The sequence below is a fragment of the Monodelphis domestica genome, chromosome 2 (genome assembly GCF_027887165.1).
Source record: "Monodelphis domestica isolate mMonDom1 chromosome 2, mMonDom1.pri, whole genome shotgun sequence".
NCBI classification, from domain to species: domain Eukaryota; kingdom Metazoa; phylum Chordata; class Mammalia; order Didelphimorphia; family Didelphidae; genus Monodelphis; species Monodelphis domestica.
In genome coordinates this window covers 60,995,721-61,255,365 of record NC_077228.1, presented here as the reverse complement: position 1 = coordinate 61,255,365, position 259,645 = coordinate 60,995,721, and the positions used below count along the sequence as shown (strand labels likewise).

General features: G+C 40.3%; 5 protein-coding genes across 20 annotated transcripts; 2 read left to right on the top strand and 3 right to left on the bottom strand.

Moving 5' to 3' along the window:
- Positions 1-22,183: 22,183 nt before the first annotated feature.
- MAEL (maelstrom spermatogenic transposon silencer) lies at positions 22,184-105,036 on the bottom strand. Of its 7 annotated transcripts, none has more exons than XM_007480694.3 (13): positions 104,901-105,036; positions 95,295-95,394; positions 49,026-49,118; positions 48,130-48,238; positions 46,475-46,630; positions 44,575-44,616; positions 39,482-39,606; positions 38,808-38,862; positions 38,562-38,703; positions 30,399-30,461; positions 24,929-25,061; positions 24,214-24,283; positions 22,184-22,776 (listed from the first exon to the last, which is right to left on the bottom strand). In XM_007480694.3, exons 1-13 carry the CDS (start codon positions 105,029-105,031, stop codon positions 22,589-22,591), a joined length of 1,407 nt encoding a protein of 468 aa, XP_007480756.2. In that variant the 5' UTR covers positions 105,032-105,036; the 3' UTR covers positions 22,184-22,588. The 7 variants fall into 7 exon arrangements, with proteins under 7 accessions (XP_007480756.2, XP_007480760.1, XP_007480759.2 ...); XM_007480698.2 differs by having other exon boundaries at positions 104,897-105,013; XM_007480697.3 differs by lacking the exon at positions 104,901-105,036 and adding an exon at positions 97,498-97,553.
- ILDR2 (immunoglobulin like domain containing receptor 2) lies at positions 49,888-150,732 on the top strand. 4 transcript variants are annotated; one of them, XM_007480699.3, is made up of 11 exons: positions 49,888-50,034; positions 52,657-52,730; positions 81,809-82,141; positions 83,947-84,066; positions 108,779-108,835; positions 113,465-113,611; positions 114,559-114,735; positions 132,371-132,484; positions 135,904-136,120; positions 137,539-138,226; positions 140,833-150,732. In XM_007480699.3, exons 3-11 carry the CDS (start codon positions 81,859-81,861, stop codon positions 140,866-140,868), a joined length of 1,839 nt encoding a protein of 612 aa, XP_007480761.2. In that variant the 5' UTR covers positions 49,888-50,034; positions 52,657-52,730; positions 81,809-81,858; the 3' UTR covers positions 140,869-150,732. The 4 variants fall into 4 exon arrangements, with proteins under 4 accessions (XP_007480761.2, XP_056671462.1, XP_056671464.1 ...); XM_056815484.1 differs by lacking the exons at positions 49,888-50,034; positions 52,657-52,730 and adding an exon at positions 57,699-58,295; XM_056815485.1 differs by lacking the exons at positions 49,888-50,034; positions 52,657-52,730; positions 108,779-108,835 and adding an exon at positions 57,745-58,295.
- Positions 150,733-166,180: 15,448 nt separating this feature from the next.
- On the bottom strand, positions 166,181-199,028 carry LOC103105950 (dentin sialophosphoprotein-like). Of its 6 annotated transcripts, none has more exons than XM_056815477.1 (16): positions 198,725-199,028; positions 174,076-174,168; positions 173,815-173,916; positions 173,458-173,550; positions 173,101-173,193; positions 172,739-172,831; positions 172,382-172,474; positions 172,026-172,118; positions 171,669-171,761; positions 171,312-171,404; positions 170,955-171,047; positions 170,599-170,691; positions 170,230-170,334; positions 169,887-169,982; positions 168,653-168,793; positions 166,181-167,581 (listed from the first exon to the last, which is right to left on the bottom strand). In XM_056815477.1, the coding sequence occupies exons 1-16, from the start codon at positions 199,011-199,013 to the stop codon at positions 166,761-166,763; spliced, it is 2,484 nt and encodes an 827-aa protein (XP_056671455.1). In that variant the 5' UTR covers positions 199,014-199,028; the 3' UTR covers positions 166,181-166,760. The 6 variants fall into 6 exon arrangements, with proteins under 6 accessions (XP_056671455.1, XP_056671456.1, XP_056671460.1 ...); XM_056815478.1 differs by lacking the exon at positions 198,725-199,028 and adding an exon at positions 198,251-198,644; XM_056815482.1 differs by lacking the exon at positions 198,725-199,028 and adding an exon at positions 197,051-197,734.
- A 192-nt stretch (positions 199,029-199,220) lies between these two features.
- TADA1 (transcriptional adaptor 1) lies at positions 199,221-219,618 on the top strand. The gene is made up of 8 exons (XM_001363905.5): positions 199,221-199,530; positions 207,240-207,331; positions 208,636-208,701; positions 210,422-210,519; positions 212,641-212,850; positions 214,362-214,513; positions 217,097-217,259; positions 217,586-219,618. Exons 1-8 carry the CDS (start codon positions 199,457-199,459, stop codon positions 217,736-217,738), a joined length of 1,008 nt encoding a protein of 335 aa, XP_001363942.1. The 5' UTR covers positions 199,221-199,456; the 3' UTR covers positions 217,739-219,618.
- Positions 219,601-246,473, bottom strand: POGK (pogo transposable element derived with KRAB domain). Of its 2 annotated transcripts, none has more exons than XM_007480693.3 (6): positions 246,172-246,473; positions 244,281-244,414; positions 229,364-229,490; positions 227,829-227,942; positions 223,787-225,268; positions 219,601-221,728 (listed from the first exon to the last, which is right to left on the bottom strand). In XM_007480693.3, the coding sequence occupies exons 2-5, from the start codon at positions 244,410-244,412 to the stop codon at positions 223,800-223,802; spliced, it is 1,842 nt and encodes a 613-aa protein (XP_007480755.1). In that variant the 5' UTR covers positions 244,413-244,414; positions 246,172-246,473; the 3' UTR covers positions 219,601-221,728; positions 223,787-223,799. The 2 variants fall into 2 exon arrangements, with proteins under 2 accessions (XP_007480755.1, XP_007480754.1); XM_007480692.3 differs by lacking the exon at positions 246,172-246,473 and adding an exon at positions 245,679-246,121.
- Positions 246,474-259,645: the final 13,172 nt, after the last annotated feature.

Below are 259,645 nucleotides of genomic sequence, written 5' to 3'. Positions count from 1 at the left end.
GTGGAGTTTTCTTGGCAGAGATATTTCCAGAGAGCCATTTCCTTCTCCAGTGGATTAAGGAAAACAGAAGTTTAAGTGTCTTGACCAGGATCATGCAGCTAGTAGGCGTATGAGACTAGATTTGAACTCAGATATTCCTGACTCCCAGCCCAGTGCTCTATCCCCAGGACCACTTAGCTGCCTCCTAAAACAGAGATAATTTAATTCTCTGAGTTTATGGGGCAGTTTTTATTGTTTTGTTGTTCAGTAACATCCAGCTCTTTTTTGGACCCGTTAGGGATTTTCTTGGAAATGATAATTGGAGTTGGGTTTATTTTTTTAATAGTTAAGGAAACTGAGGCAAATAGGGTTAAGTGACTTGCCCAGTGTCACCCAGCTCCTAAGTGTCTCAGGGAGGAACTGAATTCAGGTGATCCTGACTGAACCCTGCATTTCATCTACTCCAGCTGCCCTAAAGAAAGTGAGATCAGATCAGAGGTATTTGAACCTTTAACTATTCATCTCTCCATGACAGTTTTCAGTGAGGAGCAGAAAGCACCATGTTGCCAGAAAAAGGGGAAGAGGGGAAGGGAAGGAGCATTGATTAAGCACCTACTACATGCCAGTCAGTGTGCTAAAGGTTTGCAGATATCTCATTCACTCCTTCAACAATAGATATTTTACAAGGGTAGTTTTCCTGCCCCCTCTTCTACAGACTTAACCATTAGCCTTTCCAGCTCTAGATTTTATTTCAGAGGGAGATTCTCAGCCTGTGATGATCATATATCCCAAACCCTATGGACAGGGGACTCAGCTAAGCTCACCCCACTCTCCATGGGCAGAAAGGACCCAGACTCACAGAACTGGTACCAAACATGCCCCTCTGCTTCCGACTCAGGTCCCTTGCAGGTCAAGTATAAGGCCACAGGGGGAAAATCTTGAGTCTGGCATGTTCCTGCCCCCTGGATAGTGGTGGCTGTCACAATGTAAGGCTTTAAAGAAAAACCTTGAACAGTCTGGAATTTGAAGCCAGCTCAAGACCAGCTTGGGATGGAGGGATGCAAACATCTCCCTGCTTGCTTCCAGTGGCTTGGGGCTGGGCAGAAAGCATCTCCTTGCACAGGGAGACACCTGGACCACATTATTTAGGCTACTTTCACTTCCTCCCTCCCTTGGCAATCAAGACCGGAGATGCTTTTTAGATTTCTTTTGTGTTCCCCAAAGATGAGATAGGCACGCACTGCGCCAACGGGTAGTTATTTCATATTGCTTTAGAAATCATAACGGCTGCAGCTGTTTGGGAGAGGGAGCTCGGCGAGGTAGATTCAGTTTGTCTCATCTTCCCCTGGCTTCAGGAAGTTTTAGCCCACAGCTGCTGCTAAAATGCTTCTCGAGTTACTGTCTTCTCAAAAAAAAAATATTAATAAAAGCTTTTGTGAGTGCCAGCTAAGCCCTTTGGGCAGGTGTCTACATCACATACCCCTGGGTCCGTATCTCTCAAATACCTGGTGTTCACAGGACAGAATAATTTCCCTTTTTAATATAGATTTTACCACCTTTTCTCTAGAACATCATTCTAAAGGCGTCTCTATCTCTTCTCCCAATTCCTCACGCCCTCTGATGTAGACTATTTACAGACAATCAATCCATCCAGTTTATCATTTTAGCACAGGCTTTCCTTCTCCTTGGGCATGTGGCTTCTTTTTTTCCCAGCCCCATTTTTCTCTCGACTGGCCTTCATTGTGTCCAGGGCAAAAATTAAAAATACCGCTCGATTCTTAGCCAAACATCCTGCAAGGCTTTTGAACTCTTTCCACAGCCCAGCAGGGCTCTGCTGCTCAAGCACATCGGCATTCAGCCAGGCACCAGTCACATCAGAAAGCACAAAACTGTGCCACCACCCATTTCCTCCAGCGGCACTCCCAGGTCAAGTGCTCTGGCCCAAGCTCTGTTCTTCCCAGGAATGTGTGTGTGTATAGAGAGGGGGAAGGAAGAGGGTGACTATCTGCCTTAATGTTGACCCTTTGGGAAGTACATCCTTTAGAAACTGAGTCATTCCTCATTGTGAGTCTGATTCAAGTCTAGTGTCTAGCCAAGGTCATTACCAAAAAAAAAAAATCATATGTTTCTATCATACTGCAAAATCTGTAAAACTCTACAAATGTCATTTGATCTTAGCAACCCAGAGTTCTTAAGTTTCCATGTTTGTCAATTCTGAAATTCTTTTATCTAATCCCAATCTCGTCATCCCACCTTTCCCTCTGTTTATTACCCCGAACCCTATTTTTTGTCTTCGCCGGGACCTCCCATCCTTTGACCCCTCAGTTCTTTCCCAGGACATTATCCCTACCCTGACAACATTCTCTTTCCTTCTCTGCCTTGATCCTGTAGTGAACCAGTTTTAACTATATACCATATCTTAGCCTTTTGAATCTTTTGTTCCTTTATTGTACTTCCATCTTACACTGCCAAGCCTCAGTCCTGATTATTCCCACCATTGGCTCCCTTTCTTCCTATCTCATATGCTGCCAAATACAAGAGAAAAACCACAAAACTGTGCTGGCTGGATCCACTAGACCCTCAAAGCAGCAATTAATTCAGTAAACCACTCGCCACTGAGGTTTTCCTAAAAATGTCTGCCCTCAGTCCTCCAATGGATTCCTTTCTTCTCGGTTGGAACCTTCCTTCATATTTCACTGAAAAAACTGAGGTTGCTTCCAGAGATCTCTCTTCTACCCTCCTCATCTCATGTCTCCTGGATACCTTCTGCTGCTACCTACACCTTGACTCCTGCCTCATACACTAAGCTGGTCTTTCCTCTTGCCAAGGCTGGCCCTCCATCATCCCTATCCTTTCAATCTTCTTCCTCTTCTTCTCTACCAGCTGCTTCTCTCCTGTCTACAAACATGCCAATGTCTCCCTTTTCTTCAAAAAATCCATCCATCTCTAACAGCCACTGTCCCATATCTTTCCTCTCTTTTGTGGTTAAATTTCTTGAGAAGACCACCAACTATGGATGCCTCTACCTTCTTTCACTCTCTTCCTAATTCTAGAGTCTGGCTTCTGACCTCATCTTTTAACTACAATTCCTCTTCCTAAAGTTACTAATGGCCTCTTAATTGCCAAATTTAATAGTCTCATTTCAATCCTCATTCTTCTTGATCTTTCTGCAGCCTCCGAGCTTGCTGAGCATACTCTTCTTTCTAGGTTTTCATGGCACTGCTCTCTCCAGGTTCTCTTATTTATCTGACCACTCCTCAGTCTTCCATTTGCTACAAGTCCATGCAGATCATGCCAGTTAATCATGGATTAAGGGCACTCTCTCCTGGGTCCTCTTCTCTTCCCCCTTTATACTATTTCACTTGGCGATCCCATCTCCTCTCATGGATTTCATTACCATGTCTATGCTGACGATTCTCAATTTACTTATACAACCCTCACCAAGCTTCTGTCTACCTCTACTCTTTAATGTCCAACTGCCTATAGACATCCTAAGCCAGATATCCCATAGCTATCTTAAATTTAGCTTGTCCAAAATTGGACTCATTATTTTCCCCAAACCCTCTTTTTTTCCTCATATTTCTATTATTGTCGATGGCACAACTATTTTCTCAGTCCCCCATACTTGCAACCCAGCCAACTTGCTTGGCTCCTCACTCTCACCCTTCCCTAATTCCAATTTGATGCCAAAGTCTGTTGATTTCATCTTGGCAATACTTTTGACATATACCTTACTCCTCTCCTGTGATCTAGACCCTCATTAATTCATTTCTGGACTACTGCAATGGCCTTCCAGATAGTTTCCCAGCCTCAGATCTCTCCTCACTCCAAAGTCCATCTTCCACTTCTAAAGAACAATTCTGATCATATCACTTCTTCCTCAATAAACTCCCGTGGTTCCTTATCACCAGCAAGTTTGAATATAAATCTCTGGCTTTCCAAGCCTGCTACAACCGACTCCCACATACATTTCCATATTTCTCCCATATGTATCCTGCAATTCAGTACCATTGGCCTCCTCCTTGTTCCTCAAACATTGCCCAATTTCCTGGCATTTTCACTGGCTGTCACTCATGCCTGGAATTTGCTTCCTCCTCATCTCTACTGTGGAAATTCCCTGCTTTCTTTCAAGTGCCAACCAAACTCTTACCTTCTGTAGGAAGTCTTTCCAAATTCCCCTTAACTCTAGTCCCCTCTCTGTTATTTCCAACTTATCCTATGTACATCTTGTTTGTACATAATGTTTGCATGGTGCCTCCCCATTAGACTATGAGCTCCTTGAGAGCAAGGGCTCCCCTCCCCATTAGACTATGAGCTCCTTGAGAGCAAGGGCTCCCTTTTGCCTTTGTTTCTCTAGTACTGAGCAAGTATCCAGCTCATAGAAGGCACTTAATCAGTGTGTATTGACTGGCAATAAGGCAAGTGATATATATATATATATATATATATATATATATATATATATATATATATATATATATATACTAATTTTACTAATGAGGAACTCAAGGTGCAAGGAAACTAAGTGACTTATCCATGGCCACATAGCCAGTGACAGACACCAGATTCAAACCCAGACCTTCATGTCTCCAAGACTAGCATTCTATCCCTCAACCAACAAAATTAATTTGATAGATGTCATCGCAAAACGCTAAAATGTTCTTCCATCTCTTATCTAGGGAAGAAGCATGCTCAAAGTTCTAAACAATTTGAGAGTTTACACAGTGCCCTCTTCCAGTCCTGGGAAAGTTTGTTGTTTCTATGGATTTGAGAATGCAACTTTCCAGGAAGATGGTTTTATATTGGCCTGCCTGCTCTACTCATGCATTCTATGGCTAAGTGAGCAGAAATCAGCCCAAGGTTCCCTTCAACGTTCCCTCTTTTCACAGCAAACCATCCCCTTGGCCTGGGAGAAAGGTCCCTTGGTACATGTAATCTGGCATTCCAGTTCTGGATCCTGTATCTTCTTCCCAAGCCTATCCTCAGTTTATCCTGCACACCTATACTGTGTTGTACACAGTTGTGTTTGCATGTTCTCTCCCCTATGAGCCCGAGTGCCCTGTCAGAACAGGGACTGTCTTTTGCCCTTCTTACATTCAAATATACATATTGACTATGATTTTATATACACACAATGTATTGTAGATTTAGAGCTTTTAGGAAACTTAGAATCCAGAACCACCTCATACATAAAGTAAATGAAAGATAACCTTAGAAGGGAAGGCTCTAGTAGCTAGGACAGGTGTTCTTAACCTTTTTTTTTTCTTATTGCTCATGGACACTTGTTCAGAATATTTTAAATGCATCAAATACAAAGAACACTAATTATACGAAAATTATATTTTAAAAGTAGTTTGTATAACCTACATTAAAAAACCTCAGAGCTAAAGTGAATAGTTAAGAAAGGCCTCTGACAAAAGATAGTGATTAGGCTGAATTTTGAAGCCAGAGAATCCCAAAAGAGAATTCCAGGCATGGAGGATTCTAGGCTGGTACAAAGGCACACGGATATGATATAGAGTATTGTGGCTGGACCTTATAGTGTATGGAAGGGAGTAAAGTGTAAGAAGAATGGAAAAGATATTAATTGTTCATGGTTGGGCCAAGCCAATAGCCGGAATAATAAAAATGATAATATTTCCTAAATTAATTTGTGTTTTCAGTGCCATGCCAAACTACAAAACTACTACTTTCAAGAACTAGAAAAAAAAAAGAATAACAAATCCAGAGAAAGAACTGTGGAAGTAGAAACACAGAAGAAAAACAACTGCTTGATCACATGATTCAACAGGGATATGATAGGGGATGTAGACTCTAAATGATCACCCTAGTGCAAATATCAATAATATGGAAATAAGTCTTGATCAATGACACATGTAAAACCCAGTGGAGTTGCTCGTTTGCTACAGGAGTGGGGTGGAAAGAAGGGACGTAAAGAACATGAATCATGTAACCATGGAAAAAATATTCTAAATTAATTAATTAAAAAATAAATGTTCATTGAAAAGAAATGGGGGAAAAAAGAACAACGAAATTCATCTGGAAAGAAAAATAGACAAGATTTTCAAAAGAAATACTGGGGAGAAAAGTAAAAAAAAAAGTAGTATTACTAGATTTCAAACTATACTACAAAGCAATAATCCTCAAAAACCATTTGGTTCTAGGGGCAGGTAGGTAACTTATTGGAGAGTGCCAGACCTGGAGATGGGAGGTCCTGGGTTCATATACAACCTCAGACATTTCCTACTTGTGTGACCCTGGGCAAGTCAGTTAAACCCCACTGCCTAGCCCTTACCACTTTTCTGCTTTGGAACTGATACTTAGTATACCTAAGAAGATATGGATATAAAAATACTTTTTAGTATCATCAGCTAGGGGAAAAAAACCTGAAAAAGTTAGTAGAACAAATTAGATACACAATATAGAGAAGCAAACAAACATAGTGGCAGTATTAAATAAACCCAAAGATTCCAAGTGTAAGGCATCATTTGTTGACAAAAAAGCAGCTAGGAAACCTGGAGAGCAATCTGGAAGTCATTAGACCAAAGTCTCACACTACATACACCACAATAATCTTTAAGATTTGAGATCTATGTATAAAATGTCACATTATAAACAAACTAGAGGAACAAAGGAGAAAATACTTTTTACAACTATAAGTAGGGGAAAGAGTTCATGATCAGAAGAGGGATCAAAGGCGTCCCAGAAGATAAAGAGAGCAATTTTGATTACATTGTAATTTTAAAGTTCTGTGCAATAATAATAATAGCTAGAATTTATACAGTACTTTAAGGTTTGAAAATACTTTCTTTACATACTATCTCACCAAATCAGTGTTAGTTATAATTAGAAGGAAAATAGTTAACTGGGGGGAAAAGCTTTCTAGAAAAAAAGACTGAAATCGAAGATACCAAGGAAGTTATCCAAATAGATGAGAATGACAGCCATTTCTTAATAGATAATTGTCAAAGAATATGAACAAGCATTTTTCGATGGAAGAAATCCAAACTACCGACAACCAAATGAGAAAAGCTCCAAATCACTAATAACTATAGAAATGAAAATTAAGCACTTCTGAGGTTTCACCTTATACCTATCAGAGGGGCAAGAATGACCCAAAAATGAGATAGACGATTGTGGGAGCTGTTGGAAAGACAGGAAGACGGGTGAATTATGAATTGGTCCTAGAAAACAATTCAGAATTATGCCCCTGAAGCTTGCTATATTGTGTATATCCTTTGATCTAGTATTGTAACTACTAGAAAATAAAATTCATAAAGATAGATAAAAAACCAAAGGTAGAAGGAAAAGTACCCAATATAAATAAAAATATTCATAGCAAATTTTTTTGTAGTAAAGAATGGGAAAGAGCACAGATGCCTATTGGGGATGGCTAAACCAATTGTGGCACATGAATATAATGGAATATTACTGTGCTATAAGAAATGACAGGTATGATGAATAAAGAAAAACATGGAAAGACTTAGATGAACCAAGACAAAGTGCAGTTAGCAGAGTTAGGAAAACAACATCCCCAATGATAACAATATAAATGGAAAGAGCAAACACTGCAAAGCAAAAGAAACTTAATGCTACAGAATTATATAAGGAACAAGGTTGGCCCCCAAAAAGGTATTTGAGAAGATAGTTTTTTTCTCCCCTCCCCATTTTTTGCAGAGGTCAGGGTACATGGGTCTGAAATATTGGATGTAATTTCAATTTTTCAATGTATTAACTGGTTTTTACTCATTTTTATTTTTTTCTTTTAAAAATTATTATAAGGGGTAGATCTGGGGAAAGGACATGGGAAAATCCAGACAATGTAAGAACCAATAATATCAATAAAATTCATTTTAAAAAATTGTTCTACAGGTTAGATGAAGATGGATTGGAATGGAGAGAGAAGACAGTAAGATCAATCAGGAAATTTCACAATGGTTCAATGTAAGAGGTGATGAGGACCTGAACAAGAGTGATGGTTGTGAGAGGAAAGAGAATGATATAGAACAGATGGGTTTCCTGGCCCTTTTTGCCATTCTTTACACAAAACACCCCAAATCTTGACACTCCAGGCATTTTCACTGGTTGTCCCCCATGTCTGGAATTCTGGTCCTCCTAAGGATGATCTCCTGGCCTCTCTGGCTTCCTACCTTCTATAAGAAGCCTTTTCTGATACCCTTTAATACTTATTGATTTGTTGATCCTCTACAGTTCATCCTTTATGGCTTGTTTGTAGGTTGTGTTCAACAGACTGTGAAACCTTGGAGGGTCAGAATTGTGCATGTTTCTTTTTCTTTTTTGGCCTTTGTCTTCCAAGTTCTTAGTAATGTGCCTGGCACATAGCAGACACTAAATAAATATTTAATTGACTTTTGAGTAGAGGATGAAAACAGGATTGTGAATCTGGATGACTGAGAGACTAAAAGATGACAGCTGGTGGGGATGATAGGCTTTCTGAGAGTAGGGACTCCTGAGGATAGCTTAGGTGGCCTGGAGTCAGGGAGATCCGAGTTCAAATCCAGTCCCAAGAGCTTGGCATTGTTCCTGGCACATAACAGGACCTTAATAAATGCTTGGGGACTTGATATTCTTTTTAAGCAATGGGGAAGATGTGGTCATATTTGTAGGTAGATTAAGCACCCCTCACTTCTTCATCAGATCCTCCTATAATGGGCCTTTTTTTGCCATCTTGGTTATGCTTTTCTGGATGTGCTCCAGTTTGTGGCCTCAAGAACTGCATTCACTCTAAGATGCAAATCCCACCACTATTTTGACTTGGGAGGCAGGCAGTATTGCCTAATTAAATGATCTGGGCACATTTACATTAATGGGTGCATTAAGAACACTTAATAGGTCCAGGAAACTTGGCAATAAAATTGGCAATTCTAAAGCCTTCTACAAAGCACTAGTATATTCTGATAAAAAAAAAATCACACCAAGGTAACAATTCTAAATAATGGTTATAAGGCATTTAAGACTTTCATCTTTCTTATTTATATTACGTTCTAATGGCAAGGCAGCTATACTTCGCACTATTCGGCATCAGTGGGGAACAAGAATTTGGGAGGTATTTTTAGGGTGCCTCGGTGTGATTGGCAAATGCTCTCTGTGTTGGCAAGTTCTCACTGCCCCCTGGGAAGTCAAAAGCTATTCAGATTCCCTCGTCATCAAGAAATGGGACACAGGAATTTTTAGAACTCTTTAGTGATGAAGATTTGGCAAGTGAATAAATTCTCAAAGTGTTCTTCCACTGGAGCTACATTATGGACCTTTACCAAGTGGGGGACCCAGCTTTCATCTCAGCAGATCATTCAGAGCTTCATCTGGAAGAGAGAATTATTTTACCTACTCAGTCAACAGAGGAATGTTTCCACCCTGAAACAGGGAGGATTATCTAGGTTTTTGCCTCAAAAGATCACAAATTAAAAGTACCTTCCAAAAAACAGGAGGAGGCAGGGAGATGGGTTCTTTTACAAGAGCTAGTCCAGTTGAGAGTCTGGGAAACACAAAATACAGTTTTGATGAAAAGATGAAAGAAATGATGTGTTTTAATGCACCACTTTTTGGGCTGAGTGTATCTTTGTCGCTTGATTTCAGACCCTGTTCTCAGGAGGTCTGACCCACAGGGTCCAGAAAATAGACCAGCTACTCTTACTCAGCTCCCCTTCTCCTAATCCTTTTGCTATATATGTGGACATCCAGCCATCTCTGCCAATCAAGAACCAAACACTGAATATATAATATGCTTATCTCTGGTAAATCAACTAAAAATACTACTGTTAAAACTTCTATGCAAATACATTTGCTGATAGAAAAAAACAAACAAACTCAAGTAGTGTCCCATTACCACAGACTTTACAAGGGATGATGGCTTAAGAAGGATGGGGGGTTCAAACTAAGGGAACAAAGAAGAGGGAGTGTAAGGATTTGTGTTTCTGCAAAGGCGCCTCTTCGACAAGTTTTGATTATTTTTTTTAAAGTTTGATGTATAAAATATAAAGGCAAAAATAAGTAAGAGAGAGATGAGAATGAATTAAAGCTGTAAGAAGAGTCAGGAAAGCTAAAAAGTTCATAATGGTTTGTGAATAAAAAGCTTTGGGTGGCAAAAAGGCATTTAAAGTTCTCTTTGGGAGGAAGGAAAGGAACAAGGAACAAAGGAAAAGGCCACACTGTCCATGGAGGGCTGGAGGACTGCTGATCTAGATGGAGAAAAATGAAAATACTCATCTTTGCTTCTGTTTTCTCTGTTGAGGAATTGGCTTTTAACTGGAAAGCAAAAACATGGTTAATTGACAATTAGACCTAGCAAATTATCTGTCAAGACTCCGAGCTCCAGAGTGCCGTAGTTGGGTACGTGCACAGGATCAGAATTTGTTTCACCAGTGGAAATTAAATGAGTGTCTGCCCAAAAGTTCTTACCATTAAAAACATGGCATCTAAATTCTTCCCTTCATCTATCTGCCCCAAGTTTAGGTCAAACAGAACCATCTCTTCTCCTCTGAACATGCCTTTGACCCTAGAACCTACCACCCATCTCCACTTCCATGACTGCCTCTTGAAATTACACCTATCCTTCTTCAAGGCTCAGTTCAAATCTCCTCTTTCGTCCATAGACCCAACTAGAAATGACTTTTCCAAAATGCGATCTTGTAGTATTTTGTGCCTCTCATACTTTAAAAAAATTAACTTATTTTTTTCAGTTACATGTAGAAATAACTTTTCATAATTGTTTTCTGACATTAGGATTCAGGTTTTCTCCCTCCCTCCCTCCCCTGCGTTCCTGAAGCTGTCAATAGTCTGATATAGACTATACCAGTGCTTTTGTGCAATACATATGTCCATATTGCTCATCCCATGACAGAAGACATTCATCAGACATACAATAAAAAAACATGAAGAAATAGTGAAAGATGGCATGCTTTGATCTGCAACCAGACTCCAACAGTTCCTTCTTTGGCTGTGGATAGCATTTTTCATCATGGGTCCCTTGTGGATATCTTCTCTCCTGTATTGATATTCTACCTCATGTTCTAGTTATTCACGTCTGTCTTATCTCTTCTACTAGACTGTAAATTCCTTGAAGGTAGAGAATTCCTTATTTATTCCCTTTTAGCATCTAACACAATGCCTTGAATAGTCTTACCTGTTAAATGTTGAAAGAATAAATTACAAAATAATTTCAAATAATTTCAATCTTTCTTTTTAAAGCTTGAATTCACTGTTCAAAAATATTATATTGAGAGATATTTTATGTAACAGATATGTGGTGCATGGTGGGAGAAGGTGGGAAGGATGCATCTGTTTCCTAAGGGAAATGCTCAGAAAGAGGGGTCTTTAGAAGTGTGGCACCCTGAAGTTAGAGCAGCTGGAACGGCAACCCAAAATAGCCGGGTATTGGCTGGGTGACCCCAATCAAGTCACTGAAACTTCTTTTTTTTAAAAAAACCCTTACCTTTCATCTTAAAATTCATACTGTGTATTGGTCCCAAGGCAGAAGAGTGGTAAGGGCTAGGCAATGGGGGTCAAGTGACTTGCCCAGGGTCACACAGCTGGGGAGCATTATGAACTCAAGATATCCCATCTCTAAGTCTAGCTTTTAATCCATTGAGCCACCCAGCTGCCCCCTATAGTCACTGAAACATTCTGCATCTTTGTTTTCTCGTTAATAATATAGAACTAATAATAATGGGTGATTCCAAAAGAACTAACTATATTCTATCATTTGCTATTCAGTATCTCAATTACATGTGATCATGCTATAGAGTAGCCTTTACATTTCTCAATTTTCTTCTGGCTAAGATCCTTTACAAATGGGCTGGCAGGATCATACATAACCTAGTTATTGAGTAATGGCTTTAGTTGAGTCCTCAGTTGTTCTGGAATCACCTTGTCCTTGACGTCTTCCAGGCTTGCAAGTGAAGAAAATTCTGCTTACTCCTTTTCCCTGACCTGCCCTGGGGGTCAACTATTACGAAGATTTGAGCATCTACTGTTGTGGGTCAGCCCCAAACTGATTCGGCTCAGTTCTTGCCGTCCCAAAGATGATCCCCCTGGGGGCCCAGAGCCATGGATAGCAATAATCTAGGCTCTAACACGACTAAATAAAACTGTTACAGAAAGAAGATCAGGGGAGGAAAAAAGGCCATTGTGTAAAGCCCGCTCCTTCCCTTGAGATCCGATTTAGAAAGAGAGAGAGGAGGACTCCTGAGCTCCCCTTTTACACCACTTCATCTTATATACGTGGAAACTGAAGGCCAACAAGGCAGACGACCTACTCAAAATCACACAGGCATTTGGGGCAGAGCCCAGGAGCAGACTTTCCAATGGACCGCGATGCCTTCTGCCTGGATCTCCGTTTATTTGTCTCTAAATGAAGGGGACACTCTTTCAGCTCTCATTGTTATCAATTGATACCACTTAGTGGCTCAATTAGGAAATGTGGCTTATACAAATGAATTCAGAGGAAGAGGAGAAGCCCATTGCTCTGGCTTCGTAGCTGGCACCCAGAAGATAAGCAAAGCTCCTCAAGGTCCTAGCCCAAGTCTCTCAAGGGATTTAAGGGAATTTGGGAATCTCTGAAAGAGCAGCTAATTTTAGACTCTCAGAACGGCTGCATCTTGTGCCAGTGGGCTTGGCAGGGATTACAATGACAGACACATAGCATGTCCCCGAGATGAAGAAAAACAACCAATTTGATTATCCTGACACTGAATTCTGATGAGATAGTTCACCGATCAGAGAAATATCAAGCCTAACCCCCCCCCCCAGCTTCAGTGACCAAAAAGCGGTTCTCTTCCAGCTCCCAAAGGAGACCCAGTGCCCCGGAGGAGGAGGAGGATTCTGACAGAGCTCTTCAAGGCCCTTCTGGTAGAAAACACCAAACAGAAGGAGCAACGTACAAAACTGGCCTGGTTCAAGGGTTGAAGCAGAGAGACAAGCGCTTGGCTATTAAAGCATTAAGCAAGTTCCTGGGGAGCTTGGCCCATTCTAAGTCCCTCAGGCTGCTTTTCTCTGAGTGTGCCATGCGTCCGTCCGTTGGCTACACTTTGGGGAAGGGGCTACGATGAGCTTTCAAATACAGCGAGCCTTTAAGGAAGGGGCTTGAAAGAAGCCAGAAGGTAGAGATGAGGGGGAGAGAGGTCCAGATTCAAGGGATCATGGCGGGAAAGCAGAGTCTGGAGATGGTGTCTTATAAGAGGAACAGCCAGGAGGCCAGTGTGTGGTCCCTGGATTATTGTGTACGTGAGAAGAGCGACGTGGAAGAAGACTGGAAAGGAAGGGGGTGGCTGGTTATAGAGGGCTGTAAATGTCCAAACACAAATGCACAAGTATTTGTCTCCACGTAAGATATAAGCATATTCTTAGTATTCAGCAGTTTGTCAATCAATCAATCAATGAAACATTTACTGAGCACCTACTCTGTGCCAGGCCATGGGGCTAAGTGCTGGAGCCACAAAATGAGGCCAGAGACTATCCCTTCCCTCAAGGAACTTACAATCTAATGAGGGAAGACCACGAGCAAACAAATATAGACAAAGCAAGTTATAGACTGGATAAACAGGATTTAACAGAGGGGTTGGAGAAGACTTCAAAATCCAGGACACTTAGATGGGCTTAATATGAATTCCATCAAATATTCAAAGAACACTTCATTGAAGTATTATTATATAAGTGGTTTGAAAATATAGGAAAATAAGTCATAAATATGATCTTGATGCTTAAACCTGTGAGAGTAAAACCAGAGAAAGAAAACTATAAATCAATTATCTTCATGCGTTGTTGGAGCCCCAAATCACTGCTATCTGGTGGCAAGAATTTTTTCTGCTGAGCCTATCATTGAAATCTTTCCCTCTTGTAAGAATCTGCCAGAAGAGCTTGTGCTACTTTTTCATAAGCCTTGAGAAAGCAACTCCCATCCATGGCCTGAGAACAGAACAGAGTACGGCTTTTATCCATCAACAAGTACAAGTGCCCATTAGGTAGGTGCTGGATGCAATGCAGGGAGCTGGGGAAACGATCCCAACTCCAAATGTACATACATTCTAAATGTGCAGATGAGTACAAATATGAAAATCCATACTAAGTATCAAGTGAATAAATACAAACATAGAAAAAGTAATAAAACACAAGGTAGTAGTTTGGGAGGCAAAGTACTAACTTGCAGTCTGGGCCATTGAGAAAGGTTTCGTACCAAATATGGGGCTTGAACTGTACCCCAAACAAAGGAAGGAAGGAAGGAAGGAAGGAAGGAAGGAAGGAAGGAAGGAAGGAAGGAAGGAAGGAAGGAAGGAAGGAAGGAAGGGAGGGAGGGAGGGAGAGAGGGAGGGAGGGAGGGTGGGAAGGAAGAATAGGAAGGAAGGAAGAACAGGAAGGAAGGAAGGGTGGGAGGGAGGGTGGGAAGGAAGAATAGGAAGGAAGGAAGAACAGGAAGGAAGGGAGGAAGGAAGAACAGGAAGGAAGGGAGGAAGGAAGAACAGGAAGGAAGGAAGGAAGGAAGGAAGGAAGGAAGGAAGGAAGGAAGGAAGGAAGGAAGGAAGGAAGGAAGGAAGGAAGGAAGGAAGGAAGGAAGGAAGGAAGGAAGGAAGGAAGGGAGGGAGGGAGGGAGGGAGGGAGGGAGGGTGGGAAGGAAGAATAGGAAGGAAGGAAGGGAGGGAGGGAGGGTGGGAAGGAAGAATAGGAAGGAAGGAAGAACAGGAAGGAAGGGAGGAAGGAAGGACAGGAAGGAAGGGAGGAAGGAAGAACAGGAAGGACGGAAGGAAGGAAGGACGGAAGGAAGGAAGGAAGGAAGGAAGGAAGGAAGGAAGGAAGGAAGGAAGGAAGGAAGGAAGGAAGGAAGGAAGGAAGGAAGGAAGGAAGGAAAGCATTTCAAACATGGTGGACGAGCCCAGAGGCAGGCAATGGGGTCCTGGGAATGGTAAACTGAGAGTGACCAGTTTGGAAAGATTAGAACAAAAGGGAACAGTGCAAAGTCCTATGTTGGTGATGGGGCAGAAAGAAGTCACTGGAATGTGAGGAGAATTCACAGCCAGAACTACACTTGGGGAAATTACTGTGACAGCAGAGTGCAGGACAGACTGGAGGGAGGCAAGATGAGGCTGGGATATCAGTTGGGAAGGCAAGGGGAAAGGAGCAAGCATTTACACAGCCCCTCCTCTGTGGCAGCCCGGTACTAAGTGCTTTATTATATGATGTAAGTCCTGTGAGGTAGGCATTGCTATTCCCACTTTACAGTTTGAGGTAACTGTGACACAAGAGATTCTGTAACTTGCCTAAAGTCACACACCTAATAAGTATCTGAGACTACATTTGAACCCTGGCTCCCAGCCCAGATGCCTAGCCACTTCAACAGTCAGCTGTCTTGTCAAACAGGCTATTGCAACCCTCTTAAGAAGAGGTGATGAGAGCCTGAATTTTGGTGGTTACCTTTGTGTGTGGCGAGAAGGGATCAGATGCAAGAGATGGCAGAAATGGCAAGATCTGAAAATGGACTGAGTATGTAGGGTGAAGGAGAGTAAAAAGTAATTTTTAAGCTCCTAAAAACCAGTTTTAATAATTATGAATCTCTTGGGGAAAAAGAAAGTAAAAGACATGGAAATTTTAAAATGTATTACTGCCAAAGCCCATTCTTGCTGTTTGCAGGTTCCCATCAACACTACTCTGGTTCTATAGGATTCCAAAAGCTCTTGTTTATTAGAACTCCTATAGGGCCTTCTGAAGTTTGACAAGGTAACCTATGAACGGCTTCATCCACCTTTGAACTATAATCATTCCTGAATTTACTTTACTTTGAAGAGCTGGAACATTAAATCTTTTCTCCATAGGAAGTCTGCTTAATATGACTTTCATGCTGGAAGGAATCTAGTTGTTCCTTGGGGTTAAAAGCCAACTTGTCATGGAGAAGTCTACAGAGATCATTTGGCATGCATCTTTCTCTCTCTTTTTTTCCCCAACGGAATTTGCAGCTTTCTGCTGGGGTTTTTCAGCATTGATTTTCCAATTGGGATTATGTCCTCCTCAAAGCTTATATAATAAGTTCCATGCAGATTCTCTGCATCCCTGAAAGTAATTCTCTCCATCGTGGCCCAGAAAATTATCCCAAGGGCAAAGATATCTGCTTTAACTGTGTAGCTGCCTTCCCACATACTGGGAGTCATATAGAATAATACCAAGGTCATCACTTGGGAGACTAGGGAAATGGTGGTTACTGACAGAAATAGAGAAATTTGGAAGAGGGAGTATTAGGAGAAAACATGAGTAATAAACCATTACCAAATTACCAGATTTTTTTTTAAAAAAAGTGAATTTATAACAGTTGAAGAATAAAGGAAATGATTAGAAAATACTTGCCCAATTAAATACCAATAAAACTGACAACCTAAATTAAATGGATGACTATTTACAAAAATATAGGACGCCCAGATGAACAAAACAAGAAATAGAGGATTTAATCCAATCTCATGAAAAGAAACTGGAAAGCTATAATTGAGCTCCCAAAGGAAAAAAAAAAAACCCATGAGTCTAGATTGGCTTAGAAATTAATTCAATCAAATATTCAAAGAACCCTTCATCGAAGATTTGAAAAAAAAGAAGGAAAATAAAGGATCCTACCAAATTACTTCTATGACATAAATATGATCTTGATTCTGAAACCAGGAAGAATAAAAACAGAGAAAAGAAACTATAAGCGAGTATCTGTAACAATGTAAACATTTAAAATAAAATACTATCAGGGAGACAAAAAAATAACACAAAGATTATATACTATGGACCAGGCTGGGTTTATAATCAGGAACTTCTTTAGAAGTTGATTCAACATTAGGAGATTGACATAACTACTATACTAATAACAATAAAAATCATATGCTTTTTACCAAGAGATGCAGAAAAACTTACATACAACATCCATTTTTACTTTGAAAACACTAAAAAATAAAGGAATAACCAGTTATTTCCTTAACACAATAAATAGTCTCTATTTAAAACTAAGGTCCAAATTACATGTGATATAGGCTTGTTCAAAAAGTTCAGGGATAAGGCAAAGATGTCCATTATCAACATAGATATTTGATAGAATACTCAAAATGTTAGCTATAGGAATAGAACAAAAAAGATAGAAATTGACGGAGTAAACACAGGAAAAGAAAAAACAAAATAATCATCTTTTTGCAGGATGATTTACCTAGAGAATTCCCAAGATTCAACTAAAAATTAATCACAAGAATCACATTATTTAGATTGCAGAACATAAAATGAGTCCATATAAATTCTTTGGATTACTACATATTACCAACAAAACCTAGAAAAAAATAGAAAAAAAATTCACCAAAAATAACATCAAAATGTATTAATTATTCACAAGTGAATACAAAATGCTCTTTACAGGAATACAAATCTAAGTGAATGGAAAAAATATTAATTGCTCACATGTAGGCACAAGCCAATAAAATAAAATCAATGATATTAAGTTTACTTATTCAGTGTCATACCAAGTAAACTACCAAAGAATTTCTTTATCATGTGAGAAAAAATAATAAACAAAATTCATCAGTGACAAAAGGTCAAGAATTTCAAGGGAAATCCTTTTAAAAAGGTGGGAAGAAACTGGACCTAGCAGTAGCAGACCTCACATCTCTACAACAAAGAAATAAATGTCAAAATGACTTGGGGCTGCTTAAGAAACAGAATCATTAAGTGCCACAGATTAGGTATCAAATATATACTTAGATACAGAAGCACAGTAGTAGTCTTAATGCTTGATAAACATAACACCCCAGGGTATCAGGATAAGAACTTGCTGTTTGACCAAAAAAATGCTGGAAAAACTGGAAAGCAGTCTGGCAGAATATACGTATAGATCAATATCTCACACCACCTACCAAGTTCCAAATGTCTCTCCAAATGTCCACATTTTAGACACAAACTGTGATTTTATAAGCAAATAGAAAAACAAGGGGAAAACTTAACCTTTCAGATTTGATGGGGAAGAGTTCATGAAAAAACAAGGGATGGAGGGTTGCAAAAGATAAAATGGATTTTATTAAATAACTTTTCCTTTCAAAAAAGTGGATAAACAAAATCATTGCAGCTGAATTTAGAAGAGATGGTGGTAACTGAAATATCTTTGTAGCAAATTTCTCTCATAAAGGTCTCACTTCCAGAAACTGATTCAAATGTTCATGTGAGAATAAAAACTAAGAATATGAATAAGCAGTTTTAAAGGATGAAATTCAATGCCAATAGTCCTATTTAAAATGCTCCAAACCATTAATATTGAGAGAAATGCAAATTAAAGGAATTCTGATGTTTTCACCAGCTGGTTGTCAAAAGTGACAAAAAAGTAGAATGATTATTGTTAGAGGAGCTGTGGGAAAGACGTAAATTAATACACTGCTGGGGACCTATGAATCAATCTAGTCATTCTGAAAAGCAATTAAGTACTATAACCCCAAAGCCTTCTCTTTGATAACACTATGAGGCCCATATGCTAAAAAGATCAAAGAAAGAGTCCATATATACAAAAAATACTTATAGCAGTTCCTTTTTGTGGAAAAGAATGAGATCTTAAAGGGGATGCCCTTCCAATGTTAAGCGAGAATTTAATGCTTGTTGATGTAATGTAAATGTAATGCAATATTGTGCTATAAGACAAGATAAAGGTGAGTTTTGAGAAACCTGGGAAGATTTGTAGGAACTGCCAGAATAAACTGAATAGAACCAGGACAATTGATATAGTTACAATATTTTTTTTAATCTTGAAAGATTTAAGAACTCTGATCGGTGTAATAACCAACTGACTCCAGAGTACTCATGGTACCCAAACATCCTCAAAGAGATGGACTCAAGAGTGGAGATTCAAACATTTTTTAGACATTGCCAATGCACAAGTTAGCTTTACTTTATGCATATTTGTTATAAGGATTTTATTTTTATTTTCTGCCAATAGAGGGTGGAAGATGGGAGAGAAAATGGTTTTTTTGAGGACTGAAAATAAAACATTAAAGAAGTTGTCTTGGGTATTTTGAGACATTGAAGTAGGACATGTGATGCCAGAGGGGACTGAAGAGATGTGGCAGGCACCACTGAATAATGGGCCAGTAAGGGAGATGGAGGAAGGCTGGCCACATCATATGTAGAGAAGAGAAACGCTCCTGGGTTTGAGAGCCAAGAACCGGTTGTGGTTATCAAATCCAAACCCCTCTTCTGACAGATGATGAAACAGGCTCCGAGAGGGGATGTCATCTGTTCCTAATCACAACTTGTTCTCAAGAAAACCCAGTCTTTGAAACCAGGTCTTCTGCTTAGACACCGAGGGCTCTTTCCATGAGGACACGCTGTCTCGAGATAAGACTCGCCCCGTATAAATGCTAGCGGTGGTCTGGCAGAAAAAGTCCTGGATGGGAAGCCGGACGGTGACCCGATTATGTGCTTTAGACTCACCGCTTATAAGAGGTGACCTCCCCAAGCAGCAGGTGCCTCATCTGTAAAAGGGGAACAATCATCCTGCTATCGCGTACCTCACCAAGGTCAAGTGAGCAGGTCTCTACTTTCTTTTATGAAATGCTTGTCAGTTTTCTACTGTCAGACAGGGATAAGGTGGAACATGGATGACAGAAAGCTGAATTTGGAATCAGGAGGTCCCGTGTTTGAATCCAGTGATTAGAAATCCCTAACTTTGACTGCCACAAGTCACGTCACCCATTATCCTCAGCTCCCTCACCTGTAAAATGGGGGTAGTAACAGCACCCACCTCATAGGGTTGAGAGGCTTGAGTGATAGAACATGTTAAGCCTTAAAACTCAATAGAAATACAAGCTGTTAGTATGGTACACAGGCTATGCTGACGCGCAACAGACTCGTCATTTCGTTGAAAGAACTTTCTTCCCCAATGCCGTAGATGAGTGCCATATTAAGCGTCAATTACCGCAATCACCCCCACTGACCAGGGAGGCAGGGATAAATCCTGAGGTATCCAAATGGGAAGTGACTCACTTGGGATCAAACCGATACCAAGCATCAAGTCAGGTTAGAACACAGACGTTCTTGGGTTCAAACCCAGCACTGTATCCACGACACAACCGTATTGCATCTACGTATCATAGAATCGTGGGCAAACAAGAAATGTGTGTGTATGACACAGAGTATCCACTAAGATTTTATGTGTGTTCTACTAAATGGTCCAGTTTAATAGAAATTCCTAAAAAATAAGCCAGACACCACAATGTAATTCCAACCTTAATCACAGGAAGTTGGTTTAAAAAAAAAAAGACTACAAGACTCACTTTCATTTTAGCATAAGGTCTTTCATATTTTACTTAAACAATGAACTTGTTTATTCAGAACCATCAAGGAAATAAGGAGCTACACATAAAATAAGCACCAAAATGAGTTTTATTTTGATGGAAATTACATACTGCCCTACCCATTTTGAGCAGAGTAAAACAACATAATTTGACCTATTTGGATGCATCTGGCTTACTGTAACCATCATCAATTATTGTATTTGTGCAGCATGTACTATAATAATTCCCTCAGAGGCTATGGAGAAGGGGGACAATCCCCAGGGTCAGGACAGGGGCTGTCCCCCCTTGATGGTGTCAGTGTACCTACCACTAAGAAAGAGGTTGGAGAGGTGTAAAAAAGGTCAAGGTGAGACTCTATTATTTGCTTATTGGTAAAGAAATTGAAGGCAAGTTGTTTTGAATTAATTATATATAAAAAATATACAGCTCTGAGATATCACTCACGAAGTAAAGAACATTAAGTTTTGGCACAGAACCTTTCCCATGTTTAATTACCTGGAGACTTTTGCTCCTTAACAATAACTTTTAGTACTATAGAGAAGTGCTGGTGATTTTTGAGGCTCTTGTATCTTACTTTATAGATGATATTGTTAATTCTTTGCTGATTCTGAGGTTTCTCATGGTAAACCACCATGTCACCTGCAAATATGGACAATTTTGTCTACTCTTTACTAATATCTATATTTTTTATTTTGCTCTAGTCATTTCTAAAGATATGTCAAATAAGAGTAAGGTGTGTTTTATACTCCTGTTTGTACTAGGAATTCCATTTCAAATCATGCAGCTAACATTAACTTTTAGATAAAACTGATTAGAATATTTTAACCTACAATTTAACTTTAACCTACATTTTAAAAGATGCATTTTCCTGATACTTTAAGAATAGTGTCTTCCCACAGGAACTCTATATTTCACTAAATGGAAATATTAGGAGTGTGTTGAAAGATGCTTTCCCTGGACTTCACACATTAAATGGCTTACATGGTTATACATCAGAAATAGATAGGGTTTTGACAATGGAAATAACACCAAAGATGTATGACCATCCTCTCTGCCGCTGCACCCCAAGGACCACTGGGCCTTTGCAGCTGAAGCTTCCTCTGTGTGTTGCCTCCCTCTCTTGGTAGAGGCCTGTTTTTCTATTAGTATCCCCATCAATGCCCTTAGCTCAGCACTCGCATCCAATCAGAGTTTACTGAATGTTTTTCCGTCATTCGTCCATCATCCTTTGGAGCAGTGAGCAGTAAGGGGATGCTCGGAACAACTGAACATCCAGCACACCTAACTTCTAGCCTCCTGAAGGTCTAACCACTAGGAAATGGCTGCAAGCAGCACTGTCCATAGGCCTTTCCATAAGGCACTGACTACAGACAGGAGGAAGACAATTTCCTCCGTTTTCATGACATTTTGATCCTCAGGAGTGAATTCATGTTACAGGGTCTTTCGGAATTTGGTCTTGAGTATTCCTTTCTGATCAATCCATGTTCCACACCATATAGCAAAGCGTAACTGGAGTTAACACTGTGCAGCCTTGGTTCTCGTCTGAACTAACCGTGCTTCTTACCAGCCCCTTGAGCTGAGGCAGAAACCCCCCAACTGCTGGGCCATGGGCTCAGGAAAAATAAGGTGGGAATATGTGCAGAAAGGATGCTATTTTCAGAAGACAACTTCAAAAGGCATAAAAATCTTAGTTTCTCTATGAACAAAATGTTCCATTCTAATAATAAACCCTTCCTGCAATGCCAAAGTTGCATCTGAAAGCTCTGAATGCTGTGTATTCAGAGCACCAGCATTTCCTCTGCTTCGGACCTTCTATGGATCAGGGCAAAGAGAAGTGGATGCCCAAGAATTTGAGTGATAAGGCTTCGCACATCATAAAGGGCAAAAGGAGAACATGAACACTGTTTTCCCGTCCAGGAGAAGAGATAGGCATCTATTTATTCTAGCAGTACAGGCAAAAGCATGCTTATAAAGTTGCCCCCAAGTCTACCTCCTTTCTTCTTAAACCATTGGGCCTGGCTTGTGTGGGCATTTGTTTTTATAGGCCACTTCAAACTTTAATACTATTCACACTATACATTCAGAAAAACAAAATGCTCTAGTAATAATAATAATAAAACAAACAAAGCTGCCAATTCCTTCCCAAACTACAAACAAGCTTTAATTTATGAACAGGATTTCTTTCCAAATTAAAGTTTCTCCAGTGGGAGGAAAAATCAATGGGAAGATTTGTTTGCTCAAGAGTACTGATTATGGAAGGGGCTTAGGGCCTGCTGCTTCTTGCAGAAACTGAAAAAAAGGTCCCATTTTTAGGATAAGGAGGAGAAAGATTTGCACTCATCCTTTTGGGGCACATAAGGAGAGAGTGGAGTCTCACAATTTGGGAGTTTCTGGAAGTTGCTGGAGGAATTGGATATGCTCTCCAGCAGACGGGTGATGCCTCTTCCCCGAACATTGCTTGTTTTGCCAGTTGTTTTCACCCCAGATGGATAGTCACCTGGGGGATGAAAACATAAAGAAAAGAAATTAAACAGCTCTATTCTCAAACTAGAAAAGGATTTCTCAACTGATTAACTGCCTTTTACCCCCCCCTGTAGCAACTGAAAATGGTGAAGGTGAACTGAGTAGCCTCTGGAGCTGGCCACAAAATGAAAGTGGTCAAAGGAGAAGATTCCCATGTCTCATGGTCTTCTTGAGTTAAATAGCAACTCTAATCTTGGGACATAAAGGTGGTCAAAAACTTTAATTTGCCAGGAACTATTATTTCATGATCAGATTCTGACTGAGGTTTTTTAGTGCTACCTGAAATTCAATGGTTAGGTGATGTGTTGATATTTCTAAGTTCTGGTGAGAAAAAGGTTAAGTTGGTCTCTGAAATAGAAGGTTATCATTATTACATCACAATTGTGGCTGTCAAAGGAAATCAAGGCTCTCAGTGAACTTCCTGTCCAGGTCCTTGTAAAGGTCTTGCCAGCAATCCAACAAATATCTACTAATCCTAGGAATAAAAATGGCTTAAGAAAAGGTTTCAAGGAGGTAGTGGCTGAGCTGAGTTCTGAAGAAAGCTAAAAATTCTAAGAGTCAGGAGAGGAGAATTAATTCCATGAATGGGAGATGGAACAAAGGAATTGAAGGACAGGAGATGGGTGCAGTTTGGCTGAATCGCAGAGTTCATAAAGGGAGAAAAGGGTTATAATTTTAGAAAAGTAGAATAGAGCCCAACCGCGAAGAGCTTTAAATGTCTAACAGTTTATGTTCCTATGCTAGATATAATGACATGGTTAGCCCTGTGTTTTAATAATATTGCGTTGACAGCTGTAGGGAGAATGGCTTCTCAAGAGGAGAGACCAAATGAGAGGCCATATAAGTGGAGAGAAGGGGACAGATGAGAGATGTTGCCAAAAATACTTGTTTATTAACTGTACTTTGTAGGGAGAGGGAGAGTGAAAAGTTGAGGATAATTTATGTTGCAAACCTGTATGAGCCAGGAATGATGGTGATATCCTCAGTAGAAATAGGGAAGTTAGGATCAAGGATGGAGTTTTATGGGGAAGGGAAAGAATAAGATTAGTTCTGTTTGAGACATGTTGCATTTGAGAGGGCTAAGGGACATGTAGCTGGAAATGTCCAACAGGAAACTGGTGTAGTAGGACTGAAGCTCAGGAGAGAGTAGGTCTGGGGGTTCTATATCCAAACTGCCTAGTGTTCTAGAGAAACACAAATTAGACATTTGGGAAAGTGAAAAAAAATTAATATGAATAGACAGTCTCTAATTTACTAAAAAAAAAAAACAACCTTTCCATACTAAGGACATACTGTAGATTCTGAGATAGTCCAATTTATTCAGACTTCTCACAACTTAAGATTTAGCCAACCAGAGGCATACATATAACCTCATCACCAACATTTCCCCTACAAAATGGAGAATACTTACAAGTAGATGTATTGGATCTTTGTTCCTGAAGGGAAGAGTTTGAAAAAGGAGGACTATCAACTCTTAGTTTCTGTAAGACAGAAGAACAAGATCATTGCTTTGTTTTTGGTGAGGGGTGGAAGTAGCTTGAAAATTCTTTTATTAATTACTCAATGACATTCTGTCTATTCATGATAGTACCAGGGTACTGGGCAAAAATCTCTGAAATTCTTCAACATCCTAGATCTTTTTTTTACAGTATCCAACTTTTACCTATAAGCAGCTCATTAGCAAATCTAGCTTGTGTAAATGCTAAAACATTTCAGGTTTCAAACTACTTTCATTTATTGACTTTAAATTCAGTTCACCCTGTATCCCAGCAGGACCCCTCTGCTTAGGCTAGAACTTTGCAATAGTCTCAAGTTCCTCTTCATAGAATGACATGGGCCCTAGATCCTTTCTGAAAAAAGGAAAATTTAACTGGAAGTATGTTTTTATTTCAAAAACTAGATTAAAAGAAGGAGTGAGTGTTGGAAAAGTCTACAAAAAAGATCTATAGACTCTAAAAGGTAAAGTTCTATGACACTGTGAATAAAAATATTTGAGAAGGGAGAGAGTTAGTCAAATTGAATTGGCAGATTCTATCTAGCTAGTACCTTGGAGCAGTCAGCTCTGGAAAGTTAACTGTTTTTCAGACTATTTTGATTCTTCTCTATTAACTCAATAACACATTTACCTGGAAACGCCCTGCATCTAGCACCACCATTTTGGGATTTACACTGTTACTGGCTTCATAATCTTGGAGTGGTACATGAGCTTCTGTGAGTGGAATTCCAAAAAGAGTACCTAAAGAATTACTGATGCAATATCTTTAAGAGAAAAAAATCAGAAATTAGAAAGTCACCATTTATAACATTCTCTAACAAATTTAATTCTCTTTGAAAATATCTGAGATAAAAATAGAAGAAACCTGGGTACAAACACTCTATACTTACAGGAGAAAAGACTTTAAGGAATCCAGAAAAAGGAGACATGTATCCTATGGACTAAAATTACAAGAGGAAAATTGGCCCAAGATGGGGGAAATACAAAAGCACCAAGTTGTGACAACAAAAAATACAAAGGATTCTGATGATGAAGAGAAAGAAACCACCTAGAGGCAATGGGAACTCTCTGACTTAGTCTTTTAAAAGACACCATAAATATAGGAAGAGAAGTAACAGGTTAAATACAAAAAAAAAAAAAAAGAATGGAATGGTCCTGTTAAGAACACTAAAGTCAGAACTAGCTGAGGATTTGCAAATGTAGAGCTCAGGAAGGAACAGGATCACTACCAGGGTGGAGAGGAAAATGAATAAAAACAAGACAGTAAGGCAGAATTTTCTTTTTTTTTTAATAAGGAAAATCTTCAAACTGGAAAGGTTAGTTCAAAAATAATCAGCAGGGAATTGAAACCCAATAAAAGATGAGCTTAGAGAGCCACTTAGCTGCCATCAATGAGTCCAGGTCACTAAACCTACATAAATCACACCAAGATGCCAGGAAAAAAAATACAAAAACAAAATTGATAGATATATTTGATAAGCGATAAGCTACAATCTACCAACCTTTGGAAATGTAAGTCAAACAGAAGAATTGTTATAGAATGACCCTTATTTTGGGGTCATTCCATAACAATTTTTGAAAAACTTTTGATTTGACCCTGATTTTTGAAAAATGAATGGATTCTCCAAAAATATAAACTAATGAAATTAACTTTGATTCCTGAAAATCCTAGGATGTTCGAAAGAGCATGGACTTTGGAGTCCAAATCTTGCCATTTGATGAATTACCTGTGACCTTGGTCAAACCTTTTAATCTCCATGGACCTTAGTTTCTTCATCTTTAGAAAAAACAAAATCCACTATTTGACAAAAACTGCTGGGAAAATTGGAAGACAGTATGGAAGAGATTGGGCTTGGATCAACATCACACACTCAACACCAAGATAAACTCAGAATGGGTGAATGACTTGAATATAAAGAAGGAAACTATAAATCAATTAGGTGAACACAGAACAGTATACTTGTCAGATCTTTGGGAAAGGAAAGATTTTACGACCAAGAAAGAATTAGAAAAAATTACAAAATGTAAAATAAATAATTTTGATTACATTAAATTAAAAAGGTTTTGTACACACAAAACCAATGCAACCAAAATTAGAAAGAAAGCAACAACTGGGAAAAAACTTCATAACAAAAACCTTTGACAAAGGTCTAATTACTCAAATTTACAAAGAGCTAAATCAATTGGACAAAAATATCAAGCCATTCCCCAATTGATAAATGGGCAAGGGACATGAATAAGCAATTTTCAGATAAAGAAATCAAATCTATTAATAAGCACATGGAAAAGTGTTCTAAATCTCTTATAATCAGAGAAATGCAAATCAAAACAACTCTGAGGTACCACTTCACACCTAGTAGATTGGCTAACATGACAGCAAAGGAAAGTAATTAATATTGGATGAGATGTGGCAAAGTTGGAACATTAATGTATTGCTGGTGGAGTTGTGAATTTATTCAACCATTCTGGAGGGCAATTTGAAACTATGCCCAAAGGGTGCTAAAAGACTGTCTGTCCTTTGATCCAGCCATAGCCCTGCTGGGTTTGTACCCCAAAGAGATAATAAGGAAAAAGACTTGTATGAGACTATTCATAGCTGCGCTCTTTGTGGTGGCAAAAAAATTGAAAAATGAGGGGATGCCCATCAATTGGGGAATGGCTGAACAAACTGTGGTATATGTTGGTGATGGAATACTATTGTGCTCAAAGGAATAATAAAGTGGAGGAATTCCATGGAGACTGGAACAACCTCCAGGAAGTGATGCAGAGCGAGAGGAGCAGAACCAGAAGATCATTGTACACAGAGACTGATACACTGTGGTACAATCGAAGGTGATGGACTTCTCCATTAGTGGCAATGCAGTGATCCTGAACAACTTGGAGGAATCTATGAGAAAAACCACTGTCCACATCCAGAGGAAACACTGTGGGAGTAGAAACACCGAAGAAAAACAACTGCCTGATCACATGGTTCAATGGGGATATGATTGAAGATATAGACTCTAAATGATCACCCTAATGCAAACATCAATAATATGGAAATATGGGGGGCAGCTGGGTGGCTCAGTGGATTGAGAGCCAGGCCTAGAGACTGGGTTCAAATCTGGCCTCAGACACTTCCCAGCTGTGTGACCCTGGGCAAGTCACTTGTCCCCCACTGCCTAGCCCTTACCACTCTTCTGCCTTGGAGCCAATATACAATACTGACTCCAAGACAGAAGGTGAGGGTTTTAAAAAAATAATAATATGGAAATATATTTTGAGCAAGGACACATGTAAAACCCAGTGGAATTGAGCGTTGGCTACAAGAGGGGGTGGGGACAGGGGAGGGAAAGAATATGATTCTTGTAACCAAGGAAAAATGTTCTAAATTGACATTAAATAAAATTTTCAAAAAAAAAAAAAGAGGTTGGACTAGCTAGCCTTGAATTCTAAAGTCTTTTCTAACCTCTCCAGAGGTTCTTTCTAACTCTAAATCCATGACACTTGTGACCTTTTTCATAGCCTCCACTTTCCTAAGACAGAAAAGAGTTTCTTCAAGAACTAGTCATGTCAGACCAATCCGATTTCATTTTTTGAGGTTATCAGACTGATACACCAGAGGAATACAATAAACATAGTGGCACAATCTCTTACAAAATATTCATTAGGAAAGAATGACAAGTTAGAATATGTCTCAAGAAGATTAATGACATGACTAAGGACTATAGAAAAAAGGCTCAGGAGAGAGAAGGCAAACAATCAGCCTCTGTTAAGAGCTTATAACGTCCTTGATTTTAGGGAGCTCCCATTCTAACGGTAAGCCAATGTGCATATAACTATGAACACATAAGAGATACAGAGAGCTAAGGGGATGTAATTTCAGAAGATTCCAGGTTAAGGGTTAAACAGTGTCATGGGTAAAAAGCTCAGTAAGCAAGTCAGTATGGCTTGACTGAAGTATGAGAAAATTGGAGAGGTAAAGAAGGCAGATAGTGAAAGGCCTTAAACGTCAAAGAAAATATTTCCCATTTTATCTTAGAGGTAACAAGAAGTCAAAGGAGTTAATTGAGAAGGAACGTGACATGCTCAGACCTGGATAGATTGGGATGGGGAGAGATTTGAGACCGGAACTCCCCAGAAAGCTACTACCACAGTCTAGGTGATGGGGATCCACACCATGGTAGAAGACAAGAATAGATGTGACTAAGGGTTTGTAGGGAGGTTTGCCTGGCAAGAAAAAGAGCTACTTCTCATTTAGAGGCTGGGGTGAAAGAAGGAAAGCTGTCTGAATAATGTGAGCTGAGAAAGGGAGAAGAGGCTCAATTGTTTTAGTGAAATATGACTAGAGATCTTCAGCAGAGAATGAGGCAATGGAACAGTGAGAAGTGTTATGCAGCCTTCAAATATCATTATGTTAAATAGGAATTAGGCTAATTTTTGTTAATCCCATAGAACATAAAGCATGTACAGTGTTAAAATCAGAAAGATTTTAGCTCAATATATAGATAATATACAATAAATTCCTAATAAATTAAGGCTGCCTTTCAGAAACCCATCACTGAGATCGTCCACAAAAAAAAAAGAAAGAAAAAAGAAAAAAGAAAAAAGTTGGACAAACACCTGTTGGGATGAAACAGAGAAGATTCCTCTAGGGTAGGACTTTGGTAACTATGAAGTGATTTCCAACTTATGTTATAATTATTCTCTTCATCATAAAGAAGTGTCTGTTTTATGCTGGACTCTATTAAAAGAGAAGAATTTGACAGGCTGCCTGTTTTAGACCAGGTTTCTCTGTCTCAATTAGGCTAGATGCACAGAGGCCATTCAGGGGCCCAATCTACCACTGACCCAAAAGCTTTGACTTGCTTCCTCTTCACCTGAGGCTGTCTTGATCCTCTTTAGTTAGCCTGTTGGCCCCAGTGTCCAGGGGTTCATTACTTAAGTGTGGACACCAAATGCCTCCATCACTGAAGCCCAGAACTCAAGAGATCTACCAGCCTCAACCTTCCTGGCAGCAGGGATTGCAGGCATGTACCTTCATGCCTGGCTGAATATTCCTACTAAAGGTAAATGTTTAGTAATTTCTAGTAGAGAATAGTATCAAAAAGCAGTATCAGAGGGCAGGGATCTTATTAAGAAATCTGAATGTTTATCTATCAACATTTTACACATGTTGGACTGTTAGAATAAACTCCAAGGTGATGTCTAAATTCTTCTGTAATGCTGGTCTTTTATTGCCTGTAGCAATGTGAAGACAGCCACCTGGGGCTTAGACACCACTGTGTTACATACACAAAGATCTGCAACAGTGGGGGTGGGTTAGCCTTTACAATGAAAAGCTGATTCAGGTGTAACATGTAAGGACGGTTTAAAATGATTGTCAGGTAACTTAAATTTTTAAAAAATTTTCCAGGAATAAAATATTTAATAAGTTGATAAAACAGCATAACATGTAAAGACCTACCCTGGGATTTGAAGCAAAATTTATGGAGACTTCTTGGGTCAACAGCTCAGTAAGCAGACAAGTAGGGCAAGGCAAAGAAGGTGGATGCTGCTCACAGGCAGGAGCATCATCAAAACTACCCAACAAGGAGGAGGACAAGCTCATGAGGTTCAACACACCCTGGTGATCCCAATAAACTGCTGACAGAAGGTCTCAAAGTTCCCTCAAAAAGCTACAAGAAAATGCTTTCCATCCTTCAAGATGACACAAGGCACCACATGACCTCTATCTGCAAAGGAACCTGTTCACATCAAATTACCTAGAAATTTGAGGACAGATTTGTAAAATAACTTAAAAATTCCCCAAATAGCCTTTTCAAACAAGATCTTGACTCTCTTAGTCCTCCCACACCAAACAAGCTGTAGTAAACTGCAGGCTTTCCAGCACATTTGGCAGGGAGGCCAGGGCCTGGGGAAGGCAAGGGAAAGGTCTGAAGAAAAGGGAATGAAAGTAGCCAATGAGCAGCTGAAGCAAAATGCAGCCCTCGGGGCTGGTGAAGGGCCAGGGGAAGGCTGAATAACTCACCTAGAACACTAGTAAGAGGCAGCCCAAGAAATGACCTAAAACTCAGTATACAAGCTCTCCCAGAACAACCCCTCCCCAACCCTGTACTTACGCAATCTTCTTGCAGACGGCCAATGCACAAAACAGAATATCGTTTTTTTCATGCCACTTGCACCTGTATGAGAAAAGGAAGTTTTAAGTCCACTTGTCCAACAGCAGTATTTCTCTTATACAGTCTATTTACAATGCTTCTTATTGGTGTCTAACTGAAAAAGAAATGCTTTTGCTACCTATATAAAATCATGGAGGTCTTTCCATTTTTAACAAAATACAGAATTTCTTAAATCAAACCATCTTCCTTCTCTGCCTATGTGCAAGTCTATGTTGCTATGAGAACACTATAATGAGTTCAGTTTAGAACAGCTGAGTTTAAGCTGTCCTCAGAATATCCAGTTGGAGATGTCTACAGGCAGCAGGAAATTCAAGTCTGGAGGTCAGCAGACGTTTAGTTAGGGCTGGTTAAGTAGATTTGGAAATCATCAGCATAGGGGCAAATTAAATCCCTGGGTGCTGATGGGACCACCATGTGAATTAGTATACAAGGAAGTGAAGAGGGCCCAAACAGCCCTGCTTATGGTTAGCAGGTGTGACTGGGAAGATCCCAGAAGATTGGTCACACAGGAAAGAGCAGGATTTCAGTGGGAAGGTGGAGGGTGATCTACGCTACAAAAGACCTGACAGTCATTACTAACTGTAAGGATTATTGACTAGGTGTAAAGCTCTCAGTCTAACTCCCCTGTCATTCCTGATAGATAATACTGCTTCTTCAATATAATTTTATACAAAGATCTATATCATTGACCACACATAAAGCCTGGTAAAAAGCAGAGTCCTGATGTGTAATCCTTTCCATAGATGTGGAGCCGATATGGCACAGGACCCACCTCTTCTGTGTAGACTCAGACATCTCAAAGGAGATTAGTAAGTTAAAAAATGAACCCTTCTGGAGTGAGAGATATTGAGTCCCAAGACTGGCAGGAATCTCCTTATCAGCCTGATTTCATATAACCTTTCCCTCTCTAGACAAACAGGATTCCATACTTTTCCTGGTCTCTAACCTCCCCCCAGGAGGGCTGCCCCTGCCCAACAATTCTTCCTAAACATCCTCCTTGTCATCCCTCCAAGGAATTCTCCCATGGCCTCTCCACTCTCCCCTGAGACTGTTTAACTTCTTATGAACTTGGCATCTTCTAACTTGTGTCTGTTATTTACATACAGGCCATATTGCCACTATTAAACTACCAACTCTCTGACACTTGTACACACAGTAACCATTGACATGTTTGTTGTACTGAATCCTAGGCAAATGTAGACTTTATGAAAACAAGCGTATCCCAAAGAAATTTCACTTCCTACCTTTTTATCCTGAAATGAATCCTTATGCTAAAAGCAAATCTTGCTTTCAATAACTTCCCATAAAGCTGCACATTCTTTTAAGACTTGGGAGGAGGAACTCACTGCTATCTGTGTCTCTATTAACTAGTTCTCATTTTTTACTTGAAACATGAAATTCCACAATATAGGGTAATTAAAAACACTTTTAGAAAACAGACTTGTAATGAAAATCAGTTTATAACATCAAGTTCCAAATTTAAAATTAATTCCAAAATTAAAACTGGCTTGAGTTAAACCAAATGACTATTAATTGCCACTGTGTGCAGGGTACTGTTAGGAGAATGCACAGATGAAGAAGACTCCTTACACCTGGGCCTTTCCCTAGAGAAGCCTCTGTTTCAAGGGGAAGGCCATGTATTTCCTGGGAGCTTGCATCAATGGATCTATGTTCTCACCGATGTGGTTTCAGGTCACATCATGGGCCTTTTTATCCTATGTGTTGTCAATGTCCCACTCTCAGGGGGGTCCACCTGTGTTGGGGGGCCTTCAAGACAGAATACCAACAGTCATTCAGTGTTCTCCCTAAGTGACTGGATAACTTTTTCTAAACACCGCTCTAGCTGTCAATGTCTTTTAGGCCAGTTCTCCTGTGCAATTCCTTACTGTTGGCATGCTGTGACCTGTTCACACATACCATGCATATGGTACTATTGCATTTTGTGCAATCTGACACTCTTGCTTCTTGGCAGATGTCAGGGACCTGAAATTTGCAGCTGTACAGTCTCACGAGAACACTTCTATATGGGCCAGTCTTAAGGAGAATCTCAGGCTCATTAAAAGCACAATGCAATTTTCCAAATGCAAACTAGTCTTGTTTAATCTTGGGCCCAGATCATTGTTCAGTAGCAGTGTCTATCTAGGGCCTAGATTCTGGGCTATATATCCTAATGGACACTCTGGGTTGACCACCCAACTAAATATCACTGTTTGGGATTTTTTATCTACTGAAATTTTTCCCAGGTGGAAAAGTTGAACTCTTTTCTCTTCAGTAATTCTGTTTTATTTCATTCTCTCTGAGAAGGCAAGAATTAAAATACATATATAGTCATGGAAAACAAATTCCTGCATTAACCAAGGCCCAAAATAGAAAATCATGTTTTCCAACATGTTTTTGCTATGCTCCCATGTTCTTACTTTGCATTGAAATCATGCAGGATAAAGTACATCATCATTTAAATTGGAATCCGTAATTGAATTCCTTGTGAATTTTTTTTTACCTCATCATCTGTAATTGTCAAAGGTAAATAAGCTAGAATTATCCTCATGGTGAATTTTCAGCAAATACTTAACATGAATACTACAACATAAGATGACCCAGCACCCCTAAAAACATTGTTTCTTGTTGTATATCTGACAGTGATAAAACCAGCTCCATGAAGTCCTTTGTCTTTCCAGAGAGCCTGTGAACCATCCTTCACATTCAGTTTGTCTTCCAGTTTATAGCAAAAACGCCAAGTTGATAAGATTTGGTTCCTCCGAAGTATCCCTAACCACTAACAATGGCAAGGCTCTCACACTGTAGCATCCCAAGCATATTCACATCTATGAATCATAAATGACTGTATGGCTACTGTACCTCCAAGCACAAGGTTTTACCAATGAGGCTTGTGAATGTAACCTTGAAATGGCCATGCGGCTCTTGCCTAGGGCAAGCTCATTAACAAGATCGGAGCCTCCTTTGCCAGGAAACTGAGAAAGCCGGGTTTGTAATCTACACGCCCAAAACCCCACCATCCAATCCTTATTGTCCATGCTTTGTAAGTGGTTACTAGGTGTTTGAGAATACTTCCCTAATCAGAGGAAGGCAATAAATACAGAGGCGTCGACCATGAATATCTCTCTTGGATCTTCAATCTTCTCTAGCAATGACTCTGTCTCTCTTCCTCTCTAGACCTTCTCCTTCCCCGAGGCTGTAACCATCTCGGCCTGCATTCCTTGTCTTAATCTCCTCATCCACCTCCTGTTCCTTTCTACTCATACTTTCCTATCAAAGGGAGTATCATAGGGATTGCCTGCCCTATCCAACCACTGACTTGTCCCTGTCTTTCATTCTCCACCCTGGTTCTCGGTTCCTACCTCTCCTCGGGTCCCATCACAAAGGTGAGCCCCTTCCCTTGTGGGACCCTGCTGGTCAGGGATATCCTTAGGGACACCCCCACACGCACTCAAGTGTCCACAGTTAATGTTTGAAATCTGTAAAATTGTCCACACTCTTTGCACCCCACTTCTTGTTCTGACATGACTCCCAAAGAAGAGAGAGGGGCCCGGCCAAGGATTATGTTTCATTTTTCTTTGTTGTGCAAACTCCTCTATTTCGTATCCTCTGCTGTATTATCATGGCTTGGAGGCAATCTTGGGTTTCTAGAGCCCAATGTTGAATGCTAACTGATCTGTGCCAAGTCCAACTGTAAGGAAAGGTGTGTAGACACTGGCATGTCTCATTCTGCTTTTGAGGGAAAGTCCAAGTTTGGAGACTCATGTCTACCTGGGGATGAATTCTTTGGTCACAGAAACCAATGACACACATATGGAAATCAGCACAATTTGCAGCCTATTATGTTACGATGCATAGGAGCTAAGATCTGATGAGGAACAGTTTACTTCTGGCAGGAATGATCAGGGGAAACTCCAAGGGGAGGCACTTGAAGCTGGACCTTAGAGGACCGAGATGATTTTGGCAGGCAGAAGGAGAGACTAAGGTATTGCAAATGGAGTACATGTTCAGATACTGATGAGTGAGTGGCCCAGTCTGGTTTATGGGAGTGAGAAAGCTGGAGAAGCCTAATGTGAGAGGTGCTCAATGTGAGGCCAGGTGGCACTTCCTAAATGGACAATGGGGAGTCATCACTGAAGTTTAAGCAGGAAAGTAACATCATCAGAAACATACTGAGGAAGAACATCCTGGCAGCTGTGAATGAGACAGATTAGGGAATCAAGACCAGACTTGGGGAGATGCTCAGAGGCTGGCAGCACTGGATGACAGCTGGAAGAGGTAGAACTCAGAAGGTACCTGATTGGTCTTGGGGAAGGAGAGTTAAAGATGAAGACTGATCACCATCATTCCCAAAAATAAAGACTTGGGGATGAAGTAAAATTTAAGACTTATAAATTCAAATTCTGTGATGTCAAAAACCAGTGCAGGAGGGTGATCAGATATCTAGTCAAACCTCCAACCAATGGAGACCTACCTACCCCCCCCCCAAAAAAAACCAACTAGTGTACCAAACTAAGAATGAAAGATCTTCTCAAAGGAAAAATCTATCAGATTTGTAATGCTTCCAAAGAATCCTTACCCCTCTTAGCATTTCATTTGCAACCTACAAATCTAAAGGAATTATAATGGATCGCAGTTCAGAATGTAGAACTCCTAACTCCACAGTCATTAAATATCCAGGTCACAATTGCATTTCTGGGGGTAAATTACAACTAATCCTATCACCTTAGAAATCTTTCAATGTTTAATCCTTTGAGTCTTAACTGTCATACCATCTTTTTAAAGTATTTTTTAACTTTGTGGAAAAGTTGTATATGCTCCACTGCTTCCACTTCCTTACTCTCTCAACTCCTTGCCATCATGCTTTCACCACACCATCTTGGGTTGCCAAAATGGCCTCTAACTTGGCAAATCCAAAAAGCCCTATCTCAAAGTTCATCTGTTTAACTTCTCCACATGTCAACATCATTTCCAACCATTTTCTAACTCGGCTTTTGAAAACCAAATCTCCTGGTATTCTAACTCCTCTTCTTGTTTTGGCCTTTATAAGTGAGAGTGTTCAATCTCACTTGGCCCAAGAGCTCCATCACTTCTGTGCAGCTGACTCCTTATCTCTAGTGCTCACTTCTGAGTTCTAGACTTTTGTGCCCAATTGCATAATCCCTCACTTGTTTCCCCTTAATCTACTCTTCTAATTTAATGATTTTTCCCTTATCTAGGCTCACATATTCATAATCTTGGGTCATTTTTGCTTCTCTTACTTCTTATCCACCTTAAATGCAACCTAGAAATTGTATCCCTGCAATGTCTCTTGTATTCACCCCTAACTCAGTAGTCCCTCTCCCAAAGCCTGCTAGATTATTTAAAATACCCTAAGAAATTTCCTGCCTAATCACTTCCCCTTCCAATACTTTCTTCATTCTACTGCCAAAAAAGTTTCTTCTGCTTCTAGTCACAGCACTACTTCAAGGTCTTTCAAGTGGCCTTCTGCTGCTTCCCACTTTGTAGAGTTTGAATCCCTTTGCTTGGAACTCAGGGCTCTCTACAACTCAGAACCATCTTTCTGGTCTTATCTCACTTTATTGTTCTTTATTGTCCAGGCAAACTGGACAACACTGACCCCACCAATCCATAACCCTCCTCTCTCTAAACCTTCACTCACAAGCTGTACACTAATACACATTCCCTCTCTACCTAATGTAGATGCCTACCGAACCGATTCCTTACAGTTCAATTCAAATGCTTCCAGGAAGCCTCCTCTGAACTCTCTCAGGGAATGACCTTTTCCCTCAAATCTCATATTAACACTGGTTTAAGGGGGGAAAAAATACAACTCTCTAATCCTAATCCCTTGATAACAAATTCTTTAAAATCTGGGACTGCATCTTGTCCAAAATCAGTATCTTCCCCAGAGCACACTGTTCGGTATACAACTAGCACTTAAGAAATGTAACTTTAAAATGAAAATCTACACCTAAAAATGACATTCTAGTGCAACTTTTGTATATAAGATTCCAACTTCACAATTAATACTAGAACTTGAATGTATTAGTATTTGCTAATTCCCTCTCTAGCATGATTTTGCAGGAGCCATCCCAGGTTCCCATAGCACCCTAAGGTAACATACTAGGGAAAAGAGCATTTTATCTTTTCTTGTAAAGAAACCATAAAGTTCAACTATTTCCTATCTTCTATCTGAAGTCATTGTCAAGTCAAATATCAGAAAGAGAGTCATTTGGGAAGGAAGGAAACAGGAAGTTTAAAATCTGGGATCAGATTTGCATATCAGGGTATAAAGCTTTGCTCCATACCTGAGAAAGATTAGAACACTCAGATGATAAAACAGGCTCTATCAAGTATCTAAAATACAATCAAATAGTAGAGATCAACCTTTTTCTGCTTGTTAGAACAGAAGTTCCTCGAAAATAAGGATTTTCACACATTCTTTGTCTGAATCCCCATCATCTAGCAGTGACAGGGCATGCAGAAAGTGCTCAATAAATATTCATTTATATATTGAGTCTAAAAAAGCAGAACTAGAAGTAAAAATTGAAAAAAGATCAATTCATATTAAATGTAAAGAAATCCTAACGATTATAGCTATTCCCAAGGTAGAATGAGCCGTCGCCCCAGGATATAATGAGTTCTTCCCTTTTACAGAAGGGTCTCAAGCAAAGGCCAGATTAGGCCACTTGGCAGGTATGGGACAGAAAGAATCCTTATTCAGGTATGGATTGTATTCTGAGATCCCATCTAATTCAAATTCTATGATTATAAGGAAATTGAGAAGATAAACTCTGTGCCTTGCTACCCTACCCGACATTCCTACTTTTTTCTCTCACACCATTGCTAGCTACTCTGATGGACAAACTTGGGGAACCTCTACTGAGAAATGTACTAAAGTTTGAGCTCATTCTAGAGACTCCAGGATCACAATGAAAAGTTTAATTGTTAATAAAGTGACCTAGTTCCAGGGCAACCATGGCAAGAAGCAATGAGAAGAGAGACAGATTGGTAAAAAAAAAATTAATATTTTGTTTTAAAAATACCTCAATTGCTATTTTCTGCAAGGTAACTTAAATAGGTAATAAAATGTTCTCTGGTCTCATCTGACAACTTTTTTTTAACCCTCACCTTCTATCTTAGAATCAATACTTTGTATTGGTTCCAAGGAAGAAGAGAGGTTAAGAGCTAGGCAATGGGGGTGAAGTGACTTACCCAGGGTCACATAGCTAGAAGTGTCTGAGGCCACATTTGAACCCAGGATATCCCATCCCTAGGACTGGTTCTTAATCCACTGAGCCACCTAGTTGCCCCTATAACTCAACTTCAATAAACAAACTCTACCTACTTTTTCTGAAGACAGTTAAGTATTGAAAATTTTGGTAAATGTAGCTAATGCTAGTATATCTGCTCAGAACATATCAAGTTTAAGAGCACAGTCTTCTTATTTAGTTGTACTTCCATAACAAACTACTAAACTGAGAGAAGCCAAAATAATTTTCCTAACATCATAAAATAGTCAGAAGACTTGGTTCTAAAATATGAGTCTACTTACATTCCACACTGAAGTCTCTGTCATGTTGGTAAATGTGTAATACCAGGCTCCCATGTCTAAGCTCATGACAAGAGTGTCTTGACTCCAGTTTCCCCAGAAATCTTTAGCACAAAGGCAACTCCATACTTCCATTAAAAGCCAGGAACAGGCAAAGGCCAGGGAAATGACTATCCAAAATTCAACATTTAAAAATATTTAATGAAGGTATATCTTTACTGAGAAGTTTTGCTCTCCATGGCACATAGCTATGATAGGTCAAATAGCATGTTTACAACAGACTCAAAACCTCTGGTAGACAGTAAGCCTTGAGATGGAAGGAGAAGCTGGGGCCATTTTTAAATGCAAGTAGTTTGCTTTTCAGATCTCTCTAAGGATATACATATCATAAATGGCTTCTTTGTCCTGCCTCTACTCATTTCTGCTATAGCTAGGAACGAACCCAATAAGGTGTTATCACTTCCTTCTAAAATAACACATAAGCTACATATGCATATCTATATCCAACTGTTTCAAATGGGTCAAGCAGCAGAAGACTCTACTGGCAATACCTTGTGTTGCTAGAGTAATCCCACATGGACACATCCAGTAGGCTCCGTACCCAGGTTTTAGACGGCTCCTTATGAAGCTTTTGTTGGTAGATTCCCACCACAAGGTCCTCTACAGTGAGGAGTTCTAGCTCTTGTCTGGTTTCTTTCATTAGGAAAAGCAAGAAAAGAATTATTTTTAGATCTTTAAAAAATATAGACCAGAGAAGAAACATAAAAATGTGCTGATAAGAATTTACTTTTCCTCACCCAATTTCTTTGCCATGTGCTTGAGGCACCAGTTAACTCTGTACCTATCATCAGACTGAAGAAAAAAAAATTATTTTCTATCCCACTGTCTTTATCCCCCAATTATGGTTTTTAAATACTTTCCCCTTAATTGCAAAACAATTTTGAAAGTTCTTTCCAACCCAAATAGCAATATGGACAGAGAAACAGTTTATATTACAACATTAGAGATGAAGATTAGACAAAAAAAACAATAAAAAACTTGAGTAAAACAAGGTATAAATATGAGAGAATGGCTATAATGGCAATGGTAAACCATCCTTTCATTCAGAGATTTGTGCAGTGGAAATATAGTCTTACTTAGAGGCTGGGACCTAGACCATAAATTCCTTCTCAGTTATGTTTTGAAGTATGACAATATACGTAAGGCCTCTAAAAGGTACCTAATCAATTATATTACAAAGATCAGTAAGAATGGAGTGATGACCTGGAAATCATGGAAGCAAGAACTCTAAGAAGGTACAGTAAAGAAAACAGCTCTAAGACTTTTCCCAAAGATTACAGACTTTTCCAAGAAAAGGCATTTATGTCTAGCTCTATCGAAAATAATTTGGAATGAATACAATTGAATAAACACCAATAGTACACAGTCAAATTGTCTTAGAGGTGCTAGGAGACTTGCTCCTATCACTTACCTTGCAGTACACAGGTGGCCAGCTGCTTTGGTTTGGAGAAATAAATCGATAAAGGTTTTGTAACACAACTGCATAGTCATCTCCTGAGTGAAAGTTTGAAATGGGAATCTTGTGACTGGCATCACCTGGTAGAAAAAGAGAGAAGAGGAAAAATATGTTAGAATTAAATGATAATAGTTATACAAAAGTACTAAGAATGTCAAGAGTGAGGTTAGAGATAATCATCATCATCACTTCTGTGGACAAAGAGGTTAATAAAAAGCTACTCTAGGATCCAGAGTGACAATTTATATTTACCCCATCCCAAACCCATGATATCCATTTTGCCAATGTTATAAAAACAAAAACTGCTAAAGTGGAATACCTACCCACTTTCAATCTTAGAACAATTATGGCAGCCACCCCCATATGCGCTAAATAAAGTTGGATTAATGACTTAGGCCCTCTGAGAAATCCTCATGTTCACTGAGACAATATGTAGACTTTTCCAGCCCACATGGAGCTTTCTTTTCTCTAAACTATTGAATATAATTCTATTACAGATCAAAACTCAGCATTTAATTTTTCTTTGTTTAATGTTATTCCAGGATTCTTTTCTAGTTAGAGTATACTATCATTGGTTGTGGAAGCCATACTGTACTTCTTTTGCCTTTGCCAAAAAATCTACAAAAGGCTGGGTAAATACAAAATCTGATTTACAGATGAAGGATAGTACTAAAGGTAGCAGGCTATAACAACCAAATGCACAGACAAGAAACAAAATGCTTCTAAATGAAAATCCTCACCCTTGGTTAAGATCTAATCCATTGAACCTACTATTTTCTCTCCAACAGTGGTACCAAGACTCATCATGGGAACAACTTGTTATTTTATCCTTATCTACAACCCTAAAAGGCTTGTATGTCCCTGTTTTTCCTTATTAGGGATCAGCCAATCAGTCACAAATTTAAATACTCCTTTAACCTATAGAATCTCCTAGAGGAAACAAGTGAATGTACTATCAGTTTTGCCAATTGGTTCTCACTTGGATTTGTTTCAAGCTTCATACACCCCCTGGGGTAGTCTACTGCTATAGGAGCCTTTAAGGCTTGTATGATACCATAGACAGATACCATACCTCTTCTCACAGAGTCTTCTATATTCTTGATTATTTTACCTACATTATTATGAGAATGAGAAAAAACTGAGTGATCAGAACCAGATCAGTTCATGGTCTGGCTCTTCCCCCTTTAGAGAGAGGAAATCAATGTAAACCAGTGAAGTATTAGTGCTTCATTTTTCTGGCACAGGGAAAACACTCCACTAGCTTTCTGGGTAACTGAAGCCCTCTATTCCTGTTAGGCAGACAAGCTCATCAAGTTTACTCAATGCCTTCCCAGTTTCCTCTTTCTCTCCAGGGGATTTCTCTTCACTCTAATGATAATATTGCTTCCATCTCTATTAATCCTCACCAAATGTCCCCAGACTCTCATTTCTGGATTTTCTCAAATGAGTGTGACATCTAATTAGCCCTCCTTGAATTTCTCTCATTTTTTCTAAATTTAGTGCCCTTTCTTCCCTGAGTCATATGCCAGTCATGACTTTTCCCCAACACATTATCCCAGCATAGGATAAATCTGCCACCTTGCACAAGGATATGTCATTCATCTTGCTTGTCGCACACACACAAATAGATCAAGTTAGGCCCATGGATTTTATCACTTTTATCCTTTCTTGGATTTTGTCTCCCATCTCTGGTCATTTTTACAGTCACTTCTTCCTAATTTACAGCTCTTGTCTATGTTTCTTGCTTTGTATATACCTACATAAAAACAATTTTCCCTTCCCTTTGCCTGTCAAGTCAGATCACCATTCCTTGGAGGATAAGCAACTATTTCTGTTTCATAAGCTCCAATTCCATCTTTGGCAAGAACCTCATTTTCCAATTACACTGACAATAGAAATTCACGCAAAAATAAGGGAGGTAATAAGTTATTTGACCAAAGCAACAGAAAACAAAAATAAAATCTATATTAGGAAAAAAAATTAAAGGGAGACTAATTTACAATTCTTAAACTTATTAAGAAATGTAAAACAAGCTCAGTGACTGTGACAAATAGTAAGAAGGAACTAACAGTCAAATATCCCTTAAACAAGGTACAGGTGAAAAATAAAAAAAATATAACAACTATTCAAATTTATTTATAGATTTCATACAGGGTCAAAATGAAGGGCTACTTCATATTATCAGATGAAGCTATATTAACATTCAAAAGGGAGGGAAACGAGAAAAGAATACTGAGAGGAATTATAACAAGAACTGATGGAGATATTTTTCCTATCAGATTTCAGTGTATCATTAATTGGCATTTAAGATTTCTTAGCAGATAAAATATGAACAGAATGAAAAGAAAACCTTGAAGTAGGACAATATATTCCATTAGTCCCTTGTTTAATGAGAAACAGAAGCCATGTCATGAGTTTTTTGTTGTTTTTTTTTTTGGTAAACCATATTCTATGCCTCATCATCCCTCTCTACTCAATTCTCCTTACTCTATGAAGAATAAGGTAGAAACCTGCAGCTATATTCCCTCCCTAAAATTTGGAATGCTAACAGTCAAAGCCCTTTTCCTCTGAATCTTGGCAGAAAAGGACAATTTGGGGCTGAGGGGTGGAACCCTTAATTGATCATATGAGAACTACTGTTGACCTCAAGTCCAATAGATCAAATGCTCTCTAGCAAGTATATCATGTAACATGTGATTGAAATAAATGTGTATCTTATTAAAAAAGTAATATTATGGTGGGGAAAAGATAGTTGAATTTTGTGTTTGAAAGGTTGCCCTGAGACAGGGTCTTACAGGAGAAGGCACTCAAATATTTATTAAGTTGTACTGAGTTGTACAAGACCACAGATTTAAGATCAGAAGGGCCTCTGAGGGTCACAAGGCCTTTCATTTTACAGATGAGAAAATTGAAGCAAAGAGAAGCAGTTTGCTGTAGGTCCAACAGCTAAGCAGAAAAGATGTGGTCTGACTCCAAAGTCTTGACTGTCCTGTACTTGCTTGTTAGATTGGAACTGAGTTGACACACAATCCTAGAGAATCTGGTGTATGAAGGAGCTTTATGACAACTATTTTGCCAATTTACAAGTAGAACTCATGTTTCAGATGAATGAGAATGCTGGAGGACATTATTATATGAGTCAGTCAATTTAAAAGTACAGCAATGGAAAATCTATTTGTACATTGGGCTACTTAAATTAACCAGTATCTGGATGTAATTGACGTGAAACAAGACCTTTGATTAGTTCCATAAGCTATCCAGATTTCATAAGATTATTTTATTTTTAAAAAGTGATTAAATTTAATATTTTACTATTCAAGAATATATTTCACAGTATTCATTACCCAATTAACAATGTAAAATTCATGAGAATTCAATTAAAAAACTTTCTATTTAGTAGAACTCCAGACACATTTATATTTTTAAAATTACAAAGTTAAGCTGGTGTATTTCAAATATATTAGATTCACTCTCTTTATTCCCACCTTCTATTTGCTCAGCAAAATTCCTTGCTTAATTCAGAGACAAGTAAAATGACAAGTTCAAACTATGTTAAATGCTACTGTTTAGAACTAGCACTTTGGAGTTGGCTCTTAAACACAGAAAATGTTTATACCCACCCACTACTACATACAGTCTACAGATACTATGTTATGAGATATGTGATTATCTGTTTAATATATAGTTATTACTTTTTTAGGTTGGAAACTAAATTGAAGGCTTTCATAAAAGTAAATAAAATCAATTTAGGACAGGCTAGGATGTCATCCCAATACACAACTTTACAGACATTGTTTGCATTATTACATAGGGATTTCCATAAAAGCATTCAGATATCACAAAGCTAACTCATGAGAATTCCAAGTTTGTAGGGAGACCAGATGCACCTGGCAGGACTCCATACAAGTTATTGACATAGAATAGTATAGTCACAGGAGTCAATGAAACAAATTTTATTTTTGTAACTTATCAACATGGTAAGTTTCCCCAAGTACATTTGTAATAACCACTGAAATTGAAATTGTTTTCAGAGGTGAACCAGATACTAAATTAACAAAGCTATTCATCCAATATAGTCTAAACTAGTTGACAATTTAACAGCATCTCCTCTAAATGCCAAATACTGTCTCCATAATATTAAAAATTGCTCCTCCTGAAAATAATATTTAACGATAAGGTAGTTGCTTTTCAAAACCGGAATTTTTAAGTTTCTTTTCTTTCAAGTTTTCTTTCAAGACAATTTTAAATTCAGAACATAAGGCCTAGGTAATATGAAAGTAAGATTACAAAATAAAGTTCAGTGTTACTGATTTTTTAAAAAACCTAACAGTAGGATAAGAAAGTATCCTAATTACAATGGCATTCTTTTTCTCAAACAAAAAAGAAACTCATTCAAGTCTCATAAACCATTTAATTACTTATGTTTCCAGGCACTATTTCAGTCATTCATTTTACTCTTTCTTAAAAAAAAAATTCCTTTATTATACATAATTGTTATGTATAATAATAAAAATAAAATAAATACAAAGATTATTATTTATTATTTTCATTTCTAACAACTTTCCAGTTCCTGGAAAAGATTCTAAAAGACTATTTGCTTTTTGAAACGTGGATTTAAAAAAACACTAGCACCCTCCTTAACTTAAGCAACAATCTTGTTTTTTCCCTTACTTTCCATGGAAATCCCTGTTCCCTGCCACTCTGGGTTTGAAAGCTTAAGACTAACTGCTTAGCCACACCAAGGTAAGAGCTGATCTTATCAGAATTAAACAATGGATGCAGAGATCCTGCAGCTTTCCAACATCAAACAGCATATTTGACTTCAACATTTCCCCTGAAGCAGATGAAGCACATCAATGGTCTATCCTATCTATAAATTAAAACCCTACAATAAGTCCTAATTCTCTTTTAACTTGTAATCTCAGTATAGTTCCCAATGATTCAATATCAGATTCATTCAAGCTCAAGTCTTCCAGAGCCAAAATACCCTTCACCAGAAGAATTCCCAACAGCCAGCCACCACATTCCACCCCAGCCCTTATACTCACTTGCAGCCTGACAATGAAATCGGAAGCCTCGAGGTACTTCGCCTGCAATAAGCCAGAGGAACAGAGAACTCTATTAACAGAAGACAGCAGCTTGAAATTGAAATGGACACACTGTGGGGCAGCTGTAAGTAACTAAATTATAGCCATGGCTATAAAATCCTCTACTCTCATGGAGTCTAACAAGATATGGTTACATGGGGGTGTATCTTACATAGGTTATACAGGATACTTTTACTTCAGCATGTGGTCTAGTGGTTTGTTTTTAAGAAACCACCACCAGGTAAACCTGTTGAGCAGGGAAAGAGGAGAATCCATCAAGGAACAGTTTCCTACTCTGGCCTAAGCAACAGCCCCAGTAAAGCCAGAGGACACTCCATTCCTCCCTGTTCTAAGCCAAAGCTGCCACCCAACCATTTCCCCTCCCTTGGCCTCTAACTTCTCTTCCTATTCACCTCACCACTTCTGAGTTCTTTGCTGAAGCATCATCATCATTACTATTCCCCCACCCACTAAATATGGCTTTTCTCTAAGGCTCTGCCCCAGGTCCTCTGTTCTCTCCATGACTTCTCTCCGGGATCTAAGCAGATTCCAGGGATTAATTAGATTTCCTTGCAATTAAATCCTAACTCTCTCTATCCCTCCCAATTGTTCCTAGTCCTATATCACGACTGCTAAATTTCCCCACCTGAGTGTCCCGTAGAGAAGTTAAAAAATCCTTTCTCCTTGAGCCTGCTCTAACCTCCCCACTTCTATTCAGGCTGTCGTCATCTTTGCAGGCACCCAATTCTTAATGTTCCATCCATCCTGACTCACTCTGTCAGACATCCCACAGTCAGCTCTGGGGGATGACAACCTTTCCATCCACAGGCCCTTCTCCAAGAGCCTCCTGCTCTCCCTCACCTCTTCCTTCGCCAATCTAGCCTCCCCAGAGCTATTAACACTCCTCTAGCCCAGCCCTGGCCACATTACTCATGATGTGGCTCCTGTGGCTTCTTATTGCCTCTAGGTAAAGACAAACACCAATTAAAGACTTTCATCTGGTTCCAACTTAGAACATCATGTTAGTTTCTCCTATATCCTCTGCTCCAACAAAACCAGGCCACTTGCTGTTCTTGCCTGTAATGATGATCAATTTCCCAACCTCATTCCTTTACTGCTTTTCCCTCTGCTTGTATTATTCACCTTCTGACCCTGTCTTTCAAAATCTCCATGTTCCTTCAAGAACTGCTCCAGAACTTCCCATTTCTTATTGCTTTTTTTTTTTTTACCAGCACCCCCATATTACATATTTGCTGCTGCTTCTCCATGCCATATAGTGGAGCTTCCTGAGAGCAGGGCCTCTACAGTACATGACTCAGGACTTACACAGGAGAGCCTGCTTTGTGGCTCTCTATGCAAGAGGATCACATGGAATTTAAGAGCAGAAGGCACCACAGAAGTCACATACCTAAACCCCAAATCCGGCTAGGATCTCCCAACAAGTGTCTGTCCACCCTCTGCTTCAGAACTCTAGGGAATAAGGGACTCCATTCCCAAGATGGCTCCTGGGGCTAGGCCCTAAGGGTGAGGACTCTCCTTTCTCACATGGAGCTTTAAACTAAAACCAGTGCCACTTCCACCTTCTGCTCTTTGGGGCTAAGAAGGACTAGTCATCTCTCTTTTATATGTTGGCCCTTCAAAGACTTGAAAAGGGCCATCATCATGACTCAAGGGGAAAACTGGTATCTTCAGTATATGGCCACATGACCCTCTACTCCATATTTCATAACTATCACCAATAGGCAAAGCCACACACATATCCATCTGGTTGTGCTACATTTCAGAGAACTGTCATCTGAACCTCAACAAATACATTTAAGATGGCTTTCCTCCACCTCCTCCCCACTCCATAGTTACTCACCAGGGTCTATAAATCGGTGGAATTCAGCCACAATTCCTTCTTGAAGTGAATATTTGATACAGCCAATTTCACAAGGGAGGAAGCGCTGTTCACAGTGAGGAGGTAGCTCTCCATGGCTAAAAATGTTCAAAAAGTAAAAAAAACTTCCAAGCACAGCTGAAAGAATAATAGAGGAATCAAAAGGTTCAAATTAGCAGTTAAGTCCCTCAAACAGGCCCTTTCTGAAAAGCTACCACTTTAAGTCCTGATTCAAGGGGTGACTACCTCACTTGTATATTACCTTTACTTCTAAAACCTAAACGGAACCCCAATTCTCTGGATCCCATCTTAGCACCCAATTTAATGCAGTTAAATATTTGATTGTTTCAAAGATTCCCAAGGAATAGCTGATTCCCAAGATGATTAGCCTTGCTGCTAGAGATAACAGTAACTCAACAACCAGAGAACCATTTAAACATGGAACAGGAATCCAAATTTACACAAGTTGAGCTCACAAAATGCCTGAATCTTGCTACCGAGAGATGTACTGTTCAGCAAGCTAAAACTTGTGCCACGTTCAATGAATGAGAAGAAATTAGTTATGGGAACACAGCCTAATCAGGCTAGAAGTATTGTATAACTAGCCAAGAGTAACTACATGTAAAAGCTCTTTAAGACAACTAACATTTTACAAAGCGCTTCCAGGTTTATAAAGTACTCTATATTCTCACTTGAGCCTACAATCATTATTCCCATTTTACAAATGATGAAGCCAAAGTTAAAATTGTCTAGATTCACACAAGTGGTAAGTGTTGGAAGATTCTGAATCCAGGTCTCACCCATTGTTTTGGGTGTTTTGCCCTCTCCCCCCATTTATCCACAAATCTGGAGGTGGCAAAGGGTGGAGAATGTACCCGCTTTTCCCTTATTTGGACAGTAGCCACCCCTCTGTTCAAGTACAACAATTCTTTCAAGCCAAAGCTAGGACCCTGACTGTGTTCTGGATGGAGCTGAGCAGTGACAAAGGTGAAGCACTTGGGTGTTGCTTCAGACCACAGGACAAGTCCTGGCTCTGCTACTTTAATACTTGTGTAGCTTCCAACAAGGCATATAATCAATCACTCTGGGACTCAGTGTGGTCTTCTGTAAAATGAGGGGGTTGAACTATCTAATCTCTAAGCTCTCTCCCAGCTCTATGATCCTATGAAAGAAAATGTAGCTATAGCACTTTCTATGCTAGTTCAAGAACCCATCTCAACCTTTACAGTTTGTACCTATGTATTTAAGGTACAAAGACAAAGTTGGGAAGACCTGAGTTCAAATTTAGCCTCAGACATTAGCTGTGTGGTTCTGTGTGCCTTCATCCACTGGAGAAGGAAATGAAAAACCACTCTAGGATCTCTGCCTAGAAAGCCACATGCAGAGTACTGGTCTGCTGGGGTTTCCAAGAACTGGAAATGACCAAACAACATAAACGGTTTATGTCACCTTCCGCAAGTCCTACAAGTCTTGTTCATCATCCCTTTTAGATAGAAAGGATTATGGAGTTCAGCCAATGCATACCCACGTCTGTATTTACTCAACATTCTTATTCTTTTAGAATATTATTACTAATTGATCCACTGGTTTAAATTATCTTCTCTGAAAGTACCCAAAGTATATTAGCATGATCATACCCTGATCACTCTTCAAAGACAGACTTGATACATCTGGAAGTGAAACATTCTGAGTCTGTACAGGGGGAGGCTGGTTCACTGATGCAAAGAGTGTTGTGGGAACAGGTGTCTAGGTAAGAAGAGACAATCAAATTAAAATATATTTCTATAAATCCACTATGCAACAAGCCCAGTGCCAGGTGCAGTAATATCAAAGGCCTGGTCAAAGAGGACTAAAATCTGCTCTATCTTCTTTAAATCTACAGCTATGAAACAACATGGGAGGGCGTTAATGGAGAATTTGAGGAGTTACCAGATGATAGCAAAACCTAAAAACTACGTTTTTAACAGATCTAGGAAGAAAAAACATTGTTAAGGATGGAAACAGAAAATGGAAAGAGAAAACCAAATCAACTGCACATTCCTTGACATAAATCAGAAGCACAATCTTTACTGAAGTATCACAAATGCCTCAAATTCCAGGCTTATTCACTTACAAACCATCCATTAACGTCTCCCAGACTTCTTACTTAACTTATCATCACACCTGCAACCCATTCTACTTGCATAATTTTTTTAAAAAAATTAAAAAACCCTCGTTCCCGGTTTTAAGAAATAAAAGGCCCATGCCTTGGAGTCCAGTTTGCCTTTAAAGACCTAGCAGACCACCCTCGGCCTGGCCAAGTCCTTTCCTTTACTGTCCTGGTTAACTTCAGATTCAGCCTAACAATAACTTCAGGCCACCGACCATTACAAGACAAACACGGGCAACGGGGACGGACTTGTTGATTTTTAAAACGAGAAATCTGGAGACCGCCCATGAAACGGCCGTGCTTTCCTCGAGGCAAAGCCCCCTGCCTGGCGCCCCCTGCCACCCTCCGCCCTCACTGGGGTTGCTTCTTTACCCCCAGTTTTACCTGCTTCCCAGGTGGCGAAGGGGCCTTCCCCTGAGTTGCTTTCCACTCCCGAGCCATTTCTGCATATTTCTCTTTCTCCTCTTCCCGCAGGAGCTTGGGGGGGCCGCCGGGAGAGGGCGGAGAGGGGGCGGGAGGGGAGAAGGCAATAAAACGGACAATTACCCCCAACCAGCAAGCACGCACGGCGGCCCCCCCTCCCCAGGCCCCGGCCGGCTCGGGGGGGCGCGGCAGGCCGGCTCCTGCGCGCCCCGCCGGGGCTCGGGGACCCCCAACTCCCCCTCCCGGGCCGCGGACCGACCCCCGCCCCCTGGCCGGCCCCTCACCCCCCAGTCGGCGGAGCAGAAAGGGATGGCTTCCGCCACGCGGGTGACGGGCAGGCCCCTGCGCCGCAGCTCCGGCATCTTCTCCAGCACGAAGAAGTAATAGGCGTTCCGGCTGGCCCTGCGGTTCGGCATGGCAGGAGGGCGGGCGGTGAGGCGGGCGGCCAAGCAGGGCAGGAAGGCGGCGGACCAGCGCAGCCTCGAGCCAGCGACACCACGGGCCGCCAGGCGCCACTCCCGGGCTCCCGCCCTTAGTAACAGCAGAACGCCGGGCCGGGCCGCCCCTCTCGGCCAATAGGAAGGCAGCGGCGCGCAGCCTACCTAGAAGGGCACCGCGTGCATCGCGGAAGCCGTGCGCACGGGTGCCCGCGGCCCGAGGGCAGCGTTCCAATTGGCTGCAAGGGAGGCGGGGGGCGGAGCCTGAGGGACAAAAAAAGACCAGCGGGGGGCCAGATGGCACGTGGGTGGGCGTGCCCATTTCAGGGCGCGTTGCCCGTGGGCGGGGAGGAGACTATCTGGGACCTTCACAGTAAAGTTCCCCGCTGGGTCCCATGGACTGGTAAGCGTGGGGCAGGCTGTTCTAGAGACTAGGGCCCGAGGTTTTGCTCTATGGAACCCTGGGGCGACTGTCCTGTCCATCCTGGAACAAAATCCTTCGCTTAATTAATTGACCACTCAGACCCCAGCTGGTAAGTGCAGGTGGCCCTGAGTGCTCCCGCTGAGCTGGTGGGGCGGAGCATCGGACCTGGGAAGCCTGACTCTGGAGGCAAGGCTTGGGCAGGATTCCCCTCCGGAGGGCTTTTGGTCCAAGTAATCAGCTTGCACTAGGGGAATCTTTACTCTAGGACCCCAGCCTCCAGGAAGGCTACTGGTGAAGGTTTAATAACGGGCTCTCCAAGGGATGATTGAAAAGTAACCCATATTATTAAGAATGTATCCATCATTTTGTCTAGGCAATCAAGACCAAACAAGTGGTTTGCCAGTTTCCAGGTGTAAATGCTCACTTTAACAATATAACTGACTGTAGGATCCCACAAGCCTTTAATCCAGATAACAAGTTACTGTGGCCAAAGCAATTAATGAAATTCATTAACTGGTCTGAGTAGGTAGGATCTGCATCAGAGAAAGGATACCCTACCATCAAAGTTCTTTTGAAGTAAAGGCGTTGGGTGGGCCCCTATTGCAAATAGCCAGGAGCTCATAATTCCAAAGGTCTTTCAGATGTGAACTCTTTGTCTTGTTGGTATCACAAACTCAACATGTTAGTAGGAATAAGTTAATTATCATTAGATGTTTAACTTCTTAAGGACAAGAGCTATCTTTTTCTTTTTTTTTTTTTTGAACCTCAGTAAATCTTTATTGACTGATTTTTACAAAACTTACCCAAACCAAATTTATCAATTTCCTTCCCAGTCAATTTGTCCTATTTTTTCCACAGCTTCCTCTGTAGCTCAGGCTCCATACCTCATTATCTGTGACTCCTACACCCTACATCCAGCCTTTCCATTGGTCCAGTTAAGGTTCTGTGCAATGTCTTATCAATACTAATACAGGATTTAGAGCAGGAAAGTTAACAGAGAGACTTTCAATTTTATGGATGAACAAACTGAGACAAATGGTTGCTGGGTGGAGAATCACAGGTTTTAAGCAGCAAAGCAAAGATTTTAACCCTTTTTATTTCTTTCTATTATGGCATCTACCATAGTCTATGGTGTGTTGACTTTTAGGTTAAGAATAGGCAATTGAGCTGTTTTTACTGAATGCTGCCCAAGTGCCCTTTCAGAAGGTCTGTGTTTCTTTTATTTGAGACCTTGGGATAGTTGGATTTATTCTCTGCTCCAAGAGCTCCTTGGACTCCCCTCACTCCAGATATCATGAACCTACAAATGGCATATCTTCCAATTAGCTACTTTCTTCCATGCCACTCACTTCCCTCAGCTTTTCATTTTCTGGGGATGAGGTCACAGAATTAGCAACATTTTGTTTTTTGGCTGATTCCTTTACTTCGGCCTTTAGTTCTGATCTGTGCTTGCTAAGGGCTCTGTCAAGCAAACTTGCAGTAGGCTCCCCAAAGGCCAGATGTCCAAGGCCTGGGGTAGATATAATCAGCCAGTGGCCCTTTTCTGTTTCACTGGATGGGAGGATGTGATTTGATCACTGGATACAGGATGTACTATCAATACTAGTGTTCAGAAAATGCTAAAACTCAGAAATACAACAGAACCCACCTTTCTTTGCAATGCTGGGTCCAGATTAGACCCTAAGAAGACTGACATTACAAGAAGGGCTACTAACCTGTCTACACAGACAGAATGAGAACAGGTGTGGAACTAGGTCTGGTTAAAGAAACAGGCATGAAAAGACACCTGTTCCAGTTTTCTCTTCTTCTTTGTCAAAATCCTGGGAATCATTGAGTGAATTATTGTTTGGGTGGATCTTTGTGGGTTAAAGCTACTGCTAGAGTGCCTAATTTAGATAACCAGAGTAGCTTGCTCACAAGTCAGATCTGGCGTGGCAAGTGATAAAGCAGAAGGCAATATCCAATTCAGTACATAAAAAATCAGTTTGTATTAAAACTCCGAGACAGCAGGCTCTAGGGTTAAATCAGCTCCTTGCAATTTTCAGCACGTGGAATTAATCTTTTTCCTTATATATCAACCATTGTTCTCTACAGCTAGGATTTTCTTTTTGTTGGGGGTGGGGGATGAGAGAGATTACCTCACATTTGCATTTTTCTTTTTAAACCCTTTCTTAATTAAGCAATTTACTGCCCAAAAGGAAATGGAATTCAGGCTATGAACATGCTCCAGTTTCTAGGCTCAAGCTTCTGAAAGCACCTTTTTCTGTTTACTCCCTAGTATAATTGGAATTAATTTATTTTTTTTTAACTAACATTTTGATGCAAAGGATATGGAAGATAACATGCCTAAATTAAGTACAAGGGAAAGAGAGTGAAGAAAACATACTGGTAAATCCCTTCTCCTCGTTGTGACTCAAGGTATATATTCTTTCTAGAATATAATGTTGAAGAACAGGCTAGACTAATGATAAAGTTATCTTTTTTCCCTTAAAAAAGAAAAAGGAAAAAAAGACTGAGTGTTACTGTATTCATGTAGATGCATGTCTGTGTGCATGTAATGAAAGCATGAATTTAAGAGGGCTCAGCTATATTATTTTTGTAACAATGTTGTTGCTAACAGCTACCAGCAAATCTGCACAGTTGTGCACCCTTCTCCATCTGTGTGTCCTAATTTTCTCTTAATGTTCACCTTTAACTTGGCAGTCTTGTTAACTCATCTTTTATTCCCTAGCCCTTCACCTGCTCAACTCCTCCAACACTACCACCTCCAACCACGGGACCTTCTGGGAATCTTGCTGGAACAAGGTTAGATGCCATTCTGCCATGCTTACACATTCTTCTCTGGGCTCAGCTTTAAGATGATGATGTTCTGTATAGATCCAAGAGTCCTTCTGTCTTAAATCAACTCTCAATTTAAGGTCTTTCTCAGCATAATGGGCAATGGCCAAAGAGGTAGAGGAAGAAGCTGCTTCTTATTAACTGAAATTATAAATAAACAGTCTTGAAGCTTCTATACAGAGAATAGTCACAATCTGCACCCTATTACCAAGACAGAGGGGTTTGAATGCCCCTACCTCCTACTTTTTCTCCTTTGAGACCTGTTTTCCCCTTTTAGGGCCCTTCCTATTTACTCAATATGACATGTAGTGAACTTTGTAATATTTTAAACCAAACTATTTGGGCAGGGTGGAATAGGAAGAATTGAGGTGCAGATAAGACTCTATTTAGACTTAGCATCCTCCTAATTGAGGCAACCAAACTCATAGGACAAATAAAAGCCATTTCTGATTCTGGATGAACATATAGTCTCTCTTCCATTTTCATGTTTTGACTTCCAATTCTAAAGTCAACCAAATACAGATACATTTGTATTCACATTTGAAGTCTAGCTCTCCTAAACCTATATATGGCTTCTGTTTTTCACTCATATGCCTTCTCAGACAGAGTGCCTCATTCCTACAAGTTGTACAGGCTTAGGAGTATCTAGATACAATTTACTAGGTTCAAGGTAGTCATTCACAATCCCATTTTCCCACTCAATTTCACCCCATCACTTATCTCCATTATTTGTCTCTCTCTATTCTTTTTGTTCTCCTGGCCATGTCTATATCTGCCCTCTCTCTGTTCCTCCCTGGCTTTGCAAAAGGTCTGTATCTCCATCACTCCCAAAGCCCTTTGGAATTGTCTTAAGCTCTTTTGTTATACTGAACCACTGCTGATATTGTTCAAATGATTGTGTAGAACAGGATAGGTGGTGAGTTTTCCTGAACATCTAGAAAAGCAGGCAGTGATTACAAACAACCATGACTTCATTAAACAGCTCATACCAAAATAACATTTTTGACAGGGTCAATGGACTGTTGAATATGGAACTTATTGAGCCACACCTAAAGAGTTAGTGATTTATGTCTACTTATAAGGCAGTTTCTAGTGGAGCACCCCAATACAATTGGCCAAATGCCATTTAACATTTTCAACAATGATTTGGATAGTCACGGATGACAACCATATCATATTTTCAGATGACATAAAACTAGAGAGTGACACAAAGCTACAAGGGAGAGTTAACAAAAAAAGATCTCAATATACTATTACATTGGACCAAAAGTTAATGAAGTTAGACTATTTGGCTTCTAAAGTTTCTTCTAGCTCTAAAGCTATGATCCTACAATGAAATTTAATAGGAATCAATGTAAAGTCTTAAGAGTTGGGTTCAAAAAAGCAGTATTATAAAACAGGGAAAGTGTGGCTTGATAGTTTGAAAATGATCTGGATTGGGGCAGGTGGCTCAATGGATTGAGAATCAGGCCCAGAGATGGGAGGTCTTGGATTCAAGTCTGGCCTTGATCTTCCCTGGGCAAATCACTTAACCCCAATTGCCTAGCCCTTACTGCTCTTCTGCCTTGGAACCAATACTCAGTATTTATTCCAAGGTGGAAAGTAAGGGTTTCTATTTTTAAATGAAAAAAATTTTTAATGATCTGGGTTATATTGTCTATTTTGTAGAATGAAAATCCAAGATGAGTCCACAGAGTATAATAGAAACCAAAAAAGTTTGTGCAAACTTGTGCTACAATTAGAAAGGACAATGTCCAGGCCTAGGAAGAGGATCTTCCCACTGTATTTTGAATTGGCACAACAACATCTGGAGTATTATGTCAATGCTGGTTGCCATTTATAGGAAGGGCATTGATAAGCCAAAGAATGTTTGAGGGAAGATAGCCATGAGGGTAAAGATCAAGTCACATGAGAATTGTTGGAAAGAAGTGAGGCTATTTAGCATGGAAAAGAGAAAACCTGGAATGGTCAGGGATATGAGAGTTTCTTCAAAATTTTTTAAGAATTCTCATGAGGAGAAGACACTATATATGTTCTACTTTTCCACAGAGGGTAGAGCTAAGGAATATGTGGGACTATCACATAGAGAGCAGTGAGCAAGTTGAATATGATGGGATGATATAAAAAAGGGGGCAAAACAAATCAATGGATAAGAAAGGAATACAATGGGAAAAGAGAATGGGAGAGAAAACTGGGTAAATTACCTCACATGAGGAGGCACATAAGAATCATTCCAGGAGAGGGAAAGATAGGAGGAGGAGTGGTTCATATTCAAACCTTATGCTCATCAGAACTGGCATAAAAAAGTAATAGCATCCAAAAGCAGTTAGCTATCCAAACCCTACAGAGAAGTAAGAAGGACAAGAGGAATAAGAAAAGGAGGGGGATGGACAAAATGGAAGGTGAACTCAGGTTAGCAGTGGTCAGAAACAAAACATCTGTGAATGGAAAGGTTGAAAAGAGAGGAAGAGAAGGATAAACAAGAAAAATAAAACAAAGGGAAACACAGTAACCATAACTGTGAATGTAAACTGGATGAACTCACCCACAAAACAGAAGAGGATAGCAAAATGGATTAAAAGGCAGAACCCCACAATATGCTGTCTATAAGAAACACATTTAAAGCAGGCAGATACACGTGGAATAAATTTAGGGCTGTCACAGAATTTACTATGCTTTGGCCAAATTAAAAAAAGCAGTAGTATCAATTATGATCTTAGACTGATTGTAATGGAATACTATTGCACTTAAAAAATGACAAACAAGATATCATAACCAGGAGAACATCATACTCAGTAACAGCAATAAAATATGATCATCAACTGGGAATGACTATTATCAGCAATGCAACGATCCAGGACAAATCCAAGGGAATCATAAGGAAAAAGACTGTCCCTTCCACAGAAGGAACCAAGAAGTCTTGAATGTAGGTCGCAAATAGAAGCCCACCATGCTTCACTTTATTTCCCTTATGGATTTTTCTCTCGTGTAAGCAATGTTTCTTCTTTTACAATAGGATGAAAATGGAAATATGTATTATATATAATTATACATGTACAACCTATGTCATTTTATGTTCTGTCTTGGGGAAAAGGGAAAGAAAGAACATGGATCAGAAAATGTCAGAAAACAATTACTGAAAATTGTACTAACATATAATCTGGAAAAATATTTTTTAACTTAAAAAAAGTAGTATCAGAGAGCAGCTATAGACAGCCCATAAGAAAAAACCTGCCCAATAGAGAGGTTCAGAAGTGCAGCAAGCTGCCTTTTCCCTAGATGTCTCAAAGTAAAATTTACCATTCCCACTGTGTGATCTGGTGATTCTCACGCACACTTAGGGTGTTTTTTAAATCTTACCTTCTGGGTCAGAATCAATAGGTTTTAAGGCACAAGAGCAATAAGGGCTAGGCAATGGGGGGGGGGGGTGAGGTGGCTTGCTCAGAGTCACACAATCAGGAAGTGTTGGGGGCCATATCTAAACACAGGACCTCATCTGGGCCTGGCTCTCAATCCCCTGAGCCCCCTAACTACTTCCAACACATAGAGCTCCAACCCCATATTCTTTCCCTTTCATACAGTTACACATGCACTTACACATGCACAGCTTCCCAAGCTGACACATTTATAGCATCTTCTGGGGGGAGAGGCCAACAGTTTGTGGAGTCTAGATGTAAGACATCATTGTTAGAGAAGGCTCCCAGTGAAGAAATCCACTCCACCATTGTAGATTAGCAACTGTTCTGCAAATTGGAGTCTTAAAGGCAGTTCCATTGCATGGGGGATAGAATGTGGGACTTGAGATCAGAAAGATATTTTGGTCAGTTGTTTTCAGTCATGTCTGCCTCTTCATGATCCCACTTGGGGTTTTCTTGGCAGAGATACTAGAATGGTTGGCCATTTCCTTTTCTAGCTCATTTTTACAGATGAAAAAACTGAGGCAAGTCAGTTTAAGTAGCTTGCTCAGGGTCACCCAACTAGTTAGTACCGCTTGGACCTGGAAATCTCTCTTTCTGACTCCAGGCCCAGTGCTCTATCTACTATGCCACCTAACTGAGCCTGGGTTCAGAAAGACCTGTTCAAATGCTGCCCCAGACACATATTTGTTGTGTGATCCTGAATAAGTCACTTAACCTCAGTTTCCTCATCTGTAAAATGGAGATAATAGCACCTACCTCCTACAGTTGTTGTGAGGACCAACAGATATTTGTAAATGACTTTGCTAACAAATTCTTATTATAATTAAATTGCTTGGGGCACCCACCAGAGGATTTAAGCAACTTACCAAGAGCCACAAGGCAAAGTACATTTCAAAGTACCTCAGCAGCCAAGTCTTTCCAGCTGAGGCTGGCTATTGATCTATCCTGTCCTAAGATTTCTCTGTGTATTTCCACAGAAATGCTGTATACACTGTCAGTTTCCACAGTCTCAATCACCAAAGCCCAGGCCCTCTCAGAAAGTTTTAGAGCTGGAAGGGAATTCAAGGTCATCTTGTCCAACTTTCTAACAGATAGAAAAAGTGCATCTTCTCCATTCTCCCTGACAAGTGGTCATCCAGATTCCACTTAAGAATCTCTAGCAAAAAAAAGCTCTCCCACTCTTGAGACTGAAATTTTGATTCCTCACACTCGACATTAAATAAGTCCTTTCACAAAATCCCAGCAAACAAGTTTTAGGCACAAATGCTCCCTTGAAAAGGCTCTAAGATTTAAACGTTTCTAACACAGGAGCTTTCTGCCACCCTTGAGTGGAAGCACGAGGAGGACCTGACTCGATTTAGGCCAAGCCCTAGTGGCAAAGTCCAGCAGGACCACCTTGGCCCCCCCCCCCCCCTCCTCTCTCTCTCCTCATCCATCCCTCTCTGTGGGAGCTCTACAAGTGCTTGGGCTTCCAGCTTTCTGATTTGCTGCCTGCCTACCGCCCCGCTCCTGTCACTCAGTGTCCTCACTGCCCCTCAGCCCCGGCTCCTCTCACGCACTTGGTTACTTAAGGATGAACTCTCGGCGGTGGCTCATGGGCAGCTTCAATGGACAGACATGTGATTTAGAAACTTCGGTTAGCACAGGAGGCTGGGAGAGGGGGAGGAAGGGGAGGAGTGGAGCCAGCTAGACGAAATCCTGGGCTTCACTTTCCCTGGCTGCGCTGCTGCTGCTGCCACCGAGATGGAGCTCCCCCAGCAGATGTAGGCAATGTGAGTTGAGGTTCATGTGGAGGCTGTGAAGGGGCTGACATTGGGGGAAGGCAGAAGGCAGAGAAAGTACTGTTCCTTTCCCAGGGAGCACAGTGGTAGCTTCCATTCAGAAGTCTGGCTGATTCATACACTGGGTGACTACTGAGCCAAGCCGAGAGCAGGGAAGGGGCAGCTCCCTCGGTGCCAGGTGCCTGAGACGATCGGCTCTGATTTCCCTGGCCCTGATCTGCTGAATCTTCCCACCCACCCCATTCTCCACTCATCTCTCCTTCACCTGGATGGGAAGTCAGGCAGAATGGACAGGATGTCGCTGGGGTGGATAGTTCTCTTCTGGGTAACAGGTAAGAAATGGATTCCACAATGATGTTTAACTTTTAAAGCCGAATTCCACTAGTGGTGTCTTGTGTAAGCAAACCCCCACCCCCACCCCGCCTCAATCTTCTCTTCTAATTGCCTGCGTTTGAATCTATTGGACACTCGGTTAGGAAATGGAGGAGGAGAAGAAGGGGGGAGGTAAGAAGCTGTATTAGGAGTGAGACAGAGGGAGATGCCGAATGAAATAGGAAGGTGTTTGACTCATGGATGATGCAGTTTTCTTTCGAATGTACATTCCCTCGTTTTTCTCCTTCCTCCCCATAGCAGCTCTGTCTTAATGTGAGTTTGGAATGCAATGAGTCCTGGCATGAACTCGACTGGGAAAGGAGGGCTCAGAAAAGACAGAAATTAGGGGACCCGAATTCCAGGAGCAAAAGCAATCCTTCATTCTTTCCTTAAGGAAATACTGAGACTCCGGCTATTTTCCCTATTATTCCTGACAGGGGAGCTGGAGGGAGAGTAAGCAGCAGAGAGGGGCAAGGGGAATGGAGTTCAGCACTGGTTTTCTCAGTCTTGGTGCAAGTTAGTGGGTCACAGTATTACAGAAGAAGGGGTCTCAGGTTCTGTACATCACCCTTCATGTTCAAATCCCCCACTTTTATTCTTCTGCCTTTTCCCAACTCAAAGATTGTACCAAGGGATTCAGAACAAAATCCATAATTACATATGGAAAAGCATTAGGCTAGGAAATTCAACAGCCTGTGCCCAAGTTCCTTATCCATAAAACCGAAGGAAGTTGAAGGAGCTGCTCTCTAGAAGGACCCTTTACCAGCTCTAATTGTGGGGTGGTAATGATGATGATGATGATGATGATGAAGTTGGTGGGCAAAGATTAGCTCCTTCTTGCTCACTGGGGCATCATGTTAAGATAAATTCTCTCTGTTTAAGCTCCTTGGGCCAGTGGGTTGCCCCCAAACTTTCTACTCGGGTTAGGAAGGAATCTTTTCCTAATTTGCTATGATTAATACATTTCCCTCTTCTCCTGACATGCCAGCAAAAGGGGGTGGGAGAAGTTCATCCAAAAGAAAAAATGTCCCAAGTTTGGCACTTCTTGGTGAGATGAAATCCAATCATATACCATAATGGCTGTCTGCGTAGGTCAGGGGCACCTGTCAGATAAGGACGGTGAGGAAGTCAAACTTGGAAAGATGACAAGAAGAGGTAGGCTGAGGCACCAGTTAAGTGAGGAAGTCATTAGAAGCAAGATAGAGAAAGCTGATATAGAGAGGAAGCCAAAAGGGGCACAAGAAAGTCAGGACAAGAAAGAAAGCTAGGAAATAGCCAGAGTAACTCAACAGTCAAGTAGATTCTATCTTGTTTGTGGAACAGAGGTCTTCTAGTCATATACAGGAATTGCTGTCTCCAGAGACCTTGAGAGTACTCCAGGGATTAGGAGAGAAAAGTCTAGGAAAAATACAAATAAATTTAAAGTACAAGTTAAAAACAAAGGCAAGCGAAAAAAGAGGGAAATAGCAGAAGAAAGAAAACATACTCTTTCAACTTCAGATAACTCTCTCAAACTTTTTCCAATTAAGTGGGTCCCTCCACTTGTTCCTTTGGCTGCCCTTGGGTACGGTAGCCAGCCTCATTAGCAGAGTTTGCCTCTTATTTTGGCTTTTCCTCTTTCCCCACTTCCCATGACATTTAAAAATGAATCATCTACTTTTCTAAGGGTTGCCTATACCCTGTCTCTAATCAGGGTCTTCCTGATTTAGAGCACTCTCTCCACCTTCAGTCCCCACCACCTACACCTTCACCTTCTCTGATCCACCTCTATTCCTTCCTTTGGCTATTCATAACATTTCAGAGGCTGAATCTATAATTTTTCCTCTTTAAATTCTCATTGCAGGAATCACACATTGGCTATAGGAGGAGGGGAGGAGGGAAGAAGAAGAACATGAATCATGTAACCATGGGAAAATGTTCTAAATTAATTAATTAAATAAAACTTTTTAAAGACAAAAAAAATGTTTTTAATTCTCACTGCAGTTAGCAACGGTATTGCTTAAAACCTCTAGAAGGAGGCTCTGAGGAAAGCTCTCCTCAGCCGGGTGGCACCAGGGATCTATGGGTCTTTTGAGGGAAATAGCCTATAAAATGGAATAATCCTATTTGTGAGTAGAGGAAGAATGACAACAATAGGTCAGAAGTAGGAGTACTTGTAGAGCTTGTGAGTGTGGAGTAAAGTTTAGAGAGAACAGAAATTCACCAAATACAACTATGATATTGGAAAGGGATTTAAAGGCCATCAATGAAACTAAGTGGCTCATATAAGGTTTTGTGGATGCTAATGAATAGTAGAAATAGGACTATAATCCAGGACTTCATCCTACTACCTCTGAATGTATAGGGTATCACACTTGTGTGTGTTGCGGGGGGGGGGGGAGCAGTGATGGGATGTTACTGGTTCAGAAGTTAGAAAATAGATAATTTTGGCATGAAGCTAGCAACAGGTTAGAAGGCCTATCTTGGGTGACAGATGTGTCTGGGGGGGGTATCTGGTTACTAATCATAAGAAAATCTATCATCTACCTTCATTCTTTCCATTCCACTGCATCACTTCATCCTATTACTCCACTGTCACTGGGTGTCTGTGCATGAAGTCCATGAGCTATCTCATCAGCCTAAGGAAAGTAGAGATGACTAGAATAGCATCTGGGGGGAGGAGAGGAGTAGGTAGAGTATGACATTGATTCAGACTCTAATTCTTCTCATTTAGAAACCAAGAGAGGAAAGGTAACGAATTTTAGTCCAGTCAAATCAATGCATCCTTTTTTTGAGGGGGTGTTAGAATGGGAAGCAAAGAGGAAAGGATAGATTTTTAAAATGAGGCAGTGCCAGAAATAAACACTCCCTCCTCTCTCTCTCCTTCTCCTTCTCCCTCCTGCCTCTCCTTCTCTTCTACCCCCTCTCTCTCCTCACCTCCCTCTTTGAGGTGAGCTGAGAAATTTCAAATCAGTACTCTAGTTTTTTACTTGGGTTTCAGCAACTAATTCTTTCTTCCATTGTGAAAAATCAGTGTTTCTGATATGTGTTTAGTCCCATGATTTACCATTGTAATTGTGATGCTTCCTGTGTTACAGCTATTATTTTTAAACAAAACAAAACAAAATGATCACCAGCTGCTATTATAGCAACAGGTGTTAATTGGGCAAGAAGAGAAGGGAGGTTTCATTGTCTTTGTTCCCCAATGTGGTGGCATTTCATGAAGGTAGAAGATGCTAGAAATCCTAGAGTAGTGCTGACACACTGGGAGCAGGCAGATGTTTTGTGCTTGTTGTATGTCCCTTTACATTCTCTTGGGTATCTGCTTGATTACAGTGTTAGCATTTCTTGTAGATTCACTCTGGATTAAGTGAGGAATAACATAGTTCCCTGGCATTTTGCTGCTAATCTCAATTTTCATTTGCCCTGTACCTTGTCTCTTCCCTCTTCTACTCCTTGCAATTTCTCTCTCTCCTAATCTTTCCCCCAAAGGGCCAACTTTCAAGATGCTCAGAGCAGCCTTCCTTCTTCTCATCCTTGCCTCCAATGTGAAACTCTTACAGTGGAGCCAAGAAGTATGGGCTACTTGTAGTGTTCCCATTACTCTTGACCAAGATACCTCTACTGGATGATTAGTTAATGTTAACTAATGGTTGGTTATTATGAGTAATGGCAAGGCTGGTAATTAATTGTGATGATCAGTGACCTAGAAATTGGAGCCTGAAAACAGCTGCCCTATGTTTCTTTGTGGACAAAAAGTCCACAGTGGATAGCCATCAAGTAGCACCAATTCTTCCCACCTCTTCCAGTTCAGTCAATGTGAAAACAAAATCACAAGCAGGGAAATGAGCTTTCTTGTTAAAGCAGACTCCCTAGTGTGACAAATGGAGTAACAGTCTGATGATTTGGTACAGAAGGTGGTATCAGTTCTTAAGGATTAAATTGGGTGCTATCAGGGAGTATCGAAGTGTGACAAGGACACCAGGAAAGAAAGCTTATGTCCTGAGGGAAGAAAAAATAACAAATATCTTGTATGACCAAATAATCATCTGGGACTCTTGCCAATCCTAACTTCCTTTCCCCTGCTCCAAGGCCTCACCCTTCTGGTCTTTTATTCCTTTCGTTATCTCCCTTCTAGTTCCTCTCACTCCCTAACAAGGACTATGAAGAAACCACATTTTAACAAAGAGCTATAAAGTTTGTAGCTTTTGTCAAAGTTTTGTCATGTGAATTATTGGCTTATCCTCACAAGAACCCTTATGAGTTAGGCAGGTAAGGCATCATGAGCTCCAATTTAGGGGAGGACGGGGCGTGTTGGAGGGTGCAGTGTTCTAGGCCTGGGATTTAGTTGATATAGAGAATTCCAGATATGGAAACTCCCTTCTTCTATGCAACTTGGAAACTAATTTTGTCAATTAAAGAAGAGGTTAAGGTAACTTGCCCAGAGTTACAGTATTCATCAGTTTGCCTTTCATTCTTATTTTACAGATGAGGAAAATGAAACTCATTGGTTAAGTGACATGTAGATGGTCAATCAACATTCATTTATTAAGTGCCTGATATGTACCAGGTACTAGCCAATGAAATTTTATTAAATGGAAATGGCAGCTGATAGGACTAAGATACTTTGTAAGTATCTGGCTCTAAAGATAAGGTAACATGTTCTCTAGCAAGGCTAGATAACACAAGAACTCCTTATTTTAAATTTATATTCATGGCATTGTTTCAAAGGCCTGAGGTGTCCTAGTTGGGGTAATGAGGCAAACTGCATAAAGTTCAGGAATTGGAAACCACTGAACTACTCAATCAAACTTCTTGTATTATTGATGTGGATTTTCCCTCCCGTGATAACAGATACCAATCTAACTATGTCTGCCAGCTGTATAGGACATCCTCTCATAAATTCACTATAGGATATCTACCCAATGTGCTGAGGATCTGCTTCATTTTCCCTTAAAGTTATCATACAAGGGGAAAGCCAGGTGGCTTTTTTGTCTGTCAGTTATTGCCACATGGCCAGTCCAATTTCTTTATTTATACAATTATTTGATGAACTTTTGGGTTTGTCTTTGAGGTTCCTTCTGTTCTGTTTTTTAGCCCACTCACTCACCTTACACCAGGAAAATGAAGTCTTGAGATGTGTGGAAACATATGAGTGATGCAAAGGCAAAACAGTAAGAGAAGAGAATGATTTGGGGGAGAAAGGAAGTGAGGTGACCCTAGGGCCAATTTCTAGAGGAGATGGGACTCTGAGCCCCAGGAATTGTGCTGGGGTATAGCATGGCTATAACAAGTGCATATTCTCTTGGATTGTATTCTCTTGTCTCCTTGGAAGAGAAAAACAAGACTCTTTGGGTGGCTCTGTGGGCCAAAGAACAATGATCAAAACGTTCTGCATCCTTTCCTTATCCTTTATGTTCTGATGGCCTTCTCAGAGGCATTGTGCTTTGATGTAGAAGGAACTGGGCTTCCCCAGTTAACTAACATCCTTCTTGGTCACTTCCTTCATGTCTTCAGTTGCCTAGGAAGCACAGGCAGGTGTTTTGCTGTACTGATAAAAAGCTATTGCTTGCAGATATTTTTCCTGGATGGATCATTGCACCAACCCTCACATCTCCCTAGCAGAAAGAAGTCTGACAACCTGTATTGGGATTTCTTCCAAATCAGTCCCTTGATTGTAGGCTAGACTCTGCTAGCACCATGTTGTTTGTACTAGAACTGGGACTGAGTCAGTTAGACTTCAGACTGAGCTCATAGTTATGAAGTAGGACAGGTGTATCAGCCAAAAAAGGAAATGTGTATCTGACTCTCCTCTGGGCACTAGTGGTATAGGGCAGTGATTGCAAACCTTTTAGAGATTGAGTGCCCAAACTGCAAGCCTTATACTACATGTGAGCCCCCCTTCTGTCACCCCCCACCTAACCCCAGACGGGAGGGAGGAAGCACTTCCATTGGGCTGCTGGGCAGAGGGGCAGGTGATGGTAGAAATGTTCTCAGGCATGCATGAAGAGGGGGAAGGAAGCAGCCCCCTCCAGTACGCATTCCATAGGCTCACCAATATAGGTATAGGATTAGGATGGTATTATACATGGAATAGTGGGGAGTTATAATACGTATATTTAAGAAATAAATAAGTTATAATATATACTCATTGTCAAAAATGGAGACCAGAATTATATTTTTAACAAAAATAGTAGATAAACTGACCAAGAAGGAGCACATTGTAGTTCAGGGGCAACAAACTCAAACAGAAACAGGGGCCACTAATACATAATGATCCCTAAATAAAACGTTATTTACACTTTGTTATATTTTTATGTATTTAGTCAAATATTTTCCAATTATATTTTAATCTAGTTTAGGCCCAGGCCCACCTAGGAGTGTGGCTATGTGTTTGACCATATATGGAAAGTTAACCTCATAAATAGTGAGACTTACATATTGGTTGTAGTCCTGCGAGTTCACGCCTCAGGGCTCTAGGCAAATTCTCTAAGACTTTTAAGTTGTAGGTAAGATTCTGACCTGTTTTGGTAGACGTGGTTATCTATCCTAATGAAATCACATGTTCAGTACTTATTCCCTTCACTTTCCCTCTCCAGACAGTGAACAACATGATTTGGGTCAATGAAGTATGGGTGCAATGACTAGATTTACAACTAGACATATTGCTACCTGTGTCTGAACTCTTTCAGACAACAACCAATTGTTCTACAAAACAGAACATGCCCTTAAAATGGGACTACTGGTTATCCTAACTCTGAAGAGGCTCAAAGGAGAACTTGGGGGATGCTTGAATTAAAAATGATCCCATTAAACATTCAGTATATCTTCTTCACTCATTTCTAAGGGAACAGCAGGCAGAATAATATTTCCTGAACCTGAAGGAATTCAAGCCAAGTTTTAGCTCTTTCTTTAATATTTTTCTGTAATGCTGTATAACATTTCCCAGAAAGCTTTGCTTCTACCCAAAAAGCCCTATAAGGTAACAGAAAGTGGCGTGGTTGGGGCAGGGAGGTGTTTGGGGAGGGTTGTTTAGCCTAGGCTTATGGACCAATTGTAGAAGAAAGCTTGGACTACTAAGACTAAGAACCATTTGTTTCCAAAAGACTTTTATGGAAACTGGGATGAAGTATTAGAAAATCAAAGCAAAAATGACTTTCTTAAAAAGGAGATATTTGGCAGACAAAGAAGTCATTAAGTGATATTGACTGAAAAAAACATCCTCGGAGCCTTAAGTTTTAAGGAGGGACCTGGGAATTGGCTGTTCTGAGAACTCCTTTCATTTTTGTAACTTAAATGATTAAAGGAGTACAGTACTAACTCTGAGATCTTGAAAGATTTGGCTGTGACCTTTTAGCAAGGCATTCTCTGTGTTTCTCTAAAATGGGACTGCTTACAGATCTTCCTCTTAGTGATGTGAGGAATAGCTAGTGCCTGATAAAAAAAAAGAAACTCACTTTCAAAATTTCAAAGTGCTAAAAATAAGAACAGCATTTCTATAGATATAGCCTTTATTTTTTTTCTCGCCAGGGCAGGGTGCCTCACATCTAGAACAGCTTTCCTTTCCATGGCAACAATGCAATGTCTTACTTTGCCAGACCTTGCCCTGTAGGCAAAGCCCTAACCTACCTACCAGGTGACTAGTTTACTGAAAAGTTTCCATTGGGGGGGGGGGGCACTCTCAGCCTTCTTATCATATTTTGATAGAAAATACATATGGATGGAAGGGAAGGGAAGGACGTTTGGCTTCTGGATCAGCCCAGCAATAAGATTTTTGGTTTTTTTAGTTCTGGGTCCTGCTTGATATGAATTCCAAGAGAGCAAAGTACCATGAGGGCTACAAGTAGAAGTCTTGGGCAGAGGATGGAGTAGTTCCAGAATGGTGGTAAGACAGTATAGCTAGAAGATGGAGGAATGGGAGGGAGGGAACAAACACTGATGAAGTACTCACTATGTGCCAGCACCTGGCTAAGCACTTGGCAAATATAATCTCAAAGAGGACTAGAGCACATCTTTGGGGGAAAAAGCAAAGGTTTGACGAAGTTCATAAGGAGAGACCATGGGTCCATGTGGACCTGTGTGGACTTTGCCTTGTGGGCAAGGGAGTCAGACACTGCTGTCCATAGAACTCTCAAAAGGAAGCCTCAAAAATCTGAATCCTACCTATTTTCAAGGCCCAAGATGTTCATATCAGCTTCTCATGATTTCCAACTCTTACGACTTATTACCTCTACAATTCATTTAGCAATCTAAATGTGGATCTTTTATCTTGTGGATCTCTTATCACTGAATTGAACTATTTCTGTTGTATTACTATCTAACCATTCATGTGTTTATTTTATGTTTTCCTGACTAGACTGTGAAGTACTTCATAGCTGGCACCTTCTTCACATCCCCTGATGTGCTAAGCACAACACCTTATATATTACAGGTGGTCAGGCAATTGTTAATTCATTGATTTATTCTCTCTCCCTACTACCTCCACTTTCCTCTTCTGTTTAGAGAAAGGAGACATACTGTCAAAGGTGGGCTATTAAATGTTTAACAACTGGCTCCCTGGGGATAAATAAATGCAAGATGTCCTTTTAAGTTAGAAATGCGTTATTGAGTTTTTCTCCATCCTTTTCCCAAGTTTAAACAATCAACAAAACAATAAATCAAGTTCAGATTTGTAATGTTTAAACTGGTTCCACCACACTCCTGCCACAGCCATTCTAAAAGGATTTGGATGGGATACTTAAGATAAAATGAAGCTAACCCCTTGCAAATTGTCTTTCAGAACTCTTAGTCCTGAAGAAATTTATTCCATAAAAGAAACTGTTGAAATCAAAAGAATACCCTCTTCCTTTATCTTGCATTTCAAGAAAATAGGCATTTCAGAACACAGAAGAACACTAGAAACAACCACTGCTCTACAGGGCCTTGTGCTATAACAGAGATAGGACAAATACAGAAATTGTGGTGGATGAAAGATGGAATAACTGAGGAAACAATAATTCGAGCTTCTGAGCATATAGATTTATTAAGCAATGTATACCAACTGCATAACAAATCAGGATTAGGCCTTCCTTAGCTTTAGCACTAGGCCCTGGATACAGAGAGAGAGAGATCGAGAGAGAGAGAGAGAGAGAGAGAGAGAGAGCGCTTTTTATGCATTAAAAACAAATAATCAAATAAGACCAATTAATTAAAAGAAAACAGTTAACCAGGACACAAAATTAGGTAATCTGATTTTTAACTGGAAAAAAGATTAAGGACTTTCCAATTTGGAAGGGGGAGAGTAAGCAGGTGTAATTCTCTGAAATCAGAAAAAGAGAGAGCATACTCCTCCCAACTGTCTCTATTCAATCAAAGGAAAATAAAAATAATAACTAATTGACCATAAGCTATAAGTTTTCCAACCTTGTAATTTTTCTGGTCTTCTTTCACTATATTATTGGTTGTTGAGGAGTGACAAAGAGGGACACTTCGGTATAGTGGTAGATTTTGACTGAGAAAGCAAGTAAAGAGCTTAGATATTTCATTTTTTCTCATTTCCTTCATTTATAAGGAATATATATATAAAAAGGAACATTGTCTATCTTAGTGCTCTGCAAGCCAGGTTTGATCTGTTTTTCTCTTCAGTTCACAAGAGCCAGTGACAATGGACTTAGAGCTATTTCTTGGAGATTAGTTTGGGACAAATCATACTTTTATAAAAATGAAATCAGTTTAGAAAGAGCATAAAAGGCAGGCTTGAAATGGAACAAAAATCATAACAGAGCAATGGAGGCAGCATAAGTTGTTTGTGCTAAATAGATAAAAGGCCTGTTTGAATGTTAGAACAGCTGGAAAGGCAGCACGACTGAACTATAAATGCAGATGGGAAGTAAAGCAGGTGTATCCACTGAGAAATTCCAGGAGATATATGTATACCTAGACACATGCATTTGTATATACGTGTATATACATATAACACTGTGTGTTTGTGTAACTACATAAATAAAACCAATTTATAGTTGTCCCTATATCACAGTTCACTTATCAGGGTTTCACTGTATGGCGGTTATATATATATATATATATATATATATATATATATATATATATATATATATATATATACACACACACACCCCAGAGTTACACTTATTGCGGCACACTATTGGCTGACAGAATGAAAGGCAACAAATCATAGCACTGTGTTCCGTATCCTGGATGCTGATTGGCTATAGGTTAATAAGAATGTGGAAAAGTTTATAGGAGAGTGGGAAGGGTTTGTAAAGCCTTAAAATATATATAAATGATAAAATAAATATAACTCTGCTTTGTTGCAGATTTTCACCTATTGCCGAGGCCTCTGGAATGTATCTCCCACAATAGATGAGGGATGACTGTATAGCCAAAATATTTAAGTAGCAAGGGAATGTAATTATGGCTGCTATTTAAGAGAAACACTTGTGTAGGTGAAAAGAAATACAGTAGAATTTTTGAGGTATGAAGCAGTGTGGCTGTGCTGGTCTGGAGTCCTTGGGGACATTTTGTCTTGCATGTATACTTGGACTCTGTGGGGACTTTCTCCCTGCAGTAGGGTAGGTCCTGTCCATTTCTTCTTAGCCCTTGTCCTGTGTCTGGGCTAGTATTACTAAAAAACTGCCTTGAAGTGCAGACAAAGCTTGCACTCTAAGGAGTAGCCCAATTTAAGTCTATGTTTGAATAATTATCAGAAGGTACTCAATAAGGATTCACTTTGGTATAGAGAGCTGTGGTATATAAAGTGGGGAGGGGGTTGGGAGTATAAGTATTATCTTCATTTTACAGAGGAGATAAATCTCGAAGAGGAGAAATGACTTGGGGTTAAAAAGCTAGTCAGGGTTGGAACCCAAGTTTCTCTGCTCTAGGTCTAATGCTGTTTACATTGTGCCTGCCTGAAAGAAGAGTGTTTTCTGAGGTCATGTCTGTTCTTTGAAAGGGGCCAGAAGGGGCATCCAATGACCTACTGACCTTTCTACTGGGTTTGGCACTGTTGACCACCCCCTCTAGAAACCATTTCCTCTCTGGGTGTTTGTGATTCTTCCCTCCTCTGGTTTTCCTCCCTTCAGTTTCTTCTCATTCTCTATTGCAAGAATATCCTTTACCTACCTGGTCTACACTACTGAGTGTACATCAGGGCTCTGTCTAAGCCCCTCTTCTCCCTCTGGATGCCCAGTGATCTCATCAGCTCCCACAAATTTCCTGCCTCTAGACTGTGTCTGTCTCCTGAGCTCCAGTTCTGTCTTTGGCTGTCTTTTGGGTAATTCCAATTGTGTGTTCTGAAAATGTCTCAAACTCAAGACGTATAAAAGAGAACTCCTATTTCCCCTCAAAAGTCACCTCCTAGGTGGTTCAGTGGAATGAGAGCCAGGCCTAAACACAGAAGGTCCTAGATTAAAATCTGGCCTAAGACACTTCCTAGCTGTGTGACTCTAGGTAAGTCACTTAACCCCTATTGCCTAGCCCTCACTGCTCTTCTGCCTTAGAATCAATACACAGTAAGAGTTTAGGGGAAAAAAGGAAGAAGATTGAGAAAAGGCCATTAGATCTGGTGATTCAAAGATCACTGGTAACCTTTGAAAGAGCAGTTTCAGTGGAAACATGATTGGAATTCAGTCTCAGAGAAGAAAGGAAATGAAGACACCTTCTCAAGACATTTTGCCAGAAAAGGGGGGATAGAGATGGGATGATAAATATTGGGAATGGACTGGCTAAGTGAGGGGTTAATGGGGAAGGCTTGAACATGTTTTTGGTTTTTTTAAACCCTTACCTCCTGTCTTGGAATCAGTACCACATATTGGTATTGATTCCAAGGCAGAAGAGTGGTAAGGGCTAGGCAATGGGGGTTAAGTGATTTGCCCAGGGTCACACAGCTGGGAAGTGTCTGAGGCCAGATTTGAACCCAGGACCTCCCATCTCTAGGCCTGACTCTCAATCCACTGAGCCACCCAGATATCCCCTTGACCATGTTTTTAAGCAGTAGCAAGTAGAACCTAAAGAGTCTGAAAATAAGTGATAGGGTGGAGATGGTGGAAGGCTCACTGCTGGAGAAAATGGAATGGAGTGAGATCACTTTCACACACACAGAGGGTTCTCCTTGGCAAGAAGGGCCACCTCCTCATATAAGATGAGGTGAAGGAGGAGGTGGTGGCAGAATAGAGTTGCAAGGTATGATATGAGAATGAGGAAGAAGGAGCTCTGCAAAAGGCCTCAATTTCCTCGGTGAAATATAAAGCATAATTCTCAGCTGAGAAAGTGGGGGGAAGAAGTTAAGGGGAAGTTTGAAAAAGCATGAAAAGACTTGGAAAAACTGCTGTGGTGAGTAGAAAACTGAATAAGTTAAGGAAGTATAAAAGGATTGCCATGCCACAAAGAGGGCCCATTTGAGACTATGTGTCATACATTTGTAGCACCAGCATGGTTTTATGATTTTCTCTAGTTACATTCATCAGCCCATGAGTAGGAGTGAAGGCAGTGGGAGTAATCCCAGGCTGAGGCTAGCTTGGCAGGACAAGATCTCTAAGAGAACAAGGGGGCAGAGAGAAGTGGCCAAAGTAGAGTTGACCTGGTTCACCAGGGGAAAAAGAGGATAATGTAGCTAGTGCTGGGTGGATAGCCTGGGAGAGAAGGAGGGGTTGAGGGGTCACTGGTTAGCAGGTGAGGACAAAGAACAGGAAGTACCAAGGCAGAGGGAGTGTGGCATACAACAGAGTGCAATCACAGAAGGGGATTTCAGACTACATGAACACAAAAGATTTGGGGTGCAAGATCAAGGGTATCCTGCCTTGTGTAGCTAGTGCGTGGGCCATGGGAAATGTGTCAGTTGAAGACCTGGGAGGTGAGTTCCTTTTGAGTGTCTCTATGGGGAGGAGTAAAAAACTGTGAGCCAGGCACAGAATTTGTTGAGGAAGGAAGAGGAGGGTCCTGGAGTACTGTAGATAATGGCTACCTGGATTTTGAATAGGTGCTAAATAGGAGGAGAGCTTAGAAGTCCCAAGGGTGAGCAAAAAAGATTACAACTCCCCCATCTCAATCAGGTCATCAGGAAGAATTAGTGTAGTGGAGCCAGTGCAAGAAGGGATGGCCAAGGAGGCTGTGTCATCAGGAGGGAGCCAGGTGTCAGTGAGAGCAGAGGATGGAAGTGGGAAAAGAAAAGATTTAAGATGAAAGCAGGTTGGTTAGCTCTGGCAGAGGCACTACAGAGAGCACAGTGCTGGAAGTGGGCTTTGAAGTGGGCCATTCAGGGAGTTAGGTTGAGAACCATGGGAATAAGGAGTGGGGAGGGTGGGGGGAGAATGGGGTTCCGAATCACTGATGGGAAAAGTATGACCAGGTTGTAGTATGTTCATCACTGTATTGAGTTCAGGTAGGTTATTGACAACCTGAGGTGTCTGGTCAGGGTACTTACTGAGTAAGGCAAATGAGTGGCCCCTTGGAGGAGGCCCAGTGTTTCTCTCCCTCTCTTGGGGCAGGCTGGGCCAGGAGTCTGGCAGAGAGAAGAGGAAGCAATAGCATTTCTCTCCTTCTCCAGCAGGGAGGCTTTTCTCATCTCTCAGCTGATGATGTAAAATTATTTTGTATATACTCCATTGTGAGCTCCTTGAGCACAGGCACCATCTTCTGCTTCTCTTTTATATCCCCAGTGTTTAGCACCGTGTCTATCTCATAGTAGGTCCTTAATAAATATTTATTGATTGATCAGTTTTATTGGTTATTTCTCTTCTGTGTGTATATGAGATCTTTGAGGGAAGGGCAATTTCAGATTTGTCTTTATGTCCTCCTAGACAAGCACTTAGTAGGTACTTAATAAATGCTTAGAATATAAGCCTCAAGGATGTTTTTTAACATCACTGGCCCAAGGCTACCTCCTCCTCAATCTGCTACCCAGATATCTTGTTCTCAGAAGCTGGAAATCTAACAAAGCAATCAGCAAACAAGTATTTATTAAGCACCTACTATTTTCCAGGCATTACATATATACACACACAATATATAGACTATATATCGTATATACTATAGATAGTATATATGTGTACTATACATACTGTATATAGCATATATACTTTTGCATGTATAGAAATATTCTATATATTTATCTAGTATATATATCAGAAATATATGTGTGTACATATATATGAAATAAAACAAATATGAGATAATTTTGCAGGGGAGGGTTAGCATCTGGAGGGAATCAAGGACTTCAGGCAGAAGGTGGCTCTTTATTTGTATTCTGAAAGTAAGACAATATTCTCAGAGGTGGGGGTGAGGAGGGAGGGCAGAGGGCACAAGAGGCAGAGATGGGAGAGTGTGAGAACAGCAGATCCAACGTAGCTGGAACTTGGAGTGCGTGGAGGAGAGTAATGTTATGTGTCTGGAAAGGCACAAGATTGAGTCTATAGTGGGCCAAATGGAGTAATTTACATTTGATCCTAGACCTAGACCATTAATGAAGCCTCTTTAAAATATTGTCCTCCTTTAAAATAAAGGTAAGGAAAGGTGACAGCGAAGATATATCTGGGTCTGGTGCAGTACCAACAAGAAATAAATGAAAGGGGTTTTTGAGAAAATTGTCCAGGCTAGGAGGATACTGCCAAAGACTATCTTGTCTTCTTTCACCATTTTGCTTGAGGTCAGCTCCATGTCAGTATTACCTTATGACTCAATAATCAGAGTTTGACTGATCATTGCTTTAGGCATAAAATAAAATATTTATCCAAATAACTGGTTTAGAATGTTCTGCTCTAGGTCATAATAAATCTGAGTGCCTCCAGGGGTTCTTAACCCAGGTTTTATGATCTTAGTGCTTTGATATTCTGATAACTGTATTTCAGTATAATTTGTCTCCTTTATAATCCTATGTATTTTTTTTAAAACCCTTACCTTCCGTCCGTCTTGGAGTCCATACTGTGTATTGGCTCCAAGGCAGAAGAACGGTAAGGGCTAGGCAATGGGGGTCAAGTGACTTGCCCAGGGTCACACAGCTAGGAAGTGGCTGAGGCCAGATTTGAACCTAGGACCTCCTGTCTCTAGGCCTATTTCTCAATCCAGGTTCTCAATCCACTGAGCTACCCAGCTGCCCCCCCAATATGTATTTTGTTATATGCATTTGAAGACATTCTGAGCAGGGATCCAGAGTCTTTGTCAGACTACTAAAGGGGTCCTTGACACAAAAAGGTTAAGAACCACTGGTCCACCAGAAACCACACATGGAGGAATCTATTATTTAGAGGATGCTTTGAATAACAGTTTCTACCATCCAATTGTGTTAACTTCTCACTTCCAACTTCCTTTGGGTAACTTTTTTCTTCCCAACGGGAATTCACTTAGATTTTAGTAACACAAGAGTGACAAGTATAATCTCAAATAAAAAGAAGAGAGAGAAAAAGAAAACAAGCCTAACAAAGTATAAAGTCTTCACATTATCATCCTCAAAAAAAAAAAAGTCACTGAAAGGCTCTTCACACAAGCACTGTGCTGAAGAGCAAGTTAAATAATCAATATGCTGCCTTTCTAGCCAGTAGAACTTAAAAACATCCATAAGTAAAATCTAACCTTCTGAAAAGGAATGAATAACTCCTATTTCTGGAACATTTTAGCACTCATCAAGCACTTTTCTGATAACTGTTCTGGGAACTTAGTGTTCCATTCTAATCGATGGGGATAAAGGGGCTCAGGAAGGCTAAGTCACTTGTCCAAAGTCATACAACTCGTAATTGGCAAAGCTGAAACTGGAACTTGAGCCTCCTTACCTTCTGTATGGTGCACTTTTCATCCCTCCACAGCATCCTGGGTCTGATGTGTATGCATGTATGTGCTATGTATGCATGTTCGTACTAGTGAGGAGCTCTGGAAACTTGCTTTTTACCACTTCTCTTCCACTCTCCCCTGGCCCTTCTTTCGTTTGAGAATCTCTTCCCAAACAGGTTCTGTCTCTCTCCTCCCATAACCCACTTTGGAGTGCTGGAGTGGTCAGAGGCCTGGTTTCCTGTCCAAGCTCTTCCTCTTACTAACAAGATATCCTTGTCAAGTAATTTTTTCTCAGATTCCAGTTTTTTGATCTGTACAATGGAAATAATAATACCGAAGTGCCCTTGGTCATGGATCTTTTGTGTAAAAATATTTCTAAACTTGCAATTGCTACATAATTGAAAAATTATCACTATTGGTCCCATATGCCTACATTCCTTTCATCACCTAAATCAATAAAATGTCTAGGCCAATTAGGAGTCATATAATCATTTAGAGTTAGCAGAATAAAAATTAGTATATGCGATCCATGCTGATTTTGCATGAACAGACAAATATATGAAGTACTGGAAACATGACAATTGAGTAAACCTCTGTTAATAATTGTTTAAAAGAATCTAATGGCATATCCAAGTGGCTAATTTTAGTAACAGAGAACAGAACTAGGAGGTAAGTTATTCTTAGTAATCTCCTAGCTGAAAAGCCCAGTGCTTTAACTCCAAAAAAAAACCCCAAACCCAAACAAACCAGTGCTTCAGAATAGCTACTACCTTCTCTGCTAAGACCTCCTGAGTACAATGTCTGAAGAGGCCCCATAATAGAAAGGTGTTTGGTCAAGTAGACAAGAGTATGGTGCAAAGGAAACAATGTTCACAATGAGTCAGCCAATTCTAGCTGCTCTGTAGGCATTCTAGATAAGAGGGGACACATTACTTCACCTATCAGTGTTCATTTACTCTCAAATGGAAGTCACAGGATCTCAGAACAATGTTTAAATAATATAATGCAATAAAATATAAGTAAATAGAATGCCAGAGGTATCAAATATCTAGCCAATAGGCTGCTTGCTTTCTGTAATACTCCTGAATATGACCCAAGCCAAATTAAAATGTTATTGGGAAATACTAAACAAAGTAAATTAAAATACAATAAAACAATACAATACTACAATAAAATAATGATGACGAGTAAATTTCCAAGTCAATATGTGCCCAACAGATCCTTAGGTACAGTTTAACGGCCCCCATCTCTATTTGAGTTTGCCACCAATGACATATGGAATAAAGTTTATTTTGAGAGAGATAGCATGTTTTAGAGGGAAGAATACTGGACTTGGAGTTCAGAATAGACTCAAGTTTGTATCCTGGCTGTAACTCTTCCAATGTGTGATCGTGGGCAAGTAATTTAACTTTTCTGAGCTGAATTGTGGGGGTTTTCTTCCTTCTGTAAAACAGGGATAATATTGCTTGCACTATTTACTTCACAGGGATGTTTAAGTGCTTTATAAATGTGGACTGTGATTAATATTACAAACCAGAGTATTTGGTTTAAGGAATCGGAAATTACATGTTAGATACTTCCCTTTTCATGTTTTAGCAAATTGGTTATTGAAAGAAGGCAGAAAAATGGACTTTAAAGGCAAAAAAAATTAACTTCTGCATAAAGAAAAAAGATTAAACAAATTTGTGAAGGATAAAAAGTACTACCTCTTTCATAACAAATAAATTAGTGGTGGAAAGGGAAAGGAAAATAACCTTTGTTCATGAATTAAAATTGTCAAAATCCATATGTGAAGACCCAGTTTTTCTGTTAGGTGAGACATATACTAGTAGGAAGAACAAGTAGAGAAATAAAGGACCTGTTTTGATGGCAGAAAAATTATTGAAACTGTAAGACACTGTGGTCCCTTAGCTCATTTACATGTGATTGTTTTTAGAATTTGAGAGGGTAATCATTCAACAAAATGGTAAATCATATAACTGTTTGGAGATTGTGGAATGATTAAATGAGGACTAGTAGAAAGATAGATTTTGTGAATCTTTATCTTATAAGAGAAAAATGAGTCCTTTAATACCAAGAAGCTCTGATTTTAGCCCATTTGAGAATTGAATCGTTCAGGAAGGGCAGAAGCAGTTAAGAGGTCAGAGGAAGAAAGATTTTTTTTAAGTAGGGGGAAGACCTATTTGTACAAAAAGTCTTATAGCAGCTCTTTTTGTGGGAGCAAAGAATTGGAAATTGAGGGGATGTCTATCAATTGGGGAATGGCTGTACAAGTTGTGGTATCTGATGGTGATGGAACTCTATTGTGCTGTAAGAAATGACAAGCAGAATGATTTCAGAAAAAGCTGGAAAGACTTACATGAACTGATGCAAAATGAGGTGAACAGAACCAGAAGAATGCTGAACACAGAAATATTTCTTGATGAACTGAGAATGATGATCTAGTTATTCCCAGCAATGCAATGATCTAAGAGACTCATAATGAAAAATGCTAGAAAAAACGATGGAGTCTGAATGCAGACTGAAACATACTATATTTCATTTTCTTTTTTTTTCACTTGAGATCATCTCTACCAAATGACTAATATGGAAAAATGTTCTACATGATTACATGTGTAAAATCTGTATTAGATTGCTTACTTTCTCAGAGAGATGGGAGGAAAGGGAAGAAGGGAATAAGGAAGAATTTGGAATTCAAAACTTAAAGAATGTTTAAATTTGTTTCACATGTAATGGGGAAAATAAAATGTCATATTTTTAAGAAAAAATCATCAGGGGGAGCTAGGCAAAAAGAAGCTATTAGGCATAGTTATCTGTTAGGAAGGCTTCATCTGATATACTATGGAAATACCTGATTTGTAGGAAAGAAGGCCCCCTGGAAGACAGCAACATTTTTAGCACCATCTGCAATTGAAAAGAGGTGAAGCCTCTCAAAAGTACCTAGTTGTTCATTGCTGCTTCTCTCTAGTTTGAGAGGGAAACCGGGCTTAATAGCTGCTTTGCTAGAATTGCTATAATAGAACCTGCTGGGTAAGAAGCTACCTCGGTCTTTTCTGCTTTATCTAGAAGACAATCTGAGCAGCCTATATATACATATATATTTATATATACTTGTCACTATAATAAAGTAACACTATTTCGGTGTCCTTTGAATGACTGAGTTTAAAAGGCTCACCATTGCTTCATCTTTTCGAGGGTCAGAATGAGGGTAAGTTTTCCTGGGGCAAGAACTAGGAGAAGTAGAAGGGTCACAGCACAGGAGCAGATTCATGTGGCACAGATTATAAAGGGAACAAGGATGTTAAGGCCTACGGCCTACAACTGTTAGGTGCTCTGAATACATAGACTGTCTTCCCTTGTATCTCCCTCCTAAGAGTCTGTAGAAAAGCTTCCTCTTTCTCATTATATGCACTGGTGGAACAGTATGGAACGTGGTTATCAATTATTCTTATATTGGTTTTATATAGAGTAGCTATAATATATTGATTATTGCTCATCTTATCATTAAATATATGTCTTAAGTTTAAGGATTAATGGTGCCATCATCGTGACTGACATTGTGCAGATAGAAAGCGCACCAGTGGGGGCTCAGGAACTAGAGTGAAAAGAAGGGAAAGTATATTCCTCACACAACAGCTGCCATTATTTTATAGTGGTATTTTTTGCAAATGCTTATCAACACTGAAATATGAAATGTTCGAAATCTCATGAAATAATGTTTCATGTTGCTGTCAACTCCTTTCAACTGCCTCTGTAGGGAATATCTATGAGCCATCTTAACATTCTGAATCAACTTCCTTTTTTCTTCTGGTTTCATTTATAGCAAGAATGTCAATTGTATTCTCCTCCTTTGGCATATGTCCTGTCACTAGCCAGGGATTTCACAATTAGGGTACTAAGTCAAATTGAAATTTCTAGATGGCCAAAAAATTGAGCAATTCTTAGCGTTCTCTCTCCATCTTTCTGCCCAATACCAACCATACCACTGCATTCATGGAAGGGTGCTAGGCAGGAATGAGGGCCACTTTCTATTTTTGTTTATTTCATGGCTTTATATGACCAAAAAAAGTCATCCTCAGGTGGCCACCTTCCTAAGCCTCTTCATAACTAGCTGGATTGATCCTCAGAAATCCAACGTGATCTGTTACTAGGGCTATATTAGCAGCTTTTTAGGACCTACTAGAGTTTAACTTCTGTTGGCATGGATTTTGAGAACCTAGGTCACCGCCAAACCACAGTGAGGCAATAAAGTAGGATTCTGTGAAGATGATATATTCATAAATTAAAGTAGTGAAAGGAAAAACTATAGAAAGATCAGGAAAGGTTTCTGAGGAAACAGAACCTAAAGCTGAGCACTAAAGAACGTTTAGATTATGAAACAAAGATTTTGAGAGGCTGAGATGAGGAAGCAATGCATTTTAATCATGAGGGAAAAGGGGAGGGTTGCCTTTTCTGAATGCATGATAGGAGATGGAGTTTTGTTAAACTTGGAAAAAGGCTAGTTGCCTCGTTTGGCTAGAATATACAGTTTGTGAGTGGGAACAGAATGGAATAAGACCAGAAAAGTAGGTAAGAGCCACATAGTGAGGCACTTCAACTCTAGAAACACAGGTTGGTATTGAAAACCACTAATAGTTTTTGAGCAGTCCAGTGATATGATCAGACTTGTGATATATGGAATTATGATGATTTGGATAATATTGTGGAGGACAGACTGGAAAGGGGAAATAATGGAAGCAAGAATAGAAGGTGATTACAACAACTCAAGGGGTCCCCTTTTAGCTTACACAGACACAAGCGTTATGAAGGTCAAACTGACAAGATTCTGTGACTCTGTCCTCTTGTGTGTCCAAGTCATCCAATCAATACCTATAAAGACTTTTTTTTACATTAGATAAATCTGTACAAGTAAATAGAGTCCAATATTATCTACAGTTATTTAAGTGTATTTTATGTCATTAACCCCATTTTCAGGTTCAAGAATAGAGCTGGTAAGGGTCATAAGGGATCTATAAAAGACTTTTATAAATGTTTCTTTAAGATATAGTTACTCTAGGAAACATGTTGACTCATGTATATAGTATACTCCAATAGGACTTTAATAACCGGTAGAGATAATGATTACTTGCTGTTCTGTGCCTGGGTGAAAGGTGAGTTGGTCTTTTGGCTTCTTGGCTTTGAGTGAGGACACATGCATTTCCAGGTTCCCTTCAAGGAAGGTCCATGGAGGGAGACAAAGACTCCAGGAAGAAACTGACGTTTAGAGAGATTGATACTGGAGCATCTCCCCATTCCATCTTGTCAGATTCGAGACTGCAGAGTTTCCCTTTTGATGAGTATGAATGAGTTGTCCCATTGGAGTAAGATATTAGAACTCCAAACCAAATCAAACCAAAAAGCATCTATTAAGCACCTACTATGTGCCAGGCTACAGAATAAGCACTAAAGATGAAAAGAAAAGCCAAAGAAGTCTCTGCTCTCAAGAAACCTAAAGCAGGCCAAAACAAGCAAACCACAATGCATATCAGGATAAAGTGGAGATCTCAAAGGGAAAGCACTGGGAAGTAGAAGTACAGAGAAAGGTTTCTTGTAGAAGGTGGAACTTTAGCCGAGACTTGAAGGAAGCCAGGAGGCAGAAAGGAAAAGGGAGAGAGTTCCATGAGGGACAGCCAGAGAAAGGGCTCAATGTGGGGAGGAGGAGTGTCTTGGAGGAGGCAGGAGGCACAGCAAGAAAACCAGTGTCATTGGATCCCAAAGTATACTGGAGAATATAAAATGTAAGAACACTGGAAAGGCAGGGCTAGTCCATATGAGGAAGGAATTTAAACATCAAACAGAAGATTTTAGATTTGATTCTGGAAGCAAAAGGGAATCACTGACTTCACTGAATGGTGTCCATGGCCATAGTTGCACTTCACAAAGATCAATTTGACAGGTGACCAGGAGATGTACTGGAATGGGGAAAGACTTGAAGACCAAAGACCAAAGATGCCAAGAGCCTGCAGTTAATAGTGCAGTTCATGGTGGCAGTCTCATAGGAGAAATGGCAGGGGGGAAGGGGAATATACAAGAAATATTATAAAGATGGAAATAACAAAGCAAGGGAGGAGTTGAGGATGCCATTGAATTTGGGAGTCTAAGTGACTGGGAGGATGGAGGCACCCTCAACAGTAAAAGGGAAGTTAAAAAGAGGGGAGAGTTGGGTGTATTTGGGGCATGTTGAGTTTAAGTTGTCTTCAAAACATCCAGGTCAAGATATCCAACAGGTATTTGGAGATATGAGAATAAAAGTCATGAGAGAAGTTATGGCTGGACAAATGGTTCTGAGAACCATCTACACAGAGATGATCATTGAGTCCATGGGAGTCGATGTGATCCCTAAGAGAAGAAAAGGGTCCAGGACAGAGCCTTGGGGAACATCCAGAGTAGGAACAACCTAGCTAAAGGCTTCAGCAAAGAAGGCAGAGAAGGTCAGAGGAGAACCCAGAGACAATAATGTCATGGAAACCTAGAGACAATATAAAGCAGAAGAGGATAGTCAGTAGTTATCAAAGGTTGTGGGGAGGCCAGAAGGATGAGTTCCATTGAGAGAACATTCAATAATTGGGGGAGGTAGAGTTTAGAAACTAAACAGAGGTAAACAGGAAGGAAAGTAATCATAATGGTACAAAATTTTTTTTACAAGTCTCTCTAATGAAGACCTCGTTTCTCAAATACATAGAGAAATGAGTTGAATATATGAGTACAAGTCATTCCCCAAGGTTAAAGGAAATGAACAGACAGTTCTCGGAGAAAGTAATTAAAGCTCTTTATAGTCATACAAAATTTTTCTAAATCACTACTAATTAGAGAAATACAAATTAAAACAACTCTGAGGTACCATCCCATAACTATCAGAATGGCTATCATGACAGAAAAGGAAAATGACAAAACTTGGAGGGGATTTGGGAAAGCTGGACACATGCTTTGTTGGGACAGTTGTAAACTGATTCAGTCATTCAGGAGTGCAATTTGGACCTATGCCCAAATGGCTCTTAAAACGGTATATATACCCTTTGATCTAGCAATACCATTACTAGGTTTGTATCCCAAACAGGCAAAAAAAAGTAGGGAAGCCCTATTATACAAAAATATTTAAACCAGCTCTTTTTAGTGGGGCAACGATTTGGAAAGTTATGGGCTACTCATCAACTGGAGAATGGCTGAACAAGTTATAGTACATGATTGCAATCATTGTAATGGAAGACTATTGTGCTATAAGAAATGGCAAGCATGAGAAGCTTGGAAAAACCTGGAAAGACTTACACGAACTGAAGCAAAGTGAAGTAAGGAGAACCAAGAGAACATTGTATACAGTGACAGAAATGCTATTCAATGATCAACTGTGAATAACAGCTATTCTTAGCATTACAATGATCCCAAACTGTCCCAAGGGGCTCATGATAAAAAATGCCATCTACTTCCAGAGAGAAAGAACTGAGTCTCAATCAAAACTTTTTTCACTTCCTTATTTTTTTTTCCTTTTTGAGTTTCCTTCCACTAACGGAATAATGTGGAATAATGTTTTCGATGATTACACATGTAAAACCTCTATGAGATTGCTTACCATCTTAGGGTGGGCAAAGGATTGAGGGGGAAGGAGGGAGAGAATTTGAGACTCAATATTCTTGCCTGAGTGTGAGAGCCTCACTTCATTTTTAGATATAACATTGGGCTTGTGACTCTGCTTTCACAGGAGTAGCTGAAGGCTTGCAGGTCATAGTCCCTGAAAAGACGAAGAAAGCCATGCTGTTCCAGCCTGTCGTGCTTAGCTGCCGCTTCAGCACATCTTCCCAGCAGCCAGCTGTCATACAGTGGAAGTTCAAGTCCTACTGCCAGGATCGGATGAAGGAAGCCTTGGGCATGGCCACGGCCGGGGCTCAGCCCCTCAGCAAAAGGAACCTGGAGTGGGACCCTTATCTGGATTGTGTGGACAGTAGGAGGACAGTTCGGGTGGTGGCTTCAAAGCAAGGTGCTGTAGTCACCCTTGGAGAATTCTACCGGGGAAGAGACATCACCTTTGGGGAAGGTAATCTAGACTGTGTTTTGTTGTTGTTTTAGCACAATCCTGGCTGGGGGGTGGGGGGGGGTCAGGGGAAGAGCCCATGTCCTTTCCAACACTATGAACATTTGGTTGTGTGGGACAAAGTGTACCAACAGATTGAATAATTTTCATGGATGGAATAGTAACTTATATTTATGACATCTCAAGGGTTGGGTATATTGAATCTTTCTCTTATAGATGAGAAATCAGAAGCTCAAAGACTTAACCAGGGTCACACGAATAGTCAGAAACAGACAGAGGCCTTGAGATCTGCAGCCCAGCCCTCTGTCCCTTCCATGGTGTTGCCTTTCTGGAACTAGCCTAGAAAAAACTGTCTGGAGCCAAGACAGAGAGGAGTCCTGACCAGACTCCCCAGGAGCTGGCATTGTTTCAGCATGAAGTTGACACTGGGTCTTGGAGACCAACTTTGACTTCCCACCTTTGCTAAACATCAAGCTGTATACTCACATACTCCTGGTGTTCCTTCCTTTAAATGGCAGAGTTTGATAAATTGCTTCTGCCTCTGGGAGAAGGGTTTTGCATATTAACTGGTACTAGTGGTACTAGATCTGGAGTCAGCGAACCTGGGTCCAAAGCAGTAAATGTGTAACTTTCATCAAGTTACAACCTCTAAAAGGGGAGGGGGTGCTGTTTGTTTTAAGTTCTCAAAGGTCCTAAATATCTCTAAGGCCCTTTTCAATCCTAAATATAAGACCTGATAGCCTTATCTCCTTCTTCTTGAACTTAATTTCTTTCGTAAGGCTAGACTTGGAGGATCAGGGCTGACACAGGGATCTCGGAGACTATCCCAAACATCAACATTCTCCAAAGAATACCTCCCAAATCTGACATTATCTTTGCCTGGTAGGACTGTACTATGAGGTAGCAAACTACTTAGCCCCTAGGCTCTCTAAGGTAGGATAAGCAATTCTGTGTGTCTAGCAGGGTGGAAGGAAGATATCCGTTCATGGAAGAGAAAAAGAGGGGACGTAAGTATGTCTTAGAATACAGCACTTCTCCTGGAGGCACACTACCCCAGTTTTCCACAGACTTTTTTAATGAAGAGGAGGTTAAGGGCTATAAGAAGTTGGTACACTTAGGGAGAACAGGTAGAGAATAGTAGGAAAGAAAAGGCCAATTTCTAGGCCAGTGATGGCAAACCTTTTAAAGACTGAGTGCCCAAATTGCACCCTCACACTGCATTGGAGCCACCCTCTTACCCGGGAGGGAGAAAGCACTCCCATTAGTTGTTGAGCAGAGGGGCGGGATAGGGGAGAAATGTCTTCAGGTGTGGTGGAGAGGGGGAAGAAAGCAGCCTCCTCTGGCATGCATGCCATAGGTTTACCAACATGGTTCTAGACCTTCTCAAGTTCTCTCTCCTAGCTTGTCTTCAGTGGTTCTCAGGCCTGAGTTCTTGGAGTATAGTGGAAAGAGCCCAGGGCCAACAATTCAAGAATCCTGGCTTTTTTTCCTGCCTTAAACCCTTACCTTCTATCTTAGTATCATTTCTAAGACAGATGGGAGGCAAGGGCTAGGTAATCTGGGTTAAATGACTTTCCCAGTGTCACATTAGGAAGTGTCTGAGGTCAGATTTGAACTTGCAACCCCCAGGCCTGGCACCCTATCCACTGTAGTACCTAGTTACCCCAAACCCTGGCTTCTTGACCTGCTCTGCCACTGACATGCCACCTTTGTGGGTCTCGGGCTCCTCATCTGCAAAAATGAAGGGGCTGGATGCACCTCTCAAAGGACTTCTGTGTTCCTATGGCTCTCCTTGTTTTTGTGGGCAGGTGCAGAGCTCAAGATTGGGAAAGTCATGTGGGGAGACAGTGGCCTCTATTACTGTATAGTCACCACCCCTGATGATGTGGAAGGCAAGAACGAGGACTCGGTGGAACTCCTTGTGCTGGGTGAGTAAAAACCATTCCCTGGTTCTGGCCCTGCCTAGAAGGCCCTTGCTGGGTCCCCCCTTTCTCCACAGACATCTGGGTAGATCATTTATTCTCCATCTAGACATGCCTGCATTCAAGTGCTGGCTGCCCTCTCTGCTCGAGGTTATCACCTGCTTTCAGCATTAACCCAAGTGGTTCTGCTTTCTAGCTTCATTTTCTACTTTCTCCTCCTCCCCCCCCCCCCCCCGCCGTCTCTGTTTCCACTTGTCCTTTTTCCTATACTACATAGTGTTAAGGAAACAGAGGAGAAGGAGCTTTGAAGTAAGGCCGAGACCACTGAAATGAAAACAAATTTGGTATTTCAGTCTCTCTTAAGACATGAGGAATGTTTTCCCCATCTAGTTCATTTCCACCTAAGAGAATCATAAAGGTAGGAAGGTCGCAGAGCTTGGATGTCAGAGACAGATAATAATTAGTTGGTTGTTTTGGGGAGCTGGTATCAACTTACCAATTCCCCAAGGAAAAGGGTGGAACTGACTGACACTACCTGGGAGAGTTTGACTTCCCTGCAGAACAAATACATGGAATTCTCTTTGTGAATATAAATGAATTTTGCCTTTTTTGCCTCAATACACAAGCTGAGGATGTATGCCACTGAGAAAGAGGAAAAATGTATGAAGGTTTTTTTTTTTTTTAAAGCAAACTACTTTAATATTGGAAACAAAGGCAGTAACCAACACATGGTCTCAAGGAGGGATCATACTAGAGAAATTATATTTTCATCAACTTTAGTTATTTAAGAAAAACTAAAAGGAAAAATCAGGTGATAGTGTAATTCTGAAGGGCATCTACTTTGGAAAGCAGATGTATTTGGGAAGTTGATATTCATTGCTGGAAAAAGAAATTGCTGGAGGAAGAGGCCACTGCTGATATTCAGTATTCCATGACTTGTTCTGGGATTCTGGTCCCTTTTTCCTCACACTTTCCCATTTGTCAAGTGGAATAATGCTGATAATGGCTGATTTTCCTAGAAGGTTGAATTAGTTTGCATTTATAATGTGCTTAAACATTGGAGAATGAAAGGTTCTCAAGAAATGCAAACTCTAGTTGCCACTGTTTGCATGAATAAAAATACAACACGTTTAAAGGGAAAGACAAAAATGGAAGTCTTCTGCTGGTGTTGTAAGACACCCCTGGGAAATGAGAGTGGGAAACAGCTATGAATCTTTAAACCAGAAAAGGAAAAAAAGAGATGAATTTCTGTTCAATCATACAAATATAAAAGCCAAGTTTGAAAGGATAAGTGGCTCTTTGGGCTGGCAATTCGCTAATTGTGGACACAGTTATTTGCCCAGTATGGTTATTTGCAGAAAAGTAATTGCCTATGCAAGGTAGAGGTCACTTTAAATACTTTGGACCAAGATGCCCTACAAACTCTTGAGAAATAACATATAACGGGAGAAGCCATGTCATCTGAGGATGTGCTGAAGTACATGAAGGACACTTCTCTGGATCAAAACATATAAAAAGCAACTTGTGGGTCAAAACATATAAAAAGCAACTTGTGGGAAGATGCTATTTTCAGTGTGGTTCCAACAAACAGGAGGAAAATGTGTCAGCATCTGAGAGGTGGGAGAAAGGATGGCTTGGATGCAATGATTAGTAGGTGATGGGAGGAAAGAGGTGCAACTGAAAGCAGTCTTAGCCTTGATTAAACTGGAAAAGAACATACTGAGGGAGCTCCAGAGCACTGGACTCAAAGCAAAAGAACTCAGTTCAAATCCAAGGGTTGCTATTTGTTAACTGCATGATCTTGAGTTTATAAACTTTTTTTTTAAACTCTTACTTTCTGACTTAGTAACAGCTCTAAGGCAGAAGGGCAAGGACTAGGCAAATGGGATTAAGTGACTTTTCCAGAGTCACACAGCTAGGAAGTATACAAGTCAAATTTGAACCCAGGTCCTCCTAACAGCAGACCTTGTGTTCTATCCATTACGACACCTAGCTTCCCCAAACTTATAAACTTTCACCCCTCATTTATCAAGTAAAGGGCTGAGACAGGGTGAATTCCAGAGTCCCTTCTCAAGTTTCTATTGGCCAAGGGTTCTAATATATTTAGTGTCAGCATCTACATAAGATAAGAATAAATGTCAGACCTGTGATCTGATCAGTGTTCAGAATAAAGGTAGCTAAGGTAAATAGACACCTCACTCAATGAGCTCACAGGACAGAGCAGAAGTGATAAGAGCCAAGGTAACCCCTTTTTATAGCCCAGGGCCTGAACCAGAGGAAATATTTAATAAATATGCATTGTTCAATGAGCTCGTTAAATGCGGAGGGCTGGTTGCAAGGAGGACAATTTTTAAAAATGTCTTTTAATAAGATATGTGTTTTTAACACCTGAAAATTCTGATCTCAACTAAGCTTTGGACTTGTAGAGAAAACCTGAATTGAATTCCTGACTCTGACACCTAATAATACCCTAGTGATTTGGGGGAAATAAGTCTCTTTCCTTCCCTGGGCCTGAGGGCACTATAATGGAGTTGAGAAAAGCCTGGTAGAATAACTAACTTTTGCTCTGGGAAAATACTCAGTTCCTCTGAGCTTTAGTTTCTCTGCCCATAAAACTGGAATAATGCTAATAATTACAACAAATAATAAATGTAGATGATATTTGCATACAATTTCAAGTGTGAATGGCAGTCTCCATGCATTGCTTCATGAGGATCCCTACAACAACCCCATGGAGGAAGTTGCTCAAATTAACTGCATTTTACAAATGTGGACCAGAAGGCCTCAAAAGGTGACGTGTCTGGCCCACAGACCATGGAAAGGGCAGGTACAAGGGGAGAGATGAACCACAGCCTCTGCTGACTTTAAGTTCAAGACACTTGGGCACTCTTCCATGCTGCCTCCTAAGGATGTTGATGATGATGATGGTGACAATGATGATGAATGCATGCAATGCCTACCTTGGAGATTTACTGTGAAGAAAAGGTTTTGTAAGCCTAGGGGTCAATGCATATTTATTAAACACCATCTTTGGTCCAGCCCTGGGCTATAGAAAGGGGTTGCTCTGGTTTTTATCACTCCTACTCTATCATATGATTATGGGACCCATCAAATGGCATGTTTTGCCTCTGACAGATGGTAACCCAGTGGAGGCCCAATCTTTAATTATTTGGCCTGACTCTGCCCAAACATTAAGGGAAATAAAATCCATTTTGGGTATATGCATCTACTTTAGACATCTAGGAGGCTAAAAATTGATTTTGCAAACTTTTCAAAGAAAATACTAGTTGCTTCTGTTGCCTTTCGCAAGCAGGAATTCTCCAAGTACATGGGGTCCCTTAGGCACAATGCTTCTCCTTCAGATCTGTTGGACTACAGTTATGTACGGAGAGCTAAAACTTTTTCGTTCTTTGTATCTCTCTCTGGTGCCTAGCACAGTGCCTGGAACATAGTCGATACTTTATAAATTTTTGTTGATTGATTGATGACTGATTGATTTCAAGAGGCATTAGGATCAAAGGATGTGTTCAAATGCTGCTCCTGCTACTTACATTGAATAAATCACCTAACTCTCTTGGCCTCAGTTCCTACATCTACAAATTAAGAGTTGAACTAGATCATTTCCTTATAGCTCAAAATCTTATACCTAAAAGAAAAATCTGAAATATTTCATTTCTACAGAAAACAAGCATCAAAAAGTAGATGATCCTTGAGCAATTCTTACTTCCCAACCAGGGTACCTGACTGCTTTGCCAAGTGGGAAGTTAATCTCCAGGGATTTGACCTCCATGCTAAGAACAAAGTAGGACGTGGGGCCTTCAGCAGATGGATCACCAGATCACATAAAAAAAGTATCAACAATATTGATGAGCTGACTGATTTAATCAAGAGGCATTAGTGTGATTTTATAACAAAAGCTTTTGATTTAGAATCAAAGTATTGGGCAACAAAATGGCTCAATGGATAGACAGAGTGCTAAAGTCAGGGAGACCTGAGTTTAAATCTGGCCTTGGACACTTACTAGCTGTGTGACCCTGGGTAAGTCACTTCCCTCCATTTTCTCATCTATAAAATGAGCTGGAGAAGCAAATGACAAACCAATTGAGTATAACTGCCAAGAAAACACCAAAAGTGGTCATGAAGATTTAGACACAACTGAAAACAACTAAACAATAAAACTAAACAACAATAATATAAATGGAAAGAACAATATAATGAAACAAAAACTTATAATTCTAATGTACAAGTCTGGATTCTGAGAAGGGTTGAGAAAATAGACCCTCTCATCCCAAGCTCTTCAGCTAGCCTTCTCTACTTCAGACATTTTTCTCACTTCTACTAAGAGATAAAACAGAGATCCTCCTTTTACTGCACACCTCAGGGAATACTGATGTAGAATACTTCAAGTACTGTTTATGCTGTTGATATAATGTTGGTTTTGCTGAACTGCTCTCTTCTTTTTAAAAATCTCTGTTATAGGGAATGGCTACCTGGGCAAGGGAGGAGGGTAGATATATTTGGAAATGAATATGATATAAAAACAAAAGGAATTATTATAAATTTATAGATGATAACAAAGCTGAGGAGAATAATATATTTGATTCCAGAATCAACAACCTCTAAAAAGATTTCAGTAAGAACGTGACTAAAATCCCTAAGAGCCTGGAGACTATGCCAAGCAAAGATCATCTGGGGGAGTGGGCATGCTTGGCCTAATGAGGAGCAGACTTGAGAAGGAAATGATAACTGCAGTGTGAGAGCAGCTCTCAAGTAGAGGAGGGATTTGTTTTCGTGGCCCCACAAAACAAAGGTAGAAGCCATGGGGAGAATTTATAGAGAAGTGAAGTTTGACTTTATATAAAGACTTATTTCCTAGGGTTGAGAGGTATCTCAAAGTGGATTTGGTTTCCTTGAAAGGCATTCATTTTTTCATTATTGGAGGTCTTCAGAGACTCTATGATTATATAAGAGAGATTCTGGTATAGAATTGGGAGAGACCCTGAATTCAACACTCATTATATAGATGAAGAAACTGAGGCCCAGAATTGTTAAGTGATTGGCCCCTGATTACATGGACTCAAGTCTCTAATTCCAAACCTAGATAAAACTCTTGTTCAGACAGAGGTTGGAATAGATGACTACTGAGATTTCTCCCAACTGTGTATCTTTAATCTTTCATCATCAACAACAACAACATATTATAGATCCCCAGTATTCTTGCTTCTTCATAGAACTTATAAAGGATATAGTCATTGCTCTTTACCTCTGGGTACCTTTTAGGTTTTCTTCTTTTCTTTGTAAAGCTATTCATAGCTACTGGCTTCAGCACTTACTGCAAATTTAATAAAATAAATTGGTTCTAAAATTGTTCTTATCATGTTCCTCCCAAGTCTTACAAGGCTTCTACCTCATTAATAAATTCCAAACTTAAGTATATACTGTACTCCAAACTGTTATGGATGCTTCTTGGGAGAGGAAGGGGTCAGAAACAAACTAATAAGTGAAGAAATGAGAAAGAAGGTCCTCTTTGGTGGGAACTAAACAACGCTGAGGGTGCTTTGGAATAAAAAGTGCCTTGCCATTAATTAGAGAGGCATTTGAGGTCATAGGGCTGTGCCAACAGAGGTCTGTTTCTCTGGGATTAGGGATGGAGGCTGGGAATCAGTGAGCAGGGACTAGCCTTTATATCCTGGAACTGTGCCACTGTTGGGTTAGAAATAAAGTTCTCTGGGATGGTTCCAGCTGGCAAGACAAAGGACTTTACCATTTTAGACCCAAGCTGTAATTTTTATTTTTAAACTTCAGAGAAATCCTTTCGACATGTATATATCTTTTCACTAAATTCAATGGACCTCACTTCCTCTCTTTGAATACTCCATGGGGCAGGATTTTTTTAAAGGACTCTCAAACTAAGTTGACATTAGAGAAGATGGATATTGGATAAAAGGATTATCAGTCAACTGAAGAACATTTGTTAAATACTTCCTATATGCCACACACAGGGGAACTAAAAGCAAAAATGAAGAAGGCTTGTCTGCAAGAAGTTTACATTTTATCTAAAAAAAAACAACATATGTACATGAATGTATGCAAAATAGATGCAAGATAGTTTTTGAGGGGAGGCATTAGTAGCTGAGGAATCAGGAAAGGCTTCAGGTAGGAAGTTTAAGGAAATTAGGGGTACTAAGAGGTAGAGGTGAAGAGGGAGTACATCACAAGCATGGGAGCACAACCAGAGCAGAGCACAGAAATGGGAAGTGATACACCATAGAGAGGAACAGCACAAAAGGCCCTGCAGTCAGACAATAAAGCATGTGATGGGGGAATAATATATTAGCTTAGAAAGGCAATTTGGAAGCCAGGCTACGTAGGACTGGAAATATCAGTGAGAGAGTTTGTATATGAGCCATTAGAATTTACTGAGCAGGGAAGTGATATGATCAGATCTGTGCCTCACAGAAGTCACTTGGGCACTTTGTGAAGGATAGTCTAGAAAGGGTGAGATTGAGGTGAGAAGCTATTGCAGGCATCCAGGTAAGAGGCGATAAGGATTGACTAGGATACTGGCTTTTAAAGAGATAGAATAGGAGAGACAAATGTGGAAATAAAAATCATTAAGACTTGACTATGTGGGGTAAAGGAGAATGAGATGCTGAGGATGATTGCAAGTTTGCAACCCTGAGAGATGAAAAAGATGATGGTGCCTTAACAGAAACAAGGCATGATATGAGAAGAAAGAAGATGAGCTTTGCTTTGGGCATGTATTTTGAGATGCCCACAAAACATCCAGTTAGCATTGTCCAGGAGATAATGTGAGATTAGAGCCTAGGTTTGGATATGTAGATCTGGGAGTCAACTTCACAGAAATGGCTGTTAAACTTATGGGAACTTGGGCAGCCACTAAAATAGAAGTGTGCAAAGAGAAGAGGGATCTTAGGATTTCTTCATAGTTGGGACAGGACATGGATGGTGAACCAACAAAGGAAACTGATGAGTAGTTTGAAAGAAAAAGGCAGGAGGCAGCTAGATAACTCCATGGATAGAAAAGCAGGTTTAGAGATGGGAAGTCCTAGGTTCAAATGTAGCCTCAGACAATTTCTAGCTGAAGGAGGAAGGAAGGAAAGGAAAGATGATGTAACTAAAGAATTATCTCCTTTTTTTCTTTGACTTTTACTTTAAAACCCTTACCTTCCATGTTACAATCAATACTGTGTATAAGTTCTAAAGCAGAAGAGTGGTAAGGGCTAGGCAGTATGGATTAAGTGGCTTATCCAGGGTCATACCACTAGGAAGTATCTGAGGCCACATTTGAACCCAGGTCCTCTCTGGGCCTACCACTGAGCTACCTAGCTGCTTCTGGCTCCTTTCTTTCAAAGTATTCATCAGACTCCTTTGTTGGTTTACCATCCACATCCTGCCCTTAACTATGAGGATATCATAAGAAGGGCAGTGCTCTGAGTTCAGGCTGGAGCTTTGTGGAAACCAGAAAGTGATCCAACACCAGGCCAAGAAGTGTGCTTTCACTTTAGTCACTGAAGGTTTTTGATCATGGCAGTGATGGATGTAATTAGATGTGTGCCATTGGAAGATTATTTTGACAGCTGAATGCAAGATGGCTTGGATAAGGGAGCAAGTGGAGACAAGGAGGCCAATTCAAAGGCTATTTTGTAGTATTCCAGTAGAGAGTCAAGGGACAAAGGTCTGAATTAGCACAATGGCTGCATGAATGTAGAGTGATGCCAGAGTCATTATTCAGTAAACATTGATTAAGTTCTTACTGTGTGCCAGGCATTCTGCTAAGTGCTGGTGGATTTAATGATACTTTGCAACTTATTGGATATGGAAGATGAGACAGAGGGAAGAGTCAAAGAAGGTTCCAAGGTTATGAGCCTGGATTATTGGAAGGACAGAAATACTCTCAATAAAAAATAGGAACATATGGAGGATGGACTAGATAACTCATAATAATGGAATTTAAGAGTTACATGAGACCTCAATCAATCGAACATTTACTAACCACTTATTATGCTATTCTATGCTAGACACTAGGTCTAAAGGCCAGTCCCTGCCCTTGAGGAGCTTATATTCTTTCAGGGTCATTCTATTATGACCTCAGAGGTCAGACAGTGCAACCTTACTCAAAGCATACATCCCATCTCCAAGAAGTGGTTATCCAGCCTCTACTTGGGCACTTCTAGTGAAGGAGAACCCACTACCCATTTCATTTCAGACAGCTCTTCTCTCCAGGCCAGTAATTCTACCCCCTCGCTGAAAAGATCCCCAGTTTACAAAAATGAACCCATCTAGAAGGGCAATACAGTTCCTTATGGGCAAATATGGTTCTTCTTTATCAGTTCCCATCTGATATAATTCTATAGACCTTTATCAAGCCCTCCAGAAACTCAACATCCTAAAAGCCCCCAAAATTCACTTCTTTAGTAGCTCTGGGCCCCCCCCCATGAAAAGTGTAGAACCCCCTTCCAGATCCTTCATTTAAGGAGGGAGTCCAGGCTAGCTCACTTCATTTTATACCCAGCTCTATATTTCATCATGCATTCTGTAGCTAACACACACACACATTCTCTCTCTGTCTCTGTCTCTCTCTCTCTCTCTCTGTGTCTCTGTCTCTATTTATCTCTCTCTCTCTCTCTCTCCATTTTTTATTTTAAAAAGTTGTCTTCACCCCAACCCCCACATTAGATTATGAGTTACTTGAGGGTTAGGAACAATCTTTTGCCTTTTTCTTATACCCAGGACTTAGCACATAGAAGATACTTAATAAATGTTTATTGGTTGACTGACTTAGAATACAGCATCTATTCAGGACAGTTCAATCCTATCCCATAAGCATGAACATTCTAAATCCTTATAAACAGAAACTAGGCTAGAACAGACTGTACCACATGAATACAGTACTGGAGGAATATTTCTGTGTTTACCTTGTAGCTTCTCTCTCTTCTATGTGTGTGCCCCCCCATCTCTTTCTCTGTCTCTCTGTCTCCCCTGCACTCGCCAACTACTTTTTTAAAAATTTCCTCCAAATTTGATCCATTTGTAATTCTAGGTAGTGCCTTTCAGATCTAAAGTAAGCCTTTCTGCCCATTAATATTAAAATCCATCAAGGACACCATAAGCAATCAATGAGCAGCTTTTGGCAAGGAGAGGCTCTCCAAGGTTCTGTTTGTACCCCCCCCCCCATGGCTTCCATCTGAGAGCTTCTTTCCTGGAACCAGATACTTCTTCCCTACCACCCATGGGCTGCTCCTGCTTCCCTGTGAATCCTTATCCCCACCTCCCACCCCCGTTACTCTTATTTCCTGCTGTTTAGAAAGGCGACTTGTTGCCAAGGTGCCCCCCTTCTCTTTTTATTTGCCAGCCCCAGTCCCACTGATGCAAACAAAGGAGATTTGCAGATTTAAAAGGCCTCGGCTAGGAGAGTTCCCATGGCAACAGCCTCCTCGGAGGTCTTTGTTGCCTTGCTCAAACTTTGATCTCAGAGAGTGGCTGATGCTGGTTTTCCCTTAGATTGACAAAACTGAGAGGAGGGGGGAAAGAGACTGGGGGAGAAGAAAGGGAAAGTTGACTGCTGGCAGAGGAGAGAGAAGGAATTAATTACAGAGCCACACTCTCCAAATAAGTCCTAGTACTCTTTTTGGAACATCTGATTGGGCTTTGGAGCTCTCTGCTCTAGAAAGGCCTTGTGACCCAGACTCTAACACAGACATATTGATCAGATCAGAGGTGATGGAAACAAGGAGATCCTCCTCTTCCTTCCCACCTTCACTCATCTCACTAAAGGGGGCCAGCCCTTCCCTTAGATCTTCAGGCTAATGAGATAGTTCCCAGAGCCCCCCAAGAGAAGAGACAGGAGATGGTGAGGAGAGCTGCCCTCAGTCAAATCAGACCATGATCATCTACCATCAATGGAGGGCCTCAGACTCCCAGGTTTGTTCCATGGGGCTCTCCTATCTCTCCCCTTCCTGCCACCACCAAGTCTGGGGGGCCACTGGCAGCAAATTACCTATTTTGTCTTTTACAGCCTAGCATTCCCAATTCCCTTAGAGCAGTAATTTGGTATCATGAAAAAAGTGTCTTCATGTATAGTATGGTATGCTTGAAGCATTAATAACCAAACTGGATTCAGTGAACCCCAATTTATCTGCTCTGACTAGAGGGTTTCATGAGAAATTTGTGATGCTAGCAGGGTCAGCAGAGAGTGGCCACTTGGGAAGGAAAATCTTCCTCATGGCGCTGGGTTTTTCTCATCCTATTTCTGGAGGCAAAAGTCTACAACTGCTTTTGCACACCAATGTACAGTCTCCATCTTGCCATGTCATCCCATCTTTCCCTCCTGTTCCCCCATAGTCCCATGATCCCACTATCTTCTTTTATACTGTGGTTCTCCCTCTTTCCCTCCCTTCTCCCTCCCCGCCCCACACACCCCTACTGCTCCTTGTCATATCTTATGTCAAATCCAAGTAAACATCCATAGACATTATGAATTTGCCTCAGTCTGTGTTTAATCCCCACCCACAGTCTTCCCACTCATACATTGGGCCTGACACTTCCTATCTCTACCATTTTATGCCCTGTGTATGATATATACATCTACTCCCCTCATACCCAGTGTGTGACACATACATTGCCATCCCCTCCATTCAAACGCTCCATATTTGGCATGAACATCTTTCACCATCTCTTCACATCTAGTGCCTGGTACTAATGTGTGCCATCATCTTCCATCATACTAATCTCTCATATCATTTGTTTTGGTTCAAAATTTCCTCATTCAACTTTACCCTCAAATCAACATATATTGTTTGAATAAAACCTTTTACATCGAAAAAGTACTATTTTTTCTTTAAATAAAACCTGACCTGCCTCAGAATTAAGTCTGTGTATTGATTCCAAGGCAGAAGAGTGGCAAGGACTGAGCAATGGGGGTTAAGTGACTTGCCCACAGTCACACAGCTAGGAAGTATCTGAAGCCACATTTGAACACAGGACCTCCTGTCTTGGATCTGGTTCTCTAACCACCAAGTCATGTAACTGCCCCCTAAAAAGTATTCTCTTAGCAAATAAGTTCAGAAAATGTTGTCTTAAAATACTATTAAATTAAAATCAGTAAGTATATATGGGGTGCCTCCTTTTGAACAATGATGACATGAAATGAGACTGACACAGACTGTTCCTCGATGAATAACATCACGATGTTTCTGAGAGGCAAGACTCACCTCTTCAGTATTCTGCTGGATTCTTGATCTCACTGAGGTCTTTCCATATGTGCAGCTCGCAGCCCCTCTAAACCTTCTCATCCTGTGCCAACTCTTGTTCCTGTTTTTCCACAAATGAAACTGTTAGATAATAAGACAAGATAAAAACTTATGCTATTCCTGGACAAAAGTCCCAACTCAGTTTAACAAATATTGATAAAATAAATACCGGGTGGCTATAGTCCTGAGGGAGACACGTTTAGGTCAGACCTTATCCTTACCCTCATGGAGGCAACCTTCTAGTAGTGGGATTAGTCTCTCGACCTGATAGGTCTTTATAGATGCTAAGCCAATAAATTAACTTTGATGCCAGATGAACCCATAATCTATATGTAGGATCCTAAACTTGTCCATGGCTTGAATTTTTTTTTTATCATTTCGTACCTTTTTTCATTGTTTAGAAATTCTATATTCTCCAGAGCAGCTGGGTGTCTCAATGGATTGAGAACCAGGCCTAGAGTCAAGAGGTCCTCAGACACTTCCCAGCTGTGTGACCCTGAGCAAGTCATTTAACCCCATTGCCTAGCCCGTGCCACTCTTCTGCCTTGTACACAGTATTGATTCTAAGATGGAAGATAAGGTTTTTTTTAATTCTCTATTTCTTTACATGTGTATATGTCTATAATTAAACGTTTATGTGTGCATGCATGTATACCTCTCACTGAATTTCCACTCTCTCTCTCTCATCCTGGTTTGGAGGTAACCATGAGGTATTTTAAAACCATGTGAAGGAAAAAAAAACCCAACTATGTCAAGTCCAAGAAAAAGGCTGCAACGGATAAGATGGCTTTCTTGTCTTAAGATTAATCTTATGTGCTGCCTGGGGCTTCTCAGGTGGGCAGGCTTATCGCCATAGGGATGGCCCCCAGGTAACCATGGATTCTGGCACTGGCAGCTCATGATACCATCTGCTAAGGCACTGGGGACGGTTGTGATTTGACACTGTTGGGGGGTGGGGAGCCCACACTCCAATGAACACGTGTCAGTCACTACATCTATCAGTATCTGTCACATGCACACACACAAATATAACGGGTATCCATGTCACTCATTTAGAAAGCATGTCAAGGTTTACAAAGTACTTTCTACAACAGTCTTATGGCCTTGAGAAATATGTGGTGCAAGTGTTATCAGTGGTTTATGGACCTGGAAAACCAGGCTCCTCAAAGGGGTGCAGTCACTTATCCTGGATCGGAGAATGGGTCCGTGCCGGTGAGGGAGCGCTTCTAAACAGAACCTGGTCCTCTGTGACTGGCGATCCTGTCCTGACTCAGAAGCCTCAATAAAGAGCTAGAAGGAACTTTAGGGGACTTTAGTCAACCTACATCCTTATACAGCTGAAGAAATTGTAAACGGCTTGCCCAAGATCCTGACAGTAAACAATAGGGGCAGAATTTGTACTCGGGTCCTCTGATTTTAGGGCAGCTAAGTGGCACAGTGGATAGATAGATTACTGGGCCTGTAGTCATGAAGACTTCTCTTCCTGAGGTCAAATCTGGCCTCAGACACTTACAGCTGTGTGACCCTGAGCAAGTCACTTAATGCTATTTGCCTCAGTTTCTTCATCTGTAAAATGAGCCGGAGAAGGAAATGGTAAATCACTCTGGTTAGCTTTACCAAGAAAACCCCAAATGAGGTCACAAAGACTCAGACACAACTGAAACAACCAACCACCATCTCTGACTTTAAATCCAAGGCTCTGCTCCGATCCCACACGGTCTCGGGATCTTTGCTGTGTACGTTGTGTGTCACACACAGTAACAGTAAACACTGAAGTGCTTTCCTTCTATGGGGCTAACTCTGCTAAAACCTCTTATTTCTTCTTATAGCCTGGGGGAGGACAAGACTGAAGGCGGCCAAATTCCTGGGACTCACCCTAGACTTCTAGAAGGAGGATTCTTTTTAATCCCTGTCCAGAAGTTTTCTTTGCTAAGGCCAACAACAGTGATAGGAAGAGCAACAAGTCCCATTCCTCTAGTACTTTAAGGCCTGACAAGGGGCCAGTGGGGCAGGGTTTCTTTTATTATTGCTGTAATAATAATATTATTATTGCTGTGGTTGTTACAGGCAGTCAGGCCGTACAGTGGCCTGAGTGAGGAAGTGCTCCCTTCAGTTCTGGCCTTAGATCCTTTCTCCCTCTGTGCCCCTGGGCAAGTCACTTAACCTCTTTTGGCTCAGTTTTTTCCTGGGTATCACAGGGGTCATAACAGCATCTCTCTCCTGAGGTTGTTGGAGCATCCAGTGAATGCCTGAGCACAGTCTGCTGTAGGAAGTCTGCCATTATTAGCCAGGCAGGTCCCCTAGTTGTCCCTCAACAGAGGTAGCCTTTGGAGTCGCCAAGGCCCAAATTCAAGCCCCACCTTGGGCACCTAGTAGCTGGGTGACCCTGGGCAAGTCCCTTAATCCCCATATGCTTATAGATGTGTCTGATCATAGAGTTTCACACTGTGGCTTCTGGATCAGACCCCCTGGTCCAGTGAGGATGTCCGTGAAGCAGCCAGGCAGTGGGAATGGCCAGGGGCTGCCGGGATGGCGCAGGGCCCTCTTGGGGCCGCCTCCTGGCTGGGCCTTCCAGGCCCCCTCCCCCTCCCGCACTCATCCTTTATCCCCCTCTCCCTATTTTTGCTACACTTGTTGAGCACCGTGGGAGGAAGCTTGGCCTTCAATTAGTGAGCATTCATGACAGGCCTGCGCAGCCTCCCCTCCCCGCCGTTGCCGTGGTTACCGCTGGTATGAAGGAGAGCAGCTGGGTCAGCCCCAGCATTTCATTGTAGCCGACTTTCCCTGGTATTAAGAAGGAAGGGGGATGGGGCCGCAGTGGGTCTGCAAGGGGGGGGGGAGCTGGGCAGGCCTGGCTGTGAAGCATGAATCTGTGAATCAGCTCAGCCCCTTGAAGGAAAGAATGGAAACGTGTGAAGGCGAGGAGGCAGGGGACCAGCAGCTGCCGCTATTCAAGGGGGCAGTTTGGGTTCGACGTGACCTGTGCCCTGGATTTCGCTGAATTGACTTCTCATGAAAGAGAGGGCTCTGGGAATGTCTCCACAGAATGGGCCCTTTGCTGCGGCTGGGGGCTGGGACCCTGTGACAAAATCAGGATCCTCCCATGCCGCGAGGGGCCTTAGAGCGCTTCCTCTGTCTCCCAGAAGAAGCAGCGGGCCTGACAATCTGAAAATGAGGTGCCATCTAGTCAAGCCCGCCCAACTGGGGCGCCAAAGCCTCGGGTTCCTCCACCTCGGTTCAGAGCTAAGCCTCCCTGCTGGGCATCACCGCATCTCCTACAGACCAGCCAGAGAGGCTCTTACTAAAAATGTTTGCCCGTGTTCACATCTTGAGGGGGAAATTCTGTTAACACTCTGCAAATGAAGTGCTCTGCAATCATTTCTATTGTTTATTAGTTTATAGAGATTCACTGAATGCCTTTTAATGAGAGCATGCTGGGCTCTGATCGATTGGAGAATCTTTAGCAGGTTGGAACGTTGCAAGATGCTGGGTTTTTAAAGGCTTCAATGATTTAAAATGTTTCCCACATTCAGAAATCATACTTTAATTACACTACGTGCAGTAATGATCCTGCAAACACAAATAAGTGCAAAAATAGCTTTCATGACACACACTCTTGGAGAATCCAATTCGGTCCCTTTGCATGACTAAAATAAGGCCAGGAACAAAAGCAGAAGAATGAAGGCACTAGAGCAGGGCTACCTACGGGTGTGTGCTGGGTCCCTCTGGCATAGGGTAAAGCCTATGAAACCCTTCGAAGAATTTTTTCTAAGTACAAAATACAGCAGGACTTGAAAGGGAGGCCTCTTATACTGAAAGACAGCTGCCCCCCAATTTCGTTTTAAAACCAGTTCAGAGGTTAAGGGGGGGAGGCAGCTACATGGTTCAGTGGGTTGGGAGCCTGGCCTGGACATACGATGATGTCTTGGATTCCAATGTGGCCTCAGACACTTCCCAGCTGTGTGGCCCTGAGTAAGTCACTTAACCCCCACTGTGTAGTCCTTCCCACTCTTCTGCCTTGGAACTTATACACAGTATGGTTTCTAAGATGGGAGGAGAAGACAGTAAGAAAGGAAGGAGACCATTCCAGGTATATCGGAAAGCCAATGCTAAGGGAGGGCACAGGAGATGGAATGTCATGGAGGAGGCACAGCAAATAGGCTGGCAAAGACCATGTGGTGGGGAAGAGTGTGTAAAAACACTTGGAACATCTGATAGGGCCAGATTGTGGGGGCTCTCTTATGTGACCAAAAAGCAGTGTACACAGGGCATCCCAAAAGTCTTCATGTCCTTTTAGGCTACCGAAGCTAAGACTGGACTCGGGACTTTTGGGACACCTTGTGCCCTAGAGACAGTAAGGAAAGGCTGGAGTTAATCAAGGAGTGACAGGATCTGACCCACACTTTAAGAAAAGCACTTATCAGACAAGGGAGAGAAAACGGGGGGGTGGGGGGATACTTAAGGCAAGGGAAGATTCATTAGAAGGCTTTTGCTAGAGTGCAGGAAAAAGATTATGGGGGCCTGAACTAGGATAAGGAGCACTATGAGTAGAGAGAAGAGGCCTTTCGCCAAGGAGAGAGTCGGATATATGGCATGAGAGAATGACCAGAGGTTATGATCCTGGGTGGCAGGAAGGAGAGCACTGCCCTCTCCAGAAAGAGGGAAGCCAGGAGGAGGGAAAGCCAAGGAGTTCTGTTTTGTAACTGCAGCCATCAAGGCTGGAATGTCGCAGAGGCAGCTGGTGATACTAGGCTGGAGCTTCAACTGGGGATCCAGGCCTAGAAGTCATCTGTACTGGAGATAACTGAAGGCTTGGGGCTGATGAGAGATGGGGCCAGGAGGCAGAGCCATGGGGCACCCCCATGTTGAAAGAGAGCAGCAAGGAACGGTCAGAAAGCAGAGAGGAGGGTGGGAGAACCAGTGGCTCTGGATTTTCAGGCCCTGACCCAGTGTCTGAAGGCAGAAGGAGCGTAATGATTATTTGCTGATGGACTGAAAGCCCAGCAAGGAGAGTGTCTAGGAGAGGGAGATGAACAATATTAGGTACTAGAAAGACTGAAAAAGGCCACTGGATTTGGCAATCAGGCAATCAATGATAACCTTGACAGGAGCAGTTTTAGTTAAGGGTAGAAAAATACTTGGCCCCATAGATAGATCACTGGCCCTGGAGTCAGGAAGATCCAGATTCAGATATTTACTAGCTGTGTGACCCTGGTCAAGTCATTTAACCTTGTTTGCCTCATTTTTCTCATCTATAAAATGAGCTAGAGAAGGAAATGGCATATTATCTCAGTATCTCTGCCAGGAAAACCCCAAACGGGGTCATGAAAAGTTAGACACTACTGAAACTGAACAACAACAAAAATACTTAGGTTTGGCCAATACCCCCAAACCTTATAATCTAAAACACAAATAGAGAAGGAGCATTTGCTTATGCAGATACCTCAGTGAAAACATGGCATATGTAAACAGACTGTAAATGTTGTACATTGTAGACAAGAGAGACCCATTATAGACTTGGGGTACAAATCCTTATAAATTATAAGCAGGAAGGATTTTGCCTTGGGGATAAAGAACTTGTGTCTCTCCTGGCTTACGCCATGTATAACAATGAGGCAGCTTCCTGTTTGGGTCCAGAATGGCATATGTGTCAATATCACGGTGACCAGAAAGGAAAACCCAGCTGGCTGCACCAGTAGGATGTAAATTCCTTGAAGGCAGACACTGTTTCCTGGCTTTCCTTCATATCCCAAAGCTTAGCACAGGTCCTGACACGTAACACGTACTTAGTACATGCTTATAGGTTGATCAGTTGGTTTGCTAATAAAAGCTCAGTGTGTTGGTGGCATCTAGCATGGATTTAAAAGATAACCAGCATGGCACACGGCACCCAAGATATGTGTGTGATGTGCCATGGTAAAGAGAAATGCCACATTAGCTGTACAGGCTAATATACAGCTAATGCATATGCATTGTTTTAATTATACATTACTAATACAGATTTGCTTTGCAAATACATGGTACTTATACATATGCACTGTATCAATTAAATTAGTGTTATTTTGTCAACTTAGTCTTGACCCTATTTGGAGTTTTCCTGGCAAAAATATGAAGTGGTTGTCAATTTCCTTCTTCAGATTATTTTAAAGATGAAAAAAACGGAGGCAAACAAGATTAATTGACTTGCCCAGGGTCATAAAGCTAGTAAGTGCCTAAAACTGGATTTGAACTCAAGTCCACCTGACTCCTGGGCCAGCACTCTATCTCCCACACAGCCTAGCTGCCCTTTTTGATTGAATATAGAATGTAAATAATGTGTGTTGTATTCATCCTCGAATTACCTCCTGTTTTGGAGATAAAGTTTTCTGGAACCCTGCCCCTCTCTCCTTTCCCGCCAAAGGGACTGGGAAAATTTTTCTTTACTTGGGCTTTTACTTTTGTCCTTTTATTTTTTCTACCTCAAGAGATTATTAATAAATCATATAAAATATAATACTTGGAGTTATTGCATATTAAATTTAATCTTACAGTGTATCTTCCTCTGTATTTTAACATGTATGAAATAAAGTAAAACTTGGGATAAAAACTGGGAATAAGGAAGCTAAGAATAGGGAAACAGACTTAGGATTTGTAAGGTCTTCACTGATATTAGTGAGTGGGATCTTGTAGACACACAGTAGAGAAATAGATGAATTACAGAAAGTTCCTGTATATTCTGATCCTCATGTGTCTACTAAAGCAGTCAAATTTGGAGAAGCTGTGTACAGTTCCAAGCCAGCATGGAAATTAGCAGGAAGTAACTAAGATAGAAAGCTAAACATGGAATTCAAGGCATTGTATAATCGTACAGAATATATAAGCTTTGAGCTTGTTCTAGATTCAAAAGATGTTTCTATAAGTGACTTTGCAACCAAGAACATATGTGCATGTAGTGTGCTTCTGGTATGAGAGCAGAGAGCATGGTGTTATAGGGAGATTCTTGAGGTTGGAGTCAAAAGGCTTGTTGTGTTCAAATCAGTTAACTCTGCTCCTTAATACTTTAGTGACCCTTGGCAAAATCACTTGCCATCCCCGGGTTTCCATTATCCCATCTATGAAATGGGGGAGTTGGCCTTGATGACCTGTAAGGTGCCCATAAATTCTAAGCCTGTGACCCAGTGAATCTGCACACATGTTTGCTGGCAGCGTTATATCTGACATAAGTTCTTTTATGTAGTAACTTCTTAAAAGTGGGAGCGTGATATCTTTTGTATGCAATATTATAATATATACTACATTTAATATGTGCAGCGTATATTACTTCAAAAGGAGCTACAAGTAACCCTTCCACATCACAACTTCCCCCATCTCAATTTCAATATATTGCAAGTCAGCATAAGAAATTAAATGGGAATTTTGAGGGAGTTTTGCAGAAACTGCAAAAAACACGCAAAGGCCAGCAGAAGACAGAAAAAGTTTGGAAACTCAGAAAGGCATAAAATATATGTATAGTATTGTACAGCATCAACATATTTTTTTCTTTTAACACCATAAATATACACAGTAAACACTCCATAGAAGAGAAAGGAAAAAATTCAGATTGCTTCTCTGGTATGAAAAAAGAGAGGGCCAAAAATTTTTATGCTGATTTTTCTAGATCATGGAGCCACCACGCTACTAACCCATGCAATATGGATCTGTAGATTGGTGATATCGAATATATGTAATATATTGTATATTACTCATTCTTTTAATAAATAATATATATTATATATTCTTCATGCTTGTTATATATACAAAGTATGTTTCTTTTTTAACTATGCAAGTAATAATGACCAATAATGTATAATAGTAATAATTAATAATATACAATAATAACTAATGATAATGCATAATAACATACTAATTTATAATAATTAATAATAGTGCAACTAATAATGTAGTGGACTTCTCTTAGGACAGAGAGCATGGAGTCTTTAAAAAAGCAATGAATTCAGAGTCAGGTCTACCCATTGACCCACCTAACTGCAAATGTCTTCTAGATATGACATACATATTATCAAGTTATTGATCATATATTAGTTATATATATATAACCGATATATGCAGCTATGTATATACATATACAAGGCATGTATGTGTGTGCTTGTATGTGTACACAAGCAGCTAGGTAGCCCAGTGAGAGAGCTCTGGATCAGATATCAAATTCAGTCTCGGACACTTAGTGGTATGATCCTAGGCAAGTCACTTAATGACTGTCTGCCTCAGTTTCCCCCTCTGTTAAAGAGGCATATAGCACCAACCTCTCAGGTTCATTGTGCGGATAAAATGAGATAATATTTGTAAAGCAATCTGCAAAACCCTAAATTGCTAAATGAATGCTAGTGATTATTATCATATGTTATGCAGCTAGATGGCAAAATGGAGAGAGTACTGGGCCTGAAGTCAGAATGATCCAAGTTAAAATTCAGCCTCAGACACTTCCCAGCTGGGTGGTCTTGGACAAGTCACTTCACCTCTATTTGCCCCAAGCTTCCTCATCTGTAAAATGAAGATAAATAATAGTATCTACCTCCCAGGATTGTTGTGAGGTAATATTTGTAAAAAGCTTAACAGAGTACATGGCACGTAAGAAGTGTCATACAAATATTGGCTGTTGTTATCACTACTATATTAGTAATATATTATGTGTGTAATATTATGTAATATAAGTATAGTACTATATAGTAAGTATCTGACATATATGTTCAATTTAGTTATATCTTCCTCATTCTTTTAAATGACTACATAAAAGGCTCCATGATGCAAGTATGCTGCTAGCATACACACACCCAGAATCCCTAGATATTTATATCTATCCATCTACATCTTTGTCTATAGTTAGAGCTAGCTCAAGATTGAGATAGAGACAACTACGTATCTTTTCATCTAACTATATCTGTCTCCATCTCTCTCCACTATTTTTATCTCTCTTCTGTTTTTATCTTATCTCTATCTCTACTTCTCTCTTGGACTATTTTTCTCTTTGTCTATCACTATCTTTCTGTCTATTTTTCTATGACTATCACTCTCTCTGTCTATATTTCTTTATCTTTCTCCCTAGTGTTGTCTCTCTCTTTATCACTGTCTATTGCTATCTTTCTGTCTCTACTTTGCTGTCTATCTCTAATCGTTCTATATCTCTCTATCTGTCTATTGTTCTGTCTATATCTCTATCATTCTATATCTCCATCTTTCTATTTATTGTTCTATCTCTATCTCTTTGTCGTTCTGTCTCTCTATCATTCTATATCTCCATCTTTCTATCTGTCAACTTTCTGTCACGGGGATTTTGGTGGAAGGCACATCAACAAAAGACTCTTTCCCTTTCCCGGAAGTGACCCTTACTTTCTACTCAAAAGGGGGCAGCGGTGCCTCTGCCCCCCAAACCCCAGCCTTGGTATGGCCTCCGCCACCCCAGTGGGGGGGCGGGGGGGGTCTCCCACACGTGGAGTGGTCTCCGGTGGCTCCAGACGTGGGAACTCCTGGTGGGTAAGCGGGGGCCCTGCTGTAGATGGGCAGGGAGGAGGGGGTGGGAGAATTACCTGCCTCTTCTCCCCAAAGTCCTGCGGAGCGCAGGATTCTACAGCCACACTCGACTCCCTTCTCAACTCCAGAGCTTGGAAGCACTGCCCTGCCCCAAGGCATGCTGGGAGAGTTCTTATTTCCTTCTGAAGCATTTTGATTGGCTGAGGCTGGAGGAGGATGAATGTCCCCATCACCTGCCTGACCTGACTCGTCACAGCATGGCTTCCTTCTTCCGCACTGCTGTCCTGCCCCAAGCCCCCATAGATATAGCTATCTCTCTGTATTACTTACAAATATATACACACTTATATATTTGAAAGATGTGTATGTGTATAAATACAGATATGTTTGTAGGTATGTAAGTCTATGTTTATGTCAGCTAGGTAGCGCCGAGAATAGAGTTGGAACTAGCTTCAGGAAGGCGTAAGTTCAAATGTGCCCTCAGACTCCTAATGGTTGTGTGACCATGGACTAGCTCTTTACCCGGTGTACCTCTGTTTCCTCATCTATAAAATAAGCTGGAGAAGGAAATGGCAAACCACACCTTTGCCAAAAATAAATAAATAAATAAATAAAAATACCCAAATAGGGTCAGGAGGACTCAGAGAAATAGCTGAAAAACAGCGGCAACAAAAATGTATGTGTTTTGTGTATGTAAGTGTGTATAGACATAATATTTTAGCTTTCCAAATGTAATTTGAACATGTGACTTTTGCATCTATCCAACATGATTTTGTGTTTAGAAGTAAAAAGTCACTGTGTTATCCAGAGAAGCATGGCTTCATCCCATGGGCAAATATTTATGTGTTGAGCTGTCCTGTATACACAAGATAAGTCTACACCCAGGTGCATATATAAATTATAGAGCATGAGTACTGAAGGAGAACTTACTGTTTCACTTGATCCCTTCCCCACTTTCACAGATGAGGACACAAGCTTAGAGATATCCATTGATTTGTTCAAGGTCACACAGAGTTTGAATTAGATAGAACTGGGGATTCCTGATTCTCCATTGAAGGTTCTTTCCATTTAGGAGCAGCTGAGTGACATAGTAGATAGAGCATCAGGCTGCCTGGAGTCAGGAAGACCTGAATTCCAAACCAGCCCCAGACCCTTATTAGCTTGTATGGCCCTGGGCAAGTCATTCAACCTCTACCTGCCTCAATTTCCTCAACTGTAAAATGAGGATCATAATAGCACCTACCTCCCAGGATTGTTGTGAAAATCCAATTAAATGATTCTTATAAAGTGCTTAGTAAGAGGTGCTTAATAAATTCTTGTTTCCTTTTGTTACCATGTTGCCTCTAATATGAATTGTATCCATTATAATGTACATATATACCCACATGCAACATATATGTAAAAGGAAGCTGCATGTATACACAAATTGGAAGGAAGGAAGGAAGGAAGGAAGGAAGGAAGGAAGGAAGGAAGGAAGGAAGGAAGGAAGGAAGGAAGGAAGGAAGGAAGGAAGGAAGGAAGGAAGAACGGGAAGGAAGGAAGGAAAGGAGGGAGGGAGAGTAAGGGAAGAGGAAAGGAAAGGAGGAAGTAAGGAGAAAGAGAGGAACCAGTATTTATTAATTACTTACTAAGTGCCAGGTAATGTGCTAAGCCCTGGAGATACAAATATGAGCAAGTAGTATCTGCTCTCAAGTAGTTTACATTCTAAATTACGGAGTTAATGTCTGACAAACAAAGTTAATAGATTACACGTATGACATTCTCTTTTCAAATATATTGACTTGTTTATATAACCCTTCTCATTAGGGTGTCAATACATCAAAAGGATATTAATGTGAACTATAATAATTAATAAGAAAACTTTGTCTTGATCACTAAGAAGTAAAGACAAGCATAATTAATTTCTTTGTCATGAACAATAAACATCAACTCTGATGTACTAAGAGCCTCTAATGAAGACAGGAGTCATCCTTAGGTTGTTCATAGACATGGGTGGTATAGCGAAAAGATTACTGGACTTGGCCCAACTCTGACATTTACCAGCTAGGTGAATATGGGTAAGTCATTGGATTTCTATGAAGCTTAATTTTAAATCTGCAAAATAGGGATAATATCTGTGTCACCAGCTTCATGGAGTTACTATTAAGAAAATATTTTGTAAACCTTAAAGCACTTTACAAATGTGCATTACTATTATTAGAGTTAAGTGATTGCCTAGCTGTTGATTAATCATCAACTAGTAATGCTCACTTAAATCCCAAAATGCAAACTCATGCATAAAGTCATGATTATAATAACTTTTACAAAGAAAGGCATCTATACCTGAACACTATAACTATTTGCTTTCTGAATGAACAAAGCACACAAGCAACATTCTCCAGCCTGTGCACAAAAATATTGGTATACTTTAAGTACAGAGATGCGACAAAATCATATAAGGGTCTGGGTTAACACATGGGATGTTCATGGAAGACTAATGCTTCTGATGTGAGGGCTTGCCAAGCCCTTTTCAGGACTATTTTCCTCCTTTGGTATCCACTTGCCACCCACCTCTCACCTGTGGTTCCAAGAAGGTGTGGTATATACAGAAGCCATACCATGGTAAAACCATCTTGGCAGATGGGCTAAACCAGGTTGAGGGTAACCAACAGACCTCAAACCTATTGGTGAGTTAGGGGAGCATCTGCTCCAGACATGTGAAGACTTCTCCTACAAGAGGCAGATAAGAACAATTTGTTCCAATGGCCACAAAGGCAATGAAAGCAAGCACTTAGAGCTTGATTAGAAATCAAAGAAGCCAAGGTCATTCATTGCAAGCCAAGTCATCACCAGTCATCTTGACTTTTGTTTTGTTACTGGACTTGGATGACTCAGGAAGAGCAAATGAAACTTTGGAACTCTGCCTCGCTTAAATCCAATTAATGAGCAAGTCAAAAGATACCATCAGTGATGTCATTTTGATTCTCTTCAAATATAAAGGAGAGCAACCAACCAACCAGTACACGTCTCAGTATAATAGTTCTCTTTGACCTATTTACATTGGACTAGTATAATTTAATTAATATTGGCTTAATGTTTGAGAGTTACCTAATAAATATTTAAAAGGCAGCTTCTGGTCTTCACCATCTGATGTGAAATGGCAAAATCACTTTGCCATGGTTTTTGCTTTGCTTACACCACAACTGTACTTTGAAAGACCTGAGGGATAGTGCTTCTGTAACATATTGTACTTTTAAATCTGTCATGCTATACTGTACCGAAAACTCTTGTGCTCATATGCCATCAATTGGGCATGCCATCTGGAAAAGCGGTACCCTAAACATGTGTGTAACATATTTCTGAAGGCAGAAGGAGGGGAGAGAAGTCTGCAAATCATCTACTTCTCACCTTCCTCTGCATTTGAATATTTTAATCACTGAAATGGCTTTAAGGCATAAATAGCATCATCTAGTGATGTGATAACTCCAAGATTAAAATGAATGTGTAAATGCATCTGCTTTTATGTGGACATAGAATTATGAGTGTGTGCATGTCTGTATGAATGGGCAAAGGTATGAAAATATAGATTGGATGTTTGAGTGTGTGAATGAGTTAGATTTTGTGATTTATGGGGAAGAGTGTATGTGTCAGTGGGGACGATCTGTGTTGTGTGTGTGTGAGTAGAGATGGTAAGTCTGTTCAGGCAGTTGTCCTTAACTGTATTAAAGCAGAGTTTGGCTCCTACTAGAAATGGATTAGGGAGAAAAGCTCCCTTTCTATCTCCCTTGGAGATCATTACCCAGTGTAGATAAGGAGAAAGAAAACCAACTGCCAGTGATTCATAAAAATGCTTATGGGCCAGTATCATAGCCTGAGGGTGCATGACCATAGAGGCCAAACTTTTGGCAGAATTTTCTCCTGGAGTAACCTCTTTCCTTCTTTCCTTCTGCCTCTTCTAGGCAGGACAGGGTGGCTTGCTGCTCTCTTGCCAAGTTTTGCTGTGAAGATTATGTCAGGTATTCAGTCATTTAACTCCTTATTTACTTGTTATTCTATTAGTCTGTCTGTCCAGTTCCTGTATTGTGTACTAATTTCACCTTTCATTTTTGTGCAAATTTGTGCGTGGATGTTTCTCATCTTTTTCAAGATGGATTGTTTCTTTTGGAAAGAGCCTATTAGCCTTTGAACCCTGTTCCATCTAAAGCCCTGGGCAGTAAAAGAGAAAAATAATTCAGATGAATACATCTTCAGTGTGGGGGATTCAGAGCCTTCAACAATGTCTGTCCATTCACTAAAACTAGTCAATGTCCTAGGGATCCTGGTAGAGTCATTATTATATTCTTACACCAGCCCATCTACCCACAACTTATATCCCCGAGCAACTTTTAGTCAGAGCCATCACCACACTGTTTACTCCGCTGCATACTACTGACCTTTGAATTTCCTGTGCCACTTTGCCCACATATTTTTTTAAGCCTCATTCAACTCATTCTTCATTTTTTTTTGTTTTCCTCTAGACATGCACATCTATTGTGGATAGAGTGTTTGACTTGGAGTCAGGAAGATATGAGTTCAAATCTGGCCTCAGACACTTATTAGCTATAAGGCCCTGGGCAAATCACTTAACATATATGCCTCAGTTTCTTCATTTGTAAAATGGCTATAATAATAGCACCTACCTCTCTGAGTGTTTTCAGGAGAATTAAATGTAATAATATTTGCAAATCATTCTACAAACCTTAAAGCATGCCACAAATACTAGCTATTATTATTATGGTATTGTATAGTCTGTATGTAGCGGATAAAGGTAGCTGTAAATTATAAAATATGTACAGCTCCTGGATAGATGGCTAGAAAAGACTATAGCTTACAGGCCAACTTTCTTTTGTTATATTTAATTTTTTTCTCGATCACATGTAAATAAAAATTTCCAACATTTGTTTTTAAAAGTTTTTAATTCCAGATCTCTCCCCCTCCTTGAGAAAGCAAGCAGTTTACTGTAGATCATAGAGGTCTAGTTATGCAGAAATTTCCCAAATTGCCCATATGCTGCAAGAAAAAATGCAGACCAAAAAAAAGGAGAATAATATTGAAAGTAAAATTATATGCTTCAATCGGCATTCAAACTTAACAGTTTTTCCTCTGGAAGTGGATAGCATTCTTCCTCCTAAATTCTTCAGAATTGTTGTGGATCTTTGTATTGCTGAGAAGAACTAAGCCATTCATAGTTGATTATCTTCTTGTCCTGTGTACAATATTCTCCTAGTTCAGCTCATTTCACTTTGCATCAGTCCATGTAGGTCTTCTTAGGGCCAACTTTCAAGGATATCTTGAAAAAGTTCAAGAGCTGCCTAATGTTTCTGAGCCATAAAACGAAGTCATAAGAAGCACCACAAAGGAGCCTTCTCCCTCATTGGTTCTGATTGCCTTTGAGCTGGGAGCCTCGACAAATCAATTAAATCCAACAAACATCTGTTGAGTACCTACTTATGAGTGAGGCAGTGCTCTCACTGCTTAAATGCAGAAGTGAAATCTAAAATGTGGGTCCTTTCAGACCTTAAGGTATCTTACCACCATTACCAAATGGGGGGATAGAACATCTGCATGAACAGACAGGGAATAACAATGGCTGGCATTTTATAGGGCTTTGATGTTTGCACTTTTTATATACATTATCTCATTTGAGAAATTTTAGGATGGAGAGATCTCTCATTTGGAAGATTGGGAAAAGAAGATTTCATGGAAAAGATAGCCTCAGGTGAACCTTGAAAGAAGGCATGATCTTTCCCCAAGTGGATGAAGTCATTGGTGGGATGGGTGGAGTCCATTCTAGGCATGTGGGACAGCACAAGCCAAAGCAGAAAAAATGGAAGAAGATGAGAACAGAATAGATGCAATTCTATTTGGGTAGGAAGTAGAATATGGAAAGGAGGAATGTTAGGTTAGTCTGAAAAGACAGGTTAGAACTGGATACAGAAGGCTTTGAATACCAGAATAAGGAATTTCTCCTTTATTCAGCAGGCAAAGGGGACCAATGAAGTATTTCAAAAGTAGAGAAACATGTAATCAGAAACACTGCACTACAAAAATTACAGATGCAGCAGTGTGAAGGGTGGCAGAGAGTGGAGACAGACTGTGATCTGGAAGATGAGACAGGAGCTCCCAGCCCTAACTTGTTTTCTGGTTAGTGATAGCTCTTAGAGGCTCCCAGTTCTTAATAATTGTTGTTTTCAAGACAGTCCAGGATTTCAGATCCTTCTGAGTCCAGAGGAACAAGACAAATAGAAAAACAAAAAAATGTAAAGTAAAATTTTGTGTTAAATTTTAAAACATTCTGTTCTACTAAGCAACTTTTTATTCCTGATTGTGATAAGTTCTGGTAGTCCTTTCACATGAACTGGCCAACCTAAATGTAGGATTCCCCCTATTTAGTGCCAAATAAATGTCCTTTTAAGATGCTTTTCACCCAATGTTCCTTAAAGTGGCCATGCACTATTACATCATAATGAAAGTTTTGCATATATTGTTTCAAAGAGATGTTACATCCACCATTCTGAACAAGACATCACTATATTTTGCTTATCTTGCTTGATAGGCCTGATCCTTCCTCCCTACTGATAGTATTGTTTGGTTTATCTGGAGCAAGTTCCTGTCTTTTTGTCCTTGGTTATTTGAGTGATGTATTCTTCAAGCTTTGGTAACATCTTGACACTTTTAGCTCTTTGCTTCTATTCTTCTTAAACAATATTTTTTTTTTGTATACATGATGCCAGCAGATGTAAAAAGGCTGATTTGTTTTAGCATCAGTCTTCTGTGGTACAATGCTATTTTGACTCAAGGAACCCTGATCATCCATTCTGTCACTAACAAGAATCAGAATCACAGAATCACATCATTTCAGAGCTGGGAAAAGACCAAAGTGACCATCTGCTCCAACCTTGGGAAAAAACAAACAACTTCCTCCACAAATACCTGACAAATGGCCATACAGGCTTTCCCCCAAGACTTTCAATAAAGAGAAATTTGTTACCTCTAAAAGTAGCCCTTTCTATATTAAGAAAGCCTACACTGTTATGAAGTAGGTTTTTTTTCTCTCTCCCTTATATGTCCACCCATTCATCCCAGTTCTTTAAAGGGGAATTCCATTTCCATTGATGAGCAAACCTCAATATACTCCACATATACTCCATCCTACATCAGATGTCCCATCTCTCCGTTTTAATCAGCTCCATCCCTCAGCTGTACTGGCTGCCATGATGTGATATACTTGCCTGTGAGCATACCAAAGAGCACTAGACAAGAAGTCAAGAGCCCTGGATTCAAATTTCAGTTCTGCTTTAGTTTGCTTTGTGTCCTCAATCAAGTCATTTAACTCCATCAAGTTCATCAAGTTTCAATTTCCTTCCCCATACAATGGGAGAATTAGATCATGTAGTTACCTAACAGTTCAAAAAAATTATCTGATAATAAAATGCTCCAGCCCTATTTTGTTATAAAGGAAGGCACAAGTGAAAAATTTCAGTTTCATTGAGTTTTTTTTTTTCAATTGCATGTAGAAACAATTTTTGAAAATTGTTTTCTGACATTTTGCAGATTTTATGACATTTGTTTCAGATTTTTTCCCTCCGTCCTCTACCTCCTCGAGGCAATAAATAGTCTGATAGAGACTATATCAGTACTTTCATGCAATACATATTTCTATAGTTCCCATGTTGTGACTGAAGACATATATCACATTTACAACAATAACAAAAAATAACTCCTAAAGAAAATGAAGGATGATGTGCTTTGGAAAAACTTCAGTTTTATTGACCCAAATCAGCTTTAATTAATGCTCCTTGAGAACAGGAAACATTTATAGTCTTTGTCCCCACTCCATCTGCTAGCAGCGTGCCTACCAGGCACACAGTAGATATTTAATAAATAATAAAATAATAAGTGACTGGTTAATGCTGAAAAGGGACTCATTCATTCAACAGGCATTTGCTTAACGGGCTTAATAAGCAACTGGGGCACCATGCTAGGCACAGGATATTCAAAAACAAAACCTTCACTACCTTCAGGGAGCTCATATTCCTTTGACTAGTTGGGAAAGGAATTAGTGGGACCATGTTAATGATGATCAGGGGAAAGCAGTTTTATAAATAGAAACACATGGTACACAAACAGATTTTGAAAGTAGACATAATTTAATAAAAGAGCAAACTGTGATATGTCTGTGAAACCATAGAGATAACAGAACCTCTAAAATTCATTCCTAAATCCAAAAGGCAACCCAAGAGTTTTTCTGCTATTGCTGATAATCATTTCGATACCACCTTCAACTTGAGGAGTAGTTTCCCTAAGAGATAACCATGAAATTCACCTGCATTGCCACATAATTTTTTGTGTTTGTTGGTCATCATGTTGCTTCCAGTATAAGTTCAATCTCCCTTTTCTTGTCTCCATGTCTCCCCACTGGGAGGGCTCAGAATCCCACATTCCCAGAGTTTTCCTTGGGTTTGTTTGGGGGTGTCTCTTTCCTGTTGGGAAATATTCCCTTCCTCAGATCCTTGCTGTTCTTGCACAGGGCGAGCATGAACCCAGAAGATCCTTTTCCTAAAGGTAGACTTTCCTTTAGTATAGATTTTCTCTTCTGTTTCCAGAGTGGGTGTTTGTTGGACTGGTGATCCTGGGAGTCTTCCTCTTCTTCCTCCTGGTGGGAATCTGTTGGTGCCAATGCTGTCCACACAGCTGTTGTTGCTACGTCAGATGTCCGTGTTGCCCAGACTCCTGTTGCTGTCCTAGGGCATGTGAGTGAAAATGAATATTTCAAGTTAACATTCAGAATTGTGCTCAACCCCACTTCCTCTTACCCAGACCTTTAGTTTCACCCAATGGGCTAATCCTTTCCTACCCTCATCTCTGTTGGAGAACCCTAAGAAACCATAGCATCATTGTCTTAGACTCACCAACAGTCCTACCCCAATTCCTCCTGTCTAGGCCTTTTAATCCACATATAATTCTTCATATGAAGTCTTCATTAATTTCCATGAAGGACAGACTTGAAGGTAAGAGGGTAGGTTTAGAATGCTGGGATTGGAATGACTGGAGAGGGAAAGCTCATCCAGGTCCATCAACCCTTTCACCAATGACCTAAAGACAGAGAAAAACCACATTACTTCTTTTCCCTCCCAACGTATACCAACATATAGACAATTGGAAAAATGCAACTTGTTCCCATAGACCTATCAAATCCTGGAGGCCACTAAAGGAAAAGATATCTTTCATGATCAGAATTAAGGCAACTTGTCAGGGAAATCAATGTTATTTATTCTTCATTTCTGGTAAAGGAACAGAATCTGAATGAGGACATTCCTAGTCATTGGGTTTCCTTTCTAAGAGTTGAGGCAGAATTCTGCTACTGTGTTTTAGGCTGAGCTGCCAAGTTGTTTTTACAGAGAGTGCTGTAGCATGGTACCTAGTGCCATTTAATTACCCCATTTTTGTCAGCTACTAAACACTATAATTCCTCATATTACTGCCTTTCAACATAGCTGGAGCAAGGAACATCAGGGGGCAGGAAAGTAAGACTGATGAGTCAAGGGGTGAGAAATAAAAATAATTTTGAAACCATGAGTTTCCTCAGATTGTTCTACTAAAGAATCTTGGGGGGAGTGTGTGTGTGTGTGTATGCATGTGTGTTTGAACTAAAGGTTGTGGGGACATAATGTCTATTGTTTCTCATCTCTCTTCACAGTATATGAGGCAGGGAAGGCTGCAAAGTCTGGATATCCTCCCTCTGTCTCCAGTGTGCCTGGTCCTTATTACATACCCTCTGTTCCTGTTGGAGGGGTCTCTTCTTCTGCCATGCTGATGGATAAGCCACATCCACCTCCCCTGGCATCAAGTGACTCCATTGGAGGAAGCCAGAGTGGTAATAACAAAATATATTCTCCTACCCTACCCCATTCTGCAAGTGTGCTCATATTTCTGCTCCTGGTATGGGTCAACTCAGTGAAACTACTAAATCCATGAATGGAGTTAGGCCTGTATTACTCTAGAAATCAATTCCAACCTAATGGCCAACTATGGTACTAAAATTCCCAAGGTCAAGAGGATGTTGTTTTTCTCTTTCTCCAGGCCCTTCTACAATAGTAAAGTAATAGAAAATAATTCAAACTACCCCTCAGACCTCTAGTCAATCAATAAACCCATGAGTTATCTGTCATTATCCCAGGATTTTGCAATGCATAATGTTTTATTTTTAATGTTTTTAAGTTTAATATTTAGGCTCTGTCCTCAAAAAATGTATAATCTGGTACTAAATTGTGTGGGGCCATTCTGTGCAATAGGAATTCAGAAAAGGGGAGCTTGCTGTAGGTTAGAACAGGCTGGAAAGTCTTCATTGATGAGGTGAGTCTTGAAAGTTAAAGAAGATTGAGACAGAAAAGGGCAAGAAAGAGAGCATTGCTTCCAGGTAAGAAGCCCTAATGAGCAAAGCAGAGAAAGGAATGGTAGGGGAAGGTCTTCCTGAGGAATGATTAACAAGTTGACAGCCTAGGTGGTACCAAACTATGGAGGGGAACCATTATAGAGCAATGAGTAGGGGACTAATGGGATAAAAGTGCTATTATGGAAACAGCATGTAGGATGGATGAGAGGAAAGAAAAACTGGAATTAACAGGATCTAGAATGCCATTGTATTCCAATGAGCCAAATATGAGGCAGTGAGGCCTGAACCACAATGTTGGAAATGGAAATAGAAAGGATAAGGTTCAGTTCAGGAAAACAAAGATTAAATGACTACTTTATGGAGGGTAGTGTGTGAGGGATGGAAATAGCACCATCCCTTGCCTGGAGGAGCAAACAGTCCAATGCAGAGGGAACAAGATAAGTATAACTCAAGGCGGTAGGTAAGTGCATTGGAAAGGTCACATAGAGAAGGAAGAGAGCTTTAGGAAGGGAATAATCCTTTCTCAGCTAAGGGAATTGGGACACCTTCATGGAGGAGATAGTGCTTAAGCCAGGGATACACAGAGGGAAGGGCCTAAAGAGAACAGATGATTGTCTAATTTGATTGGAAGTCAGTGTGCCTGAAGGGAGAAGATTGTGAAACAAGTCAGCAAGGGCACAGTAGAATTAGATTAAAGAGGCTTTGGATACCAAACCAAAGAATTTCACAGGTGAAATTGGTATGGAGCTGGTACTAATTATAAACTTTCACAGACTTCCCAAGTAGAATCTCTCAGCCTCTAGATCTGCCCCCATCAGCAACTTCTAGAAGACAAGGAGGGAAACATTAAATAATTTCAAGCCGTCAGTTTGGTGTAAGTTGAGTTGGAGGTCACTGTGTAGAATGGTGAAAAACTCTAATTAACTGCCATTAATTAGATCTATGATCTTCAGCAAGTACCTTCAACTCTGAACTTCCACTTTTTCATTTAAAACATAAAGGGGTTAAAGGATCCCTTTAAATTCTTAGAAATTATTGATGACTCCCCCCAAAGAGATTTTGTTTGAGTAAGTTATACTATGTTTATCATAGTAGAAACCAAAATATTTTTATTATTATAAAACCAGTTTTAACCAAGTAGACTCTTTGAAAGAGTGTCTAGGATTTTTTTCCCTTGAGAATTACTGGAATAGATGATCCCTAAGTTCCCTTTTCATTTTGAGATACATTCACAAGTCAAAATTTCCTATAGACATGTGCAAAAGTGGTTTTGGAACCCACTTGTAAGAGGTCAGGATTACAGGGTCACCTGAAAATTCATGTGTATAGAAAAAAAAAACAGTTAAAACTTGAATGGATGAACCCCTGATAACAGATAAAGGTCTGATTTTTTTTTTTTGGTTATTTATCCTGCCTTTGAGTAACAATATCTACCCTCTATAGCTAAGTATATCATATTCGATAATGGTGGGTCTTGCTGGAGATAATTATTATTTGCAGATCTTGAATATTCAATCAGTCAATAAACATTTATTAGGCATTTATGCACTAGACATTTTGCTAAGGGCTGGGGACACAAAGACAAAATGAAATATTATCTGCTGTCAAGGAACTCATTCTATCTAAGAAGACAATATGTACATGTACATACATATACATACCCCATCAATATGGAATAAGTACAAAAAAAATTTGAGGCACTAAGAATTGGAGGATTAGGAAAGGCTTCAGATAGAAGGAAGTCCCTGAACAGAGTTTTGAAGGAAAGAAAGGATTCCAAGAGGCAGAGATAAGGTGCATTCCAGGCATGGATGGAAACCAGTACAAAAATCGAGAGACAGGAGATGGAATATCATGTGCAAGGAATAGACAAAGCCCAGTTTGGCTGGATTATAAAGTATGGGAAAGGGAATAATCTGTAAATTGAAAGGATAGATTGAGTTCAGGTAACAAAGGGCTATAAAAGCCAAATAGGAATTTATATTTGATCCTTAAGACAGTAGGGAACTTCTAGCTGTGTGACCCCAAGCTTAGCCCTTACTGCTCTTTTGTCTTAGAATCAATACTTAGTATTGATTCCAGGACAGAAGGTAAGGGTCTAAAAAAGGCAATGGGAAGCCAATGAAGTTTATTGAGTAAGAGAATGACATGGTTGGATTTATACTTTAGGAAAATCATTTTGGTAGCTGATGGCTGGGAGAAAGGAGAGACTTCAAGGTAGGAAGTTAAATTAGGAAGCTGTTACAATAATTTAGGCAAGAGGTGCTGAAGTACTCGAGCAAGGTGGAAGCTATGTAAATGGAGTGAAGGGGACCAAAAGAAGAGATATCAGAGGTAGAAATGACAAGACTTGACATCTGTCTAGATATGAAGGATGAATAAGAATCAATCATTGAGCAGAGGTTGTGAGCCTCTGTTGTGAACAGAAGGATCTGTGTCCTCAACAGTTAGGAGGGAAGTTCTGAAGAGAGAGGGTTTGGGGAAAAGATGCTAGGTTGTCTTTTGGATGTATTAAGTTTGAGCCTATAGAATATTTTATTTGAAATATCTAGTAGGCAGTTGGAGATGTGCAAGTGGAGCTCAGGAGCTACATCAAGATTGCATATATAAATTGAAGAATCATCTGCATAGAGATTATAATTAAACCCATGGGAGCTGATTAAATCGCCAAATGGGAGACTGTAAGGAGAGAAGAGAAGAAGGCCCAGGACAGAGCCTGGGGGTGTCCCCATAGTCAGGAGGTATGATATAGATGAGAACCAGCAAAAGATTCTGAAATTCCCAAGGCTTGAGGAGGGTGTGAGAGGAGAGGCAGTGGAGGCAATAGGTATAGATAATTTTTTCTTGTTTGTCTGTTAAAGGGGTCAAGGGGCTGTGACACAAGCCCGGGAAAAAGACTTCTTTTGTATTGCTTTAGTCATCTGTGTATTGTGAAAGAACAGCCAAATCGTTTGGTTTAAAGCTAAGCAGAGGAATTATATTTGATCCTAGAGGCAAAAAAAGGAACGATCAGAGTTTATTGAAAAAGGGAGTGACGTGGTCAGACCTTCATTTTTAGGAGAATCATTTTGGCAGATTGTAGAGTATGACCTGGAGAGACAAGAGATTTATGGCAGAGAGGCCAGCTAGGGGTCTGATGCATTGTCCAGGTGAGAAGAAGATAGACTGAGCTTCACTATCCTCCCAACTATTGGTAGAATTCCAATTCCTGAGAAAGAAATACTGTCAGATGGTTAATCAACAAGTATTTAGTAAGCACTTAATATGTGCTAGTAGCTAGATCATAGTAGATAAAAGTCACTGATTGGGAAGGGGGGGCAGGGAAGAGCTAAGTGGCTTGGTGGATGGAGAGCCAGACCTGGAGGCATGAGGTCCTGGTTCATATCTGACCTCAGACACTACCTAGCTGTATGACCCTGAGCAAGTCATTTGACCCTCATTGCCCAGCCCTTACTGCTCTTCTGCCTTGGAACAATCCACAGAATTGATTCTAAGATGGAAGGCAAGGGTTTTTTGAAAAGCCATTGATGAAAATTATCTGATCTTTCATGCCTCTTTGCTCCATTCTTTCCTTCTCTGTTTCCCCATGTGATAATTAAAATGTTTGGGAGCAAGGGAAATATATATATATATATATATATATATCAATTATGACCGCTGAAATATGTTTTCTACTGTGTCTTGGTTTTATATAAATATAAAATGGTCTCCAGGGAATATATTCCCAATTTATGAATATGCCCAAGCCAACTGGGTTTTATAGAGAAATTTAATTTATAATACACTGATTAATCAATAGAAAAAGAGAGAAAGTAAGAAAGGAATAAGAATGAATAAATCAGTCAGTTAGTTTTATCACTCACCCAAGATCTCTCTAGGTAAGGCTAGCCTCCTTTCAAGAAATGTTTCCAGAGAATTCTTCTCCTTCAGAGCCAGCCTTCTCTCCTGGTCCTCCCACAGAGCAACCTCCTCAGTCCTCCTTCAGAGCCACCTCGCTCAGAGCAAAACCTCCTCCACTTCCCCCTGTCCTCAGACCCTGCTATCTTTAAGGACACCATCTAAGTTCCCTCCCCTCAGTTCTCACATCTACCAATCACTGTCGATGTCTCCCCTAGTTTAACCCAGGACCACCCAGAGGTCTGTGGCTTTGCACATGTCTGTTGAAGGTCATATTCTCAAATAATTAAATCTTGATCTTGCTGCAGCCCTTCCTAAATCCTGTTGCTCTAAGTAGGGTGGAGATTGTATTTTCCAAGACCTGGTTCTGTCATTCCAAGTATCTCTATTGTATCAATTCTAAAATCAATCATGACTCAAAGAACTTCCTGTTCTATGCTTAAGCATAGGTCAAAGCCCTTTCCATTGTTTAGCAAAAGGTTTCTGTCCTAAAGTAGTCTTAAGTAGGGAGAAGAAGGACCCTCCCATGCCAAGGGTTTTCACATTCCAATAGAGTTCTTACTATCAGTAGGAAATTTTTTCCAGTATAAAATTTCCCAATGGGGAAATTTCCAACATTCATAAGTCTAAGAAATTTTAAGGTTTACACCCATCATTCTTCTTCCTCCCCTGCCCTGCTATTTCTGGTTGTAGCTCCTGTTCTGGTTTCCTTTTGTTGGTTCTCAACCCTTCTCCTTTCCTATTTCCTTCAACCCATTTGTGGTGTCATTTTATCAAGCTTTCCTTGGGGATCTGGACACTCTTATTCTTATCATCTGTTCACACTGTAGTGCTCCAATGAATTCCTAGTGACTTCACATTAATGGCACCATTTGGAGGTGACACAAGCAAGTGAACTTATACAGTATGGTGGAGAGCATTGACTTTGGCTTAGTGCCCAGTTCTGCTACTTTGGCCAATTGACCAATAACCATTAATTATATACCTACTATGTACCAGACACTGTGTTGGGGATATAAAAACAAAGAAATAACCCCTGTGCCATAGAAGCTTACATTCTAATTGAGAGATAAATGCATGTGTACCTGTATATAGTAACTTGCTGAGGGTCAAATAGCAAGAGATATGATTTGAACTCAGGTCCTCCTGACTCCAGGGCTAGTATTCTATCTACTGTGCCACTTAGATAGCCCTGATGGAATATTGCCATACTTTAAAAAAAAGACAAATAAGGAGCTGCTCTGGTCATACAGTCACTTAACCCTTTTGCCTCAGTTTCCCCATCTGTCAAATAAACTGGAGAAGGAAATAGCGAACCACTCCAGTATCTTGGCCAAAAAAACCTCAAATGTGACTAAAAAGACCAATCGACAAAACAACAAATATTCCATTACATTCATATATCAGTTTGGGTAGCCATTCCCCAAACAATGGGCATCTGCCACGTCAACATTTTATCTGAAGCCTTGAAACGAGCATCCTCTTATCATGACCCTCTGTGCCTCATGTCCTGTCCTTCAGTAACAACACAAAAGACAATCCTTCTCATTGACCACTGAGGAGATTACAGACCTACCTTAAGCAGATCATGAGAGATTTTGCCAAAAAGGACATGACTTCCTTAAGTCTGCAGTGTCATTCTAGCTCCGAGAATGGGGATGGCCCCTCTGGGTGAGCCAGGGAGAATACCTCAAAGGCTTAACTCTACCACAGAAAAATCCAGACAGATCAAAATCCCCAACTTACTCTAGCAAGGAGGCAGAGATAACATGCTGTGAAAGTTGGCACCCCGGATTACTTCTGCATGTCTACGGTTTCCAGCTGTTAAGCAGCCTGCTCTTGAAGAAGGAGCTAGAGAAGATCCTTTGGGTGTGCTGGTGAAGAGACAAAGTCCAACTGTCTAAGCAAAAACCCTTTTGGAGAGAGGCAGGAGAATAAAGGGTTGGATTCTCTATTTACAAAAGAAAGAGCTGTGTTTTGTCGGAACTAAGGATAATAACTTTTAAATCTTAAATAGCCAGGGGCAAAGGACTGCAAATACTTGAGCAAAATTGGAGTTTGAGAGGACTGAGTGTTAGAATTTAGTCTGTGAGCTTTTAAGGGAGATGGCTAGCTGGTACTGTGGATAGAGTGCTAGGCCTGGAGTCAGAACAGCCTGATCTCAAATCTGACCTCAGACACTGGAACTCTCTGTCCTCAGGCAGATCACTTCACTTCTGTCTACCTTCAGTTTCCTCATCTGTAAAATGGGGATAATAATTTAGTTCAGTCATGTTCGACTCATTGTGACTCCATTTGGGGTTTTCTTGGCACAGACATTGGAGTGGTTTGCCATTTCCTTCTCCAACTCATTTTATATATGAGGAAACTGAGGCAGATAGAAGTAAGTGATTTACCCAGGGTCACATAGCTAGTGTCTGAGGCCGGACTTGCAGATGAGTCTTCCTGATTCCAAACCCTCTGTCCACCCAACATGTAACTTCCATGAGATGGTAATAGTGCCTACCTAACTTTGCAAATCTTAAAGTACTATGTAAATTGTAGCTTTTATTATTATTATTATCTACATCCTTAATCCAGCTTCTTCCTGAAGAATATTCAGACCAGTTCTGGCTTGTGGAATAGCAAGTGTAAAAATGGAGATTTTGAACCCTAGACTTCATTCCCCAGAAGTCCTTGGTATTTCCCAGAATTCCCTCTAATCTCTCCTGAGTCTCCACGTTGGTGAGATCACAATTGGCATTTAACTGGCAGTAATGCCTCCTAGGCTCTCTTCCTTTGCAATGATGTAGCAAGTATAGTAGTAAACTAAGTGAAGGATTTTTAAATGGGCTAATCAGCCATGGGCATGTGGTTTTTATTTGTATCTTCTTTATTCCTTGATTTCTAATGATCCGTAATAAACCTCATCAAAAATAATATTTTTATTGTTAGAGATATAATTTAATTTTTACACAAGGTAGCTTGCTATCTAAGCAAGGGCTGTCTAACTCCTGGATCCTGAATTGAGACAAGTGCTCAGGGCACTTTTGCAGAAAGAAGAGACTCTCTCTCTCTTTCTCTCTCTCTCTCTCTCTCTCTCTCTCTCTCTCTCTCTCTCTCTCTCTCTCTCTCTGTCTGTCTGTCTGTCTCTCTCTGTCTCTGTCTCTCTCTGTCTTTGTCTCTGTCTCTGTCTCTCTCTCTCTCTCTCTCTCTGTCTCTCTCTCTCTCTCTCTCTCTCTCTCTCTCTCTCTCTCTCTCTCTCTCTCTCTCTCTCTCTCTCTCTCTCTCTCTCTCTCTCTCTCTCTCCCTTAGCTTCCTATCCTGCTTAGACATTTCCTGGACTTTTATTAAGAATTCCAAACATCTCTGCAACAATTTTTAGACATCATAGGCTCTGTTGACATTTGTTTGTTTAATGCTTCTAAACCAAAAGGCTCCAGGAGCACTTAAAAGAACATACAAGCCTCATCAAATCAAACCAAACAAAACCAGCCTCCTCACCCAAGCTGAATGAGCTTCTGTTGAAGTCCCCAACAGCGAATAGTTTTGGTTTTTGTACATAGATTATGTAGCCTAGGGAGAGCTGCCTGCCTACCTTGTTGTTGTTTATTACAAAAGTGAGAGCTTGGCATGGAAAATAGAAGTACTTTGTCATTGCTCTCATCTCTCTTTAGACTTCCCAACAGGTGTACATCTCTCTAGTAACACAAATCCTGTTTGGCTTTTAGATTTCATAACCTAGCCCCATCCTCCCTTTCCTCCCAGGTTTCTTGCCCCTCCTCATCTTGTACTTCCTGTGCCAGGGTCACTGGCCTCCTCCTTTTTACTCCTACACCACCCTCCATTGCCTCATTCTGGAGATTTTCCCTGGCTGTCCCCCATCCTTGGGATGTTCTCTCTCCTTATCTCCACCTCCTGGCTCCCAGGCTATTTTCAAGTCCCATCTAAAACCCCATGTACAAAAAACCTGTCCCAGCTCCGCTTAATGCTAATGCCTTCCCTGTGTTCATTATCTTCTGTATCTTCTCCTGTCTAGATATCTTCTTTGTACAGTTATTTATTATCTTCCCCATTAGACTGTGAGCTCCTGGGAGGACAGGAGAGTGGTTTTACCTTTTGGTGTGTATCCCCAGCATTTAGCACAGTGCTTGGCACATAGTAGACTTGTAATAAATATCTATGTCTTTACTGACCCCTTGGTGGCCACCTGTTCCTCACTCATTTCAGCCTGGCCTCTGCTTGACTTGCCTTTCTTCCAGGAGAAAGGAGTAGGCTAGTCTATCTTTGGGTTAGGTTTCTGACATCTTGTTTGCAAAACTGAACATGTGCGTGTCTGAATATGTATGCTGTATATGATTAGAGTATAGATACGCACATCTAACATGCAAAATGAAAGCATTACTCTACCCCTTCCTGAGCTGATATCCCCTTGGGGATGGAATAGGACAGCTATTTCTCCATCCACGAATAATATTACTTAGCACTTTGGGACAGATTAGGCAGAGCTAAGCTTTATTCCTTTAAAACTGTACTGGAGGGGGGCAGCTGGGTAGCTTAGTAGATTGAGAGCCAGACCTAAAGATGAAAGGTCCTAGGTTCAAATCTGGTCTCAGGTATTCTTAGCTGTGTGACCCTGGGCAAGTCACTTATCCCCCATTGCCTAGCCCTTACTACTCTTCTGCCTTAGAATCAATACTCAGGTGATAGGTAAGGGTTTTTTAAAAATAATAAAATAAAATCATACTGGGCTCATAGCAATTCCGTAAGTTGCTATTTGGTTTTAGGGAGTGCCTAACTAAATAACATATGAATTTTAATTAAGGTGAAAGATTAAGATAAAATCTCTTTCATAGTACATATGCTTCGGCACTAAAGAATGGCATCAGATTGAATTTGCTGGTTTCCCCTTTCCACTAAAATAAAAATTACTCAAGCTAACAAACAGGAGAAACTGAGATGTAAACATCCTGATAATATTTGTAAAGCACTTTACAAAATCTTAAAGAGCTGGCTGTTATTATTGTTGTTGTTAATGCAAAAACCTGGATTGGATTATTGAGAAAAATTATATAAATCATTCATTGAAACATATTTTTTTGAAAAGCTGTTTTCCGAAGATGACTCTAGCCAGCCGTATAGTATATTCATCATTAAAAGTATCACTGCCATCTTAGAATTCCCTGGACTTTGAACCATTTTCTATAATGCAAACAGACATAAGGATACATAAACACACCCCAGCTACTGTTGTTTTCTGTAGCGTCACTGAGCTGTGACACTGATCAGATGGGCATGAAATAATTAATTTCATCATTAATGGGTCTGATGAGTGAAATTACCTAACATGAATGAAAGAATGCTGTGAATGAATGAATAGCATTTAAGGGCTTACTATGTGCCAAGGACTATGCCAAGTTCTAGGGAAATGAAATAAAAAACAAGGAACTTCCTTGCCTTCGAGGCTTTTACATGCTGAGAGAGAGACTACTCCATCTTAAAGCCAAGGAGTGGCCAGGGAAGGGTGATTTGGTCTGAGAGTCACCCAGATGGTGAATGGAGTAATGGGAGAGTTGACTGGCACAACCTTTTCATAAGTATTGATAGCATTAAATTTGGTTACCATTTCCAAAGCAAAAAGAAGGAAGAGAAGAAAAGTTAGGTAGAGATAACATATTTTTGGATTTGCTAATGTGATGAATTTGAATTTTTGTCTCTTGATTTTCAAAGGGAATAAATTTTTGAAATATGTTATCTCTGTACATTTATGAGAATTATGTGAGAAATAATGAGCAAAAGACCAATGTAATATAACCTGGTCAACAAAATTATACCTTCCCAATCAGGCTAGCAATTCATAAAAAATCGAGTATCCCAATGATTGCCCTTCTTCCCCCAGAAACAGACTTCTTTTTTAATGCATAATATGCAAATATCTGGATGTTTTTGTGGGTTACTTTAAAAACTGAACTTCCTTAGCCACTAAAACTTATAAAATTCTACTGTAGTCAAGAATAAAACTATAACTCTGTGGCAAAAATAACTAATTCAGTGTGGTTGAGCAGTAACAGAATTTTTAACTTCAGCCTTTAAAATGACCAGACATCTTAGGGAGGTGTTGCCAAACTTTTTAGCTGCTGAAACCCAAACCAATGGCATACCCAAGGCATAAAAAGAAGGAAGCACCATCTTCCCTCACTGGCTTCAAATGTTCATTTGAAAAACAGTAGAAATTTCTAAAGTCCCAGCTGGTGACAGGGAAGGCAATATTGGAGTTGTTTGGGAGATACAATGGATCCATGATATAATATATACATGGGGATGGAACTCAAAGCTTCCTGAGAGGCTATGAATTGGACAAAAAGATTGTCATTAGGTTTCAGGGCATGTGACTTGATCTATATGATACCAAAAGTCATAAATTTTGTGAGAATAAGAGAGATTTCTAAACTGTGAATGTGGTCCACATTATATGACTAAAACTGGGATCAATTTAAGGAATTGAAGATATTTAGATGCATATCTAAAGAGAAAGCATGACTAAGAGGAGTTGGGTTTGTTGGGCTTAGTTCTAGAAGGACAAGACCCAGGAAGAAGAAATTTTTTTCTCTTTTTTTATTTTAATTAGTTAATTTATCACCAATTACATGTTATAACAAATTTCCACACATATTTTCCCAAGTTATATGATCAAACTTACCTCTCTTCCTCCCTTCCCTTCCCCTACCAGTGATGGTAGGCAATTTGATCTGACTTATACGTGTATTATCATGTATAACATTTCCATATTATTCCTTTTTGTGAGCAATTTCATAAAACGAAAACTCCAAAACATAAACCTAAATAAATAATTGAAAAAAGTATACTTTCATTTGCATTTTGACTCCAACAGTTCTTTCTCTGGAGGAGAACAGCATTCTTTGTCATAAATCCCTCAGAATTGTCTTGGATCATTGTATTGCCAACAATAACTAAGTCTATCACAGTTGATTATTCCATTATATTGTTGTTACTGTGTACAATGTTTTCCTGGTTCTGCTTATTTCACTCTGCATCAGTTCATGGAGGTCTTTCCAGCTCCTTCTGAAATCCTCCTATTCATCATTCCTTACACATAATAGTATTCCATCATCAGATACCACAATTTGTTCAACCATTCCCAAATTGATGGACATCCCTTTAGTTTCCAATAATTTTGCCACCATAAAAAGAGCAGTTATAAATATCTTTGTATAAGTAGGTCCTTCCCACCCACCCCTCTTTTTTTAATCTCTCTAGGATACAGATCTGGTAGTAGTTACTAGGTCAAAGGGTATGCATTTTTATAGCCCTTCAGGAATAATTCCAAACTGCACCCCCAGAGTGTTTGGATCAGTTCACAGCTCCACCAGCAATACATTAGTATCTAGGTAGTAGAAATTACAGCAAAATTAATTTCAGCTTATCATGAGCCTTTTTAATAATTAAAAACTACCTGAAAAATGAAATAGATTGTCTTGTGAGGCAGTGCCTACCTCATCACTAGAGATGATTAAAGGGAAAGCTGACATCTGTCACATTTGTCTTAGAGGGCATTCCCATATTGGGTGAACATTTTGTTGATGATTCCCAAGGTCCATTGAATTGCTAAGATTCCCTGATTCTTGTGGCACTGCCTCATTGTGAGGGTATCATGTTCCCTATACCTCTGCTTCCTCTTCCTACCTAACCTGGTCTTCCTGTTCTTGAAAGTCTGTTACACTAAATTGTCAGAAACAGTAAGATAAAGGCAAGGAGAAAAGGGTAGGACTTTCAGCCACCCTGGAATAAAGAGAGAGGAAAATAAAAACCTAGGGAAAAGATGAGACCACTTTGTGTCCTGACCAAAGGAGCCTTACTTAGCCTGTTGCCATCTGGCTGTCCTAAGTCCAGAATTTAGATTGCTCTGCATTCAGACTGGTGACACTGTCCTGCTTGCCAAAAAAAGGGCAGGCCAGATTTTATTTGGACAGAATCCATAATATAAACATCAGTAACAGGAGGACTGTACTTGAATCTGATACATCTTTACTGATAACCACCTCTTCGACCTTGGGAAAGTTACTTTCCTCTTATAAATATGCATTTTTTGGAGTTACAGATCATAAATTTAGATTTGGACGGGACCTCAGAGGCCAGCTAGTTCAATCTCATTTTACAGGTAAAGAAATAGAGGCCTAAATTAAGTGACTAATCCTGCTGTGGGCAAAGTCCACCCTTGTCCACGACTCCAGGGTTTCCGGACTGGTGGCAAACGATCAGTACAAAAATAACAAATGGAAGACAGCTTAATTATAACAGCCATGGGATTGCTTTGCATCTAACAGCTGCTCCACCATTCCAATGTCTGGTCTTTATTTTTATACCCATTTTCTTGGCATGCAGGTACACAAAATCAGAGAGATAATTGGAAAAGTGATACATTAACTTTTAACAAAACATTTGATTAACATTCTATATTTTTGTATTATGATGTAAGACAGAATAAAGGTTGCACACAAGAAAAATGATTTTGTCACAGGTGGCTTAATTTTCTCATTACCCTGTGAGAAGTTTTGAGCTTACAAACAATCAAGGAAAATTACTTATTGCTTTTAATAAAATGAAATAATCAGAAGTTCTTAAAAGACAATTCAACAATCATATCATTGAGACTGAGGGGTACTGGGAGCATAATTCAAATTTAGGCTGGTCATTTCTCAGGGTTCTTTACTAGGGAGTTCTTGAGTTACTGATTTGTGTAATTGAGTCACTGAGGCATACTGAAGCTTGATGTACTTGTACTTATCACTTGGGCCTCTATGATTGATTTGTATGCTGGCTTCATGAGAATAGGCTTCTGCGAGTGGGAAAGTTTTGGGCTTGGCCCGTAGCTGCGGTTTTGCTGGGAATTATGTACCTAAGTAAAAGTTAACCCATGATAGTCTTTTTGGGATTGGGTTTAAGGGTCTGATCTTTTGGTATTGTTTTAGAGAATTAGGGTACAGGTATTTTGCTCTTGTATTATTTCTTTTGAGACTAGGAGGAAGAATAATCATGTCTGTTCATAGGTAAGGGGCATTGATGAAAGAGGTCATGTAAAAGGGGGATTGGGTGGGCAGTCTCATCTCACCAAGGACTACTCTGTGGTCTCCCCAGCTACCACACATGACTCTGTCAAGGCGTCGTGGTCTGATGGCTCCCAGCATAATCCAAGATGACATGGGTAGTAAATGTCAGAAGTGGATAAAATGAAATAAGTATTTAAGGAACTTTATGGATCTTCATATTTTATTTTCAATTAACAAGTATTTGTTTTCTCTCTTTCACTTCTCCCTATGGAGAAAAAAGACCAATGAAGTTCTTACAATATACATGCATAAAAATAGTTGAGCAGAACAAATCCCCACATTATCCACATCCAAAAATGTATATTTTCATTCTGCATCTGAGTCCATCACCTCTAGAATATGGTTGGCCTCTGAATTCATTCAAACCCTTAAGTCTTTCAAATTGTTTGTCCATACAATTTGGTTGTTATTATGCATATTGTTTCTTGGTTCTGCTTGTTTGAACTCTGAGTCAGATGATTAAAGTCTCCTTAGGTTTCTCTAAACCTTTTATAAATGTTAAAGCACTACATATAAAGATATAGATATGTAGATGTATCTATATTACATATAAAACCATAGATATGTATTGCTATATTATATATAATATATATTTGTAATAGCTATATTATATATAAATAGTTGCAATAGCTATATTATATATAAATATGTTAGCGCTTATTATTATTATTTGGCTTTCCTCACAAAGTTCCCTCTGCTTGCGATAGTCCTCTCCATAAAAGTTCATTTCCTGCTCATCTTTCAGGATCTACCAAAATGTCATCTCTTTCATAATATCCTTTGCTATCTTCTCAGCTGAAAAAAAAAAAGTTCTTCTCTCTGTAGTTCCACAGCACTTTGTACCTCTCTTATGGCAATCTTGCATCCTATCTCTCATTAGTTTTATGCTCCTTTATAAATTTCCCTTACTAGACCCAAAGCTGAAGATGGTCAGGATCTCATTTATAATGCAGTTTTAGTTTATAGTAAGACAGAAGCGGTGTTCAGAATAAAAGAGATCAATAATCTTAATGATATTGCCCTAGTCAAACCACAACTGAAATACCGTGTTCACTTTAGGGCCTTATATTTAAGAAAAGATGCTAACAAACTGGAGCCTGTCCGGAGGATGGTATAAAAGAACTAGAGAAAAGAATCAGAGAATTATTGACCCAGATTGGGAAGGGACTTCAGAGACTGTCTAGTTAGAGAGTCAATGAAGGTTTATTAAGTGTCTGCTACATGTGAGACATTGTACCAAGTGCTGGAGATACAATAAACAAACAAACGAATGAATGAATGAATGGACAAATAAATAAATGCATTGATTGATTAATTAATTAATTAAGGCATAAGACTGTCCCTGCCCTCAAAGAGCTCACAGTTTGATAGGGAACATAACATGCAAATAACTGTGAATAAAGAAGATAATTTGCAAGGATAAATTGGAGATGATCAATCCAGAGAAGGAGCTAGCATTATGGGGGATCACAAAGGACTTCTTGTATAAGTCTAGTCCAACCACTGCATATAATAGATGAGGAAACTTTGGGGTGAACCTGGTGGCTTTCTTCAAATAGACACAGGGCTCTTATTAATCTTGGTTTGTCTGGGTCCAGAGGGCAGAACTAGGAACAGAGGATAAAAACTGAAAAGAGGCAAATTTCATAATCAATGGAGCACTGGGTCTGGAATTAGAAAGACCTGAGTTCAAATGGGACCTCAAACTCTTATTAGCTGTGTGACCTTAGGCAAGTCACTTAACCTCTATTTGCCTCAGTTTCCTCAACTGTAATAATTAGGTAATAATATCCCCTACTGTCTTATTAGATGTATGACTGTCATCAAATAACTTAACCTTTATTGCCTCAGTTTCCCCAACTATAATTATGAGGATAATAACACCTACTCTTAGGGTTGTTATGAGGATCAGATATTTGTAAAGTACTCAGCATAGTGCCTGACACATAGTAGGTGCTATATAAATGCTAGCTTTTACTTTATTATTGTTTTTTACTTCATTTTATTTTATTATTATTATCATTATTCCTAATAATTGTTCAGTTGTATCCAACTCTTGAGGGGTTTTCTTGGCAAAGACCCTGAAGTAAAGGTTCTCCATTTCCTTCTCCAGCTCACTTTGCAGATTACAATTAGATCTGTCTCGCCAAAGGGAGAATGAGCTTCTTTGAAGTTAACGAATTTCCCCTTCACCTGAAGTCTTCTAGGAGAGATAGGATGGCTCATTAAGGATGCCAAGTATAGGTTGTAGTGGATGGTCACCCAAGTCCCTTCCAGCTCTTTAGATTTTATGAGTCTCTAAACAATCAGAAGTGCCCAATCTGGAATCGGAACAACCTTAGAAAGTAGTAAGGTCTTCACTGGAGGTTTTCAAGTAAAGATTAGAAGACTCGGTATTAGAGATCTTGAAGAAAGAATTCCTTTTGGACCACATGATATCTGAGGCCCCTTTTCACTCTAAGGCTACACTTCTGTAAGATCTTACAAAAATGAACCACTTTAGCCAAAAACCGTTATTTAAAACACTATGAAAATGATATTAATTCATTCATCAAACATTTGTTGAGCATCTGCTGTGTTCAGGGCATTGGGTTCTATGCATTGTGGGATAACAGAGATGATTTTTAACACAATCTCAGTCCGTAGGGGTTGATAATTTAGGAGGGAGAGTAAGACATTGATATGAACTGTAATGCAAAATAAAATGTGATAAGTTCCATAAAGTAGGTATGAATAAAGTGCTACTGGAAGTCACAGGAGAGGAAAATTGCTGCCAGCTGAGGGATCAGGGAAGGTCTTCATAGATGAGTTAACACTGGAACTCACCCTAATAGATATTTCATTTTCTTCTTGTATATTTTGAGTTACAGAGAGCTCAGAGCTGATGGTCACACTTATCCTTTCAGAATTTCTATAGGTCACATTCAGAAGAGGGTATAATTCTTCCCATTTCCTTGATTTAGAAACTGGGGCTCAGAGAAGCCATTATCTGCTCAGTCACCCAATGACTCATTGGTAGAATGGAAAATGGATGACTGTTCTCCTGATTCCTAGCCCTATGCTTTATCCAGTAGACCAAGCTTCCTCAGAAGAGACACAGCATTTTCGTAGGATAATTGCATTTTAATTGAACTGTCTGTACTACTCTGCAAACGCCTCTGCAGAGATAGGAGAGTGAATGCTTGATAAATAAAATCATTATTGCTAATAATTGCTTCCATGAAAGGATTTAAGAGTTAACCTCCAAGAGAAGGTGCCACTAAAAAAATATGTGCTGAGAATCATTACATTTTTTAAAAGTCAATTCTACAATTTGAAATGAATGTGCAAGAGATGCCCAGCATGTTCTCATGTAATCAGTGCACCTGCAAATGTGTGTGGGGGCGTCTTTCACTGTCTTTGGTGCCTTTTCTGTGATTAGAGTACTGCAAAATGTAAAATTCTCATCTGTGATGTAAATAGAACTTATGTGTGGGGGAGCTTTGCCCACAATCAGGGCACTATGACCTACCTCCTAATAGATTTTAGAAAATTAGACCAGAGAACAGAAAGTAGGCCCTTCTTTAGAAGCATACACAATGCTCTTCATCACTCTTTGCCACACTTTGTGCATTGTTTCCATTAATTTCCTACCCAATCTTAAAAGAGATGGGGTGGCAGCCTTCATTCAGGCAACAGAAAAGAACACTGGCCATGGATGATGATGATGATGATGATGATGATGATGATGATAATAATAATAAAAATAATAACGATAATGGCTAACATTTCAATTACTTACTATGTGCCAGGCACTATGCTATACAAGACTTTTGCCTTTATATCCTCAGCATTAACTTAAGGCTTGGTACATAGTAGGTGCTTAATAAATGTTGATTGATTGATAAGAAGAGATTCTTGGTCAAAGTATTGTTTGTAAGAGATGACTTCCTATTTATTTATTTGATTTGTCCCACTCCTCCCTGCTCCCCTTCCTGCAATAGAATGTAAGTTCTTTGAAGGTAGGGACCATTTTTTCATTTTTGTCTTTATGGTCAGCACCTAGCACTGTATCTTGCAAGTAGTAGGTGCTTGTTAAGGAAAATTCAATTGTGTTATTTTTCTTCTGGCAGTTCGTAAAGGTTATCGGATCCAGGCTGACAAAGAACGAGATTCCATGAAAGTCCTATATTATGTGGAAAAGGAACTAGCACAGTTTGATCCAGCCAGAAGAATGAGAGAAAGATGTGAGTAATAAGTCTTCTGTGATTTATTTTATGCTGGGACCTCTGAGAGATAGTCTACTAGCCCCAGGGGGCACAGGGTAAGAACTCAGGGGTAGCAGCTGCTGGTGCCATGGCCTTAAAAATATTAACCTTCAGTGGGCATAGGGGAAGAGCAGGAGACTTCTGATTTGGTGGGTAATGGAATCTCTTATTACTACATGATGCCACATGTCTATATGTGGATCATTAGAAGAAACAGGAAGGGGGAAGAAAGGAAGGAAGGAGGAAAGAGATGGAATAAAAAGAAGAAAAGAAAGGAAGAAAGAGAGAGGGAGGGAGGAAGGAAGGAAGGAAGGAAAGAAGGAAGGAAGGAAGGAAGGAAGGAAGGAAGGAAGGAAGGAAGGAAGGAAGGAAGGAAGGAAGGAAGGAAGGAAGGAAGGAAGGAAGGAAGGAAGGAAGGAAGGAAGGAAGGAAGGAAAGAAGGGAGGGAGGGAGGGAGGGAGGAAGGAAGGAAGGAAGGAAGGAAGGAAGGAAGGAAGGAAGGAAGGAAGGAAGGAAGGAAGGAAGGAAGGAAGGAAGGAAGGAAGGAAGGAAGGAAAGAAGGAAGGGAGGGAGGGAGGGAGGAAGGAAGGAAGGAAGGAAGGAAGGAAGGAAGGAAGGAAGGAAGGAAGGAAGGAAGGAAGGAAGGAAGGAAGGAAGAGAAAGGGAGAGAGAAAGAAGGAAAGAAGGAAAGAAAGGAAGGAAGAAAGAGAGAGAGAGAGGGAGGAAGGAAGGAAGGAAGGAAGGAAGGAAGGAAGGAAGGAAGGAAGAAAGAAAGAAAGAAAGAAAGAAAGAAAGAAAGAAAGAAAGAAAGAAAGAAAGAAAGAAAGAAAGAAAGAAAGAAAGAAAGAAAGAAAGAAAGAAAGAATAATTTGTCAGAAGCATCCCTGCCTTTATGATGTTTTTAAGAGCAAATGAAGATGTAGAAACTGAATCCTGAAATTCCCTTTGACTCCAATGTCTTTGACATTAAACTGTAGACCTAGCAGCAGTTCTCCCCATAGGAGGTATTTGTGAAAAAGACCCAAACTGCCTGATGAATCTGGCAACCAGAGCCTGCATCATCCCAAACAGCTGAGTCCTAGGTGACTCAGGGGGCTGGGGGAGAGGCAGGGAGAAAGAGGAAGGGCTGTCTTTCTTGTTCAAAGGACTTTTTAATTAAAGTGTCTCTTGGTGGGTGGGACCCCAGCCCCAGCTCACTGGCAAGCCTGTGGTCTGAATAGCTGACAAAGATGATTCTTTGGGATGGATCCTTAGAAACCATATATCATTACTGTCTGCAGGTAGCAGGTCTGACGTGTAAGGGCTAGTCTTATGGAGCCTTTTAGGGTCAGCTAGGAGGCTCTTATTCCTCCTCCTCCCTTCCCCAAGTTGATATCAGGCCTGGTGGGGAATCTTCCATGATTAGGGGTTCTGTTCAGATTAAGAGGAGCCAACACATTCCACAGAGCTCTCCAGTCTAAAACTATCCTGTCTGAGTAGCATCTACTGCTGTATCCTCCCACTGCATCTACTAAAAAAAGACCCTCTCCAGATTGTAATGGCAGGAATGCAGATGTCACCGCATTTGATGGCTCAATGTATGTACTGGGGTGGGGGGTCTGCATTAAGGCCTGGCTGAAGGAGAAGGGCAGGGAAAAGCGATTGGTGATGGAGCACACATACTACTGAAGAAGAAAGAGTTTCAGATGGTAACAAATGCTTGTAGTCAGTCAGTCAATCAACAGGAATTTACTCATTTACTTATTAAATGCCTATGTGCTAGGTACTCCGCTAAGTGCTTGGGGATGCAGGCTTAGAGATGGATCGTGGCTCTGGCAACTGAGGGACCACCCTTGCTATATTTGAAGAGTTTTATTACCAGAGGTTTTTCAAGTTTTATTTATTTATTTTTTTACCAATTACATATAACAACAAATTTCCACACAAGATTTTCTGTTATAGGACCAAACTTATTATCTTCTTTCTCTCCCTTCCTTTCCTTCCCCATCCTGGTGCTGGCAGGTGATTCGATCTGGGTTATATATGTATTATCATGCAAAGCATATTTTCACCAAGAGATTATTTTTTTTTACTCTAGCAGCTCTTGCTAAGGTGTAGAGGGCTTATATGATTTTCTTGGGTAGCATATCTACAAGGAAATGATAGCTCCCTAGGTAAGTAAAGAACTGAATTCTTTTTAACTTAGAGGTGCCTTCCCAGGGTGCCCTAGACGTACCCCTCTTATACATTATCATCTTTTTTCAAATGTTTTCCTTTTCCATGTTTTACATTGAAGGAAAAGATACTGGGTAAGAGATAGGCAAAGAAAAGGAGAGAGAGAAACAAAAGGCCCCAACATCCATCCTGATTCTTATCCAAAATTGGAAATATTTAGGATTAGTTCCAGTTTATGCAGATCTAGCAGATGGTTTATTCAAATGAAATTTTTTTAAAAGTTCAATTGTTCAGTAAGAAATTAATGTTCAAGGCTGGTTCAGTATAGTTCAGGTTTACGCAAACTGACACAGTTCATTCCAGTTTTCTGGTTCAGATCCTACTTTGGGGTTCTGCTGGACTGCTTTAGTACTAGAAGGAAAAAGACTCCCCCAAACACTTGAGTCCCCAGTACTCATCTGCTTAGACGATGTAGGCCTCTGGCTGCCAGATTCATTGGTCAGTTTGGGTCTTTTTCGTACATATATCCTATAGGAAGTATTGCTGCAAGGTGTATAAAAGCTGTACTTTTACTAGTAAAGGATAACTCCCAGGTGAGGAAATTCCTTCTACCAATGCAGGTCAGCCCCTTTCCCACAATTTGAAGCCTTAGGGAGTTGCTTAGAGCATTGAGATGATAAGGACTTACCTAGGGTCACACAGTCAGTTTGAATGAGAAGCAGGACTCACATCCACCTGGTTTAAGCAATGAGAAGCCAGCTCTCTATCCATTACGCCACATTGCCTCTCATCGATCTGCCTTGTGAGGCAGAATAGCTCTAGCCTTCCATTACTAAGACTGGATAAGAACCACACAGAATTGGAGTCATTGGCTTCTCTCTCCCTATGCCTGTCTTTCACCCAGCATCCTTCAGGCTATAATCGTCCCAAAAGGAAAAACATTTTAAAAAGAATGAGGATATCTAAGGACGCTGGGCCCAGGGCATCCTGAGAAGTCAGCCCTCAGTTGAAAAATATATTCTTCCATCCAGGAGGAACAAGGCACAGAGAGGAAGCATTGTCTTCTGGGAGCTGGTGTGCTTTAAGGTGCTAGCAGTTCTTCCTATTGCAGTGCATCAGAATGAGCTTTGGTCAGTAGCCAGCCTGGATTAGAGATTGGAGGGACCCTCAGACACTTGTCCTTGTTAGACCTTTGACTTGGAGAGATCCTGGAATGATGTCTGGTGACCTTTTTTTTCCTTCAGATAATAACACCATTTCTGAACTCAGCTCTTTGCACGAAGACAATGGAAATTTCTGTCAATCTTACCGCCAGATGCGGAGGAAGCCGCTCCCTTCTTTGGGGAACATAGAGAGCGATACGGACTACTGGACGGGTGTAATGGGAAACAGTGGTGGGTCAGGACATGGGCCCTCATCCTCCAATTATAACAAAGAGGATCGAGACAGCTTCAGGCACAGGTATAGAAAATGTCTTGTGCAGATGAACACGGAAATAGGCATTGCAGGATAGCATAATGCACAACTTAAATCAGATTACTTATGATCTTGGGAAGGGGAAAAGGAAGAGGAGAGATGAGAAGAAGGGGAAGAATTTGGATTGCAAAATGTCAGAAAATAAGAGTTAAAAGTTGTTTCTACATGTAATTGGGGGGAAATCCAATAGAAAAAAATTTTTTTTCAAAAGGAAAATGGAGTTTAGGCAAAAGGGAGGAATTGGATGGGCATGATACAGAATGTAAGGAAAGAAGGACCTGACACCTGCCAATTAGGGTTTTCCCATTCTACATTAGTAGAAAGTATCTGCATTTTTCTCCCCTCCTCTTATCTTTTTGCATTCTTGTCTTTTGGTAAACCATTTGATTTATAATTGGCACAACAGGAGAACAAGCCCCAATTCTTCTATATACTGACCTTAAATACTGACAAATTTCTATCTTGAAATCTATGATATTTCAAGATCTCAGAGAGAAATGATCTCTTTATCCTTGAATTTCCAAAGTGATTCTATCTCACCAGTTCTCCTCATTATTTTCTATTAGTATAGGTGCATGCCTCATCCTGCTATTTGATTATAAGCTCCTTGAGGACAAGCACTTTGTATTTTTATCTTATGAGCCTCAATACTTAGCTCAGTGCCATGTACACAGTCAGAATTAAATAAATGCTCATTGAATTCTTAGCCTTCTATACTTCCTTGGAGTATTTAGTATTTGAGTTTCTCCATTCCATAGATAACTTTAAGCAAGGAAACATTTTTTAAATTCCATATGCAAGAATTACTTTGTTAAACTATAGTCAAAACATTGATCAGTTCCTTTTTTTTCTTTGAACTAAGCCAAGCCCTCATGGATCTTCATGCACTTGTTTTCTCTTCCATCCCATTTATTTTATCACCTAGCCTCTAGAAGCACGCCAACTATACTTTATAGTAACATTTCTCCATCCCTATACCATGCAAGAAAAGCAATAGAAATTTCCATCCTTGGCTAATCAAACTGTAAAGAAACTCGATTCAGCCCATTGTTTCCACTCTCTACATCCTGTGGAAGAAGAAAGGGAAGAAATTGATACAGATGTTGCCAGGGTGGTAACTGGGTAGATGATTGAATGAGAACCTCAAAACTCTATGTGAACAGTATCTAGTATTATTGTTGCTGTTACCAGGATTGCTTCAAGTGTTGCTTGCTACCACCTATCCCAGCCATGGGATGCAGATCAGGAGATGGAGATGGGGGGGGGGGAGGGGATTGGGGGGAGGGGAGGCTCTGGAGCATCGCTCCTCTTCCAGGGCAGCAACCATAGTCATAAAACATAGTCAGTGCCCTGTCAATGTCTCTTGATTGGTGAAAGTTGACTGATGACTTCTTTGCTTGCAGCCAGCAGCGATGCAAGTCAGAGATGTTGTCACGGAAGAATTTTGCCATGGGGATGCCAGCTGTCTCTATGGATGAGCTGGCAGCCTTTGCAGACTCCTACAGTCAGCGGTCTCATCGAGGCGAGGGCAACAGCCAAGAGCCTCGTGGGGGGAGTCGTTTCGAGAGATCCGAGTCGCGGGCCCATGGCGGGCTCTATCACGATGGTTCCCTAGAGGAATATTACAGCAAAAGGAGCCGGAGCCGCGAGCCCCTGACAGACTCAGACCGGGGCTGGTCCTATAGCCCACCCCGAAGACGGGCTAATGAGGACAAGCACCTGCCTCGGCTGGTGAGCCGGACCCCAGGCGTGGGCCAGAAGTATGACCATCCCTATCTGAGCAGCGTCCTGGAGAGGAAGTCCAGGGGCGAGGGCAGCAGTGGGGGCGGAAGCCTCGAGACCCCGTCCAAGCGGAGCTCCCAGCCCATCCAAAGGAGCGGGAGCTACTACGCCTGGTCACCACCGAGCACCTACAAAGCCGGGAGCGGGCAGCAGCCATCACCACAAGCGGGGGAAGAGGACGAGATGGAAGATGCTTTACCGCCCTACAGCGAACTGGAGCTGACGCGGGGCCCCTCCTACAGGGGCCGGGAGTCCTTGTACCATAGCAACTCAGAAAAGAAGAGGAAAAAGGACTCGCTCAAGAAAACTGTGAGGCCGCGTCTGGTGCTCCTGATCCAAGTGGGATGAGAAGGGAACCATCAGGCAGGGACATTATATCTGAAGGGCTGAAGGGCAGGGGCCAGGCACAAAGCTCACAGTGCAATATAAAGAGGGTTGTTTGTTTGTTTTTTTTTTGGGGGGGGGGGGCTGGGTGGCTCAGTGGATTGAGAGCCAGGCCTCTAGACGGGAGATCCTGGGTTCAAATATGACCTCAGACATTTCCTAGCTGTGTGACCCTGATCGAGTCATTTAATCCTCATTGTCTAGTACTTACCACTCTTCTGCCTTGGAAACAGTACAGAGTATTGATTCCAAGATGGAAGGTAAGGGTTTAAAAAAAAGGTTTTTAAGGGGTGGCATCCAGGATTAAAGGGTACAAGTCATCTGAGTTTGGGGAATCCTTCTAAGGATAGTATATTTTTTGAAGATCGCAATGCAATGATAGGATAAAGTTTAAAATGGACTTCTTGATGACAGGTAGAAAAGTGAAAGGAAACCAAATGATAGTGAGAAAGCAAGACTGGGTGGTTGTTACAGAGGATATGAGTTAATTCAAAACCAAATTTCAAAATCATTAATTATCTGTTTAGGAAGAACAATACACCATTCCTCCAAATCCTCTAGAAAAATGCTAACAAATATCACTTGGGTTTTATGGTGAAAATACCCCCACTTTAGGAACCATTGCTTCTCTGCAACCTTCCCAACAGACATACCCAGATGAGGGTACACAGCAAGCAGATAAATGGAAAAACTGCTCCCATCATCAACCACAAAATTAAATAATGAAGTTATGTTTTTTATTTTGTTTTTAATTTAGAGCAGGGGTTCTTAATCTTTGATGTGTCATAGAACCCTTTGACAATCTGGTGAAAGCTGTGGACCTCTTCTCAGCATAATGTCTGTAAAGGCACAAAATTACAAAGGGAAATCAATGACATTGAAATATCATTAGAAAAGTTTTGCTTTCATTCTTAGACCTCAGATTAAGAAATCCTGCTCTAAATATAGGAATTGTGTTCCTGTTCAACTACCAGAAGTGTATTACAGTTGTCAAAAATTATTTCTATAAGTAATTGGAAAAAAGTAGAAAACCCCAAAACTTGACATAACTTTAAAAAGAAAAAAAAGTATTTTGTAGGGGCTTTGGGTTCATTTTTGAGTAGTAGTGGTCAATTTGGGGTGAGACATCCACACTCTCTTACCTTGGCCTTCCTATAACCAGTGTCAAGATGGACGAAAAATGGAAGTGGGAATTTTATAGGTTAGTCTATAACTAGGAGTGAAGCTCTTCTCTTTAGGAAATGAAAAGACTTCTCTAAGATTGGTCCTGGATCCAGCAACTAAACCAGCTGGCCAAGGTTAACAATCATCTTAAGAATAACTCCATTGTTAGTTGTGTTGGTGCTTCATAGTAAATGGGGGGGGGGGGAAGAAATCTAGTCCTTTAGTCAGTCAATAAACATATATTTTGTTGTTGTTTAGTCATGTTTGACTCCTGGCGACCCATTTGGGGTTTCCTTGGCAGAGATACTGGAATGGTTAGCCATTTCCAACTCCATATCATTTTATAGATGAGGAAACTGAGACAAAAAGGCTTAAGCAACTTGCCCAGGGTCACATGGGTGTTACATTTCTGAAGCCAGATTTGGACTTAGGAAGATTAATGTTTCTGATCCAGGCTATGTACCCTATCCTCTGCCCCATCCAGATCTTCTAAACATTTATTAAGGGATAACTAGGCAGTTCAGTAGGTTGAGAGTCAAGCCTAGAGATATGAGGTCCCAGTTTTAAATCTGGCCTCAGATACTTCCTAGCTATGTGACCCTGGGCAAGTCACTTAACACCCCCCCCTCCAATTCCTAGCCCTAACCACTCTTCTTCCTTTGAACCAGTACTTAGTACTGATTCTAAGACAGAAGGTAAGTATTTGAAACAATCAAACCAAAAAATATTTATTAAGCACCTACTATTTTTTGAGTAAAACAAAATCAAATTTAATGGTCTTAAATGCAAAAGTAAAAACAAAAACATACCAAAAAATAAAAGCAAAATAAACTTTAACAGAAATAGTACAACCCAAAATAGTCATGGCAGCATGAAGGAAGCTTTAGAGATTAATCTTTAAAACTACAAATTAAAGTCTTGTTAATAGATAACTGGCAATAAACAAGTACTTTTCTGCTGAGTGTTCATGTGAGCCACTGCTAAGAGCTAGGAATAGTAAGGTCAAGGACCATCTCTGTTCTCAAGAAGCTCACTCCAATGGGGATGACCACATGTACAAGTTATAAGCAGAATAAACCAGAAATAATAAACAGAGAAGAAACTGGAATTAAAGAGAATTGGGAAAGATATCTTGTGGAAGATGAAATTTTAGCTGGGACTTGAAGGAAGCCAACAGATGGAGATGAGGAAGGAGAGTATTCCAGGGATGGAGGACAGCCAGAGAAAATACCCAGAGTGCAAAGATAGAGTGTCTTGTTGGAAGGATGATCCTTGCGCAGATAGCCTATTTGTAAGTTTTATTTAAGGATTCATTTACTTGAACCCATTTGTAGGCTAATGTTGCACTATCTTCCTTCTCTCCCCAGAATGACTTTCCAACTAGGATGTCCCTTGTGGTCTGATATTTGTGTTGAAGGCATCTCTTTGGATGACTAGAAACCAGGAGGTGACTACAGGGACAAGAATCTGACCCAAGACCCAGCAGGCCATCCAATATGGAAGACTTGCCAGTTACCTACTTTGTCCTGAGGAGACTCATTCCAAACCAGAGTGTCCATTGAATTAGCTCTTCAAGAAATGTATCAGAAAAAAAAAAAACAGCTAGGTTTGGGATTGTTCCCATGTTTTTCACCTAAAGTGTTTCATCAACCTTGTTGCTCTGCTTTGCAGAACCAGAACCAGAACCAACTTTATTTCCTAATATATAACGAAGCTAGCTTTTGATCTCTTATCACCTGATATCGCCTCTGTTCGTGGCCCACTTTCCACAACTGGGACACCCTCCTTAGGGTCCTTTTGGATTCATTGGGACAAGGACAAAAAAGGCAATTCTTCCCTAAAAAGGGGAGGTCTTCAGCTAGCATTTGAACATGGCCCTAAAGCAAAAAACATAACCCTGTTCTCTGACTGTCTCTGAACTATTCATCTAACATGATGACAAAAATCCAAAGGCCTTTGGAGATCCTTTGATGCATTTGCTGCAAGTCTTAGTAATGGTGCCATGTCGGGCAATGGGACTTCATTTCTTCAGTGACTGGAGCAAAAAATATGAGGGTAAAACACACCTTCCTGAAAAGTTGTTTGAGTTCAAGAGACACAAGGCGGCCAGTACCACGTGGTGGTCAGAGAGCTAGCCTCAAAGCCAAGAAGACTTGAGTTCAAGCCTTGCTTCTGATGCCTACTGACTCTGTGCCCCTGGGCAAGTCCCTTAGCTTCTCAGTATTGTACACAGCTCTCTGTGCCTGTGTACTAAGAGAAAAGGGTGGCCTGCATTGGTAGGGAGTGTTTCTTCACACCTAGACCAGTGAAATAACAGGTCCAGTATCTATCCTTTTGGGACACGTGACATTTAACAATCCAAACTGTTTTGTCTTTATGCTGCTCACTTGAACATACAAGTCAGCCTGACTTGGGCTATTAAAGGGCTCTCACCTCCTTCTCCCTTAACTGGGTGGCATAATTAAGAGAACTGTGCCTCCAGCAGTGATATGATTTTGAGGTCCTTGGAGAACTCAAGATAACTTTTTGAAATACATAAATGAAAGAGGAGAAGAAAGGAAGAGAGAGGAAAGTTAATAATGCAAGAGAGAGAATGAGAAAGAAGCTGGGGGAAAGCAGATATGTGTCAGTTCTGCATGCTTACCATTTCCCCTCAGAAATAACAGGATCATTGATCATCTTTGCACCTACTTGACCATGAATTCTTTCTCCATCCCATTTCTGCTAGCTCAGTCAGCGTGGGATGGTGAAGAATGGTCCTTGCAGGCTAAGCAAGCTAAGGCTTGGAATAAGAAACTTCTTAGCATTCTGTGCATAGTGGGCACTCAGTAAATATTGAATGAATGAATGAACGAATGAGTGAATACTGCTTTCTTAGCAAGAGAGGATCTCTTCCTCCTGTGCTTGAATGATCAAGTTTGTTTAAGTCTCAATCTTGTTTATCTTCTGAAACAAGAGTTCCTCTCTTCTCTGACCAGCATCCTACCTGTGGAGTTTACAGTGGGATGGCAAAGGCCCTTAGTTGCTTGCCATGGAAACAGATCCTAGCATCTCAGTTTGAGGTTCTACCAGCCAACTTCATTCTCATTCCTCCATCCGTCATTTACATAGGATGGGCTGGCCTCTATCTAATCTGAGCCACATGATTTTGAAAGAGATTCTTGACTGAGGCATGGGAAGGTAGCTAACTCCTAAAATTTCCTTTTCCATAAAGGAGAATATCCTGTCTGGTTGCCTAGCCCTGTGACTACACATCTAATGCCTCTTTTTAGCACTGGACATTGTAAACCACCCATCAGTTGGACAGAATCTTGAAATGATTGTTCAGCTCTCTCATCAACCCAGCCACATTGGTAGTTTGGTCCATGCTTGAGTTGGAATCTCTTGGAAGGGCCAATCGTACTTGACCTTGAAATCCCAATCTGCTTGCCCCCTACTCCCTGAAGGAATCCCATTTCCAACCTCAGGAGCTCTGGGTCCTGCTTCTGCGGGTCCCTTCTTCAGAATCTCCTCAGGCTTCTGCAGAGCTACCTGCTCCCAGGATAGATACGGGAAAGCCTGAGGGTCACATTCCATTGGCCTCCAATGTATTTATAACAATTCTCAAAATTGGGGGTTGTAGATATTGAGGTACAACCAGCTCCATTTTGGAGAGGAGGAAAAATACACCCTGCATGCCACATATGATCGGTGAAATGAGGATTGATTTCACCCAGATATGGACCATCTCCATCAGCAGGACTGGTTTCCCAAAGGAACACAAAGTATCCCTGACCCTCACAGTGGAACAGAGCCCAGGGTACTTATAACAGCTCCAATTACTGCCATTCCTGAGAGATGGGTGGACTTCTTCAATAACAAGATCAAATCATACTGCTGGTGCTTGCCCACTCCTCTTCCTCATAGTCTAACTTGTTTTGTTTTTTTTTCATGAATCTTCAACCCCTAGACCTGATCTGTTTCAGATAAAAAATCAAAGTACCATTTCTCTGTTACCTTCTCTGTAGTTTACTATTCTTAGACAACCACAGCCTCATATTCTAGCTTGCTTGGGCCCTGATACAGCAGAAGTTGGGGAGTTTTAGTGGCTATTATCTAAATGGAGCACTATGCCAGGCTTCACGCAAATAGAGAACCATAGCACCAGCTGCAGAGACCAAAAAAATTAATTGTTTTTATTAACAGATGGTATGTATGATTTTTATAAAGGTGGCAGGGAGCAAGGGGGAGAGAACTATTATAATTGGAAACCTCTATTTCAAAAGTCTGTAAACTACATATAAACAATAAAAAGATAATTAACTGATAATTCAAAAGAGCATTTCTGAGCAGCTACTATGCAAGGGTCAGGCACTGGGTTCCTAGCAGGGATTCAAATACAAAAGAATAAAAAAAGCCTCACTCTAAGAAAAAAATGACATTCTTATGACAAGATAACTCCAGGTTTATGAAAATCTGGGGAAGAAGGACTGGAGTCTTCTTTATAGGGGCACAATAACTACCTAAACTTTCCACCATCAACTGTGGTAGAAAAATGTTCTTTCTTGAGTACAATTATGTTCCAGGTTTATAGGAGAGTTTCACTGATTGATGAGATTAAATAAAGCCAAGGTTGGCCAGTCACCATTAAGTACAACTGACTCCCCTCTGACCCCTTTGACCATCTAAAATGCCTTTATTTTCAAGTAGCTAGTGCCCTTATCTCTCCTCACTCAAAGAAAAGCTAAACAAGATGTTAAAAACTGAATATGTGTCCCTGCCTGGGAATCTTCCCACTTAAAAAGAGAATTTCAAGTCGGGTTGGTGTTTTAGCTCAAATTAATGACTAATTATAAAATCTCATCCATTAGTTAGATATTTTCTTGGACAGAGATCTCAATGATCTGCACGTCTTTGGAGTCCACCAGTGTGACCCAGTCAATCAATTAAGTATTCATTGAGTGACTCCCGGGTGTCTAGCAATGTTTTATAGAGACATAATATGTCTGTCTCTGCTCAACAGTCCAGCTGGGTTGACAAGACACACACATATGAGATAATCAATTCTAAGATAATATATGAAATAGCCTTATAAGTAAAACCACAAAAATTTACAAATAATTTTAATATGTGTCAAAGAACTTGAAATGTTTTTAAGCTAAAATAATTTGTCTTTTAAAAAATCATAGCTGTGTGGGCTTCCTCTGCCCAGATTATGTCCTGCTTAAAAACAATAGTACCTGTTAAACAAAAATCGGAATTTTGAAAATGGGCAAATAGGGGATGATGATCTCCCAGAAGGATTTTCACTTTACAGAAGAATAAACTGGCTCTTTGTTTAACACAATGCCAACCTCCAGTATATAAAGCATATAAAATATTATTTATTTTGAATCTACTTTTTATTATGATGTAGGTTCACAAATGATAACTTGGGAGAAAGTAGACATCAGTTCTAGTCTTTGCTACTAACTCTGTGACCTTGCGAAAGTCACTGAGTATCTCTAGGCTTGAATTTTCTCATGCATATAATGATGAGGCTAAATTACAGGATCATTAAAATTTTTCCATCTCTTAACATCCTAGGGTTCTATGAATACAGTTATGGTACAAAGTGAAATACACCCACACAGCAGGAACATGATGCATTATCATTCTTTCCCTATATTGGCTGAGAATTCTATAACATTTCCTTAGACCTTTTGTCTCATCGCTTTAGGGACCTTACAGATGACAGTCACCTCATATGTTCCCCAAAATTAGAGCATATTTGAACTACATCCATATGGTCCATAGCCTGCCATATAAGCCATTGGAAAATACTTTGAGGGTCTTACACCTCAAAGCAAGCCTTGCCCATCATTGGGAAGGATCTAGAGAAAATTGTGCAACTTCTAATTTCTTTTCTCTGTTTAGTGCCACCCCCTTCTCTCTCTCCCAACAAGCTCCTTCCCTGTCACCTATTCCCCAAATACCCAATGTCTTTCCACTCTCTTGTTATATATCTCTACTCAGTCTTTTGAGGGGATCTGATGTCAGTCACTGATGCATGGCTGTAAATTTGAGAGTCTGTATTGGGCAAAGAAGAACGGACACAGGGCCACTAACTAGATTATGATTTGGGGTAATTTGTTAACTTCTCTGGTTAGTTTCACGATCTAAAAAAATATGGATGACAAAACTTGTCCTGCTTCACTCATGGATGGTGGCGAGGATCAAATGAGATAATGGACTTTAAAATGATGAAATGTTATACCTCAGCAAGGTATTTAAAGCAATGATTACCCCCTCAGGATTTGGGGCTTTGCAGCTTTTCTCTAACTGTGAAAGAAGGAATTTTTCCCTTCTTAAAGGAGTCTCAGACTTAAATGGGGAAAATTTGAAGAGAGCCTGCCCAGGATCCATGAAATCAGCACATCCTGTGGCTTAAGGCTGGCTCCTGAGGATCCACATATGCTGTCTCACTGCAGGCTATTCTAAGACCTTAAGAAAGCCAGGTTCAGCTTTTCCAGGGTTCAATCTTTGGTCCATTGTGAGGCTGGGACGGTAGGGAATTGTTGCTGAGCCACTGACCAGATTCTCTCATTTAAATGGCTTTCCTTGATCTGTAGTTATTGTCTTTACATAGCCCAAGGAGGGCTTAGCTTGTCAGGGTTTGGAGGAGAGACATAGGCTTAGCTAGACAGGCCTGTGATTCATGAGGCTCTTCCTCCTTCTATGAATCAGTGCTGAGTCAGTGAAGGGGTGGAGGACTGGGTCTGTGCCTCAAGAGGTGCCCACACATCACAGGACTAAATGTTATAGTAGGATCATTAGAGAGGCACAGACATTTTCCATGGACTGACTCAGTGGTACCAATCAGTTGTGCTGATCGACCTCAGAGTAGAAATCTGAAATTAGAAATCTACCTTGAAGTTATAGCTGCATATAGGCAAGATGCTACATTTCACTAGCAGAGGGAGGGGGTAGGAGATAGTGAGGAAGAGAGGGGGAGAGAGGGAGGGAGAGAGAAGAGAAAGAGAGAAGACAGGACAGAGAGAGAGAGAGAGTGAGGGAGGGAGAGATAAATAAAATAGATAGATGGATAGAAAGAAAGATAGGTAGATGGATGGATGGATGGATGGATGGATGGATGGATGGATGGATGGATGGATGGATAATAAAATGCATAATACTTATTCTGTGCTAGGTACTATACTAAGTGCTAGTGATATAAAAAAAAATCAAGCAAATCAGTCCTCATCCTCAAGGAGCTTACATTTCTAGTGGAAAAATGTAATTTATTCTTAACTCCTGGTAGAAGGCTAAGCATACTGCAGATGGGGATTGTTCTTCTGGTTCTATGGTTTTCTGGCTTATATTTAAGCTGTGCTGAATTAATTATACCACACTATCTGGTATTGGATTTGAGTCAGCCAAATGTCACAACTGATAAGAGTGTTAGAGCAGGCATTCAAATCCATCTTCAGACACTGACTAGCCCTGCGACTTTGGGAAGTCACTTACTTGTCTGCCTCACTTTCTTTATCTGTAAAATGGGAATAATAATAGTACTTCTCTCCCAGGATTGTCATGAGGATAAAATGATATATTTATAAAGTGCTTCACAAACTTTAAAGTGGTATTTAAATGTCACATATGGAGAAAAGGTCATGTGAAGGTAGGACCACTTCCCCCAAAGCAGATAAACATTAGACAGAGTTTAAAATAGTTTATATCACTGCTATCCTCCTCTTATCTAATGATAATAATTCACATTTATAGTGTACTTTCTATATAAAGCACTTTCCTGTGAAAAAGTCTATGAGGGAGAAAGTTCCAATATTATTATACCCATTTTACAGAGGAGAAAACTAAGGGTTAGCTGAATTATCCAAGGTCATGTAGCTACTAAGTGTTGCAGTGAGGCTTTGAATTCAGGTCTATCTTCAAGTTCAGAGTCTTGACATTATACCATGCAACCCCTAGTACCTTCCAAATAATTTGGAGCAATCAAATTTGGTCCCCAATTACTAATATATAAAATAGGCAGAAACAATTAGGAATCTTTGCTATTGTTCAGTTGTTTCAGTAGTGTTCAATTCTTCCTGACCCCAATTAGGGTTTTTGTGGCAAAGATACTAGAGTGGTTTGTCATTTCCTTCTCAAGTTCATTTTACATATGAGGAGATTGAGGCAAACAGGGTTAAGTGACATGCTCAGGATTATATGGCTAATAAATATGGCAGAATTTGAATTCAGGTCTTCTTGACTCCAGGCTCAGAACCTTCCCCATTGTGCCACCTTGATGCCCTCTAAATGAAAAAACTGAGGTATAAAGAAATTAAAAGACTTGGCTGAATTCGAAGATATAAAGACAAAGGGTCTGAGTTTCTCTATATATCGTTTCCTTTAGCTTCTGCCAATTAGAGCTAAAATAATACCTTCCTCAAGCTTCAGAATTTTGTCTCCAAATATCCCACATCAAATGCCAAAGAGGTCGATTCCTAATTATCTGGGGAGGGAACATTCTGGTTACCTTCCACCTGAAAACTTTAAGACAATCTGGCCCCATCAGTACTATTTTGTCTCAGCCTTAGCTGGAGAATTTTCTTTCTTTCTTTTTAAAAATAATATCTTTATTTTGTTTTAATAACAAATTTCCACACATGTTTTCCAAAGTTATAGGATTCATGTTGCCCTGCTGGAGAATTTTCTTTCTTTCTTTTTAAAAATAATATCTTTATTTTGTTTTAATAACAAATTTCCACACAAGTTTTCCAAAGTTATAGGATTCATGTTGCCTAGTTGGCGAATTTTCTTTCTTTCTTTTTAAAAATAATATCTTTATTTTGTTTTAATAACAAATTTCCACACAAGTTTTCCAAAGTTATAGGATTCATGTTGCCTAGTTGGCGAATTTTCTTTCTTTTTTTTAAAAATAATATCTTTATTTTGTTTTAATAACAAATTTCCACACAAGTTTTCCAAAGTTATAGGATTCATGTTGCCTAGTTGGCGAATTTTCTTTCTTTCTTTTTAAAAATAATATCTTTATTTTGTTTTAATAACAAATTTCCACACAAGTTTTCCAAAGTTATAGGATTCATGTTGCCCTGCTGGAGAATTTTCTTTCTTTCTTTTTAAAAATAATATCTTTATTTTATTTTAATAACAAATTTTCACACAAGTTTTCCAAAGTTATAGGATTCATGTTGCCCTGCTGGAGAATTTTCTTTCTTTCTTTTTAAAAATAATATCTTTATTTTGTTTTAATAACAAATTTCCACACAAGTTTTCCAAAGTTATAGGATTCATGTTGCCCTGCTGGAGAATTTTCTTTCTTTCTTTTTAAAAATAATATCTTTATTTTATTTTAATAACAAATTTTCACACAAGTTTTCCAAAGTTATAGGATTCATGTTGCCCTGCTGGAGAATTTTCTTTCTTTCTTTTTAAAAATAATATCTTTATTTTGTTTTAATAACAAATTTCCACAGAAGTTTTCCAAAGTTATAGGATTCATGTTGCCTAGCTGGAGAATTTTCTGAAGAAAAGGGGAGGGGGAGTTATCTCCAATCCCCAGGAGCCTATATTCTTCAATTCACAGAGCAGTGATCTGTTGTGATTATGTCAAATCAAAGAACAAAAATTACAGGTAATTTTCTCATCCTCTTCATGCTATTTTGGGCAGAACATTAGTCACACCAAGGACAGCTAGAGAGGGGGCCATGGGCTCAGGAGATGGCAAAAAATAATAATAAATGACTTTGTTTTTTGGTCATCCATGCATACAAGAAAATCATTGACTAATCCACACCTTATGGCCAAGAGTGGAAGTGGTTCAAGAGAAGCTTTATACACCCTGTCAAAAATTAAAATTGCAGGAAGCCTTGAGGAGCTGGTGATGTTTTTTAATAAGCTCTGGAAGCCAATGCAAAATCCAAACCCATTAAGAACTGACACTTAGGGCACCAATGGGCCAGGAGAAAGATAATGATCCAGCAGCGAAGGGATTTGTTTTTCTGCCGTCAAAGCCTTAGTTCAGACAGGTTGAGTGAAGTTTGATGATCTCATCAGTCTTTAGAGCCCTGCATCTCCAGCTTGAGGACATAGGGCTTAGCTATAGCAATTCCCATCAACAGGTCAGACTTTGCTGAGTAAAGAGACATACATACATTAGCCACAGATCAGTGGAGCTTCTGGGTGAAGACGAGGAAAGGAGCCAAGAGGACTGGACCTTCAGCTAACTTTCCAAAGAGCCAAACTCTTGCTGATGTTCCAGCATCAGCCACACATCTTGGCACTCATTCTTCCACGGTTGTTCTGAAAATAGGGAATTTCAGGTGATTTTGGAGCAGCCACTACCTCCCAGGGTTGTTGTGAGAATCAGATGAGATACTATTTACAAAGCTGCTATTATTGTTATTATTATTAATACTAAAATTGAAATGAGGGTGTTTGACTAGAACATTGACGTTATCTCCCAGGTCTCTTCTGCAGCTCTGAGTCAGACTCTTTCTTTGTCATTCATCGATGAAGTCAAACACTCATGAAATGTTCTGGTGGAAGAAATGAGAAATAACTTTACCTCAGAGAGCTGCATTTTTTGTGAGCTCTTCCAGGGCCCATTTGGCAGAGGTTCTGAAGCAACTCACTGCACAAACTTTAGAATTTCATCTTGAAAAATATTCTGGGCAAACGTCAGAATTCAGCAAGTCTTGGAAATCTGGGAAGGGGCTCTTGGGTGAAATTTCTAGCACCTCATTCCACTGGCTTCATTTAAGGATTTGGGGGAAGGAAGTAAAGGATATGGAAATGAAGGAAGAAAGAAGAACTAGAGAGGGAAAATGTTATTAGAATCCTAGCTCAAAAACAACCAAAACAAAGGGTTCTCTGGGGATTTAGGGGGCAAGATTAGGCATATAGATACCCCATGTGGAGGGACCTGCTCTTACCAGGAATGTAATAGCCTTTCTCCCAGGTACTTAATTTTAGCTTTAAGAAGTGACTTCAATAATAACAGAATCTCCAGACCCCAGGTCTTAAGAGTTTTCCCTGTGGCTGAATTCTATAGAAAATGGAATAGGAGGAGAAATGGGGAGGATCAGGTGCTTGACTGTTCCAATAATGCACCCAACCATCATGTTTGTTCTTTATGCTATGTCCTTAGTGTAAAAAAAAAAAAAACCAAAATGTTATATCAATGTTGCTCATAAAACAATGTGATCAGTTGTTACGGGACATTCCTGGTGAATTTGGCTGTATTGTCTTCAAACCTCAAAATAAAGTATAATTTGATCAATGGCTATTAGCTGAGAGATATTACATTCTGTCAATTGACAAGCATTTATTGAGTTCGGATCCTATCTCAGACACCTCAGACAGTTGTGTGACTTCTGTCTGGCTTGGTTTCCTCAACTGTAAAATGAAAAAAATAAATAGCACTTACCTGCTTAGGCTTATCCCAAATGAGATAATATTTGAAAATGAGATTATCCCAATGAGATAATATTTGAAAAAGTGCTTTGCAAACCTTTAAGTTTGATTTAAATGCTAGCTATTATTATTGTTGTTATGGGTATGTGCCAGTTTTTAAGGTTTAAAATTGCCCTAAGACTTTTGGAATATAAACAATGAAACAATCTCTAGTCTCCAGAAGATATAAAGAAAAGTGAAAAGAAACAGGATATGTGCCCAAGATTTATCATTTAAGGGACCCTTACAGTGTATATGGATTTGTAAACTAAACAGTGGATCTTTTTCACTAATGGGCTATATAATTTGAAGTTTGCTTTGATAAGCACACGTATTAAAAAGGTTCTTGGGTTCAACAGATTAATATCTGAAAGGAGAGTTTTAAAAGTTCACATATAGAGATTTTCAGCCTTATTTTATTGAAAGAGATCCAATAGATACCCATTTTGTAGCCAGAGCAAAAGAGGAACCCAATCCCATCTCCTTGTGACGCAATCACCCAGAGCTAGGAAGCCCACATCCTTGTTTCTCTGAAATGATACAGTGACTGAGCTCAAACATAAACTCTTCCTGATTTCCAGACATCTTTCTGGCTCTCTGCCAAATTTGCCTTTTCCCTGCTGAAGCTGCTTTTTCTGGTTTCCTTCAGGACTGAAGGCAAGAAGGTCCTTGGCACCTCAAATAAGGATTCTTTGTGGGATTTTCAGCTTCATTAGGACCAGAAAATACTGAAAACATACTGGAAAAGTCCAGCTCCAGAGAAATCTCTCTCATTCTTCAGCCAAAGGGAATTTTAGCTCTCTCTTTTTTAATTACGTCATTGCTATTCAGTCTGTCTGACTCTTTGTGATCCCATTTGGGGTCTTCCTGGCAGAGTGGCTTGCCATTTCCTTCTCTGATTCATTTTATAGATGAAAAAAAAAAAGTGGCAAACAGGGTTAAGTGACTTGCCAAGGATCACACAACTAGTAAGTGAGAGAGCAGAATTTAAACTCAGGAAGATGAGACTTTCTGATTCTAAGCTCCCTTTAATTCAAATAATTCAATTTAAAACTATTAACAGACATATGTAGCCCTTTAAGGTTTGCAAAACACTTCATTGTGAAGAAATGGAATTCAAAAAAGGTAAAATGCAATACATTTGTAAAGTGTTTAAGTCACTGGTCACCCCCAGAGTGTTTGGTTATTAAGCTTTTTCCCTTTAATTTCAAAATTAAAGTCTTTTTTTCCTCTGTTAAAAGATTTTCAAGCTGTCCTCATTGAACAAAGAAAACTGAAGCTTAAAAAAATTAAGCGACTTGTCTATGACAGGTGTCAGAGTCAGGATTCTAGCTCAGGACTCTTTTAATCCAACTCCAAAATATTTTCCCCTCCAGCCTACTCTCTCTCATTATTAAGTGCCTATTATGTGAAAGGATCTAGGTATTAGGAATATAACAAGAAAAAAATGGCGGTTCTATATCAAGAACTCAAATAGAAATAATAAAAAAGAATCATTAAATGCCAAGGAGAAATATATATTATATTTATTTATAATTTAAAATTATAAAACTTATAATAAGATATAATAAACATTTAATATATATATAAATGCACTAACATGAGAGATTCAAAGAGAGCCATCACTCTCATAGGGATGAGAGACCTTATCAAAGAGATGGGTTTTGAAGGAGGAAAAGGACTTCAGAAACCAAAAGATATGAGCCAAGTTCAGTGCATGCATGGGCGAAAGCTCATATAAAGGGGCTGGAAATATGGACTAGGAGCACTTGACTTCAGACAGGATGGTCAGGGAGTTTTTGTTTTATCCTGAAGGAAATGAGGAGCTACCAAGTTTTGAGCAAAAGACTGGCCTGAGCAGAGCTGGGTCTTAAGGAGTTTACTTTGCTAACAGTAGGAAGGGCAGCCTGGAAAGGAAAGAGATTGAATGTGGGGGTAGGGGGGGGGGGAACCTGAGAACTACAATGGGCTTTAGATATCCTTAGGCCTAACTTTCTTATTTTATGGATCAGTACCTGAGGCCAAAATGCAGGGAGGAAAGAAGGAGAAGGAGGAGGAAGACCTTTCATTTGTATTATGACTTGAGATTTTCAAAATGTTCTTTTACATTTAAAATATATTTTAAGGGGGCAGCTGGATGGCTCAGTGGATTGAGAGTCGGGCCTAGAGATGGGAGGTCCTAGGTTCAAATCTGGTTCAAATCTGTGTGACCCTGAGCAAGTCACTTAACCCCATTGCCTAGCCTTTACCACTCTTCTGCCTTGGAGCCAATACACAGTATTGACTCCAAGATGGAAGGTAAGGATTTAAAAATAAATAAATAAAATAAAATATATTTTAAAAAGTTTAAAATGTAGGAAAGAATTTAAAATGTAGGGGGAAAACCCATCTTGTCAATCCGGTGATTGATTTACTGACCTGGATAAAGAATCAGACAAGTACACATACTTCATCCCATGTCAGCCTTACAGCAACCTGACTATTGCTATTATGACCTCCCCCCCCCATTTTATAGAAGGGGAAACTGAGGTTCAGAGAGGTTATGTGACTAGGGTTACACAGCTAGTAAGTAAATGAGTTATTCTTCCTATCTCCAAGTCCAACACTGTACCCCAGAAGTGTCAAACACGCAGTCAGGGGGCCATAATGCTCCTGATTAAAATGTTAAGTGGGAAACATTTTACAAATTAATACACATATAATAGAACAGACAATATTTTCTAAATGATTTTTAAAGTCATTATGCCACCCACAGGGATCCTTTAGTAGGACTTAATGGCCCCATTTTTATTTGAATTTGACACCTCTGCTTCATACTCTGCTCACTCTCCTCTTTGTAACAGAGCAGGAATTTGAATGCAGGTCCTTTGACTCTAGCCAGCAAAGAAGCTTTTATAGTAATAATGAGGCCCTGAACTAGAGTGGGGCAGAAAGGAGTCAACCAGAACAGCGATCACAGCCATGTTTAATGTCTGACAATCCACTGGGTGGGAGGGAGAAAGAAGAGTGAAAAGATAACTCTTTATCATGAGCTTAATTTGTTAATGGTAATAGACCCTGGCCTGCCATGTCTAGAATGATGTGCTGGATGCTGAGGGAAATACCAAATCTAGGGGATGCTGCCTTTAAGTCGTTTTCAGTCTAATAAGGGAATAAGATGCCCACACTGATAACTATAATATAATCATTGTAGATGTCTATGACGGAAATCTTCAAATACTGTTTGAGGGATGTTCAGGGGGAAATGGGCTTTTAATTTTTTTTTTCCTTCTCCCAAACTGAGAATTTCTAGAAAGGTTTATCTGAATTCCTTCAGATTGAGAAAAGTCAGGAATGTGGAGATTAAGGACCTGAGCCACATGGGAAAGATATGTTTGTCTGTGGTGCCATCTAGCGGAACTTGTAAAATCTCTTACGGCTCTGTCTCTGTGTTTCTGTCTCTTCCCCTCTTCCTCTGTCTCTCTCCCTCTCTGTTTCTGTCTCTGTCTCTGTCCCTCCCTCTCCCTCCTTCTCTCTCTCCCTCTGTCTCTTTCTCTATCTCTCCCCCTCCCTCTCTCTCTGTCCTTCCCTCTCCCTCCTTCTCTTTCTCTCTCCCCTTCCCTCCCTCTCCCTCCTTCTCTTTCTCCCTCTCTGTCTCTCCCCCTCCCTCCCTCTCTCTCTCCCTCTCCCTCCCTCTCTCCCTCTCCCCCTCCCTCCCTCTCCCTCCTTCTCTCTCTTTCCCTCTGTCTCTTTCCCTCTCTCACTCCCTCTGTCTCTTTCTGTCTCTTTCCCTCTCTCACTCCCTCTGTCTCTTTCTGTCTCTTTCTCTTGTCACTTTCTCCCCCTCCCTCCTACTCTCTCTGTCTCTGAGGTCTCTCCCTCTCCACTTGTCTGTATATATGTATAGTGTGTGTGTGTGTGTGTATATATATATATATATATATATATATATATATATATATATAATAAGGATACAGAATGCTCTCTCTCTGTCTCTCCCGCTCTGTCTCTCTCCCTCTCCCTACCTCTCTGTCTGTGTATATATACATATATATATATACACATATATATAATATGAGGATCCAGAATGCTTTTTCCCTCTCTCTGTCTCTCTCCCTCTCTATATATGTATATGTATATATACTGTTTGCATATATACATAATATAATATGTAGGTCTTGTGTATATATACATATATATATATATTCTATAACATGAGGATCCAGAATGCTCTGACTATAAAAATTAGGGACACTGACCACTACATTAAAAGCCTACATATGTATATACATATATGTTTTTTTAACATAGTGGTTGGTGTTTCTCATTTCGTACAGTCAGGGCACACTTTAAAAATACATTAATTCCATTTTTTTATGAACCACATTAGATTTTAAATGTACTAAGTGAGCTCCTGATTTTTAAAGTGGAAAAACCTTTTGTAAAAGGAAGACACACCCTGTAATTTTATGTTTTATAAATTCAGATTTTTCATATAAAAGGTTTTCAGGACAAATCTGTAAGATATCAGTGAGGGAAAACTTCCTATTTTCTATATGGGTGTGAATCAAACACACCCCTTGATTTGGAACTATAAAAAGATCTTGAAGATTTGAAACTTAAAAAGAAACTATACAAAGATAAAAAATAAAGAATGCTAGGCTTTAAGAACTTTCTGTTAGATCAGTGCTTTTATTCTGCTGAAACACATATGAATCTGCTATGAGATTGCAGAAGAGTAAAATAAAAGGAGTAAGTAATAAAACTTATTTCGCTGGGTTACTGTGAAAAAAATTATTTTTTAATAGAATTTCAGAGTTAAGAGTTGTCTCAGAGGTTACACAGGTCCCCTGAGCCTCAGTTTCTTCACTGGTACAATAAACTGTGATTCACACTTCACAGAATTGTTGTTATAAGGCTTGAAGAAGATTATAAAGCCTTTTGTAAACCACAAAGGACTGTAGATATGTCCACTATTATCATTGCCATCATCATCATCATCATCATCATCATCATCATCATCATCATCATCATAATCATCAATCTAACTCAGGGGTTGACCTGAGGACTATTTCTGAAAGGCCCATGACTTAAGAATGGTTTTTACATTTAAAAATAATGATTCTGGTTCATTTTGTGCCTGAACAGGAATCCTCTCCACAACTAATCCTCAAAATATGCATAATCAATCTGTGACCAAACCTTGCCATTGCTACCTTCACACCTCTTCTCTATGTTCCTTTCTGTCCACTCACATGGCTATCATCTAGCTCAAGTCCTCAACCTGGGCTACTATAGTGGCCGTCTAACTATTCTTCCTGTCTCTTCTCTCATCAATCCATCCTCTACTCAGCTGCTAATGTGATTTTTTCCTAAGGTGTTTTTGTTGTTTATATGTACATAGACACACACTTGCCATATATATGTAATATTATAGGTGCACATATCTATATGTTATTGATATATTAACTAATATGTTATATGATTATAATTTGTTATAATAGTTAAACTATATATTATATAATAACATAATTATATAATATATAATATGTTAATATATGACTAATTTATGATATAAATGAAATATTAGAATATAATTATAATTATAGAATATTAATAAAATATAAATATAGCATTAGGATTTTGTAATATGGATGTATAAATATATAATTTGAATTTTATAATATATAATTTGAATTATATAATATTAATAGAATGGTATGATATAAATATATAATTATAATGTTATGATATGAATATATAAATATATTGTTAGAATGTTGTAATATTAGTATATGAATATATAATTTGAATTTTATAATATTACCAAAATATAAGTAGGATAGTTTATAATTATAATTTATTAGAATAATCATATGATTAACATTGTTGTTGAGTTGTTTTTCAGTTGTGTCTTACTCTTTATGACCCCATTTGGGGTTTTCTTGGAAGAGACACAGGAGTGAGTGACCCTCAGCCTGCCAACTCTCTTGATAAATGAAATTGTGTTCTCTTTGCCCTGGGAGCATGCCAACAGTACAAGGGTAATTGCCTCTCAAAGGTTCAAAGCAAAAGTCCTTGCCTTGTAATTACCTCTGGCTGACTGGGGAGCTTGTCAAATTGATCAAGGATTCTCCTGATCAACAAACTTACTTATACACTGTTTTGTGTCTTTTTCCCATAAAGAAGTGAGTTGTTTTCCACAAAGGAAATTTATTCTAGATAGAACCGCTATGTATGTAATTAAAGATGAGAATTTACTGCAGGAAGGAAAAGGGTACCCTGTAGAGGTGCTCTGTGAAATGCTCCTATCCAAAGCTTAAAAATAGACACATCTTGTGTATTGTTGGGAAACTTTTTTAAACCTGGATAGAGTTCTGGCTCGATTCTCGAACTCTTTCAATAGGCTCATGTTTTGTGTCCTAGTGCCACCATATTGTAAGAAAGACATGAGGAAGGGGAGGATGTCCAAAGAAGGTCCACCAAAGGCAAGAGGATGGAAAACAATATTATATAAAGAACAGGGAACATTTTTATCTAGAGAAGAGAAGACATGAGGGGAAGTGAGATGGGGAAAATATTGTCAGAGAATGGTCTGAATGCCAATGGTGTCATCTACTACTTGCATTACTTTGTGAGAAATAATTTGACCCCTACACTGTTTTAGTAGACTTCTGGTATACACACACACACATACATATATATGTAAATTATATACCAGAATAGATTAATTATATAATTATATATGAATAATAAATTATATATGCCAGAATACCATTATTGTTGTTGGTTGTCTCTTGAACCGAAGATGACGATTGTCTTTGTGCGTTTTTGTGCACAAAGACACCTGTGCATGAAGATTTAAGTGGAAAAGTCAATGCACAGAGACAGTCCCACTCTCTCGGCGTTGGAAGCCTGGGTCCATTGGCATGAAAAGTCATTACACCTGGAGACTTCCTCAGCTGCATTGGATGGCCGTGTTGTCTTTTGTGCTCCATCATGCCCTAAGCACTCCACAGTGCTTTGCTGCATCGCCCTCTCAGCCGTTGAACCTTCTTGTTGGTTTCTTCAGCCTGTTCCGCTGAAGCAGTCTTCACATGCTGGGTGAGCAAAGCCCTAGTTCACCAGGGGTTGATGACCTGATGGCTACCCTCACAAGGTTTAGCCGGCCTGTCGAAGCCGTTGCCCGGGGTGTGGCCGCTGTTGCATGCTAGCAGCTACTGGGAGCCACAAGTGAGAGCTGGGTGTCAGGTGAAGGTCAGTGGCTGGAAAGCTGCCCTAGAAAGGCACGACAAGCCCTCCATACCAGAGATATTATCCCTCCCTGAGCACCCCATATACTCCAGAATACCATTATTTTATGTTATATATATTTATGTTTATAAAAAGTATATAAACTAGAATATTGTTATAGATATAATATATATTTATATTTACATAAGTTACATATACCAGAATACCATTGTATATTATATATAATTATATTTATATAATTTATGTAAATTCCATATATATACCAGAATATCAATAAGTTATTTATATATACACCAGAATAATATATACCAATATTATGTATATATACCAGACCATAATATATACCAATATTATGTAATAATATATACCAATATTTTATATTTAATATTATTTTTATTTTGTATATATATACATACACCAGAAGCTAAAATAGGGTAGGGGTCAAATTATTTCTCACAAAGTATATATATATATATATATACATATATATTCATATTTGCATATATATAAATACATTTAAATGTCTTACATCAATAATTATACCCCTATGAATAGTTCTAATTGGCATCATCTACCTTAATGTGATTCTATAGGGTGGTGATTACTTATTAATCAGCAATAATCAAAAGTAACTAGGTACAAGTTAGAGTTGAGTAGGTTTTATCCTATAAACTTTCCTCTTTTGTTAAATTTTATGATAAATTTTAACTTGCCAGCATAGCTTGAAGGGGGCCTCCACCCCAAATATCATAAGCTTCAGCAAACATATTATTTTTATTAAATATTATTATCATTATACATTAATATGTTAGTCAAGGATATATGAAGAGCCCCTCCACCCTGGAACATTCCTTCCTCATGACCCATGTCAGGTAGGACTGGACAAGAGACTTGCTCCAATACTGAACCATATCAGTGCACTAGGATGTCCAGGGTACGTGGCTAAGAGTAGGTATCTTGAGGATGGGGTATAGGTGGGCTGGTTGCTCTGTGCCCACCTCACTGTTTGGTAGCAACATGTCCAAGGGGCATAACAAGATTTTGGAGTCCACTCTGATGCCCAGACTGACCAGATACTAAAGGACAGGGTTGGACACTGAAGAGAATAAAAGCTGAACTTTGGAGAAGGTTGGGGGGTATGTCTCAGACCATGAGGAAATTTGGGATCCTATTTGTTGGAGGGGGGTCAAGTCCTTTCAATAAATAGTTATTGGCTTGGAGCTCTGCCTCAGTTATTTTATTGCAGATTGGATAAATTTCTGGTGTTACAACTTTCAGCATACCACATAGTTCTCTGAGCCTTAGTTTTACTCATCTATAAAGTGAAGAGCTTGGACCTTTTTACCTCTGATGCCCTTTGTGGCTCACAAATAAATGCAATGGGGGCAGCTGGGTGGCATAGTGGAGAAAGACCTGGGTTCAATCTGATCTCAGATATTTCCTAGTTGTGTGACCCTTGGCAAGGCACTTAAGCTATGTTTTCCTAGCCCTTGCTCTTCTGTCTTAGAGTTGTTACTAACACAGAAAGTAAGAGTTTAGACATGCATTATACATATTAATTTAATTTTATATAGATTTGTTTTTAGATTTTTACATTTATTTTTATATATTTTATATTTATAATATATTATGTATTTTCATTAACATATTAACAGGCTAATTGTTCTTATAATTATTTGAATAATTATAACTACATATAATTAATTCTATATTATTTATTTATAGAATATATGTTTATATAATATAAATATTATATATTTATATATAATTAATTATATATAAATTCATGTGTTAAAATATAATTATAATAAAAAGAATGTTAATTATTCATATTAATGTTATGATAAACATATTATGTTTATAATATATTTATCAACATACATGTTTGTATATTATATATGATATATTATATATTTATAGATTTATTTTCTATAAATTTTTTTATTTTTATATATATGCAATGGCATAACTGTATTCTTCAAGTATTTGAAAGACTATGAGAGAGAAATATAGTCTGTGGATGGCAGCAACAAGGAGGCAGATTTAGCAACAAAGCTCTATGATGATATATCAGGTAATGATCCCCCTTGGGGGTAGGGTCCAGAGAAATAAAAAGGTAAAAAAAGAAGGGTCTATAGGAGGCAGGGTTGTTGACAAACTTTACCTGTTGGCACAGTCCAATTCAGTAAGCCTTAATTAAACAATTATATGCTGAAAGCTCTGGAGGGAGGAAGCAGAATGCAAAAATAAATAACCCAAAAGTTCTTGCCTTCAAGCAGCCTATAATTTAGTAGCCAGAAATAAGACTGGGGCCAGTCCTGTGGAAGGTCCTGAATAAATCTGATTTATCCTTATTTCATTTCATTTCTTCACTTTTCTTTTAATCTTTTTTACTTGCCTTTCCTTTAGCTAAAATGCCAGCTAGATCAATAATATGGAAATAGGTCTTGATCAATGACACATGTAAAACCCAGTGGAATGTGGGGCAGGGGAGGGAAAGAACTATGGAAAAATATTCTAAATTAATTCATTAAAGAAAAAATTTCAATTAAAAAAACATTAAAAAATAAAATGCCAGCTAGGTAGCACAGCAGAATATCAGGAAGATCTACATTCAAATCGTACCTCACACATTTCACTAGCTGTGTGACTCTGGGCAAGTGGTTTAATTCCAGTTTCCTCCTCTGTAAAAAGGGGATAATGGTATCTCCCTCACAGAGTGGTTGTGAAGAAGACAGATATTTATATTTATAAATATATTTATAAAGCACTTTGTAGACCTTAAAGTCCTACCTAAATGCTATTATTATTACATTTTATTTTACTACATTATTATTATTATACTACATATGATTCACCCTGTTTCTCATTAAATCTGTGAGTGAGAAAAATCTGTCCTATATCAAGGAATACTGTATGGTGATAAGGTCAGCCCCTTTTGCATTGGTCTAAAAATGAAGCAAAGGGTCATAGAATTTAGGGATGAAAGGGACATTAGACTTTTAACAAAGTTCACATTTTATAGATTGGGAAACTGAGGCCAAGAGAAGGAGAATAACTTGTTCAGGGTTTCCAGATGGTAAGTACCAGCACTGAGAAATGAATCCAAAAATCTTCTGACTCCAAATCTGGAGTTATTTCCATTGTATCACACTATTTCTCAGTAAAATGAAGGTTCTGCAGAGCTCCTGGGGCCCCATCCTTCACCTTACCTGTAACTAACACCTCCTTGCTCCTTGGTCCTCTCCTTTTCTGGCCATTTCCTTCGCTGAGACAGAAGACCTTCTTGTAGGTTTCCTGAAATATCGCTGAGCTCCCACCTCCTCTTCCTTCCAAACTCCATCACTCTCATGGGTGAGGTTGAGAATTCTGGCCAAGCCATGCCAGAAAAGCACCGATTAGCGGAAAGGGGAGATGCATGTGCTCAGAATGATCACAGAAAGAAGAACTGGGCAGCACGACGGCATCGGGTCTGGCTGCCTTCCAACCTCAACAATCAGAGCTGATTGCCCAGGGACCTGTCCTAAAGATGCAGGACTGTTCAAACCTTGTTTGCCTAAGCGGGCTTTCTTGGCAGTGCATGGGTACTCCTTGCCCTGTACGGTTCAGAGCCAGAGCATCGAGTGGTTAGGATATATATCAATTCTCCTTCCCTAGGGGAGAAGATGGATGGCTTTTGACTCTTGTCCACTGGGCAACTAACAGGTAAGCCACTGGGTTGCCCTAAAGGGATGAGTAAAAGCCCCTTGTTCTTCCATACACTATCTGCTTTTTCCATTTAGAGAGTTGCTTCACAACAGTTTCTTATTTACAGAATGTCACGTAAGATAAATATCATCACAGACAAGATACCCACAGTATCTTCTTCCCGAAGGGCAGATGTGGCTTAGGCTGGTATTGATGGTTGTTGGGTTTCTTGGCTAGTGTTTGTGTAATGTGCTAAAGGTACCACTCTTTCATCTTTCTTAAATATGTGGTACCTAAGCTTTTTCACCTCCAATTTCAGTTTTAGCAACAAGCCTGGTTTCTGACACCATCGTAGTCCAGGCTCACAGAATTATTTCTCTACAGGAAGGAACCTATCAAAGAAGGATATTTTCTTCTACCTCGACTCTGCCTTTCAAGAAAAAAGCAAAGGATTTTTTTTTTACAAAGGCCTTTTAGAGGTCCTTTACCTTTGTTATGTCACAGACCCCTTGGGCAGCCTGGTGAAGTCTATGCTTCTCAGAATAATGTTTCTAAGCATAATAAATAAATAATATATTCTATAATGTCATGTATTATTTTTATTATCTGTTTTATAATGAATAATAAAATACATAGGATTACAAAGAAACTGGTTATATGGAAATAAAGATGTCATTTTTTTTATCTGTTGAAGTTCCTCCCTGCCTCAGCCTCCTCAAAAATCTATCCATGGACCCCAGGTTAAGTGCCTCAGGATTAGAAATGGCATAGATACTTGGAGTTAGGAAGAGTTGGGTTGAAATCATTCCTTTGTCACTTACTAGGCAAATCATTTAACCTATATGAGCCTTAAACAACTTTTTAATCTACTAAATCATACCTGGATTGTGTGATCTATGTTGGTGAAGGAAGTTCCCACACTGAAAACTTCCTCCTCTGCTGAAATCATAGACCTTTTGTATATTCACGAAGTCAAGTCATTATTGTATGGTGGAAAGAGCTACAAAGAATCAGGACACTCAGGATCCATCCCTGACTTGTATGCATTTAGGCAAGGCATTATCTCTCTCCATGAGCCTCAGTTTCCCCCTGTGTAACATAAGGATATTACTTCTACTTTTCCCACCTGTTCCATAGCATCAAAGGTGATACTATATATGAAAGTGATTCTTCTGCTTCAAAAAGGACAGAAATAAAATGTTAATAACTAGCCTCCATTAAAGTCTACCAGTATCTGAGAGTATGACAGTTCTCTACCTAAACTCTCTCTGTTGAATAGGATTATTTCTCTGCAGGGGATTGTTATTCAGTTGGGTCTGACTCTTGATGACCTCATGGACCAGAGCGTCCTTGGGGGTTTCTTGGCAAAGGCTTGGCTAGAGTTGCCTGTCACCAACGGGTAGACATTTCAAAGAAGATCTCCCTGAGGAAATCAAACCCAATATGTTGAAAATAGAATGATCATTCTCTCCAGGTCTATCCTTTTCCCAAAATCTGTGTCAAGGGCTTCCCAGTCACCCAGATGTGCCACCTTGATGTTATCAGCTTCTCTCTCTCTCTCTTTTTCTCTCCCTCCCTCACTCCTCTCTCTCCCTCCTTTCCTCCTCCTCCTCCTCTCTCTCTCTCTCTCCTCTCTCCTTCTTTCTCCCTCCTTTCCCATTTCCCTCTACTCTTTCCTTCTCTCCCTCTCTCTCTTCCTTTTTCTCTCTCTCCCCTTCTCTCTCGCTCTCTCCAAATATCTAATCAAGTGCCAAATCTTATAATTTCTAACCATTTGACTTATTCCTTTATTATACTTAGAGGAGTTATAAGATTAGCTCTTCAATACCAGGATGGTTTTAAGGGCTACTCTTGTCCCAAGAATCAGGTGAATTCAGAGAAGCATGGAAACAGTGAATCCAAATAGACTTACCTAAAATAATCCTCTCTACAATATTCCCAATAAGTGATCATTTCTATTTCCTTTGAAGACTTCAAGTAAGAGTGATTCCTCCTACTCAACCAATCCCATTTCAGAAAGGGTCCTTAGTCACCTCCCCTATTCAACACTTTTCCCCTTTCCTATAAAAGATCCCTCCACCTTGCTTTAGAGCTGGAGTTTTGGGGATTTTGCCTTTTTTGGGGGGGTGGAGGGGTCATAGATGATTTCCATCATTGGAATGTGTAGACCCTTTCTTCAGAATATTTTTAAATCACTTTAGAAAATACTAAATTTCGGATCAAGGTTAATGAAAATAAAGATGTGATTGTCTTTTTGCTTCTCATCCGAGTTCACAAGTCCCCTGAAGGTCTGTTGAATCCCTGACTTACAGTTATTTATTTCATTAATTTTCTCCCTCTCCTACTTTTAGGGAATTCTTACATAGATAAGCTGCCAGGGACAAAGGATTGAATGTAGTGGATGTGAATATAGTGTTGTTTTTAAAGTCTTGGAATCAATATCCTAAATCACAATTATTTCTATTATGGTAGTAATTTGACATTATGTCTTTTTAAACCCTTACCTTCCATCTTGGAATCAATACTGTGTTCTGTTTCCAAGGCAGAAGAGTGGTAAGGGCTAGGCAATGGGGTGGGGGTGGGGATTCAAGTGACTTGCCCAGGGTCACAGGGTCAGGTGCCCAGGGTCAGCTAGGAAGTGTCTTGAGGCCAGATTTGAACCCAGGATCGCCCATCTCTAGGCCTAGCTCTCAATCCATTGAGCTACCCAACTGTCCCCATGAATGTATTGTTTTATTGGCTTCTTAACATACAATTTAAGCTATTCAAGCCTCAGCTTTGGTAGCACTTCTGACATCCCTAGGACTCCTGGAGAGACATAACAGCTCACACATTTAACACTTTAAAGTCCTTTCCTCCCAAGTATTCTCTCTAGTTAATTTATGATGAAACAGACACAAAAATTGACTTTCCCAGGGTCACATGACATTTCAATGACACTGGACACCACACCCTGGGATTTTAACACCTCCATACCAAAGATGTCATTAGAGGAAGTGAAGTTGACACTAGGGAGATGTAGTCAAGAAAAACACATGAATCACATGAAATCCTTGCTGATGTTGGGCATAATTTTTTAAAGTACAAAAAATTTGATTTTTTGGGAAGACTTTTCAAAGATGGGAAAATAAGTGACTGGGGGTGGGGGAATCATGAATGATATTACTGCCCCAAAAAGGCCATGGAGGAGAGAATAAACTACTGACATCTTTAAAGCAGACTAGATTTTCGCAATTTCATGCTCAAAGGAATGGCATAAAAAAACAAACACAAAAAAAAGCTCCAGCCCCAATGTTTGTTGTTTATAATAAATCAAACCTCGGCCTAAGAGGCTCTCCTTCAGTAAAATATCTCCTAGGACAAAATCATAAAAGATTCTTTGCCAGATGTCACAAAGACAACTTTGTTCAATGATCCTCGAAGCAGCCAGGTGGTGCAGTGGATAGATCGCTGGCTGGACTGGAGTTCTAATCCAGACACTAGTGAGGTGAGCCTGGATGAGTCTCTCAATGGCTCTCTGGCTGTTTCCCCATCTGTCAAATAGAGATAATCATAACGCTTCCTAGGGTTGTTGTAAAGAACAAATAAATGATTTATGAAGTACTTTGCACACGGCTATAGGAATTCTATTGTTGTCATGAGTCACTGAAAACAGATGGAAAGTGTGCTCCCCTGGGATATCAAAGGACAATATATCTAGGGCTGGAAGGGGCCTTAGAAGGCATCCTCACAACATCGACAGCAGCTTATAGCGGCTCCTAGCCTCATGGTGATGAAAGAGACCATCTGTTGCCCAGCTGGGCTGATGTCTTAACACTCTCGAATTCTAACTCGATGATTTAGCGCCTGACTTACCCAAACTACTGGATGCCTCTGGGTCTCACGTTTATCTGGAAATCCAAGAGAGCGAGGATTCCATGCCGCAGAGGGGAGGAGAGAGAATCTTCCTGTCATTCTATGATCAGCAGCTAATGCCAAGGCATGAAGATAGGACATGGATGGTGGGAGTTGAGTGAAGAGCGAGCAGGACTGGAGGGAAGGGATGGGACAACGTAGATGTTCTTGGCGCATTGCTTACGATGAGTTGCTTTTCCATTCTGGGCTATGGAAATATCCAACCCACTTCCCTTTACTACCCCAGCATCCCCCAAGCTTTTGGACTTATTGGAAGAGTGTGTGAAGACCAGCTATCAAAAGCTTCTACGAGCAACACTATATCGTAAGCTTCCCTCACTGGTATTTGAAGGGTATTGTTGCAAGCTGAGGTCATCCAGTGTTCATCAACTATCATTTTAAATAATTAGTTTAGAAGCATTTTTTTCCCCAAGAAAGAAGCCATTTAGATGGGAGTCCCCAACGTGATTTTTTAAAAAGCAATTTATTTGGTTTAAAAAAAAACATTTCAGACAATATGGCAGGATAGAACCCCAAAGAAAATTCCATCTATCCACCCAAATCTTCACACAGAGTGGTCGGGCCAAATACCACTCTTTACCATAAGCCTGAGAACTAGATGTCTGGGAGCTGATGGCTACAAACATCAGGAACCTTACAGTGGTAAAAGCCAACAATATAGGCGGTCTTTCTATACTTCAATCACATAGCTTGCCCCGTGTAGATTAAAAGCCTGACTTATTACTCAGTTTTAGAGAGACAAGCTAGATAGCGGGCCCAAGCACTGGCACCCATTGTTCCCAGGGGTTAGCTGGGGATCCTCCCGAGGCTTCCCCATTTTATTATGCTCTTTTCTAATTCCTACCAGTCTCTCACATGTTACCCCCATGCCCCTGACCTAACTTAATATATTATAAACAAAGGCCCCTTTATCACTGTGTTATTGAAAGCGGAACCCCCTATGAGAACATGCCTCCTCCCACTCTCTAGGCAAACTAGTTTCACAAAAATTAAATCTATCAACAATGACTATACCAGCCCTGAGTCACTGGCGGGGGCACTGATGCATCAGGACCCCTTCTAAAGTCCCAAAGCTCTGCCCACAATAAGGGCACTGAAAACCATTGGACTCATTAGACAGGACGGCAACTTTGGCATTGGGATGCGTTTTCAGGTGGGCATAGAAGTCTGGTAACCTACCGCAGGCTACGGAGCAAAAGGGACAACAGAAAGGGCCCTCGGCGCCATTGGAGCTGAACTCGAAAGTGTACAGGGGTCTCCCTCCTCTTGCCTCATTCCTAGTCTCCTGGCACTGCCTGCTTGAATTGGTTCTCTGTTCTAAGGGACGGGCCGCAGGGGCTTTCATCGGCGCTTGGCTTCCAGGCAGGCCCCCCCGCTTCTTCTGGCTACGGAGGCAGAGGCTGTTCGGGACGTGTCTGTCCAGGACATGAAAATGGCGTCGAATGGCGTAGTAGCGGAGCTTCTTCTCCAGAACATTTACATAGGACATCATCCTTGTGAAGAAGCACAAGTGGGGCCACAAGACCCTTCCACAGTAAGGACAAGCATTCTCCCTCCGCTGCCTCGGAGCATTGACGAGCACTCGGGGCTTCCTGGTCGTGTGGTAGAGATAGTGTCTGGCTCTCACTAAGTTCATGGCTAGTCTTGCCGCCAGAGGGGGTGAAGTCGGGGGCTCCTGCCTTTGGCATTCACGGACCCTTGGGTGGGCGCTTCTCTGGGCCTGGACAGAGAAGAATCTACTCCATTTCCTGGGCAGGGGTAGCTGAATTAAAATGGAAGAGGTCGCCACCGGATGTCTTTGCAGAAAACTCTTTTGAGCTCGTTTGGGTTTGACGCTTTCTGGAACTTAAAAAAACAAAAACAAACTAGTCTTTCTAGTCTTTTATATCTAAAAAGCTGTATAGTCAGAAGCGCGAGGCCTCCAACTCAAGAGGCCATTTCTGGCTTATCCAGCCTCCCCCTCGAGTCTTTCTTCCCAAGAAATGTGCCAAGGCCAGACGATGTATCATTGTGGGAGGCCAGTTAGAAACCTCAAGCTGCCCTAAGGGCCCTGGCTGTTCTAGTCCTTTCCTTTGTGCTGGAGCAACACTATTCTTCTCCCAAGTTTCTTGGGGAACAGGAAAGGTCAAGCAAGTCCACTCAAAACTCTCTATCGGTCTTTTCTGACCATTCACCATGGCTTCCCAGACCTGTCTAACAGGCATTTAATGGCCGAGATGTTCTCTGTCTGAAATTTGCTCTTTTTTAGGGAATCTAGTTCAGAAACTTTTGAGGAGATCAAGGAAAATAAAAGTTGGCTTATTCAACTGGTACTGAATCTATTTAATTATACTACAAGCCATACCTCCATCATTTGATGAATGTTTTGTTGCAATCTAGTAAACTTGTTTGGGAGGTGGGACAAGTAAAAACACAACCAAAAAAAAAAAACAACCAAATGAAAAAGAAATGAGATTAGTCCATGTATGGCCCTTTCTTTATGTGAAGCCATGCTGGCTTTCAGGGATCACTGCCTCCTTTTCTAGATATTTACATGCCATTCTTTTAATACAGCATTGTAGCATGTTGACAGAAATAAAAGTCAAACTAGGGCCAGGGAAACTCGAACTCTAGTTCCAGACCTAATCTTTGCTAGTCTTCACTACTCTAGGCTTTAGTTTTCTTATCTGCAAAGCAAAGGGTCTGCTCAGATGCTCTAGATTTCTGATTCTGTTCTTTACACATTCATGGAATAAAGGAAGAGCTGTCATGTATGTTGTATTCCGTTATTCTCACCCCCCCCCCAGGCTACCTACAAAAAGTAGTTAGTACCCCTTCTGGGGGTCTTACACCAAAAAGCAGTTTCAGTCCTGACATCAGCCCCCAACACAGACTGGCCCACAAGGGTAATATCTGAAATGAATGAATGCATTGTACCAGGTTTTCGAGATGGAGCAGCTGGAGCAACTGGTCTGACCTTCCAGGAAATTGGTGGCACTTCTGCCTTTGGTGACAAGGAGTCAAAGGTCCTCTTGGTGGTGCTGTCAGATCTGGAAAGTGGAAGCTTGGCTGCTGAAACTTAGATGAGATACAGTGATTTTAACTGGAGTTCTCCGTGTCTCCCCAAATTGGGAGAAAGGGGCAAAAAGAAAAGAGACAGAGAAAGAGAAAAAGAAAAAGAAAACGAAAGAGGCATACACAGCCTCAAAGAATTAGGGCCCCTGAATCCCTCGGGAGAAGTAGATTCTCTTATATATCAGTTAGGATGACTCAACATGTGAGAGGGAGCTGGAACTGTTACAAAGGACCTGGAATTTCAGTGACTAATGGCAGGAAAGGGGGACTATTAAAAAGTGCTAGCCCCGTTGCAATGCCAAGAAAGAGGAACTCAGGCAAGTGGCCCCTTACCAGAAAATTGTGGGAAGGACCCAGAGAGAGGCAAGGTAAGACAAAAGGAATGATTCTCTCCACATTTAAAAGTCTCAGAAGGTGAATTAAAATATGATAGCTGTCCCTTATTGAAAACATTGGGGTTTAAAACAGAAGAAACTGCAAGGATTTGAGTTCTTGAATATCCTTTTATGCCAAAAAGCTACCACTGAGACAGACAGCTTCTAGGAAAGACAGTCCAACAAGTAAATTTGGAACCAAAACTCTTTATGGAAGAATGAGGCAGTCAGAAAGATTGGGCATCTGTCCTAATGTTTGCCCTGGGTCCCAATTTCCTAGCCCCTCTCTGAGGTTACCAATGTGCATTAACCCACACAGCTCTGCCAGCACCTCAGGATTCTCTCATTTCTATATTGAGTATAAGGATTACCAGGTGAATTACATTATCTTTCATTGCACTTTATGGGCATTTGAGAGAGCAAGGAAAAGGAGAAGAACCAGGGTGTCTCTTAGGCATTTGGATTCAAATTTTAAAGGGAGATAACCAAGTTATGGAAAGAGCAAGAGCAATTCACCCCATGGTCATAGGAAAGCCCTAATGAAGCCAGTGTTGCTAAGGGAGAATTCCAATCTAGCTCTTTACTAACTCTGGTCATTCTTAACCCCATACAATTGAGGAAGAAGCATTTGTTAATGTATGCAGGCACTCAGCTATATCCTAAGAGTATGAGGACAAACGGGAAATAGTTTCATACTCCAAGGAGCTGACATACTTATTTACCTGTTGAGAAGTCTTCTGAAATCTCTACGTCTTGGGCCTTCTGGTCATTGTTTTTTTGGTCATTTTTAGGAGGACTTCTCATCTTGGAAATTGGCTCTGTTTGTTGTAAAGAAGATGATTCCATTAAGCATTTATTAAAGACCCACATTGTGCTAAGTGATGGGAATAAAAAAATAGTTCTGGTTCTCAAGGAGTTTACAATCTAATGGGAGAAAACTGTGGGAAGGACTCAGAGGCAAGGTAAGACAAAAGAAATTATTCTATCCACATTTAAAAGTCTCAGAAGGTGAATTAAAATATTTATTGAAAACATTGCCTGCAAGGAGCTTACATTCTCACTTACTTTTTGAGAAGTCTTGCAAATCCTCTAATTCCTTGGCCTTTTGGTACTCCTGGTCATTGGCTTTTTGGTCTCCTTTTGGAGGACTAGCCATGCTGGAAGTTGATTCTATTTGTAGAAAAGAAGTCGGGGCTCCATCAAATACTCATTAAACACCCACATTTCACTAAGTGCTGGGCATACAAATAATATTTTTAAAAAAGAGTCCCTGCCCTCAAGGAGCTTACAATCTAATGGGGAAAGACAGCATGCAAAAGGAAACTGAAAACTGAGGGAAGGGGCACAGAAAGTACTAGCATGGGGGTATAGAAGGGCACAAGGACAGAAATAAAATGGTATCTGCCTTTAGGGGGCTTTTACTCTCAAATTTACCTTTGGAGGAGTCTTCTGAATCTTCCTCCTGGGCCTCTTGGTCACTGGTTTTTTGGTCTCCTTTTGGAGGACTAGCCATGCTGGAAGTTGATTCTATTTGTAGAAAAGAAGTCGGGGCTCCATCAAATACTCATTAAACACCCACATTTCACTAAGTGCTGGGCATACAAATAATATTTTTAAAAAAGAGTCCCTGCCCTCAAGGAGCTTACAATCTAATGGGGAAAGACAGCATGCAAAAGGAACTGAAAACTGAGGGAAGGGGCACAGAAAGTACTAGCATGGGGGTATAGAAGGGCACAAGGACAGAAATAAAATGGTATCTGCCTTTAGGGGGCTTTTGCTCTCAAATTTACCTTTGGAGGAGTCTTCTGAATCTTCCTCCTGGGCCTCTTGGTCACTGGTTTTTTGGTCTCCTTTTGGAGAACTAGCCATGCTGGAAGTTGATTCTATTTGTAGAAAAGAAGTCGGGGCTCCATCAAATACTCATTAAACACCCACATTTCACTAAGTGCTAGGCATACAAATAATATTTTTAAAAAAGAGTCCCTGCCCTCAAGGAGCTTACAATCTAATGGGGAAAGACAGCATGCAAAAGGAAACTGAAAACTGAGGGAAGGGGCACAGAAAGTACTAGCATGGGGGTATAGAAGGGCACGAGGACAGAAATAAAATGGTATCTGCCTTTAGGGGGCTTTTGCTCTCAAATTTACCTTTGGAGGAGTCTTCTGAATCTTCCTCCTGGGCCTCTTGGTCACTGGTTTTTTGGTCTCCTTTTGGAGAACTAGCCATGCTGGAAGTTGATTCTATTTGTAGAAAAGAAGTCGGGGCTCCATCAAATACTCATTAAACACCCACATTTCACTAAGTGCTGGGCATACAAATAATATTTTTTAAAAAGAGTCCCTGCCCTCAAGGAGCTTACAATCTAATGGGGAAAGACAGCATGCAAAAGGAAACTGAAAACTGAGTGAAGGGGCACAGAAAGTACTAGCATGGGGGTATAGAAGAGCACAAGGACAGAAATAAAATGGTATCTGCCTTTAGGGGGCTTTTGCTCTCAAATTTACCTTTGGAGGAGTCTTCTGAATCTTCCTCCTGGGCCTCTTGGTCACTGGTTTTTTGGTCTCCTTTTGGAGGACTAGCCATGCTGGAAGTTGATTCTATTTGTAGAAAAGAAGTCGGGGCTCCATCAAATACTCATTAAACACCCACATTTCACTAAGTGCTGGGCATACAAATAATATTTTTTAAAAAGAGTCCCTGCCCTCAAGGAGCTTACAATCTAATGGGGAAAGACAGCATGCAAAAGGAAACTGAAAACTGAGGGAAGGGGCACAGAAAGTACTAGCATGGGGGTATAGAAGGGCACAAGGACAGAAATAAAATGGTATCTGCCTTTAGGGGGCTTTTGCTCTCAAATTTACCTTTGGAGGAGTCTTCTGAATCTTCCTCCTGGGCCTCTTGGTCACTGGTTTTTTGGTCTCCTTTTGGAGGACTAGCCATGCTGGAAGTTGATTCTATTTGTAGAAAAGAAGTCGGGGCTCCATCAAATACTCATTAAACACCCACATTTCACTAAGTGCTGGGCATACAAATAATATTTTTAAAAAAGAGTCCCTGCCCTCAAGGAGCTTACAATCTAATGGGGAAAGACAGCATGCAAAAGGAACTGAAAACTGAGGGAAGGGGCACAGAAAGTACTAGCATGGGGGTATAGAAGAGCACAAGGACAGAAATAAAATGGTATCTGCCTTTAGGGGGCTTTTGCTCTCAAATTTACCTTTGGAGGAGTCTTCTGAATCTTCCTCCTGGGCCTCTTGGTCACTGGTTTTTTGGTCTCCTTTTGGAGGACTAGCCATGCTGGAAGTTGATTCTATTTGTAGAAAAGAAGTCTGGGCTCCATCAAATACTCATTAAACACCCACATTTCACTAAGTGCTGGGCATACAAATAATATTTTTTAAAAAGAGTCCCTGCCCTCAAGGAGCTTACAATCTAATGGGGAAAGACAGCATGCAAAAGGAAACTGAAAACTGAGGGAAGGGGCACAGAAAGTACTAGCATGGGGGTATAGAAGAGCACAAGGACAGAAATAAAATGGTATCTGCCTTTAGGGGGCTTTTGCTCTCAAATTTACCTTTGGAGGAGTCTTCTGAATCTTCCTCCTGGGCCTCTTGGTCACTGGTGTTTTGGTCTCCTTTTGGAGGACTAGCCATGCTGGAAGTTGATTCTGTTTATAGGAAAGAAGTCAAAACTCCATTAGATATTTATTAAACACCTACATTGTACTAAGTGCTGGGCATACAAAGAATATTACTTTTTAAAAAGATAGTCCCTGTCCTCAAGGAGCTTACAATCTAATGGGGAAAGACAGCATGCAAAAGGAAACTGAAAACTGAGGGAAGGGGCACAGAAAGTACTAGCATGGGGGTATAGAAGGGCACAAGGACAGAAATAAAATGGTATCTGCCTTTAAGGGGCTTTTGCTCTCAAATTTACCTTTGGAGGAGTCTTCTGAATCTTCTTCCTGGGCCTCTTGGTCATTGGTTTTTTGGTCTCCTTTTGGAGGACTAGCCATCCTGGAAGTTGGTTCTGTTTGTAGGAAAGAAAACAGGGTTCCATCAAATACTTATTAAACACCCACATTTCACTAAGTGCTGGGCATACAAATAATATTTTTAAAAAAGAGTCCCTGCCCTCAAGGAGCTTACAATCTAATGGGGAAAGACAGCATGCAAAAGGAAACTGAAAACTGAGGGAAGGGGCACAGAAAGTACTAGCATGGGGGTATAGAAGGGCACAAGGGCAGAAATAAAATGGTATCTGCCTTTAAGGGGCTTTTGCTCTCAAATTTACCTTTGGAGGAGTCTTCTGAATCTTCTTCCTGGGCCTCTTGGTCATTGGTTTTTTGGTCTCCTTTTGGAGGACTAGCCATCCTGGAAGTTGGTTCTGTTTGTAGGAAAGAAAACAGGGTTCCATCAAATACTTATTAAACACCCACATTTCACTAAGTGCTGGGCATACAAATAATATTTTTAAAAAAGAGTCCCTGCCCTCAAGGAGCTTACAATCTAATGGGGAAAGACAGCATGCAAAAGGAAACTGAAAACTGAGTGAAGGGGCACAGAAAGTACTAGCATGGGGGTATAGAAGGGCACAAGGGCAGAAATAAAATGGTATCTGCCTTTAGGGGGCTTTTGCTTTCAAATTTACCTTTGGAGGAGTCTTCTGAATCTTCCCCCTGGGCCTCTTGGTGCTCTTGGTCATTGGTTTTTTGGTCTCCTTTTGGAGGACTAGCCATGCTGGAAGTTGATTCTGTTTATAGGAAAGAAGTCAAAACTCCATTAGATATTTATTAAACACCTACATTGTGCTAAGTGTTGGGGATGTAACTAATAATAATAATAATAATAATAATAATAATAATAATAATAATAGATTCCCTGCTCTCAAGGAGCTTATGCTCTCATTTACCTTTAGAGGAGTTTTCCGAGTCCTCTTCTTCCTGGGTGTTTTGGTGGTCCTGCTCACTTGTGTTTGAAGGAATATCCAGTTTGGAAATGAGTTCTGTTTGTAGGAAATTAGACAGGGCTCCATTTAACATTTAAGTTTACACTGTGCCAAGTGCTGGGGATACAAATAAGAAAAAGCCCCTGCTCTCAAAGAGTTTACAACTTGAAAAGGGTGGGGGCTAATCCAAAAAGGATCCAGGACCCACTTAGGCAAGTACCACAGTAGAAAGCAACAGCAATCCTGTATGAACCATATACATAATGAAGGCAAACTGGACAATACAATTTAAAATAACATGCATTTACATAGTACTTTAATGTTTTTCATACTATCAGTATCCCCATTTTACAGAAAGGTTCAGCGTTCTTAAGAGACCTACCTGCCCAAGTTGTATAGACAGTACTCTGGCTATTAATCCACCTTACAACTTTAGTCAAGTGAAACTTCTATTTTCTTAACTATAAAATGAAGGAGTTGTACTAGAAATTCTCTAGCATCCCTTCTGTATTCCGTTTTAAGAGGTATTTTATTATAAAATTAAATTTCTATTATATTAAAAATCATATTACTATAAAATTAAAAGTACTACTTGATGATTTTTCCCCAAACGCTAGGGCTCTAACTTATCTCATTACAAAGAACTTGGTCTTTTCCCAGTTAGTAATGGCTTTTTCCTCTCCGCTCCTGCAACCACCCTTGGTTGGTGTGGATTTCCTTTTAAGGGTTTAATGAGATTATCTAAATCATCTGTGTTCCCACTGCCAGGAGAATCCTAGTCTCCCCAATATCTCTCCTACACCTTATTCCTCTCATCCCCTTCCAGTCTTGGGCATCCTCATTGCTACTATTGACCACATCTTTCTCTAATTGCCACCCAATCAGTTACAGGGGGATGAAGTTCCCCTGTGTTCACGGCAGAATAGCCCTGAAGTCCAGCACTAGAATTGGAATCAGGAGAACTGAATTGACTCTTGATTGCGTCTTACCAAGCTCCTGATTTGTGGCAGTCAATCATCCTTTCTGAAGCTCAGCTTCCTCATCTGCGATATAGGGATAAAAATAAGCTAACCCTAACCTTCTAGGACTGTTGTGAAGAAGGCACTATTTAAAGGAACTATTTAAATGGGAGCTATTATTTTTAAGCCTAATAATAATACCTGGAGTTCATCTAGTTGGCACTTGTAGGTTTGTAAAACACCTTATGTGTTATTTAATCTTTTCAACAACCCTGTCAGGTGGGTACCATTATTAACCCCGTTTTATAGGTAAGGAAGATGAGGCTAGGAGGACAGGTCACAAAGAGAAAAGTATTGAAGGAGGGAAATAAACTCTGGTCTTCCCAAGTCCAGCATGGGTGTCTCTAATTATACTAGATACTTCAGGGCTTTAGGGATCTGTAGTTTCCTAAATTCAAGTAGTCCCTCTACTGAGAGTTTGCAATTGCTCTATGATTTGGTAGATAGTCTTTCAGAATTACTGTGGGGAAAAAATCCCTCCAAAGTTGCCTGACCTGGGGATAAACCTCTGACCTTAACAAAGTTAATTCTTCTGCAGAAAATCTTCTGGCCCCTACACAAATCCTTGGAAGAAATGTCCAGAAGGGATGAGATCAAGAGCCCAGGATCATCTCTCAATCACAGTCAGGAATTTGGTAACAATATTAAGAGAAATATCTCATTGTTCTTGAATTTGTACTTGAATAATCTTATGAAACCCAAACTCCCAAACAAGATCTGGGGCTTCTAAAGGTCATGAAGTTTCTCCCACATCTTATCATCTGGCTAGATTCTCCTCCCAACCCTGTGAGACAAGTACTGGAGTCATTGTTGTATTTTGTAACACTAACCCCACAGAGATCATGGTTACCCAGCCAAGAGCCAGGAAGCAAATGTTTTCTCTTGACCCTAAGCTTGAGTTTAAAATGCTCCAATGAAATGGTTGGTATCTTCCAGAGAAGGCTGATTCTGCTTCCCAGAACAAATGTGAATTTTAAGTTACACAAGGGTTTTCTTACTGTTTAAGCACATTAAAACAACCAATCCTTTTTTTTTTTTGCTTTCTCTAGAAATATTAAATATTTCTTTTATTAATTTGAATTAAAATTTTATTTTGTTAAATATTAACAAATATTTCTCCAACCCAAAAACCTTTTCCAGACGTTTCTCTTTAAGAAAGTGGGAAGAACAAAAGCTAAGATTTTCTTCTCAAATGGTGGAAGGGTAGCAACCAAATTTAATTCTGGCCTAGATAAGATCTTTGCTTCCTTACTCTCTGAAGGGATGGGTGCCAAGGCCCACCTGGGGGACCAGGTCTTCTCTTTGAAATTGAAGGTTATGATATTAATTACAGGAAGGAACTTTTTTTCCCCAGTCTGTGAATACTTCTGGAATGATAAACCCAAACTAGATTTTAATATATTATGGTATTTTCCTTGTTCAATATTCCTATACATGTCACCTGCAGTCTTCTTAGGACTTACACCAGTTTGGACACCTCTCTCTCCAAGCTAGAAATAACTTGCATATAAAATCATGTTAAATTAAATAAAACTTTCTGGCAGTCCTGAGCCTAAACAAAGAGCATATTATTAGCTGTTATTTTCCCCCCTCTGGTACCTTGTAATAATTTCCTCATTTTATTTCTATAGGCACACTGAGAATTCCCCTCTTTTGGATATACATATTATATATACACAATATATAATATAATATATATATACACATACATACAAGTAGGACTAAAAAGGACCCCAGAACATGGCTAGGTTTCATTTTGCAAGTGAGGAAACTGAGGACCTGGAAGAGGAATATTGTACAGAGTTTAGCCACTACCACCGAGTTAATTCCCATCTCTTTTTCCTAGTTCTCTGTGCCAACCAGGGTAGGGCCTGGCCCTGACTAACCTGGGCAACAGAAAAGGCAGCTTTGGTCTCCCTCAAAAAGGACCATAATAGGCCTCTGAAATGATGTTAGACCGTCTATTTCTTCACAACCCTAGTCAGGCTGGATACCACAGAGAATAAGATAAGAAAAGGATTTTCCTTTCTTTTTCTTTTTTTTTTTCAGGTTTGGAAAGGGTTTAGCAGAATGAATAGTTTATATAAATTAGCAGGCTTTCATCAAAGCCTGAGGCAGCTATGGCTCAGTGGTTAAGAGTAATAAGCCTGGATTCAAATCTCATCTCAGACACATCCTAGCTATGTTAACTTGGGTGAGTCACTTAATTTCTGATGGCCTGACAAAAAGGATTCACTGGAGAAGGAAAATGGCAAACCACTCCACTCTCCTTGCCAACAAAACTTTATGGACAACTATAGTCCATGGGATCAAAAAGAATCAGATACAACTCACTCTCTTTCTGGTGGCAAAGAACTGGAAAATGAGGGGATGCCCATCTATTTGGGGATGGCTAAACAAGTTGTACATGATTGTGATGGAATACTACTGTGCCATAAGAAACAATGAACAGATTAATTTAAGACAAACAAAAAAAAAAACTTGGACAGTATAGAATAATGAACAGTTAAACATTATATACAGCCACAGATTTAAAACTTGAAGATAAAATGTGAATGGTACCTCTGGAGAAAGAACTGAAAAATGCAAACAAGAAAGACATAGCTTATATACACATATCTGTCTCCCAGAGAATGACTCCTAAGATGTGGGGAAGGAAAGGAAGGTCTGAGACACTTGTAAATAAATTCTATTAATTAAAAAAACATACAATTATTTCAAATGTAATTCATATGATAATTAAAATAACAATAAGAACTATAAAAAATTTCCTAGAGTAGTAAACTTCAAGAGAAAGCATCAAGATGAAGCTGTTAGAAAGCTGAGGATTAGAATTATAAAAAGAAAAGCTTTCAAAATGTTTCAAAACGAGTTGTACTGGTTTGGAGTATGTTTAGAAATAAGCTCTCAAAATATCCGGATTAAGGGTTTGACATGTAAAATTGCATGAATAATTGTAAAGAATTTGAAAATTCATGTCTTCCCCACCCCCCTATTTTGAAGTATCTGTGCTATGAAGAGAGACAGAAATATTCATTTTCCAAGTCAGGAACTCAAGAAGCCCTTTCAAGAATAGAATTAGTTTCATAAAGGCTGGATGGATTTTCATCACACGGACTAATTAATGAAAGCCTAATCTGATTAGATTCTGTCCCGTTTGACTAAATTGTGCAAAGTCTGATGATCACTAGCAGCACTTAGCAGCAGATCTAGAGAAATCTCTGCAAGTGACCAGGAACTGATCCCCAGGCACCTGTTTGACAGAGGCCCAGGAGGGGGGCGCCAGACCCCTGCAGACAGAGACTGGCAGCCGACTTGGGTTTCTTTGTCCACCTAGGGTTCTGCATGTCCTGTTAGTCCTGTGGGTGGGATGGACCTGTCTCCTAGTCTGTAAGCACCTTCTCATCTCTGCTTGGCCTCAAGCCAAATGGGAACTGGGACCCTTGGGCCACCCATTCCCCAGTCATGGCTGCCCACAGGGTTTATTCAGAGGCCCTTCATGCCTTCTCTAGCTGCCTTTCTTGTCAAGAATCTAATTCCTCGTGGAGGAAAAGAAAAGCTGTGATCAAAGGGGCAGGGGATGTGAAAATGGGCGCCCACTGAATTGCCAGAAGACATGGACCTTGGGGTGTGTAGACAAACTGAGGCACTGGGTAGAAGCATTCCCACTGGCACACTGGCACAGAAAAGGAGTATAGCAAGAAACTGGATAAGATGTAACATCGTGGTTGGCCTGTTGCGGACTACTGTGACCAAGGACCACATTTTGCTACAGAAATATTAACCAACTTTCCAAATGTTTTGGAATAAATAAAACTAAAATAAAATTCCAAATAAATTAAAATAAATTAAAATTCCAAATAAATTTGGAATAAAAAATTACAATAAATTTGGAATAAGTGACTAAAAATTCCAAATAAATTTGGAATAAAATATGCCCCATGTCACACACACAATCCTCAGAGCCAGTTGAAGGGCTAAAGTGGGTTAGTTAAGACACTTCAGGGGAGAAAAAAAATGGCCTCACGTACTTTCCCTTGTATTGTTCCAGTGTGGAAATCACAAGTAGGCAGGATTGTGGATTTTCAACCTTTGAAATGTTATCCGGTAGGCCATCAACCACTACAGGGAGCTAGCCCCCCGGACGGGAGCCTGGCCATGTGATCTCTGTCTAGGTCTCCTTCCCAGGTCTGGACGGAGACAGCCTTGGCACAAACTGTGCGTCTGGAAGGGTCGGTGCATTCTTCTGGGCCCGGGCCTCGGGTGCGGATCTATCATTTGGAGACATTCGCTGCCAGCCCTCCTAGCACGGCCTGACTCCCCAGGTCCCCGGGCTGAAGATCTGGATACAGCGGTCCAGCGTGATGCCCACCACGACTGACCGACCTCCGTCCCGCTGCCCCGAGGAAGCCGAGGGCGTTTTTTTTTTTTGGTCACTGGTTTATCTGACGCTGATGACTGGGGCTGAATCCCTCACCTCCGCCCCGCATTTGTTATTTGTCCTTTACCACCCCCACGCCCCCTTGTGCATTTTTGATGGCGGGGTATGGGGGAGCCCAACACTTCCGGGCCACTGAGCCAACAGGCCTAGCGGGCCTTTAACTGGATGCTGAATAGGTGGCCGTGCCCCTTTGTCTCGGGGGAAAGAACGGCCCTGGTGGGCGTGGGGGCAGACATTCAACACGCGTGGGATTATTCTTCGGCCATCAATAAGGCTCACTTAATTATGGCATCAACTTGTAGGGCCTGGGCTGGAAGAGGGAATCCTCCCACTCCACTTTTATGGGGAAAGATCGGCAGCCGTGCACAATCCTTGCCTCGTTTAGCCTTCAGGCATGTTGGCGGGCCACCGTGAAACAGGGCTTGGGGTCAGAGGGGGCGGCTCATGGGACGTGGATACGCGCCATCCCCACGACAGAACGTGGTTGTTTGGAAAGGAAAAGGCCTTCTGAACCCTGCGCTTCCGCCAGGGGGCCAGGCACATACTAGCGGGCGTGGAAGCCCACCCCCTTAGGGCGGAAGCCTTCAAAGCAGCTTCCCTCAGGCCTTCCTCCGGGTAGGGAGGGGGCGTCTGCACTCTCAAGGTCCCCAGGGCTGCCCCGGGCTCCTCCCTACTTCAGCCGCGTCCCTACCCCTGGGGAATCCCTCCAGAATGCCTGGGACAGGTTCCAGGAGCTGGGGGATCCCCCTCCCCCCCAATGGCTGAGCTCTTGGCTCTCGAGTCTGTTTTTCCTGTGTGCCCACTGGGGTACAGCGCCTCCCTTGGGGCAAGGCAGCTCCCCAGTGATCCGCAGCAGACATTAGAATGATGCCATGGGGAAGAGAGGAGCGACATGAAGCCAACGGGGTGCCCCACCCCAAGTACGGTTAGCACCCAATGGCGGGACCCAGAATCCAGGCACTCCTGACAAGTTAACTGGAGGGAAGCCAAGATTCCCCAGAGCCTTTTCCTCTTGTAAGGGGGGTCCCCACAAGAGCTAATCTAAGGGCAGCTACAGACACTGTGATCTCCTTTTTGAAATGGGATTGTAAACTGTCTGAGAAGATACTAGCTTCCCCCTCCCTTCTGTGCCCAGTAAAATTTATCCTCAGTAGTGTAGTTATGGTTAGCATTAGGACGGATCAATTATCCTTATAACTCTCCCATGTAGCTTAGCTTGGCTGGGCCCTTGAGGGCATAACAAGCAGTAGAGACTTCCTCTCCCGGAAGTGAATAGACCCTTCCCCTATCCAACCCCCCTTCTAATTATTAGTAGGCCTTTAAAAGTGGCCAAACATCTTGCCTTATTATTAATTCTCAATTGACTTGCAATCAGCATTTCAAGGGTTAAGAAAATGAAGTCCGGGAAAATGACAGTACAAAGAGTCCAGTGAGGAGGTCATGGAGCCTCAAGATAGAGGGAAACTCCTATCCAGAAAATGGTTCCCAAGACTGTGGCTCTGGCCTTGCACCTTCCTGAACCAAAACTGATTAAGTGCTCATTTGAGAAATACTCCCATGATTCAGAGAGCTGCAACTCCCCCTGCAATTCCACTCCACACTTCTTTCCTTCCATCTTTCCTTCCTTCCCTCTTTCCTGCCTGCCTTCCCTTCCTCTTTCCTTCCTTCCTCTCCTTCCTTCCTTCCTTCCTTCCTTCCTTCCTTCCTTCCTTCCTTCCTTCCTTCCTTCCTTCCTTCCTTCCTTCCTTCCTCTCTTTCTTTCTTCCTTCCTCCCTTTCTTTCCTTCCAAACCCTTACCTTCTGCCTCAGAATGGATATATAGTAAGCATCAGTCCCAAGGCAGAAGAGTGGTAAGGAAGAGGCACTGGAGTCAAGTGACTTGCCCAGAGTCACAGAGCCAGGACATTTCCATTCCCTCTCTAGAACATGAATCTAATAGAATTGTCTTACTTTTATTACAAAAAGTTGTCAATAAAAGCAGAGGGCAGTTTGAAATCATTGCCTGGCTGCTGCATTAAATGAGCAAATTTTACCCTGGGTGCTACCATAAACTCCTTTAAAATTGTCTCTTTCTGCATTTGCTTCATTATTGATGGTAAAGATTTTCTTTTAACAATATGACTCAAATCATATAACCATGGATAAATATTCTAAATTTTAAAAAAGGAAAGACAACCTACTCCCAAAACAATAAATAATATGACTCAGGTATCCAATGATGTAATCATGTACTTTGTGGTGAGGAAGAATGGGAAGAGATATTTAGTAATGGTGATGCTAAGAACAAAGAAAGGGTCTTTGTAGCATTAAAAAAAAAAAGAAGAAAATATCTTTGACAATGGCACGTTGAATGTATGATAGTCTTAAAAAATGCAAGTTGTACATAATAATAGCCAACCTTTATCTAGCACCTTAAGGTGCTTGCAGAATATCCCATTTTATCTTCCTAACAACCCTGAGAGGTAGATGCTATAATAATCCATATCTTACAGATCAGGAAACTGAGGCTTGCCCAGGGTCACACAGCAAGCTATGGCCTCAGACCTTGCAGACTCTCAAGTCTGGCATTCTCTCTCCTATGCCAACTAGCTACCATTTACAAGATTATGTCATTGTACATACTAGAGATTTATGGTTTCATGTACAATCTTTTTTTCTGTTCTGTACATATAGACACGCTTGTTGATGATGTCAAGTTTATGATAACAAAAAATTAAATTTAACCTTCGACGGACTCACCTGAAGTTGAGGAAGAAGGTCAGAGATCGGAGAAGTCCGTACCTGGCTACACACACACACAATGATAGTGTGTGAAGAAAATACTTACTATGAAGATATATACACACGCACAGATACACACGCACAGATGCATTTGTATTTTAGTTTGACAAAGGCATTTCCTTCCTGTTGCTCTGGACAAAAGGTCCTAGGAATTGTTGCATTTTCTATGCCAGTTGAAGGGTTGGAGACCAAAGGGATGGTGCCTGTCCCCTTGCTCCTTCCTTTCTCTAAGACAGAAGTATCAAACACGCAGCCAATGAACCCACAACATTCCTGCGTGTAACCAGGATCAGATTAAAGTATAACTGGGAAATATTTAACAAAATTAAAAAAAAAACCCATAAAAACACAATGTTACATTTTAAAACTAAGCTAATATGTGGACTGCAGAGTTCCTTTTGGGTGTTTTTGTTTCCTATTTTTATTTGACCAAAAACATGACTTGGTATACAAAATTATAAGAGACATTCCATTTGCTAATTCCATATATATTTCAAAGTCATCACGACTATTTGAAAACTAGGCATATATTTGCCTGGGTCCAAAATCTCTCATTTTGTTGACATATGAATGCCACTAGACTCTTTGTAAAATTGGGATAGCATGAGATAGAATATATGAATTAAACAGCATTAATGATGGCCCTCAGTTTCCATCCACTGGAAAGCCATTCCTTATAAATAGAGTGTAAAAAAGAAAAGAAAAATATTTCAGCAAAAATTCTACAATGCATCCATGGAATCTGACAATGTGTTCAATGTTCCCCGGTCCATAGCACCCAACCTCTGAAAACCTGGGAGGTGCCTTCTGCTATCTCCTCTTCCAAAGCAAGCCTCATCCTCACAACCACACAGCCTTTGACATTTCAGTCTCCCCAGGAATTTACACGGCTGCTTTGATGGTTTATACTGTTTTCCCTGTTCTACCTGCTTCCTGCATCAATTCATGTAAGTCTCCTTGTGCTCTTTGTTTTTTATAGGAAATCCCATTCCATTTTATTTTCCTAATCCAGGGTCATCTATTTTGTTTGAATTTCTTTGCTTGCCCTTGGCCTAAGGGCTCCTACCTTGGGAAAGAGAACAGTGAATTGCATTAAAGATCTGAAATGTTTCTACCTTCTGTACCTACTGACAAAGTGGGAGGCAGCCATGGTCAGGCTGATCCTGTGGCATGGGCCATCTTGCAAGGGATGCCACGCTATCTGGTGTACCTCTCAGTGGTTTGTGCTGCAAGGTATACTGGGACTGTGTCAGTTTGCTATGAGGCAAGCCTGGTCAGCTGCATGGAGAAATCGATTGCCTTTTGGCATACTTGACACAAATTAGACCTTTCATAGTTGTAATGATGACTGTACTCGTGACAACACCAAAGGGTTTTTAGGGTGTGAAGAAGCAATATTAGACTGCTTGATGAAGCTGTTTAAAGAAACATCCCAAACCAACTTGGCTCAATGACTGGAGAAATCTCTACCATTCCAGCAGAAGCAAATGAACTCAATGTTATTAGTTGAGGCCATTTATTCTGGAATCCCAGTTTGTTAAGCAAAATATGTAGATAAGTTATTTTAGCAACATTTTACATGTTAATCTTTTAAAAGAAACATGCTGTATTGTTATGCATATGAACAATGAGAACTTCACAAAGAGTCTTTTATAAAGAATTTGATTAGCTTTGGAAATTTTAGGCTGGATCTATTATATTAAAATTAAATTTTAAATTGCCCTGATTCATTTTGTTTTGTTTTAAAAGGTTTTTTTGAAGCTCCTTTCAAAACTCATGTTTTACAGCTTGGGGAGAAAGAATTCCTTTATAATTATTATATTCATAATTGCATTTATATTAGAATGCTTCTAATCTCATCACCACAATGCTAACTTCCTTGGATACCATCTCCTTCAGCCTCCTCTCCCCTCTATTTAAAACAAGAAGTACAGATTTGTAGCTCTTCCTGGTTTCAGCTCTACAGAACAAGATGCCCCACAGTATATCCTTCCCCTACTTTGTGTGTTGTCTTTCCCACTTTATTATAAACTTTTTGAGGGCAGGGACTGTCTTTTTTTTTTCTTTTTGCATCCTCAGCACTTAGCATAGTGCCTGGCACCTAGTAGATGCTTAATAAATGTTTGATGAATTGAATGCATTCTAATGTATAATTATAAGATATTTATGTATTTGCCAAATTTCCCCACTTGATTCCATGAGGTTAGGACCCCACTGTTAATTGTCTTTATGAGTCTCTATCAGCAGAATGGGATTATGGCACAGGAGAAAGAGTAAAGGATGGAAATCTGAGCACCTAGATTGGAGTCCCAGGCCTGCCACTTTCCATCTGTGTGACCAGGGGCAGGTCCTTGGACTTCATTTTCCTCATGTGCTAAATGTGAAGGTTGGGCCAGATGACTGCCTAAAGTCTCTTCCAGTTCTGAATTCAGGATCCAATGATAATTTCCCAGAGAGAAGAACAGCCAAGAAAGCCAAGAAAGGCTTAGAGTAAAAGGTATTATCTCTGTTGAGCTTTGAAGGAAGTAGAAGGAAGAACATCCTGGAAGCCTGAAATCCCTCCAAGAAGCTAGAAATGGAAATGCTGTGTGAGGGAAAGTTTCTGGGGTCTGGAAAGTCCATTTTTGAAAACTGAGGTTGTGAGGTAGTTCTGCAATCAGGAGGACTGAAGTTTAAATGCAGCTTCAGACAATGACTGTGTGACCCTAGGCAAATCACTTTGCCTCAGTTTCCTCAATTGCAAAATGGGAATTATAATAACACTTTCTTAAGGTTAGTATGAGAATAAAATGAAATATTTGTAAAATATTCTTGTAAACCTCAAAGCACTATATAAAAGCTAGCAATTATTATTATTAAAAGTTGCAAGTAGTTGGGGGTAGCTAGATGCTTGGCAGATTGAAAGTCAGGCCTAGAGATAGGAGGTCCTAGGTTCAAATTTGGCCTCTGACACTTCCTAGCTGTATGGGCAAGTCATTCAACCCCCATTGCCTAGCCCTTACTGCTCCTCTGCCTTGGAATCAATTGTTGATTGATTGAATTGAATTGATTGATTGAATCAATTGATTGAATCCAAGAATCAAGTATTGATTCTCAGACAGACTTTAAGTGTTTAAAAAAAAGAAGGAAGAAAAAGAAAAAAGCTTCAAGTAGTCCTAAAATTTATTTTAACTTGAAAACCTCCCTAAAGGAGGATGCAAGACAAGCATTATTCTCTCTATCTTTCAGACACAGAAACAAGTTAGAGGAATTGAGTGGATCATCTAAGATCATATTTCAAGTTAATAGTCGAGTTAGAACCAAGAACCGAGGCCTCTGGACTTCAAGCCAAACACACCAAACTGCTTTGCTCTGGTCTACCCTGTTTTTAAACTGAAAAGTGTCAGAAACTGTGTCTGAATTCTGCAGCTCTCTTAGATCAGACGCATCTGGCTCAGCTCCAGCTCAAGGTGTAGAAAGATGTGCGTCTGTGTAAAATGTGTGTGGTATCACACAGGTACATGTAATATAGAACACTGTGCAATACTATATTCCATGTGTATATGTGATATTTATTGACATGTGGATGTATATATTTACTTTATTATTTTTAAACTTATATTTACAAATATATTCTATAACAACATATTTATAATTAATAAATATAATTATAATTAATGTGTAAATGAAATTAATATAAATGTATAAATATACACACACATATGTATCTAGTCGAATACCCCAGGTCCAACCACGGTCCCTTCTCTCGGTTCTCTAGGCCTCCCTCCTCCTCCCAGTCTGTGCCAGATACTGAGAGTAGGAAAGAGATGGAAACAGCAAAGACAGAGGATCCCTTTGAGAGAGATCCCAGGGAGCACAGACGAGCCCCTTGTTGGGAGGAGTATTATAGGATCATAGCTCCAGACTCAGAATGCCCTTCTGCAGCATCTGGTCCAATCTCATTTTACAAAGGAAGAAACTAAAGGCTGGGGTCCCAAAGGGAGTGATTTGAACCCCAATCCTCAGCTGGAAAGCCACCATTATTTCCGTTGTACTCCATGTTGGTTAAATTCTCTTTTGCCTGAAACTCTAGAACCTCTCAGAGTTCATGTAGACTTTTTCCTTCAGGGAAAGAAAAAAGAAAGATGGAAGCTATAGGAATCTTCACTGAACAGGATGCTTTTATCCCCTTTCTTCCACATCCTGTTCATTCAGAGTGGATAAACACGGGGACTCTTAAACTCAGAGTTCTAGATAACTAGGTTTGGAACATTTGTCATCATTTATTTGAGGCTTGATAGAAGCGCTAAATCCTGAGAAAGACATGAAACTATCACTATGGCAACAGGAGCTTGAAGAGTAACTATGGAGATACACACTATACTTGGAATTATGACCAGATGGCTGCCTGGTGGCAAGTATTGAAAAAGGAAGAATGTAGCTACCCCAGGAGCGAGGCGCCTCGAACATACATCAGTTTGTCGAGGCCCTATCATTTTGTTGTCGAGCAAACTCGAAATATAAAACAGCAGAGGAGTCTTAGGGAGTTGCCTGAAGCTCAGAGGCCTCCCCATGGTCACTTAGCTAGTGTCAGAGGCTGGATTTGAACTCGGGTCTTTCTGATTCCAAATCTAGTCTTTTTACTTCTACTGTCTTACCCTGAACTTAGGCGGTACTTAATAAACATTTATTTAATCAAAATGAAGAAATAAACAGACCTATTACAGCTAGCCAGGGCTCACTCCGTCCCACTCACCTTAAATTTAACTACCAGGTTTATCAAAAGCGCATAAACTACCCACTAATGAACTACTCATAAATAAATGGAGAAGCAACATGGAATTTAGGTTCAGTAAAGCTCCTTTCAGCACCCAGCAACTAACTTTGGGCTGCAAAAATGCACAGGAAGCAGGCCCAAGTCAGGTGTCTCCCTGGTCACCAGGTGGAAATGCACACCTAATCTAGCCCCAGGGAGCCCGAAGCTCACAGGCCGTGTCTCCTGTGGTCACCATCTGGCCAGCCCACCTCCTTTCCTGCTTCTCTGTCTCTCTGACGTTTGCTATATCATTTGATCCTGCCACGCACCTTTGCATCAACTGCTCCGAGTCACCCCCAATTGTGATCCTCTGGAGACGAGGGTTTCACCTCCACGTGGAGTCAAGCAAACATTGCGGCTTAAAAACGGGGAACAGGATATGAAGGGGTGGCCAAACCAAGCGTGGAGGGCGACCACGGCGGAATATCATCGTGCCAGCAGAAATGATGAGGATGAGGACCTCAGTGGAAGCTGGGAAACTGATGAAAAGGGAAGGTGAGCAGGTGCTCTAGGGCTGTCACCCCCAATTGTGATCCTCTGGAGGCGAGGGTTTCACCTCCACGTGGAGTCAAGCAAACATTGCGGCTTAAAAACGGGGAACAAGATATGAAGGGGTGGCCAAACCAAGCGTGGAGGGCGACCACGGCGGAATATCATCGTGCCAGCAGAAATGATGAGGATGAGGACCTCAGCGGAAGCTGGGAACTGATGAAAAGGGAAGGTGAGCAGGTGCTCACTTGACTTGTGAGGACGGCTTGAGTCGCCAGAGCTCGGCCTAGCGGTCCCTCCCATAAAGGGGACGTTTGGTCTCCTGCTATGAATCTCGGCTCCCTCCGGCATGCTTCTCCTCTCCATCATTGCTTGATGACAATTAGTCAGCAATACTAAATTAGCTTTTACAGGTGGTTTAAAACACCCCCACATTCTCCCACAAACAGAGTGGAGGAGGAAACGGGCTTAAGTCTAGACGGCACGATTGTGGCAAAGGGGCTAAGTGGCAGCTCCTCAAAGTCTTTTCCTCCTCTCTGAAATAACCTCAAAATGTTTTCCTCAGAGGTAGACTCTAGAAGATCACCCCAGTGCAAATATTAGTAATATGGAAATAGTATTTCATCAATGACACATGTAAAACCCAGTGGGATTGCTCTTTGGCTATGGGAGGGGGGTGGGAAAGAACATGAATCATGCAACCTTGGGAAAAAATTCTAAATGAATTAATTAAATAGTCTTAATTTAAAAAAAAATTCCCTCAGAAGCATTGGGCTTTTCCGCTGGGCTCCCCGTAGAGCCTTGCATTTGCATCGTCTGATTTTGGTTCCTGATGCAGTCACCGCTGTCCGTTCCTCTGGGGAAGCTGATGGGAAAAACACTAAGTCCCAAGTCCTCATGGCCCTTCAAAGTTCACAAGGTCCTGGTGTACCTGGCGGCAAAGTGGATGGAGTATTGGCCTTGGAGTCAAGAAGTACTGAATTCAAATGTGGCCTCGGATACTTTTCAGCTATGTGACTGTGGGTAGATCACTTAATCTCTTGCTGCCTCAGTTCCCTCAAATATAAAATGGGAATAATAATGGGACCTATTTCCCAGTGTTGTTTGAGGGTCAAATGAGATATTTACGAAGCGCTTAATATAGTGCTAGATACACAGTGGTACTTAATAAATGCTCATTTTCTTCCTTCTTTCCACCAGGGGTAAATGGGGGGAGACACCAGATGAGGCTAAGGGGGAGTGGGGTTTCTTCCCTTTTCCCTCTCCCACCGATTCTTTCCCAATGACTTGACTACAGGTTTCTACTGCTAAGCTGCTGGACACAATTCAAAATTAGCTCCATGACTTAAACGTGTCTAAAGGCATGGCCAAATCCCTCAACCAACCTGAATGGACTTCCTGTCAAACCAAGTGGAAATTAGAATACACCAAATATATATTTTCATATATATTTATATATGTATATGTGTATATATGTATATGAATATATAAAAAGTTATCAGGCTTGGCATCTTGTTTACTTCACATGGAATGGGTGATGGTGAGTAATTTGATTGAATCCAACTGACCCCAATCTCTTAATCCCTTATAAAAATCCTCTCTCCCTCTTTCAACACTGTTTTTATGTGTATATATGATAATAAATATTTATATGTAGATATAAATATGTATTTATGTAAATATACAGATACACACATAAACAGAAAAACAATGCAATGAAACAATATTCTGCAATTATAATGGCCAAGCTTGACCTTGGCAAAGAGCTGAGAAAATCTACCTTTTCTCCTTTCATGGAACAGGTGAGGCTATGGGTAGGTAATGTTGCAGGTGTTACTGAACAGAGTCAAAGTACTGGTGTGGCTAACTTTAAAAAAGAATGCTTGTTTTTCTTCTGTGTTTCTACTCCCACAGTTCTTTCTCTGGATGGGGATAGTGTTCTTTCTCATAAGTCACCTGGTTTGATGGGGATATGATTAGGGAGGTAGACTCTAAAGGATCACTCTAGTGCAAATACTAATAATACGGAAATAGATCTTGATCAATGACACACATAAAACCCAGTGGAACTGCTTGTTGGCTGTGGGAGGAGGGAGGGAAAAAACATGAATCATGTAACCATGGAAAAATATTCTAAATTAATTAATTATATAATAAACTTAAAAAAAAAAGAATGCTGTTACAAAGAAAGACTTTCTGGGCAGGGGAGGGAGTGGGGCTGGAAATGATCAGGGCCTTCTCTAAGCTCTACTCTTGATTCCCTGGACTTCATCCTTCCACATCTCCCCAATTTCCGTATACAAACACACACACATATATATTATATAAATCATATATAAAATATATTGTTATAGTTCCCCAACATTAGAATGCAAACTCCTTGAGGGTGAAGATTGACTTTATTTCTGCTTATATGGGTTTTAAGCATGGTGCCTGCCATATAGTAAGTGTTTAATAAAAGCTTGCTGACTTGACAAGCAAAATCAGAAAACATCAATAAACATATATATATAGAGAGAGACTCTTGTTTCAGGGGAAAGTGAGGGTTATTAAAAGCATTGCAAAATATGCCAGAGGCATCGGTATGAATTTCTTCCTCATCAGTCCTGGCCCAATTCTCTATTCATATATAGAACACGTAACAATCACACAATGGTACTAAGATTACTACAAATTTATATAATCTCAACTCGGACCTTGATGAAGTTTCCTACTCTCTTCTAAATGATTCTTTATCTCATTTCCTACAGAGAATGTTCAAAACTTTCCCTCTTCTTAGCAAGTTTCACACAACATCCTGTTCTCATCCTCTGAGAAGACTTTTATCTCATATTTTACTGAGAAATGGACTCCTCTGTTTGGCCCTTAAAGCCTTAGGTAACTGGACCCTGCCACACACACTTTGCAATCAGGCCAAATGAGCCTTATCTCTGCTCTTCACAACAGAGTTCCTCTGTTCCCATCTCCCACCTCAAAGCCTTTGCACACTCTGTTCCACATGCCTGGAAGGAACTCCCTCTCTTCCTTTAAAATTCAGTTGAAGCCTTTTTTTTTAACCCCTTGTCATTTGCCTTAGAATCAATTCTGTATATTGGTTCCAAGGAAGAAGAACGGTAAAGGCTAGTTAAATGACTTGCCCAAGATCACACAGCCAGGAAGTGTCTGAGGTCAGATTTGAACCCTTGGCCTCCCACCTCTGGGCCTGGATTTCAATCCTCAGATCTACCCAGCTGCCCTCTAAGGCACCCTTTTCTACAAGAAGCCCTTCCAGATCCCCATAACAACCAATGTCTATCCTCCCAAACTATCTGATATTGAACTCCTTTGTATACATTTGTAGTTAAGTGTAAGGTTTTTTATTTGTATGTGTTGCCTCCATTAGTCTGCAAGTTCCTTCTGTCATAGGAGTTGTTTAATCTTTGACTGATTTTTCCAATGACTTGGTTTTTCCACTGTGGGGATAATCAGGCCAGTTTTTTTTTTGTTTGGTTTTTTTTTTGAGTGATCACCTATTTCACTGAAGAGACTTTGCGGGATCCTGTATGGGATGCAACCCACACAACCCTCTCCATGATCACCAAGACTGGAGGACCTCATCTTCTAATAGGAATTCTTGTTCCGTGTGATTAAATTTGCTTATGCCAATTTGCTTTCAATACAGCTCCTTAGGCCTCTTAAATTTATTTCCTCTCATGAACTCCTCTCCTTTGTCCAATCTATAATCAGAGATGGCACTTTAAAAAGCATTTTGTTAATAACCGCCTACAGAAAAAACAACAGCTCTGTGTTCTTTTTAACCTTGGGTCTGTATCCGCGTGGATGGAAGTCCACGTTATAAATGAGGACAGTGAGTTAGAATTCTGAGATCACTTCCTCGTTAGAAGTTGTGCCAAACTGAGCTGGGATGTCAAGGAAGAGACTTCATCTATGCCTGGCATAAAAAACCACGGATAGAACACTTAGGAAAAGGACACAGGGAGACGTATGCTGCCGTCTCATTTCCAATCTTACTTCTTAGCCTTGTTCTGATTCTGAGAAATGAAGCCATCTTTGGGATCACAATCCAGAACAGTCCTCCTCAGGTGGAGGGCTCATTGGCATGGCCTGAGGCAAAAAAGGAGGCAGTAGCCTTTGATAAATACAGTCCTCTGGGGTGAGCAGATCCCAGGCGCCCATGAACACGGTGCCACAAGGGGGTGAGCTAAACAGGCCCATCCACAGAACTCTTGGGGTCACTGCTCATGTTCAGGGATTCATCAGTTAGGCTAGAGTTTTCCATCTACAGATTCTCCTTATTGTTCTCCTTTCTACAAGATTTGACTGATACCGGTTAAACTTCCATATGAAATCTTTGTAAACAGTATCAATGTCCTTTCCTCTATCCATCTGCCATTTGTCAGTATCAGGAATTCATTTAAGTGTCAGGTTGACATTGAAAATTGCACAGCATGTCACTTTTCTTCTCACTTTTCCTCTTTCTTTTAGTCTTGAATTAATTTTACTTTTGCTTTAATGAGTTGATTCAGGAATGACTCCCACATCAGCAATAAATCAATAAACCTAGTATCTTCTTATTAAAGTCACAAAGTTGGTATATCTATTCTACTGGATGGATCCAAGTTCAGATTTAATCTCAGACACTTTCTGGCTGTGTAACTGTTTTCTTCATCTGTAAAATGATGATCATAATAGCACCTGGCTCCTAGGGTTGTTCTGAAGATCAATTGAGATTATTCATAAAATGCAAAGGGCAGTGCCTGGTACATAATAGGCATTTAATAAATGTTTGTTCTCTTATCCTTTCCCCATACATTTCCTTCCTTCCTTCCTTCCTTCCTTCCTTCCTTCCTTCCTTCCTTCCTTCCTTCCTTCCTTCCTTCCTTCCTTCCTTCCTTCCTTCTTTCCTTCCTTCCTTCCTTCCTTCCTCTCTTTTAGCTCTCACCTACTATCTTAGAATCAACTGTACATTGGGTCCAAGAGAGAAGAGCAGCAAGAGTAGGCAATGGGAGTTTAGTGACTTGCCCGGGGTCACACAGCTAGGAAGTGTCTGAGGCCAGATGTGAACCCAGGACCCCCATCTCCAGGCCTGGCTCTCTGTCCACTGAGCCACCTAGCTTCTCCTTTCAATTGCTTTTGATTTTATCTAAGTGAGAATGTCAAGATTGCTAAGGGAGAAACTATGGAATATGATGAAGCTCAGAATTTGAAGTCAGAGGATCTGGATTCAAGTGCTAACACATCCATTTAATACCAATGTGACTGTTGGCAATTGACTTATTTTTCTTGGCCTCGGTTTCCCCATTTGCAGAATTAAGGGGCTAGGCATAAACTTCAAGAACTCGGGACCCCCTCAATGCCATGATAAGGGACTGGAACAGAATGCTGTTGGGCAGCAGTTTAGTAACTGTAACTAAAAAGGAAATAAGGTTAATAATCAGGTGGGCATGTTCTTAACAAAGCCAGGTTCACTCTTGATGATCATGGTTTTCTTTTCTAGCTATTTATTGTCTCTTGATTGCCTTTTGGGGGCAATAACATTTTGAATTTTTTTCTCCACCATTTTGCTACTTCCTCCCCTTCTTTGAACTATTATGTGACGTGATCCCTCCATTCTTTCAAGACTCTCACCCAACCAACATGAATTTCTTCTGTTCTGCTTCTCTACAAACTTAAAAATTTTCTGAAATGGCAATCTGCTTCTTTAAATAGCATTATGAAGACTGAGGTGTTGGGCTCCAAATGAGGAAATTTTTCTGTCCCTTATGATGAAAGTGGATTGTTATAGAAATGTGGACAAATCTGTTCCATTTTACGTCTATTTATTGTATGTGTGCTAGCTTTGTCTATAAATGTTCCAGGGAAGATGATGCAGCTTGCCTGGGTCTCATGCCAAGCTTTCTGGAGGCTTGTTTTCTCTCCCACTGTATTTTCATACTTTATAAGGTGATTCTGCTTATGATCTGACGTCTTTCCCCTCTGTAGTGTTTTATAAATGGGCCTGTATTCTAAGCAGGAGTTGTCCTTGGCTAGATCTTTCCGCTTTGCAGAGAGGTCAAATGTTCCTGGCTAATTCAGTTCAATTCCACAAGCAGTTACTAAGTACCTACTAGGTCCAGGGCATGTGCTAGATCCTAGGAAGGCAAAAAAAAATTACAAAGAGTTCCTTTTTTTCTAGGAGTAGTTGGAAGAGGCTTTTAGTGGGGTTTTTTTAGGCTTTCTGGGGTTCCTATTTTCCCTTGGTCAAACTTTTGCAGGAAATCATGATAATAAATATCTTTGCCTTTTTCCACTTTGTTTTCTGGGTATCAATTTTTCACATGCATTAAAGGTCACTTTAAAGCTGATGTTTACAACTTCTTTTCAACTTTAGCTTTTTTTAAACTTGATATTGGTTTTGAAATTTGCTATAACTAGTCATGATTCCACTTTATATAATGCTGATTTTATGATAATCACTTTGATGAGACCTCATTCTCTGTTAAAATAAAATTCCTTCCTCATTTCATTCTTTCCTTTCTTTCTCCATTTCTTTTTCTCTCTCTTTCCTTTCCTCTATTCTTTCTTTTCTTTCATCCTCCCATCCTTGCTTACCATATCCATCCAATGCTTTCCTACTTTCTTTGGGGAAAAAAATATGCCCTACAGTTATGAGACTTTTGAGTAGTTCAAAAGCCTTTAGCCTCATTCATTTGTCAGATCTTATCCAAATTTTCTAGTGACTCATATATATATATATATATATATATGAGTTGCTAGAAAATATGGCCATATATTTTACATAATTTACTTTAATATTAAGTACTACTATTATTAATATAATTTAATGATATACAAATAAATGAGAATATATAATTTAATAGTTTCTTACTTTCTAGATCTTAAGGCTATCTTCCCCCTCCATCCACCTTCACATTAATTTTTATTCCTAACAACAGTATAGTCACTGAATATCAAAGCGTGTACTGACATGGTTTGGAGGACTTGGCCAAATAGAAGCTTCAGCAATAAATACATTAGAGATACTCCACAGTCCATTATCCCTATGAGATATGGTTACTCTGAAGCAATGCATATCCTTCCTCTCAAGTCATTGCTCTAGAAATTAATCCATCAACCAGCAACACCCCAAACAGTCCCTGCACTGAAGGAAACAACTTTTGTCTGTCCAGGTAAAAGGGGACAAACCACGTGAGGCCAAAGACGTGAACTGAAGGACATTCTGCTAGATTTGGGACCAAAACGGCCCCTGAGGCCAAGTTCTCTACCCGTGGCTGCGCCTCATTTAGACAGGAATAGGTTCACTTGAGGGGCAGGGTCTTCGGTAGGATGTCACTTTGTGGGCTAAAGTCCACTATTATTGGGACACGGTTTGGGTAGAAGACTGCTATGCATGAGCCACCTGAATTCCCAGAGAACGGGGAGCCCGGGAGCGCCCTGTCCCTGGGATGCTGGGTTGTTCTCTGCCTAGTGTGAACTTCCCAGGAGGAAAGGCGGTGGGGGAGGGAGGGGGAGAGGCGGACTGGCAGCAGCCTGGGGCGCCGATAGCTATACTGGTGCCGCCATTCCCAGAGAGGGCTGCAGAGATAGAGGACATTTAAGAACCCAAGAATGAAGTCTCCCCAAGGCACGTGGGGCCTGGCAGGGCTAGATTGGGCGGGAAAGGAGGGAGTGTGCCTGGGAGGACGATGGGGGATGGGCCCCACAGGGTTCTGTGTCGCTGGGATGGGAAGCTGAGGCAGTCCCTTTCATTCCGTCCCTTCCCACTGCAGAGCAAGTCCTACTGTCTGCCAGGGCCTAGATGCCCATCATAGGCAGGGGCAGATGCTCTCGGCCCTGTCATGGTGCTCATTCTCAAACCTCTGGAGGGGGAGGGGAGAAACATCCACTAGGCCCCTCCTCCGTAGCAAGTGCAGGATACTGTTTCCTTTTATCCCTTCGACCCTGGGAGCTCCCGCCTCTCATTGCTCCCCTTCCGGATGAGGAAAATGAAGCGGGCCTAGTTTAACAAGGTTGGGGGGCCAGCGTTCTCTCTACCGCCCCCCCCCCACTGGGTCTGTGGGGGCCACCAAAAAATCACCAACCTTCTAGCGTAGACTATCTAGTCCATGCAGCTATTGCAGGCTATAGGCATGGGTGTAACTAAAGAGGTCAAAGCCGTTTAAATATTTTAGGTAGCCCTTCAGGGTTTGCAAGATGCTTTACAGTCATCCTCATACTTGGGCCTCGACACCCCCTGGGAGGGAGATACTATTATGGCGCCTATTTTAGAGGCGAGGAAATGCGGCAAACAGAGGTGAAGCGGCTGGTGAAGCAGGAGGATCTGAACTCCGCCTGAGCGCACACACCATCCCCAAGGCTCCGCCTTCATCGGTCTTTCCTAGGGAAGCCTTTATTTAGAAACGTGACCCCTCAGTCCGACCCCAGACTGGTATCCAGGGGTCACTCCCCGCCCCTTAATATGATTATTCTCTTTTCACTTTCCACAGGCTCCCTTCTACTTTCAACACTCACTACTTTAGGTCAAGCCCTCCCCGCTTCGCTGGGATTACTAGAACAGCCTTCTTTGTTCTGTCTATCTATCTATTCCTATTTCTTTTCCCTACAGGATTAAATACAATTTCTTTGTCATGACACTCAAAGATCTTAAGTCTTTTTGTAGTCTGTCATTCCATCCTCATTTCTACTTAGGTAGTTTTTCAGTCTGACTTTTCATCCCCCCATCTGGGGTTTTCTTGGCAAAGATACTGGAGTGGTTTGCCATTTTCTTCGCCAGCTTATTACAGATGAGGAAACTGAGGCAAACAGGGTCAAGGGACTTGTCCAGGGTCACATAGCTGGGACGTTTTTGAAGTCAGATTTCAATTCTGGAAGTGAAGTCTTCCTGACTCCAGCCCCAACACTCTATCCTCCGAGTACCCTCCTGCTTTCTTGCATTTGTCCATTCAATCCACCATCTAGGAGGCATCTGTTCCAGCCAGTAACAGAGAGCATCCACCTCAAAACTGGTAATAAGTGGACCTCACCTCTCCACCCTGAGGGAAGCCATTCCATTTCTGGGTAGTTCTAATATCAAAAGCTCTTTTTCCTCTATCAAGGCTAATTCAGACTCTGCAATTTCTACTCAGTATTTACTGAATTTAGTGGACAATTTGAATTTGACATTAATCATCACTCCCAGCCACACTAGTCAATTCAGTTTCTCCACATGCCAGGCAGAGTGCATTTTTGTTAATCTTATTAAACATTCCCTGTCTACAATCATATATTAGAGCTGGAGAGAACCTTAAAGATCATTAAATCCAACTTCCTCATTTCATATTCTTCAACTCTCTGTAACCTTTGAGGCTATGGACCAGCCTCTTCCCAGATACTCTGCATTTTCACAACATTCCCCTCTCCTGGTTCTCCTCCTACCTGACAGGACTTTCTCAGTTTCCTTTGTTAGATGGTCATCCGGGTCACACCCCTGAAATGGGGGTGTCCCCCAAAGTTCTGTCCTGGGTCCTCTTCTCTTTTTCTCTCTAGGTGGCCCATCTTGGTGCTCTCATGAATTCACTCCCATGAATTTAATGATTACTTCTACGCAGATGACTATATACTGTTATCATTTAGCCATTTTTCAGCCATGTTCCACTCTCTGTGACTTTTTTGAGGGGGGGAGTTTTCCAGGCAAAGATACTGGAGTGGTTTGCCATTTCCTTCTCTAGTTCATTTTTACAGAGGAGGAAACTGAGATGAACTGGGTTAAGTGACTTGCCCGGGGCCACCCTGCTAGAAAGTGTCTGACTCTACCTTTGAACTCAGGTCTTCCTGATTCTAAGGCCAGTGTTCACTGTGCCACATAGCTTTAATATGTGTGTGTACATATACATTTATATCTATAAAACATGTATATGGGTAAATATATGCATGTATATAAAACTATACAGAAGTACACATATGAGTCTATATAACATGTCTGCATGTAGATGTATATGTGTCCACGAGTGTCTGTGGTACATCTGTCCACGTGTGTATAACAGACACACATGCACGTGTCTAGAATGTTTACATGCATAGATATGCACACATGTACAGAATGAGTTAGCGTTTATATAATCAATGCAGTGTATAGCATGTGCATGCACATGTGCCCATGAAACACACCTGTGTCTGTATAGATCCCATAGGCATGAATACTATAGAGAATAACTGAATGTAGAATATGTGTATGTATAGATATATACATTGATATATGTGTGCACAAACAGAATGGACGTGGGTTATATGTATGTGTACATACACACATGTATCCCACACATGTGTGACACACATGATCCGTATTCTCTCTACCCATGTGTGTATATGTGTATATATTTCTATGTACACACCAAATATAAGTGTTTTTTATATTATCAGGGCTTCTCTTTCCTCACACCCACTATCTCTATATCTAAACTCATCCATAAGCATTTCTGAAGTGCTACTGTAGGGGGCGCAGGGTCCTGGAGTCAGGCAAACCTGGGTCTAAATCCTACCTTGACTATTTCTGAGCTGGGCGAGCTGCTCCAGTCGCCCCACCGCTTCCTGCCTCAGTTTCCTCAACTGTAAAATGAGGAGAGTCACAGCACCTACCTTGCAGGGTCCTTCCGAGGATCAAAGAAGTATTTGTAAAGCGCCTGGCACGATGCCTGGTACATAGGAGGTGCTTAATAAAGACCAATTCCCATATTGCATACCATCTCCCAGAGGGGGAAGACAATTTGGATCTTATAATTTCAGAAAGCTTATGTTAAAGATTGTTATTACAAGTAATTTGGAAAATGAAATATGAAGTAAAATAAATGCCGATTCCCTTCCCTCTCCCTTAAATGCCAGGCCTGGCGCTAAAGGCACACTGGGGGTGCAAAGGGTAGGCCCTGGCCTTGAGGGGCTCACCATCCAACGCCAAGGCCCGGTGTATCATCCCCTCCCCCACCGAGGGTCTCGTCCCCATGGGCCTCAGCTCTGCCTGGGCCTTGGCCTGGGATCTCTGCCTGGAGCGAGTGAAGCTGCTCCCAAGATTGGGGACCCTCTGGCTTGGCCCAAGCCAGCTCCCCTCCCTCCTACCTGGCATGCACAATTCCCCTCTCCCCAGGGCCTCCCGGGTGTCGTGGCTGCCCCAGCCCCGAGCCTCCTCCGCCGCCTTCTCCCTGAGGCGCTGCCTGCTCACTGCAGCCCTGGCCCCCAGGGCTACAATGTATCTCTTTGGTGTGTGTTTGCATAGACCCGAGGCTGGGCATCCCCCCCAGCCTGAGGGCAGGGGAACGCTGGGACAGGAGCGTTGTGGGGGAGCGCCAATAGCTAATTCCCGTGAAGAACTCCGGGGGAAGGCGTACACTAGCACATCAGAAGCCATTCAGAAGGAACAAGGAAGGAGGAGATGCTCCAACTTGGCGGCCCACAGCACTCCAGCAGCAATCTACAGCTCCAGCCCCACAGGGGGCGCTGCACGCTGGAGAGAAGTTTACCGAAGGAGTCGGAGGAGGAGAGAACCCTAGGAGTGGGAGGGAGGTGTATGTGTGGATCTCTCCCCCATCCCGCGCCGAAATAGATCACGTGATACGAAAGGCTGGCGAGAGCAGGGAAGACTCAGGGAAATGGAGGGACGCACGCACGCATACGTACGGGGCAGCCTCCTTGCCTCTCGCGAGAAAGGTATGAAGCTCCGAGAACTACATAAACAAGGACTCCCTTGCACGGCGGAAGGCGGGAGACGGAAGCAGCTTTGGCTTCCCAGCCCCCTATCTCTACGGATTGGTTTTTGGGGTTTCGCACACGCGGTCGTGAAACAGCGCAGCTATGGCAACTTTTGTGAGCGAGCTGGAAGCGGCCAAGAAGAACCTGAGCGAGGCGCTGGGCGACAACGTGAAACAGTGAGTTCGGCCATTCTTGCGGCCCTAAGACGGCCAGAGCCTGATCGGAGACCCTACCCCCGCCCCCTCCTTCCCGGCTCCGCCCTCCATTCTCTCTTCCCTCTCCCCCGCGGGCGCGGCTGAACCCTCGCGGGGCTGACTGGGAAAGCTAAGGAGAGGAAGAAAGGAGGGCATCCTTCCTGTTCCCTGGCGAGGCCTGCCTACCCTCATCCTGCGCCCTGGGGTTCCCATGGCAACTAAGGGCAGCATCCCCTCCCTCCAGTCCCTGCTCCCTGCTTGCGTTCCAAAGATATTCAAAAAGTGGCAACCTCACCTACAGAAGGTGTTGGGGTTGGACCACACGACTTGGGCAAGAGCGAGGCTTGAGAGAAGAAACCGTTATGGACCCAGAGGAAAAAAATGATTATTAACGTTATAAAATATACAATATGACAATGACATTAGCAGCTGGTATTTATATAGAACTAAAAAGATTTGCCGAGTGTTGTATTTATAGGTAGCACTTACATATAAATACACTTACACATATGTCAAATGAGACATTTGTTAAAAAGCATTTGGTACAGTATTTGATACGTTGTCGGCTCTTTATAAATGTTTGTTTTCTTCCCCCTTTTTTAAGCCTTCAAGGTTTGAGAACTGCTTTGATAATAGACCGGCATTATTTAACTTTTGGGACAGTCTGTATATCAAGACTTTTAAGATACAGCTTTTTAAATGGTAACCCTGTAATACCGGGAGCGAGGAAGTATTGTTCTGTTGAAAGTGTTGCTTCTTTGTTCATTTGAATCAATGAACAAGATTTTTTTTTTGTTTGTTTTAAGATTTAATTGCCTAAGTTCAAAGAAGTACAGTGCCAAGGATCTTCATTCAAATAGACCAGCCACCTCATAGATTAGGGAAATCCCTACAGTGATGCAGATTTGCTAGCCATCTATATTTTTGCACATATTCTTCCAAAGTTTGCCACAAGGAGTCCCAATCTTTTGACGGCTTTCATTGTCCAGACCCCGGGAGGAGTACCAGTGGAGCACTGGCTGCTTCCCTGACACCCTTCACCCTACTTATGTAGCCAGTTTATACTCTCGGGGTTTTTTTGTTTTGTTTTGTTTTGTTTTTAAACTAAAGCATTCTGGAGGAGTTACAATGTGTCATTGTCTACTCACATCCCGCATGCATGTCTCTCTGTTGCCCTCTGTATTAACAAGCATTTAATAAGTACCTATTGTGTGCCAAGCAGTATACTAAGTGCTGGGGATACAAAGGCTAAGAAAATAGCCCCTTCCCTCAGGAAACTGCTAGTCTGTTGGGATACTCGTTTTTAGTTCTTTGAAGGGTGGAGGAAGCAATAATGTTTCATATCTAACTGCTATGCTTCCAGGTGTCAAAATAGGAATAATGAAAATATAAGCTTTTGCTTTTCCCAGAAACTTTTGAGAAACTCAAACTGTTTTTTGAAAGCAATCTAGCTTGCTTTCATTCTCTTCTTCAACTCTAGGGGCAAGAATTGGGCCCAGCATAAGATAAAATAATACATAGGCATGCCTGCATGTGTGTACATATATATGTACATATATATGTACATATATATATATATATAAACGTGTCTTTCATCTAGACATCAAAATCATTCACAATTCCTTATATAATAATAGAAATTAACCTATTAAGTGATTGATGATAACAAATATTAGGGGATTCAGGAAATGAATGCTTGATAAAGCTATACACCACAGAAGGAGATCTTTTGCATCAGAATCCAAATCAAAGCAGGACTTGTTCTCTATGTGCTTATATTCAAGAAAGGGCAGATCAGTGGCAACTGGGTGGCTCAGTGGACTGAGAGCCAGGCCTAGAAATGGGAGGTCCTAGGTTCATATTTGGCCTCAGACACTTCCTGTGTGACCTAGTCCTTACCTCTTTTCTATCTTGGAACCAATACACAGTATTGATTCCAAGATGGAAGGTGAGGGTTTAAAAAATAAATAAAGAAAGGATAGATCAAATAAGGCTTTTTTGGTGTGAGAAGTTTTGAAGATGGTAAGGGAAACAATAGGCTAGTCAGTTGACTGACCCTTTCAGTGGCAGTGTTAGTTTTATTCGATTATACTCTCTGAGCAAGAGTTGGAAGAGGAAGAGTGGAAACTGGATGTAGGTGGTAGGGAGCTGAGTGATTTAAACTCCTGACAGGGTATCCAACAGTAGAACATAGACTCCTTGAGGACAGGGACTTTGTGGTTTTTATCTTTGTTTCCTGTGACCTATCCCACTGTCTCTTATAAGTGCAGGTGTTTAACATATAATAGACTTTTAACCATGAACAGGTCTCTTCATTTGAACTTTGAGCCAAAGTTTTCTTCATTTGTAATGTGGGGGATTATACAGTGTTTGCTTTACAGGTTTGTGTGTATGTGTGAAAAGCACCTTATTAACCTTAGTACTTTATAATTGAGTTACTTTTTGATGGGCCTTGTGCCTTCTAGAAGATAATTTTGAAGTAGAGAAGCTCAGCTAAGATATAGACAGGCACAGTACAGAGCAGAACCAGATGGTTGCAGTCAATCAATAGACATTTATTAAGTGTCTGTATGGACCAGGTTCTTTGTTACATGCTGAGGATATAAATTTTCAAAAAAAGTAGGTGATCTCTCCCCTCAAAGAGCTTACATTGTATTAAAAGAATATAGTGTGTGATTTTATTGTTCATTTGTTTTTAGTCATGTCCCACTCTTTGTGACCTCATTTGGAGTTTCTTGGCAAAGATACTGGAGTGGTTTGCTGTCTCCTTCTCTAGCAGATTTGACAGATGAGGAACCTGAGGCAAACAGGGCTAACTGACTTGCCCAGTGTCACTCATCTCTATAAGTGTCTGATTTGAACTCAGGAAGATGAATCTTCTTGACTTTAGGCTTGGTACTATATTCACTGTGCCTCTTGCTCTGTACAATGTGCACACAGAAAAATACATAGAAAACATTCAAGATAGCATTTACTGATTTGTGTTTGTTGTGGGATATTAACAGTTGGGGAAATCAAGAAAGACCTTTTCAAGGAGGCAGCATTGACTTCAACTTTGAATGGAATTAGAGATTTTGTGACCTTTAGGCAAAGAGAAGGGAGCATTCCAGGCATATGGGACAGCCTGTTTGTAAAGGCATGAGAATGTTGTTCATGGGTAGTGTAGAGTATAGAGGGGAAATACTGTGTAATTATCCTGGAAAGATAGACTGGAATCGGAGCAGAGAAGGGTCAGTTCTAGCTGAGCACTTCCTCTAAATGAGGCTTGGATGGATGGAGGAGAGCTTCCGAAACAGCATTTGTGCTGTTCTTTGGAGGTTTCAGAAGGCATTGATCAGATGAAGGCAGTCTAGGGGTAGAGAATGAGGTGAATAAACCTCTTATTTCCCTAGCTCAGGGCCATCTCAGGTATTATCTAATTGGGGTAGAGCATAGATAACATGAAAGAAAGTAGCATGAGATAGCCTTGAATGCCAATCTCAGTAGTTTGTATTCTGTGAGCAGAAGGGAGGATTGTACAGAGGATTAATAATAATCTCATTGTATGTTAGAATTCTAGCAGCCTCATGAGGAGGATGGATTTCAGTAGGGGAAAGACTAGTTAGGGGAGCAGTTGCAGAAAGAAGCTCATTCAGTAGGCAATGAGACCTGAAACAAGGATTGTGGCACTGGGGATGAAAAGGAGCAGACATATTTGAGAGATATCACAAATAGAATATGCAGGAGTTGGCTATTAATTGGATAGCAGTGGAGTGACAAAGAAAGTGGAGTCAGCATTTTATAAGTGACTGGAGTGAATCAAAACAGAGAATTCAGGAGCAGGGAAGATGATGGGTTCCATTTTAGATATATTGAGTTTGAGGTGCTCATTAGTGATCCAGGTAGAGACAAATACAATAAGAAAATTAGTTTGGAACTCATGAGTTCAAGACTGTTGAGCAGAAGGGTGCAGGGAAAAAGTATTTGGAGTCAGGGGACCTGGCTTCCAAGTTTTCTCTCTGCCCCTTAACTACCAGTTTGACTTGGGGCTTATTGCTTAAACTCCCTGGGCCTTTGTAAAATGAGGGGGTTTGATTAGGTGACTTCTCAATTCATTTCCAGCTCTGTGATACAGATATATGGGTCATCTACATAAAGGAAATACTTGAACCTGTGGATCTCCAAGAAGGAAAGTGCATTTTTGCATAAACATTTCTCCATAATAAAGTTGGCTTACCCTTTGTGGACTGAGATTGGGAGAAATGATAGAATTAAAAATTTAAGGTTGGTTGCTATTTCTTATTTTATTGTAGTTCTTTAAAAATAAAACTTTGTGTAGGGTAAGCCAACTTTATAATAGGACTAAATAAAGAAAAAAAACATTTCCAGTTTTCTCTTTTAATACCCTTTTTTTTTTGCAACCATCCACGTATTATACATATCTATATACATGTCAAGGGATCACTAGGTGGCTCAGTGGGTAGAACACTGGGCCTGTTGTCAAGAAGACCTGAGTTACAATCTGGTCTCCGACATGACTAAACAGCAGTACAACATATGTGTGAAAGTCACCCCTCTCCTATTTTCAAAATATATGTTAATAAATCAAAGGTATAACTAATAATGGACATGATAAAAGATGACTTTGAAGGAAGGGAATATTTAGTGGTCATGAGTACCAGTAGAGTAGAGCTACAACATCATTAAAATAAAAATTTAAAAAGACCTAATGCCAAAGCATAAACTTAAAGTCATCAGATATTTGGGAGGTGCCTTATGTTAAAGAACCAAGGCTTTCCTACCCCATATGAGGTTTGGTTAAGGGGTTCTAAACCTTTTCTAGTCCCTGTAGCCTGGCTTTCAGTAAACTGTCTCATACCCTATATTCCATATTAGAAGAAGTAAATTCTAGTATTAACATGCATATAACACTTAAAAATCTTACCTAACCCTCTCTTTAGTATAAAAGATTATCATTCATGTTTGTATAAGAAGTGATATGAAGAGATTTATTTCAGTAGGATAATAGTTACTTAAATATTCCCAGTAGTTCTTCCCCCTCCTCAATAAACTTTGAGTATTCCAGTTGGGTTAGGTTATAGATCATACCTAATTTCTCCAGATGCTCTTACTGACTTCACAACCTTCAAATGTCTTAGATCACAGCATATTTAAGACTTGGGATATTATCTGTGGTCAGAGGATAATAAGAAAATATCTGAATTTTTTATGGTAGAACTCATTTCTCTTGCTAAAGTTCTTTCCCTCTTGTTTGGATCTTTTTCTGACCTTGTCTAATTTAAACTTTTGAGGCAGGCTTCTTTTAAAATTCTTCCATATCAGTTTCTTCAAAATTAGCTATATAGCTCCCAATTTGGACTATTATCTGTCCCATCCACTTTGTTAACCTCATTATCTTTTTCACTTGTTCATAACAAAAGGGGCAATGTTTTGTATCAGAATGAACACTAAGCTGGGAATCCAGAACTAGATTCTAGTTCTCTTAACTAATTCTAATTCACTAACTAGCCCTTCAGCTTTGAGCTACTCATCTGGCTTTTGTCTGGCCCTCAGTTTTTTTTCATAAAGAGGGTGTATAAAAACTATCTTTAAAGACCCCTTTCGCTCTAAAATTGAATGATGCTTTATATTACTATAAATGTGTTCTGGGTCCATTGAGCAAAGTCAGTTAAATAGCATAACAGAAGGCCCAAAAAGCAAACAACTAATTATTTTGACATTTTTTAGGTACAAATAATGCCAGTTTTGAGTAAGAGAAAATTAATAGGTAGTCTGTTGGCAGAGCCATATGATGAAATCCTACTTTTAGTAACTTATCCACTGGGTCCCATCTTTCTTGTAAAACTGAGTCTACTCTTTCAGACCATCAGAATTTATTTTCTATTGTGGTCTCCCATTTTGTTGTTTGGTGAGAATGGGAGTGGAGTTAATTGTCATACTATACTTTTCTTTTTTTAACAAAACTAATTATTTCATAGCTTTCTCATTTAAAAATGTAAAAGCTTCTTGTTGTTAATGGTGATATTTCCATCAATTTATGAATAGCATGTTAAAAGTGGTCGTTAAATGGACCTAAAATAGAAACATTTATATTAAAAGGACTTACTGTATTCAAAAGACCACACAAGGCCCTGGGGAGAAAAGGACCAAAAAATTATGATTTCTGCCTTTAAAGAGTTTATGTGATATGTACCCAGAATAGGATAGATTTAGGGTTGAACATGTAGACCATAGGTGCCAAATACATACCTGTAGTGACCTAGATTAAAATGTCATTAGAAAATGTTTAACAAAATAATTAAAACTACAGTATTGCGGTTTTCTAGGTCAATAATACCATGAATATGTGGTTTTCAGTGTCAATATGTGACTGTAGGGATCCTTACATAGAGTTTAGTGGCCCTGTTTTTATTTAAATTTGACATCATTGATGTAAAGAGAACATAGATTTATAGATAGATAATCTAGTCTAGGGGATCTTAACCTTTTTGTGTCTATATGCCTTTGGCATTCTGGTGAATCTATGGACTCCTTTGAAGGATATTTCTAAATGCATAAAATAAAATGTCTAGGATTACAAATATTCTAATATATTAGAATAAAAGTATATTTTTCCCCATCCAAGTTCATCCCTCCCACCCACCCTGAAATCTGTTTGTGGACTTGAGGTTTTGAATCTGATCTAGATCAACCCTCTCTTTTTATAAATAAGGAAATGGGTGATTTGCCCTAGGTCATACATAGGTAGTAAGTGTTAGCAAGACTTAAGATTTGAACCCAGGTTCTCCTGTTTCTCAAATGTAGTGATTTTTTTTCCTACTGCAATATGACCCTTGATAAGTACACTTTGTAAGTCCAGACTAGAAAAAGCAATAACAACTGAGGGAATCAGAGAAGGCCTCATGGAGGCTTTGATAGCAAAGTTGAACTTTGAATGATAATAACATTCTTAGAGGAAGAGACACATTCAGATTGGGATCATAGAAGTGGGGTAGTCTAGTCTGGCTGGAAACCAAGTTTGAGTGATTCTTTACTTAGGCAGCAGTGGATCCTCACCTGACGTTCAACTCCTGAAGGTTTTGTGTGAAGATCTGTAGTAAGACAATTTAGTGGACTCAGATTGTCTTGCTGTTACAACTAATTCAAGTTCAGAATTAGATGGGCATAAATATAGAAATTCTCTCCTGCCACCAAGTTAAGTAGATATTGATATTTCAAGTAATGAGTTAGAGAATAAAAGTCTATATAAATTTACTTGTGCTTTTTTTAGTTCTAGGAGCTGATTTTTTTTTTTTTTAGTGTTTAACTTTTAGCTGCAGATCCTCAGGAATTCAGAACTAATTCCTTTGTGGTGTTTGGAAATCCAGCTCTTGAGCTATTCAGCTAAATGCTTGACTGATTTAATTTGGTATAATCATCACATTTGAATATTAGTATTAAATGTGTGAGACATTAGAAAGATGTAAAGGAGTATTGTGATGGCTCTGGCTTTTTGAGAACTGAATTTTGTCTTTACCTTTGTTTTAATTTGCTTCCATAATGCATCAAGGCCTTCCTGTTCTTTTAAGTTAAGTCTTCTTCTTTAATTCTTTTCTTAGTGTTTGTAAGACCACACTCTCTAGGGCAGGCAAAAATTTAAATCTTGAGAAGAATCAAAACCTGTTGTTCTTGTCTCCATTCCTCCCATGCAGATATTGGGCTAACCTGAAATTGTGGTTCAAACAGAAGATCAGCAAAGAAGAATTTGACTTGGAAGCTCATCGGCTCCTTACACAGGAAAATGGTAAAAGTGTCTTATAATTATTTGAGGGTTTATGTTCTCCTCCCTCCCCTTTTCTCCACCAAACAAACAAACAAACAAACAAACAAACAAAAAGAATTAGAAAGAAAAAAAGGTACAGCAGGATAGAGTCCATTTAATGTCACTGCATACAATTTTAGTTTTAAGTATGTGTAAGATCATCCTCTCAAAGTGTGTATTGAGCAAAGAAACTAGGTACTAATATGTAGAGAATCCAACATTTTCTTAGTCTAAATTTGCCTTATGTGATGTAAAAGCTCTGTTTTGTGACAAGGAAATCACTTTTAAAAGACTGATATATATTAATTTAAGGTTGCCAAGGAATTCAGCTATGTAATTCCTTAATGAAAACTCAAGTCAGCCGTCAACCTTTTATGGAGTTTTAATTACAAACAGGAGGAAGAAAGGAATTAGAGATAGAGGGAGAGAGAAAGGGGAGAGAAGGGAATAGGGCTTAAATACCCCTTCTGTTTAGGCTGGGCCAAAAGGCCCAAGCCCTTAGATAGCTGGGGCAATGAAAGGAGATCAGTCCCTATTACTCACATGACCAAAAATGGAGAAACAGTCTCCGGGGGCCCCACCTTCAGCTTCCTTCAGTGCAAGCTTCTCAGAGCACACCGCAACCACTCCAACAAACTCCTCAACCCCCTGAGTCTTCAGACCCCCCTATCCTTAAGGAAACCATCCAAGTTCCCTCCCCTCAGTCCTCACATCTACCAATCACCTGTCCATCAATTTCCCTGTGCCAGTGGAGGCTCTAGCTTAACCCAGGACCGCCCAGAGGTCTCTGGCTTTTCACATGTCTGTTGAAGGTCATATTTTCAAATAATTAAATCTTTGATCCTTTGCTACAGCCCTTTCTAAATCCTGTTAACCTGAGTAGGGTAGAGATTGGAATAATTAAATTTTGATCTAGGCTGCAGCCCTTACTCAATCCTGTTAGGACTGAATAGGGTGGAGATTGATTCCAAGTATCTCCATTGTATCAATTCTAAAATCAATCATGACTCAAAGAAATTCCTGTTCTATGCTTAAGCATAGGTCAAAGCCCTTTCCATTGTTCAGCAAAAGGTTTCTGTCCCAAAGTAATCTTAAGAAGGGAGGAGGGGGAAACTCTCATGCCAATGGGGTTCACATTCCAATAGTCAAGACCCACTATCAATAGGAAATTTTTCAAGTATGAAATTTCCCAATGGTGAAATTTCCAACATTTATAAGTCTAAGAAATTTTGAGGTTTACAGTTTGTAATAACATACTTAATTTGTGGTAAATTTTACTTTTCCAGTACATTCCCACAATGATTTCCTCTTGGCTATTCTCACTCGTTGTCAGATTTTGGTTTCTGCACCAGGTAAGCCAGACCTTTTTATGGAGGGGGGAAATGGTAGTCATTTAGCACATGATACCTCTGAAAATGAATCCCTTGTCATCTTTTCATAGTCATAATTGGTGCTTGTTTAGTACCTATGTGTCCTTAGACACCCAAGAAGAAAAATGCTAAGTACATATTTTATTGAGTACTTTTCTTAAATCTGATAATTTATTCTTTTCCCCCATTCCCCCTTTTTTCCCTTTCAGTTGAGTTTCTTACTCATTTATTTCCTGCACATTAGTTTGTTTAGGTAGATGTATGGAAAGTGAAGCATTTAGTGGACAGGATAGTATAAGGACAGTTAGCCAGGGATGACATCAAGCTTAGGGGCAAGGGTTTCAAAAAAGCTAAAGAATGAGTGAAAGAGGTAGATGTTTAAGAGCAGCTCTAGGGCAGGGGTAGGTAAAGTACAAAATAAAGTGGTAGTGGTCTAGAACCCCTGACTTTCTAGGAGGTTGGGTTTTTTATTTGGTATCTTTCTTTAATAAAGGCGTCCTCATCTGGAGGGTTGTTCAGAGCTTTTAATGTCCTTGTGTAAGGTTTGGTGCAGACTGCATTCAATCAGGTCCTAAACAACATTCTATAAGGGATTGTTGTTTGTCAGGTACCTTGCTTTGTACCTATCCCTCAAGGAGCTTACATTTAACAGTTGTTAAAGGGGTCTTAGGTCTCAGGGGAGATAAAATGATCATGTGGGGAAGAAAGAGGGCAGTTTAATTGCTCCCTTTAAACCTAAAGAAGCCTGGGTGGGGAAATGGTAAGCAATAGTTCTGCCCAGATTACTTTAGGTTGAAAGTAGCAGATTCATCTACTACCCACTTTGTTAGGTTGTTCCTATCCTTTTTATCAATTAAATATTTGAGAACTGGATCAACAAAAGTTCAGTGCTTTATCCTTCAGGTACTGATATTTCATCCTACCTTTCTCTACTGACATCTTAATTTTTTAGCTATTTTTCATCTCATAAAAAGAGAATAGGATTAGATAATCTGGAGCTCTGTCTTTGCAATCCATAAGACTCTGAGGCAGTAGCTCTTCCAAAATTATATAGAGCTTTGTTTTATGCTAGGGTTTTTTTTGTTGTTTTGTTTTTGTAAGATGGTAAATTTTTGAAAACCTTGTTACATAGAGCAAAATGGTTTCAAAACCAGGAAGACTTGAGTTTAAATTCTGTTTCTTAACATATCCTTGCTATATGACTGTTGACAAGTCATTTAACCCTCAATTTTCTAGGCCAGAGGCCCAAATCTGACCCTCTGTCTGTTTTTATACAATCCAAACTAAGAATGATTTTTACATTTTAAAATATCATAAAACTTTATTTTAAAAGATAAAATATTCCTTGCTCTTGGCTTGTACAAAAACATATGGTGGGCAGTTATGTAGGCCAGTTGACTTGAATTTGCCAACCCCTGTTTTAGATAGGTCTCTAAGATTACAAGTTGCAGAGTAGGTGTTGGGTCTGGGTTGATAGAGGAAGTTTGCTCACCTGAGAGTTAGTTCCCTGTACCACTGGAATTGCAGGTCCAAAAACTGAGGTCCTGGAAATTAAAAGTGATTTGGAGAGAGGATTAGGATCCCTTTTCTTACATGCCATATATTTTCTAAGAAAAGAATCTTATTGCTATTAGTATTGTTAGAGCTGTTGTGATTCTATGGTTTTTTTTTTTGTTTGGGGATTTTTTTTTTTGCCTTTTAGAGGGTGCCGGGTCATTACCCTGGACAGGAGGTTCTGCAGCTAAACCTGGAAAACCCAAAGGAAAGAAAAAACTTTCTTCAGTTCGACAGAAATTTGATGTAAGTTATTTTCTGAATGAGCTTGGCATTGATTGTTAATGCTATGATTTAGTATTTTTATTTAATGAAATTAATAGTGAAGTGTCTTTCCAAAGAAATGAGATGTATAAAACACTGACTTTTGTTTAAAAAGATGTCCTATTTCAAAGCTGTGTTGATCTTATAAATCCTTGTGTGCCTATGTATCTTTGAGTTAACAGTTCTTTTTCCTTATTATTTGCAAATCAATTTACTATAATCATTATGTTAATGCATATCTAGTCAACCAAAAGCAAAACCTGTTATTTCTTCTTCCTCTTAAACATTAATTCTGAACATACCAAATTTATATATCAGTATAGGCAGAAGAGAATAAAAATCCAACAGTCCATTTTATTTTTTTATTTTTTAAACACCTTGCCTTCTGCCCTAGAATAGATACTAAGTAATGGTTCCAAGGCAAAAGAGCAGTAAGGGCTAGGCAATGGGGATTAAGTGACTTACCCAGGGTCACACAGGTAGGAAGTATCTGAAGTCAGAATTGAACCCAGGCTTTCTTGCTTGTAGGCCTGGCTCTCAATCCACTGACTCACCTAGCTGTCCCTATTTCTACTTACTTTCACTGAGGAAAAGGCCTTGACTGGTCCAGTGTTGCATAACTAGTTAGTGAGGGATGTAGGATGGGAACTGAATTTCTAGACTCTCATAAAGCTTTGTTCTTTACCATGCACTTTGCTGTAGTATTTTAGAATCAATCTTAGTTTCCATGTGGTTGTCCTGTCTGTATTTTGTTTTGGTATACTTCAATACATTCTGTATCTGTTTAACATAAAGTTTTACGGGTGTCTTTTGTCCCAAGTATCATTGTAGATATTTTACAATAGGCACTTTGATTAAGTTCTTTAGGGTAAGAAGTTATTCTATTTGTTTCTTTCATAGATTCAGAATCTAAAGTATTTCTCATGCTTCTAGGATAAACTCCTTAATCTCTCACTTAAAGTTTTTCTCTAATTTCTCACTTAAAGTTTTTCTCCAATCTGTTTTCATCCTAGCTCTCCCAACTTAAATACTGTCCTTTTTGCTATATTACAGCCAATAAACTGGACTAATTCCCTGAATATTACTTCCCTTGAATATGGCTTTCTGTTTTCATACTTTCACACAAGCCATTCTTTATGTTTTGAATCCATCACTTATCTCCACATTTCAGAAAACTTATTAGGACCAAAGTAAAGTGCACCTACTCCATGATGCTTTCCTTGGGTTCCCCATCTGCTGTTCCCCCTCCCCCTAGTCATTGATATTCACTTCTTCCTCAATTTTCTCTATTTATATGTATATATATATACTTTTTTTTTGTATTGTGCCCTCTTCCCATCCTCGATAAAAAGTAAGCCTCTTGAAGACTTCATTTTTATCTTTGTCCTACATGTTTTGTTTGATCATGTTGAAGTATGTACTGTTATATTAATTAGAATTCATTTCCTTCATATTTCTATGTATTTTTTATGCCTTTATCAACATCCTGAAAAGGCTCCACCATACTGCCAAAGGGGTCCTGACTTACATAAACAATCAAGTTTTAAATAATAACTTTATGCTTTCCAGCATTTGCCACCAAGTCTGTTTTACTGTTATTAGCCAGATGTTTTTGGCATTTCAAAAGCATTGATAATATGTACATGTTATTGAAATCTAATTACTTACAAACATACTTAAACTGGTCCACTTATGGCTTTTAATCTAGAAAATTTCCATTCAGAACTTTTTAATGTACTTCTGATATCTTCCTGCTACTCTCTCTAGTGGAGGGCCTGATTTGTAGGCACCAAAAAATAATAATTGAATTGAGCTAATCATCTAGAACCTCCTGCAATTCATGTCCATTAATTTTTTAATGTATTTATGTTTTATAAAGTTATATTTTTAAGCTACTATGATCAAGTGGATTCATGCCTTTAGTATTGCCATGAAGTACCTTGATTCTATGCATATTCTTTTAGTTTGCCTTTGAACATATATAGCTATACTTGAGACACTTATTCATTTAAAATATAGATGGAATTTATGTTGGTCACTTTGTTTGTGCTTTGTTCAAAGTCACTGTTGTTACTAGTAAACACATCTGTTGTTACCCCATAGCATAGATTCCAGCCCCAGAATCCACTGTTGGGAGCCCAGCAGTTTGTGGCAAAGGATCCGCAAGACGATGATGATTTGAAACTTTGTTCTCATACAATGATGCTTCCTACTCGTGGCCAGCTTGAAGGGAGGATGATAGTAACTGCGTATGAGCATGGGCTGGATAATGTCACCGAAGAGGCAGTGACTGCTGTTGTATATGCAGTGGAGGTTAGATGATTGTCATAAGAGATCCCATATTTTAATATGAAGTTTGTATTTATAGTATAATAGGATATTACAGAATATGACATAAAACTACTTCCTAATTTCTGAGGATTAAAATCCCTCTTATTACCATAAAATGGCTCAAGGAACATGTGATTTTCACTCCTTTTGATCAAATATAAGGTGCCCATGCATTTTAAGAGGGGTAGATTTCAAGAGTAGCATTTATTCTTAATTTTGAATAAGACATTTTAACATTTAGTTTCCTTAGGAAGGGCTGTGATACAGTGGAAATAGTACAGAATTAGGAGTTGTAAGATCCCTATTCTGCAACTCCTTTGCTTATGAATGAGCTCTTTGCCCTTGGGAAAATACCTTAATCTTTCTGAATCTCCATTTTCTCATCTTTGATATAGAGATAAGAAGATTTGAAGAGTTGTTGTGAGATCAAATGGGAAACAAGTGAAAATGCAAATAGTTAAGTTACACAAATCTGATGGTGGTGATCCAATGAATTAAATGTATAGTTGGCCCATCTTTTTTGACCTGACCATATTGTTAAGTACCTTGCACATAGTAGATGTGCTGCACATTTGTTTAATGTTTTAATTTGATTAGCCATTTTTTCTTTACATTTATCTCAAGATCTTCTTGGTTAGATCTTAACATTTCTTATTAGAAATTTTATAGTAGATATGACTATTACTCCTGTACCTCACATAGATTTTGAGGATTTCATTACAGCCTCTCTTTTTAGTTGCCATCTTCCACCAATAATAGGACCCTCTTATAAAAGGGATTGTTAAAATAAGTATATGGTTTTAATTTGGGCTTAATTTCATGAGGGTCATGTGTGACTTATCAGGTTCTGAAATGAAGCTTTGCTTTGAAAAATCTTTCCTTATTGCTAGTGGGTAAATGGGACTTAATTTTCGTTAGGAATTTGTCTTCTGCTTGTTTCCTATCACATCTCATTTATGTTAAAATATATAGTTCAGTGGTATTTTGCTAAAAGCTTTCTTTCCACTCTGTGGGATTGACCAACTAGTTCTGATTTAGATATCTAGACATTTAAACTAAGCATACTTAAAAAAATAATAAAAAAGAAAAGTTTTTAGGCCAGATTTGTTTCTGGGTTTTTAGTCTATAATAATGTTAACTCACCCTTTGTGGACTGTGATTGGGAGAAATGATAGTATTAAAAATTTAATATTGATTGCTACTTATTTTATTGTAGTTCTTTAAAAGTAAAACTCTGTATGGGGTAAACCAACTTTATAATAGGACTAAATTTTAAAAAAAATTCCAGTTTTCTCTTTCCCCAATTCTCTTCAATTGTTTTCATGGTGTGATCCTTTGGCTGGTCCATGAATTTTCATATCAGTCCTAACTTGACTGTCCTATACTTTCCACTTAATAAATTACAATAGTGCTTTACTTAAAAGGTCAGTGAAAGTTTTATGTTTTATTGTTGAAGAGAATTAGAAGTTATATATGTATTTTTTTCTTTCTAGAATCACCTTAAAGATATTCTGACATCAGTGGTATCAAGAAGAAAGGCTTACCGTTTACGAGATGGTCATTTTAAATATGCTTTTGGTAGCAATGTGAATCCACAGCCTTACCTAAAGAATAGTGTAGTAGCTTACAATAACTTAATTGAATGGTAAGTGGAATTTGAATGATAATTGCCCATTTAGAAGTTGTCTCATTTGATGAGTAAGAGACTCTTTAAGATCAAACCTTAAGGGGGGGGAGGGGATGGGGGGGAGGCTGGGTAGCTCAGTGGATTGAGAGCCAGGCTTAGAGATGGGAAGTCCTAGGTTCAAATCTGGCCTCAGATACTTCCCAGCTGTATGACCCTGGGCAAGTCACTTGACTTGTATTGGCTCTAAGACAGAAGGTAAGGGTTTAAAAAAAAAAAAGATCAAACCTTAAAAATCAAATGTTATTTTTAATGATCATGTCTAGGCAGAGTGCTTTGGACAAATCTTAATTTTTTTGTTTGTTTCATCCTCTCATTGCATTCAGTAATATAATTGAGAGTTCTTATTTTCTGGTGGGAGGTTCTAGAGTTTGACTGTTACAGTGACATGGTATTTTACTCTGCATTGTCCATCCCCTTCCTCTCTCAAGTATCTGGAGTGGAATGGAAGGTATCTCCTGGAAATTATACCCTGTTGGATGTCCAAGGCAGTGACTCCTTGATTTGGTTTCTGCACAAGGACTAGAGCAATAGGGAAATCCCTACCTTTCCCCTCAAGTTTCTTGTCCTTGCATCTTTACTGACTTGGATCCAGTGACTGGACTACTTTATCAAACTAATTGTACTTAAGCATCTGTTCCTTTAGATACATTATTTTTTCTGGGATCCATTGAGAGTCTCTTATATCTCAATGCAGAATCAGTATCTGCTTTGAGCAAGGAGGGGTTAAAGGTGAGGGTGGTATACAAAAAAAAGTAATACATTTTCTGAACTGTTGGAAAAAATAAATTGTAATATATTCTTTTTATCAATTTTAGAAGAAACTAGATTTCTACCCAAGTATTGGTCTTTTTGTCTATAGTGTTCAAGTTGAGGGGAGGAAGGAAAGGATGAATGGAAAGAACAAGATGCTAATAGGGAGGCTTGGCCAAAGACTGTCAGTAGAGAATGAAGTAGTATGATAAACAGGGAAGAAGGCAATGCAATGGAGCAGGGCAGGGGAGTGTGATAGAGATTTGGAGTTGATTGTCAAACCAATACCTGTTTAGAGGCACTATTTGAGACAGCAGAATTTTTAGATTCTCATTTTATTGTTTTGATCCTATTCTGGCAGCAGGTGGTAATTTATTTTAGTTTAGCTTTTTTGATTTCTAAGCTCTTCTTTTTCCTCCTTGCAGAAAAGCCACCACTCTCCAACTTGAGTACTGATTTGGAGAATGCAGTATTTCCTTCCTTTTCCCCAGCCAATCTCTGCTATGGCTTTACTTTGAGCTGCTTGTCATGATGACAGGGTGAATTAGTGAATTGTTAAGCGGACCTTTGTACTCAGTCATCTGACAAGGGACTCAAACTTCTCAGTCTTGAGTATGATATTTCTTATTTGGCCCCTCAAAATATAATTAGAATGATCTCTTTTATTATGCAGAATGCAAATTGTGCCTGGCTTGTTGACCTGTGTTGGTATAGTGAGTACTCATAGCCCCCTAGTATCTCTTTTGCACTCCACAAAGGGATCGAATCTGCTTTTCTTTACCTTTATTTCTACTTACAGAAAGTCCTGAAGCATTTTATGTAGTTATACAGCCATCTCTGATATCATAAATACTATTATTTTCAACTCCTATTTATTTGTAATATAATTTCCATTTCTTTTATCCAAATTACAAGCCCCTAGCAGAGTGAGGACTGAATTTTCTATTGCTTTATAAATGTTACAGGACTTAGCTCAATGCCTTGTCCTTAATATGAATTCAGTGAATATTGTTTTAAAGTAGAAGTTAAAGGTACGATTATATATAGAGTACTTAAACGGAGTTAAATGTGCTAGGTAGGGTTCATGCTTTTCACACATCTGTTATCTAGTAGAGAGCTTATAAAATATGTTGAATGTTAACACTGAAAAAAGTTAACAGTTGGAGTCTGACAGAGAAATCTAACTGGGGCAGTTTGGGGGGGGGGGTGGCATTAGCACTATTGTAGTGGCCTGAAAATAGCTGCATTGAAGGGCCCTCTGAGTCTGGTGGGCAACTGCTTCAAAATATAAATATCTGTGGCTTTCTGCCTGTGGCCTGTTCAAGAATGTGCACACAAATTAAATAGGAGGGAGAGTTTGGTTCTGCAGAGTATGTCAAAGATGTTTTTATAGTGAAGAATAATGTAGAAAAAGTAAACAGATCCCAAGTAACTTCTCTAATAGAGTTCTGGATGATAGGATTGGGCTTTTACATGTCAGGCATCAGTAATTTAATAGGGTTGCACAAAACATGGTCATGTTACTGAAAAACTGAAGAAGCTAACATTTGGAGGCAGAAAACTTAAGTTGGGTCAGAAAAAGACACTCTTGCACTGACCTAAAAACAGCTGCATTGGAGACCTTTCCCAGCAGCTACTTAAAAAAAGCTATCAAATTCACACAAATGAAATTGAAAGGAGGTTGGTTCTGCTTGTAAAATGAAGAATAGTTGTAAGCAAGCAAACTTGTCTTCTTTTTGCTCAAATGGCTGCATCTTTGTTGAGGAATGCTTTGTTTTTGCTCTCTTTCAGCCCTCCAGCATATTCAGTTCCTTCTGCTGGTCAGAATCCAGCTTCCCACCCCCCTCCAGATGATGCTGAGCAGCAGGCAGCTCTCCTATTAGCTTGTTCAGGGGATACTTTGCCAGCCTCGCTGCCTCCTGTAAACATGTATGATCTTTTTGAAGCTTTACAGGTAAATTGGTGCCTGCTCAATACGAAGTTGAATTTATATATGGAAGAATTCTGTAAGCTTAAAAAGAGTGTTTTCACTAACCTCTTCCACATTGACCAGGTATCAGGTATATTGTAGAAGTCATTCTGCTCTGAAGCTGTTGCCAATGTCAAGATTATATACTGTTATGTTTTATCAGGTTTACAGATTTAAAAAAAAAATTATTGACAATAGTAATGTTTGGTTTCAGTGGTTTAATTTGTGTAGTATTTGTGAATCCATTTTTTTAATGTAAAGAAAATAACTGCCAATAACAATTTAGAAATATTTTATGTTTTTTGTTACAGGTGCACAGAGAAGTGATTCCTACACATACGGTATATGCCTTGAACATTGAAAGGATCATCATGAAACTCTGGCACCCAAATCATGAAGAGCTACAACAAGACAAAATTCATCGGCAACGTTTGGCAACAAGAGAGGGGCTGCTTCTCTGCTGATGTAGCATTTGAGATGAGGGCATTGAACTCTTAAGTGAATCAATGTCTAAGAACTGGATTTTTTGTGTCTACATTTCAAGGCTGAGATGTACAATGCATAACCACTTCCTATGGAAATGACTTGTGTTTAATGTATTTATGTGCTACTATGAAGCCATAGTATAAATTTGACTTTTGTTAATGATCAGTCTCTTCCTTATACCACCCTTTACCCTTAATCCTCTTGCCCAAAGCAGATATTGATTCTGCTTTTGGAATGTAAAGTTGACTAGCTAGAATGTAGCTTTGGGCCTTGCAGCTCTTTTATCTGGTTTGTATGAGTAATTGTCTTTGAAAAGCTTTTACATATACTAATTCCTATGATCAGAAAAAAGATCCAGGTGTTGAGTGAAGGACTGTTGATCCACATTCCAGCAGAGATAATGTAGACAGTTCAGAAATCCAAAAAAATCATTTGAACGTGATATTTAAATGATGTAAATAGCCCTTTAAGATACCATGCATTTCAACTTAGTATTGCTACAGCTGGCTACATGCCTTTCTTTGCATTTAAAAAAAAAACCCAACTACTCTCCAGGAACACAATAACACAAAATTACTTCCATAATTAACATTTCTCCATAAAGCTAGTCATCTTGCCAAGTAAAGGACCATTCCTTTATCCAGAAAATAAAGTTATCTATGCATTGTGGTTGGATCTTCTTGATTTAAACTCATGTGGTTTTAGAGTAACATCTGCTTGTGCTTCTCATGCCACCTGGAAACTTAAGATTTTTAACAACTTAAGTGATAGAGGTGGACCAGTCAAAATACAGGTCAGTGTGTAGGTGTATATAAGTATGTATTTCATATACATAAATGTTTTTATGACTATTATCTTTTGGTTTTATAAATTGGGACTTAAAATGGATTCTTATAAAAATAACTACATGGTAAATACTATCTTGCATAAGGCTGAATATTAAATGAAACACTAATTTATATGTTCTCAGTAGAACCTTCCAAGTCCCATATGAGGTTTTGTGATGTTCAAAACAAATGCGAAGGATTCAGAAAAATCTGTATTCAAAAGGAACTTTTAATAGAGGTGTGAAAAGCCCTTTTCATTTAGGATAGGACAACACTCCATTTCTAGGGTTTTAGTAGTTTTTAAAAACTGATACCTAACCGATCCAAACCTTCCCCCGCCCCCCCTTGAATAGCCGTAGTTGAAAAAGCTAAGACTGAACAAGAGATAAGTTTTTTCAATGGTTTAAATTCTGCTGTTGATTAATGAACTTAAAAACCGTGTATAAGAGGATTCTAATTCATTCTGAGGGTAGTGTATGGCTTGCTTTAGGGCTGGATACTTGATGGATAATGAGAAGAGGTATAATTCTAGTTTTGTATGTTTTGTCAATGGGAGGACCACAAACAGATGGGTTTTACATGTCATTAAACTGGTTCATTGATTATTTCTGTTTTTTCATTGACATTATTGAAAACCAAATTTTGATGGCTCATTTACTGAAGTGTGAAAAACATGCTTTTTGCTAATAATTGAGCCAGTTGTCATGTCACCCTGAGTTCTTTTATTATGGGCTAATTGTGTTTCAAATTTGACTAAGGTAAATGGCCATTTTCATAAGGCTCTGATTGCCAAATTAAATTCTGACAACGGTATTTTATTTCCCATTGTATCCAAAAATTTCATTGAAGCCCATAGTAATAGTATCACTCCTTCCACAGAAAACTACTAAACTGTTATTTATGGCTGTGCCAATCCACCAATTCAAGGACTGAGTAAAATGTTATTAACTAGAATGTGCAATTTCCTGATAAAGGGACAATGAAACCTAAAAGTGAAATAAAACACCACAACCTTTATTTTTATTATCAAATTTTATTGTCGGGGTTAATTTCTACCTACCTTCTATTTCAGCTATCTCTGATTCTGAGTCCAGGAAAACAAATATATGCTACAGTCATTATAAGTAATAGTTCTTTAAAAGTGTTGGGGCTTTGAGGCATAGATCAGAATTAAATCAGTGGAAGAACATGGGAGCCCCGAAAAACCCTGACATTAGAACTGTTACTCCAGGAGAATTCTATGGTACGATGCACCCAGTCAAGATGCTGATGAGAGGCAGTGTGGTGCAGAGAGCTGGCTAATGCCAGCTGGGTGACCCTGGGCAAGTCACTTCTCAGGGTTCAGGCAACTCTCTGGGGTCTGCACTGGCAAAGGGAGCTGCCTTGTGGGCAGTTCCTTACCCCAGAAACCAGTTTGGAATAATCACCACCAAAAGATGCTAATAAAGAAACCGAGGGGATTGTTCACAGAATGAAACGAGGGCTGATTAATTCATTGCCCAGCTTTCCCAGTAAAAACAAAATTACCTAACCTCTAACCCATGATCCTGAAATTTAGGTCACAAAATTCTTGAACCTCCCAGTACAAGATAACCTCTCAATTACAGATGATTTAAGGTAACATAAAGAGGGGTAAGGGACAAGACTAGCTAGGATTGGGGGGGATGTGTAGAAGAGATTAGAACTGGAAGCCAGTTCCAGTAACAGAATTGAGAGAAAATGTAGAGATAGTCTAGGGGAGAGAAGCACTTCTGCAAAAATGCAGTTCATAGGAAGATAATGAAATTTAGTCAAATGTCATTTATCCTGCAGAAGTAAGACTGAATTGGATCCACCATTTCCCTGGTGGAAAAATAAGTGAAAAGGCATTCGAAAGGTTATGTCCCTGTAGAGAACCTGAGTCCCTGGTCAGAAATAGGGATATTTTAGGAAGGCAAGAGCGGTTTACTAGCAGTGGAAAAGTGAGCTGAGAAAACAGCAAGAAAAAGATAATTGGTATTTAGATACATCGATTTGGTATTGAATTAGCATTTCTAATTGTAGCTTTGTCCATGAGCTTCTGTTACACTTGTGAGGTATAGGCAGCTTTGAACAAAAGCTTTCCTACCCCCTTGACTAAGTGGGAATGAAAATTTCTAAAAATTATAAAGACAAAATAATCCCACCTCTTTTTGCAGAGGTGGAGTTGTTACACTGAAAGTTCCCAAATGGCAGTGGCCAAAGGTTTTAAGTCCCCTCACTGCCCTTGTGAAGATATAACTTAAAAGAAACTAGCAAAATGAGTAATAGAGAAGTAAATGGACTTTTGTACCATATACAGTAGATAATTTATGGGAACTACTGTTGGCAGCCTGAATAGCCTTTGTATTGATTGCTGCTGCCTTAGCTTTTTAAATATAATGGGGAAAATATCACCCCAGAGTCAATGTTTGAGACTAGAAAAAGTCTAGCTGCCTGCTAATTTGGGAGGGTAAATAAGTACAGAATACTCTATTTTATCCTATATTTTCCATCCTAACCTAGTTTATCGCCTATAGAAGCATTTTATCTGCCGGCACCAGTCCAGGATGTCTTTCCTTATCTTGCCATTAACAGTAACTGTTTTTTTTTTCTTTTTTCCAGTAAGAGGAAAACATATAAAGAAGAAATCCTAAGTGATACTACATGCAGCTACAGAACTGCCTCCCCACTTGTGACTTTTGTGGGGACGGCATTTGGGGAACATTCTCAAAGGCGGAATAAAACAAATAATATTGAAGTTTTCCCCACATAAAGGACAGTGGTAGGGCTTGTCTCCTATGTGATGTTTCTGGTGATGCACAAATGGGCCTTTCTCCATGAAATGCCTCTGTCACCCATATTTACAGGCTGCTTCTGGCGGGCACACAGAATAATCTTCAAGACAGTGCCACAGAACAGAAGCTCAGTTTTTCTTTTCCACATCCAATCTCTCATGAAAATGATGTCTCTCCTGAGGGGAAGGGCTCTGCGTTCTTGGGAGGGGATGCACCCATGGTTCATCTTACCCAGCCAGGCTTCTCTGACCAACTTGGCATTTCCTGATGTTTCCTATGCATCTGCATCCCTGGAACCTTCCTGAGGACTTTCTTCCTCAGTTGTTTCCATTCACAGTTCCACTTGCTGGAATAAAGAGAGAATCCAAGCATAAATCAGTCCTTGGTTTTAAAAGAAAAGAGATTGCAGGTCAAAGTTCTTCATGATTTTTTTCTTAAAAAATCATGGTTAGACCTTCAAATGGTGCTGTAGGAAAGGTAAAATTCTTCCATATGTTAACATCTTCTGTCCTTTGCCCCCTTCCCACTCCATTGTTTTCTTTAACTCAAAAGAATAGCAGATGTGATGAGATTTAAGAGAAGTCTAGATGGGTGAAAACTCACGAATCACACCTGCTTCTCTATGTCCAACCACAAATCATCCTTGGAAAAGGATGGATCCTGTCCATCTGCCAGATGGAGACCAAATTCAGGAGGCAAAAGACAGTCACAGCAATGTTCTGTATCTCAGAAAATTTAATTATGACCAATGCCACTAAAGGAAGGTATAAAAAAAGAGAAGAACAAGACCCGGTCACTAAGTTTTGAGTCTGACAATCCTAGGTATGTTTTCTTTCAGGAAGAGGGAGTGAGGATAACAGCAAGATAGGTGAAGTTAAAGGATCTGAGCTGTGGTATACTCTCCAACACCCAATGCAATTAGAGTTTCCAATAGTTTAAAATGAGCCAGATAGTTTTCTTCTCTGGAACCATTAAGGTTGTAGGGATCACTTACCCTAACCTGAACCGTGATCAGCTGTTTATTGGCCCAGTGACATGAAATTCAAACTAATTTAGGTAAATTGGCTACTGTTCCATGCAGTTTAAAAAGAGAGGGAAAAGGGGTGGGGCAGTATTTCTGTTTTTAATTTGGAGATACCAAGGGCTGGTAGTCCTAATGCTTGAAGAGGTTTAATCAGTATCAATATTATTTCAAGTATTTAAAGTTTCATCCCACTGGGAAGTGGGATCATCCCTGACTTCAAACAATGATTTTAGGAGAATTATTATTCATATTGTTCTAAGGTGGGACAAGTACACAATTATAATATGTAATGAGATTGTATTTCTGTTGGTATTCCTCTGGGATCTAGTCATGTTCCTATTTCAGGAGGTAAAAAGAAATTACTTTCCTTTCTAGGGGACAGCCTTCCACTGTAAACTACTGCCCATTTCCTTTAAAGTTAGTGTTAATGCCTATCAGGAATCTCTGCGATTCCTCATTCAAATAATCGTTAAGGACCTGAAATCCTGTATACACAACTTGTATCTTGTAGTTACCCTAGTCAAGATTAATAATACCTTACATTTATTTATTTTTTTTAATCCTTAGAGCTTAAAAATTTATGTTAGTTCTTGGCCAGAACTTGTTTTGCTCTTGCTGTCTGCTCAGATTTATCTATGAACTATGGGAAATATTTGTCATTCATTGCTTACTCATCACATACATTAGTGTGATGATAAAATAATTTTAAAAAACACTTTAGAGAATAGCAAGTGGATTACAGTTATTCAGTAAGCTCTCCAGGAGCAAGAACCCTGTTTTACTTAAAATTTTCTGTATCCCTGAGGGACTTGCATAGTGCTATGCACAGAGGAAATTCATAATCCACAATTACTGAATTGGATTCTCAACTAGGGCGGACTGTAGTTCAAGGGTAAAAGATCCCTACAACTGAGAAAACAAACCCAATTCAGTTGTTGATACGTAGATTTCATATTCATTGAGGTCAGACTGAATTTTGTCTGTTAACATATGTCCAAACCAATGAAAGTTTGTGGTACTTTTAATGAATGTATCCATGAACATAAACTTGTCACAATTTCCCAGGTTCTATTATTGGGGAGAGGAAAAAAAATTGGCTTTCAGACATAAGATGCTGTTAAGACTTTTGGTTTTAACTAAGTAACATTCTCTGCTGTTTTTTAGCCAAAACACTTCATTTCAATGTAACTTCTGTATTGGTGGCTTACTCATTGTTCATTTTGGTTATAAAAGTCCTCCTGGGTCATGAAATAATACGTCTATCAAGCAATCCTCCGTAAAGGAGAAAATGTTCTTAGCCTATCATCTACCCACTGAAGATCACAAGAGGAATGGAAATTTGCAATCAGCTAAGAAAGGCACTGTTCATTTATGTATCACCTTAACTTTTGCTTCAGTTGCTCTCAGTCATGCTGTTAGCTTCACCTTCTCTTGGGGGTTCACCTCCTCCTGCTAAGTCACCCTCTAATTCCCATAGGACATCCGCATCATCCATGCTGCTGGAGACATGGCACTTCTTGAATCCCTGGACAATGGAATCACTTGAGATGTTGTTCCACGCAACCATGACCCACTCTAGAAACAGACCAAGGGGAGGCTTCTTGGCATTCCCAGTTGGGCTGAGAGCAAGGTTGCCAGCAAGGAGCCACTCTGAGTACTGGGAACGTACACTGTCATTCAGAGGTTTATAGACTACCACATCGAGCACTTGTAGCTGAGAAGTCAAGCCTCCTGGGATGATAACCATATCTGTATCCATGGTTTCCATGGAGTTTTTAACAGAATCAGTAGCATGGCCCCGATAGCCATTTAGGATAAGCATCCCCCGCTGCTGCGGCACTGCTCCAGTCCTACGTTTCCACACTACCTCCAACCAGTCCTGCATCAAGTCCTCCGTCATCCATCCATACCGATGGCAGCGAATTTCCATCCCACTGGGGAACTTTCCAGGTGGGATATAGGTTCCCCTTAAAATGATATATGGAGGCAATTTTCTTCCATCAGCCAAGACACCGAGCATCGCTGTGATTTTCAGTTTTTCCCTGCCAGGGGTCTTCACCAAAACAGGCTTTTCCCCTTGGTTGTCAACAGTCACTCGAGACGGTACCTCCAAACAAATTGGAGTCTCATCCGCATTCCCCATCTGCCCCACCACGTAATCGTGCGTCTTGCGCAGAGCCAGGATGCTACGCTGGTAAGTGATGAGTTTCTCCGTTAGGTCTTCAGGCAAATGCTGGGGCACAGGTACCTTATGTCTCAAAGAGAGGTCGTACCTCCTCATCATCCTACGACACCATCCCAAGCTTGCTTTAAATCCCTTTTCAGGAATATTCATTTCCTGGGCAATTTCTAAGGCCTTGAGCTGCATTGCCTCCCTCGTGATCGGGTCTCCTTTGGCTTGCCTCTGCCTCACGTACTCGGCGACCCGCTGGTCCACCAGAGCGAACCTTCCATTCTTGGGACCTCGAAAAGCACGTCGCATCGCGTGGGCATTCTGGAGTTGCATCTTCACTTTCCGCCAGTCACGGACATTTTTCTCCAACACACCAAACTGCTTGGCAGCCTGGCAGTTGTTAGTACTTTCTGCATAATCCACAACCATTAACTTGAAGCCTGCATCATAGCTCCGGCGGATCCCTCTGCTCAGCTGATATTTACTTGCTATGTCATCTATCCCCAGATCATACCCTGGGAAACCCATGGCCATGAAGAATGGGTACCCTTCAGTCCACTCAGGCATTTCTGGGATGTCTTGGGGTAGGTGGAAAGCGAAGTTTTCGAGATGCTGAGGTTGGGGGAAATGAGGAGCGATGCTCAGTGGGGAGGTCCACTCTGGGTGCTTTAGATCAGATTCTTCATTCCCTGGGAGATAAAGAGGGAAATTAAAAGACTATTAGTCTACATGCACATTTCTGTTTCATACCCCAGTTTTCTAAAAGTGCCAGGACCAGAAGTTGTCAGAAACGTTCATTTTTGTGCCAGATGGGCCAAATTGCTCTTCAGATGGGAGAAAACCACCTGAATGTTACATCCTCATCTTTGGCATGACTTCTTGCTATTCCCTTAAGCACACCTGAAGGACCCTCAGACCAATACTGTGGAGGTCTTGGGAGCCTAACCCAAAGAGCAAACTTGAACTGAGACAAGTTCCCATTAACATCTCCCCTTTCTCATGATACACGCTGAATGAAGTTTTATGGTTCTATTTCCACAAACAGTAGAATTAATAATCTAATAGTAGGTTATTACACATATTAATGTATTGCTTGTGCTTAGATAGGTCACAGAATCAGTCATAAAATCTTAAGAGCTCCTTTAGTCTAAACCCATCTTCTTATAGACAGATGAAGAAACTAAGGTTTATAAAGTATATATAAAATTTCTAAGTCCATGGGAAAAGATAGCCAGAATCTCCAAATTCAATGCTTTTATCTTTATTACTATGCTATTAGGCCACTTTCATTTTGATTAGGGATTTACCCCTCAAAATGATTCCTTCATTCTCTTCAAAAACAAAAACAAAAAAACCCGCCCCCAAACCCAACAACAAAATTTAAACATATCTTGTCTTCTTTTGTTCATGGCTACCAGCAAGCAAGCAAGGACTTCTACAGGGCAAAAATCACTAGCAATCCCAACCCAATTGGCCTTCTGATGATGACAGCTTAGGTTTCTATTATCACTACTCTATTTGTTCAAAACATTCAGTCTCTCACTCTGAATTTTTCATTCAAAACTTAGGAGGCAAGGGGAATCTGCCTAAATAACGCAATGCCTTTTGTTCCAAGAATTCATTCATTTACAAAGGGAAAGGAAGAAATGATGTCCATTAAAATAGTGTTTTATATCAACTTTATTTCCACCTCCCAAACAGAATTCAGATATATATTCCAAGAGACCACATTCTCCCCACCAAATCTCTGGCCCTTAAGGCACAGTTTCTCACCAATAATCAAGTATTCTAAATTGTGTATTCTAAAATTCCAAAATGTAATGAAAAATTAGCTAGTGAGAAAGACTATATATCTGAAGTGGCCATAAAAATCTGCTCAAGCCTTTCCTTTTCTTCCTTTCTTCTTTCAGATTTCCAGTTCCCTAAAAGGCATCTGTAGTCCATTTAGTTCTGTACCTGTCTTCTCATGGCAATGTCAAGGCTCTAGAGTTATCAGTTATATATTCTGATGGACAGAAGCCCTTCTCTGGGGGACATTAACCAGTGTGACTTAGCAGAAAGAGCTTAGGATAGCAGTTCAGGAAATGTAGGCTCCAATCTCAAAAATGAGATCATATTTGTAAAGCGCTTCATAAAGAGTGCCTGGCACATAGTAAGTATTTTAAAAATGGGTGTTCCATTCCTCCTCCCAGTATCAGTCCATCCATCAGTAAATATGCTGCGCAACCCTGGGAAAGTGATCCAAGTTCTAAACTCACAGCAACTTACTACCAAAAAAAAATCCAATAATAGTAGCTAACATTTATAGAGTGCTTTGAGGTTTACTAAGGCTTTTTACATATTTGACCTCATTTGAACCTAACAAAAACCCTGAGAGACTGATGGTATTACTATTTCCATTTTACAGATGAGGGGAGAGACTGAAAGATGGGAAGATTTAGATCACACTTTTAAGATTTGCTAAGCTTTCAATGGATGCTCATAACAACCCTGGGAGATCAACTGTCCCCATTTTAAAGGTGAGGAAATTGCAGTGGAGAAATGGGAAGAGACTTACCTCAGGTCACAAGTTAGTTAAGTAATTAAAGTAGGATTTGAACCCAGGTCTTCCTGACTCCAAGTTTTGCACTCTATTCCTTGCACTGCCTAATTCTATAGCACTTAGATATAGCCAGGTCCCAGTTCTTCTGGATTGCATCATTCAATTCACACTACAAATTTCTACTGAGCTGGAACCACTGACCATATTTTACATAACTTCAGCTCTGAAGAGCATAAATTCAAATACATGTAACTACTTCAGGGATTCATTGTTCACACTATCTAGGTTCTGCATACAATAGCTGGATATGATTTGGGTTTATTTTAAGTCTTATTTCCTATCCATTAAGAACCAATAAAGTTATTCTGCCTGTCTTGGTAGTCATGATATTTTATTCAAATAATCTTACCCGGATGATCTTAGTCCCTGTTTTATTGGGGACATTTGTATACTGACATGGAGCCTACCTTTCTATTGAATCCACTCCCCTGAATGTAACTAAAAAGGAAATTGGTGTTCCAGAGTTCAAGGAGTCTTATTTTATCCTTTTTGGTTTGCCTCAAACAAAAACCAGACCTTTTCCTGAATTCTGGTACCATACACTGACAAAAGTCTCATTACCATGACGAATCCTGGTGTCTGAACTCTAATGATTCCAGCTGCATGCATTCCTCCAAGATCAGATCTGAATTGATTTACTCTCTTACCTGTGAAGGAGCCTCCTTGGAGTTTCCATTCCTCAGAGTTCTGAGGGTAAGGAACCCAAGGCCCTTCCTCTGCTTCCAATTGAGAGATCACGTCTGGTTTGGGAAATGGGAATTCTGTTTGTCAGGAATAAAACAGGAAACAATGGGTTACAATTATGGACTACTGTCAAAGTAACTTGTGATTTAATTAAAATCCACCCATCCCAGCAATCCAAACTTCCTCACCTTCATTGTTAGTATATGTAGAGTTAGAAAGGGAAAATACACAGCTTAACCAAATGAGGGTTAAATTTAAGGTTTCCTGGAAGGAGATGTTCAGAGGGAAATATCTGTGCTTTCTAGTCAGGAATTCAAGGATCTCTGTCAGCCAAGGGCAAGAGTTGATGATATCATTAGGAAAGAGCAAGATGGCAACAGGATTTAGAAGAGATGGATACCACTGATAATACCTCTTACTTGCCAAATGCTTTTCCTTTTATTAAAACAACAACAACAACAACAACTTCCTGCTAATCATGAGAGGTAGATAGAGTGAGCATTATTCAGATGTTATAGATAAAGAAAATGGGGTTCAGAGGACTTAAACGATTTGGCATGGGTAGCATGACTAATTAGTGTCAGAACTTAACCTAGATCTTGGGGAAACAAGATCCAAATACACTGAGTTGCTTCTTTTAAAAGATAATTTTTAAAAATTGTCTTTTTTGGTCTAAATCGGTGGCTTTATTGGCACAGGGAAATCCCAGTGAGAAAACTCCCTTTACCAATGCAACTTAGTTAACCCTTCTTCAACTTAGGTCCAAGAAAGTTGCCTGGGGACAGTAAGTGGTTAAGGGGCCCAAGGTCCAACAGCTAGTTTGTCAGGGAAACAATGGCTTGAAGAATCTTCCCAACTTTGAGGCTGGCTCTTTAGCCACTCCACAATGCACTGATATCTCATCTTTACTAGTAACATCAGCTTATCATCAATAAAGAGCTTCTTTATCTCATTTGATCCTCATGGCAATGCTATAAAGAAGGGAGGTTTTATTATGCTAAATAAATATTTTATTAAATAGATTAAGTTTTTTTATTTGATATGTTTAATGGGGAAGTTAGGAAATCCTTCCAAACAAATCAATCTAGACAAATTCATGGAGAGTAGATTCAAAATACATCAATAATGGAAGGCAATATACTTTGGGGTACAATGCAAGTCTTGAAGTTGACCTCATAGAAGATTATGCACTTCCAACAGTTAATGTCTCTGAGCTAGATAGACCATGGGACTAGAAACACCATGAATCTGATCCAATGTCACATTTCTTATTTCTCTGCAGAAAGGGTACCCAGAGTTCAAATACCCAAGTCCTGACGTGAGACTGAAAGCTGGGTGGCTCTCTAAGCACCAATATTTTAAAGAAGAAATTAAATATGAAGTGTTGATGGGAGAGATTCCAAGTTTTGGCTAGAGTTATCTTGACATACTAGAAATGAGACATAGATACAATCCTCAAGACAGAAATTCTAGGAGACAAAAGAAAATAAATCATTACCCAGGGACAGTACAGTTTCATAATTCATTCTCATGACCTCCCGGTATAGTGCCTTTTGTTGCTCAGTTAAAACTTCCCATTCCTCATCAGAGAAATAAATAGCCACCTCATCAAATAGGGCTGGTACCTGGAAAAAAAAAAAAGAACATCCTTTACTCAACACCTAAAAGACAATGATGAAGGATCACTGAATTGGAATGGATCTTAGGAATCACAGAATCATGAAATGCTGGAGCTAGAAGTAGCCTTGGGAATTATTTAGTCCAAACCCCTCATTTAATGAGAGGAGTTGCCCAAAATCAGAGGACTTGTCAGGGGACAGGTCCAGAATTAGAACCCAGGTTTCCTATTTCCCAAGCCTGTATTTACCACACCTTCCCATTCACCCCCCTTCCACTTTCTAATTGGAGAAAGAAAGTGGACAATACAATATAAACATGTATTTAGCATCTAATGTGTGAAGAACACTGTATTAGGTGCCAAGAGAGAAACAATTTACATAAAACAAGATCCCTGACCTAAAGAACCTTAAGGTCCAGCAGAGGAATATTATCACAAGAGATAATTACAATGCAGAATATTAAGTGAAAAGTGCATTAACATTTTTTAAAAAGCTATATGACACTCCAAATTTTATATTCTATTTTCCCACCTTTGTATTATAGTATTGTATTATGTAGTTCTTCATACTCTTTAAGAATATTTTTTCTTTCTAACTTGATCTTCATTATTCAACTCATGTGTTATGTTCTCTGTGACGTCTTCCATGCTCCTTCCACCCCTGTTGTCAATGATTTCTCCCCTTCAAATTATATTGTGCTTTTTTGGTGTAATTCATATACCACAAGTAGAGCTCCTAATGGGGACTTATCTCTGCCTACAGTAGATGTTCCATAAATTTGGTGAATGGAACAAAAGACAAAAATGAAAAAAACAAGCTAAAACAGAAAGCTAGGTATGTCATTATAGACAGGAAAAATCAACTGAGTATTCTTGGAACAAGTTGGTATTTAAAGGATGGGAGAATCCAATGATGAGAGTGAAGAAAATCCTACGAAAAAGGAAACAACCACAACCATACACACTTTCACATAAAAGTGAGTCTGTGTTTAGGCAGCACACCAGTTTGGCTGAAGCAGAGTTCACGAGGAGTCTATGATTCAGTTTAATTTAATTCAAACTGCTTTTATCAGGAATTAAGAACCTATACGGTACAAGTCATCATATGAGCTGTTGGGAAAACCAAAAGACAAAAATGAAACTGTCCTTGTTGATGAGGTACTTACAAGATGACTTAAAGTTGGAAGGGTAAGATGCCACTAGTTTCTGAAAGGCTGGCATTCTTTCCCTCACTTTTTAGAAGTTCTTAACCTAGTCTGTGAACTTAAAAAAATTATTTTGATTACTGTGCTTCAATGGTTTCCTTTGTCATCCTATGTTTTTTATGCATTTAAAATATTATTCTGAAAGAGTTCCCCAGATTGCTTGCCAAAGAGGTGCAGGTCACAAAAAAAGTGAAAAATCATTGCTCCATCAAGGAGGGAAGGTCAAGAGTATCAAAAGCTACAGAGAGGTAAAGAAGACAGAAGATTTTTAAAAAGTGATTTTAAAGTGATTTTTTGATTTTGCATACAAGGTGCCTGGTGATAAAACACTGAAAAAAATATAATTCCTTTTGCAAAGGAATTGCAAAATACAAAAGCTGTGATACAGAGTGCTCTAAGAAAATGTGAGAAGGAAGATAACTCAGCTAAAGGAATCAGAAAGGCATCATGGAGACATTTGGGAAATGGCTTTTATAGAGCTCACAATGAGAGATCAGTGCATTTCAGGCACTGTAAATGGCTTCTGTAGGCAGGAGATGGGATGATGGAATTAGAAACAAGGTACTGGTCCTACTTGGTTTAAATTTGAATATAGAGGACCTAAAATTCCAAGATAAGGTGTTTTTTTTTTAATTTATTTTTTGGCAACAGGGAGCTATTGAAGGTTTGGGGACAAGAGAGTAAGCCAATTATTTAGCATCCAAGAACTATGTTATGCATGAGAGAAACAAAGGCAAAAATGAAATAACCTCTACTTCCATTCTATTGAGGAGATAACATGTATATATAAACATACACAAAATATATTCAAAATCAATACATTGGTTGCTGCATTAAACCTGTGCATGAAGGGATCTGTGAAGGATTGACTAGAGAGTAAATTGGAGGTGAAGAGACTAGTCAAGATTCATTAGTCACCCTGGGGGTGGCTTAGCAAAGGGGAGACAGAAAAGAGATGTTATAGAGACAGAACCAACAATACTAAGATGGAATTAGAGGTTACAGATGCCAAGGAGAGAAGAGCCAGAGACACAATTCAAGTCCACAAGTATTTATTCAGCACCTACTATGTGACAGGCCTTTTCTAATTACTGGGGACACAGAGAAAGGCAAAATGAAACAAAAAACCAGCCCCTACTCTTAAGGAGCTCATAGTCTAATGGGGGAAACCATGGAAAAACAACTGTGTAACAAAGAAAATATATACGGAACAAACTGGATATAATCTCAGAGGGAAGACATTAAGGAGGGCTGGGAAAGGGTGCTTGTATAAAGTGGGACTTTAGCTGTGAAGGAAGCCAGAGGCAGATACGAGGAGGGAGTTTCAGATCTGGGGTAAGTCAATGAAAACACCCAGGGCTGGGAGATGGGAGTGTCCTACTTGAGAACAAGCAAGGAGGCCACTGTCCCTGGATCTCAGAGTTTGGGGAGGGGATTCACGTATAAAAAGAACAGAAAGGTGGCAAGGGGCCAGGTTACTCTAAGGATTATGCACAGAAATAGTTAAGGTGAGAGGAGGGACAAGTTTAGGGAGAAGATAATGAGTTCACTCTTGAATAAATTGCATTTGATGTTAGGAAGGCAGTCAGATGGTGATATCAGCCAAACAGTCTGGCTACGTATACATAGGATCATTGATGGGGAAAGGTCTTCCAAATTCATCTAATCCAATCTCCCCATTTTGTAGATGAGAAAAATGAAGTCTGTGGTAGTTATCTGACTTACAAGGTCACACAGGTATAAACAGATTTATCAGCCAGTCACTACATAGAGGTGATAATTGAACCCACAGAAGGGAGAGAATATGGAGTGACTTCTCTGGCTTTAAGTCCCAACTAAAATTCTACTGTCTACAGGAGGCCTTCCCCAATTTCTCTTCATTCCTGGGCTTCCTTGCTAACTATTTTCTATTTCTCCTGCATATAGAGTGCTTTGTAGAGATCTGTTTGCACATTGTCACTCCTCCCATTAGACGTAAGGCTTTCTTTTGGCTCTTTATATTTCTCCAACATTTAGCACACAGTAGGTGCTTAATACATTTTGATTGCTTGAAAAGGCCCCAAAGTTCTTGTGGGAGACCCTTGGATCCGGGGATGGAAACAGAGTCAGGACTGGAAAGTCTGGAGAGGTCTAAAAAAGTGAGGCATGGAACTAGAACCAAACATTGTCATGGAATCTTCTTCAAGAGAAGAGAAAAATGGGTGGTCAATGGCATGAAATGTTGCAGAGAGGTCAAGGAAGGAAAGGAACTAAGAAGAGGCTCCTGGATATGGCAATGTAGGAATTATTAGCTGAGCAGTTTCAATGGAAGTAGGAGCTGTTAATTGTAAATGACTTTTTCTAGGGTTTTGGATCATAGGGTTTGTACAGGGAAGGGATTCCAAGGAAATTTAATTCAACCCCACATTTTTACAAATGGAGAAACCGAGGCCCAGTGAAATTAAGTAAGTTGCAGAAGGTGCCTGGTGCTTTCAGAGACATTTCCAAAGAAGTGGTGGTGCTGGAAGTAGGGAGTGAGGAAAGTGGAGGTAATATCTCCCTGCAAGGAATCTCCTAAGCAGTGGAGCATAATGGGTAACACTGGACCTAGGGCAGGGCTGAGAATAAGAGCAGACAAAGTAAGCAGCTGTGTAGGGGGCACAGCAATGGGGCACTGATTAATGCTATTCATGAATGCTGGAAAAATCCCCTCTCCATGGCTCCTAGGTATTTATTTTGTGATAAGCCAAGTCATGTGTTTCAGGGAAGGCTCAAATTGCACTCAGGGGTCGATTTTCAAGCCTTGCTCAGGGCCCACAAATGCCTTGTCCAGGCTCTTTCGGAGTGAGCCAATCCCTCAAAATGTCCCCCTCCCCCTTCCAGAAGCAGAAAGTCATAAAATGCAGCAAAAGATAGGTTTTATTAGAATATTTCTTGTAAGATTATCCAATCCAACAGTAGCCTTCCTTCTCCCAGGAGACAGCCACTCTCCCTGAGGGCAGATTTGATTTGCAAATAGGACAGCTGGATACATCTCTGGACTGGAAAGCCCAGAGGATTTGGGGACCCAGAACTTCTCTTTCTCTAAGCTCTTGTTTTTAGGCAGAAGTCCTAAAGCCAACCAGAGACTTTTAAGGGGGGAACCCTGCAATCTCCCTCCCCCAACCTTTAAATAGGGGTTTTCTATTTCATGGAGGAGACAAAAAATCAGAAGAGTGTAAAGAGGAAGCACTTTCTGCATAGGAAAGGGATGTGTTTAAAACCAAGTCAAATTTGTGGATTTGTATAAAGAGGCAAACTAGCTTCCTTCTATTTGCATGGGAGAAAACCCCAAGGAAATTCTCTTTGCTACAACAGAATGGGGCTGCTTCCAGGCTTCCCCCAACACTTTCTAACTTCTCCACCTTCTTAGGGCCCTTGAATGGAAAGTGCTTTTTAAAACAGCAGCCCAGCAGCCAACATTTCTGGCTCCCAACTCCACCCCATTCTTGCTTATGAATCACCTCATAACTAAAATATGTACTTTCTTCTACCGATTCCCCCCCCCCCCCTCCTGGGCTTCAGAGTCCTACTAGAATCACAAGCTGTTAGAACAATTAAAAGAACTTAGAGATGACTTCTTCCCTTCTCTTTTCCCACACCCCAATCACCTTAGGAACAGCATTCCCCTCTTGAAAGCTTCTTAAATAAATTCCCTACATCCAGTCTCTAACATGCTCCAGTTCTCACCACACACACACACACACAAATACTTCAGCCACTGAGCTGCCAAAACTGAATGTCCTAAAGCACAGTGCATGTCACTCCCCGGCTCCAGAAGTTTCAATGACTCCCTGTTGCCCCCTGGGATAAAGTACAAAACTCTTCTATTGGATATTTAAAGCACTTCGGAGAGTGTCCAGTCTCATTTCAGACTGCTCGCCCCTCACATACATACTCTACATCCCAGACAAAATGACTGATTGCTCTCTGCTTCCTGTATGTGGCATTCCACCAGCTGACTTTGGGTCTTCGTATGGGCTGTCCCTCTATTCCTGGAATACTCTTCCCTCCTCACTGCAACCTTTTGGAATCTCTAGTATCCTTCAAGACTCAGCTCAAGTATCCTCTCTTTCAGGAGTCCTTCCTTTCATACCATATTACTATGTATTTAATGTATATACACACATACATATGTTCTCTCTCCCTCCCTCCCTCCACTCTCTCTCCTCCCCCCTCCCCCTCCATTTGTATTTCCCCTATCCCCACCCACCAATAATATGTAAACTCTTAGAAAGGTGATACTTAAAAAAAAAAAAAACCCTTACCTCCCATCTTAGAATCAATACTGTGTTTTAGTTCTAAGGCAGAAGAACAGTAAGGTTCTAGGCAATGGGGGTTAAGTAGCTTGCTCAGGGTCACCCAGCTAGGAAGTATTAAACCCAGAACCTCCTGTCCCCAGCTCTGGCTCTCTATCCACTGTAGATTTGTATAAAGAGGCAAACTAGCTTCCTTCTATTTGCACCTAGCTGCCCCCAAATTTTTATATTTGTATTCTGGGCAAACAGTACCATGTTCTGTACATAGTAGGCACTTGTTGACTGATCATCTATCTAGTTCAATTACTTCACTTCACAGCTGAGAAAATAGAAGTCTATAGCAAATTATTTTCTCATTAAGTCCTAGATTCAGGACTTATATCTGAATAGGTCTTCAGGCTTCAAATGCCAGCATTCTTTCTATTATACTCAAGATCTTTGCATCTAAAATTTCCCTCTCTTCCTAACTTCTCTTCTACTGTTGAAGGTAGCACCACATTCCAAGATCCTCAGGCTCACAACCTAGCCCTTATCCTGGACTGCTCAATAGCAACAACCCTTTCAATATCCAAGGTCTTTGCCAAGTCTTGTCCATTTACCTTTTAACCATCTTTTGTCAATTTCACCTCTTCAATATCTCTCTTCAATTTCACCTTCTCAGCATTTCTTGTTGATTTCACCTCCTCAGCATCTCTTGTCTATTTCACCTCCTCCCACATCTCTTGGACATGTTCCCTTTCTCTCTGACACTGCCATCACTCTGGTACAGGTCCTCACCACTTCCAAATCTGGACTATTGCAATAGCCTGCAGGTGGGTTGGCTTGCCTGGAGTCTCTTCCCACTCCAATCCCCAGCCTTCCTTCAGCCACTAAAGTAATTTTCTTAAAAGTACAAGTCTAATCATGTCACTCCCTCCCCCAACTCAATAACTCCAGTGGTTTCCTTTCATGTCTAGGATCATATATAAAATCCCATTTATATATGATCCTAGGATCATATATAAAATCCATATATAAAATTTCAAAGGTTTTCTCCCTCCTCCACCTTTCTAATCTTCTTACACTCCCTTATGTATAGTATGATCCAGTGACACAGGACTTTTGCCTGTTCCTTGCCCAAGACTCCCCATCTCCTGCCAGTCCAGGCATTTTCACTGATTGTTCTACCCATCTCTGCTTCTTGATTTTTGTCTCATCAAAAATCCTACCTTCCACAGGAAGCCCTTAAATAAAAAAAAACCTTCCTTCTGCTGACTATCTCCAATTTATTCTGTATATATTGCGTTTATACATAGCTATTTAAAAGCCCCTTGAGAGCAGGAGCTGTTTTCTGCTTTCTCTGCATCCCCAAAGCACTTAGCACAATGCCTAGCACACACTAAACTTTTAATAAATGTTTACTAACTATACCATATTGAAAAGCTCATTATATGCCCAGACAAAATTAAGGCAGTGAAATATTATATGGCCACTATGAATGCCAAATGTGAGGCCCAGACAGAAATATGTAAAGGTCTAATATGAATTAAAGCTTAATGAAAAAAAAAATAACTCCAAACAATATGTATATACCAACACAGCAACATAAAAATGTTATGCTGGTACAGTCAGGTCCTCCTTTGATGCCTCATCATGGTGTGGAGGTGACCTTGGATTATTCAAGTGGAGTACAAGCTCTGGCATGATCTTAAACTTGAAAGGATTCAAGAACAGGCCTGAACAGCATTGTGTAAATGTTGTTAAGACAAACAGCCCAGCTAAAGGCTGATGTTCATTACCAGGTGGCTGACCACTCAAGGATATTTTTTTTTCTCCTACCACAGCAAGCATATCCAGTTCAAGCCAATCCAATGCAGTAAGGAGGTGCTTAATAAATAAAGCATTTTATTATTCTCCAATTGATGTGATGAGTGTTTAAAGGCTATGAACAAGTAGTCTTCTAGAGAAGAAACTAGAGAAGAAGCCACATTTTTTAAAAAGCTCCAAATCACAAATAGAGAAATACAGATTAGACAAACTATGAAATTCTCCTCACTCATCAAAATGAAAACTCTTAGAGGAGCTGTGGGAAAATAGGCATGTTGATGCACTTTTGGGAGAACAGTGAATTGGCCCATCCATTCTGAAAGCTATTTGGAACTATGCCCCAAAAGTTACTAAACTGTGATATGGGAACAAAATGGGGATATCTCTTTAATTCAGATATCACTAGTAGGTCTAACTCCCTAAGAGAACACAGAAAGAGAAAAAAGAATCAATATATACAAAAATATTTATAATAGCTTTCTGTGTGGGAACAAGTAAGTGGAAAGTAGAGGGGGGGTTCCATCAGTTGTGGAATGGATGGACAATTTATGGTACATGCATATAATGGAATATTGTGCTGTAATAATGATGATGACAGTTAATAGTAACAAAGGCACTGCGCTAAGTGCTCTACAAGTATTATCTGAAGTGATCCTTGCAACAACCCTGAGGTCCAATCGCTATTATTATCATCCCTATTTTACAGATGAGGAAACTGAGGCAAATAGAAGTTAAGTGATTTGTCCAAAATCACAAATCTAGTAAATGTCTGAGGCCAAATTTGAATTCAGGTCTTCCTGATTCCAGGCCTATCTATGTCACCTGACTGCTCACTGATATAAGAAACAAAGAAGAGGAGTTTTAGAGAAACCTGGGAAATCAGAAATGAACTGGTACAGAGTGAAATGAGCTGAACCAGATGAATAAATCATGCTAAAATGCACAATAAAAACAGACAACTATGAAAAACTCAAGAACGCTGATCAATGCAATGGACCACCATGATCCCAGAGGAATTCAACCCACCTCCTAGCAGACAGACAGACATTTTTGGATATGACCAATTTGGGAATCTGTTTGCTTGACCAAGTATGTGTGTTACATTGTGTTATCAGGGTTTCCCACCTCTAACCCACACCTGTAGGGGGGAATAGGAGGGAAAGAAAATAAATTTTTGTTAATTGAAAAAAAAAGAGGAAAGCATTTGTTAAGAACCTAGTATGTATTCAGATAGTATCACCCCCTAGTTGTTGGGAGATAAAGAGACAAAATTAAAAAGAGTGCCATGAAGGAAGGCACTTTATTTTTCTGGACTGTATCTCATACCAAATGGCTACGAAGAGATTTAAAGGGCAGAAATCCATACTGATATGAGTAAGGTAGTCCAAGGAGCACCAGTTTTGGAGTTAAGAGGACTTGGGTACTCAATCATTTCCTTTCCAGTGGTCCTTTAAAAAGCCACTTCTCCATCCTGGACTTATTTTTCTGAACTTGTGATTCTATCAGTCAGTTTTTATCTTTTCTAGCAACTTATAATCTTAGATTTGTCTGAGGCACTGAAAGGTAAAATATGTATCCCAGACAGGATTTGAAACCAGAGATCCTGACTTAGAGGCTGGCTCTATCTATTATATACTCATATAATAATCTTTAAATTGTAAGTATGAACTTTGAAAAAAAATGTGATTTTTTTTGAGAAAGTAAATGCCCTAAATTTCTAAACACTCAAGAAATAAAGTGCTTTGTTTTTATCACATTTCTACTTTAAAGCAATATTTTTGCATTACCTTAAAATATATATGTGTATGTATTTATATATGTATAAACCTTTCCAAAGACTGAAGCAAGTACCTCAATGACTCCTAGAATGACTCAGCTGGTGAAAATTGACCAGTAATAGGCCCTCTTCCAAAAATAAAGGACTCTTTTGCCTCCCTGACCTCTCTCTAATTCACTTTTCTGATTCTACTACCCATGCCTTTGAATCAATAACTAATAACTGTCTTCTTTACTGTAGCTCCTTTCTCTTCTGTAATTGAGTTCTAATAGACATTCCTGCCTGTGGGGAAACTGAATGTATGTGGCTTGGGAGCTAAGCAATATGAGATACCTATGTGCTCTTAGTGACTAGGCAGCAGTAAGAATAAATGGAATTCGAGGTGGAAAAAATTGCTTTCTGGGTAGGCATTTAGATTTATTAACAAAACCTCTCTCTTCTTCCTCTTATTCATACAATACCATTTGATGCTCCCCCCCCCCCTTCCTGAGTTACTCTCATTGTTTCTGCCGTCACATAGATAGTTCTAATGTTGTCTGACCCATCTGCGGTCTTGAAGTCAAGACCTGAAGTAAATGGGTTGCTATGGGTATCCTTAATAGGTGATGTCAGCACCTAGAACAGCTACATCACACCCAGTCATAGAAATATTAAAACCGGGACCTACTGTAGGGTCAGGGGGTCATTATCAGAGCTTCAAGACACCTTAGGGGCCATCTAGTTGACACCCCTCCCAGTCAATCAATCATTAAACATTTATTAAGTATCTACAATGTGACAGGCATTACGTTATTCAAAAGGAGGCAAAGACAGCCCCTGCTCTCAAAGAGCTTATGATCTAATGGAGGTTCAGAAAATGAGACCCAGAGATGTTAATGGATTTGTCCAAAGTCATATAAATAGTAAGTGTCAGAGCACATTATCTTATACAAGGAGTAGGTGCTTAATAATGGCTGGACTGAATGAAACTGAATGTACCGAAGATGTGATAAAGCCTGGAGGCTGGGATAGTGTCACTGACCCACCCCCAACATTTTTTTTCATAGCAGACAGGATGTGAGGGTCTTAAAACAATATACACGATGTTCTCAAGGAAGAGTTCAGCAGCTCAGAAACTGATTTCCAAAGCATTATTGAACATGACCTCTAATGGTTATCTGTGTGGCCAAAGGAGAAAAGGGGCCAGTGGTATACCAATTTTGAAGTCATGGAAGTTTCTTTAGCACATAGCCTTTTTGGGAGGGGGGAGGTGAGGGGGTCCTCCTTTCAGATATATAATGTACAGATACTGTCTTTCTCCCTGTCCTCCTTTAACCAAAAGCTTAGCCTGATCTTATGATTATTTGTAAAGTAACCATCTGATTTCTCATTGATGAATTTTCTCTTGGTATTTTAAGCCTTTTCTCAAATAACACCTTATTTTTAAAGCCTTTTATTTTTTATTTTCTGAAATTTATTTTTGTTTGTTTTTATATCCCTTATAATCTAGCTCTCCCTATTCTATCCCTCTCAGAGGACAACTCTTTACATCAAAAATAAGCTAACAGTTTAGCTAAACTGACTTACAAATGGAAAAATCTTATAGGTATTTTCACACGCCCGTAGACCATCTCTGCTAAGAAGGGTAAAAGAGCTCCCTTCTCATCTCTTCTTTGGGGCCATCCTAGTAGTTGGTTGGTCTGGTTTGCTGGCTCCCTTCCACCAAATCCCTTCTTTTTCTTTCAGAGCCTGACTGAGCATGGGAATGGTTAACTCGTATCTTTTCCATCATTCCCAAACTCCCAGATGCTGGGAACCTAAACCATTCTTATTGTTCACTTGTACTTCTTTTCTCTTCTCAAATAATTGTCACCCCAGGTTCACAGAACTACACTTTCAGGATTGGAAGGAAGCTCAACAGCCATTTAATCCAATCTACATATGAAAAATGAACCTGTTCCACAACAATCCTGATAAAATTGGTCATTCTTCCTTTGCTTGTGAAGACCTCCAATGTGGGGCAATTAAGGGTAAACTCTTAATTGCTAGGTGGTTCTCTTTGACAGTTAATCTAAAATGTCTGTGCAACTTCCACCATTTTGTTTTTTTAAACCATATTTTATTGTTGTTCAGTTGTTTCAGTCTGACTCTGTGACTCTATTTTTAGGGTTTTCTTGGCAAAGACATTGGAGTAGTTTGTCATTTCCTTCTTCAGGTTATTTTATAGATGAGGAACCTGAGGCAAACAGAGTTAACTGAGTCACCCAATGTCACATAGCTAATAAATGGCTAGATTTGAATGTAGGTCTAAACCAATTAAACTGAACCAATCTATCCCCTCTTTTATAGAAAGCCCTTCAGATACTTGAAGAAAGCAACCAAGTATCTTTTTTTAGTCTTCTTTTTTCTAGATTAAACTTCTCTGGGGCTTTCGGTTGATTATTCTATGTCATGAACTTTCTTGAGGCACCATCTTAGATGCTTTCCTTTGGAAACTTTCTACCTTATGAATGCTCCTTCATAAGTGGGGTACCCTGAACTTAACATAATATTTCAGATATTAGACCAGGGCATACATGATTTAAACAGTAGGACCACAAACTCCTTACTCCTTATACTTATGTTTTTCAGGTTCCATACTGTGCTTTTGACTCATACACCTTCCAGTTCCCTACAACTACAATATATTTTTTTTCCAGATGGCCTACTGCCTGTACTCATGCCTTCTATCTTATGCAGGGCATCCTAAAAATCCTAGTCATTTTAAGCTTTAATGGGATTTTAGGATTTAAATATGTCGGGCCTTCCAAAGATCTTATTTGCATTTTGAGAGGCCTTGAGTGCTTTTACCCAATTAATGAATGAAAATTTTAAAGTTTTAATGGCTTAAAATCACACTGAGACTTTTGAAATATCTTGCATTTCTTTAGCTATTTTTTTCTTTGAACTTCTATAAGATGTTTTTAACTTTTCTAAAAATTTATATTTATTAAATGTCTTTCTTTTAGATTTGGATCAATATTTATTCTATACTGTCAAGCTCCCTTTTTGCACCCCAATTCTGTTACCCAGTACATTAGGTATTCCCCAGCTTTGTGGTACTGCAGAACTGTCAAGCATTACTACTAAATTTTGATTAAAAAAATATTGAACAGCACAGAGTCAAGCAGAGATAATCTGTTTTCAGGACTTTGGGGATCAGTCCTTTCCCAGAGGGGGTTTGGGGACCCAGAATGGATAGATCTCCTGCTCAGGGATCCCTACCGTGCTTCAGGCTAGAAGAGGGGATGGAGAATTCAGGGAAAGAAGAGCCAGGTCTATTTATTCAGTTTTTTCCAGGGGGTTTCTTGGGAAAGATACTGGAGTGGTTTGCCATTTCCTTCTCCAGCTCATTTTACAGATGAAGAAACTAAGACAAATAAGGTAAAAAGTGACTTGCCTAGAGTCACAGAGCTAGTAATGTCTGAGGCCAAATCTGAATTCAAATCTTTCTGACTCCAGGCCTAGGCTCTCAATCCATTGTGCAGCCTAGATGCCCTTAGGCAAAGAATGCTTCAGCCCAATAGGGGTGGGTGCCAGGAGGAAGAGAAAGAACAAAGAGCCCTAGGGGAGATGCACAAAAGATCTCTACTTTTTTTTTTTTAATCTTTATCTTCGGTCTCAGAATTGATAATATCTGTTCCAAGGCAAGAGTGCTGAGGGCCAGGCAATGGTGGTTAATGACTTGCCTGGATCACATAGCTGGAAAGTGATTGAGGCCAGAGCTGAACCCAGGACCTTGCCGTTTCTAGACATCCAGGAAAATCTGTAAAAACTCAGTAACTATGTAAACAATGATATCAATTATAGTCACTCATGCAAACTGTTCCCCATTTATGTCTGATTTCTAAGACACGAAATGATGAGGCATTAAATCATTCAAAACATGCCACTTTAACTTTGTTCTAAGTTTTATTTGTTTCTCAGTGTTCATAGTCTGCTGCTCAGGTGGGATAGTTATCTGCTCACAATTTTTAAAATTTAGGGAGAATTGAACAGTGCCTCGTGTTAGACAGCAAAGTAGATAAGTTCGGGGCATCCCTCAGAACTGTCCCACCATGCCTCTCTCCAAATCTGGGTCAATTTGAAGTATAGCTCTGTTGTTCAGTCAATGAAAAACAGGTGTTACCAGAGGGCCAACAGTTCATTTCCTTCATTGCTCTTCTAGCACCAGTCATATGCCATGGGATTTAGGCAGTCCCCATGGTTCCCAGGAGCCAGTAATAAATAATAGGAACTGGAATGGATGCCTCTCTACCCATCCAAAACTTCAGACTTTGGAGAAAAGACACTCCATATTAATGCCTTTGGGTCTGAAGGGAAATGTAATTAAATCAAGAATCATGAAAGATGGGAATAGCAGTAATTTGCTGCTCTGGGCAAGATGAAGATTTCAAAATCCCTCTAGCTTCCCTTCTCTCACCTCTCAGGTTTGCCCCCTCCTCACTCTATCCACAGTCCAGGCACATTCATGGTGCTCTCTGGCTGCCCAGAATCCTACAGGACCATAGATTGAAAGCTGGAAGAGAGATCAGGGGGTCACCTAGTCCAAACTCCTCATTTTACACATGAGGAAACTGAGGCTGACCAGTTTCTCTGTGCCATTGCTCAAGTCTCTCCCTATTGCCTCCAACTTTCCTTCCTTTTCCTCCAGGATTTATCTTTTGCCCCATCCCCTTGGGTCTGGTTCTCTGCCAAGGAACTAGCAAATCCATACCAAAGTGTTAATGAGGTTTTCTGATTTAAATGTGTCAGACTTTCCAAATGATCTATTTACATTTTGGACAGAGTCCTTTAGTGTTTTTACCCAGCTATAGGCAGGTGTGGAGAGGTACCAGCTGGTCCCTTTTAAATCATCTCATACTTCTCACTCATCAACCCTGTCCTATCTATTTATAGTATTTGCACACTTAAGTCCCCCCTTTTGGTCCACTTAAAGAGAGAGATGAGGAATGAATGAACTTTGGGGGAAGGGTATCCCAACCGAAAACAATAACCTGGTGACCTAGCTATGTCTTTACACAGCTTATTTATGGACTGTTCACAGCCAACTAAAACCTTAGGGACATGGGTATTTTTCTACTGAATGATCAGCTCTCTGAGATTATAACTCCCATCTTGTTTCCCTATCACTCCAAGGGTTTTGTATATGGGAGGAGCTCAGCAGATGGCCACCTCATGTCCAGTCACAAAGACCTGATCACAAAAACTGCCATTCAACAAATGTGCTTGGGATGTGACAGCCACAATACAGGAAAACAAAGGTCAAGGGAACTGTGGGAACCACTTTGTCATAGATGCATGTTTGTTTCTCTCCTCATCATTAAATAGACTACCATGGGACCAGATTCTTAAGAATCTCCCAAACTATATTGGTATCTCATATAAATAGAATACATTCTACAGTACATAGAAATCCCCAAAAAACTGCTGAGTTTCATTCAATCACAAGTAAAGCAAACATTTTGTTGAAGGGGAGTTTCTTCACAACTACAAAAAAATCTGTAAGAAAAATTGTAATATTATTGTTTTCAGAAGGATGTCAGAAGCAAATGGGATAGGAAAAGCCCAGTAATTTTTTTGGGGAGGGGAATAAATACATACCAGACTACTGTTAACTCATTAAATATGGGTAAGAGTCAAAATAAGCCTGATTTTCAAACCAAATATAATCCCTTCTAGGGAATAGCCTCCACCATGATCTGAACACTTACCCAACCGCCCTCTGCACAGATCCTCACTCTCTGCATATCCATGGGTCCATCCTCTATTTCCTTGGTTTGAATTTCTTCTTCTTCCTCCTCTTCTTTCAGGGGAAAAGGGAGAGGGAAGGCAGTGGACTCCATGTCTAGGAAGAAGATTCATTTCAGAAAGATCCAGGGCTGGGCTCAATTTCAGCATGAGCTGTCCACAAAAGGGAGTTCCATTCTGTGGCCTGGGACAGGAGGGGTGATTCAGTAGTACACCAACTCCTCTGTATCAGACAGGATCATAGGATCCAGAGGGGAAAACACCCTTAATTCTCCTAGTCTAATCTCCATGATTTGAGGCTCAGAGAAATTCAAAACCTTGTCATTGATTACACAGTGAGTTTGGGATTCAAACCCAGGCCTCCTCTGCTTTCAAGAGAAATCAGGCTCTGGAGGGAGAGGGACTTAGCAAACCAGGAAGCTGGTTTCCAGTGGGGGATGGAGAGGGGTTGTGGCTCACAGGATCACAGCTGAGAGTGAGATGTCATTTATTCCAATCCCCTCATTTTACAGAGCACACCCAAGCTCAGAAAGTTAAAATACCTTGTCCAAGGTCACACAAATAGCAAATAGGCCCTCTGCCATAAAATCTTGCCCTTTTCCTACCATACCATGCATTATACCACAATTAACTCAGTTTATTCAGAGGGGGCTGGGAAAATCTGCTCTCTAAGCCAGACCTCATGACTGTGCAGGAAAAAAGGAAGGACATACAGGGTAGTATTCTAAGTCTTAATGCAATTTTGGAATATCCTGAATATCCTTTTTTTTTCTCTGTACAAGAGTGGGGGCTTCAAAAGTCTTAAGTGAGGTCTGCACAAAGCCTTTTAAGACACCGAATCTATGGCCTTAAGAGGTATATATATATTTTTAAAAGCTGCAAACCAATTATAATGGATTGGGTTTTTTTTAGAGAAGTTGACCCATAATTAACACTGGACCCCAAGTGGGAAAGACCTGAGTTCAAATCCCACCTCTGACAATCCCCTGGCCTCTCTGTGCCTCAATTTCTCCATCTATAAAATGAGAATAGTAGCACCTACCTCCCAGGGCGGTGGCAGGGTCAAAGGAGATCACGATATAAAGGTGAGCTACCATAACATTACTGCTTGGGAAAGGGGAGTGTCCAGGATGGGGTAAAAAAGAAAGCAACTTATCCTAGGGGGGCGTCTAAAAAAACCAGAAGGAAATGCAACGCAATGCAGCAAGGCCGGTGGGTGGATGAATGGATGGATGGATGGATGGGTAGATACATATTTGTTTGGACGGGAGGGTGGATGAGTGGGTTGAGAGTTGGTAGGGGTGTCGGGGAGGCACGGGGGCGCCTCTCTCGGTTCCTGGGGCCCATCCTCCCGTTCTTACCGCGCCGCGGCTGCCCGCTTGGGGCTCTCCAGCCATCTTGTCCCCTTCCTCCCCACTCCTCGGGCCTCGGGCCCGGGCCGGGCTCCCCCATGGCCTCGCTCTCCCGCGGGCCTCCTCCCAGCGATCATGCCCCGACCTCCGCCTCCGATGCACCTGCGACCTAGGGGCGGCGGCTTCGGCTGCCGCTGCGGCTGCGGGCGGGCAGGGCCGCAACAAAGGCGGTGGCTTCGGCTGCGGCCCTGAGCAGCTGCAACATCGGCAGCCCCCCCACACCCGGACTTTTTCCCCACCTCCCCACCCCCCAGCCTAGCCCAACCCAGCCCCCGCCCCTTCCCGCCCTCCCCTCGAAGCTGCCGGGGGTGAGGAGGGTGGGGGGCCCAGGGCTAGCCTAGGGTGGGGGGGAGGAGGAGGAGGAGCCCTCGGTGCACGCCCCTCCCTGCCCGGAGCTGTCCACGCAGCCCGGGGTCCGCGTACAGCCCCCGCTCACACTCACCGCAGGACGCTGGACGCGGGGCGCAGGACGCTGGACGCGGGGCGCAGGGCGCAGGGCTCTGGGCGCTGGACAGGACAGTGCGCACGGGACGGGGGCAGTCGCTCGGAGGGTGGGCCTGAGTGGAAGTGAGTGTCTAGAGAGGTGCCGGGGAAGCCGGGATGGTCAAGGTACCATCCTTCTCTTCCTTAGCCGGTCCTTCCGATCTTCTCCCTCTAACCCGTCCTCACGTCCCCTCCGGGAGAGAGGGAGGGAGGGACACGTGGTGGAAAGGAGGGAGGGTCCGGCCGGGAGCTGAGGGTACTGGGAGGCGGAGGGGAGGAGCACTGCTGATGTCAGCTGCCTGGCTGCAGCGCCTATGGACAGCCCGGGGCTCCTTCTTGCCCAAGACCCTCCTCCTGCTCCCTGGCTTCCGCCGGGCTCCATCCTGCTCCCCCCTCCTCCCACCTGCGCCAGGAGCACTTGATTCCTGGGCTGGGAGCTAGGGAGATTTAAGTCCCTCCCTCTCTACTCCACTCCCTCCCTCGGCTCTCTCTGCACCCCCAACCCCCACCGCCAGCTCCCCTTAAATTGTGCTGTGATCTTGGAGCGAGGCATGAAAGGACTGGACAGCCGCTGAAAGGTCTGCGATTTTTAAAAGGAAATAAAGCTTCTCTTATTCACAAATGTAGAAGTATGCGTTAAGCTTGCGCATACCTACCTTTCCAAAGTTTGGGAAGAAACAAAAACAGCCTAATTGTGAAAGCTGGGGCAGCCACAGGCCCAGGAGTTCAGGCCAGACTTTGATACATACTGTACTTTCCTGTCCTATCGCCATGATCATCATAATTATTATTACTATATTAATAAAAAGAAGGATTCAGGACTTTTGATCTGTTGGTTAAAGGCCCTTCGCGTTGAAGCTCTCCAATGCTGTGGAAGAGGCAGGGTTTGACTACCTGGAAATTGTGATCCAGTTATCCAATGCAACTAAAACTAAAGGGAAAAAAATTAGTGCCTCCCAGAATGTGGATGCTGGGTTGGAGTTTTAGTTGGAAAGCTTCCAAAGGTGGCTGAGCTGACTGAAGGGCAGAACTTCCTAGTCGGTTTCATTTTAAAAGAAAAGATTTCTTGCTCAGTGTGAGAGAGATCTGTTGTTCACACAAAAATTCTGTCCCTGCTCAGAGAATATAAATGTGGAAACGTTCATGGATCTAATAAATGGCATTAATTTGGCACTTTATGGTTTTGCAAAGTGCTTTCCCCACTTGTTATCTCATTTGAACTTCACGACTCTGTGGGGCGGGTGAGGGTACTTTTATTAGGGTCATCCACCAGATTTTGCTTATCTGGAACCTGAGACTTATCAAGGTTGAATAATTTGCCCAAGGTCACACAGTATGAAAATATCTGAAACAGGATTCAAACCCAAGTCTTCCTTGTTCCGGGTACAATGTTCCTTTCAATATCCCAGTACTATCCTCTTTTTACCCAGCTCTCCAATGACACTGACTGGCCTCTCAGCTGTTCCTCCAATTGGACTCTCTTATCTCTAGAATCTGAGTGGAATGTTTTCTTTGTTTATCCCCTACCTGGAAATGATCTCCCTTTCTCGTCTCTGCCTCCCAGCTTCCCTGGCTTTCTCCAAGTCTCTGGCTAGAGTTCCATCTGCTGCAAGTCTTAATCGTTGTGTTTTTCCTCTGAGACTACCCCCAGTTTTTCCTAGATGCATGTATTTTGTTAGATCAGAGTTATCTGTATGTTTTCCCCCCTCAGTGAAAACTCCTTAAAAGCCGACTATCTTTCTCTTTTCTTTGTATCCTTAGCTTAGCACAGTACCTGCTACATAGTAGGGGCTCTATAAATACAAGTTGACTAATTGAAGTACTAGTGAGTAGCAGTAGTAAACTATGTTTTAAATGATTAATTCTTTATTTCAACAAGTCTACTATAAGCTCAGCCCTATATCAGACAGTATCAGCCCCCAAAGGACAGCCCTTTCAGAAACTCGAGAATTCAAGGTAGCATCCTTAAATGGGTAGTGCTATTGAAATTCAGCATAAAGACGAGATGAATATGGACTGGAGTTAATTGGGGAAGTAAGTTTCCCTGAGAAGTGGAATACCAGAAGATCTGGAGAAGAGTTGCCAAAACCCCCAACAAATGCAGATTAAGAAAAAGAAGGGACCCCTTTGGCTTAAGGAAGCTGATTCACTAGCTCAGATTTTTAAAAAGGAAATGGACAAAAGATGGGAGGAAGAGCTGCAATTGAAGAAATGCACAAAAAAGTAGCAAGGCCCAATGGGAATAATGCCTGGAGAACTAATACCCAGCATGAACTTCCGGTAAATGCCAATTACCACAAAGAGGACTTTTTAAAGTCTAGTAGGGACAAGTGGAGGAACCAGGAACAATTAGGCTGCTTGAGGGATAGATGAAACAATGGTAACAAACTGGGGGCTGGGGGGCTGGAGGAAGAACCAATTATTCATCTGCTATTTTGAATCTCTATTCCCTCCTTTTTTTTCTATCATGGAGGATGGTTTTTAGGTTGTAAAGCAAAAATCAAGATGATTAACAAGATGTGAGAAGAGAATAAGCATTTATATAGCATCTGCTATGTGTCATCAATGTACAAAGTGCTTTTTACAAATATCTCATTTGATCCTCACAACAACCTTGTGAAGTAGCTATTATTATTATTCGCCATTTTAGTTGAGGAAATTGAGGCAAAAAAGAAGTTAAACAGCATGCCCAGGGTCACACAGCAAATAATTGTCCAAGGCTGGGTTGGAGCTTGAGTCTTCCTGATTCTAGGACCAGCTTTCTATGCACTGTGTCAACAATTACCTAAAAAGGTTGTTGGAGAGAGCCTTGCTGTGGGAAATGAGCTCCAGTCATCTGACCCAGACAAACTATAAAATCAAAACCCTGAGATTTTTGAGCTCCTGTTTGTGTCCTTTATGGAACTGGACACTGAGAGATGTGCAGCAGGAGAGGGCAAGTGTCCTGATTAAAAAAAAAGAATAAAAAAGGCAGGGGAGGAGATAAATAGGAGAAGAAAGCAATTTCTTTACCTGGCCAGTGTGATGAGTATTCCTGACTAAGTTATAAAGGGATTATTAAGGAGGTGGCTTAGAATATAATAATTTCTGTAAGTCAAAGCAGAATCATAATGGAATCCTCTCAGGCCAGACACATTTTTCTCCACTCCCCACCCCCTGCCTCCAACAGGGTTACTGGACTAGAGTAGATCAAGAAAATGACAGCTAAATAATAGTTCTTGAATTTAGTAAGGCATGTGGTAAAACAAGTCACAATACCTCTATGGAAAAGAATTGGATGATAGTATATTTAAGGGATTTGAGAACTGGTTGAATGACAATGACCTACATCTCCAATGGCCTTCTGCAATATTCAAAACTTTGAACACCCCCTCTTGCTGGATAGTCTCTCTTCTCTTAAGTTTTCTCTACTGGCTTTCCTCTCATCAGTGTCCCTGCCTAGTTCTTCACCCATGACATACTCAGCGATCACTGGCATATGCTGAGGCTCTACCCTAAGCCCTCTTCTCTTTTCTTTCTCTATTATTTCACTTGGTAAAATCAACTTCCTTTGGTTCAATTATCACCTCTATACAGATGATTTCCAGGGCATGTGTGTGTATACACACATGCATATATACATACACATACATAGAAATAAAACTTTAATAATAAGTTAGTCATACATAACTAATTGCCTCTTGGATAACTTGAATGTCTCATCGACATGTCAAACTCAACGTGTCCAAAACATAACTCAACATCTTCTCCCTCTCTTCTCACATCCTTCCGTCTTCTCACTTTTCCTATTATTGTCAAATGTACCACCGTCCTAAAATCTCAAACTCAATATATCCAACATGAAATTCATTATTTCCCCCCAAAGCCTCCCAAATGCTAATTCCTCTGTCACTATAGATGGCAAGGCCATCTTCCCAGTCCCACAGATTCGTGACTGAGGAAAGATACCTCTCTCACTATCTCTCATTCCCCATAACTAATTTGTTGATTTCACTTTTGCATCATTCTTATATTTGCCCCCTTTTCTTCTCTAACACTACCACCATTGTAGTGCAGGCCTACATAACCTCATACCTGGATTATTTCAAAAGCCTGCTGGTGAATCTTCCTGCCTCAAGTCTCCCCTCAACTCCAGTTTGTCCTCCATGCAGCCAACAAAGTGATTGTCCTTAAGTATAAGGCCCAATCATGTCATCTCCTACTCAAGAAACTCCCATAGTTTCTGAAAACCTCCAGCACTGTAGCAGTTAAAAATTCGGTTTCTCTGCTAGAAGTATTATATTTTTAGAGGTTTATTAAAGATGAAGAAATAAAGAAAATTACAAAAATAAGTAAGCATATGCCTAGGAGGGCCCAATGGCCCATTCACTTACACTACATCATGAGAGACGTGTCTGCTTGGAAGCGGAAGTAGGAAGAGAGACCCAGTAGGCTTTACAGCCAGTTTAAATAGAAATTTTGATCTCACCCAGGTAGGGATCTCAGTGAGATTAGAGGGTATCTCGGGAACTAAAGCAAGGACTTCTGGGGATTGAAGTCCGGGGTTCAAATCTCCATTTTTACATTATCAAATATAAAAATGTTTGGTATTCAAAGTCCTTCATAACCCACTGCCCACCCCTAACCTTTCCAGTCTTCTTACACTTTACACCCTTACAAATATCCTTAAAAAAACAATAACACTTTTATATTCTGTATTGGAATCTCTACAATCTGTTCCAAGGCAGAAGAGTGGTAAGGGCTTAAGTGTCAGGAGGAATTTGTCCAGGGTCACATAGCTAGGAAGTATCTCAGGTCATATTTGAACTCGGGACCTCCAGTATCCAGGTCTAGCTCTCTATCTACCCAACTAACCCTTTGCCAAGTACTCTTAGGTCCCAAACTCCTTGCTATTCTGGGAATAAGATACTCTCTTGCTTCTGGGCATTTTCTCTGGCTGTCCCTTATTCCTGGAATGCTCACCCTTATCATCTCTGTCTCTTGGCTCCTCTGGCTTCCTTTAAGTCTCAACTAAAATCTCATCTTCTACAAGAAGTGTTTTCCAATTCTTTTTTTTTTTTAAACCCTTATCTTCCATCTTATGATCAATACTGTGTATTGCTTCTGAGACAGAAGAGTGGTAAGGGCTTGGCAATGGAGGTTAAGTGACTTGCCCAGGGACACACAGCTGGGAAGTATCTGAGGCCAGATTTGAACCTAGGACCTCCTGTTTCTAGTCCTTGCTCTCAATCCAGTTGCCCCCTCCAATTCTTAATTCTAGTTCTTTCCCTCTGTTAACCATTTCTTCTTTATTCTGTATATAGTTTATTTATACATATTTGCTTGCATGCTGTCTTCTCCATTAGATTGTGAGCTTTTTTAGGACAGGGATTCTCTTTTGCCTCCTTTTTGTATTGTTAGCACATGGTAGGTACTTAATAAATGTTGACTAATTGACTGATTGACCATCTTCTCAATCACTCAGTGTATTCCTCAACTCCGCATTATCACTGACCTCACTATCATATTTATTTCCAAATATTGTAATATCTACCTTAACAATATCTCTTGAATGCATCCTCATCTCTCCATGCATTCAACTGCCACCTTGGCTCGGACCCCCATCCCTACTTAAGTAGACCATTGCAATAACCTAACTGGTCTCCTGGCTTCAAGGGTCTTCCCACTTCAAATCCGCCAAAGTGATTGTTCTAAAGCCCATGTCAGATCGTGTCACTCCCCTGCTCAATAAGCTTAACTGACTCCCTGTGAACTCCAGGATGTGTGAAGGGCATCCCCTGGGTCTTTCCTGTGTCCCCTGACTGCTAGCTTTACATCACATGAGTGTGCCCAGCATAGATCAGAAGACTGTGACCTATGCACTTGATCCAGAGATGACGGGGTTTAACCCGGAAGAGAAGGGGGAAGTTAAAAAGTTCAAGACAAGGAAATAATGCTCTCTCTATTCCCCTGGACACAGCAGTGAAAGGATGGTGGCTGAGAGAGAGAGCCATGAGAACCTACATGGCTAGTTTGAGAATAGGCTTCAATCTCTCTCTGACTGTCCTCACTTATTCAAGTAAATATTAATAAACTCTATGGGAATTAACCAGAGTTTTAATTTAGCTTTAATATGAATCAATCTTAAATAACTCTTTTTAACTATGTGACACAGAGGATAAAATGCTGGGCCTGGCGTCAGGAAGACTTAAGTTCAAATATGGCCCCAGACCTTTACTAGGTGTATGAGCCTGGGCAAGTCACTTAACTCTGTTTCCCTCACTTTCCTCATCTGAAAAATGAGCTGGAGAGGGAAATGGCAAATCACTCCAGAGTCTTTGCCAAGAAAACCCCAAATGGGGTCACAAAGAGTCAGACATGACTGAACAACAACATTTCACATGTAAAGTTATTCAAAATCTGGCCCTTTCCTACCTATCCAGTCTTATACATTGTTGTTGTATAAAGACATCTTATTGTCCTACTCTCTATTCCAAAGACAAGACCCACTAGATTCTACTTTTGTACTACTGATTGTCCCCCATATTGGAAATACACTCCCACCTAATCTGCTTCTTAGAAGTCTGGTTTCCTTTATGACTTCGTTCAAGTACCACCTTCTCCATGAAGTCTTTCTTGATCCTTCCCACCAAAACCTGTTTTGGATTAATTTTGTATAACTGTTGTTCAGTCATTTTCCAGTCATGTCTGACTCTCTGTGACCTTATCTGAGCTTTTCTTGGTAAAGATACTGGAGTAATTTGCCACTTCCTCCTATAGCCCATTTCCCAGATGAGGAAACTGAGACAAATAGGGTTAAGTGACTTGCCCAGAGCCACACAGCTAGTAAGTTTCTGAAGCCAGATTGTTACTCAAGAAGATAACTCTTCCTGACTCCAGGGCCAGTGCTCTATCTACTCTATCACCTTACTGCCCCGGTTTTGTGTATTTTATATGTATACTGTGAGAATTCATTTTTCATATACTATATTAATTCTCCTATCTGGCCCTGGAGTAGAAATCCTGGATCCTTGTATATTAGAGAAGATTTCTGTGTCAAAGTCTTAAACCTCAGGCCCCATCCAGGTTATAGATCATTGCATTTCCTTTTTTCTTCTGAATTCAAAATCTGGCTAGTAGGAAGGTTTTATAATGTTACTTTTCCTGGTAAGTGACAAACACATTACCTGGTGGGGTGGGGAAGGGCTGAGGGTTTGATGGACATCCTCCTAAGTAGCTGTTGACCAATTAGAGATGTCAAGGAGTGGTTAAAGGAGGAGCTGAATAATGAGCTCCCCAAAGTGCATATAGATATGTAGACCAGTGTTTCAGGGTCTTGGATTTCTGGAGAATCCTTTGAGAAAAATAGGATGGACTTCCGGTTAAGATGGCGGCTTAGAGAAAGCTGAAGTTCAGATCTCCGGAAAACCCTTCCCGACCGATCTCAAACTAGAAGCTCCTAAGGCGCCGAAATTCAAAACGATCAACAGCACAGACCCTGGGAACCCTCCTCCTGGACCTGGACCCGGTTCAAAAGGTACGGCTCCCCTTAAAAGCCAGAACCCGAGATCCCTCGGACCTCAGGGGTAGGAGCGCAGAGTCCAAGGCTCCCGGAAGCGGCAGCCGTGCCGGGCTCAGAGAGCAGGATCTGAGGAACAACAACCCTCAGGGTCTTCTACCCAAGTCCCAGTCCGGGTGAAAGTTACTGCCTGGGGCTTCCGCTGCAAAGAGCCGGTTGGTCCGGGTGAAAGTTACTGCCTGGGGCCTCCGCTGCAAAGAGCCGGTCAAAACAACAGCAACCCTCAGGGCGGGCAAGACATCCTCACGGGCTGGATCCTGCTATCCAAGTCTCAGTGAAAGTCTGTGCTCTCAGAGCTTGGGGAAGCGGCAGCCCATCCCCCCGCAGGCCGACGAAACAGCCTCACGGCCAGGGATTCTGAAGGCAACTTCCGGAAATCGAGCCAGGGGGAGAGTGTGGCCTCGTGGTCAGACCCTTCCATTCCAGTTCCAGTGAGGCATATTCAGTTTAACCCAGAGAACGCTCATAGAACCAACATCTGCCCAGGACTAAAGCCTCGGATCACCAGACAAAGACAAGAAAAGCCAATCCTCCACGTTCAGAGATGACAAACTCCACAGAAGCACAGAAGCCCCCCCAAAATACCAAGAAAAATAAGAAGAAAGGGGCGACTCTGGACACATTCTATGGAGCCAAAATACAAAATACAGAGCAGATAGAAGAAGATATACAAGAAAATTCTCCAAAATCTTCCAAAGGAAATAGAAACTCTCCACAAACCCATGAAGAATTTGAATCAGAAAGGACCAAAAAGATGGAAGCCCTCTGGGAGGAAAAGTGGGAAATGATGCAAAAGAAATTCACGCATCTACAAAACCAGTTTGACCAAACTGTAAAAGAAAACCAGGCTTTAAAGCAAGAACTAATAAAGCAAAGCCAAAACACCAAGAAATTAGAAGAGAACATAAAATATCTCACCGACAAGGTGATAGATCTAGAAAACAGGGGGAGAAGAGAAAATTTAAGAGAAAAATAGGATGCCTCCACTAGTCAATTAATAGATTATTTTACAATGAAGAAATACTGCCTCTTGAGAATTTTAATCATTACAATACACCTATTGCCTGTAAAAATATAGGCATATATTATATATACATGAATTATACACATATAACACATACTTATATACACAGATCACATATAAAGAATACATTTCACATATACATATATTACACACATATAATATATACATATATTAACTATTATACATATAAATTATAAATAAACAATATGTGCAGTGCAACACATATTATGTCTATACACATTTTTAACACATATATTACACTACCTATGGAGGTCTGTCCAGTGGCCTCTCGGAGGACCCAGGATCTGTCTGTTTAAGTATGATGTTATGGTCAGAATAAGGAGTTGAGATACCCCGAGCATTCAGCTCATGTATGCAGGCATCACACACAGTGCTCTGCCACAATGTTGTGGTACGTTTATTTTATAGGGGTTTTGGTACACACACATAATCAATTCTCTACGCATGTTCTACATTCTACATTTTGGGATATTATCAAATCACCTAAGCAAAACTCTTGTGATGTTACTACAACAAAGAATTCTGTGATCATTTACCAGGTTTCTACAACACTGTGATAGATATGATTAATGTGAATAAAGCCATTTGTCGGTTAGTACCCCTTGACCTGCCGAGAGGATCACTGTGCTTTTGGTCAGCTTTCATTATCCATCATAATTGCTTGGGAGATGAACAACAAAACCTATTTGTATCTAAGTGTGAGGATTTTAGGCAGACCAATTTGGGGGTTTCCCTCAATTTACAAGTTCTGTTTTTCTTGTGTTACTTTGAAGTGCCTAGCCGTGCTGCTTGGCTTCTGTTCCAACAATTTCATTCGAGTGTGGTAACTGTAGGACAAGATTCATGATAGTACTCGAGCTTTCAGCTGGTGTTTATTGTAGGGCCTTGGAGTATGGCTTGTGTTTAAGAAAGGAGGGGTCAGGGGGAAGCTGGGCAGTTCAGTGGATTGAGAGTCAAGCCTAGAGACGGGAGGTCCTAGGTTCAAATCTGACCTCAGACACTTCCCAGCTGTGTGACTCTGGGCAAGTCACTTGACCCCCATTGCCTAGCCCTTACCACTCTTCTGCCTTGGAGCCAATGCACAGCCTCAGACACTTCACAGCTGTGTGACCCTGGGCAAGTCGTTGCCTAGTCCTTACCACTCTTCAGTCTTGGAACCAAAACAGAGTATTGATTCCAAGACTGAAGGTAAGGGTTTAAAAAAAAAAAGAAAGGAGGGGTCATGGGCAATAGTCTTTGGGCTTTTATTCTGTAATTGCAATCTTTTCGGGGGCTTAAAGTAGGGTATGATATTTATTGATCCTATAAGTATTTGCTCTCATATTATTTCTTCTGTGTTGGGGAGCGAATAATGATTATAGTAGGTCCATTAGTGGGGAAAATTTGGGGAAAGAAGTCACAAAGGGATCAGCAGGGGGCCCTCATTCTGGAGTCTGCTTTGGTGACCTTCCTTCCTCAGACCGTGACCTTGTCTATTGTTTGGGGTATGATGGCCTCCAGCAACTACACATTATATTATACATATTTACACATGTATTTTATATTATGCACATAAATTATAGATATACCACATATGCACATATGACACATGTGTACTATATATACTTATATATAAACATTATATATACACATATATTATACGATGCAATATATGCACACGTACACATCACATTTTATAACACATACACTACACATTCATATATGATATATATTACACACAAATTACAGATATACAATATATGCATATAGATATATAATATAGACACATATAATACATCACACATATATGATGTGTACATAAATTACATGCATATAATATACATTACATGGTATATTACACACAACATATATTCATATTTTACTCAATGTATGCATATATACACATAATGTATGCTTATACACATATATGCAATATATTGTAAAAAATAGACTCGAATACAGTACTATAATCCCCACAAGCCTTTGCTCCACTTACCCAAAATGCTTTGTAATCTCACGGGAATTCTGAGGTGGGCTGAGATCGAGGAAGGATTTAAGCTGGTGGCAAAGGTTTTTGGGTGGTCTTTTGGACTTCCGTTTTGGAACAGATACATCTCTTCTGTGATGTGAGGTTATCTGGCCTAGGCCTCCTGGCCTAGGCACTTGTTTTTTCTTATTCTGTATTTTCTTTAATCTTTAACCTTTAATAAACCTCTAAAAATATATAATACTCCTTGCAGAGAGAAACTAATTTCTACCTGCCTCAGTCTCCCCATATTCCTAAATTTTAACTGTTACAATATAAATGTGTTATATATATAATATATACATGTATGTGTGGCTACCCTACCTATTAAAAGCAAGATCAGTTTGGAGGCTGTTAAAATCGTTCTCCTAGCTTCAGTGGGCATGACATAAAGCATGGTTTGGGGAGATGTGGATGTGGCAACAACACGACTTGGTAACTGATTGGAACTGAAAGGTGAAGAAAGAGTCATAGGATCGGAAATTTAAAGATGGAAGAGACCTCAGAGGTCATTTGGTTCAACTCCTCCATTTACAGATGAGGAAAATGAGGCCAGAACAAATCAGAGACTTGACCAAGGTTTAATAGTGCTAGGCGTTGAACCCAGATTCCCCAATTCTACATCCAACTCTCTTTCCACAGCATGTAGAAAGATGACTTTGGAGGGCTGGAGCCTAGGCTTTTGGGAGGATGATGGTCTCATCCAAAAAATTGAAGTCATTAGAGAAGTTAGATAATTGTCATTATCACCAGTCATTGTCAGTAGCACTGTCATGTACAGGAGAAGGCTTTTATTTAGCTTCTGTTTGGAGACAGGATGGAACGCCCACCTTATAGACTAAGCCTCTAGCTGCAGGATTTGACTGTATGTAGTTGTACCATCTGGGGGATATGACCTTCACCAGATCCAAGTCTATAATCATAAGCCTGGTTATAACAGGATTTTTCTGTTTCTAAAATTCACCCACATGATCTTGTCTTCATGTGAAAAACCATTTCCCAATCCTCGGGTTGGAGAAAGGAACTCTTTCAGGGATATGCTGGTGCCAGCTGGTTCTAGCTCCAGAGCCAAATATTAAATTTTCAGAGTGAACATTTTCAGCTTAGAAATAGGCAAATATTTTAAATTAGGACTTGATTTTTATTGTTTTGCCAATTACCTAGACTATGAAAGCAATAGAGAAAATGTTAATATTACAAATTAAACTTAAAAGTAAGTAGAAAAGTACTTTTTCCTTCCTTCCTTCCTTCCTTCCTTCCTTCCTTCCTTCCTTCCTTCCTTCCTTCCTTCCTTCCTTCCTTCCTTCCTTCCTTCCTTCCTTCCTTCCTTCCTTCCTTCCTTCCTTCCTTCCTTCCTTTCTTCCTTTCTTCCTTTCTTTCTTTCTTTCTTTCTTTCTTTCTTTCTTTCTTTCTTTCTTTCTTTCTTTCTTTCTTTCTTTCTTTCTTTCTTTCTTTCTTTCTTTCTTTCTTTCTTTCTTTCTTTCTTTCTTTCTTTCCTTCCTTCTTTCTTTCCTTCCTTCTTTCCTTCTTTCCTTCCTTCTTTCCTTCCTTCCTTCTTTCTGAGCTGGTTGTGAAAAATTTACCACTACATTTCTGCTTATATAACATTTTAAAGTTCACTAAACATTTTATCTACAATATTTCATTTGATCATATGAGATAGGTGCTATTATTATTCTCATTTTACAGATGAGGAAATTGAGACTCAGAAAAGTTAACTGACTTGCCCAAGATCACACAGCAAGTATTTGAGGCAAGATACAAATCCAAGTTTCCCATAAACAAGTCTAGTGTTCTGTTTACTAGAACACACTGATACAGGTATTTCTTCACCATATACATATATATATATATGTACATTATATATACTTTGTATTATCATTTTAATATTAACATTAGAGCTGATAAAATGTTCCTGTACAATATATCCATTCATTATAGTTTACTTTCCTTCTGAGATAGTCTCTCTATTAGAGCACGAACTTATAATGACTAGCTTTTCAAAACATTCATTTCCCAGGTTGCTTCTTTAGCTCCTATGTACTCTTTGATACAGTAACACTGGTCTCTTGGCTGCTCCAGGAACAAGATGCCCCATCTTTTGGATCTGGGCATACTTTTCTCTCATTCCTCAGTTTCACCCCTTGACCTCCCTGATTTCCTTTAAGTCCCAATTAAAATCCCACTGTTTCTACAGGAAGTTTTCTCCAACCCTTCTTAACTTTAATGCCTTCCCTCTGTTAATTATTTTCCATATATTCCCTACATAGCTTGCTTTATTTATATGTTGTCTCCCCCAGTAGACCATATGGGGAGGAACTAACTATCTTTTGTCTCTTTTTGTATCTTTAGCACTCAGCTCAGTGCCTGGCACATGGTGGGAGTTAATAAACGTTCTTTGATTGATTCTTTTGCTGGGGTAACAGATAATCCAATACCTTTGGAATCATGCAAGTACTTGGATTTATGGTGGAGATAATATTTAGATTGTGCCCCCATCTAAGGCATTCTCTAAATAGAAGACTATTTAATTGGGGTTAGGACAGCAAGGCAAACAAGAAGAGAAACTTGAGTAATGAGATAATTAGCAAATGAGTATCATCTCTCATTAATTTGTGAAAATTCATGCTCTAAGTCGAAAGCCTACACAGTTCTGGCTAATGCAGTTCCTTGGTGTGGTCCAGCAGACTTCACTCCTTTTGTACCCTGCCCTGCTTCCTCCTTCTGGCATGAGCATCGTACCCCCAAACTCAGGCAAAGTGTAAGCAGGGAAATTCCTTTGCTCCCTTCTGTTCTTGTGACTCCTAATCCTAGAACATCCGATA

Coding starts and splice junctions, on each gene's coding strand:
- ILDR2 (XM_056815484.1), top strand. CDS start 58,250: ATGGACAGGATGTCGCTGGGGTGGATAGTTCTCTTCTGGGTAACAG. Junction 114,736..132,370: donor CATTGGAGGAAGCCAGAGTG/GTAATAACAAAA, acceptor TTCTTCTGGCAG/TTCGTAAAGGTTATCGGATC. Junction 138,227..140,832: donor AGGACTCGCTCAAGAAAACT/GTGAGGCCGCGT, acceptor TTCTCTCCCCAG/AATGACTTTCCAACTAGGAT.
- MAEL (XM_007480694.3), bottom strand. CDS start 105,031: ATGCTTCAGAAGGAAATAAGAACTCTCCCAGCATGCCTTGGGGCAGGG. Junction 38,704..38,807: donor GCACATGGCAAAGAAATTGG/GTGAGGAAAAGT, acceptor TCCTAATGAAAG/AAACCAGACAAGAGCTAGAA. Junction 25,062..30,398: donor GCCGTCTGCAAGAAGATTGC/GTAAGTACAGGG, acceptor TTTCTCTTAAAG/ATATTGCATCAGTAATTCTT.
- LOC103105950 (XM_056815477.1), bottom strand. CDS start 199,013: ATGGCTTCTGATGTGCTAGTGTACGCCTTCCCCCGGAGTTCTTCACGG. Junction 169,983..170,229: donor TTTGCAAGACTTCTCAAAAA/GTAAGTGAGAAT, acceptor TACAACAAACAG/AGCCAATTTCCAAGATGAGA. Junction 168,794..169,886: donor TTCAGAAGACTTCTCAACAG/GTAAATAAGTAT, acceptor ATCTCATCTAAG/TTTCAGCAGCCAAGCTTCCA.
- TADA1 (XM_001363905.5), top strand. CDS start 199,457: ATGGCAACTTTTGTGAGCGAGCTGGAAGCGGCCAAGAAGAACCTGAGC. Junction 212,851..214,361: donor CTGTTGTATATGCAGTGGAG/GTTAGATGATTG, acceptor TTTTCTTTCTAG/AATCACCTTAAAGATATTCT. Junction 217,260..217,585: donor ATCTTTTTGAAGCTTTACAG/GTAAATTGGTGC, acceptor TTTTTGTTACAG/GTGCACAGAGAAGTGATTCC.
- POGK (XM_007480692.3), bottom strand. CDS start 245,769: ATGGGGGAGCCCGGCCCGGGCCCGAGGCCCGAGGAGTGGGGAGGAAGG. Junction 227,943..229,363: donor TGAAACTGTACTGTCCCTGG/GTAATGATTTAT, acceptor CCTGACAAACAG/AATTCCCATTTCCCAAACCA. Junction 225,269..227,828: donor CCAAGGAGGCTCCTTCACAG/GTAAGAGAGTAA, acceptor TTTATCTCCCAG/GGAATGAAGAATCTGATCTA.